The sequence below is a fragment of the Brachyhypopomus gauderio genome, chromosome 13 (genome assembly GCF_052324685.1).
Source record: "Brachyhypopomus gauderio isolate BG-103 chromosome 13, BGAUD_0.2, whole genome shotgun sequence".
Lineage (NCBI taxonomy): Eukaryota > Metazoa > Chordata > Actinopteri > Gymnotiformes > Hypopomidae > Brachyhypopomus > Brachyhypopomus gauderio.
The window spans coordinates 19107465-19395822 of record NC_135223.1 but is presented as its reverse complement, the minus strand read 5'-3'; the positions used below and the strand labels follow the sequence as shown (position 1 = coordinate 19395822).

At 41.5% G+C, this 288358-nt stretch overlaps 3 protein-coding genes and 1 long non-coding RNA gene across 15 annotated transcripts; 3 read left to right on the top strand and 1 right to left on the bottom strand.

Annotated features, from left to right (window-relative positions):
* Positions 1-53865: 53865 nt before the first annotated feature.
* tsnare1 (T-SNARE Domain Containing 1) lies at positions 53866-171725 on the bottom strand. The gene is made up of 12 exons (XM_076971511.1): positions 171626-171725; positions 146775-146910; positions 131582-131659; positions 131406-131475; positions 116697-116787; positions 116029-116103; positions 115351-115407; positions 112578-112736; positions 98041-98113; positions 75767-75849; positions 66916-67023; positions 53866-54339 (listed from the first exon to the last, which is right to left on the bottom strand). Exons 1-11 carry the CDS (start codon positions 171659-171661, stop codon positions 66925-66927), a joined length of 957 nt encoding a protein of 318 aa, XP_076827626.1. The 5' UTR covers positions 171662-171725; the 3' UTR covers positions 53866-54339; positions 66916-66924.
* On the top strand, positions 78133-92626 carry LOC143473994 (uncharacterized). Its single transcript, XM_076971238.1, has 17 exons — positions 78133-78852; positions 82093-82285; positions 82551-82664; positions 82987-83160; positions 86940-87132; positions 87401-87514; positions 87838-87951; positions 88239-88352; positions 88680-88793; positions 89081-89194; positions 89522-89635; positions 89923-90036; positions 90364-90477; positions 90765-90878; positions 91166-91279; positions 91709-91834; positions 91915-92626. The coding sequence occupies exons 4-16, from the start codon at positions 83126-83128 to the stop codon at positions 91742-91744; spliced, it is 1404 nt and encodes a 467-aa protein (XP_076827353.1). The 5' UTR covers positions 78133-78852; positions 82093-82285; positions 82551-82664; positions 82987-83125; the 3' UTR covers positions 91745-91834; positions 91915-92626.
* A 15439-nt stretch (positions 171726-187164) lies between the features above and the next one.
* LOC143474384 (uncharacterized) lies at positions 187165-217334 on the top strand. Its single transcript, XR_013120750.1, has 3 exons — positions 187165-187420; positions 206345-206471; positions 216534-217334. It is a non-coding gene; the product is annotated as an uncharacterized LOC143474384 (long non-coding RNA).
* Positions 217335-217512: 178 nt separating this feature from the next.
* adgrb1a (adhesion G protein-coupled receptor B1a) lies at positions 217513-282651 on the top strand. 12 transcript variants are annotated; one of them, XM_076971497.1, is made up of 32 exons: positions 217513-218258; positions 234568-235422; positions 246806-246964; positions 247254-247343; positions 247922-248026; positions 249352-249516; positions 250075-250254; positions 250667-250996; positions 251088-251189; positions 251476-251582; positions 251690-251884; positions 251983-252051; positions 253487-253595; positions 254356-254499; positions 256201-256276; positions 256793-256895; positions 258461-258504; positions 261222-261348; positions 268800-268909; positions 269811-269913; positions 270141-270291; positions 270471-270540; positions 270804-270870; positions 271359-271444; positions 275668-275766; positions 277525-277696; positions 277813-277908; positions 278036-278075; positions 278647-279311; positions 280840-280875; positions 280965-281123; positions 281319-282651. In XM_076971497.1, exons 2-32 carry the CDS (start codon positions 234699-234701, stop codon positions 281511-281513), a joined length of 4878 nt encoding a protein of 1625 aa, XP_076827612.1. In that variant the 5' UTR covers positions 217513-218258; positions 234568-234698; the 3' UTR covers positions 281514-282651. The 12 variants fall into 12 exon arrangements, with proteins under 12 accessions (XP_076827612.1, XP_076827613.1, XP_076827610.1 ...); XM_076971498.1 differs by having other exon boundaries at positions 234493-235422; positions 246809-246964; XM_076971495.1 differs by having other exon boundaries at positions 234493-235422.
* The last annotated feature ends 5707 nt before the right edge of the window (positions 282652-288358 follow it).

The following is a 288358-nucleotide window of genomic DNA, read 5'->3' as shown; positions in this document are numbered from 1 at the left end:
ATCCTTCCTCATTTGAACATCTTCAGTTTAATTGTGCTTTGCCCATTGAGGAGAGTCAGTTATGGATCTGTACATGATAGTTGCAGTAAGTTAGTTCTTTGTTAGGCGCTTCAGTGCACAGAGTAGTCGTGAGAAACACAGAGACCTGCGCTGACCACCGTGTTAAATACTCCACAGTTCTCCTTGTTACCTTGTCCATTGTGAGTCCATGTCTCAGTAAATCTTTTCAGGTTTCTCTACTAATCAATGAGATCTTCTGCGGCCTACAACAGAGTCAAACTTTACATTTAGAGACTTTACGTCTCCTCAACAGTCGTTTTGCCCACTGTTCTTAGATACTCGACAGCTTGTTCTTTTTTTGAATCCAGAGGAATGGAATATTTACATGTTTGAAAAGCTTGGATTGTTAAGAGTATGGGCTGTACAACAACACACCCACTCACAGGCATTTGACACAAACGAGTCGCTTGACTGCTTGAATTGGTGTATTATTGCCTTTGGCTCATAAAGATCTTGTAGCAAACAGGGCAGTGCCTCGTCACGGCAACAGGCCCTCCCCTACAGCCAGTTCACACCTCTGCAGGACGGGCAACAGCAAATCAATGCAAACAGCATCACACTTCAGCAGCACTGACCTACTGCCGTGCAAATTTTAATATGTGCTGTGTAGAAGCCCTTTGTAATATGCAATGTACAAGCCCTACATGTTAGAACTGAGCACACAGACAGAGATTTAATTGCTGAATGGTTGACCATAATAAATGAGAACGGAATATTCTCTTAATCTCTTTAAAAGTTGTAAAATAAAGGATATTGAAACTCATGGCACATGGCAGACCTTTGGTTAATTTGATTTTAGCACACAAAACAAGAAGCTTTTACTAATCAGGAGGAAAGCGGTTTAAGGGCCAACATCCTCATTTGTAATATAGCATGGCTATTATTGCTTTAATTGGTTTTCCCTCTTGTTGTCTTTGAATTACAGAAGACATGAGATTAGAAGAGATTTTATCGTGAGTGTGTGTCTTTGTGCTTATGAGAGAAAGAGGGAGAGAATGAAAGAAGTAGATGAGGATGTAAGAAAGTCTCTCCCCTCCACTAACCCCTAACCCTTCTACTGCAGTTTTTCTCCCAGCACACAGACTGTAATTACCATGTTCCTCTCAGACCTGCTCATGCAGCACTAACAGACAAAACTCCATAGCTGCTCTTCTGTGTCCATGTTCAGAAGTATGCAGCCACCAAGGGAAAATATGATTAACCTCTGGTGCTGTGGTTCACAGACCCTAGTACCACTAAGCAGTACCATTACAAATAATAAACACACACACACACACACACACACACACACACATGCACACTCACACATGCACACTCACACGCACATGCACACTCACACATGCACATTCACATGCACATTGAAAAAACAGTAGTGTGCTGTGAAATTCTATACTGCTTGAGTCCAGTTTACACCTTGGTCAGTTGCTGTGAACTCTATTTCAAACGTGGTTATTAAATACACACACAGTGTGTTGAATACACACACTGCGGATGCTTCAGAGGGAAACTACCATTGTTGACACTAACAAGAAAGATAACACATTTCATATTGTCAAGATAGGAACTTAATTGGACAGATAGAAATTATGGATTGTATCAAAGATTTGATTAAATTTGCAATTATATATTGTTTGATCTACATATTAACTATGTTAGCTTAATTCACAGATGTGCATCTACTGAAATGAAAGAGACATCATAGAGTATTATAGAAAAGGAAGAAAAGCAAGAAGAAATACCGAAAAGTAGTCAGACGTTTCCCAGTGATTACTAACAGTTAGCTTCACCGTGAACTCCACCAGTGAACTCCACCAGTGTGCTTTTTTGCTGTTAAAGTTTTGAATTAAGGTTCATTATTTATTTGATTTGATCATTTGGAAGGCTGTAGTACATAGAAACCATTATGTATTATAAAAAGCTGCAATTTCTACGTTTTAGCCAATTAATTATTATTTACAATCTAAATTATTTATAAACAGCGCTTTTTCTGCTTGCCAGTGTGTCAGCATGTGTGTGCTTTCGCTGACCATGTGTGTGTGGGTGCAGGTTTGGGTTTGTTGACACGGGAGTTGAAAGCACCGTTTAAAGGGATGAGACCTCAAAGGCCTGCCTGCTGTTGATGAGAGCGGACAGATTAAAGGTGCATCAGGTCTAGATCCTGTAGAGTGGCCACAGCATGTGTTCCCTACTTACATCTTTAATTTCACTCACAGCGGGGCATTAATATACTCACTACAAGATGAAACAAAAGACAGTGTAACTGATAATAGCTCTAAGATGCTCAGACATTTGTATCTAATCTCTTCAGTTGGGGGGGGGGGGGGGGGGGGGAGGGATTGTGTGCCAGCTCTGACACACATAAAGACTGTTTGACTTTCGGTGGCAATACATTGTACCTGCTTTGACTCTAGATGCATTTGCCACACTTAGACAGTCTGATCCCCTTATAAATCAGATTATGTGCACACACACACTCATGCACACACCCACACCTACCTGTGTGCACAAACATGTCTACCCTCTCACATGGCTCTTCTATACAAGGCAAAAAGTCAAAACATCTCTGCAAATGCTGATTATTAATACTACCAATTTTATCAAGTCTCATTTTATCAATCATATTCAATCATTTAATGAAACTGAAACTAAAGGGAGGTCTATTCAAAGCGCATGAGATCATCAAGCACAAACAATACTTAATCAAGGATTTTTTTCAGAGCAGAATACTGTGGATGTCAGTTAAGATCCGAAATACTAATAGTATCTTGGCTGTGACGAGGTGATTGCAATCTGATTACAAGCATCCAGTAAATAATGTACATTATATCCTAACTGGCCGATGTGATTGTGAGATTTGCTGCTTTTCTCCTCCGTGCTGCAGAGTGTTGACCTCCTGGAAGGCAGAGCTGGGGGTTCTCCTAACACCCATTTGCCCTTCACAGCACTGACGCTCAGCTGTGGAGTAATTACTTTTTAAATGATTCTGCATACAACGGCTGTGGCATTTCTTATTCACACAAATCACAGCGTGGGAAAAATTCTAATCGAAAGGGAAAGGAAAAAAAAAAAAAACCTACATTCATTCAGTGTTTCATCCCCTGATAAATGCTTGCTAGCTCTCTCTGCCTCTGGTGTCCATTTATAATATTTATTTATTTATTTAGTTCGTTAAGCCTGCATAATCATTTGGCTATAGGTGATATAGGAACAAGTCTGAGCTTGGCAGAATGCATTATTCATGAATAGGAGATACAGAGGGTGCCAGAGGTTTACAAGATGCAAGTAAGATTAGCCAAACCCATCTTCTTTCTTTATCACGCAAAACCCTCTTGGACAAGGAGTAATAGCACTGCCAGATAGAGCAGAATTTGTGTAATGAATAAAACTGTAAGGAGATGAGGTATTTCAGATTAATAACTCATATAACGCTATTCTTAGCCTTCGGTAGCTGAGTCATGCACCTTCCTTTCTGTCTTAACCCACACCATGAAATAACCCATGCTATAATAACACCCACAGCAGACATTTGGCACTGGTATAACTGTACAGTATAGACTGTGGATCTTCATTTTCAGTAATAATGAAAACAAAATGCTTAACATGGTAAACAATGAATTAAAGCTATAGCCACTAATTAGCCTTAGCTCTACTGAGTAATGTAAATTCATGCATAGTACTACATATACTAATCTCTACCTCTATGGCTAAGCATATCTTTACAGTATACCTACAAGTGTGCATGGTGTTCATGAACAGGTTGGCATTGTCAGCTCATGTGTCAAGCACCATTATATCTTTAGAATATAATTTCCTTCTGGTTTCCAAAGGCTGAGGATCTCACTGCTGCAGTGATAGCTCAGCGACTGTGTGATTGGCTGCCTCCTGGACACACCCAGGGGGAGGAGCAAGCAGCAGATCACAGATAAATGACTTCATTAGAGTGTGGCTCACACTGGGCTGGAATCATCTGCATATCCCCACCGTGCCACAGGAGATTATGAACTTCATAAATCAATATGTTTCAATAATTGGATAAAGTTCTCTTTGTGCAAGCAGACAAATACAGGCAATGTCCAGGCTTAAACACTGTGTGTTTGTTACCTTGTAGGAAGTCAGACTGTGCTTCTGTATTCAGATACACGCACAACTCACAAAAAATTTGGGATATTTGGCTTTCGGGTGAAATGTCAGGGTGAACCAGTGGTGGACGAAGTACAGCAATTATGTACTTGAGTAAAAGTACAGTTACCTTGCATTGAATATTACTTAAGTAAAAGTAAAAGTATTCACCTCAATTTTTTACTTGAGTAAAAGTACAAAAGTATCTGCCTTCAAAAATACTTAAGTATTAAAAGTAAAAGTAAAAACTTTTTTTTTCTTAGCGTCATATCAAAACCCCTAGGCCTACTCGATCAACAAGTGAACAACGAAACAGTGCCTTACATTTGCCTAGCAAACACAAAATACTCAAAACTATATTATATTTAAGACCAAGTGCTTTTGAAGCAACAACAAAAAAAGCATTCATTCAAGTTTCATTATTTTATTTTTCATTCATTTCGGTTGTCAAAAAATTAATAACAAATAACAAACACCATCACAACTGATGAAAAACAATAAAAACACAACTGATAAATCATTCACTATAAACATTACATTTGATGAAGCATCACCTAAGTTTTGAAGAGGCGATACAGTATATGAAGAGGTTATACGTTGTCCACCACATGGCGGGACAGGGAAGCTTAGCACCTAGAACTAGAACTGTGTGCAGCCCAACCAACTGAACTCATAATATTAAACTTGGCCAAATAATTAATAATAATTATTAGTTCCGACCCTACAATGTGATTGGCTGAGAGGCGATCTAGGAGTGCCAATATTACACGTTATAGCACTGTAACTATAAGCTCTCCATGTATTACTCCGCCACATACAGGTAACCTAGCAACGAAGCAGCGTTTACAAGCCAAACAGCGCAACTACAAACAAGCAGCAACATTATCAAAATGAATTACAGGGAGTTCGTTAAATATATTGGCTTCGAAAGCATTTGTTTCGATCTGAAACTGGAGGATGAAGCTATAAATGACCAGCCTGATTCCTCCAATGAGCCAAGGTGTGTCACGCTTACAAACAATGATTTGGATGAGCTGGAAATGCAGAGAAACGAAGTTAATACCGTAAAACAAACGTCCTGGGATATTAATGTATTTACATCCTGGTTAAAGAGCAACGACATTGCAGTCGATTTTAGTATTATCAACAAAAATGAAATGAATCAGCTTTTACGACGTTTTTGGATCCGTCAGACACATGAAGGGAGAGTTATATGGCATCAGCAGCTTCGTTGGTTTAAGAGCTGGACTGAACAGATACGTGAACGAACCTCCAATCAGCCGTGGATGGTCAATAATTGTTGTACTTTATTTTTAATAAATACAACTTCATCAACAGTTGTTTTTGTGTATATTTACCTCTATAATATTTATTGGGTAAGGCTGTTCCAGTGTTGTGCAAGTTTAGCAGTGAGCCATTGAATGGAACTATTTTAACTGGCGGAGTGTTTTTAACCGAACAGGTCGTATTTTCTCGTCCTCTTTAACTCAAAATCTTTCAATAAACAGCGATAATGGAACTGTGGTATAATCGCAATAATACACTCGAGGTTCGTGCTATAACTTGTAATATTGGCACTGTGCTGATCTACGGCACTCAGCCTACGACCGCAGCACTGCAGTGCCAATATTACACGTTATAGCACGAACCTCGAGTGTATTATTGCGTAAATAATTAATATAATAATAATAATTTAAATAATTTTGCTTCGCTTCGCTCATATTTGCGTGCCTTCGCCTCCCTCATAGGAATGAATTGCGAAGTTCGCTTCGCTTGGCCAAAGTCGCGTGTATGTGTCCCCGGCTTTAACGTTTGATGTGGGAGTCTCCTGTGTTAAACTGGCGCTTAGCATCTCCACAGATTGCAATTTGGGTACTAGCCAATGGTACTAGCACATTGCCTTGAATAAAAGCACGTGTTAAATGTAGTGTATTTAGATGTGATATATTTACCAGGGGTATATAAACCACCCTGTTGGTAGTACTCATCTAATGGCGAACTTACCTCGATGTGTTTTTTCAAGTTTGACGGCGAGTTAATAAATGATGACAGCGATGTGTTGTTCGGAATGCAGAGGAGACACTTGAAGGAATACGAATCATTTTTCTTTTCGAGGAATTAAAACAATTGGGCTAAATAAAAAGCCAGGGGTGTTGGGGAAAGCCATCTGTTGCAGCCACGTCAGATCCTCAGCCAATTAGCGTACAAATCTTAATCTCTTACTGAGCGCTGATTGGTTATACTCTTTTATTAAGCGTTGATTTAAAAATAGAAAAGGGACGAGATGTTTCTGTAAATGTAACGAAGTGAAAAGTAAAAAGTTTCGCTTTGAAATGTAGTGAAGTAAAAGTATAAAGTCTTACCAAATAAAAGTACTTGAGTAAAGTACAGATACATGGAAATGTTACTTAAGTACAGTAACGAATTACATTTACTTCGTTACTGTCCACCACTGGGGTGAACCTACAATGCACTCTAACCTTTACAGGTGAACTTAATGTGACCTTTCATAAACTTCCGAATGCACATGTCCAACTGTTCAGTGTTTCAGTACTTTTTGCACAACCTGCTTTTCTCTAAAAATAGATGTTTGATGCATGAATACAATAGATTTGGCACTCCTCCTCATCATGCTGATATCATGAGACCATGACAGCTAACGATTGATCAACAGAACCTCACCATTGCGAGGCTTCAAACAGGATGTTCTCAGACAGAAGTGGCCACTGAGCCTCTAGCGTCATAGAGTTGCTACAGAGATACAGAGAGACTGGAAGAGTCACAGAAAGGCATAGAAGTGGACGTCCTTTGGCCACATCCTACACCGATGACCGGTACATTGTGAACGATGTTGGAGGTGTCAAGAAGAGCTACTGTGGTCACCAGACGAGCCTTTGGTGGTGGTGTTACAGTGTGGGCAGGTGTGTCTAATCAATACAGAACTGCCCTACAATTTGTGAATGGTAAAGTGACCTCCCATACTACCTGAATTACATCATTATTCCAATCATTGTGTCATGATCGCCTCCTCCTTGGTGTTGCAGTTCCTGCAGTAATGCCCCTTGTGTCTTCGTTTTTGGTCTTGTGTTTGTGTTTGCGTTGTTTTGTTCATACCCCTTTATATCTCCCCCTCATGTCATTGTTTTCACCTGTGTCTCGTTAGTTCCTTGTTTAGTCAGTGTATTTATACCCTGTGTTTTGTCTTCCGTGTTGAGGATTGTTGCATGTCATGAGTTTGGTCATTCGCTGTCTGTTGTTATATTCTTCATCTTCCTGTTGCTAGCTCTGTTTTCGTTAAGTTCCCTCATTAAGTTAGTTGTTGTTGTATTTAGCTTCATGTTTGTTTAAGTTTTTCTCCATGTCTGAATTCCCCCGATATTTCCCTACCCTGTGTCTTCATGTTATCAGGAAGCTGTGTTTATTTATTATCATTAACTTGGTTTGGTGCTATTTTCTGTGGTATTAGCGTTATTGCCGCCATTGTTTTTGTAATACTGTTTTTATTTGTTTATTAAATACATTATCTCCAGCATTTGTGTCAAGGGTATCCTGTCTAAACGTTATACATTGCGTATCTGCTTGAACAACACTGGCCTAATTTGATCTTCATGGACAACGAGGTTCATCAAGGTTGCATCATTAAGGAACGGCTGCTGGAGACTGGGGTACCTCAGATGGAGTGGCCTGCACTTTCTCCAGACCTGAATGCCATAGAAAACCTATGTGATCAGAGTTGCCATGTAGAGGCTTGAATCTGCACCCCAAAACCTCAGTGACCCGAGAGCTGCCCTTCAAGAACAGTGGGAACCTCAGCAGACAATAAGCAGGGTTGCCAACTTGTCTTCACACGCTCTCACGCCACATATCCGATTTCTCACGCCGGAAAAAAAATCTAGTTTATTTACCTCTGATCTATATCTATGATTCAATGAGTTACTAGTTCGCTCTGGCGCCAACCACTGGCTATCGATCGATCGATCGCGATATAATACTTAATTTGTGTCCATTTTACACCCCGCCCGGTAACAATTTATGTTCGCCACCCCCCCCCCGTCAACAACTTACGTTTGCCCCCCCCGTCAACAATTTACACTCGCCACCTCCTCCAGGTTCAAATCTCACTCCAAGTGATCTTGAAAAGTTGGCAACCCTGCAATAAGTCCACTGTGAACACACAGATGTCGTTGTCAGCTGTAACTGGCACATGGCAAGTTACTGAGACATTGACATTTTTGTGGGGTATACCTACCACTGTTTTTGGCTTTTGTTTCAATAAATAGTTTGAGATGAGGAAATCACCACTGAATGTTTCTACTTTAAATGCCCTACTTACATGATCTAATATCACTGTAGCATGAACGTTTTATGTTTTCCATAAATTTCACCTGAAAGCCAAATATCCCTAACTTTTTTTGTGAGCTGTTTATATTACACGACACTGATAAAACAGAGTTATTTAGTAAGTAGCCTTTGGTAACATTTAAAATACCATAATAAATCAGAAGGGGCCTGCACAAAAATGTAATGAGATAATGCTTGTCTTATTTTTCAGGCTTCAGGAGAGTTTAGAAATGACAAAGCTCATTACATATTTAAAAGGCAATGCTTCATATAATCTTGTACATATTCAAAACCATGGAAACATACAGGCTTAGAAAACTCGAACATGAAAGTGTCAAACCGGATATTACTTGCGTAGTGTGAACCTTTTCTCAGAATTCTAAATGCAGGTGCATCTCAGTGTTGTGCTGGGTTCTTCCACTGCCTGGTGTGGCTATAGAAGTGCTCAGATTGAACAGAATCTCAGAGGTAATTGTATAGAGCTCCTATCGCGACCTTCTCTGTCAGGAGTGAAATAGGGACCATCATTCATTGGTGCCATTACTAGCCTGCCTGCTGTGAATAATGCAATTTGTATCCTCCATGGAGTGCATCCAGAACAACAGCTACTCCAATAAACAAACAGCCTTTCAGAGTGGGAATCCACTTAGAGGAGTGGCCAGGCCAGACCTCTGGGTATTAAATACATGCTCAGGTGCCATGATTACACCTTTACAAATCAAGCCTCCAGTTAACTCAGCGGAAAGGGCCTCTGATGCACTCAGCATGTTATTAGATCGACTCTGTGGAGAATGTGGATCCAGAGTCGTTCACATCAAAATCAGGTGCTGTCTCCTATTTTCAAGCAAACTGAAAACTTGCTAATTCCATAATCATTCAAATTCAGTTGAAGACAGACATTCGTTTTTGACAATACAGTCTCACAAGTGCAACATCACCCAGCAGGATGCAGTTATGTGAAGAATGATGTCCTCTCAGTGATTGTAAGAGAATGCTGTCCTTTAGGAATCACAGCTGGACTTTTATTTTTTCACCAAAATAAAATTATTTATTCAATCATTTGCCACAATAATTTTTCCTGGTTTTAATTTCATGTCATAAGTTTTAATTGTCTTTGCAATTGCCTTCCTGAGGTGATAGATCTCGGGAATGTTCTGATGTTTTTATTTTCCTTTGTTTGAATCTTTAAAAAAATAAAATAGAAAGATGATCAAAACAAATAGAAATATTTTAAAATCATATTTCTGTATTCTTTTATTCTCCTATATCTGTTTCTTTGTATTTTCTCATTTGTTAAACACTTTTGTGAAAGGTGACCACAGTGTGCCAAAGGTCCTATATAAATAAATTTGCATTGCCTTGCCTATGGTTCTTACAGGTGGTACAGTGGTCAGGTTTATTTTCAAGAATGATGCTATAACTGTGCAAATTAGACCATTTATAATGTGTCTGTACACAGGACCTAATGCTCTTAACATGGTTTCTATTTTCAACAACAGAGCTTTCATCATGCTGGGTTTTTATAGATTAATTGGAGTCCATATACACTAACAGAACTAAGGTGGAAACGCTACGTGGGTAACACTGCTGTATGGAATAAATAATTTGGCAATAGTGGGCATCAGTGGGTAACAGTGGGTAACTGTGGGTAACAGTGGGTAACTGTGGGTAACAGAGGGTAACAGTGGGTAACAGAGGGTAACTGTGGGTAACAGAGAGTAACTGTGGGTAACAGAGAGTAACAGTGGGTAACTGGGTAACAGAGGGTAACTGTGGGTAACAGAGGCTAACTGTGGCTAACAGAGGGTAACTGTGGGTAACAGAGGGTAACAGTGGGTAACAGGGTAACTGTGGGTAAGTTACTGCATATGTTCAAGTAAGTGCAAGTTTGTCAACTGTTTTGTGCATCTGGATGTGCATGAGACTTTTCTACAGCATTATTGGATATAAACAGCAGCAAGAGGGACTGAGTTGAATGATCTGATGCTTATGATGTTCTGACAAGACGCCAGACTTTTACCCTGCACATAGAATCAATGACAGGAAATCAACAGAGCTTAAACATGCTACGCCTTCAATTACATATACTAGAATCTAGACCTTCCCCTCTCCAGTCATATCACTGGGATGTAAAGAATTGTGGATGTGCTGGTTACAAATTCAGATTCACGTGTACTGGTTTAAAGTGCTATATAATATGATCATAATGCTATATATGCACAAAACACACACATACATGTACACATACATATACACAAACACATACAGATGATACACAAAGATAAATATATTCTGTCCTGCTGGGAGATGTTCATAGAGGTGTTAGATCTGTTGTACCTTGGTTTTAAAGGTCAGCAGTTGACCTTCTCAGATAACTAAAGGCCATTGGGTCTGAAATGGATTAAACTGGCAGGACCGTGCGAGTGGGCTGAATCAAAACATGAGTGGCAGACAAAGGTGTCCTGAACTAACTCTGGAGATGAGGGGCTGCCACACAGAAAAGATGTATGATATGAACATAATTGTTATATATTGCGTCTATAATATTTCTTACAACATAAAAAATCCACAGGGGTCTTGGTGTGCCAAGACTGGGTTGCCTTATTTTGACTGGAATGATTTATGCTTGCTGGATTTGAATGACATAATTTATCATGTAGCCACAGAGCACTCATCTGGTCTGTCTGAGATTGGTCAGAACGCTCAGAGCATACAATGAAAATGCTGTTATTTTTAATAGCGTTCATTTGCATATTGTAGCCTTTTATGGTACCAGAACTGCAAAGGTTAATATTGTGCTAATGATTAACGAACAATGCACTGTGCAGTCATATGGCGCTGCTTTTTCGTGATTTGGGATGCTGGGATTGTCAGGCTAATTTTTTTCCTTCTCATGAAAAGGTTGTGGCAATGCATTTCCTCCTTATTTGTATTCATTGAATTGGGAGAAATCCTAATGTGGACTCCATTAAATAGCAACACTGCATGCAAACAGAAATGCTAGGCTCAGCTGACCCTGGACAGTTCTGTCAAATCTGGGACATCGAGTGGGTTTTTGGGGCCTCTGCTTGTAATACTGTTAATTGCTGTCATGTGTCATGGGGTGTTAATCTGCTGGAAAAATGTGGTTTGTCATTACCAATGAATGCTTCTGCAGAGGCTTTTTACATGGTAATAATGCAGTGAAGCAGGTGGACATAAATAAATAAATATATAAATAAATAATAAAATAATCAAATAGGCCACTATGAGAAGAAACTGACATCCAGGACCACCTGCTGTAAACTGTCCCTAAAATGTCTCCCGTTTTTCAAATTTTAAGCTTTTACTTGGTCCATATTCGCTGCATGCCTTTTGAAACAATGGTAGCACTGCTGTTCTGTTTAATTTCAGGAAAAGGGTCTTAATGCCAGTGCGGACAAAGCTGCATCATGGCAGCAGCATCATGGAGACACAGCCTGCTACAGCTAATAAAGTACAATATATGGCCGGGGCAGTGCACAGCAAAAACCATAACAGGTTTTCAGTCTGAAGATGTGAGCACAAAGGGCACAAAGTGTGATTTAAAGATTTTGAATTTAGTGGCATTTTCTTGTAAATGAGTCTAGATTTTGAGATGATTTTTAGTGAATCATGTGAAAGATGTCTTCTTTATATGGAGCACATTTTGAATTTTGAACATTTTTTCCGTTGTAGGACACAAACGGTCCTCATGAATTTGAAAAACTAGAAAGTGAAATATTTACAGTCACATTTATGAGGTCATGAGAGCGGAATCTCACCAAAAGATCAAATAAATTACAAGTTTATTACAGCCAATGAAATCATAAAAAGACAGTAATGTAATCCCTGACACTAAGTCTAACCTTAATCATTCCTAAATTCATGCAAGTCATGCAAGTTGAGTCATATAATCCTGAGATGAGGTTGGCCCATGAAAAGTTTTCCACAAAAGTCTCACTGCACCCCTGTTAAGTACTTTTGCAAAGCCTTAGTGTCACGCTACGGTCCCCGAACCCTTCCTTTTGGGGCGTGTGTTAACGTTGTCTGTGTCCACTCGTCTGCGTCAGTGTAGCTCCGTGGGTGCGGGTGCGTCTTGTCATTATCCGTCTCACCTGTGGCTCGTCTCGTCATCACGTGGGGTTGATGTGGTCTGTCTATTTAATGTGCGTTCGCGCAGTGTCTTGTGCTCGTCGTTGTCTACAGTCTGCACGTTGTGTGCTGTATGTGAGTGTTGATCGTGCGCTGATTGCGCAATACTTGTTGTTATATTAAAGTGACTGTGTGTGAACAACCGGACTCGTGTCTCGTCCGTCTCTCTGGCGCCACCGTCACAGAACGACGAGCCGACAAGAGACACCCCAAGCATGCCAGGCTACGCCACCCGGCCAAAGAGGGGCCAGCGCCCTAGCAAGCGACGCCATGCCTCTTCTTCCGACCCGCGCAACACCACCACGCCGACTCCCGAGCAGTTGAAGTCAGACCCAGTGTGCGCGTACATGCTGTGTGCGGCACGGGAGACCGTGGATCCCGAAAGGGCAGAGATGTTCCGCCAGTCTGCGGTGCGGATGTGGAGGGAGCGACACCTCCCTCCCACCAGGGAACTCTCGCCGATACGGGTGGGCTCAGTGGAGCTCTACACCACCGAGAAGACCCCAGAGGGCGAGTTCGCCGATGAGGGCTCGGAGGAGGAGGAGGAAGGCGAAGAGGAAGTCCAGGCTCCCTCAGTTTGTTCTGCCCCCACCATATACTACGGTGAGGGAGAAGATGCCTACCCTCCATCCGTATGCTCCGCCTCCACCATAGACTATGGTGGGGGAGAAGAGGATGTAGAGGACTACCCTCCGTCGGTGTGCTCCGTGCCCACCATAGATTACGGTGGGAGAGAGGAGGAAGACGAGGAGTACCCTCCGTCGGTGTGCTCCGCACTCTCCGCTGACTACGGCGGAGAGGAGGAAAATGACGAGGGGTCCTACACTGAGGACGAGGAGGAGAGCCCTCCCCCCTCGGAGCTGTCTGCCGGGACGGTAAAGGGGAGGTGGACTCCTGAGGCGGGCCCATCCTCCGATCGCTCCGAGGGAGAAGAGATGGACTACTCGCGGGGTGGCAGCCCGGAGCAGCCCATGAGCTGGAGCTGGGGCAGTGAGGCGATGGAGACAGAGGGAGAAGACCCCACTGCCGGCTCCAAGGGGCGGTCGAGAGGAGAAGGAGGAATGCCCTACGGTCCACCGAGGGGAGAGACCAGTCGCGCTGCACCTGGCGCGTCGGCCAACCGCGCTGCACCTGGCGCGTCGGCCAACCGCGCTGCACCTGGCGCGTCGGCCAACCGCGCTGCACCTGGCGCGTCGGCCAACCGCGCTGCACCTGGCGCGTCCACCAGCCGCGCTGCGCCCGGTGGAGGGTTTGCAGCGAGGGCAGGAGGAGGACCGCCCACCGCAGCGCCTACAGCCCCAGCAGCTCCCGGTCTCTCTCCCCTGATCGCTCTCCTCCTGGCGCGCAGCCTGGCGCCACTGTCATGTGTGTCCGTTCCTGTTTTCGTATGTATTCCCGTATGTCTGCCTAATCTCCTTTTCCCTTTCGTGCCTCTGTGTGTTAATGTTCCTGTTTGTGTGTTTGTAAATGTCCCGTTAAATGTGTCTAACGTGTTTTCCCCGGTCTTCCCAGGGAGGGTGTTCTAGGCTGTTCGTGGCGGATTCTCCACCGAGGGCGGTCATCTCCCAGACGCAGGACTGGGCGCTTCGGATCCGCCCATCGACGTGGGTTCGGGGCACTCGGTCCTGTTGGCACCCCGGGACGGGTAGTGCCCTTGGTGGGGGCGTCTGTCACGCTACGGTCCCCGAACCCTTCCTTTTGGGGCGTGTGTTAACGTTGTCTGTGTCCACTCGTCTGCGTCAGTGTAGCTCCGTGGGTGCGGGTGCGTCTTGTCATTATCCGTCTCACCTGTGGCTCGTCTCGTCATCACGTGGGGTTGATGTGGTCTGTCTATTTAATGTGCGTTCGCGCAGTGTCTTGTGCTCGTCGTTGTCTACAGTCTGCACGTTGTGTGCTGTATGTGAGTGTTGATCGTGCGCTGATTGCGCAATACTTGTTGTTATATTAAAGTGACTGTGTGTGAACAACCGGACTCGTGTCTCGTCCGTCTCTCTGGCGCCACCGTCACACTTAGGTTACTAAGATTACTTAGGTTCTCTTTTTACATTTGATTAACTAGAACCAAATGTCAATTCAGTATTGTTACTGGGCACAAAATAAAATATGATACAAAAATGAACAAAATCAAATAAATGATCTTTTGTATTTAACTAGAAGAAATGATCAAACTCTTCTGCAGCTCTGGATATCTGAAAGTCTCTTCGGTCCATGCAGATCTATTCGTTTCCTACAGCTCTGCCCCAAACTGCTTTATTTGAATTTCATTGTCATGTTGCACTCTACTGAGCCTGCCAGAACTACATAATCCCTCTATTTCCCCAAAGATGATGGCATCTGTCATCCATAATAACCTCTGTGCTGGCCAGAGTACAGCTACTGCATGCAACAGGAGGGAGGGCAGGCAGAGCAAGTTTCACTCCCAACACGACACTCAATTAGAGGAGACATCATCTCCACATGTGAAGTGGCTTTTTTACCCTCATGCTCACACATTGCTCCTCATATCTCTAATTTGGAGTTGGTGTCCATAAGGACTACCTCTGACACACACTCCAACACACGCACACATAGACACAAGCACACACACAGGCACACACACACACACACACACACACACACACACACACACACACACACACACACACACACACACACACACACACACACACAGCTTCAGCCAGAGAACCTGGAGGTAAAGCTATTAATTGTCCTCGGTTTCACACCAAGGTTAACCCTGGTGGATAGTGGAGAGTCCCTTCGGGAATGAACTGGCCAAGTTCTGTTCTTCTATCCAATCATCTGTCTCTGTCTATTATCTGATGACGCTACAGAGAGCAGCATTTTACAGGCAAGAATTAAATTTTTGGAACAGCTGTCTGAATACCTTATACTATATGCTATATATATATATATATATATATATATATATATATATATATATATATATATATATATATATATATATACAGACACACTATGTTATTATTTTGTATTGAAGGAAAGAAATTAGTTACAAACATTTGAAGAAAAATGGAAAATAGAAAAATGGATTCTTTAGAATTTTGTTAATATAACTTTTCCTGAGATAACAGTAGAGCACTAAGCTATTACATATTTTGGAATGTCTGTTCTCTCCTATATGCCATGCTGTGCTGAAATTGGTCTTAATTTTAATGTAAAATATTAAGCTCCATTCTCCATTCTCCAACCTTCCTGTGTCTCAGCCCCTCACACCCACCCACCCACACACACACACACACACACACACACACACACACACACATGCACAAAAGTCCTGTTCTGACCTCAGCACAGGGCAACTCAAAGCCTTAAGGCTGTCTTATCATACATAACTCCTTCCCACCATTTCCTCACTTCCCGTGTGTGAAGCAGGTAGGCATCCTGCTGCATGTAAATACTGGCCTATTGTACACACAACCATTCTTGTTGCATGTGTTGGGAGCTGAGACAGCACTGAGATTGGTTTCTGCCTGCCCTCTGCTATCTTAGGCAAACAGTCATATGCAGACCTTTGAACAAAAAGGACTGGAAAAGGCATTTACCTTCCACCAGGAGCGACTGTGATGATGGTAAAAAAAATAAGTAACTCTCTGACTCTCTTCCCCACCCTTTCTCTGATATAGATATGACTTTTTTCAATTAAAGGGGACACATAAAATAAAACAAAAGAGTCTGAGCTCTGCTTCTAGTGGTTGTATTTCAGCAGCACTAATCACATCCACATACCATGTAATGAATGTGCTTTTCTGTTATGTAATCTCATTAGTAAAATTGAGGAAAACATTGTGTTTTAAGGTCTTGGTTTTGTGGGGTAAAAGTGTTACGATTGCCCCACCGTGGTATCACTGTGACCACAGCAAAGCGTTTCAATGAGCTCTGTTATCTTTGTGTTCCTTGTATAATTTGCCTCTCTATTTCAGTTTCTAGTCCCTCATTGAATTCACCTGTTGCTAGTTTATTCCCGCCCCAGTTTCGTTACTTAAGATCTTAGCTTTCCCCAGTAACGATACTGGTCGTTAATCTTGGATTAAAGTGTAGGATTGAAGGACTAGATTGACCCCTTTTGTGGTTAAGACTGGCGGAAGCCAGAAAGGGCTGTAAAATCATTTACAGCAGCTATAAACAAATTACCACAAAAGAATATAAATAATGGATGTTTGATCTGCTGTAGTCTGATTATAATAAATGTCTTGATAAAATATCAAACTCTTAAAAACTGTAATGTTATAGATGGAAAGTTACTTGAGGACACAAAGTATTTATTAATATAGGTTCTAAAACTGACAATAGGTTCCTTTAGGGAAATTACTTACATTCCTTTAAATGTCTAGCTTTTAAATGTAGTTGCTAGGTTTAAGCTTGGTTGCAATTATCTGCAAAGACTGTTCTGGCTATTTGAGGAATATGTTATGGAATACAATGGAATACAATCTCTGCATTTTCACTTGGGTTCATGTGTAGCCTAATTTATATTACAGGTTGTGAAATATGCTTTCAATTAAATAATTTGGGAGGAATAATGCAGCATCCCTCTAAAAGCACATTTTTGAGTGTGCCAGCTCTCACTACTGGGAGCACAAAAGAGCATCAAACCTGCCGTTCTGCCAAAGCAGCTTCAGATGTAATTCATCTGTGTATGTCAGGGCCCATGGAAAAACAGCAGTAATGAACTGTTTCAGTCCTCAAAGACATGTGAGTCTGTGACAAAACGGATAAATATTTACCCCAGACAGAAAATTGGCAGCACTCCTGCTTCAGATAATTCTGAAAAGAAATACAGCCGAAAACACCAAAGTACCCAGTGTTAAAATCCAGCCCTGCTAAGCGCTGCACTTTGACCGACTGAGGTGCTGACGGCACAGTCAGGAGCAGCTGTGCAATCTCTTCTCATCTTCTCAAGCCCATCTGACCAAATTGTAGTGAAATCACCTTACCTGTGTTTTCGTAATGTTTCATAGCTCCACAAAAATGCTTGTCAGTTTACATCAGTAAGCCTCGGGTATCTTCGTGTTTGAACATTTTGCCAACAGGGGTCCACACAATTTCATTGTTTTCCATGGTGCAATGTCTTGGTTTTGTATGGGTTTATAGAACAAAACAAAAGAAATGTGTTATTTGTGGGCTTTCATGAACAATAAATTTCATCTTAAATGATAACACACATTTTAAGGGCATTGCACTGTCACCCAAAACAGTGTTTGCTGAAAGACAGAATATAATAACAGTATTATAACATTTAAATCCAGATGGCCCATGAGGGCTAGTGAAGTTCACTGTATGCCTAAGTGAGCACATACCTTCAAGGATAGTTGATGGGTTTACCCTGCTCTTAAAAAAGACCAAACTAGCCATCATATCATGGCTCTCACTGGACATGCCTAAATTAGCTGGCTGTCCTTGTGGGTGGATGGCACATGGAGAAGACAGTGGGCTAAGCAGACATGTGGGCTGAGTGAGGGAGCCTTCTGTGGGCATCCTCCTCTAAGCCTGTCACCTCACGAGCGCCATTAGTTCACTGCAGCAAAGCCTCTGGCGAAAGCGCTTAATCCCAGCTGTCTCACTGAGGGGGTCACGTACAGCATAATATCCTCAGCAACCAAACATTTACTTGGCTCTATCTGTTTCTGCTACCTTATCTCATGAGCCCCCAAACAATGGAGGACGAAGACAGAAAATGGCAAGATGTTTTACTCTAATGCAGTGGGAGATAGTGCAAGCGGATTGGACAGGGCATTGTCACTGCCATATTAATTAACATGCAGGTGTGGTTCAAGGGAACAAGCCGTTTGGGTGAAGTGTTTAATTAAACGCACAACCTTTACTCTTGACTCCGTGGATCTTCAAATTCCTATTCAGATAATGAAGTATGTAATGGCAAGGCTAAAAAGTTATTAACTGGTCAAGTCAGTCAGCTTACTTCAGCGCCAATGTAAGAACAGGCAGACAAAGGTGCACACGTCATATTGGTAAATGTTTACTGTGGTTTAAATGTTTAAAGTTACTGTGGCTATGAGCACTTGCCAAATGCTGTAAATATAATTTCAAGACAAGACAGTTAAGGACCGAACTTGCCTGCTGTATGAGTCTGGTTGAGCATGGGTAGACAAGTATAGCATATGAAATTCTTCCAAAGATACACAGCTGCAAAATAGTTTTAAGTATTAAACATGACCATTTTATATAAATTTATGGTAATCTGTACAGTGAAATGTTGTATCTATCTTTTTAAACAGCAGTGCTTCTTATGTTTTACCCAAATCAGACCCCAAATTCCCTAAAATTAAAATATAATGGTTGTATACTTCAGATTCTTGGTCATAATTTAATTTCAAACATAATGTGCAGATTCAATGGTGAATAAACTCATCAACGGTTCATGAAAGTATGCACAGAAAACACACACGCAATGAATCTCAATGAATCTCACCTCCCCATCATTTTTTCTCCCATCATTATGTCCACCACACCATTCGACCCACTCCTCCCCATTCTGTATTCATTTAGTTCATTTAGGTAATGCTGCTCCTGTCCAGTGAGTTTTTGGAGAGAAGCCTGCTTGTCAGTGCTCTCTAATGGACCATTACGTTAAATTACTCCCATTTAATACTTCACTAATCAAGCAGACTACATTGCATGCTGCTTTTTGAGATGGGGCACTTTCTATATAACTGAATTCAAGAGGGCGAAGGAGAGCATCTTTGAGTCAGAGGTTTGTCTTCCATAGCTAATAGATTTAGGCCATTACAATCCATTGCTTATTGATTTAATGCTGTGCAACATTAGCACTAAATGTGTCCTGTAGAATGGAAGTCACGGAGTTGGGTCGAATCTGGCATATATTAATGAAATAAAATGCAGCTTGGTTTCAGTAGTTTAGCAGCACAATAACAAAACATTTATTTATTTCTTCTCAACAAACACAATACAGTGCATAAACATGCAGGCTCCGTGGTGTCGTATTCAATAATTAGGTATAACTAGTGCCCTCCCTAGTTTGGTCCAGTGTCTCTCTGTCGAGGCAGTCCAGTGTGTTCTGTGTGCTGTATTCTCACTAACTAAACTGTGTCCTGTGTGGCCCACAACACATTTCCCATCCCTGTCACATGTGCTCCCCCTTCACATTGAGAGAGCAACTTATGACTCTCACGGCTCTCCTGTATGTCATTTATGGATCACATTAGTATGCCAAATGTGCTCACAGCCACAATGGGTACCGATTTTTCTTTTTCTCTCTCATCAAAAGTGTAAAACTGGGGTAAATACAGAATTACAGTGGCAGTTGTCCCCAGGCACCTATTGACCAGCCTGTGACCTGTTCTTCTGTGTGACCTAAGGTGTGAAGTGACGTGGTCAAAGTAAATTTCCCTCTATAATTAAGTTGTGTGAGCGGTGAACCAAGGTGGAGCTCTGGGACTGGGAAGCAGAATAACATGGAAATGGCCAGGACAGCGTGAGGCTGGAGAGCACATGTAGGTTTTGGCTCCCATAGTATTAATGTACACATGTTCTGAAAAGAGAAGCCAACATAGTAACAGATCAGATGCAATTAACAATCTAAGTGGCTGAAGAACACATTTGTACACATTAGCAGAAACAGTTAACACAAATAAAGGCATGATTAAATACATCTAGCAATTCATACTAGACAATTAGGTATTATAAGTTTTCTCTGTGGCGCATTTTTGTGTGGTATAGACTGTCAACCTGAGAGCACAGTTTCAATTGACCTATTTGAGTATATTCTACTAAAACCACACTCAAACTACTAAAAGTAAAATTTTAGAGTGGCTTATTTTTAAGAGTGTGACTAAAAGAATAAATGGTCTGAGACTACATGCTGATCATAACATCGAAAATTCCTGTCCTTCATGATTTAAGGGATGCATTTGGTACATCTGATCACAGCATTCCCCTGACACAACTTTAGTAATTGGTCATTGCAAGCAATTTGTTAAATTGCTTTGACACATTTAACTGGAAGATTTTTTAGATTGTTTGTTACTTTAAGAAATATGTTCTTTATAAAGACATTCATTATGGTGTACCAGATGGAGCTAAGTACTATTCAGTTCTCACTTTATGTACTGCAGTGGACAGCAAATGTAACATAAATATGATATGAAAAATGATTTCCCTGAATCCCTGAAAAATGAAAGACAGAGTACCTTAGACAAGTGTGGGAGTTACTGGCTTTTTGAAATATATAGGTTTAGAGAAATTTAAATAATCATAAGGACCACATGAATAAAAAATAAGTATAATTTAATTAGTATGAAATAGTGAATAATATAGAGAGACATTTAAAAATAATATGTACTTAGATAAATTGACATAGTACATTTTTTCTCATGCAAAACATTACTTCATGAAACAATAATGGCTTATGATGAAGTATTTAAGGTTTTTATTTTTTACATAGAGACCCTTCAAATAAAGTGTTAGTGGTGGAATGAACATTGAGTATGTAATGTGAACTACTTATTGTAAACCTGGTGGGTGCGGCAGGAAGCCAAAATGAGCAAACTGATTCAATGATGTTTATTTCTGCAGAATAGCGCTGTGAACAAATGAACAAACAGCACAACACGCAGATAGGCTCTATACTGAGCAGAACTCAACACAAAGACAAGCAACTTAACACAACATTGACAAACATTATGTATGTTGAAAGAAGACCCAACTGCATCATTATATTGATGAGATGAGCCACAGGTGAGACGGATGAACACACCCAAAGGAAATACATATATGAACAAAAACGGACGTAGACCACACACATATACACACATTTTTTTTCTTTTTGTTGTTAGAAGGAACATTGGAAATGACAATGTTGCATTATGGGATATATATATATATATATATATATATATATATATATATATATATATATATATATATATATATATATATATATATATATATATATATATATATATAAATGTGTGTGTGTGTGTGTGTGTGTATGCGCGCAAGTGGGAATACTGGCTGTATGTGAAATGGCATACTGCCTACTACTTGCATACTGATTATGGTCAGGAATAGTATGCAACCAAAGCAAATTTCTCCAATATGCCAAAGATACCTGGGTGTCATAACTACATAACTACTCTGGCCAAAAGTTTCAGTATGCAGGCAGAGCTGTCTTCATGGAATCCCGCATCCCATAATGCAACATTGTCATTTCCAATGTTCCTTCTAACAACAAAAAGAAAAAAAAAGTGGATAACTAGCAACCAGTCAACAGGGCCATTGACTCAAAATATAAATGTGAGTATAACATATAGAAATTGTCAGGGCAGACAGGCAAAGGCAGAATCCAAACCCAGGTTCTGTTTTTTTTCCAAAAATTTTGCCTGTCCTGGTTCACCCTATCAGCCTGGCTGTTGGTCTGGGTATGATAGCCAGAGGTTAGACTCACATTCACACTAAGCTTTTCTAGGAAGTAGTGCCATACATGAGAGGTGAACTAGGGTGACAGGCTAACTGCCTTTGCATTCTTGGAACTGACCTGTAGGTTATTTGGAAGTAGAATCTAGGACCAGCAGACTTGTCTGGTGGTCAGAACATTGGCTTGATTAACTAAATATTTGAGGTTGGTAAACACCATAAATGGATTATGTGTCTCCTTCAGGCAAGGGCACCACAACTTGAGGACGAGCTTGATTGATAATGATTCCCATTTGCTCACGTCATAGTGTGTCCAGCTGATAACTGTTTTCTAAAACAGAAAGCCACCATACAACTTTGAGGAGCCACATGACTCCACACTAATATGGTGTAGTCATTGATTTCCTCCATGGAGGACTCCACAGGATCTGGGTGTTTTATGGGAGCACTGGTGAAAGGAGCATTGAAGGAGTCAAAGGCCTCAGGGTTCCACACCAACCTACTAGAGGCTTGCTGGTGAGTAAAGTAGTAAAAGGGGAATTCACAACACTGATGTTCCATATAAATGGGGGAGGGGGTGGTGTGGGAGGGTAACTGAATCATGAAAAATCTGATATTCTGGACAAATTAGTACAAATGAGATGCAGCAGACGCGGACTACACATACATACACCCGAAGGGAGGGGTCTGGGGTTGTAACATCTAGCTCAATTTAGCTAGATGTTAATCCCTACATTTTAGTGGTGTGTTCTAGTGGTGGTTGTAGAGAACTCAGCATAGGTAAACTTGATTTACAAACTGCAAAGTTTAGGGTTTAGGCGGTATAATAAGTAAGTAGGAGCTTTCCGTTGGTAAAGTTACCTAATTTATTGCTAGATGACATGAGGTCCACCAGTGTTAAAGTTCATTATTGCTGGAATGACAATGAACACACCATTGCAGAGGATATTGGTGTCTAGCATATAAGGACGGGAATTATGAAGGACTGGAGGTGTATTCACAACAGAAGATCCTTGCACATGCCCTGCAGAGCTAGTAGCATTACACCCCAGTGGGGTGGACATTATGGGAAGGGAAGAGTCATTTGATAACTCCAGCATAGCTGCAGTAGAGGCACAGCCCACGTCACAGCCTTCTCCATCTTCCTACCTCAGGGTCAACGAGTCAACGTGTGTGGCGTGAAGCAATGAACTGGACTGAAAGACAGATCATGAGGGTTTTCCTCTCTCTCGGAGCAGGCGGTCCATGTGAATACCAAGTGATATGCATGCCTCTAGATTTGTAGATTTGTCCCTGCATGTGAGTTTAGTGATCACTTCGGTCTGCAAACCCTGATGATAGATCACGAGAAACATCTCGCGGCTGCACCATTCCAGCCACCGTAGCTGCCACAGTCCTGAGTTCTAATGTGTAGTCAGCAGCAGAGCGAAAACTGTGTTCACTCAGGGTGATGAGCAGTTCCCCACTGGCCTTACCCTTGAGTAGATGGTCAAAAACTGCTTCAAAATGAGCAATAAAGCATTCATAGAGCCTCATAATTTCTCTTCCTTTGTTACACATGGCCCAGTCTAATGGTAACATAGCTAGTTTAATGCAAGAAACATCAGTACATGGGGCTGATGGATGAAATATAGTGAACCCTGCATAAGAAAGACACAGCAGCTGAACAGATTACCGTAATATTTGTCAGGCAGGACTAAAATAAATGAGGAAAACCCAGCAGCATGTGAAACAGAAGAAACATGGAACTGGAGCACTTCACCTGGTGTAAGCAGCCTTATAGACATTAGGTCAGTTCAGCAACAGCCGGAACAAGGACAGCTAGTTGTGTTTATTTAGAGAATTTATCCACCATACTGCCAAGTGATTTGAGGTGCTGGTGACACTGCCCCAACAGTTGTGCTTGTGTCGCTACAGCATCGGGCAGAGAACCAGAGCCTGCCGACTCCATATGTTGGTGAAGTCTTCTGTCAGGGTGGGCAGGCAGAGGCGGGGCTGAACAAAGGTTCAATAAAGCAAAGCGTTTATTATAAAAACGGGTAGGACAATCCAGAGATGAGAGGAAGGGGTCATACACAGAAAGGGAACAGACAACCAGACAGATAAAACAGTAAAGGGTGAGACAAACAGGAGAAAAGCAAAGGTGAAGTAAATTAAGCTAAAAACTGAAATTAAACAGAGACCAGCTTAGTACAGAATAGCATAAGTAAAATTAGAGTTTTTGCAAGGACTAGTAAATACAGAGGGGTATATAGATAGTATATATAGTCATACAAAGGAATAATCAACATAAGTAATACTAATATGGGATTGAGAATGTCAACAACAACAGCAAGACCATGGTAAGTGTAGTCCAAAGGAGTGGCAGGAGGGTCAGGTACTACAAATAAACAGTAAGATATTTCTCTAGTTCAGTTGCCATTATTATAGTTATCGTTACAAAAAAGTTTTCTTTTACCTTAAAAATAAAGACTACTTTGGGTCTTTCCATATATCTTTAAACAAGCTTGTGGAAGGTAGTCATAAAGCACCAGATCACCACAAAAGACTGGCAAGCTTCAGCTTGTTTTCAAAAATCAAGACTTTGCATGGGCTTTTACTCCTTTTTAAAGCTCTAAATGATACAGAGAACACTATAACTGTATAAATTTATCTCATTACTGTTGTTAAGTGCCTACTTACAAATGATTTTAATGATGGCTGTAATGTTTTAAGTTTGGGTTTTTTTATTTCTGTTTGAAAAATTTGGCTTTTTTATGCTGATATTTTTCTCTTTATTTTTTTCTTTCTTTTGTTTTCTTCTTCCCTACAAGTGTTTCTTGGTTAAGTTCAATGTTCAGTTCCATTTCACTCTGAGATGGGTGTTTGCAGCTGTTTCTCCTTTTCATAGTTCATTCACAGAAGACTCCTTTAGCACATGGGAGATGTGGGCCACAGGGACATTGGTAGACTTGTCATGCTAAAACTGCTACAGCTGGAATAACTCAATTTAATTGGCTGCCACAAGTGGCTGAGCAAATTGGGGCTGAGTCAATCAAATTGATCCTGTGACAGTTTTTAGACTTGATATACTAATGCAGAGAACTTGAAGTGAACTTGAAAGATGTCCTCTTCAGCCCAAGGGGATAAGTGATGAACTACTGTATGTCATTGTGCAGCAAGCACCACGCCCAAGGGACACGCCCACTGCCACACACACACACACACACACACACACACACACACACACACACACACACACACACACACACACACACACACACACACACACACACACACACACAGCGAGTGCACCTGCCCCGCTCCCAGTCACCTCATTATTGACTGATGGCACCTGTGCCATGTTTGTTCCTTTGTTGTTTCACCGTATAAAGCCCACAGGCACACTCCTCCAGGGTTGTGCACTGCTTGCCTGTACAGCACCCAAGACAATGCTGTGAGTTGTAGCTCTGCAGTGTCTCTGTGCTTCCAGTTGTTACTGCCAGCATGTTTCTTCTTGGGCTTTTAGCCAGCTCACTGTTGTGCTCTTGTTGTTTATCTGGTGCGGAGACTTTTCTTGTTCACACCCGCGTCTCACTCCCTACCTGTTTCTCTCACACTGTAATCTCTTATGTTGTTCAGGTGTTTTTTTTTTCAGGTAGTAGATTATGGTACCAACATAGATTTTCACTCATACAACATTTGCAAAAAAAAACTTCTGCTGTATATAACAAGCACTACATTTAAATTGAGCCTTTCAACCTGTTTTATACGGAAAGCAACTTTACAGTTGTTGTGACAATAAACATTGTAGGGTTGGTGCAGAAGAAGAGTCAGGCAGTGCTATTTCTGCTCAAGAACAGCTATTTCTCAACAATGTAGTCTTGAAAAAGATGAACAGAACAAACAGGAATAGGAAATTAACTTTGTGGGAAAGTATCCAAATGAGATGAAGCTCCATATTGAAAACCATGAAGATGGCAGAACATGAACAAAACACAACTAATAAAAGGCATGTGAATCACACACACACACACACACACACACACACACATGAAATAGAAAACAGCAGTAAAGCATAAAATGATAAAATAAAGTATGGAGAGGTGCATGGCATTGTGGGAATCTTGTCCATTTTCTGCTCTCCTACCCACTCCTCACAGTCCAGTGACAGACACCACAATATAATCATAATGGAAAGATAAAGCAAACATATTTAAATAGACGAACCTCCAGCAAGAGGAATGTCATGCGATTTACTGTCCATTTTGATTAACTTATTCATTTAACATCAAGTTCAAACTCAAAGCCTTTAAAGGATTCCACCACAGTTTTGAGTCTTTGGATCAGGACCCTCTATGAGGTTGGAGTACTCCAGTGATCAGCAGGATCAGGCCACTCTTGTAGGAGCGTGGGTTGAGGAATAAGCTATTTTTGTTGTCCTCTGGAGCGTGCTAATGACTCGCAGCTACCCGAGGAGTGCAGACTGCAGATGGGCTGCAAAGTTGTCAGGCTGAGTTAGCGGGAGGGGGTGGTTCTGCCCCAGCCCTGCCAACGGGTCCACACTGGGCTCATCTATCACCTCCAGCCAGCAGTGAAAAAGCCAGCAGCCCCCACACTTCCCCCAGCAGCACACTCCAGCTTCGATTAGCGCCCCCATTAGGGTCATGGTGGCATGTCAGAGGACAGTCAGTGGGTATTTATAACTCCGCCATCAGACATCACGTTTTCTTTATCCAGAACAACAACGACAAAATAACTACAGTGAGTAAAACATACATTGACATACATAGAATTGATACTTAATGTTCCTGCCCAGTTAAAAAAGGCAAAGTTGGATTCTGAGCCTTACGGGGTGTGTGTGTGTGTGTGTGTGTGTGTGTGTGTGTGTGTGTGCGTGTGTGTGTGCATGTTTCCTAACACCAGATGTAATATTTGTATGTGTATGCACTTGTACATGAAGTGTATGGTTGATGGAGGGAAAGTGCTTGCAAAGAATTCTTGAAAGTAAGTTGTCACTGCACATCTGTTCCAGTAGCACTCCTCTACACTCTTGTTCCATACAATGGCATTTGCAGGGCTTCCGTTTGACAGCAACAATATGCATTTATTGTTAAAATGCTTACAGAAGTAGTTCCCAACACTTGGGGAAAGTAGTGACTCACCAAGGACCTTTCCAGTTAATTGACTGTAATGTTCTATAATGTGCTATTTTACTTTTCTTGTCTTGTCCTCATGATTGCATCTGCCAACTGTCTCAATATAGCAAACTAAATTAGCACATTATGCAAACACACTTAAGCAGTTGCTTGTTTTTTAGATTTTGGTAATTATTACAACCATTGCAACAGAGAGAAAATAAAATCATAATTTTTGCGGCTGATATACAAAATAATTGTTCATCATTAAATTACTTCTATCTTATTTTCAGCATCATAAAACTGACTTGACTTATTCCACAAGCTAAGGAAACACATAAGGAAACAGAGCTAAGTGCGTGTGGAAGAGCATAACCAGGAAGCATCCAGGGGGTGGCAATACACAACAGGAAGGGGAAATGGTATTTATGCAGAGTAATACTTAATTCTAAAAGTTTGGATTATAATGCTACATATTATCCCCTTTATTTCAACAACCAACATTTAGCATAAACCAAGAGCAATGGTTCTGACAATATCCTCCATGTGTTTTAACATTCAACTGCAAAGGAGAAAGTATTTGAATAGTGAATGTCAGGGCAGTGGATATAACTAGTAACTTACTGCAAAATATACACCTGACTGTCACTGGCACTTACAGTATAACCTGCTTGACCATCTTATCAATCCCAAGCTACCACTATTCTTAGACTGTCTTCATTACAACATTATCATCATAGTACAACAGTATAGCACACTAGTACGCCCAGTGATCGGCCAGCTCATCTACACACAACACATCAGTCAAGTGTACTAAATTCATCTGATAAATGACCGTACATGGTGTGTTATCTGTAGAAACCATTGCATCATAATGTCTTTGGCAGTGACAGACAGTGGCAGTAAAGCAGCACTATGAGCACAAACATGGGGAATTATTAGAAGCTGTCTATGGGAGAGCTGTGTGATTCCCCCCTGCTGCTACCCCCCTGTGCCATTTGTCAGCAAGTGCAGGCGCTGGTGGCAGATAGTGTGCCAGCAGCAGTCAATCATTCTACTCATGAATCCAAACAGCAGTCAAATGCATGGTGTGAGAATACACAGAGGCAGGTCTAAAGAACTCGCCGTCTTTGCCCATGGGGCCCCTCCGAATGCAGCTGGATCACTGAACAGAAGGAAGAGTTTATATATAAATGTAAATTCTTCTTCAAATATATTGAGTTTAGTTGGTGTCTGGGGGTCTTCAGGCTTCTCCAGACCACACACATCAATAAAGATAAGATTACAAAAAACAAACAAACAAAAAAGATGATAAGATCAGCTGATCTGGACTGACCAACTAGATGTCTAAGATCCAGTCAAGCCAATGACTGCTAACACTTTTTGACAGATTGAATGAGCTTTAATTTAAGCAATCTTGAGCTGGGCTACATTTCACAAAAGCAACCTAGTGTTAAAATCATCTCAACTGAGTGAGAGAGTGTTTGGTGTAATACTTACTCAAGGGCTCATGTTTTACTATGCTGATGGGAAACCTGGTCTTGGGATGAGAGATCAACTTTAAATAACATTAATTCTGAACTTCTAACTGACTGAATCTCACATTTCTTCACCTCTATTTGTATTTGAATCATTGAAAGAAAGTCTGTTCAGGAAAGTCATATCTATTACTTGAAAATCAAAGATAGGTTAGATTTGGTGCAACCATTTATAAAATTGTAAAGCCAACCAGAGTCATTTTTCACAATCTGATATTCAATATTCCATTGATTCAATTGGATCTGTAGGATTGATATGAACCTTACAATCCATACAACATGGTGACAGATATCTGAATAGATATAAATAATCTGTCCATTTTTGCTTGGTTAACCAAACTGTCTACCCCAGGTCAGTAGCCAAAAGGTCAGTATAAACCGTGGCCCAAGTGGAGAAGTTAATTGAAGTACAAGCTTTTTAACACTTGCATATCAGCTCTCAAAAGTCATTTCAAAGAATAAAAAATGATGTGATATTGGCGTTGCCATATGAGCTCTGTCAAAAACAATATCTGTTTATAAGTGACTGAGAAGCATGACCACCAGTACACGTCCCACAGACCACGAGGAGCATATGAAGGAACAGTGAGGGGAATCAGCAGAGATATATCTGCAGGCTTTTCTCCACCTGTCCCCCAACCTCTGCTCTTCTCTCTCTCTGTCTCTCTCGCCTTCCTCTGGCCGCAGTCCTCTGTGGATCCCTGGGGCTACGATGATTCGGCCCAGCCATCCTGTTATCATAACTCCTACGTTTCTGTCACAGGGAATGGGAGATGCAATTTGATCCCTCAGGGGAGGCCGACTGAGGCATCCTTTTCATTTTATAAAGTGCTGACCCACATTTAACACACGCTCCAGAGAGACAGCGTGACTCTCCAAAGCACGTGCTCCCAAGAACTGCCCTAGAATATCCACTTATTTTATTACCAGTGTCTGTTTACATGATTTCTGCCACTTCATGAGATTTTTATGGAATAAGTGAATGTGGGGCAGTAGAACACAATAGAAGCATGTAGAATTCAAAGAGGTTATGGCTAGGGTGGATACTATACAGGCTTTATGTACTCTTAATTATGGTCAGTCTTCGTTGGACTTTGCATGTAAGTAGATCCTTCCTATTGGATATGGCATAGTTAAGTGGAGTTGCATGAATCTCCAGAATTACCTAGTTACATATTTTCAGGAGTTATCCAATCATGTTTTGAAATGTGAAATGAAATGTGCCATATTTTGTCAATTGTGATATTTCATCACAATGGAAATTTGTCCTCTGCATTTACCCATCTATGCAATTAGAACACACACACAAACACACACTAGTGATTACTAGGGGGCTGTGGTGCACACATGCCCAGAGCGGTGGGCAGCCCTAGCCCGGCGCCTGGGGAGCAGTAGGGGTTAAGTGCCTTGCCCAAGGGCACCTCAGTCATGGCCTCAGGCCTGGGAATCAAACCCACGACCCTCCGGTCACAAGACCAGTTCCTTACCACAGGACCATGACTGCCCTCCACAGGACCATGACTGCCCTCTAAGATATGGGTAGATCCCCAAAATCCCCAATTAAATAATTTAAAAGTCTAATAAATGACATGTCAAAATATGATGTCATATGTTACTAATCTCTCAAAAATTATGCGTACATTCAGAAAAATGTCTTTATCAACAGGCAACCCTTATATACCTATCACACTTACTGTCTATGTTGACTATCAAACTTTACTGCCAGTGTTATATACACAAAACAGATACATTTTGGAGTCTGATAGCTAACATCTTCATTGCCTTATAGTTGACACTGGTGTTCACAGTGGCATGTAAACTCACAGTGATAAAGATGTTTACAAATAATATTAACTTCAGTGTGAAACTTTAGTTAATCTCAAACTCAACGGTAATTTTTCCTAATGAATGTTTTGATAGTCTCACATTCTCCCAGCCACAACATCATTTGGTTCATTTAAAGCACTTAATCTTTATTATTCCAAAGTTCGTGCACATATCAATATCGAGAACATCTGTGTCTGTTTATTGTTTGTGTCAATGGGTTGGTCGTATTTGAAATATCTGAATTTACAATCTAGACCAGAAAAATGATCGAATGCTTGATTCCTTTATTCCTATAATATTTTGAACTGGAATTGATGGCATTGTCAGTGTGCATAAATATACACTGATGCAAACCACCTGGTTAATATTATACAGGGCCTTTCATGCCAACAAAACAGATCTGACCCATCAAGACACAAACTCCACAAGACCTGAACATGTCAGCATCTGGTACCAAGACCAAGATCCATGTAACAGACTTAGTTTTCCAGCACATTCCATAGATGCTTGGCCAGATTGAGATCTGGGGAATTTGGAGGCCAAGTCAATACCTTAGTTAAACTCTTTGTCATGTCCCTCAAACAACATTGTAGCAGTGTTGCAGAGTGGTAGTGTGCATCATCCTACTGAAATAGTCCACTGCCATTAGGGAATACAGTTGTCATGAAGGGGTGTATTTGGTCTGCAGCAATATTTAGGTAGGTGGAACATGTCAAAGTAACATCTACATGAATGCCTGGACCCAAGATTTCACAGCATCACACTGCTCCTGCTGGCCTGCCATCTTCCCACAGTGTACCCTTTTGTCATTTTTTCCCAGTGACAAACACAAACCTGGCCGTCCACATAATGTAAGAGGAAACATACCTCATCAGACCAGGCCACTTTCTTCCAGTACTTTTTGGTCCAGTACTCATGCTCGCACGCCCATTGAAGACACTGTAGATGGTAGACAGGGGTCAGGACCGACTCTCTGAGTGGTCTATGGCTACAGAAGCCCATACACAGCAATTTGTGCTGCACTGTTTGTTCTGACACCTTTCTATCATTGCCAACATTAACCTTTTCAGCAGTTTATGCTACAGCAGCAGTGAGACTTTAGCACCAATGGCTCTGTCAGTGCTTCAAAGGTCCTTCCTTGGAGTCTTTCCTAGAATGGTACTAACCACTGCACACTGGGAACACCCCCAAAGACCTGCTGTTTTTTAGATGCTCTAGCCATCACAATTGGCCCTTGTCAAAGTTGCTCAGATCCTCACTCTTGCCCATTTTCCCATTTCTATTGCTTCCAACCTATCAACTTCAAGAACTTATTGTTGACTTGCTACCTAATATATTCCCCATTGAAGGGTATCATTCTAATGAGATAATCAATGTTATTCCCTTCACCTGTCAGTGGTTTTAATGTTATGGCTGTTCAGTTTGTGTGTGTGAGCATATATTAAAAATAAAAAGGAAATGCAACCCTAAATAACGCAAGACAACAAACACTAAGCTCTATGAATTCACTATATCTCCCTATGCCACTATGCAGTATTGCTGTTGATGGGTCATATGGGTCAACCGTATAGTCTGAGAGTCATAAACACACTGGGTGACATTTATAATGAAATTGGTTTGTTTTTCTTCTAGCAAAGAGCACCATGCTACGTGGTTGACTTACTTCAGTTCTGTCACTGGTGCACAAATGGATTTCCATTCAAATGACTGCTGTATGATGTATTATCTGATAGGGTACAGTAAGCAAATAGTAAAATCATCAATGGGTAGATTAAAAATAATGATAAAGCAGAAATAGGTTACAGCATTAAAATGTGAACGATTTAATACATATAATTAGATTTTTACATTGATTTAACTGCTTAATTGTTAACTTTTTTTAAATAAACATTTTAGACTATGTAAACATTGGCTTGAAAGAATAAGGAAAGCAGAATCAAAATGCCATCCATCTTACCAAGAAGCTGAGTACCAAGAAGCTGTCTCGGTGCAGGTCGGTTTAAGCTCACGAGGATGTTACCATGCTGAGCGGTCATCCAAAGGCCCCGGCCAGCACTGCATTTTATGGTGCATGCTTCCCAGCTTAAAGCCATGTTTAATCTACCTGTTCAGGTGCATTTCCCTTTTCAGTGCCACCATGTAAAATGTAGAGATTTAGAAATGGTAAAAAGTATGCATGTTAAATTACTTGCACTATAAAATATCAACACTTGAAATCACCAACAAAATGTTAGATTCTATTGGATGAGGCACTTGCAAAGTTTCTGCTTTTCAGCTGTGCTTTCAAAATATCTATGCAATATGGGCTGGTGCTGAGCTACTATGTATGTGTTTCCTGCTTACATTAGTGCAAATGTCTCGGCATCAGGAGATAAATTCCCTCATTTAAATAATAGTGCAAAGGACAATGGAGTGGCCTAGCAGTCTGTGGGACAGAGAGAGAGAGAGAGAGAGAGAGAGAGAGAGAAAGAGAGAGAGCACAAGTCTACAATCACCTTGCATTGCAGATTTACTGATCTGTCTGCATTTTATGTGGACGAAATGGAAGAGAGAATAGCAGCATGTTTACAGCTCCATAAACTCTTCTGTTAAATCCCAAGGACTTGGCCACCCTGAAACTGTGTCAAAGCTTCCATAAAGCTGAGTGTAATGGCATCCTTTAAATCTGATGAAACATTTATCGATCCTTTTAGATCGTGTTTTATTTTCTCCTCCTCTCTAACCTCTGGCTGAAATGTGATCGCTAGGGCAGCACTGGAAATCTGGACATTTTGCATTCCAAGATGTCAATACAGCAAGCGATGATGAAACTGTGGGTCACTAACGTCTGACCAATGAACAAATGATGCCAATAAAGGGTGGATAATGAAACCATTCATTATAATCAGTTAGAAAAATTACATGAATCCTCTTAATTGCACAGTTAAACCCAGAATTCCTCTATCTCATGTTATCATGTCTCTGTTTCCTCTACAACAGCTTTAATTTAGTGCAGTTACTTTTGAGAATATATACGACATGTCTCATCTCCCCTGCTTCACCTTAACATTTATCCCCTAAATAATACAATCAAACTGACACCACAAGTGATGCCAATGTAAATAGTTAAACATCATGTTCATTGAGCTTTTGTCAAAATGAAGGATATTTCGGATGTTCTGTTAAATAACTTCATCTCATCAGAGGACATATGTGCTGTCTTTACATCATTCCTTGATGTCTGTGCGTGGCTTTCCTCAGATTTTCTGAATGGTGATGTGTTTCCTGTTACAGGTCGCTCCTGTCATGTGTGGGCCAGTTTCTGATTGGTGGCAGTGAGGAGGTGGTTCAGTAATGGTTCCCCCCTGAGTGCTCTCTCGTCACACAGCACAAGGAGCTCCATTTAGCCTTTGACAATGTATTTTTGTTTGTTTATTGTAATCTGTCAAACTTGTCTGAAACCCTGGGAATGTTGTTTTATTCATCTCAGTGTATAAAATGCTTTGGATGTAATTACAGAACTGCTTTTTGCATTATGGTGTATGGGTGAAGGTCATTGGCATTTCTCCTGCTACGGTCTAGGTAGCAAGGTGTCTAGTTTTAATTTAGTTAGATTTAGTTAGGCTTAGCTAATGAGGTGGCAGGAAAAATCTTTGTAGAGAGTTTTTAAAGTTAGTTAGGACAAGACAAGAGTGTGTTTTTTTTGTGTTTGTTTTTTCAAAGCGCAACCTGAAACCCTTTTATTTCTTGATCCACTTTTTTGTCCATTTTATGGTTATCAACAAACAGAAATTTATAACACAATGGCATTCTTTAAGGCTGAACACAAATACACTGAGACACAACATGTAATGGCATAAGGCCAATACACTACAGCAGAAGCCAAAACAATTTTTTTTCAAATGTTCATTTGAGGTCGCTCACAATGGCAGGTGTCCTGGCCACAAAAGGCACTTCACAGATTTAGCTTACATGTTAAAGTATTAACACATGAGCACAACAAGAAGTAAAAAAAAAATAGTGGAAGTGCACTCTGGCATAAAAAATTTTAATAAAAAATCTTCACATTCACCCCTTGTGGACAGGAGTGACTATTGTTTGTGACCTGAATTTTTTTTTTCATTTTGGATAATTTAATGCGGTTGGGTTGTGTTTTAATCCTAATATGGTGAGTATTTTTTTTTGTTTACACAAATGTGCGTATGATGTGGTCAGCTCATTTGTTTGTGTGTTCTGCTTTGCGTCCTGTGTTATTACAGGTAAATCGGCGTGTCAATCATCATCACAGCAATACTGCGAACCCTCCAATCACTGTGAACCACAGATGCTTTCCTCCTCTATAAGCAGCGTTTCGAGAGCTGGAAAGGCTGAGACTTGTTTGATTGTTGTATTTGCGGATTTCTTGTACTTGCTATTACGTGTTGTATCTTCTGGTTAAGACTTTGATTCGGTAAAGGCTCTGAGAATTGGCTTTCGGTTTTTGAGATTGTCAGCTGTGTACAGCAGTGCTTTTCGGATATTTCTGATTTGTTTGTCTGTTTTCGGATAATGTGTTTTTTGCCAAATGTATTTCTGTTCTGCATTAATGCATGTGTTCTAAGTTAATGCACTCATATTCTAGACGTCTGTTTGCTCTGTAAATGCTTTTGAATTAGTCTCTTAGCCACCGTACCTGTCAAAGTACAAATTCATAAAGACCATTTTTATATTTAACCTCGACTGGCTTTCAATATTTTATGTTACCACTGCAGACAAAGCCTGACTTATTACAGTCCCCCATTGGTCTTAACATTTATATTTGAAACATCTAACATGCAAGAAAAATGCTTAGGCCCTTCTAGAGTGAAATTATGGGCATCTTACTATACCAAAGGCCTTTTCTAGGTATTCTGATAGCAAAAAGCCTCACCAAGTAATTTCTCTATGCCATGTATTATTGCCATTTGTGTCTGAGTACCCCAATTAGCCCTGTTTTACATACACATATTTAGTGTGCTAGCTGAACTCCTCTGTATTGCTCAGTCATGTGTCTCCAAACCCGAGGGAGTAGCAATGAATTAAGATGACCCATTTCATTTAAAGCCAGACATGTTAGCAAACATATTTGTCGCGTAGTGTTAACAGCAAATTACAAATGGGCTTTTTTAAGCACAAGCCCAAAATGCATTTAACAGAACTAAGATTTTCCTTTAGGCCATGAAATCATATTAAAGACAGTTTAATGAAATGCAAAGTTTCTGTTACAAATGGGCATGCACAGTGTAGTGTTACAGAAATTTTCCAGATGATCCTTAAACTGGAAATGCCACAGACAGCCGAGGAGGCACTGTGTTAATAAAGGGCAACATTTACTTGACATACATTTTGTGTTAATTTGACAAAAAAAGTATATATATATATATATATATATATATATATATATATATATATATATATATATATATATATATATATATATATATATATATATATGCAGTGCATCGGTCCCCCTAGTGTTGATTTGCATTTGCCTTCTAGTTCAATAGTGTTCATTCACTTATCTTTCGCTATTGTTAATTTTAATCCTTATCACGGTACTTCTTTTTTCTTCCTGTGATTTTGATATTGAATAAGTGTCCAGGACATGAGTTCAGCAGACCTGTTTAAAAGGCTTCAGCACTTCAGCCCAAGCAGCTAGAAGACTATTCCTGCATAAATAGACATTAGACTTCATCTGTACCTCAGCTCTAACGTTGCATGCACCATACACAAGACATTGAAATAAGCACATGTGTTTAACTACAGAGGCCCAATTATGGAAATAAGTCTAAAATTACTCTGATGGATGCATTTAGCCATGTTCTAATCAGCTGCATAAACTTCAGCAGACTAAAGAGTGAATCCTAGTAAATTCAATCACTGCATTTTCTTTATTGTCTGGGATGGTTACCCCTTTATTTAAGCTGAGTTCATTATGCAAACAAGAGAGTTATTCTAAATGAACTAGGTAATATGTTCCAGAAAGGTTGATTAGGACATTAATTGTTCATATGGAGCTTTCACATTTAAAAAGCCCAATTTTTACTGTTAATTATGTGCAGTTGCATAACACAGTGGTTTAATAACCCTGGGCTCTCATTTGAAAATGGCCTAAGTGTTACAGTGTAATTAGGGAATGGAAAAAGAATCCAGACTGCTTATTTATAATGAAAATGATTTGCTGAAATGATCACCCTTGGCCTTGCAGTAATGTGTAAGACAAATGATCTGTTATGAATCTTTTTAATGAAAGTGCAGTTTGTGATTAAATGATTCCATACATGAGGTGCAGAATTTGCTACAGTATTTATTAACCAGCATGTCTTAGGTAATCCCAAAACAATAGTGGAAAGATGAGGAATTTCACTCACAGATAAAGAATTTGAAGTTAACAGCAGAGCAATACCTGCTATATTAGCCTGCTTGTCTTAACTGACAGATCACAATCACAAAAATCTATCTATCAATCTTTACATGAATCACTTCATATATATATATATATATATATATATATATATATATATATATATATATATATATATATATATATACACTGTAAAAAATTGCTGTAAATTTACAGCAGAATTCCAACAGTATTAACCTGTTATTTTTGAAAACAGCACTCTACTGTTAATACAAACAGAAAATTGGTAATTTACTGTTCTTTAACAGGACTATAAATTTACAGGGAAAATCTGACAGTAAACTACTGTATACTTCATATACAGGAAGTTGCTGTGAACTGATAAACATTGTGGGTATCTTTGCTGTAATTCGAGCGCCCCCTTTTGAGCATTTCCTAATTACAGTAATTAACTGTAATTAGCAATGGCTGCTGGGAGATTAGAAAATCCTGAGTTTTTTCCCTATTTTTTTCTACTTGCTTGAGTGTTTTAGCAGTTGTAACACTGCATTGTGGTGCAAGTTACATCGTGGACCTGAAAACCTAATCTAAGTTTTTAGCTAACCGTACGAAGCTAACAAAAAATATTAGAAAAATACTTAGGCTAGAATTTTATATAAGGGCAGTCATGGCCTGGTGGTTAGGGAACTGGTCTTGTGACCGGAGGGTCGTGGGTTCGATTTCCAGACCTTAGGCCATGACTGAGGTGCCCCTGAGCAAGGCCCTTAACCCGCAATTGCTCACTTGTATAAAAATGAGATTAAAATGTAAGTTGCTCTGGATAAGGGCGTCTGCCAAATGCCATAAATATAAACCCAGCCATTGATGGTTAAGGGTCTTGCTCAGGGGCCCAGCAGTGGCAGCTAGGAGGAGGGGGGGATTCGAACTCAGGACCTTTGGATTGCAACACCAACGTCTTAACCACTGAGCTACTGCTGCCCTTTGAGCTGTTGTTTTTGTATACAGAGTTCTGTTAGCTGTAACAGAAATTAACAGTAAATTGCTGTAGGTTTAAAAAAAACAGTAATATTGTGTAGAATGTGTTTACAGTATTATGCTGTAATTGTAATTACAGTATCCGTACTGTAAAAATAGGGTATAATACTGGTGAAACTGCTGCCATTAAATTACTGTAATTTTACATGGAAATTTTTTACAGTGTATATATATATATATATATATATATATATATATATATATATATATATATATATATATATATATATATATATATTATGGCAAGCCGTTCAGGAAAAAACTATATATATAGAATGACTGCTAAGTCTGAATATATGGAATGAAGTCTGAATATATGGAATGAAGTCTGAATATATGGAATGAAAGTCTGAATATATGGAATGAAACCTGAGAATATGGAATGAAGTCTGAATATATGGAATGAAAGTCTGAATATATGGAATGAAACCTGAGAATATGGAACGAAAGTCTGAATATATGGAATGAAAGTCTGAATATATGGAATGAAAACCTGAATATATGGAATGAAAGTCTGAATATATGGAACGAAAATCTGAATATATGGAACGAAAGTCTGAATATATGGAACGAAAGTCTGAATATATGGAACGAAAGTCTGAATATATGGAATGAAAGTCTGAATATATGGAATGAAACCTGACGTCACTTGCGCCATTTTGTGCTTTCAGTTTGTGGTACCAGGTATGGTGGCAGGCTCGTTTGTTTGGCAGCATTTTGAGTACCCGGTAGAAATGATAAATGGCAAGAGAGTGACTGATAAGACACTGACCATATACAAACATTGTATGAAAATAATGCCGTACACCGCGGCCAATACGAGCACGATACAGAGACATTTACAGCAGCACCACAGCTCAGTACTCAGATCAACATATCTCACTTGGTAGCAGGGACAGAACGGCGCTTTGGCAAGTTGAGACAGCAGGATATCGGGAGCAGTGTGGCGATGTTAATATTCTTAAAAATGAACATGGCAGTGTTGCAGCAAATTCAGTGACATACTTGGTCAGGCTCTGTTTGCACTATTTGCACTCTGTAGCCTATTGACAGAGAAAAACTTTTTGTTTTGCACATAATAAAGTGAGTCCCCGCTTAACGACGGGTCTGGTTGACGGACCGGAGTTACGACCAACTTTTTATTTTATTTTGTGCGGTGCGCGGAGGAGCAGTGGCAGCACAGTGGAGTGTTGTGCACGAGAACATTGTTCGTTTTTGTATTTACGATCAAAGCGTATCTAAATCTGGGGTCGCGATTAACGACAGACTTTTCGATCTAACACCGTCGTTAAGCGGGGACTCGCTGTATTGTTTGCGCTTGAAAAAAGGAGAAATATTTTTATTTATTTTATTTTAACTTTTATGAAATTTTATTTTAATTTCAATTTGTAGGACAAGTTTATTAAGTTCATGCTTGCATCATGCATGTTAAGAGTTCTAATAAAACATTTCAAAATGCATGTGTAACTCAGTTAAATAAAAGTATGTTGTCCAGTCATATAATTTGTCATTTTAGTTTCCTTAAAATCTCGTCACGTCTCGTTCTCGTGAACCCAATATAGTGTATCGTCACACCCCTAGCAGTAATCCTCAGTATGGAGGAGATGATAAACACCCTGACCAGTGCACGACCTATGGTGGCGTACTGCTTACAAGCAGAATAAATAGAACATTTCTCCATAGTACTGCTGGCTAGCATACTATCAGCGGTGATTCGCTTGATTCGGAGCTGCGGTGTTTGTGTAAATTTACTCATGTTCAAAGGGCTTCCATATGGGAAGATACAACTCTCACAGTCCCCCTCAAACCGAACCAGTGTGCATGTCCGCGCAGCGCGGACGGTGACTTGTGCAATACGACTGGACCTACAGAACATTCATACAGTGCCATTCATTCAGTAGTATTGTAATAGTGCATATATATCTGTGTGAATGGCTGAAACACAGTCACTGATGTATATGGACCCGCTCTGCGCGGCCCACTGATCAGCTTATGTGCGCCGTGTTGTCAGTCAGTATGTATGTCCAGACACAGTGTACTGCGCAGGTAACCCGTCTGTGCTGCGCGGATCTGCACTCATACATAGGATAAATCTGAGCGCGTGCAGGATAAATCTGAGCGCGCGCGAGTGGTTCTGTAGTGGAGCAAAGCGAATCTGAGCGAGAGCAGAGTAAATATGAGAGAGCACATTAATATTTTGCGCGAGAACAAAGAAAATCCGTGCGAGCTGCGTGAATCACGCTCTCGCACTTAAAAAATGTGCTCTCGACTATTGGCACAGAAATAACGCCATATCTGTTCAGTTTGAGGAGGACTGAGAGGTTTATCTTCCCGTATGGAAGCCCTTTGTGCCGCATCATGCGATGCGGTTACCGCTTCTGGTGTAATGTTCTGACGATTTCAGTGTGAATCTGAACATGAAGTATGATTACACATACAAACTGCACCTCCGAATCAGGCCAGTCACAGCTGATAGCACGCTAGCCAACTACTATGGAGAAATTTTCCCTGAATTACGAGATGCCTCACTCATAACGAGCAGCCTGCCGCCATACCCAGTTCACAAACTGAAAGCACAAAATGGCGCGAGTGCGTCGATGACGTCAGATTTCATTCCATATATTCAGATTTTCACCACTTGAAAGTCTGAATATATGGAATGAAAACCTGAATATATGGAATGAAAGTCTGAATATATTGAATGAAAACCTGAATATATGGAATGAAAGTCTGAATATATTGAATGAAAGTCTGAATATATGGAATGAAAGTCTGAATATATGGAATGAAAGTCTGAATATATTGAATGAAAACCTGAATATATTGAATGAAAACCTGAATATATGGAATGAAAGTCTGAATATATTGAATGAAAGTCTGAATATATTGAATGAAAGTCTGAATATATGGAATGAAAACCTGAATATATAGAATGAAAACCTGAATATATGGAATGAAAGTCTGAATATATGGAATGAAAGTCTGAATATATGGAATGAAAACCTGAATATATGGAATGAAAACTGACGTCTTTGACGCACTCGCGCCGTTTTGTGTTTTCAGTTTGTGGTAATTATAGGAAATTGTAACTACTTCGTTTCACAACATATATCTGTCTGACTGAACAGTTCTCTTGTATTAAATTAACAAATATGAGCCTCTTGTAATTCCAGGACGAAACATGAGAGAACGTGAAGACGTTAAGATTGGGCGTTTTGAAAATAAACAACCATTAAATAATGTGATTAAAAGCGAATTATTTCGAATCATTTTGAGTATATGTATAAATATTTAACTTAATTAAGTTTAACGTGCTGGGAAATATTGAACTGGACCTTGAAAGTGACGTACAAGTGCTTTAATTCCACCTTATAAAGGTGTATGAACCCTGCAAACATGACTTTGTTCATTGCGTGTACAACCTCGCGAATCGACAACGTGCGAGACCCTCGCGCATGGACGGAGCCACTGCGATTACATCATTTTTGCTGCGGACCCTCGACGCTCGCGACGCGTCAAGTATAAACCAGGCTTAAATCGATCGATCACCAGTGTTGGCGCCAGAGCGAACTAGTAACTCATTGAATCATAGATGTAGATCAGAGATAAATAAACTAGATTTTTTTCAGCGTGAGAAATCAGATGTATGGCGTGTGTGGCAACCCTGCAAACCGCAGCTCCGAATCAAGCGAATCACCGCTGATAGCATGCTAGCCAGCAGTACTATGGAGAAATGTTCTATTTATTCTGCTTGTAAGCAGTACGCCACCATAGGTCGTGCACTGGTCAGGGTGTTTATCATCTCCTCCATACTGAGGATTACTGCTAGGGGTGTGACGATACACTATATTGGGTTCACGAGAACGAGACGTGACGAGATTTTAAGGAAACTAAAATGACATTATATGACTAGACAACATACTTTTATTTAACTGAGTTACACATGCATTTTGAAATGTTTTATTAGAACTCTTAACATGCATGATGCAAGCATGAACTTAATAAACTTGTCCTACAAATTGAAATTAAAATAAAATTTCATAAAAGTTAAAATAAAATAAATAAAAATATTTCTCATTTTTTCAAGCGCAAACAATACAGCGAGTCCCCGCTTAACGACGGTGTTAGACCGAAAAGTCTGTCGTTAATCGCGACCCCAGATTTAGATACGCTTTGATCGTAAATACAAAAACGAACAATGTTCTCGTGCACAACACTCCACTGTGCTGCCACTGCTCCTCCGCGCACCGCACAAAATAACATAAAAAGTTGGTCGTAACTCCGGTCCGTCAACCAGACCTGTCGTTAAGCGGGGACTCACTTTATTATGTGCAAAACAAAAAGTTTTTCTCTGTCAATAGGCTACAGCAGGGCCGGAGTGGGACACTTTTTCAGCCCGGGAGTTTCATGCCCAAATCCGGCCCAAAATTATTTTCCCCTCCCAATCGGCCCAAACTAGAGATTGACATGAGCCGGCCCATCGGGAATCCTCCCGAATCTCCCGATTAGCCACTCCGGCTCTGGGCTACAGAGTGCAAATAGTGCAAACAAAGCCTGACCAAGTATGTCACTGAATTTGCTGCAACTACACTGCCATGTTCATTTTTAAGAATATTAACGTCGCCACACTGCTCCCGATATCCTGCTGTCTCAACTTGCCAAAGCGCCTTTCTGTCCCTGCTACCAAGTGAGATATGTTGATCTGAGTACTGAGCTGTGGTGCTGCTGTAAATGTCTCTGTATCGTGCTCGTATTGGCCGCGGTGTACGGAATTATTTTCATACAATGTTTGTATGGTCAGTGTCTTATCAGTCACTCTCTTGCCATTTATCATTTCTGCCGGGTACCCAAAATGCTGCCAAACAAACGAGCCTGCCACCATACCTGGTACCACAAACTGAAAGCACAAAATGGCGCAAGTGATGTCAGGTTTCATTCCATATATTCAGACTTTCATTCCATATATTCAGGTTTTCATTCCATATATTCAGACTTTCGTTCCATATATTCAGATTTTCGTTCCATATATTCAGACTTTCATTCCATATATTCAGACTTTCGTTCCATATTCTCAGGTTTCATTCCATATATTCAGACTTCATTCCATATTCTCAGGTTTCATTCCATATATTCAGACTTTCATTCCATATATTCAGACTTCATTCCATATTCTCAGGTTTCATTCCATATATTCAGACTTAGCAGTCATTCTATATATATAGTTTTTTCCTGAACGGCTTGCCATAATATATATATATATATATATATATATATATATATATATATATATATATAAATGTAAAGCTCTACCATGATCAGTAATGGGAAGCCCTCCAGCCAGCGTTTCCCCTCTGCTGTTACTTGAGTCTGGTGTTAGAGCCACTCTGATGCTGAGCATGTCATATGTATCTCTCGAGACATGCGCTGGCTAACTGGCTGCTCGCCAAGCTGTGACATAAGTCCACTTCTGTGTTTTGTCTTGCTTGTGCTTCTGGGCATTGGCCAGTCATGGGATGTTCATGGTTCATACAAAGGCCACTACTAAAAATAAGTTTAAAGAAAAAAAAAAGAAACCATCAAAAGATGAAACAGGAATGGACCTATATTCTCAAATGGACCTATATTCTCTGATGGACCTGTATTCTCTTCTGGACCTATATTCCTTGATGGTCCTACATTCTATGAAGGACCTACATTTTCTAATGCCTATAGATAGTATTCACAGCTTATTTTAAGCTTTTTTAAAGATAACACCATCTAAAATGTAAACTCCCTGAATTCACACCATGTATTTTTAAAGAATGCATTATTTAGTTGAACCACTTAGATATTCATTCTTAGTAGTTAATTGGCCTTAAGTAACATCCTTTGGACAAATTTAACTTACCTTTTCCACTCAAAACAAGAGTGTGTGTTATTCATCCTTGACTGAGTAAAGATTTGCCAAATGGTTGAAGGCTTAGTTGACCATATGTAACATCTCTATGGTAACTACAGCAGGTGAAGTCAAAATTACATTCAGTTGGGTTACCTAAGTGTAGCGTGCACGTGCGCGCACACACACACACACACACACACACACACACACACACACAAACACATACACACAGAGAGAGAGAGAGAGAGAGAGAGAGAGAGAGAGAGAGAGAGAAGAGAGAGAGTGCAAGGGTTAGACTGGGCAGAGCTCATGAGCTATCAGGCTAGATTTCTCACTGATTGTGCCATAATGAAATACGACAAGTCATTTATTTCCAGTGTTAATTATGTGTTTGGAAGTAATTTATTATACTGTTAAGACATAGGTCCTTCCTCTGTGATGTAATTGAATAACACACAAATAATAAATTGTCCATTTCTGTTTTAGTTTTTTTAATGCAATTCATTTAAATGGAACTACTTCACTCATTAAGAGTGAAAGCACTTCCGAAGAGGTGTGTCTTTTCATCACAGTAATCTAACAGGTTATCCATTATAAGCCATAGTCTATTCTCAGCAGTGCACAAGCACGGAGAAACCTTGTGTGTCCTATTTCTAATCTTCAGATGTTGAAGATCTGGTACATGTGGTACCGGAGGTTACTCTCTTCTGAAAAACCCATGATGAAGTAAGTTATTGTAGAAGTTTGTTCCCAGGATTTGTTGCTCTCTATTTACCAGTTAATTCTACTTCTCTGTGGCTGGACCCTGTTTTTACAAAATGATATAGAGCTTTTTAAATCCTCAGATTATGTGCTCTCTCTCTTTTACCCATACACATATCCCTAATCCATATCACATATATAAAAGGAAAGATTATATATCTTTATATATCTGTATATATTTGTAGTGATGGTGAAATAAATCAGCATACTAATTGGCCCATCACACAAGGCCCTGTGTTTAGGTTCATCTACCTGCAGCTACCTCTTGCATTTCCATTCCATTAAAAGTGTTTCCCACTGAACTCAAACTCTGAGCTGCCACCACCTTTGTTCGCTCGGCCTTGCTACCTTTTGCCAACTGAGCTGCCCCACGTTGCTGTGCTGGAGTAAGACCGCATAAAACAAAAGGGATGTTTCACACAGCTTTAGAAGAGTCTGTGGACCCAGACCTGGGCATCACCGCCTGTGCCACAAAAGACCTCGCACACATTACACATAATGAAAATCTTGCTAAACCATGACCATGATACTCACATTCAAAAAGTTTGACGGTTTGCTTTTCTTTTCTTTTTAAGAACTCTTTGCAAGAAACAAATATAAAATCGTATTTTTAAGCTCTGTAGTTTCAGACATTATGACTCACGTTTGCATGTAAAAGCATGAAAGGTCTCATAACTTATAAAAGGGTGAGTCTATTTAAAGGCAACGCTGCTTCTTATCCCAAGACCATAATTATTTGTCATCTCAGGATGATAGCAATTTATGTTCTCTGCTCGTTGCTATCCTCCCATGCATGATCTCCAAATTGATGGAAAGCTCCATTAAAATAGATGGCACTGTTTGTTCTAGGGCACAGGGGCTGCTGCGTCTTGCAGGGCAGGTTATTCCCAGCGGCTGTTGACTTACGCCTGGCTGTCTAGTAATTAGGCGGCTAATAGCGTGCTGTGCGGAGGACTCTAGGGTGGCATGATGAGGCACTACTGTGGGCACTGACCACAGCAGATCCTGCCTAGACCTGAATGGTTAGCCTAGCACTAGCAGCACACATGGTCAACATGTGTCACATACATGTACACACACGCCTGTGTGTATGTTCTCTGAACAGCTGTGTGTACATACACACCAGACAGTGAACATAAACACACTGGAAATATGAGATACTCTGGCTGTACATATCGAATTATAGTCCCACATGGATTCAACCAGAGAATATCTATAATCCAGACTCTAATATAGGTAAAGTGTGGATATTTTATTTATTCAAGACAGGTGTGTTTTTTCCATGTTCCTACTTGTACTGCATTGTAATTTTAGGCCTAATTAGGCTCAGTGATAATCAATATTGCCTGTAGGGTTTCTCCACCTGAACATAATCATAATGATCATAATGATGACAACCTTCTTTTAACAGTTTTCAATGTCATTACACTACAACCTGTATGTCCATATGCCATTAGAATAAAGGAACAAGATGATGGCAGTTACAGGATTATAAAGGCACACAAGACTAGCTGGCCACCTCTGAACAGGCCTGGATGAGGGTAAAACTGTTTGCAGGATTGATGACTTATTCGTCATATACAGTATTTCTCAGTTGTACAATGGAATTGAAATGAGAGGCCAATTCTTACACGTCTTTTAACAACCAACCTGCATGTTTTTTTATTGACAAGTGTAATGACAAAGACAAAAGTGTAAATCCTATTAACCAAATATAGTCTAAAGCTTGAAATGGATATACTTAGACGTACAACCACTGTCAAGAGAGCAGAAAAAAAGGAAACATTTTACTCTTGTTGCAATTAAACAAGCAACGTACAGATTAAAAAGGGGTAAAATATCTTAATAGAGGTCCAGATGTTGTGTTTTTTTTATGTTTAATGAATCAAGATTCATCCCATGTGTGCACTGTAAAATGTCTGCAGCCAGCAGTATTGGTGCCAGCAGCAGACATCTAATTGTTTAATGAGGGTCTTCGGGTCATGATAATTGACCCCTGTTTCATGTCTTTTTAAAGTGAGCTCACTAACACACTGACTGGTGCCTTCATTAGTCATAGAGCTGGAGCTTAAAGGAGCCAGGTTCTCTGAACTTCCTAGAATTGGCTTTTTGAGACATAAATTGAAGTTTGGTCCCGTATCTGTGCCTATCATTTCACTCAGCTTCTGCTCTTTGATCATTTTTCAAAAGCGGTATGTTGTAAAACCTTTTAGAGAGCAAAGTCTTTTCAAAGAATTGCTCTAGTCTGTTTAAGGCCCTGGATCCTGTGTTTACACTAATGAACACAGCATCAGTGTACTTTTTCAAGGTCAACACCTGCATTCCTATACTGAAGTTTACAAATCTCTCTTATCACCAGCAAAAAAAAAGAAACTGACCTTCATAAGTAAGAATCTGCATTAAGCAGGTGCTGAAAATCACAAGACACAAGCTAGGAAACACTCCGGCGTCCATCCTCAGATCCCCACATGTGCCGGTACTGTACAAATCATTTCCACTTGCATACGATTGGGGTTTTGATTTTAAGAACAAAGGAACTCTCAGCAAGCCCAAAGAAGGAGCCACGCACAAATGTGTGAGTGATGCATCTCATTCTGTGGATGGTTTCACTGCTTTATCTCTCTACACAGCCCCTCCACCCTCGAATAATAGGATAATTTAAATTGGACATTATACCACCATTATACCAACCTTGACAAAATCTCTGTTTTGGAAGAAAACAAGAGCGAATGGCTGTGCCTCTTATTATATTCCAATTATAAAGAAAAAAAAAGAACAAATGGAAAAAAGACAGCAGTACAAATGTGCTAATGGAATGTCCACATGTTATAGGAGCAATTACAATATACTGGAGAGGTTGCTGGTTTTTTCGTTTGTTTAAATAACATACATATTGACATTTTGAGATTTGATGTAAAGTTACTGCTTATCATAGTTAGTGAATGTGCAGCGTCAATTACCAAATGCTCTCAAACACTAATCTACACGCTTTCAGTGCTACACAACAAAGCCTGCTTTGGTATGTTTATTGAAGCAAGATACTTCCCCCATGTAAAAAAAAAACCTCTTCAGCCCAAGACAACTCATTTATAATTAAGATAATTAATAAATGCCTGTCAGTAACTCTGTTCATGTCTCTGCTTAAGTGTTTCATTGGCAGGATGGTGAGGAAGCTGCCAAAACTCATTTGAAAAGTCCAACCTTTGTAATCACATGCAGCTATGGGACAAAATGTTTGAAGTTAGGCAAAGCAGGTGGCAGCCAGGAAAAAGGATTTACAGTTCAGCAAAGGCAGGAAGCTTCAAAAGCAAGCAGAGCTATTGTCAGAAAGTAATTCCATTTCATGAATAACCGCTTGACTGCTTACAGCGGCAGCCTAGTCTTCAGCCTGTCTTTCCTGGCATCTCTGCCTGTGCCAAACACTGACAGAATGTCATTTCCACATTCACAAATGCTGGAGTTAGAGCATCTTCTCCCCTTTCTCCCCCCATCAAAGCACCAAATCTGCACCACACTGATGGATGTTCAAATCAAATATAAACAGGAGAAAAGGAAAATGATAGAAAGTCCCTCTCCCAAGTAACTGAATGCTCAACATATGAAAAGATTTTAGTTGAGGTTAGGACCACTCATGTACAACAGCAACGGCCCATGTTTTGGCAGGCAAAAAAGGCAGGGATTGAATATGGAGCTCATATTTCAAAGGGGATGCAGGGGGCGTGGCCTAGGGGTGTTGTGTTGTAATGATTTTTATTGAGCTCACTACCATCTACTCATCACACCCTGACAAAATGACATGACTGAGCACCTTCAAGGAAGAGACAAACCAGAGGAAAACTGTCCAAGACTCGTCACTTAAGAATAAAGACAAACAACATCTTTGGTTTGGTCTAAAATGAAGGGTACTCAAAAAAATTAAATAATATAAACCACCCGACCTCGCCACGTACAGGAAAGGAGCTCTAAAGAAGCAGATCTTAAGCTTGGTCACTCCAACAAGGCTTCTATCTATCATGTCTCCCTTCTGTTTTGAATACAGTGACAGCAAAAACTCCCCAAACCACCAACTACCATTAACAACACCATAGGAGACTATGTTCCTTATTTACTTACAGTGCGCTCACGTGGGTCACTCATGTGAACATAGCACAAGGGCCTTTCTTCAGCACAACAAACATGAGCTAATTTATGCCTATTTTGCTAGACGCTGCAGAGAGAACCCTTGTCTAAAATTATTAATCATTTGTCCTGGTTTTAGGTGTGATGTAAGCAGCTAGTAATCAAAACAGACTTGTTAATTTGGCAAAAGCAATACAATGGTGCATAATGAGCAGTATGTGGGCTTTAGTCTTCTCCTTATCACGCCTAACTGAGCTCGACAGATAATGTATGCAGAGCCAGATTTTCTGCTCTGTGATGGAAATCCTTACATTCCACACAGTGTATCTGTTGGTGCCCAGAGGCCTGATTTACTAAGTGAAGACAACATATTCACACTCGTACCATTGTGGGTCTCAGTGTGGGTCTCTGACATAATTCTACTTATTAGAATGTTAGTGGGTAACTCCTTTCACCCTAGTGGAAGAATGGTAAAGATCTTGACATCTTTGAGTGGTTCAAGTACCATGCTGAATGTGCCGATGATGTGTTAACTTTGCACTTAAAGACATTATCTAGCATACACTGCCAGATATATGATATGTGTCTGCCTTTTAAATGTAAGCTTTCTCTCTTATGTTGGTCCGCTGCTGTTTCTGGAAAAGCATTGGAACAAATTGAAAATGTAATTCAGATCACAGATTTCAGGAACATCTATTAGGTCTGATTTTTGCTGACAATTTTACTTTATTACAATTTTAGATTAATAAATTAAGTAAGAATGATGCATTGAGAGCTCACATTACTTCAATCCAAGAGCAGATGAAAAAAGAAGTTGCCTCTCTTTTGATCTGCCAAAATGTTAAAAATGGTTAGCTTAATTCATGTGTCCATTCATTGATGCTTCTGTACAACACACACACACACACACACACACACACACACACACACACACACACACACACACACACACACACACACACGCACGCACACGCACCCGCACGCACCCACACACACCTAGTGATTTCCACAGAAATGTTCCTGGACCCAAATTCTTTGGTGCGCGTTCTTTGTTATTCAAACTGGAGCTGTCAGTAGGCAGTGGGCCGTATCTGTTACACACACAGGGTCCTAATTCACATTTTTCTGAAGACAGATCAGTACCTTTTGCCTATAGTGACAGAAAACTTACTGGTGGTGGGAGTGCAAATGTGTATGTGCGTGTGCCCCATCGAGACAAGTGAAGAGAGCTGTGGATTGCTTACCTCTTCATTTCCATGAGCAGACACCTCAGTGTGGATGGCACCACTGCCCATGGTGGCACCAGCGTACAGCCAATCTACATCATGTGAGTCTAGATTTCAGCCAATGACTGAGCTGTAACTTCCATGTGATTGATTACAGAGATTTCAACACTCAAATCAAAACATGCTCTATTTCTGATTTGAAGCTTTATAGAATAATAATCATGAAATGTAGCCTACATTATGTTTTTACTTTGAGCTAATGCTCATAACGGTCTTAATTATTCCATCCATTCACTCAGAGCTGTGACCATAAATATGAGCAGTCAGTACCCACTAACACTATTGTCTTTACCTGTGAGGGAGCAATCATGCCAATAGGATTTATTTTATAGGGTTTATTTATAACTATCAGTAAGAGACAGTAGGATCATCTGTATGTTCTGTAATGGACACACACACACACACACACACACACACACACACACACACGCACACATACACACGCACGCACGCACGCACGCACACACACACACACACACACACACACACACACACACACACACACACACACACACACACACACACACACTCCAGCACACACACACACACAGGCTCTGATTTGTTCCCAATCATCCTCTTATTAGTCAGCTCTGATCACCTGCTCCTAAAGGTTACAGGCACTATTTAAGTGCCACAGGTTCCAGCTGTCGACGCTGCACACTTCAAGCCCACGAGTCACCACATATAGACCTTCTGTCCTGTGGTTTGCTGCTATTCCTACTTGACTACTGCTAATATTACTGATTTCTCCTTTTTGTTTCTTTTTGTATCGTCTCTGTTTTGTTGTTAAATGGATAATAAAGATCATTCAACCAAACCTTCTGCGCCCCATTGTACACATTTCTCTTCAGCAGATGTAAAGAACATATTCTAGATGTGATGGGAATGCCTGTCCCGATTTGGACAGATGTCTGGTTCTCTGTGATGAGGATTTCTCCACATTCTGTGACGGACATGTTTTACGTCCATGTCAAGTACGACATTTGAAAAATTTGAAAATTTCAGTATCAATATCAAGGTGAGTGTGACATCAAATTTCAGCAACACCAGAGAACATTTTTAGAACTATTGACGCATGTTGGGTGAGAATAGAGTCTCTTATGACCATTACCATCTACAGCAGGCGTACTCAACTAAAATTGTCCGCGGTCCAATTTTGGCAGATACCTGTGACCCGAGGTCCGGTGCGGGCGGGGGTGGCGAACGTAAGTTGTTGAGCGGGGGGGGGGGTGATGTTGGCGGCGAACGTAAGTTGTTGAACGGTGGTGGCGAACGTAACACTCGTGAAATAAATGCTACGGTTTTGTTTTGGTCCGTATCCAGTAAATCAGGAATGAGATTGGGTCCGGACAGGACTGCGTTCGGGTCCGGATCCGGACCGCGGTCCGCCAGTTGAGTACCCCTGATCTACAGTATAGACTAGCCTAAGCAAGATCTCCATTTTGCTCATAGACAATCTTAATTAAATTTTAGGCATATGTTTCTGAAACATGAATATTGTATTGGATAGAATGATTTAAAAATAGCATAGCAAGAAGCACGCTAAATATGGAACCCTGATGGAAATGGCTAAAATGGTACCACATGGTCTCTAGATTTTGATACCGTGTTCCTTTGTGCACATGGATTTTGATATGTTTAAATTGGTAAGTGTGCTGGGCTGAATGTCATACACAGGGAGACATTTCATCATGTGGTAGTGATTAGCGGCATCCTGTCACAGACGGGGGGGCCTTTCACCTCACGAACACTCCCTCCACTGCACACACGTCCCATGCGTTTGATTAGCGCGAGCTGGTGGCATTTGGGACATCATCCATAACAGATACATTCTCTTTTTTTTTTTTGTATTTTGACCTTTATCTGTCCATGAGCAAATGAAGACATATTAATAATGAGCAAACTGTCTGCTTTCTTTGCAGCTATCACTATGACAAAACCATAGTGGCGAAAGTATTTGACATTGTGAATTATGTAAGCATCACGAATAAAATCAAATCTTTCCTCAATTATTTCCTGTATTATTTTCGAGCTTTTCTAGACATCTAGAAGGCTTTTGATAACAACAGCTTTTGACTACACCTGCCACCATGCCACCCTGAAGTTAAAAGCATTACTCAGATTGGACCATGTGTTTCCGTGCCACTCATGTTGAGACAACTTGTTGCATTTATAGTTGCAAGGTTTGTGAGGCAGAACTAGATACACAAATCAGTATGAGAAGGGTAGCCATTGTGTTCACAAATGCAATATGTTCCAGCAGTTCAGCCCATTAGAAAGCTGTTAATTTCTCACCGTGGAGGGCTGTCTGATTCATGAGGCCTCCAGGAGCAATAACCCAGTGATTTATCCTCCACGAGCACACTCGCAAATGGGAGAGGGAGAGAGAGCCTAATGATGCACCATTCCTGCCACTTAGCCAATGTTTTAACATCCAAATAAAGATGGATTCATTGAGAAAAAAAAGTCAACATCTTTGTGTCTCTATTTTACTCTTAACTTACTGGCCAATAGGGCTAGAAATATTCTTATGATATAATAAAAAGGATCAGACATGGGTGGCTGTATTAAGTTGCCCTCTTCTTAAACTTTGCACTGCGGAGGGAATTCCGTGTTAATTAAATAAAATGAAAAACTGAAAATATTATACTATTATAGAATAAGCTCAAAATATTATTATATAATTAATATTACTATGTAATAAAATATTATAGTATACAATAATATAATGTATACATAATATAATAAGTATAATATACAACAGCAACACTAATATTATTATTGTTATAATAATTATAATAATAATCAGAATGAGGCATCCTCTCACCGCTCTTACTGAATATACTGAATGAATCTGTTGCATCAGAAGATGCAATAGATAATCACTACATTCATTCTTTGTTTTATTTATTTAATCATTCCCTGTAGCATTCTGGTGTACGCACAAAATACCCCAACAGTTGTGCAGCCTTGAAACAATCAGGAACTGCCTCTTTCAGTGATTAACAGGAAGGAGCATCATCGTTTAAAACAGGAATCAAATGTCTGTTCCATCTCTGAATGACATCTTGAGGGAAGGCGGTAAAAGATGTAAAAAACAAGTTGTGGAGGAGAGGGAAAGTGGCTTCTTGATCTTGATTGGCTAACGGCTGAAAGCCTGAGGCGACGACATGCCTGTCATTTCTCTCTGGTTTTGATCTCTTGAAGCATCCTGAGCTGTGTGTTTGTGTAGCTGTGTGTTTGTGTAGCTGTGTGAGAGTTCTGGGCCACAGTGAGAACACGAAGGAGGGGCACTATTGGTAAATTATTAAAACTGTTTCAGTTTCAATAAAGCCGTAAAACTGGTAGGATTGCATGATTGTAAGGTGTCATATTAAAAAAAGAGGAAATGCAGAGATCAGTTAGACAGTTGTACAGTCCGTCAGTTAGACAGTTGGGCAGTCAGTCAGTTAGACAGTTGGACATTTAACAGTACCACTCAAAGTTCCAAGTTCATACTTTGTTTCCGTAAGTACTTGACTGGAATCTACACCATGGTAAGAGGTTTCTGTACACATTCTATTGAGTCTTAGTCTTCTCTGATGATCTAAGAGAGTGGGTTAATCAACAAGCTAGTACTTATTCCAGACACAGAAATTGAAAAGAAAAATAAATTGCTCACCAACAGTTTTGCTGAGCCGTCCCTGGTGCAGGGCAGATCCTTGCATGGTTAGGACCTGCTGTGGGACAGATTAAACCCATGGAAACTTGGAGCTCATACCTTCAATAGCTCCTTCATTTATGTTTTAATGCAAATTGCTACTGAGGAAGAAAACTGATGCCTTAATCATGTAACTGTTTTATTAATCATGTGATACAGATTTATTACACATATATTAGCAAAAATCCCTGCTCAAAGCTGAATCTGTTATTTCCAAAATAAGTATTTGACTTATTGATAACATATATAAGATATTTTGTGCTCTAGGGAAATGGATGCTTACACATTACTGTTTAACTGCAGTTCCTACAAGTACAAATAATAGACATCAAAAAAAAAAAAAAATCTAATGTATTCATGAAAAGTGCAGCAACGCATCAGGTCCATTTGGAGCGTGCTCTTTGATTTGAGCTCAGTTCGAATGGCAAGGAGTTAATAACACAGTACAGTACAGAGTTGATTAAAAAAGACTATAATCACCTAATATGCCACACCCACCCACACACACACACACACACACACACACACACACACACACACACACACACTGAATCCAGAAGAGAGACGGGAGGCATGACAGAGCGCACGGCCTGAAGAAAGCTGGAAAGGTTGCAGCAGAGCAGGAACTCAGATCTGTAGAAGAGAATCACAGTGAGAAGAGAGAGGTCAGATGACCAAACAGCCCCACACCGAACTGCCCACCTACCAGACATATCCCTGTCATATGCGTCTACTTCCAGCCACCTGACCTGCTTGCACCCTGTATTTAAAATGATTCTGAGCTTTGAAGAATGTTTATGACTGGTAGTTAAAGCCTTAATTAAGTCCAAGCAAGTTCATGACAGAACTGTCTCATTACTCATTACAGATCCAAGCTCGCCATTTTTATCTGAATCCATCATCAGCAAGTTCACCAACACAAAGCAGATTCAAGATTTGAGATCTTCATTGTATTTATTGTCATTCCAATATGGACTTGTAACAAAGAGCATGCAACAGAACGAAATCACATCACAATTACAGTGTACCAATTACAACACCCTTAACGAGGATAAACAAATCTGTTGTCATCAGCTACTGGTTTTCGTGACAAATGGGTTGTAGAACTACAACCTTCAGATACTTGATGCAATACATGATGTATAGCAGCAGCTGAAGGTTGTAGTTCACTAACACTCACAAAAACCTGATGTGTGTCTCATTCAGATCCATTACAGAAAGTGTGTGTCATCTGTCAGCCTGTGGCTACAGCATGGCTGAGTGAACCGGACACAAAATGTCTCTAATGAAACAGCATCTGGGTCTTTCCCTCAGTTGCCTAATGATAATTTTAGCCTTTGCCCCATGACCATCTACTGAGCAAATACAATTAGAATTTGTGTCCCTGCATTTGACCTAAATACAATTATTACAGATGCTTTATAACGTGAAAAATGGTCATCCAGTCTATACCATATATTCACCCCATTTCTCTCATTCTATCATCACCTGTCTTTACACCACACTTCTACTGACTACCCTTAATTCCACCCAGAAACAAACACACCACACTTTCTCTCTCTCTCTCTCTCTCTCTCTCTCTCTCTCTCTCTCTCTCTCTCTCCTCTCTCTCTCTGAGTCTGCACTGCATTGCTGGGCTCTACCAAGGGGTCACAGTTATGTCCCAGGGACATGTGATCAGGGACAGTGCCTTTGACCAGGTAGCGCCGAGACCAGCTCCTGCTGCCTTATAGCCAAGAGAGAGAGAGAGAGAGAGAGAGAGAGAGAGAGAGAGAGAGAGAGAGAGAGAGAGAGAGAGAGAGCGGAACACACAAAAAGAGCAGCAGAGAGAAACAGGGAGATGGATGGAGACAGCGAGGAAGAGAAAGACAGAGAAAGAGAGAGACAGACAGTGTGAAAGAGAGAAAGGGAGAGAGAGAAAGGCCAAGAGAGAGAAAGAGGGAGGCCAAGAGAGAGAAAGAGAGAGAGAGAGAGGCAGAAAGACAGAGAGGCAGCACAATCCGTGAAATGAGAGCAAGGGGACTTGCAGTCGTTTTCTGAAGGAGTGATGGCCGTGACGCATTTCTCACTACTGTCACTGCATCCCCCTGCCATGTCTCAGCGACCCACTCACACCCACACGCACACTCAATCACACACACTTAATCTCACACACACACACACAGCATATGAAGAGTGTGATCTGCAGCACTGCAGACACAAAGCAAGGCTACAGGGGCATACCATAAAGAGACACAGAAAATGGGTCAAATGTGAGAGGCCTGTAGACCATTAAAGGAGGTTCTCTACTTCGCAAGGGCACTTCAACTATTGACTTTTGACGTAAGAAATACATAAACTCATAAATTTATACAAATGTCAGATTTATAACTTATAATCATATGGTCATAACTGTATGGCCAGTTGTGTTATGTAGATTTGAGGTTTGTATAAACCTCAGATTTACAGATTTGTAAATGTTTCGCTACATTTTCTTTTATTATTGTACTATTAATAACTACTAATTGGCATTTATGTAAAAATACCACAATGACACATACAATTCAACTTATCTATTACTCTACAGGGATTTGTTGTTCACACCAATTGCTGGAAAATATTTTTTATTATTTCACATTACTGTTATCACACATTAGGTTTTTCCATATGCCATAGTTTGTGACATTGTTTTAAAATCAGCAATATAAGTATGACTAATTTTATGCCTCATATGGATTGCTGAGATATCAACAAAATGGAAGGAGCACATAATGATTAAGTGTGAACATGAAAAAAGGAGTAGGAGAGAGAGAGAGGGAGAGAGAGAGAGAGAGGGGGAGAGAAAGAGAGAGAGAGGGAGAGCGAGAGGGTGAGAGAAAGAGAGAGAGGGAGAGAGAGAAAAAGAGAGAGTGAGAGTGAGAGAAGGAGTCAGAGTAGGAGGGAGGAGAGAAGTAGTCGAGTGTCTATGGTGTACAGACTGATAAAAAGGAATCTGTCCATCAGATCTGATGTCACCATCCCCACTGCTCCACTGTGTGGGAATGTTGGCTGAGAACAGTGAGTGGGAGGAGGGGGAGAAAGAACGTGAGACTGGAGAGAAAGAGAGAGAGAGAGAGAGAGAGAGAGAGAGAGAGAGAGAGAGAGAGAGAGAGAGAGAGAGAGAGAGAGAGAAAGAGAGAGAAACTCACTGGCTGAATGGATGAAGGGGACTGAGAGGAGGGGGCAGTAGTGAGGGGAAGAACACCTGCTTTGAAGCGACAGAGATCAGAGGGCAGTCTCCTCTCAGGTTGCTACTCAGGCCAAGACACAGACCATTCTCACTATATCCACATCAAAGCCTGTCTCTCGGCCACCTGTCTCTCGGCCACCTGTCTCTCGGCCACCTGTCTCTCGGCCACCTGTCTCTCTGCTGCCACAGGGAGGATCTCCCCCAGCATCCACCCGATCCCAGTCCTCTGCCTGCTTGCCAGCTATACCTCCGCCCATGAGCCCAGTACACTGAAGCTCACAGAGAGGAAGGGGGAGTTCGAGAGCCTCCTCAATCACTGCCAGGCTCAACAATTACACACAGGGACAAAAGACAGAAATCTACCAACACTGGCTGAACACATGCCAACAGGTTTGAAACAGAGGCAGTGTGATCTCAGCCTTTAATACATAATAATTTATCTGATCATAAAAGTCTGCACCATCATAAGCAACAGGGACTTCCCCACGTCAGACATCAGCACTTATTTTCCCACTGAAACCAAGACATCATATAATATAGAAGTCAAACACTGCTTAGGGTATGTTAGTGTGGACAGATGGAACCGTGCCTTCAGCAGGTATTTCCACAGCTAGCGTCCAGGTACCTGGTGTTGATAGTTTTTAGAAGACACGGTCCAACATAGCATCCCCAGCTCCTAGGATGACATACGACTCACCAGGCTTCAGCCTTCAAACTGACAGCCTTGGAAGGGTTGCCTCTCTGCCTGCCAATCTGCCTACTTTATTTTGCCCTGCAATTAAAAGAAATGAAAGAAAAAAGATCCTCGACTCTTAAAGCACGTGAGAAGACAAGCTGCTTGCGAGGCTTTCCGTCAACCCTTCTCTCCCGGTCGGAGTGCGAGCGGTTTGGAGTGAGGGACCCGGTGCTGATCAGGCTGCTATAGTGACAGCTTGAGCTTTCAGCTGGGGAACATGGGGAGCCTAACACATTAAGGCGACCAATCAGCTTTAGGTAATCCTAGCTCTTCCTGGAGACACGGGCAGGAGGAGGAATTAGATGAGGCTGCCTCACTCACTGGGAGGAACCACTTTGAGAAACATATAAATAAAGGACAGAACTGTTTTCTCTCTTCTTTTTTTTCTGTCTTCTTTTGTTGATACATATTTTTAAGCCCTTCTCTATAATCTACTGATATCACATAGAGGTTTATGTTTGGGACTCCATATACTCCAAGTCTCCTTGTCACATGACACTACCTGACATGGACGTGGCTGAAGCCTGCTGCTCTCCTACAGAGTGTCTGTAATCCCCACTAGCAAAGTTTAGAACAAGCTGACAGCACAGAAAAAGATAAATAAAGGATTTTCACATTTCATCATGTACAGCGTAATTGCATTTTCCTACAGCTTTTACCTCCAACACAGTTGGCAAATCCAGGACTTTTCCTGTGTCACAATAATTTTTTACAAAAAAAAATAAAATTTTAGACACTTTTATTTTGTAAAATACTTTTAAGAGTATATTTTGAAAGACTATCACTTTTAATCACCAACATGCTCAACCAACAAGCTCTTGAAAACATAAATGTGCACTTCTTAATAATAAACAACAGGAGCAGGATACTGACATTTGATTGTGAGTGAGACCACAGTCAAAAAGTGAACTCAGAAACTTCTTTCACTCAGAGAAGAGAGTGACTAATGTCTTGCATTACATTTGTTGTTTATTTCTGCCTGGAAGCAGTGAAATAACCCTATTAAATCAAGTAGTCACCCCCTCCTCATTAATCTCAATGCAGCAAACTAGTTTCTCAAAGCTAATGTGGTTTGGAATTTGCATGAAGCAAGTTTACCCACAAAGATTTGTCTAAGAAGATTTGTCTAAGAAGAATCCAGATAGAGAGATTTGTCCTAGACATGGATTAACCTTACTAGATCTAAGGCAATATACCTATAACTCCAGTTTCCTTCATCTGTTCAATGACTGCTGCTGTCAGGGGAAACATAATGGTTGGTAAGAAGTGCTTCATGATTTAAACTAAATGACATCTGAAAGATTTAGTGAGGATTTCATTGTAGATGACCTTCTCTTCAGATTACTGTTTTCATTTTTGGTACATTGTACAAATGAAGGTACATTGTTCACTCCTGGAGGATTGTGGGTACAGTGCATTGGTGAGGAGGAGCTGAGATCCAGTGGGATTCTGAAGTGCTGTAAGGACATGAACATACTGGCTGAGTGAAAACTGTTACCCTTCAGAGCAGCACACTTTCTCAATAAGACACAACTTATAAAGATTTGTCCACATCTTTCTTACACAGCAAAAAATTATGAGATTTCACCCTGATCAAAGCAACCACTGAAAAAACAACAATCTGTACCAATGTGGGAGGCTCGTGAGACTCATCAGCAAAAGGATCATACATTCCAACTAAATATCATTGACATATTATGACTGGGGACACATTATTTTTATTTGCATTTTAATGTGCAATGATTAAATCAGGTTTGGAATTAGCTAGCATGATGTAAGGCAGCTCACTAGTTGGACCCAACTGTTACATCTGATCAAGAAAGGAAGGACCACCAGACGTTCATTACATCTGATGCAAGCCACTGTCAGCACAGCTGCAGCTTATGGGCTAATTAATGAGGGCAGGGCTCTAGGAGAGGGGGTCCAGGAGGGAGGGGGTCCAGGAGAGAGGGCCCAGGAGGGAGGGGGCCCAGGAGGGAGGGCCCAGGAGAGAGGGGGTCCAGGAGGGAGGGCCCAGGAGGGAGTGGGTCCAGGAGGGAGGGAGTCCAGGAGAAAGGGTCCAGAAATAGGATGTCCAGAGAGAGAAGGTTCAGAGAGTGGGGTTCAGAGAGAGTGTCCAGGAGAGAAGGTGAAGAGAGAGGATACAAGAAAGAGGTTCCAAAGAGTGAGGGTCCAGAGAGAGAGAGGGTTCAGAGACAGAGGGTTCAGAGAGAGAGGGTTCAGAGAGTGGGGTTCAGAGAGAGAGGGTCCAGAGAGAGAGAGGGTTCAGAGAGAGAGGGCCCAGAGAGAGAGGGTTCAGAGAGTGGGCTTCAGAGAGTGGGGTTCAGAGAGAGAGGGTTCAGAGAGAGAGGGTTCAGAGAGTAGGGTTTAGAGAGAGGGGGTCCAGAGAGTGGGGTTTAGAGAGAGGGGGTCCAGAGAGTGGGGTTCAGAGAGTGGGGTTCAGAGAGAGAGAGAGAGGGTTCAGAGAGTGGAGTTCAGAGAGAGAGGGTTCAGAGAGAGAGGGTTCAGAGAGTGGGGTTTAGAGAGAGGGGGTCCAGAGAGTGGGGTTCAGAGAGTGGGGTTCAGAGAGAGAGAGAGAGGGTTCAGAGAGTGGGGTTCAGAGAGAGAGGGTTCAGAGAGAGAGGGTTCAGAGAGTGGGGTTTAGAGAGAGGGGGTCCAGAGAGTGGGGTTTAGAGAGAGGGGGTCCAGAGAGTGGGGTTCAGAGAGTGGGGTTCAGAGAGAGAGAGAGGGTTCAGAGAGTGGGGTTCAGAAAGAGGGTTCAGAGAGAGAGGGTCCAGAAGATAAGGGTTCAGGGAGAGGGAGCAGGCACATGCCACCAGATAAGAACACTAACATTCTTATCTGTCTTCTCTCACTCCTACCAGTCAGTCAGATGTGAGAGACCCTAACCCTAACGCTGACCCTTACCCTAACTCTAACCAGTGTGTGTTTGGTGTTGGAGGCTAAAGTTTTTAAGTTGACATTGTCTAAAAGGAATGGTTTGGCACATTTATGTAATTTTCCACTTATACCATAGTAGTCAGTCCATATGATTGCCGCATTTATTCATTCTGCAATGGATCTATGAGACTAGCTTGCAAGTATTGGTCACTGTTTCCTCTAAAGCTTAATTTACTAAGCTACATAGTCTCATTTTGTGCATGGCTAATTTGCTAAAATAGTATTGATAGAACATTTTAAAAATTAAAGGTCAGTGGAACTTTATTATAAACCACATAACTCAGAGACCTCACCTACAAGTCCACCTTCAAATGAAGTTTTATCAGTTATACAAGTTGGCTGCAGTAGTAATATCATCGCCAAGTAGGGTTGCCACCCAGGATAAGGGTAAGGGTTAGTGTTAGGGTTACAAAAAAACAAGGACATTCTGTCATACGCGAACGTAAATTGTTGACTGGGGGGGTGGGGGGGGGGGGGGGGTTGGGGTGTTGCGAACGTAAAATGTTACCGGGGGCGGGTGTAAAATGGACAGCTACATAACGTAGTTCAGGTTTATAGTTAAAAAATTAACGTGCCACACAATTTGGACATATACTTACAGAATAGAATTTTAGTGAACTAGCTTTGCAGTACTAGCAAGATTACCCTCATAGCCCTAGTGTGAAACTCATAAAAGAAACACTGAACACCACATGAACTGCTGCATGAATACATTTGGAGTAAGTGGAAAATCACGTAAATCTGATTTGTTTTTGCACTGCTGCTTTAAAGATCTGACTGAGTAAATGGTGTTCTCCACAAGTAAAGCACCTGGTGAACTTGTGCACTTAATCCTCCTCTTAAAGTCTCACAATAGGATAAATTCAAATGAGAGCTCACTAATCAGCAGCCTCATGATCTGTGCCATGTCCAACTAATGATCTATGCAAATATGATATTTCATATAATATTTGATTATTCTACAACAAATCAAACTGGCTCCGCGCTGCCATAAATTAACTGTGATAATGACTGGTCATGCTGGTAAATGTCTGTGTCATATTATGCCATGGAACAAAGTGTATTGCAAACTGATGACAAACAAACCGAAAATACACTTTTGACTTTGTTAGATTTCACGTTTAATTCTCCAAGTCATCCCGTAACTATTCTCCCACTTTCTTCATTTAGGATTTTCTTCCTCTCATCTCTGCAATGTCTTAACATGGATCCCAGCTCCATGTTGTCAGCTTGGCTTTTTAAAGTCATTTGAATAAGCCTCTTTTTTTCAGGAGCCTGTCTGCTCTGTTTCAGTTCTCTGACTAAATCAGCTTTAGCAGCTAAATATGAAAAATGTTGCCTGTGTGTTAATTCTTAAATATTTATCAAGGTGCTTGAAATACATCTTCATCTTTGTAAAGTATTCATAGAGGAAGAGCACACACGTTGCATGGAAGCTCTCACACAATAAAGGAGCTACAACAAATCTTCATCCTCATTTTATCTTTGATTATCTTGACGTAGTAGTTTTGGCCAGTTCTGAACATTTACATTTACATTTATGGCATTTAGCAGACGCTCTTATCCAGAGCGACTTACAAAATGCTTTGCATCCGATCACAGAATTCATCCTAAGAAACAGTACGGATAGGCCAGAATTCAATATACCATTGAGTCAGACTACTACAGACTACTAAAGTCAGGTCCAAAAGTCAAAAGCGAGAAACTTCTGGAGGCGAGACCGAGACTGGGAGAAGCGCAAGCGAGAAAAGGCGCAACGAAAACGGATTCTTCAAGAATAATAAACCCAAAATAGACTAAAAACATAAATATTCTGTTTACAAACCTGCTTTTTAAACTCTCAATATTAACGACAGTTTTCTCAATTACAAAACGTAATTTCTTGGGTATGGATTCTGTTTTTTGATTCTCAAAACTATAGGACCTATTTTGACGCCATATAAGTGAACCCCGAATAAACCAATAAAAAAGGTAATGAATGAAATGAGCACAAAACAAAAAATAAAATAAATAAATCAAACTAACAAAATCCAAAGTCTTCTCAAAGCTAAGTTAGGAAATTCATTTAGAGGTGGTTGAAATAACTGAATATGTAAATAACAGACTGACTAAATAATGTGAAAAGAGAAACAGATAGAATTAAGAGGTGCTGGAGAGGCCGGTGCCTGCCAAGAAAACCCAGCGATCAGCTGGTGCTTCTAACACCAAGAGAAAGCTGTGAGAGCAAGCTGTTTGTGTCATTAGTCAAACTTTGCATTTTGAAAAGAGCATAAAACTGTCTAAAGCAGTGACCTTATCTCACCTGCAAAAAGTAGAAGGTGGTTTATCTTCAGCAAATTTTACAGCATTCTGATCATCTGTATGACACCTGAGCATCATCCTGGCCATCACTGTTCATTATGCAGATGAATATGAATAAAACTTTCATTTCAAAATAGATATAGAAACACTACAGCAATATAGATATTAATTATTGTGATATAGTAGTAAATGTAGTGGTAGTGATCTCCATCAAAACAAATTTTTTTGTCCCCATTCCAGTACATGGTGCTTTCTCTGTCCAGTTTAGTGCTTGTTATGAACCTATGATTTAAGCCAGATGACAGGTGAAGATCATGTGAGTCACATTAAACACCACCTAACAAAAAAAATCTTAAAGAAATTCAAATGAAAGCCAGTACAGCCAGTGCAGCGTGCGACATTTCTGCCCGCACACAGTGAGCAGATAAGAGCAGTTGTGAGAAAGGAGTTAAAAGGATCACGAGGGCTCTTGGAGATGAACAGGGGCAGGTGGGGTGGGCGGCCCGCTGTCCTGCAGACACACGCCTCTGCAGCGGGGCTGCCTCTCTGTCCTTTCACTCCGCCTCTGAACACACACAGGGCCGGGTCGGAGCGAGTGGCAGTGATTGGCACAGACGTATGCCTGCCTGCTAATCCCACATGCGGTGGTCATCTTCCCTGACTTGATAAGGGTCAAGCTGAGACTTGGCCCAGCCGTGGAGACCTGTGCCAGGTAGGCCTAGGGAAGCGTGTTGGCCACGTGCCCTTCTGTTCAGAGGCATCTGCCTTTGTGAAGTAGGGAATTGTTTGTGTGTGTGTGTGTGTGTCTGTGTGTGTGTGTGTGTGTGTGTGTGTGTGTGTGTGTGTGTGTATGTCTGTGTGTGTGAGAGAGAGAGCATGTGTCTGTATCTGTTAGTCTAAGACAGCGGGAAAAAAATAGAGAAAGACATAGGAAATAACAGCAGCTGTAATGTATATAATACAACTGCAGGCTCAGACTGAACAGTAGAACCATGTTGAGAATCTAACATCATAGTCACGTCTTCCTCTGATACTGCTCAGCATAAGACATGCCTTCAGAGATTTCACTGTGCATATCAAATCTCAATTTAATTTCAGCTCGAAAAGAAAGAAACATCAACCTTGTCAGCAGTTTAAATAATGTCAGTCGTGTGTGTGTCTCTCCCTGTAATATACAGTATGTGCCATGTTTAAGAGTCCTGTGACCACTCCCTATTCTGGTGCAGCCAATGGCTGTTCTCTCTCACTAATTTGCATATTTCTGTTAGCTTTATAGCAACTTTTCATATATAAAATGGCACATCTTTACACTGCATAATATCTGCTGAAGTGAAGCACAGATCAGTTATTATAGGGTGCAACAATTGCTCACACTGACTAATAGACAATGTTTAAACACTCCTACAGTGTTACGGTCATCAAATTAGAGCAGAAAAGAGCAATAGCCAATTGTCACACCATTAAGGGTTCATTTTTAGCAGCATAGTGAATGCATGAGCCAGGGCCAGTCCCTCATTGCCCCTGATTTTAACTGCTCTGCACGCTACAGTTAGCACATGGCACTGACATGCATATTGAAGAATCCCCCCCCCCCCCCCCCCCCCCAAATGACTCTGTAAACAAGATGTGAGGGCAGCACTGGTAACATAATTCGCACGAATAAGTGTCAGGGTGCAGTTATTGCGTTATTTAGTGCGCCATAAAGCGCCAGGCTATTGATTTGAGAGGCGAAGCGGCTCCCCAGTTATTTCTGTCATTGCCACTCTCATTAAACTGATATATTAGGCTCTGTGCTTTCCCCTCTGCCTTTGTGTCTCAGACGTCCCTCTCTTCTTCTTCCCCTTGCTTCGCTTTCTTGCTCCTCTTCTTTTCTTTCTTGCTGTTTCTTGCGTCCACTTCAGCACATCCACTGCTATCTGTTGTCGATGTCATTACATTTCACTAATATCTGTTTTTATACGGAGCTTTACCCTATCTTTGCAGCAACTCTCTAAACACACCACTTGTGGCAGTCCCCAGCACAACAGTGTGAGCAGCTTGGCTTAAGCAGCGGAGGAGCAGAATGAACAACGCGACATGAAAAGAATGAATAAAGCAGGCTATCAGCAGAGCTGCACGATTTGCGCTTACATAAACTCAGAACTGTTAATTCTGGATAAATCCATACTAGTTCTGGAGCGGGATCCCTGTAAACAGTGGGCTGGCTAGTAGTCCCAGGCTTACAGCAGAATTTGGGATGGCAAAGCACCAGACATTATTGCTCAGGCTGCCACGCCAGCCCGGCCCGTTCCTCACATACTGCACAGAGCCTGCGCTGAAATCCCATCTCCACTGCAAATATGATTTTGTACACATTGCTTCACCAATCTGAAAAACCGGTAATCCGTGACCTTAGGGAGTTGACCTGGAGTAGATAACCGGAGGATGTATGCCAAAGCTCTTTAGTCAAGGAAAGGGGAGAGAGCAACAAGTGGCCAGACTGAAAAAACATATTTAATATTCAAGAATGGACCCTGCTTGGGTAGAACACAGTCCAAAGGAAGCCTGTATGGGCTGTATGTGGTGAGCTTCCAATCAGTAATATCAAGACTCTGAGTAATTTTAAAAACGACTTATTGACTTATTGAAGTACATCAAAGTTACATCAAACTGATATTGTTATAGCTATCAATTATTCATGTTAATGTTTATGTCAATGTTATGTCAAATCTTCCTCAGTGCACACTGAATGCATAAAGTACTTTGCAAAAGATGAGATCTTGAAGCCAAAGTTCAAACAAGTTATTCTCTCTTTTAATGCCGTTTTACAAACAGCAGTTAAGAGCTAGTTAATTAAAGATGTTATCTGGCTTCACGTGCACGTGAAGTGCAGAATAGGAGGTGTATGGAAGGTTAGGAAGACAAAGAAAGAGAATGAGAGACAGGACAGAAAATGCATGTATGTGAGTTGATCTGAAAGGAAAAAATGAGGTGAAAGCAGTATTGGAATTACAGAATGTAGAGAGAGAGAGAGAGAGGGGGAGAGCAGGAGGATGTGGTGTAGAACGAAAGAGGAAGCAAAAGACACATTATGAAAGACAGAAAGAGCCAAAAGTGGACATAGAGGCAGAATAATAGAGAGAAAAGAGATGCATGCAAGTTAAAAGGAAAAGTTAAGATGGGGTGGAAGGAATCCTGGAGCAGTGGAAAGTGGATATAGAAAAATAGAGAAGGCAAAGAGAGTTAGGGAAGGAGAGAGAGAACAAATGAGGGAGGAGAGAAAAAAAATTAGAGAGAGACAGAGAGAGAAAAGAGAGAGAGAGAGCAGGAGTGACAGAAGGGAGGGAGAGGGAAAGAAGGGGCTGCCCCGATGGACATGTGGAAGAGTCCAGCCTGTCCCATAGTCTGCTCTCCCATGGGACACTGTTGAACATCAGCCACTCTGATCAGCATCTCACCTTCCACCTCACAGACACAGTGAGCGAACAAGCGAAGGAATAAAGTAAAGCAACTTGTCCAGAAGTGAATAGGTATGCAGATTGTGAAAGAAAGTGCATTGTGCCTTTAACAAAATGAGGTAGCACATGTGAGAGTCCGACTTTTTAAATAGAAACATCACACATAGTTGCAAGGGAGATTCCCTGAATCACTTTGTCTGGGAAAAAAAAAGCTCTTCATAGTGACACATGCAAGACTAATATATTATCATGGGGTACATATGTCAAGGGTGTCATTTGAGTAAAAACCTTTACATGGCACTTAGAATGAACTTAATTTTAATTTAGAATTAAAATTTAATTTTAAATTAGTGGCTATCACAGAAAATCAAATCCTTTCTATTTTCAAATGAACATACTGTTTCTCTAGAGTCACCAGCGTCCTGAAAATGATTCAGGTTGCCAATGAAAAAGGCTATTCGAGGAGACCAATAAAACCTCCCAAACTACCTCAGCTTTGAACTTTGCTCGCGATTTAAGAGTAATGAGGTCAAGTTGAATGTCTATTCAGTGCTCTGTGTACTGCTGAACAGCAGATGCAGTCTTACCTACTGCTCTCATTTCCTGGCCGACACGGCGATGATGATGATGATGAGAAGAGTCAGAATAAGGGCCGCAGCTATGAGCAGGTAGCACTTCCTCTTCCTCAGCTGCCGCTGTAGAAGGATGGAGAAGAGGGGGATATGAGATGGCTCCTGTAATGTCGTGTGGACCTCACATGCATGTGGTAAATTCTTTCTATTCACCTTAGTTATTGTCAAGTGAGATCCCTATTGGTAAGAACAGGGCCAACTGTGGAAAATTCTACGTTTCATTACAAGCGGTAAAGCCTTCGAACTGCCGTGTTGCTTCAGGATAGACGCCACATTGCAAAATGTCCAAGTGTAAGTTTGTGTCATGGTTTTCCAGGTTCATTCCTTCAGGTACACTTGCTGCCTTTAGAACTACATTTCCCAAACATGAGGTCCCACATCTACCAGAGGAGCAGATTCTGTCCAATCTTAACCTCTGTTGATGGATGCCTTAATTGTTCACATAACCCCTTCTGCTTTTCCTAACATGACCTCTTCCTCCATTAAGTGTTTACTGTGGTGGACTTTCTTTTATAGAGAATGCCACAGGTGTTATTTGGATATTAAATGCTTCAAACAGTTTCCCTTCAGGGGGTATGAATGCCCCCCCCCTCCTTCGCCTCGGCAATACTTTGTCATGTTTTTAAATTAAGTTTGTACCCAGGACATTCAACAGCCAACAACAAATATATGAATAAAAATTTGAGTAAATATATTTGAGTGCTGAGTAGATGTATTTAAATATATATTTTTATACTTGAGTGCACAGGCAGCCCCCGTGATGGGGAGCCGAGAGGGAGCACAGACTGTATGATGTTTTGAAACGCTTTTCTTCTTCGCTTTTTTCTCCTTCGTTTCCTGCTACAAAGCCAGTGAGAGCGGCAGGACTAGACCAGAGCTGAGCTGGAGTCTTTAAATCCTGACGCGCTTCAAAGCGCGAAGAGCAATTCATCTTCTTATCTGAGACTGGAAACAGGCTTTCTATGTGGAAAGGGAGAGAGAGAGAGGGAAAGAGAGGAGAAGAGGGGGGAGCAAAAAACTGCTGTCGAGTAATTTTCCGTTTAAACGTTCCACTCCACAACAATTTGCATAAGCAGCCCTGCGTCTGTGATAAGAAGATTGGTAATTTTCAAAGGCTCTGTGGGATTGAGAATTAAAAGCCTCTCTCTGCTATCTCCTCTCTTGCAGCTGGTCACCACAGATTCGCGGGCTTCTTTCTTACATTTACTCCTAAACTGCGCCTTATAAACTTTCTCTCTCTTTCTCTCTCTCTCTCTCTCTCTCTCTCTCTCTCTTTCTCTCTCTCTCTTTCTCTCTCTCTCTATATATATGTCTCTCTTCCTTCCTCCACCCTTCCTCCGTCAGACTCTGTGTGCTGCTTCTCAGTCTGTGTCATCCTCCCACTGTCATTCACAGAAAACAAGGAAATAAGAAAATGAATAAGGTGACGTGGAACAGAAAAGGAGCTTTGAACAACAAAAGATCTGTTGCTCCATTTTAGAGCAGGAATCTTCTCCACTGGGGAGAAGGGAGGAGTGATTATGACGGCTTGTGGAGAGTAGTGACTGAGAGAAGTGGCAGCATGGGGCGTAGAGAATGTTGTTACTTACTGTGTTCACCGTGGCCCTAATTTTAATTTATGAATGAACTTTTTTTATAACAGGCATTGGATTAATGCTGAATTATTAACACCAGTTCGTATTTGAGTAAAGACTTCGAATGAGTACAAACTTCAGATAACATCCAATTTTACTCTTGGGAACTATTTAAAAAGGATGTCAGTGAGTTTCAGTCACTTGGGCAATTTTTGCAAATCCTTTCTCCACTGTATGTAAACAGGTAATATATACATTTGCATTTCACAAAGAAACTAATCTAGGAATTCCTCGCTATACTGTAATAATACAGTGGCTGGGGATTCCTCTAGTACAAATGCCAGGTCATAATACTCATAACACAACAGAAGCTTGATTATGGTACTTTATGACCCAAAATGTAAAAGCATAAACTGTGAATGCATGAAACATTAATAAAAGAGCAGCATCATGTTCCCTTTATTCTGCTTTTCCAGATTAATGTTAGCATTTTCCAGATTAATGTTAGCATTTTCCAGATTAATGTTAACGTTTCTACTGCCTGGAGAGAAGTGAAGTGTAAAAATTCCATACCAAACATGGCATATATTAATGATTTAAATAAAAGGAGAAATGTAAGTACCTAGGCTAGAAATGCACTGAAGAGATCCACATTCATACTGGAAAGAGCAAGCTAATAGGTCAGAAAGACAGAGTAGTATCGAACTATACAAACATCTCGTGGACGTTTTGCAATTGCGACTCATACATTCCAACTGGGGTCTCCATAGGGAAAGCTATTTACCTTGTGTGACATGTGAAATCTCTTTTCAATACCATAACAATGTGGCAGAATGATTACTGACATAATGTTATTCTGCCTTTATCTCATCTCCTTGGAAAATTGGAGGTCTGTAAAATAAGTAATGTTTGCAGCGCTACTGCCTTGCTTGTAATCGGCTTATGTACAATTTGCATAAAAATTCGGCCCCAGTCTGACTGATTATGATGTTTAGAAGGCATGGCAAATAAACACTGACTTGTGGTCCTGCTCTTCACTGCAGTTGGGCAGTTGTTCTACATGACTGCTCAGATCCGGACACCTCCCCAGGACTCCTGTAGAACCACTAGGTTGCTTTAATTTTGCATCAGTGCACAGCTTCTCTGTCTAAATTTATAAGTACTCCAAACAGAAAACTGCCTGCCAAGCACCCTGATCAACACCAAATCACTGCGGTTTGTATGGAGGGAGGGAAAATACAAGTTTTTCACAACAATGTGGCAGCTATATTTTGCAGTGGTCAATCAATGAAAAAAAAAAGTGTCACAAACTATATGTAGGAATGTGACTTCATGAAACAATTGTGCTATGAATGTTTATGGTGGTGCTCGACTAGTGGTCAGTCACACTTATAGCTGTATGAAAATCCTATGAAATCAGGTTCATGCCTAATTCCAATATTATTTGATAGCTCACTTTGGTAGTGTTACGCCCCTGGCACTGTTGATCCTTTGCTGTTGTTATTTTGTCATGTGTTCCTTGTTCCAGGAGAGCGGGCGGTACTCCCTGAAAGGGCCGACTTCTGTGAAGACTGCGGAGTCTGACCTTTATGCGGGTTGGCTACTGTGCATCACACCATTAAGGGCATATGCACAGAAGACACATGGGTGCTCTCTTTTTTGTGTGCCTCTGCCGTGTCGTTGTTTCTTCTACTTCTGTTTCAACTTTTGGTTTGTTTTTGCCTTTGGTGCTCTGATTGTGTTTTGCGCATTGTTGCTCATATTATATATACAGTATATATATATATATACACATGTTTTATATACTTTGAACATGGCATAGTTGTTGATGTAAGATGGGCTGGTCAGAAACTGCTGATCTACTGAGATTTTCACTCACAACCATCTCTAGGGTTTACAGAGAACGGTCCGAAAAAGAGAAAATATCCAGTGAGCGGCAGTTTTGTGGGTGCAAATGCCTCGTGGATGCCAGAGGTCAGAGGTGAATGGCCAGATTGGTTTGTGTGAACGGCAACAGTAACTCAAATAACCAGTGGTTACAACTGAGGCATGCAGAAGAGCATCTGGAACCTTGAGACGGATGGGCTACAGCAGCAGAAGACCACACCGGGTGCCACTGCTGTCAGGAAAGAGAATCCTGTCAGCTAAGAACAGGAAACTGAGGCTACAATTTGTACAGGCTCACCAAAATTGGAAAACAGAAGATTGGAAAAATGTTGCCTGGTCTGCCGAGTCTCGATATCTGCTGCAACATTCGGATGGTATGGTCAGATTTCGACATCAACAACATGAAAGCATGGATCCATCCTGCCTTGTATCAACGGTTCAGGCTGGTGGTGGCGGTGCAATGGTGTGGGGGATATTTCCCTTGCACACTTTGGGCTCATTGAGCATCGTGTCAACGCCACAACCTACATGAGTATTGTTGCTGACCATGTCCATCCCTTTATGACCAGTGTACCCATCTTCTGATAAAGCGTGAATCATCTCAGACTGGTTTCTTGAACACAACAATGAGTTCACTGTACTTGAATGGCCTCCACAGTCACCAGATCTCAACCCAATAGAGCACCTTTGGGATTTGGTGGAACTGGAGATTCACATCATGGATGTGCAGCCGACAAATCTGCAGCAACTGCGTGATGCCATCATGTCAATATGGACCAGACTCTCTGAAGAATGTTTCCAGTACCTTGTTGAATCTATGTCACGAAGGATTAAGGCAGCTCTGAAGGCAAAAGGTACTAGCAAGGTGTACCTACTAAAGTGTCCAGTGAGTGTGTGTGTGTATATCAGAGGTGGGGACTCGAGTCACATGACTTGGACTCGAGTCAGACTTGAGTCATTAATATTAAGACTTTTGACTTGACTTGAAAAAATATTCAGAGACTTAGACTTGACTTGGACTTTTACACCAATAACTTGGGACTTGAATTGGACTTGAACCTGTTTACTTGCAAAGACTTGATTTTTTTTTACCCCAAATCTAAATTTTAAAACGCATATTAATATTTATAAAGTGCGCCCCATTAATTTCATTTCCGTCCTTCTGACGCAGACCGGCGTTACACCAGATTCTGTGACCGTCGAGTTTTGTGACCACAGGGGGCGCTATTTTACAGTTTCTGTTCAGAGGCACAAACGCTTTACGAATGCTACGTAAACTACGCTGATGCACTTTCTTTACTCGTTTTGTTGGTGTCCACGAGCCAAAATATGACAGGTGTTTATATTTACATTTATTGTCTCTTAATTACATAAATGTACTTAAACAAGATTTACCATCCCCTCACCATTGCAGCCAACAAAGAAATCATGAATGGGATGTACAGGTGAGCCTTTTTAACTGGGGTCACCAATTCTGACGGCAGCCATCAGAATATGTGACCCCACTGAATCTCCAGGTACAACAACAAATACCCCTAACCTTTTATTAGTTTATATTTAAACATTTTATCCAAATGTTTAGAATAACCATTTGTAATGACAGCATCTTGCTTACGATGAAGCTTGCTATTTTCGTGTAAAATGATGTAACGAAACATTCTTGTTTAAGTACATTTATGTAATTAAGAGAAGATAAAATGTAAATGATCTGTCATCTTTTGGCTGGCGGACACCAACAAAACGAGTAAAGAAACGCATCAGCGTAGCATTCGTAAAGCGTTGGTGCCTGTAAAAAAAAAAGACTCGAAAGGACTTGAAATTCCAAGTTTCAGACTTGGGACTTGACTTGACGGTTGCCTGTCTTGACTCGAGACTTGACTTGAGTTGACTGTCTTTGCTTGAGACTTGACTCGGGACTTGAGGATAAAGATTTGCAAAACACTGACTTGGTCCCACCTCTGGTGTATATATATATATATATATATATATATATATATATATATATATATATATATATATATATACACTGCATATGGCTATACTCTTGGCTTAAGACAGGAAGTAGGAACAGTATGGAGTTGATATGTGTCTTTTTCCTGCTGTTTTTTGTTTTTCTGTTTGTGTATCAGGGAGTCAGGGCAGGTTAATATGTTTTATTTGTTTTCTTTTGTGCCAGTAAGGTAAGGCAGACAATTTCTGTTTCTTTTCTTTTCTGGGTCCTGTAGTTTATTATTTTAGGCTATATCAACCTCCTGAAGTCAACTGCCCTTTAAAATTAAACACCTACATTTTCCTTCAAATCACGAGCCATGTCTATCATTGCCTTTACGATCTGCCTCCTAGATCTGGCTGTAACAGCAATAGTGTACAACATCTAATAAGAATTAGAAAGCACAATTTTATTAAGAATTGTGTTGAAAGGGTTTCATATTCATATGCTGAGTCATGACTACTCTGTTCATGAGTTCACTTTCTCTAATTTAGATTAGACCCTCCTAGCTTCAGCTAACTAATAAAAACTCACCTAACTCACCTACACAAACTAAATATTTATACTCATACATGCTAGTTTCAAGCTATGAATCCTTCAGACACTGGGCTAGATCATTTGGCCCATCTCAAGTTTTTTTTATCACCACTAAATTATAGTGCATGGGCTATTTACATTGTTAAGTCCCTCATCACAGTATGAAGTGGAATTGATCAGTTCCACCTTGGGTAACCCTGTACAGCATTACTCTAGAGGATATATACACATGGAAAATGAACTGTATGTGCCAGTATGGTTGTCACGTAAACTTGTCAACATTGAAAGCAGCTTTGCATAGCTGAGGTATAAGAGACCATTGAAAACAACACATACAAAGAAAGTTAAATATTAGTCTGCCTTCATCTTTGGAAAGATTGGTCAGAATTTCTATGGATTGCAATTAGCTGTCAAAACAGCAATGCATTTAATAAACGCTGTCTGCTATGATTAGCCTGGGCACACTGCTCCATGGTTTCTGTGCTCTTGCGTGCGAGGGCTGAGGGTCTCCAGCGGGTGTTGTCTGGCCGACATGGACACGCAACAGCCTGCGACTCAGCTAGACTGAGCAAAGCACACCTGAAACACAACAACCCCCGCCATGTGCTCCGGTGTAGAAGATCATCCGGCTGTCACACACTCGCACGGAATCACGTATGCATTCATGCAAGCAGATGACGGCAGAGGCTTATTGACACAAGTGAAGCTCTAATTATGAGCAAGTTTGTACTCTATTAAATCAAGTACGACTATCTGACTTTCTCCGTGAAACCAGTGCAAAGCTCTTTCCACTTATTTGTAGTGTGGAGTGTACATGTTCTGTTCACAGACTGCTCGTTGAAGTTTAGTGCATACAGCTGCAGTGTGGTAATGAACAATCATGTTTTATCTTGGTCCATTGAGCTCTGATGGGGCTGACACAACACTGGTCTTCTTACTTATACACTTCCAAGAGAAGAGAGGATTTGCTTTTGGACTGATGGATTATAGATTCAATTTATCTTTGGCGTTTATTTAAGAGACACATTGGGGCCAGAGACAGAAAATGACTTGCCATTTTTAATTGGCCATAGCACGTGATGCTCATGAAAGTACACGGGCTTAAGAGAGACCCGGAAAAGGAGTTGTGGGTGTGTTTGGAGCCAGACACACTCCTGCTCTTCCTCCCTCCCCTCTGTGAGCGGCCAGCGGGACTGGCGGAGTGCTAAATTGCTCTGTGTGGGTTTGGTCACGGCTGAGCTCTCCTTGAGATAATGAAATGACAATTAATCGGAAAGCTGTTGCCGCTCTCTCATTTGCTCTCTCACTTGCTCACTTGTAAGAGGAGTGAAGGAAGAGGGGAAGAAGAGATGAATGTGGGAGGTGAGAGCAGAGACTTTTGGGTTTATCCCAATTTCTTCTTCCAGCTGAAAATTCACTGGCTTCAATGTGTGGATTTTGATTGAATGTTGAAACGGCACATTTACAAAAAAAGTAAATTTTTCTTGGAATTTGATACAATAATGTTTGCATTCTAAATTACTTTATTCCTTTGATTCTTAGAGACTTTGTGAATATTTAGGGTTGGATGAAAACTGTGTGTGCACTGGAAGCGAGCACTCATGTGCAGGTGTGCAAAGCACAAGCCAGATTTCTCTCCTTCATTCTCACATACATGAAAATAATATTATAATTTTATATGCATAATTCAGGGAAGGATTTGCGGTTCTGTGTTAATGACAGTATGAACCTGTGAGATAGACAGTCATCCAAAGCAGTCTAAAAAAAAACAAAAATAAAAACAGGAGACATACAGAGAGAGAGAGAGAGAATTCATGCTTAGAGAAAATGTAAAATACATTATGCAGGGAGGCAAATCATAGTGTAACATCACAGTCAACTAATCTGGTGTTTCCGGGCTTTCGGATTTGTAAACAAAGAAGACAGAGAGAAGCAGGTTGTGCTGAACAGATAAAAAGAGTGACTAAGGGTGAGACTGCAGCAACATAAACAAGGCACTCCAAATGTTAATAGAATGGAAAGAGAGAAGGAGCCTTAAGGGAATAAGAGGTAGACAGCACATGGTGTGGGGAACTATTACTGTGTCTCTGTGCACTATGCTGTTAATGTCTGACCTACTGATGTTAACTTTGGATTCAAAATGTTATGATAGAATGAACAATGTAACTCAATTTATTTGAACAATTTACAAATAAAAATAGTATGAAATATTTGAGAAAAACATTCAAATGCATACAGGTACAGTACTCTGTAAAAATGCTAAAATGTATTTTTATAAAAAAATACTGATTAATCAATATCAGAAAGCCACAGGAAATTAGTTAGTCCTATCATAACAAATGACCAAAATATAGCATACATCAGCCATCAGCTATATCATACGTCACAAGAGCTGACCCACACACAAAATGCACACACAAGCTTACACACAAATGTATCTATATGCACAAACAATTTATTCATATTAAGAATTTGTGTAATACTACACTAATATGCATGCACACACACACACACACACACACACACACACACACACACACACACACACACACACACACATCTAGTGATTTCCACAGAAATGTTCCTGGATCCTTGTAATATGGATCGAAAACATGTATGTCCATTTAGCTAAAACCAGAAAACTTAGAAAGAAAAAATGAATAAGACATTAATGGTTTGAGCTGGAATTAAAATTCTTTCAATGTCTCAATCTGCAATGAATCTGTCACAACACCAACGCTAAAGTACGGTGGTTATGTAGCTCTCCAAATGTAGAAAGCCTATTTGTGCATACAGACATCTGGTTCAGAATAATTACCTGATGATGGCTGGCCTTTGCAAGCTCCTGATTAGCAGATTCCACATGTGAGGTGGTGGTTTGAATGTAGTCCTCAATGCTGTCTGAAGAGAGTGGAAATTGACATTATTATTATCCTCATTAGCAGCACTGAGTTCATGATTATTGCATCACTGCCTACGACAGTAACTTATGTCTTTAAAACATGCTTTGATTTGTCTTTACCTATCTCCTGAGGCTCTTTACAAGATACAAACACACTTTCACTGGAGATGGTCTTTAGCAGTATACCTCTACCTCTACCTCTACACAAAATACTAATGTTACTACATCTCCATCACTGCATACACTGGTGTCCTCTCTTGGAACAAGGAACAAGAGAGAGGCTCTGCACCTCCAGTCTTACCACACCTTACTCTGAAGCGTATGGTTGAAAACCAAGCTCACACATGGAGAGTGTTTAAAAGCATAGAGTTCATAGATTTCAGACTGGACCTTCAAACTCCAAAATCAGACCGGACCTTCAAACGCCATACAGAGGAGCAGCTTCGGTTCCTGTGGTCATAATGCTCCATGTCGTTTCAAACTTCCACCTCTCTTACCCCAATGTCCCCCTGAGTACTAACACCAGACACACTTGTCAATGGATCATATAAAGTTTGCAAAACTAGCTTGAACAGTGTCTGAAGTTTTGTGTTGGATTGTGTTGTGGTTTGAAATACCTGATTAGTATCTGAAAATCTGATATGACATAAATCCTTTGAGGAGTAATCTGACGATAACATTTAAATCTTACACCACTAAGATATCAGTACACTTTTGGACTTTATATGGAAAAAAGTTTTAAATAAGAATTTCCCACCTTCGAAATCCAGTCAATTTGACAATTTTACCCTAGACATGCACAAAGATACATGCACTTGCAAGAGATATGCTCTTGCTTTTTAAATTCAGGAGAAACCCAACCAATTATTAGCTTTGAATAATCCAAATTAGTTGTCTTGTATCAATGCACATATACTTATTCTACCAAGTGAGAACTCTGATTCAAAATGCAAACTCAATTCCCTTCCCAATTAAAAACAAATGTGCGGTTCAACACACTTGAGGGCCCAACTAAAGCAGAAGTGAGTGAGATACAGTAGGGTTAAAGTGGGGGAGTCTCGGCAAAGGCAAACACTGTAGCCTTCCCCTCTGCATAGCTGCTAGAACTAATGAGCTTTTGTTTATCTCCTTCTGATTTGATTTTGTAGGGGTCGCTACTGCTGACTGCTGCTATGCCAGGGACAGAGAGGCTAAGAGAGGAGGAGGAGGGCCAGGGTGAGAAATACAGAGCTTTGGTTGAATGAAAACCGAAGATGAAGAGCTCATCTGACTCGCTGAAGATGAGGAGCTTATCTGATTATCTGAACCTGAACAGCTCATCAAAGTCACGATGCTGAAGAGCTCATCTGACTCAGTGAAGATGAAGAGCTCATCTGTCTAAATGAAGCTGAAGAGCTCATCTGACTCAGTGAAGATGAAGAGCTCATCTGTCTAAATGAAGCTGAAGAGCTCATCTGACTCAGTGAAGATGAAGAGCTCCTCTGACTAACTGAAGCTGAACAGCTCATCTTACTCAGTGAAGATGAACAGAACTTCTGTTTTGTGGCCACCCACTTCTTTTCTGTCACTAAAAACACAGACCTTTTTCTTGGTGGAGTAGCTTGGTCAACAAGATCCAGTAAACCACACCAAAAAGTGACAAAGCAGTGACAGAAGAAAGTTTAAGAAGCTGAGAACTGGAATAACCAGGGGAACCCAGCAGGAAAGCGCTGTGACTAGTGTGTGTGTGTGTATGTATGTGTGTGTGTGTGCGTGTGTTTGTAAACCATACAACGTGGGAACTTCGACCTGAATACACACCAATAAAGTGGGGACGTGTGTCATCGTGGGGACCTAAAATCGAGTCCCCACGAAGTTAACCATTGTAGCATGTATATTTCGATGAGATACACCCCCACCAAAAATATCTCAGAAGTCCCCAGCATGACCACAATCACGTCAAAAGTGTGCGAGTGTGTGGGAGGCACCTGCTCAGAGTGTGTACACGCCACCTGTGGCCAAAGACTGTAAAACAGAATCGGGTAGCACACTTTATCACGTGGTACAGCAACGATGCACTCTGATTGGTTGAAACTGGAAACAATGAAAGTATGAGATTTTTATATGTATATATATATATACAATATATATATATACACTTGTAAATTTGCCTTTATTTTATTAATAATATATTTATTTACCACTTGTTTTGTAATAATGTTGCTCTTAATTTCTTGTTACTTTTGTTGTAATTAGTCACGCCAATAAAACTGAATGAATCAATATGAGCCAATAAGGTTGCAGATTAGCAAGCAATTTAGTTCTCGGCGTCGGAGAAGCTGCGCTTCGTATGTGAGTTGGTTTTGGCTGTGAAACGACATGTTTTATAGTTTAAAACTACTTAAAACGATAAGTGCTTCATTAACCAGACTGTGGTGGAGTATAAACCATTAATAGTGCCGGATATGTTACATGTTAGCGTCAGTACCGCAGCGTTCGGACTTGTAGTTAATGCTAGTTAGCTTTCATCCCTTCTGATGCGTTTAACCCACTCCGTAAAGCAGCCCGCTACTGTTACTATTACACTGTATGCACATTCACTGTTTATTTAGATTTGTTAACCTGTACATCGGGAGTGAGGTGTTTATTTGGCGCGACCACCTGAATTGAGTGGAAGGAGAAAAACACCGATAAATGACGCGACTTTACACATCACCACGGCTCGCGACAAAGCGGGGCTTGAGATTAAATACATTGATTCGTTTAAAGGTGAGCAAATCTGACGAGGTTAAAGTAACTCGGAGTAAAGGTGTATGTTCACTGGTCAGTGCGGTCAGTGCGGGTTGTGTCCGTAAACAAGGTCGGGGAGTGTTCGCCGTGTCCCGGTTCAATAAAGGAGAGTTCGTTCTGGAGTACAGAGGAGACCTAATCAGCTCCGAGGAGAGTCAAAAAAGACAGAGAGTTTATACCAGCGACCCGAGAGGATTCATGTTCGACTTCATCTGGCACGGAAAGTTCTGAACGTGAGTATTTCTTCATACATTTAAATGGCGTTCATGGTTAAATGGCTTGGTGTGTTTACGAGGATAGGAGGGGGTGGGGGTTGGGTGTTCGTCGCCGTTTCCGAGCCTTTTAAATTCATTACCATTCCGATTATTCAACTCTGTGTGTAACGATTTAAGCGGGCAGGCGTGACGCAGATGCAGGGTTTAAAGGGGTTTATTAAATAAACAAAACCGAGCACGAAACAGAGGGAAAACTAGGCATGGAGAAACAGGATTGCTACCAGTCAAGCTGTCGTACCTCGGGCTACTGCGCATGCGCATGCTACCTTCACGTCAGTGTTTAGCTAGCCCACAATTGTGCGCTGCCAGCTGTTTTGTCTCTTGGATTAAGGGTGAATATTGCCCATTTGTCATATTTAATCATATTGCAACGTAAATCTTTTTGCATTTTGCTTTATCAACAATTGTTAAATATTTTTGTTAATATCCTAGGAAAGACCTAGGATATTAAAATAAATATTTTTAAATATTACTATATTATGTGTTTCTAACACATGTCTGCTGGTCAGTTTGTTTTACCCTTGCCAATAAATAATCGTTCTTGATTTTATCCATCCGTTTATTCCGTCCTACACTAACTAGTGTTAGTTGATTGACCTTGAAATGAGCACTTCTTAACGCTTAACATTCGTTCTGTTTGGCTATTTTACATTTCTAAAGCAACTTTCTTAAATACAAATAACCATGTAACGTTAATAACGTTTGCACAGTCACAATCACAGTGGGTTTCTAAGACATTCCTTAAGCACAGCGTTCTAGTAATCAGTACATGACTTGATTAACTCATTGCTGAAAGCACGTTCTGATAAGCTAATATAGCCTATAAAATGCTCATACCTACATTATTATTGCTAGAAGCATATACCGATAAGATAATATAACCTATAAAATGATTGTTCCTACCTACAGTATTAATGCTGCATGCACGTTCTGATAAGGTAAAATAGCCTATAAATTTATCGTACCTACACACAGTATTAATGCTGCATGCACGTTCGGATAAGGTAAAATAGCCTATAAAATTATCGTACCTACAGTATTAATGGTAGAAGCACGTTCAGATAAGGCAATATAGCCTTTTAAATTATTGTACCTACCTACAGTATTAATGGTAGAAGCACATTCGGATAAGGTAATATAGCCTATTAAATGATCGTACGTACAGCTACTGCTGCGGTAGTACATTTTGACAAGGTAGTATGCATCGATATATATATCTATAATTTTGTGCAATGGGTGTGCACTGACACTGACGTGAAATTATCGTGTGCATGCGCAGTAGCCCTACGTTGGAAAGCTCAACGAGTAGCACAGATTTTCTGAACACCGGCAGCGACAGACATTAAACACCTCGAATATGACGTGAAAGGGGAACAAACTAGCGAACAACACGGGAACAACAGCAAGCAAACGACATAGAACAAACACTACAAAGGGAATACAAAGCTACCAGGAACTCTAAAGCACTTTACCGAAATGCGAAACTAAAACGCTCAGGACAAGGGAACTAAAATGGTGAACAACGCGGCACATACAAGAAACAATGAGAACAGACGGGCAAGAAGGAGAGTAAGCCAAAATAGATGAGGGGAATTTAAACACTGACTAGGGGAGAATTAAAGAAGGCACAGCTGAAATGATGAGAAGGGGCAGGGACACAAGGTACAGGGCGTGACAGACAGAGGGGAAACAAAGGAAATCAAGAAAAAAGGCCGGGCTAGGACGAACGACATGACTGGGGCAGGGGTCGGAGCTAGACGTGACAATGTGCCATTTTCTATTTGTTTCCCTGATGAAAAAATAAAACAGCTAGTCTGTGTTGGTCAAACCTTGCTGGTTTGGCCTGTGCTGTTTTTTGTCAGGGTTATGTGTAACATCTATATATACAGGGCTTTGTAGTCATTCTACAACACAAAGTATTTAAGCAATGACAGTTGTCGTTACTTAATAGTAGGGCTGGGTATCGATTCAAATTCCAAGAATCATTCCGATTCTGAAGATTAAGAATCGATTTATTTCGATTTAATCGATTCGATCCGATTCGATCCAATTCGGGGTTTAGTGTTATTAAAAATGTATTTGAGCTGTTTCCTGACTATGAACAGAAGCAACATGATATAAATCATCATGATCATAAATCTACCTTCAAGAAAGGTAATCCAGGACAATAAACAGAGGACATCTTTGAGGTGTCTGCAACAGTGGACTCCTACTGGGACACTAACCAGTGAATTATTATTATGATTGAAATAATTAAGAATTCACCCAAAAGCTGTTGCTACCAAATGCATTTTTATTTTAAAAGTGCTCACACTTAATAAACTGAAAGTATAAAATGTAAACGTGTATTTTTCTTTAAAGTGCAAATATAAGAACAGAACTGTCATGTTATGGTCCCCGACCCCTCCCTTTTGGGCGTGTGTTAACTGCGTCTACTTGTCTGCGTCTGTAGATCTCCGTGGGTGCGGGTGCGTCTTGTGATAATCCGTCTCACCTCGTGGGGTTTGTGCGTTCGCGCAGCGTCCGGTGCTCGTCGTTGTTTGAGTCGCAAACGTTCTATGTAAACGTGTTTTATGTGCGCTGTCTGCGCTTCGGTAAATGTAATAAACGTAACGATTTGGAAAGTGCAAAGGATTCTGTCTCGTCCATCGCCTTGCGCCCAACGTTACAAGAACATTTTTAACTTTTTTAAACTGTAAAAACACTGGGTAAACTGTCAGTGACATGGACTAACTGTAAATAGTCACTGACACTGGATAAACTGTCCTTCTGTTTTTAGATTGCCGATTTGACTATCGTCGTTACCGGCACTGTCCGACGCCATGTTGTTTTACAGTTAGTTAGACCGAGCACGCCTGCGTGAATTCAGTGACGAGGCGGGGGTAAAAGTTCACTAAAAAATCGATCTTTGGACGTACGAATCGATTATCAGATCATCATATGCGAATCGATTCTGAATTGGAAAATCGATTTTTTCAACACAGGCCTACTTAATAGAGAAAGAATACTGTAAAGGGTTTTAGTTTAATAATAATATGAGCAAAATTAATGTATTATAAGAACTTTGCTATACGATGAAATGACTGGAAAGAATGCAATGTTATAATGTTAAGCTTTATTATGGTATTTTATTCAGCAACTGTCATGACTAAACACCTTTTGTCCCCAAATAATCATGTTCTGTTTGTTTAAATTCAGTGTTGATGCTGCAAAGGACGATGGCACTCTCGGAAGACTGGTTAATGATAACCACATTAACCCTAACTATAAAATTAAGAGAATCGTTGTGGAAGGAAGACCTTGGTTGTGTCTTTTTGCTTCAAGAGACATAAATACTAGAGAGGAGATTACTTATAATTATGGAGATGGTGATTGTCCCTGGAGGAGCAAAGTAAGAATGGTACTTCTTGTAGCTATGGTGCATAGTTAGATACCAAATTGTGAATGTATTTATAAAATGGTATATCAGTTATGTAAAAGGAACTTTGGGATTTAAGCTTTCTGTTATTCTTATTTTAAATAACATTTACTTACCAAACTCAGAATAGCAGTAGTCTTTAATCCCAAAGTTACTTTTACATAATGAATACAACATTTTAGAAATGCATTTCTACATTAGATGGAGTGCTAAATAGTGACTGTTGTGTCTGTTTCAGGTGACAAAAACTACAATGGCAGCAGACAGTAATTGTTTGGAGTCAGACTGTTCCATTGGAGATGATCAGCATTGCACTGACCCTCAACAGCAAGAGTCTCCTTTCAGCAACACGGTAAGAAACTGTTCTATTTCATGTGTTTTTCACTGGGTAAACGTCAAGTCCCCACAATGTACAATGTATCCTGACAGTGATGGCAGAAGATTTCAGTCCGTAAGTGGTGCACTTCCCCCACTGAGTCCCCACAATATCTTTTAAAGGGAAACCTGTACACTAAGTCCTCACAAAACACCTACCTAAAATTGTATTTTTAATGTAAGTATATATATATTTCTTTGTTATTTGGTGTGTTTAGCTTACAAATACTTTCTACCACATAGCAGTTTCAGTAAGTTTGTACTTTTGGGCTTATTAGTGACTGTTGTGTCTGTTTCAGGTGACAAAAACTACAACGGCAGCAGACAGTAATTGTTCGGAGTCAGACTGTGCCACTGGAGATGAGTACAGAGGAGACCTAATCAGCTCCGAGGAGAGTCAAAAAAGACAGAGTTTATAACAGCGACCAGAAAGTATTCATGTTCGACTACATCTGGCACGGAAAGTTCTGGACGTGAGTATTTCTTCATACATTTAAATGGTGTTCATGGCTAAATGGCTTGGTGTGTTTATGAGGATAGGAGGGGGTGAGGGTTGGGTGTTCGTCGCCATTTCCAAGCCTTTTAAATTCATTACCATTCCGGTTATTCAACTCTGTGTGTGTAACGATTTAAGCGGGCAGGCGTGACGCAGATGCAGGGTTTAAAGGGGTTTATTAAATAAACAAAAATGAGCACGAAACATAGAGGGAAAACTAGGCATGGGGAAACAGGATTGCTACCAGTCAAGCTGTCGTACCTCGGGCTACTGCGCATGCGCATGCTACTTTTACGTCAGTGTTTAGCGTAGCCCACAATTGTGCGCTGCCAGCTGTTTTTTCTCTTGGATTAAGGGTGAATATTGCCCATTTGTCATATTTAATCATATTGCAACATAAATCTTTTTGCATTTTGCTTTATCAACAATTGTTAAATATTTTTGTTAATATCCTAGGAAAGACCTAGGATATTAAAATAAATATTTTTAAATATTACTATATTATGTGTTTCTAACACATTTCTGCTGGTCAGTTTGTTTTACCCTTGCCAATAAATAATCGTTCTTGATTTTATCCATCCGTTTATTCCGTCCTACACTAACTAGTGTTAGTTGATTGACCTTGAAATGAGCACTTCTTAACGCTTAACATTCGTTCTGTTTGGCTATTTTGCATTTCTAAAGCAACTTTCTTAAATACAAATAACCATGTAACGTTAATAACGTTTGCACAGTCACAATCACAGTGGGTTTCTAAGACATTCCTTAAGCACAGCGATCTAGTAATCAGTACATGACTTGATTAACTCATTGCTGAGAGCACGTTCTGATAAGCTAATATAGCCTATAAATGCTCATACCTACAGTATTATTGCTAGAAGCATATACCGATAAGATAATATAACCTATAAAATGATCGTTCCTACCTACAGTATTAATGCTGCATGCACGTTCTGATAAGGTAAAATAGCCTATAAAATTATCGTACCTACACACAGTATTAATGCTGCATGCACGTTCGGATAAGGTAAAATAGCCTATAAAATGATCGTACCTACAGTATTAATGGTAGAAGCACATTCAGATAAGGCAATATAGCCTTTTAAATTATTGTACCTACCTACAGTATTAATGGTAGAAGCACATTCGGATAAGGTAATATAGCCTATTAAATGATCGTACGTACAGCTACTGCTGCGGTAGTACATTTTGACACGGTAGTATGAATCGATATACACTGCTCAAAAAAATAAAGGGAACACTTAAACAACACAATATAACTCCAAGTCAACCACACTTCTGTGAAACCAACCTGTTCAGTTAGGAAGCAACACTGATTGTGAATCAATTTCAACTGCTGTTGTGCAAATGAAATAGACAACAGGTAGAAATGAGAGGCAATTAGCAAGACCTCCCCCTATAAAGGAGTGGTTCTGCAGGTGGGGACCACAGACCACTTCTCAGTACCTATGCTTTCTGGCTGATGTTTTGGTCACTTTTGAATGTTGGTGGTCCTTTCACACTCGTTGTAGCATGAGACGAACTCTACAACCCACACAAGTGGCTCAGGTAGTGCAGCTCATCCAGGATGGCACATCAATGCGAGCTGTGGCAAGGTTTGCTGTGTCTGTCAGCGTAGTGTCCAGAGGCTGGAGGCGCTACCAGGAGACAGGCCAGTACACCAGGAGACGTGGAGGAGGCCGTAGGAGGGCAACAACCCAGCAGCAGGACCGCTACCTCCGCCTTTGTGCAAGAAGGAACAGGAGGAGTACTGCCAGAGCCCTGCAAAATGACCTCCAGCAGGCCACAAATGTGCATGTGTCTGCACAAACGGTTAGAAACCGACTCCATGAGGATGGTATGAGGGCCCGACGTCCACAGATGGGGGTTGTGCTCACAGCCCAACACCGTGCAGGACGCTTGGCATTTGCCAGAGAACACCAGGATTGGCAAATTCGCCACTGGCGCCTTGTGCTCTTTACAGATGAAAGCAGGTTCACACTGAGCACATGTGACAGAGGTGACAGAGTCTGGAGACGCCGTGGAGAGCGATCTGCTGCCTGCAACATCCTTCAGCATGACCTGTTTGGCAATGGGTCAGTAATGGTGTGGGGTGGCATTTTTTTGGAGGACCACACAGCCCTCCATGTGCTCACCAGAGGTAGCCTGACTGCCATTAGGTACCGAGATGAGATCCTCAGACCCCTTGTGAGACCATATGCTGGTGCGGTTGGCCCTGGGTTCCTCCTAATGCAGGACAATGCTAGACCTCATGTGGCTGGAGTGTGTCAGCAGTTCCTGCAAGATGAAGGCATTGAAGCTATGGACTGGCCCGCCCATTCCCCAGACCTGAATCCGATTGAGCACATCTGGGACATCATGTCTCGCTCCATCCTCCAACGTCACGTTGCACCACAGACTGTCCAGGAGTTGGCGGATGCTTTAGTCCAGGTCTGGGAGGAGATCCCCCAGGAGACCATCCGCCACCTCATCAGGAGCATGCCCAGGCATTGTAGGGAGGTTATACAGGCACGTGGAAGCCACACACAATACTGAGCCTCATTTTGACTTGTTTTCAGGACATTACATCAAAGTTGGATCAGCCTGTAGTGTGTTTTTCCACTTTAATTTTGTGTGTGGCTCCAAATCCAGGCCTCCATTGGTTAATAAATTTGATTTCCATTGATGATTTTTGTGTGATTTTGTTGTCAGCACATTCAACTTTGTACAGAACAAAGTATTCAATGAGAATATTTCATTCATTCAGATCTAGGATGTGTTATTTGAGTATTCCCTTTATTTTTTTGAGCAGTGTATATATCTATAATTTTGCGCTATGGGTGTGCACTGACACTAACGTGAAATTATCGTGCGCATGCGCAGTAGCCCTACGTTGGAAAGCTCAATGAGTAGCACAGATTTTCTGTACACCGGCAGCGACAGACATTAAACACCTCGAACACGACGTGAAAGGGGAACAAACTAGCAAACAACACGGGAACAACAGCAAAAAACGACATAGAACAAACACTACAAAGGGAAAAACTAAGCTACCAGGAACTCTAAAGCACTTTACCGAAATGCGAAACTAAAACGCTCAGGACAAGGAAACTAAAATGGCGAACAACATGGCACAAACAAGAAACAATGGGAACACACGGGCAAGAAGGAGAATAAGCCAAAATAGATGAGGGGAATTTAAACACTGACTAGGGGAGAATTAAAGAAGGCACAGCTGAAACGATGAGAAGGGGCAGGGACACAAGGTACAGGGCGTGACAGACAGGGGGGAAACAAAGGAAATCAAGAAAAAAGGCCGGGCTAGGACGAACGACACGACTGGGGCAGGGGTCGGAGCTAGACGTGACAATGTGCCATTTTCTATTTGTTTCCCTGATGAAAAAATAAAACAGCTAGTCTGTGTTGGTCAAACCTTGCTGGTTTGGCCTGTGCTGTTTTTTGTCAGGGTTATGTGTAACATCTATATATACAGCGCTTTGTAGTCATTCTACAACACAAAGTACTTAAGTAATGACAGTTGTCGTTACTTAATAGAGAAAGAATACTGTAAAGGGTCTTAGTCTAATAATGATAATACATTAATTTTGCTCATATAAGAACTTTGCTATACGATGAAATGACTGGAAAGAATGCAATGTTGTAATGTTAAGCTTTATTATGGTATTTAATTCTGCAACTGTCATGACTAAACACCTTTTGTCCCCAAATAATCATGTTCTGTTTGTTTAAATTCAGTGTTGATGCTGCAAAGGACGATGGCACTCTCGGAAGACTGGTTAATGATAACCACATTAACCCTAACTATAAAATTAAGAGAATCGTTGTGGAAGGAAGACCTTGGTTGTGTCTTTTTGCTTCAAGAGACATAAATACTAGAGAGGAGATTACTTATAATTATGGAGATGGTGATTGTCCCTGGAGGAGCAAAGTAAGAATGGTACTTCTTGTAGCTATGGTGCATAGTTGGATACCAAATTGTGAATGTATTTATAAAATGGTATATCAGTTATGTAAAAGGAACTTTGGGATTAAAGCTTTCTGTTATTCTTATTTTAAATAACACTTACTTACCAAACTCAGAATAGCAGTAGTCTTTAATCCCAAAGTTACTTTTATATAATGAATACAACATTTTAGAAATGCATTTCTACATTAGATGGAGTGCCGCTAAATAGTGACTGTTGTGTCTGTTTCAGGTGACAAAAACTAAAATGGCAGCAGACAGTAATTGTTTGGAGTCAGACTGTGCCACTGGAGATGATCAGCATTGCACTGACCCTCAACAGCAAGAGTCTCCTTTCAGCAACACCGTAAGAAACTGTTCTATTTCATGTGTTTTTCACTGGGTAAACGTCAAGTCCCCACAATGTACAATGTACCTTGACAGTGCTGGCAGAAGATTTCAGTCCGTAAGTGGTGCACCTCCCCCACTGAGTCCCCACAATATCTTTTAAACGGAAATCTTTACACTAAGTCCTCACAAAACACCTACCTAAAAATTGTATTTTTAATGTAAGTATATATATATTTCTTTGTTATTTGGTGTGTTTAGCTTACAAATACTTTCTACCACATAGCAGTTTCAATAAGTTTGTACTTTTGGGCTTATTAGTGACTGTTGTGTCTGTTTCAGGTGACAAAAACGACAACGGCAGCAGACAGTAATTGTTCGGAGTCAGACTGTGCCACTGGAGATGATCAGCATTGCACTGACCCTCAACAGCAAGAGTCTCCTTTCAGCAACACGGTATGAAACTGCTCTATTTCATGTGTTTTTCACTGGGTAAACGTCAAGTCCCCACAATGTACAATGTATCCTGACAGTGCCACTGAGTCCCCACAATATCTTTTAAAGGGAAACCTTTACACCAAGTCCTCACAACACACCTACCTAAAAATTGTATTTTTAATGTAAGTATGTATATATTTCTTTGTGTTATTTGGTGTGTTTAGCTTACAAATACTTTCTACCACATAGCAGTTTCAATAAGTTTGTACTTTTGGGCTTATTAGTGACTGTTGTGTCTGTTTCAGGTGACAAAAACTACAACGGCAGCAGACAGTAATTGTTTGGAGTCAGACTGTGCCACTGGAGATGATCAGCATTGCACTGACCCTCAACAGCAAGAGTCTTCTTTCAGCAACATGGTATGAAACTGTTCTATTTCATGTGTTTTTCACTGGGTAAACGTCAAGTCCCCACAATGTACAATGTACCCTGACAGTGCTGGCAGAAGATTTCAGTCCGTAAGTGGTGCACCTCCCCCACTGAGTCCCCACAATATCTTTTAAAGGGAAACCTTTACACTAAGTCCTCACAAAACACCTACCTAAAAATTGTATTTTTAATGTAAGTATATATATATATTTATTTGTGTTATTTGGTGTGTTTAGCTTACAAATACTTTCTACCACATAGCAGTTTCAGTAAGTTTGTACTTTTGGGCTTATTAGTGACTGTTGTGTCTGTTTCAGGTGACAAAAACTACAACGGCAGCAGACAGTAATTGTTTGGAGTCAGACTGTGCCACTGGAGATGATCAGCATTGCACTGACCCTCAACAGCAAGAGTCTTCTTTCAGCAACATGGTATGAAACTGTTCTATTTCATGTGTTTTTCACTGGGTAAACGTCAAGTCCCCACAATGTACAATGTATCCTGACAGTGCCACTGAGTCCCCACAATATCTTTTAAAGGGAAACCTTTACACTAAGTCCTCACAACACACCTACCTAAAAATTGTATTTTTAATGTAAGTATGTATATATTTCTTTGTGTTATTTGGTGTGTTTAGCTTACAAATACTTTCTACCACATAGCAGTTTCAATAAGTTTGTACTTTTGGGCTTATTAGTGACTGTTGTGTCTGTTTCAGGTGACAAAAACTACAACGGCAGCAGACAGTAATTGTTTGGAGTCAGACTGTGCCACTGGAGATGATCAGCATTGCACTGACCCTCAACAGCAAGAGTCTTCTTTCAGCAACACGGTATGAAACTGTTCTATTTCATGTGTTTTTCACTGGGTAAACGTCAAGTCCCCACAATGTACAATGTACCCTGACAGTGCTGGCAGAAGATTTCAGTCCGTAAGTGGTGCACCTCCCCCACTGAGTCCCCACAATATCTTTTAAAGGGAAACCTTTACACTAAGTCCTCACAAAACACCTACCTAAAAATTGTATTTTTAATGTAAGTATATATATATATTTATTTGTGTTATTTGGTGTGTTTAGCTTACAAATACTTTCTACCACATAGCAGTTTCAATAAGTTTGTACTTTTGGGCTTATTAGTGACTGTTGTGTCTGTTTCAGGTGACAAAAACTACAACGGCAGCAGACAGTAATTGTTTGGAGTCAGACTGTGCCACTGGAGATGATCAGCATTGCACTGACCCTCAACAGCAAGAGTCTTCTTTCAGCAACATGGTATGAAACTGTTCTATTTCATGTGTTTTTCACTGGGTAAACGTCAAGTCCCCACAATGTACAATGTATCCTGACAGTGCCACTGAGTCCCCACAATATCTTTTAAAGGGAAACCTTTACACTAAGTCCTCACAACACACCTACCTAAAAATTGTATTTTTAATGTAAGTATGTATATATTTCTTTGTGTTATTTGGTGTGTTTAGCTTACAAATACTTTCTACCACATAGCAGTTTCAATAAGTTTGTACTTTTGGGCTTATTAGTGACTGTTGTGTCTGTTTCAGGTGACAAAAACTACAACGGCAGCAGACAGTAATTGTTTGGAGTCAGACTGTGCCACTGGAGATGATCAGCATTGCACTGACCCTCAACAGCAAGAGTCTTCTTTCAGCAACACGGTATGAAACTGTTCTATTTCATGTGTTTTTCACTGGGTAAACGTCAAGTCCCCACAATGTACAATGTACCCTGACAGTGCTGGCAGAAGATTTCAGTCCGTAAGTGGTGCACCTCCCCCACTGAGTCCCCACAATATCTTTTAAAGGGAAACCTTTACACTAAGTCCTCACAAAACACCTACCTAAAAATTGTATTTTTAATGTAAGTATATATATATATTTATTTGTGTTATTTGGTGTGTTTAGCTTACAAATACTTTCTACCACATAGCAGTTTCAATAAGTTTGTACTTTTGGGCTTATTAGTGACTGTTGTGTCTGTTTCAGGTGACAAAAACTACAACGGCAGCAGACAGTAATTGTTTGGAGTCAGACTGTGCCACTGGAGATGATCAGCATTGCACTGACCCTCAACAGCAAGAGTCTTCTTTCAGCAACATGGTATGAAACTGTTCTATTTCATGTGTTTTTCACTGGGTAAACGTCAAGTCCCCACAATGTACAATGTATCCTGACAGTGCCACTGAGTCCCCACAATATCTTTTAAAGGGAAACCTTTACACTAAGTCCTCACAACACACCTACCTAAAAATTGTATTTTTAATGTAAGTATGTATATATTTCTTTGTGTTATTTGGTGTGTTTAGCTTACAAATACTTTGTACCACATAGCAGTTTCAATAAGTTTGTACTTTTGGGCTTATTAGTGACTGTTGTGTCTGTTTCAGGTGACAAAAACTGCAACGGCAGCAGACAGTAATTGTTTGGAGTCAGACTGTTCCATTGGAGATGATCAGCATTGCACTGACCCTCAACAGCCAGAGTCTTCTTTCAGCAACACGGTATGAAACTGTTCTATTTCATGTGTTTTTCACTGGGTAAACGTCAAGTCCCCACAATGTACAATGTATCCTGACAGTGCCACTGAGTCCCCACAATATCTTTTAAAGGGAAACCTTTACACTAAGTCCTCACAAAACACCTACCTAAAAATTGTATTTTTAATGTAAGTATGTATATATTTCTTTGTGTTATTTGGAGTGTTTAGCTTACAAATACTTTCTACCACATAGCAGTTTCAATAAGTTTGTACTTTTGGGCTTATTAGTGACTGTTGTGTCTGTTTCAGGTGACAAAAACTACAACGGCAGCAGACAGTAATTGTTCGGAGTCAGACTGTGCCACTGGAGATGATCAGCATTGCACTGACCCTCAACAGCAAGAGTCTCCTTTCAGCAACACGGTATGAAACTGTTCTATTTCATGTGTTTTTCACTGGGTAAACGTCAAGTCCCCACAATGTACAAAGTGCCTTGACAGTGATGGCAGAAGATTTCTTTGGGCTTACAGTGAGTCCCCACCATGGTGTTTAATCTGCAAGTTGTCAGATCAAGTTGTTGACTGATTAAAATGCAGTTGTCTCAAGTGTTCTTTCCTTGGTAGTCTTTCTACATACTGATGCTTTTCAGACTGATTTGTTAGTTTAATTGAGGTCTAAACAGTTAAACTTTTGGGATTGTCACTCATGCTCAACGGCCGAGCTCTTTTTTTGTGCCTCAGTATGTCTTTAATTATGTAATCCTCTGTGATGTACTGAGTTGGTGACCTTTTTCTAGTCACCATTGTTATTGGATGTACTTTGCCCCTTTTTATGAGTACTTTATTTAACTAGATCTTGATGCAGAAGTGGATTTGGAACCATCTATAAAGCAGAAGCTGGAAACCACTCAAAATCACGATTGGAACCAACCAGTACCACAAGCGTCGGAGCCAAACGGTACCACTTTAGTTCCCAAAGGTATTGTCTGACACACCATGGCAAGCTGTAGAGATCGAAAAACATTATTATTTGACTAATGTTGTCTTCCGTTTATTCAGGTGTTAAGGTGGTTAAGAAAAGGAAATGGGAAAACGATGAAGTGAAAGCTGTGGAAAAACACCTGAACAGGTTTATTAAAACTTGCACTGTGCCAGGAAAAAAACAGTGTGAGGCATGTATAAAGGCTGAACCTATTGAAAAGACAGAGATTGGTTGGCTGTAGGGGTGTCCTGCAATAGTCGCTGATTCGACTATAGTCGACTATACCCCCTAGTCGACTATGAACGTCATAGTCAAATGTACCATTCTGACTGCATGGGGGTGCCCAAGGATGCAGCTAAGCATTAGTTGTTACATGAAATGTCTTTGTTTTCGTTATATATAGCCCTTTGTCAAATAAAATCATCTTAATTTAAAAATATTTATTAACAGAAATTATGTGTGTGCATTAACAATAGGCATCTTCCTTACTACACATTAATAAATCACACCCTGCAGTTGCACAATCCAAATGAGCGGAGCTAAACACTCTACAGGATCAGCGTCTGCCGAGATTATAATGGCTACAAAAAACTTCAAAAGTATTTTGAAAAAATAAAAGTAAAGTGCAAATTATGCCATCAACGTCTTTCATTTTGCACGACAACAACCAAAATGGCATACCATTTTAAAATGCGTAAGGCGAAAAAAAAACACAGTTCAGCCGTTTGTCATCTCGTCGCGTCTCCGCAAGTAGGCCTATAAACATTTTTTGTTGTTTGCTTTTTAAACCCCGTTACTTGAACCTTTACTTATAATTTTTTTTATATTTTCAAGCAGGCACATTTTATTTAAAATACTTTTGACATTTTGCACAGTGCCTGTTCGATCTGCGCACTGATGGTTAATGTTCTCTAGCGTTTCATTTAAAAATAAATAAGTAAGTAAATAAAAGCTGAATAATGCCAACCTACCATGTTTATTCATTTGTCTGGGTGTTTTAAGTTTTTACTTTGAAGTGGAAAAAAGTTCTGAATTAGAACAGGATCCTGTTTATGGTGCTATAGATAAATAAATAAAAAACCCTGATTCGACTATTAGTCCACTAAAGGGAAAATCCGACTAATCAGATTCGACTATGAAAATCTTTAGTTGAATACATTGAATATAGTTGGCTGTGAAATGTTTTGTAAAGAACAGGATCACTGCTCTTAAAAGGAAGCTGTAAATTTGAACACTCCTTTAGACTATGCATTTTCTTCTGTTCATTGTTCATTATAGAACATATAGTCTCCAAAGGTAAAAAACCTTTGAAGAGACATCTTTAAGGAGTTTACATTTCTCTTTTTTTCATACAATTTTTGTATTTGAGGCTTGGCAGCTTACTGTTGACGAGCTTTTGAAAGGCTTAAAGCATTAAATTTGTTAAAAATACTTCATCACAAATGCAAAAGCTTAAGAGCTAAATAAAGGGCCTGTTATTTAAATAACTATACCAGTTGTCTTTCCTTGCAAATATGCAATCTAGCTGCAACCTTGTTGTTAGTATCTAGCTGCAACCTTAGTTCGTGTCCCCAGATTGTTCATAAGTACCTAAATTGTACAATGGGTTGGTGTGTGTGTGTGTTGGTCCTCACATGGTCTGTCTACCAGAAACTTGTCCCCAGAATGTAGGAAAATGTCACATTGCTTTCTAAACATTTTTTCTGTAATTTAAAGTGATGGCTGCCTTTACAACGTCAATTGAAACGTGAATCTGTAGTTGATTTATTCCTAAAGCATTTAGAAAGGGTAGTCCCCACAATGTAGCTTCCTGCTGGTAGTCCCCGAAAGACGCTTTTACAAGTATGTGTGTGTGTATGTATGTATGTATGTGTGTGTGTGTGTGTGTGTGTGTGTGTGTGTGTGTATGCATGTGTGTGTGTGTGTGTATGTATGTATGTGTGTGTGTGTGTGTGTGTGTGTGTGTGTGTGTGTGTGTGTGTGTGTGTGTGTGTGTGTGTGTGAGTGTGTGTGTGTGTGTGTGTGTGTGTGTGTGTTTATCTGTGAATACCAGTGACCAGTTTAACCCTTCAAGCCTTACCACATTCTCCTGTCCCATTTTAGCTGATCTATCATCCATGACCAATTACTGTGCCAGTAAAAAGCCAGCAAAATTGAAGAATGGTTCACTCAGAAACACTGAAGGAAGATGACACATTGTGCTGTCACTTAATCAATCAATATTTCAATAAGCGAGAGTGGAGAAAGAGGTGTGGGTTTGATGAATCACCAGACATGTGTGATATGAAGACCCTGCAGGGTAGGTGACATCTCTCTAGTGTTAGTCTGAGTGCAATGGGTCATTAGGTTGAACTATGAAATGGGAATACCATATGAGACAAAGTTAAACGCACCTTGTGGTCACAGAGGGCCATGACTAACACCTTTGTGAGCACTGCTTTAAACAGAAATTATTACACCATTTCAATATCACAAATCATCACAAACAGTTCTTAACATGTCGTGTTCATAATTGTAACTGTCTAAATTATTATTACCATGTGAAAGAGTTCATTCTAGCCAAACAGAATATTTAAATTCACTGAGGTTTACAGATAAGTGATGTTGTGGTCTGTTCCCTTCTCAGCTCTCACCTGGCTGGTTTAAAATCCTCTCCTAGCTGAACAAAGCATCCACAGGTTTTGAAAACACAATGAACTGACTGATGCTTTTTAATTTTCATGAGCTCAACATCCTCAATTCATTTAGTAATTAAAATAACAAATTCTTAATGTCTCTAAATGAATAGACTTGACAAGCTCTTATCAAAGACTCCTCAGCTACACACACACACACACACACACACACACACACACACACACACACACACACACACACACCCTTTTGAGCAAATGGCTCAAAAGTAGGGCAGAAATAATCAAATAATTAACCAATTAGGGAACTGGTGAGGTAAGCTATAAAACAAACACCTAATTAGTTTGAAGCCCAATGCAGTGTTGCTTGCTGCAGAGCTAGAGCAGCTCTTCAGTTACTTAATAGGCACCGCGCATGTAGCTGAATGGTCCTTCAGGCATACCACAAAAGAGAACAGTGCATGAATCACATGCCAGGGTAGCTAAGCCACGCCCCCAAAAGCTCCACCTCTATCAAAGGTGCATCTAAATCGATCACGCAAGCTCATGCATGTTCACGTGAGGGCGTGGTCACGTGAGCAGCAGTGCAGTAGACGTGACACGTGTCTTTGTGGTGTGCACCACGGTCCCGATGCTGAGGCGTCACCGCAACGACCCACGATCCCATCAGCCTTTTAAAAGCACTAATTCAATCTTCCTGGGTAGAGTTATTTCTCTTTATCTTTCCGTCCTCTACCCATCTCCTATATACACCATGGCATGCTGCCATTATTCATAGCCAGCTTTTAATACACGTACATTCAGTTATGGTGGCCACAGATGCTGGGGGCCACCACAGTACACAAGAAAAAATATGAAATATGAAACACTTATATAGTACTATTTATGCATCATTGTTCATATGTGCATGAATTAAAGAATTTCAGGGTGGGTAGATCTTTCTGTACTATATGAAGTGGTTGGTCCAGCCACCCGCCTCTATCTGATAACAAGCTTAGGGGTCATACTCAGACCTCGGCAGCCTGCAGACCTGATTCTTCATTTTATGGCTTTGGTTATTGATTAGGGCTCATTTGACATTATCACTATTACAACCTAATTGGGTAAAACTCTGAGCCTTTTAACCGGTTTTAACAATCCTGAGATAAAAGATACATTTGAATCTAAAGAGATTAGAAATCAAAATCAATGTTGGTGATAAACCTTGATTTCTCTGTTGATTTCAGGAAAGGAATATGGGTTGGTACCACTAATTACTAATAGACTAAAGGTTCAGAGCCAAATTATGACGGTCTCTAGGTTCCACACATCCACCTACACAAAACACACACAAGCATCTCCACTATGCATTTTTGTGTGTCTGTGGGTGTGTGTGGTGTGAGTGTATAATATATACAATTTATTGAATATCAGTGTACCAGTTTATCAAGACTAAATATGATCAATAACATTTTTCACTTTAATCTCCACTCCTGGTTTTTGACAACCTCATGAATGTCTACTGTTAATGAAGAGAAAAAGAGACTTAGAGGAAATGGAAGCTGTCACTTACTAAATTAACTCTTCCATAAATGTCCTTTTCTAACATTCTCCCTCGCATCTGGCAGACCTTTACTTGCATGCGTAGAACTAGACGACAAAAACCAGAAGAATGTGTGGGCAGGTAATCTGTCCACTCTCTTATTGTCTTGACTAAACTCTATATATGTTCCACTGACAGCACAGGCTCTCAGACAAGCTGCCGTACCAAGAGAAAGAGAGACAAGTGAGAATGGGGGTGTGGAAATGCTGCAAGAATAAAACTACCCAAAAAGAGAGAACTCCACATGTGGAAGGGTACGAAGTGAAATGGCCTCCACTTGCACATTATCAACCTTGTTTAAAAAGGCCAAAGACACTTTATTGTCCAATATATTGCAACCTTGCCATGCATTTCTCTACGTGTTCAGACTTTTGCCAGTTACATTAATCATATCTTCTGATATTCCCCAGTGTCTGGTGGCATTTTGCTCTATAAAACTTAAGTGCCTGAGCTAAGGAAGAAGTCAGAGATGAAGTAGTTCGATTGTCTCGTTTCCGACAGACATTTCTCAGCCTCCCCTTTCTCTCTCTCTCTATGGAGCGTGTGTGTGTGTGTGTGTGTGTGTGTGTGTGTGTGTGTGTGTGTGTGTGTGTGTGTGTGTGTGTGTGTGTGTGTGTTAAATGGGCCTGAAGGGTATGTGCAGGACATCTGCGTATAAGGGCATATCCTAACACCCTACAAGAATAATTCCTCTTTCCAGCTACCCAAAGTAAAGCATGGGACACAGAGGATTAATTAAACTGTGAGACAAAAGGACGTGATAATTGGAGAGTACCAATTAGAATGTAAATGGGTTAATTTTCCAACAATGAAGGCAGTGCCTTTAAAAATCTAAAGAGCTGGACATTGGTGTTTTTCCTTTGGCTCAACCACTGCGCGTTGCATCTGAGAGGAACCTCACCCATGTAAAATGCAGAGATTTGTGCTAATGTAATTTGTTCTTAAATGTCTATATTACTGCAGTGAGTGAAACTCACAAATCCTCTCACCATCGTTGGTCATCACAGTTATAAAAAGTGATGACTCACTGCAACTGAACATTTGTCTTACACAGCAGAATCTTTTTAATGCAGCAGTAAAGGAGCTATTACTGCATGTATAGTGTAGTCCTAATCAACCATTAAGAGATTTTTGGCACACTTGAGAATGAGAGAATATTTCACCTGATCTCAGACAGCTGCACAGACAACCTTTGTCTTTCAGAATGAACTTTATGACTTTAAGACTACTGACTTTAAAATGCCTTCATGGTCTGGCCCTGTTGTACATCACTTAATTAATTATTTGATGTTTCTCTAAGTTTCTGCAAAAAGTCTCAGATCTATCAACAGTAATATTGAAGCCTTACCCACTATCTGACTTCAGAGCCATGAAACAACCATTTCTTACTATGGCCCTGGAATTTCCTTACTAGAATCTGAGGGACTCTTGTTGATTACAACACTTTTAAGTGGAAGATTAAGCCATCTCTAATTAGTTTATCGTAACATATTTAATTCATATAGATTTTGTTATTTTCTTTCTTCTAAAAATGCTACATAAATACAGCTTAACTCAAGAATCAAGGTAATTAAATCACTGACCTTTTTTAAATGAAATCCCTGTTTACAAAGATTATTATTTTATTTCTTATAGAATATGTACACCTTCAAGAAACAAAGTAAACCACCACACACACATTGTGGTACATTTTATAACATTTCTCAATCAAAACTGCATGCTCACCTCTCAGTTCTCAATACTTTAGCACTGTCAAGTATCGAGTCAACTGAATCATTATTGAGTGTCTGTTCTGCAGTGGGGAGTTAAGGACTGAGAGAGGAGGATTTTTTATCAACAAAAGGCATTCAAGTTGCCTTTTATGATGCAAACACAATCATATACTCATAAGCACACGCAAACACAATCATATACCCATAAGCACACGCAAACACGATCATATACCCATAAGCCCATGTGCATGCATATGCCCGGTTCTCAGGCCTCACCTATTGTGTCCCCTTGCTCGTGTACCATGCTGGCCAAGTCCCTCATAATCTGGCTCACGTCCAGCATATCTCTCTGCAACAACAAGACAGAGACTAGAGGTTAGGAAACAGAGACAAAAGCGCTCTTCATGCTGGCCATCTTCAGGCCAGGATATTTTAGGCATGGCAAGAACGGACCTTTTATTCAGATCAGTAAGCAGTCAAGCGGCTGTAAAAGCACTGCAGCTGTTACAGACCAAAAACATGTAATAGAGAACAAAATCTGAAAGAAAAAAATAAGAATCCCCCCCCCCCCCTCCACACACACACTTTTTTGGAGCACAGGCCCCAGACAGCATGGAGGTGTTTATCTAAACTGGTGTCTAGCTTCCCCTCACAGCCCCCCCAGCCCCCCCCCCCCCCCCCCCCCCCCCCCCGCGTCCATCCACAGCCCGTGCAACTGCAGCTGGGCTGGTGGAGTCGCGGCCAGTGAGCCATTCATCACAGGTGGCTGTGATTGTTTGAGAAACTGGCAGATCTCCTGGCTCTTGGCAAATACCATCTGGCTAGAGCCAAAATGGCCCCTGGCAAAGCCCACGCTGCTAAAGACTTTTTGCATTTGTCTTTGGGCAGTTCAGTCCATCACACAGCAACTGCTCTACAACATATTTATTTTACCTGCCGAGTCCAGTTTGTCACAATGATGAAGTGTAAAGAATTGTTCCATTCACTGGGCAGAAAGGATTTGTGGATATTCATAGTGTTAAGAAGAAGAGAAAGAGAGGAGAAACAGAGTGTGAGAGAGGTGCAGAGAGAGAGAGAGAGGGAGAAGATAGGGAGAGAGAGAGAGGAGAGAAAATGAGAGAGAGAGAGAGAGAGAGGCATACAGAGATATTGACTGTTAGAGTGCTCTGGTGCTCTGTTTCCTGATGTCGGGAGAAAGCCCAGCCAGTTCTGTCCTACATCATTCATGGAGTTATATTCAGCTCATGGTGTTTAGCAGCCCCGATAAAGACCCAACTCATATGACCTGTATAAAACAGCCACTTTTCCTAATCAACAGACTATTCTGGGAGCCTTGAGGGCAATGGTCTTCCTGGCCTGGAAGGACAGTTAAGCGAAGCATTAAATCCGCCTTGTCACCCTTACCAGGAATTTACTCATGTAGTTCAGAACAAACAGAAAGACAACAAAGGACCAAAGGTATAAGAGTTAATGGATTACAACTTCTTTTATATCTACACGCCCTAGTAAAATAGCATTAAGTATGTGCAGAAATTATATCAGATGGGACTCCTTTTAGCTTGTAACCTGTCTCCGTGGCTTCTGTCATTCATTCTCTATTGGAATTGTGTCTGTTGGTACAGGATGGAGAGATTGGAAGAGAGAGAAATTGAAATCCTGACAGGACACAGAGAGTATCTTTTTGTTTCATTAAACAGAATATGTCAGTGTGAGAGCCAGACATCTGCTTCATTTGACACAAAGGCAAACATTTCAGCATACTAAACGCACACACATTCAGTAGAACCGGGAGTTGGACCTACACAGCTATATGTGTGGGTTGAAAAGGCACCTTACAGTGTGAGTAAAATAAGCCCCTCCCATACAGTAGAGGACTGACAGTGCCATAGCCCCAGGCATTATGGAAGTAACACAGGATATGTCTGACAAGAAGTGAGCATAGTGTCACGCATAGTGTCACCATGCGCTATCTTTCAGGATGGGAATGGTGGGGGGGGGGGGTCTAGAAGTTGAGTTGGAGGCAGGAGTTTAGGAAAAGAATGGTTTTGGGTAAAGCAGGAGTTTGGGTAATGCAGGAGTTTAGGTAGAGCAGAGGTTTAGGTAGAGCAGGAGTTTAGGTGGAGCAGGAGTTTAGGTAGAGCAGAAGTTTGGGTAGAGCAGGAGTTTAGGTAGAGCAGAAGTTTAGGTAGAGCAGGAGTTTAGGTAGAGCAGATGTTTAGGTAGAGCAGAAGTTTAGGTAGAGCAGAGGTTTAGGTAGAGCAGGAGTTTAGGTAGAGCAGAAGTTTAGGTAAAGCAGAAGTTTTGGTAAAGCAGGAGTTTAGGTAGAGCAGGGGTTTAGGTTGAGTAGAAGTGTAGGTATAGCAGGAGTTTAGGTAGAGCAGGAGTTTAGGTAGAGCAGACGTTTAGGTATAGCAGGAGTTTAGGTAGAGCAGAAGTTTGGGTAGAGTAGGAGTTTAGGTAGAGCAGAAGTTTAGGTAAAGCAGATGTTTTGGTAAGGCAGGAGTTTAGGTAGAGCAGGAGTTTAGATAGAGTAGAAGTTTAGGTATAGTAGGAGTTTAGGTAGAGCAGGAGTTTAGGTAGAGCAGACGTTTAGGTAGAGCAGAAGTTTAGGTAGAGCAGAAGTTTAGGTAGAGCAAAAGTTTGGTTAGAGCATGAGTTTAGGTAGAGCAGAAGTTTGGGTAGAACATGAGTTTAGGTAGAGCAGAAGTTAAGGTAGAGCAGGAGTTTAGGTAGAGCAGAAGTTTAGGTAGAGGAGAAGTTTGGGTAGAACATGAGTTTAGGTAGAGCAGAAGTTTAGGTAGAGCAGGAGTTTAGGTAGAGCTGAAGTTTAGGTAAAGCAGAAGTTTTGGTAAAGCAGGAGTTTAGGTAGAGCAGAAGTTTAGGTAGAGCAGAAGTTGAGGTAGAGCAGGAGTTTAGGTAGAGCAGGAGTTTATGTAGAGCAGAAGTTTAGGTAGAGCAGAAGTTTATGTAAAACAGAAGTTTTGGTAAAGCAGGAGTTTATGTAGAGCAGAGGTTTAGGTACAGCAGAAGTTTAGTTAGAGCAAAAGTTTAGTTAGAGCAGGAGTATGGGTACAGCAATCAATAATAAGTCTATAGACCTTAAGGCTTCTGTTTTCTGTTTTAACTAAGACAAAACGTGATTTTAAAAATTTATTTTCGGTCTTTCTGAACTTTTTAAAAACACATTTTATGTACATATATGACAACATTACATAACATGAAGTATTCTCGGGACCCAGGAGGGAGAAAGCCAGGAAGATTAGGATAAGCAATATAGTGATATTTCTCAGTGCCCTGAGAAACGTAACCTGAAAATGCATCATTTGCAGTGACTATGTCTAATTTCGAGACCTCACAGTGAGAGCACTATATCAAAGTTACCATGCGGTTGTCAAAGCTAGGCTCCATATTTAGGCACATGGTACTGCGTGTGTGTCTCCAGGGGAGTGTGAGAGTATGCACTTACTGTTCTGTAGTACAGTATGACCGAAAAATATGAGAAAATATGACAACAGTAGAGAAGAGGAGAAGAGAGTGGGTAAGAGAGAGACAGAGAGAGAGAGAAAGAGAGTGAGAGTGAAAGTGATAGAGAGACATTGAGAGATAGAGTAAATGAGAGAATGAGAGTGGGATAGAAAGTGAGCAAGAGAGAAAGAGTGCGAGAAAGTGAGAGAATGAGAGTGAGAGAGAGAGGATGTGTGTGTGTGTGTGTGTGTGGGTGTGTGTGTGTGTGTGTGTGTGTGTGAGAGAGAGAGAGAGAGAGAGAGAGAGAGAGAGAGAGAGAGAGAGAGAGAGAGAGAGAGAGAGAGAGAGAGAGAGAGAATGACTAACAAAATAACAACGGGGATCTACAATAAGGATATTCAATGGTTTTAAGTTTCTGAATTTCACAATATGGAAGGTGACTGAAAAATAAGAAAAAAAATAGAACAATAATATACAAAAGAGTCAGAGAAAAATAGAGTCAGAAAATGACTCAGCCTTACTATAATAAACAGTAATTCAGTGGTTTTACACTCCTGAATAGCTTCAGTACGAAGCACTCAGTCAGACTGCCAGGCCATCAGCAGTGAATGGTCCGAACACCAGAATGAGAACAACGTACTGAATGATCTACTAGGATGAAAGAGGAAAAAAAAGTAGAAATCAGAACAGGCTTGCCAGTTTCAGCCCATGTATTTTAGTCCCGATGTGATAAATCAAAGACGGTGTTTATAAATCAGTAGCTACAACAGACAGGATGGCCACTCAAGGCAGAGAATGCATCATCAGTGCCATCCTTGTCTTTCTCCCTCATTTTTTTTCCATTTCACAAGAACTGGGAAGACAAATGATTATCAGCTCACATGGCCAATGGCGTGGTGAGCTGTGGCTTACTGGAGCAGATCATTTTTGCTGTGAGGTGTATGATCACACAGAGCTGCTTTAGGGCCTCATCATGCTGATATGAATATTAATTTCATTTTTTGAGAAGGGGGGCTTATGGACTCGTTATGGGTGTTTTTCAAATTTCAAATTTCTGAACAAGCACATCATAAAACTCTTGCTGCAAATGGAAATTACTGCAAAACATCTCATCCTTCTGGTTTATCTGAGGGCTGAAGGCTCTGCCCAGAGGTATTTATTACCCCTTTCCAACAGTGAGCTGATCACTCTTTCTACTATCAGCAAAGGGCAACTAAGAGCCTCTGATTAATCTTCTGATGGACATCATTGTGCCAGTTTGCCTGACAGACAAACACATCTGGAAAAATAAAGGCAAGACATAAACAACAAGGAATTGAGATGCTAGGACACGGATTAAGTTTATTACCTGGCATAGCAGTAAATGAAATAATGCCCCAAAGACACTGTTTTCTCATACATTTGGAGTTTCACAGAATTGCGTGGAACACTCACAGCGTCCTGCCACATATGGTCATTTTATGATACTTGCGTCATGAATGTGTCACTCTTGAAGAACTTGAAGAACTGCATTTGGAGTTCAGTTTGTCATGTTTGAAAACTGGAATAAGTAGAAACATGTTTCATGTTTTTTATTGTCTCGGTATGAGAACATTTTTCTTTGGAGTTGTCTCCAGCACCACAGCAGACTGATGAGACTGGTGTCTCACCTAGGCCTCCATCACTTCTCCGTGAGCACAGACCCATCGAGTGTCTGTTTCTCTGCTTACTCCTTCCATTCTCAGTGTGTTATTTTAGGTCCTGTTGCCTCTTCCAGTGAGTCTGCTGTTGCTTAACTACCCCCTAACATTTCTCAGCTTGTGTTTGCCTATTTTATCTCACTTTTGTTTTGAATGCTCAGTGAATACTTAATTTGTTATAATGCCAGCCTGTGTATTCTCTTTTATGACAGATATAAACTAATTTATTGGCATTGGTCCTTTTTTCAAATTACTTTCAGTAACCAAATTGTCAATGTCAATCCTTTTGACATTTTGTATCTGTAGCTTTAGTTATTTCTAACCAAATTTATCTCATTCTGAGATTACTCTGTGCCATTCCACCTTTTTCAAAACAAATTTCTACGGTCTCAGTGATCATCTTTAAACATTGTATTCTTACATTTTTACTGTAGGTTTTATTAATATAATAGTTCACATGGGAACGACATGTATCTTAAGTTTTAAAATAATTACTGGGAATGATATAATACATTAATTTACTTTCTTTCCACCTAAAGATTCCCACCATCAGGTAATTCTCCCATGTCACAGAACAGCTGCCAACCAGGGAGATTGAGGGCCATCACATGCTTTTTCCAAGGCACAGCTAATCACCACTCTTTTCAAGCAGCTTATGCAATGTAGGGGGCAGGACTAACACACTTGGAGGCCAGTACTATTGGCCCCCTTCTGATGCATGAGCTCGCAGCCCTCCATCATTGGCCAGTGTCACTATAATTGACAAGGGAGAGAGAGTACATCACCCCTCCCTTCTCCCGCCCTCAGTGGACAGCCAATTTTTGCTCTCTCAGCCGGCCGGCCACAGATGGCTGTAGCATCGTCATGGATCAAACATGCAATCTCCTGATGATCGGGCAACTGTTTTTCTGTAGCACTATTCAGAATATCCCACTTATATCTTATGACAAGAAAACATGAGGCATGGAATGACCTTATTTCACATGTAGAATAGTATTGGTTCACTGGTTGACCTTGGCTTATTCATACTGTCTTTTCATGTATGTGGTAAAAGTTAATCATCTGGTTAGAGGTAAACAGGAAACGTCTAATATTATTATTCAGATGATTAGTAGTATATTCAAATCAGTCTGTGTAAGCTTTAAGGCATATCTTAACAACAGATATCTTAATTACAAATGCAAACCTTCACAGTCTGTCATACAAGAAGGTACAAGCTGCACATGGCTGAAAGGGAGACAAGAAAGTGTTAAATCTACATGTTGTCATGGTGTTCCAGGCAGTAAGGTACACACACACACACACACACACACACACACACACACACACACACACACACACACACACACACACACACCTCCCACCTCCACCGCTGCACCCTGCTCTCCTAAACCACACCTAGAAGATGTCCGGGTCAATGATATCATGCCAAAGAGCTTTACTGACTGCCAGCCATTGTGATTTACTTTCGCTTTCTTTCTTAAGTTCTCGCACCACTGTGAGTAGTATTGTTGCAATGGAGAACAAAGACTTCTCACAACCACACTCGTGTCTCACTTCCTACCTGGCACCATCACAAATGTGAATGTCTTTTTCATTACCCTGGATTGACTCCCTTCGTGGCTACCTAAGGCAGGTGTGCTTCAGCTTCTACATATCACATTTTGAAAAATATATGTGTGCTTCATCTCACTAATAAAATGTAAACCATGCAAGTTAGTTATAGATCATGTATTTTGATCATGTTTGTCACATTTTCAATAACTGTTGGGGACTTCATGCAATTATGATGGATCACTTCCAATGCAATAGCCTTTTTAAATATAATGGCTCACTTTTCTCAATACAGTGTGACAGATGAACAAAGATGTCAAGTGGGTTGTTTTAGCCACATCTCACATTGACTCATTTATTCACAAATTAGTTATAAGTTTAAATGCTACACCCCACCCTCCAAAAAGAAAAGAAAAAAAACAAATAAAAACCCCAGACAAACAGACAAACAAAACGTAGGCCCTGCATCTGATATTGCAATGTACAAGAGTTTGTCAGTGTAAGATTAAGTTAGTGAAGTCCAGCTTTAAAAAATAAGTGACTTTGCTGACAAGGAAGCAATGAACAGAAAAGGTGGAGGGATGGATTCTGTAGCTTATAACTGTCCTCTCCCCATTGACCTGACTTTTGATTTCATTTCCCCTGAGAATAGCGTGGTACTTGTTTTTGCAGTGCTACCAGCTGAGCCCCCCAAATCAACTGGCACACTTACCACAGGCTGTGAGCTCAACTACACAGCAGCAGAGCTAACGCTTGAAGCCACAACACACCAGCACAAAATAATCTGAATTTCTCACATGCGTGCAGAGATTTGAAGACTCAATGCGATTGGAAGATGGATAAGACCTAGTGCATGCCTGACCTCATCCACAGTGTGTGGAGAACTATTTAAAAAATGTAATCCTGAGTGAGTCAAAATTATTTTTGTCAACTTCTGCCCATATTTAACCACTGCAGGGAAAATATCTAAATCATGAACAAATCTCCCAGTTAAACACAGAAAATGTGGTAAGACAACAAGTGATGATGAAAAACATCTGCAATCTCTCCCCCACCTTGACAAAAAGACTATTAGCAATGTTACAGATCTGGGGAATGATGGAATAGCATTGTTTTCTTCTGCCAATCACACGTCTTGATTTATACTTATCTCTGCCAGTGCTATGATGTAGACACAATGGGCAGTCTGACAAGCTTTCATCAAGATTTTACCATAGGCTCATCACGTAGTGGCCGTTATGAAAGACTGGCCCTCTGTCCTCGGCAGAGAATGTGCTTGATGACATGTCTAGGAAGAACTTCACAGGATCCAATCTGTCAGCCAACAACAAGTTTGTTTCTTATAAACAGTGACTAGTAGAGGAGAGATAACATATCAATCAAAAACATGCTGGGAGAGCTAAAGAAATATGAACAGGGATTGAGGGGTAAAGAGAAAGTATATATATATATGAGAGAGAGAGGGAGAGAGAGGGAGAGAGAGAGAGAGAGAGAGAGAGAGAGATGAGAAAGCTGATAATGGACCAGGCAGCAGTCTTTTAGCAGCAATCTAGACTGAAATGTCAGTCAAATTCAGTGTTAGATAATTGGGCTTAGAGACAGTGAGTTTTAGCTGTTCTAACAGAAATAATCACTGCTCTTTATGTGTTAAGTGCACTACTCTAGTGACCTAATTACGTTTCTACATACTTTAAGACATGTACATCTGCCTAGGCTAGACACAATGCCTTTATTTGTCCTGTAAACACATATTTGTCTACAGTAAAATCAAATGCTGTTTTTCCCCACATATCCCAAGTTCTTTGGAGTCTGGGTTAGAGCACAGGATCATTATACATTATACAGCACCACTGGAGACAAAAGGAGTCAACAGTGGCTTCACAGCAGAGCTGGGACTCAAACCCACAACCTTCTAGTTGGCAAGCCACTGTTCTACCCACTAAGGTGCCACTGCCCCTGTAGTACTAACCATCAAATTCACAGCAAAACATTTTTCTGCCCTTTCTGATTAACCTTACCAAGGGCATCAAAGGAACTATGTACAGGGGACTATACATATACTAAGATCCTATGACATAAAGCTTCACTGTGGCTAACTGTGACAGGGCAATAGTGATTGACTTTGTTCTTAGGCTTTTCTGCAGTTTCCAAATCATATTTATAATATGACACCTACAAACAAGAAGCATACTAGAAGCAATTGTCCTTACAACAGATTTTATAAGCATCCTTTTCAAGAACACATATCTCATGACCATAATCGTAGCTTGTGAATGTTAATGTGTTGGTACAGTACTTAACTGAACCATGAACACATGTCTTTCTTTCTCTCCCCCTCTCTGCTCTTTCGTCCCCTCTCCCCTCCCTCCATCTAAATGTGTTTAATGCTGATATGAATCCCCCCCCCCCCCCCCCACACACACACACACACATATCCCACCCTGGCCGAAGGCATCAGGCAGCAGGACATAGTGTCACTGCAACAGCAGAAAAACTGTTAAGCAGATTTACGCACACGCTTACTGTTGGGAAAGAAAAAAAAACGATGACATTTTCCTGCACCGCCTGCAAAAGGCTTAAGTGTGAGACGTCTCTTTCAGCCTTTGCTGAATAAACGGTTTTGAATGTGGAATCAAATGTTTCCTCTGCTGCCCCAGCCCCCTGGACCCCACAACTCAAGGCACACATGCAGTGCCAGAACAACATGGCGGATGGTTGTATGTGTGTGTCACCCTGAGAGAAAGCCAGTAGAAAGAGAAAAAAAAGCCAAAAAAAGGGAGAATAATTATTCATTTAACATGAATGTGTCTGAGACGTTATATACAGGACCTAGAAATACTGTCCAAAATCCCTCATTTTAATTAATATCCTAGAAAATCTTGCAAACCAAGTACTAGTATAAGAACAATTTTATGTTTCAATTCAAAAACCATCACACTGGATCGGCTGTAACGAACTTCTTATGGCAAAGCCGGACAAAGTTTACTTATAGATTACAGAGAAAGGATACTACAAAGTAGTGCACTACAAAGTACTACACAATAGAATTATCACTCTTGAGCTGTGCACTTATGCTAGCGTCACAATATGGTGAAGTTGTGATATAACCCACACAACTACAAATGTATTAGTTTTGATGACCTCCAGAGATATTACAGAACATTCTAAAAATGTATTTCAACACAGTTATTATTTTATTCCTCCTCTTGTATTCAACTATATATGATGACATTTATTAAGTTATTTAAACTGCACTTTTCAGTTATATCACTGTTCAAAATCACAACATATGGCACACCTGTCTCAGTCGTATTTTGTAATATATTCTGTGATTTTTAGGCCATATTCCACTTATCTGCTGTTAGCATCTCTATCTCTAGCTGGCCAGAGCGTGGACCCAGCCGCACCTCACCTCTGTCAGATGCCCCCTGATATCAGTTCACTGCAGACGAAGCCCTTGTGGCCTCCACCTATAAATCAGTCTGTTCCTATCAGCAGAACAGAACAACAGAAGAACTCATTTCCTTACAAATATGAGACAAATATTTGTCTTGAAAACTAATACATAACATTATGATCAAAAAGGCTCCGTGGAGTCAGAACCTGAAGGATTACAACCTCACGAGGTGAAAGGAATGATGTACACAGTATAAGAGCACTGGTCTTACACTATCAGTCAACGGTTGTGGGTTGAAATGGCAGTGGGATGCCATCTTCTTTTGGAAGAGGACCCTTCAGTCAGTGTATCAGATATAGTCACTCTACTGCATGTACTATCCTTTGCCCACACAGGACATTGGTTTACAAACTGTCCCAGTTATTTGTACTGGATTGTCTAACTTCTTCTCAAAAATCTACTGTGGTGTCATTCATAGAATGGGAGAATATACAGAAGCTATTAAACAAATAAACAAACAAAAAACCCAATCTGTCTTGAGACTTATCTTACGTCTGTGATAAAATACAATGTTAGATGTTTAGCTGTTAACACATTCACTCAGCAGATAACTCTAATGTTGCTATACTCTACTGTCTCCCTCAAGGGCAGACACACTGCACTGTCCACATTTGCAGGGGAGATGTGTGTCTGTATATCTGCCTTCCAGTTGGGCCAGGTGTTGCATTCAGATTCCCCTTGAAAGTTGTCCTCTGTTATACCCACAGCTATTTTTTTCTAAATTCATTTTGATGAAATGTTAGCCAGTGCCAGAGTGCTAAAGGTGCAGCTGGAGGTGATATCATAAAAGAGTGAAGGAGCAACCTTCCTGAGCCTGAGGGTGAAGCTCATCACCCTCCCTCTCTCTCTCTCTCTCTCTCTCTCTCTCTCTCTCTCTCTCTCTCTCTCTCACTCTTGCTCTCTCTATTTATATATATATATATATATATATTGCTAGTATCGCTCACTTCACTCAACCCCACAGTGTGCCGCTAAAGGACAGTACAGTACATCTGAATTCAATTAGACACCCAGGAGACACACTTAATTCCCCTTGTTCCTCTCCTTGTAGGAATACCAAAGCAGTGACGAGTGGTTTAACCCTCCTGTCCCTGTCATTTCTGTTCAAGCGCCATGCGCTGTCTCTTACCATAGCAGCCTCTAGAGAGCACTTTGCCAGATCAACTTTTTGGAAGGAAAGTAGTGAACACAAAGCGCGAACAAGCTTGCACATGCAAGCGTGAGATAGATAGATAGAGAGAGAGAGAGAGAGAGAGAGAGAGAGAGAGGGAGAGGAAGGGAGGGAGGGGGAGAGAGAGGAAGGGAGGGAGAGAGAGAGAGAGAGGAAGGGAGGGAGGGAGAGAGAGCAAGAGGGAGAGAGAGTGAGAGAGAGGAAGGGAGAGAGATAGTGAGAGGAAAGAGAGAGAGAGAGAGAGAGAGAGAGAGAGAGAGAGAGAGAGAGAGAGAGAGAGAGAGAGAGAGAGAGAGAGAGAGAGAGAGAGAGAGTTCAGTTCCAGACACTGAGGATTCAGCTGTGTGGAGCTGGCTGAGCAGCAGTGGGTGGGGAGGAAGAGCGTGGGGATTTAGACTGGAAAAAAGCACATTGTCAGATGTGATGAGCCTAACCGAGTTCAGGCACAGAGCCCTTCAGCACCTGCCATGGAGCTCACGCAGTGTGGGCAGGACCACGTCGCTGTCACCTCTGCAATCAGTCCAACTCCGCTCCCCCCATGCCTTACAGAAGCTGTCTGGATTGGCTGAGTTCCTCATGTGTGAAGGTGGATCTGCTTTATCTGAGGCTTGATGACACTCTGTGTTGCACTTGTATATTAGTAGCAGCTGAATTGGCGCTGGACGTGTCTGACATTTAGTCAAATCTTGAAACATGGCCATAGATCTTCCTTTCTACACTTCTTGAATTTTTGTCATTTGTTATAAAGACGTGACTTTTTCTCATCTTTCGAATCCATACTAATCATATCAGACACCTAACACACAAAGAAAAACTGAAATGTATGTAAAAAGGCCAGAAATGGACCAGAATGGTGTCACACATCAGGAAAGTTGTGTCCTCTATTTGAAATTACACCCATCTGTGGGCGCATCTGGAGAAAAATGCCTTTCAAGCAGAAGATAAGGATTCAAAACTGAATCGTAAGCAAAAATACCTTATGCTAATGTGAAGTGAAGAAAAAAAACAAACCATACAAAAAATATCCTAAGCAACTGGGTTAACTACCGGATTTACTAATGGATAAAGAAGATGGATGACAGAATCCACACCAAAATAATCTTCATTGGCCTTTAGGGTTCAATACACTACAGAATAAAAAAAATCACTGCTGTTCTGTTCTCTCAGTGCAAATGTGTTAATCTGTCCTATAGCAGTGATTTAGTTTTTGTACATGCGTGACACTAAAGTTTACTAAGTTTGTTTAGGTAAGCTCCTCATACAGTTACTTTGAACTGCTTCTGCAGAGCAGAGATGGAGTGGCTTATTAAGTTAGTATCAGTGCAAAGTACCACACTTAAGCCTGGGGCACATGCTGACCCGGGGAAGGCAAGCCAGATTGTTACTCTTAATTGAGAGCACCTTGCCCAATTACAGGTCTGGCATACTGAGTGACTGTCTAAAAAAATAAAGGAAACAAAATGGAACAGATTTCCTGCTGCCTGGAAAATGTGAAAGATGTATTATGTTGAAGTGACTCTGTGCAGGCAGACTGTCTTCAGGCAGAACCACAAACAGTCAGCATAATGTTATCACTGTTTGAGCAGCACAGATTTAAATGTTAAAAGTACAAGAACTAACATTTTGGGGAAACCATCTATATCTGCTTAGTGATTTTTAAATAAATGTTACAGAAAAAGAGAAATTAGTCTTTTTATATATATTTTTTATATTATTAAAAAAATTATATTGTTATTTACGGAGTACAGAATTGTATATATATATATATATATATATATATATATATATATATATATATATATATATATATATATATATATATAGATAGATATATATCAGGCAGTGTTAAAGGAAATTATGTTGATTGAACTGGATGTCTACACAAAAGTCACATTTAATTGATTTTTGTGTTTCTATACTATCATACTACATATAAGCAAATAAGCAACTCAGAACAGGGAATAAGAATGTTGGCTTCAATTCTCTGATAAACCACCTCCTGATGCAGTTCACCATTACTGCTGGCTGCTGCTCAGTTGCAATCAGTGTCCGTCTCCATGGTCCTCTGGAACAGACAGCCTGCTACAGCCCTCCTCATCACAGTGTCTGCAGGCTAACTGCACTACTGAAACTCAATATTTCTTGAAGTACTTTCCAGCATATCAAACATACAATCAATAGCCTGACCAAAGGCAGTACCCTCTACACTAATCCTGAAACTCAAACTGCAGGTAGGCTGTGGCATAGCTACTGTACCTTCCTAATAGAGAATACTGGAGAAAAACAGCCTGATCAGAATTAGGCAGTGCTGAGGAACCCCATGGAGCTTATAACCATGACCTGCAAAAGCACTGCCCCAAATATCACAGCATTCTGTTCAAGATTAATAGCATTTTCTGGAGCCAGACTCAGACTGTGGCAATGAAATTGGGCCAGAAACTTTACTTCCAAAGCCATGATCTGATGTGAACCTTCTCCTACATTTACTGTAACACATTGTGGGGGTTGCACAGAACAAAATGGATATATTTTTCTATAACTTGGGACAGTTTCTGGAAACTACTGACTATATTTTATTGACATCCTCACGCATTCAATGAAAAGACAGACTTTCAGAATGGTAACTGCCAGTGATGTCAGTAACTTAAGTAACAAAGTTACCTAGTAAAGCATTACTCTAATCTGACCACTTTTTTCAGAAACGTGTAATATAATGAGTTCCTTTTTCCAATCCAGTAATAAAGGCTAGATTATACTTTCGCGCCTGACCATAGTGCTCAAATTTGCAGTGTTCTCCGTATCGATAGGTGGTAGTGTAAAGAAATACCCCTTAAGAACAGGGGACGGAACATTTGCCGGACGGATTTTAATGTTGCATTGTGTTACAGGTTTGGCTAAAGTAGCTTCTTGAAAATGCTTGAAATTGTAATTGTATTTCATTTCACAACAAATAGTTGTCTGGCTGAATAGGTTGCTTGTATTACTATGTTTACAAACACGTTTACAAATAATACCACGCAGCGACACAAACATAATGTCAGGAGACACATTGTTACTGTTAAAAATGCACTTCCAATAAAGTGAGTATTGGCAAAACTCATCAAACTGTGATTTTTTTCCTGTGACAAATATAAAGTATCAAGGTATTTCATATATCCTAACCAGGCTCTTTTCAATAATTACTGATTATACCCTTTCAAGCTATTTTACATAAAAATATAAATGAATATGCCAACCTTTCAGGAAATCAAAATGTATATATGTGACATTTAATAGTTTCCTGAGCACACAAATTATTGTAGCAAATTCTAGACTACATCTGTCCCAGTCTGCAATGGCTTAAGGGAAGAATAAGCTGGAAAAGAGTCCTTCCAGAACAAATCGAGTCAGGCCAACAGTGCACTCCCAGCATTTCTATATATGTTCTGCATAGTAATCCTGACATTGTCAGTGGGTTGTTCTCTAAGTGTGGCAGCTCAGCTCACACCTCTATCTGCAGCAGGGCCTCTTCTCTCTGGTGCAGAAGTTCCATGTCTTCCTCAGTGATCTCAGACAGGAACGCCTGCTGCCCGTCTCCCAGCACAGGTTCTGCTGCCCCAAACAGCGGGCCTTCCTCACACAGCTCAGTGAATGGCGTCTGCGGGCTCTGCACAGACAAATACGCACACACACAAACACAGAAAAAAAACTGGTTATGCTTTGAATTGCAGATGAAGGTACAGCTGTATACACACATTTGAGTTACAACTGTACATTATAACCACACTATATACAATTTGCAAACATATTCTGATCCAGAATGTAGGAAAGAACTGGCTGTGTCATTAGAAAGGACTATGACATCCTGTCTCTGACTGAAATGAATTTTTATTAGACTTTCCAAACAGGCTTCTTTAGTTAGACTTTGTTTGCCAGAACTCTGAACTACAGTGAAAATCCATGTGGGAGTTGGTCACTGAGTGAGCAGCACATTGATCTGCACTTTCTAATTGCATATGTATGACACAGAAAGCCTAAGGCATGTTATTGTTTTTACTGTTCACTGGATGACTCATTGTATTCCATTTCCCCCCATCTCAAAATTAGTACACCTAATAGGCTCCATCTCACACCAGCTCCATGACACTCTGAAGAGCTCCCTCTCCTCAGGGATGCTAAAAGTTCTGCCCACACGTTAAAGATTTGTTCATAGTGCAGCTCTCAATCTTTAGATATTACCATAAATGGATGGCAGCCTATTTATTGATCGACGTAGGCTACCCTGAATGAGATGGCCACCCACTATCTCTGTCTTACTTAGGGTAGCTTTCATGCATATGACATGCAGCCAAGTTTCCCTACAGAAATGGTAATACAGGAATACCGTCAACATGTAAAAACACATATTAAGAAAACCAAAGAGAGAAGTTTGGAGTAACTTAGAAACTTAGAAAGCACGTAGAATTTGAATATCCCATAAAAATGTGTCCTGAAACAACCTAAGACCTTTTCCTGCAGAAATATGTCTGTACAAATTGGAGTCAGTCTGATGATATGCTCAGAGATTGCCTGCGCTGATACTGAATAACTTCTTTGATCTCCAAGAAATGAAACTCAGGTGGAACTCACCAATCAAACAACAGACAAATAGGATCTGACTCCTTACAAATAACTCTAGCTGTCTTAAAGAATATGCTCACTATTTTCAATCCATACCTTATTAAAATTGTTCTTTCTTATCATTTATTATCCACACAATACAACCTTGCCAATAGCTTTTGAGAAACATAATTCTCCTCTCTAGTTTCTCATTGATTGGACTCAAAAATCTACCAGTAGAAGAATCATTTAAACCTTGAAAAAACACAAAATTTTTTTAAACAACAAATTCACATCATCGTTAGCACTCGTAATGTTTAATATTTCAATCTTCAAATATTATGAAACATTTTAAAGCTTGTGCTGTGCACAGTTATAAAAGGCAGCACAGGAGCAGCAGGTTTACTAAAGTACAGGTGAGAACATATTGAGCCCTTCTTTTAAACGCTGATGTTTGTTGTGGTCTAAGCCTTTGCATATGTATTTGAATCCAAATGAATATCCTGTTAGGGGGCTGTTTGTTTTATGGGTGGTGTTCTCCCAGGGGAGACAACATGAGACAAGAACATGACGGAAGCGGCTCTAGGTGGAAATAAAGAACAGCACATGAAAGAGGCACTACCACACGCTACATAGGGAGAATGGGATGGCAAAGAAAGAGGAGAGTGTGAAGCACACTGAAGAGTACATGGGGAGAGAGCGTGAGGACGGGCTCGTGTATCTGTACGCTGCCATGTCTGCATCACAGGTGCATGACAGCTCAGGAATTCAGATGTGTACTTTGGAGTGACTTCCAAGCGCCGAATGCTTTTGTGTCGGTCTGACAGCCTATGACGGTATGCAATACCAAAAGATGTCATGCTTGAAGGGATATGACCCGATGGATGTCAGTATTTCACAAACAGGATTGAGCTCTGTGGCCATCTTCAAAATATGTTGCCTTTAAGTGTAAAGTCATACGGGGCCTAGTACAAGGCCTAGTCCACACTAACATAGATAAACATAGCACCTTGTTTACACACTGCAAGTGGTGTGCAATGTAACATCCAACACATAGGGAAAATGACAAGATAAAAAATAGCTTCTTTGTCTAGACAGATAATGAAGTCAAGCAGATGAACATAAAATTAACTAATTAACATATCAACTGCAGTAAACAGTGTGACAATGGGTACTGCCATTTTGGGACTTTGGGTCACATGACAACTTCACATCAGATTTTTCTTTTAATAAGAGCTACATTTTCCCTTATATCCACCATAATAGCTGCATTGTCTGTATTGCCCACTTTGAAGAGCAGGTGGAGAGTGGTGGAAACATTTTCTGTCTGTCTGTCTCTAAATAAATGTTTATACGATTATAAGATATATTCCAAGAGGTTCTAATATTCCAAGAATATAGATCAGCATATTGTGATATCCCAAGGCCAGACATACTGTTAAATAATAAAAAGAATAGTAATACAAAAGAAAGAATCATGCAAAGATATCGATTCTGCCTAGACAAAGCTAGAGAGGCAGAAGGATTTGAGAGTGGCTCTTCTACTGTATGCAAGCAGTCAGGCACAAAGGCAAACTCCTCATCTTACTGTCACTGGGTCACCAGCATATGCACAAAAGAGCAAAGACCAAGGATGACCCAAGTACACTCATGCTGCCTCAGAGGATAGTACACCCACTCACCTGTTTTCTGTCCTTCTTTGCTGCAGGAAGCAAGGCCCTTGATCGAGCTGCAATTTTCTGACGAAAACCACAAATGTTATTAGTACACAATCTCAATGAATAGATCACACAACAAGCCATCCAAAGGACTACTTGAAATCAGGTTTTTACTTGATTTTCCAAAGGAGTGCATCGTGTGATCTGTATAAGTTTTTTTTTATTTGCTTAGACACAGAGATGTGAGATAAAGGGACAGAGAGGGGTATGAGGTAAAGGGACAGAGAGAGGTGTGAGGTAGAGGGACAGAGAGAGGTGTGAGGTAGAGGGACAGAGAGAGGTGTGAGGTAGAGGGACAGAGAGAGGTGTGAGGTAGAGGGACAGAGCGAGGTGTGAGGTAGAGGGACAGAGAGAGGTGTGAGGTAGAGGGACAGAGAGAGGTGTGAGGTAGAGGGACAGAGAGAGGTGTGAGGTAAAGGGACAGAGAGAGGTGTGAGGTAGAGGGACAGAGAGAGGTGTGAGGTAGAGGGACAGAGAGAGGTGTGAGGTAGAGGGACAGAGCGAGGTGTGAGGTAGAGGGACAGAGAGAGGTGTGAGGTAGAGGGACAGAGAGAGGTGTGAGGTAGAGGGACAGAGAGAGGTGTGAGGTAAAGGGACAGAGAGAGCTGTGAGGTAAAGGGACAGCCTTTGGGTTCTGCTCACTTTCTGCAGGTCCCCATATCGCTGGACTGACTCTGACAGCTCTGTCTTCAGTCTCATCAGACGGAGACGGTCTTGCTGCAGAGAAAGAGAGAGAGAGAGAGAGAGAGAGAGAGAGAGAGAGAGAGAGAGAGAGAGAGAACTCTTTAGTGCTGCATAAGATGAACATATAATGAGATGCCTATCATATTTATACCATCACATAACTCATTACACTAGGTAGCTCAGCAACTGCAACCTTTTGCATTAATGCATTTGAGTAGCCTTGCTCTACTCATATCTTCATGATTATGAATGTATTGATACTGAAAGTCTATTTTACACAATACATGATATATACTGCACACTCCCATAAAAAGTGGGGTGAGGTGACACATGACTTATTTTCTGGAAACAAATTAAAGATTAGAAAAAAATATATTTAAATAATTCCCTATATATATATACATATATATATATATATATATATATATATATATATATATATATATATATATATATATATATATATATATATATATATATAGGGAGAGAGAGAGAGAGAGAGAGAGAGAGAGAATCACACCAACTTTGTGTGCTATACACCACTATATGGTGGTGTATATATGAAAACAAAACACAGTATGAGGCTTGATATAGGAAGTTCAGAAAATTGAAAGGAAGCCTTTTACCCGTGAGGAGCCACTGATGATGTCAGAGAGTTGTTTGATAAGTTGGCTTGTGCTTGTAATAACTTTATTGGTTTGTTGTTGTGTAGAGTGTCTAGGAAAAAAGACATAGAGACAGACAGACAGACAGAAAAACCGAGAGAGGGGAAGGAAAAGAGTTCATGTGTTATGGGTCTTTCCAGGTTATGAAGTGAGTCATGTGACTCTAGGCATGGTATCTATCTCATTGTATAAAATGTTCTGCAGGCTGGCCTCTCTAGCTTTGAATAGATTAGGTTCAGCCTGTAATAAGTAACAAAGAAATGCTGTGCAGTGTGGGTCCGCCTCCCTCTGTGAGCTAATAGATGGACAGAATGCTGAGACAGTCAATGACTTGGAAGGAAAAACATATAATCAAGCAACAAAACACATACTGCACATTCTGCATACATCCTGCCCAGAAAACTAAGTGATAACCGTTCAAAGCAGATAACTTAACGGTCTAACATTCAAATCCAAGAAGAGAAATAGAAAGGTAAAGTACAGTTTTCAGAAAAGAAGATGCAAAATTGAAGATAGAAAGAAAGAAAGAAAGACAGGAAAATTGTGGAAGAAGAGGTAGACATGAAACAATAAAGTAAAGGCTATGCGTACATTCTTTCCAGTTTAAAGTAGAGCGGCAGAGGAGGAGGGGGTCAGAGGTTCTTGAACAAATATAATCTTCTGATAGAAAAGCATTGTTCTCCTCAGGCGGAGGGAGGTTGGGGATAAGACCATTGATTTAGTGTCTGTGGTCTGTACTGTCTGATCCTTGCCTTTAAAACCCAATGCAGCCACACTGCCTTCTGGTCCCTGGAGATATGTAGCGCAGGGCACGTAGGCCACCTTCCCCTCGAATATTGATTTAAAGATGGAGGACGGAAGCGAGGTACAGGATGGAAAGAACAGACATCTCAGTGTATTCGGTATGATGGGGATGTCACTGTCATGCTCAGACCACAGGAAGAGGAAGTGGATCCTTACTGGGCTTTCACTACACTAGTGGGCTGGAGAGGTGGAGCAAAGAGGAAAAAAATCACATGGCAAGTCAAATTTGTTTCCCTGTTGAATCATGAAGTGACAGTGAGGCATTACAGAAATACAGTGCGGTGATGTCATTTGAGTATGCAATCCACATTCAGCAAATTTAGACAAAGCTATTATTTCTACAGATGTCCTGCGGAATGATATATTTAAAGTTTGATGGCTGGTAGTCACTAGCTGGGGCCAGTACTATTTTTAGATTTTACATAATGCTATTTTGAGGGAACTCTGAATTATACTGACTATTCATGTGCTAATCATTTTTTATCATTTCCCGATGCATTTGCATTGTACTCTGTATGCATGCATAAGGTCATAATCAAACAATTGGACCTAAGCTGCTGTATGAGATTTACAACAGAAGATGAAGCTCTCTCTCTCTCTCTCTCTCAGATAGATAGACAGATAGATAGATAGATAGATAGATAGATAGATAGATAGATAGATAGATAGATAGATAGATAGATAGATAGATGTAATTTCTGTTGTCAACAATCTCAGCTAACTAAATCTAAAAATACATAATGTATGTGTGCATATATATGTGTGTGTGTGTGTGTGTGTGTGTGTGTGTGTGTGTGTGTGTGTGTGTGTGTGTGTGCATGTGTATATACACACATAAAATAAATATTAACAGCACCGGCAGGTTGGTGATGGCATAGTGGTTGGTCCCTCAGGCTACAGACTTACATGTCAAAGAATCAGATTTAAATTCCACTGCTGATAGCAGGCAAGCATCCAATGCTTCAGGGCAGTACCAAGCACTTGTGGCAGGTGTGAATGAGCCCACACACACTTCCTGCTCTGTGTACTGTCACTGTGCCCTTGAGCAAGCCAGTGCCCTCAAGCTCCATCTGCTAAAGAGGAACTGGAGGAGTACACGGCTGGTCCTACAGTAGCTCTGACCCTTTGACCCCCAACTGCTTAGAGCTTCGACACAAGCACATACATAATTTATATATATATATAACAAACACATATTATCCTACATATATTATCCTAACTCTACGTGTGTCTCAAGTGCCATGCCAACGGCTGTCATAACTCAACTCATGATGGACAAGGTACAACACAAATGTCAGGTGGGTATATTATCATCCTACATCATCCCCACATCATAAGTTGATCACCAGACCTACAGACCTGAGATTGCTCATGAAGATTGTGGCTAAGGTGGACACCAGTCGTATCAGACTAACCAGACCGAGTGAAGGATAGGAAGGTTGCTGGAAGATATGAACGCAGCCCTACGGATGGCCACTACTGTAACCATCTACTACTACTGTGACCATCTACCACTACTGTGACCATATACCACTACTGTGACCATCTACCACTACTGTGACCATCTACCACTACTGTGACCATCTACCACTAGTGACCATCTACCACTACCGTGACAATCTACCACTACCGTGACCATCTACCACTACTGTGACAATCTACCAATACCGTGACCATCTACCACTATGAAATATGAAATGTGCCATATTTTGTCAATTGTGATTTTTACACCCCAATCGAAATTTGTCCTCCGCTTTTAACCCATCTGTGCAGTCAGAACACACACACACTAGTGATTACTAGGGGGCTGTGGATCACACATGCCCAGAGCGGTGGGCAACCCTAGCCCGGCGCCCGGGGAGCAGTTGGGGTTAGGTGCCTTGCTCAAGGGCACCTCAGTCATGGCCTGTCTGGGAATCGAACCCACGACCCTCCGGTGACCATCTACCACTACAGTGACCATCTACCACAACTGTGACCAGAGCCAGAGTGGCTAATCAGGAGATTCGGGAGGATTCCCGATGGGCTGGCTCATGTCAATCTCTAGTTTGGGCCGATTAGGAGGGAAAAATAATTTTGGGCTGGATTTGGACATTTGTAGATGTTTGGGTGCTAGTCTAGATGTTGGGTTTTGAAGCATCCATTGTTCTCATTGTTATCTTCTGCATATTCCCTCTCACACTGGAGTTGCTTGTACAGTAGCATTCCATCAGTCCACTATTCTCCATTCTTGTCCATGTGTTTCTTGTTTGTTTTCACACTTATTCCAATTTTCACAGATTCAGCACCAATTTTACTGTCTTAACATCACTTTGGTTGCTTGCAGGTTTCTGTAAAAATCACAGGTCTATATAATTAACATTTGTTGTGTATGTGTATAAGTGCCTGTTAATGTTGTGCTACCTACACTAAATTTAAACACTTTTCTGTCCAGTTGATTATGAAAGGGGTGAAGGTAAGATTTAAGCTAAAATTTCATTTTTTCCCACTGGCTTCATCTCAGGTTAGATTAATAACTGATGAAGGTTCACTTTGATGTGTTACCACTCCCATTCTTAGCTAGTGAGATGATTAGGAATGGCACCACATCATCATGTCTCTGTGCAAACCCCAGACATGGCAAATTTGAAGCCATATGCATACGTATGAGGCCATGACATATGCTATATTACTGGCACTTAACCTCAGGGATGAGATAACAGAACTCAAATCTTCTGTCATATTCAGCTGTATGAAGAATTTGAAATATATATATAAATATGAAATAAAGAGGGTGGAGGAATTACAAAAAGATTTTTAATGTCACAGTGAAGCACCTGAAAAAAATATCTCTAGGTTTCTAAATTTAGTCAGCAAACAATTTTCATAATTACGACTACATATCTTTTAGCTTGTATTAAGGCACTACACAGTGTATTTCGAGCAGAACACACAGTTAATTATTTTTTCCTTCCAATTTACGAAACTGGTGTCTACACATGTGCTTTAGATTGTTTTATGACAGAATTTTCAATAAAATTGCTCAAACATTTTCAAACAAACTACCAACGTCCCTTATCAAAGTATCTCTTTCATGAAATATTCATGAAATATACTCACCAAACCATAATTCACTGAACACCCTCAAAGTGCCCCTAATTAAGTCTCTTTCCTATGCACTGCAGAGGTATCATTTATTCAGGCTCGCCCCCACACCATCTCAAGGGTAGTGACGCAGTCATGGAAAAGTTCTTGTATTACTCATCACATTCAAATTAAACTGTTTAGTTTTTCATGGTGCATGATTTATCATTGGAAGGCCTGATCCTCGTGTAGCTGCTTTCTGGAGGTAATTTTTGCCTGCAGTGGATTGAACTTTGGTGGAGTACTGGCACAACCATGAGGCCCTCTTACAAAACCAGATTATTATATTTATTACAACCTGTTGTTAGTCTGCAGGGCTTTTACCAACCAGTGACATTATGATATGTCATCTTAGCCAGCAGTAGTCACGCACAACGGTTTTCTTCAAGAATCTGTTGCCATTGGAGACAGAGATTCTTCAGCAAATGAATAATCAGAAGGAGGACAGGAATGTGCAGTTGTGATATAAATCAGATTTAAATGATGACACTATCAGTCTCGTCTATACATCATGAATGTTACTGGACAGCACAACAAGTCCCTGTACAAGTGGGAGTTGTGACCTATTGCAATACATTTGTGTACAGAAGCTTCTGTGGTCTGCAGTTGTGATAGCATCTGTACATTCTTCACTCACTACCCTGCCAACAGCTCTTTTAAAATTTGGAAATTAACAAAAGTTTGATATAATTATTTTTCACTGCAGAAAAATATTCATTTTTCTACTCATATAATTTACATTTATTTACCAGAAACTAATAATACAATTAAAAGTAATTACTGAATTACTTGATTTTGCTGTAATATTTTATGAAGTGATGTGCATGGTTTGAATACTTCAATGTGAAAATACAGTTCAGAATGAATGCAACCAAAGAAATAAATAAATTGAAAATGCCATATTTAGTCCCTACTGTATTGTGAGGCAAGGGAGAGGCAGGAAGCCAAGGCGAGAACAGGCACACAGTTGCAGACACAACTCCGTTTACTTCATTAGCTTGAAACAAACACATGAGGTTATGAAACAAACATGACAAAGACGAGCATAGAGCACAACTTCGGCACAACTTAAATATACTTACATTAACAAGACACAAGTGCAACGTATAATGCAAGCAAGACAAGAGACGGGTGAGACGAATGATATAGATCAACACACACACACACACACACACACACACACACACACACACGAAAATGATCATCCATGGATGAACATGGACATGTAGACACGCTCGGAGAGAGGGGTCAGGTGCTGTCCCATGACCCCTGTTATCAACGGTTATGGTATGTATGTATGTATGTATGTATGTATGTATGGTATGTATGGACACAATATTTAATGAGAAATGACAACATTAAGGTAGTCCAATATAGATAAATATGAATATGAACCTGCACCAGTTTTGCACAAAACCATTACATAACTAGACAATGTAACTAGATAAAGTGGAAAACAAGATGAGATCAACCAAGAAAGCATGTACTAATATTAAAACATAACTATTAATATTAATATTTATAACCTTTGTGGCGATTCTTAATCTTTTTTTGCTGAGGTCCATCCAGCTCTGACATCTCATGACTCTAAATTTTGTGTTTTACTTGGTTTCTCACTGTGGAAAATGAAACACCAAGACAAACCAGCACAAAACACAGAAAAAAAATTCAAGCACTGAGAAAACATGTGCTATATCTATATCAACATCACCATCTCATCACAATCAGGGTGAAAGAGTGGTGCTTCATACCAAAGTACATGATGAGTCCTTATAACATTACACTGACCAAAATACTTATTAGTATTGTTGATTAATGAGATATGGGCAGAGCCGGAGTGACTAATCGGGAGATTCGGGAGGATTCCCGAGGGGCCGGTTCATGTCAATCTCTAGTTTGGGCCGATTGGGATGGAAATATAATTTTGGGCCGGATTTGCGCATGAAACTCCCGGGCTGAAAAAGTGGCCCACTCCGGCCATGGATATGGGTGCAAAAAGAGAATAATTCAAAACCATTTTTATTGGCACCAACTTAATTTAGCTAATGGTCTTCATGGTACATTTTTCATCAACAAATATCTGGCATGTTGACATTATAAATAATATATTTCACACAACATTAGTTTAGTGGATTTGTTTATAAGATGTAAAATCATCTAAATTTACTTGCAAGTAAATTGGGACTTTTTATGTTAGTCTGTGGTTATAGAAATGTCTCTTTTAAACATTTATTTGTTAAGTGATAAACCTAATAATGGATTTAAATTTAAAATCAATCTTGCCACTGATCAGGCATTTGCCATCAATTGCCAAAATTTCTGAAAAAAAAACTTCCTTTGTGTTTTTGATCTCTCCCAAAACATGAAGTGAGAGACCAACACCAACACCTTCCCCAAAAAGGCCCTCCAGAGGATATACTTTCTGCAATGACTAAAAAACTGAGGTCAACCACAGGATCTGTTGAGTGATTTCTATACTGCAGTCATTGAATCTATCCTGTGCATGTCCAACAGCAAAGGAACAGACTGCAGTGAACATTAAGGACAGCAGAAAAGATCATTGGTGTTCCCCTGTCTTCCCTCCAGGACTTGTACTCCTCAAGAACCAGGAAATGGGCCAGGAAAATCATTACCGAGCCCTCACACCCTGTACACAACCTCTTTCAACCCTGCCATAGACAGGCACCACAGAACCCTGTATGCTACAACCTCGACATGCAGCAGCAGTTTCTTCCCTCATGCCGCCATCAAAAAGCGAAAACAGAACTTCTAGAACTTCTAAAATCCATTAAAGCACATACCCTGGGACATGTCCACAGTTGTTTTTTGTATCGTTGTTGTTGTTTTTTGTTTTATGATTTTCAGTATTGTCATTTTTATTTACTTTTAGACATTTAGAAACTCTTCTGCTTTAGTTTCATATATTACAAAATCAAAACTACAAGAAAAAGTGACAATCAAGGGACAAATGAAACATGACCAACTAACTAGATTAAGTCAGAGCAACACTGAATTTTTATAACTTATCCCTAAAATCACATTGACCAGCATGCTAAAGAAAGCTATTTAACTGCAAGTCCAGAGAAGTGTTAAAAACAACACTAATGCCAAACTGAATAACTGGGCAAGACTCCTAATGCTACAGATTGTGTACCTCTCAAACATAAGAGCAAGAATGAAAAGAGTCACGCTAACACAATCACCTGGATTAACAAGGTCTGTTCTGAATGTTTAGCAATCAGGATAATTTGATGGTAAGTGGAGTACAGGAAGAAACCAAAGATGGATGGTCAGATCATATGGATGTAATGGAATGCTTCTACAGCAGTAATTAAAAAAGTCAACACAGACATCTTAAAAGAGGTATTCATCCCCACTCAGACAAGCAACTAGGTACTCGGCACTGTACTCAGACATTGCCAAAATAAGAAGGAAATGCCAATGTCCAAATATAGCTGCACTACTTTTGCACTTCAGACAGAAATGCCAAAATACTCAAGTGTATAGTGGACATATTGTATTCCCGACCCGTGAATATATGGCAGATGACCAAGATTAAAGTCTAACTTCTAAAGGTCCCACAGCACTGATGTCATTTCTGCAAGTTACTATCAAACAACATGCCAGAATATATGAATAAGCGCAGTTCCAACCACGAGAATAACTAAAATTAACAAAGTGGAAAGTGCTTCAGCAGCAATCATGACAGAGACACTAGACTACAAACAACAGGCCTCCATCAAGGTCACCTTTGGAAACAAAAGTTATTAAATTCCAAGAGCTTCAAAAAGGTATAATGATCAAATATGTATAATAAAAGGTATAATAATCCAAATTGATTAAGGACTCCTGACCATGAGTTTAAAGACTGCTAAAGAAATGTCCACTAAAGAGTTGTCCAGTAAAGAGATGTCCGCTAAAGAGTTGTCCACTAAAGAGTTGCCCACTGAAGAGTTGTCCACTAAAGAGATGTCCACTAAAGAGATGTCCACTAAAGAGTTGTCCACAAAAGAGATGCCCACTGAAGAAATGTTAACAGGTAGGTTAACAGCACTAGTAGCCAGGCTGCAAAAAGGCAATAGTCAGAATATTCAATGCTTTGCCAAGAAAACTCAGGAACAATGTAACAAACGTCTGACTGATCCACCCAGAATTGAAACACAAACGTGTTGAAAGAATTTTGTGTACTGGTGCTCATTCATAGCCAATCACCATAGGTTACAAACATAATGATCTGTCCATGACAGCCCCTGGGCATGACATCATCCATGCCTACTAGCTAAAGATCCTAACAGGTCTGCGTGGTGTGCTAGCAAAGCATATAACCATGTGCTAGCTACCATCAGGGCTGGCTAACACCTGACTGGACAGTACAGATCTGAAAGGACCCCAGCAAGGGCTAAATGCCATCCAAATATAGACCAACCAATAACTTACACTCCAAATCATGAAAGAACCTGATGGCAATTCTAGCTAACAGACATATGAATATGCATATAAACGAGCATGTGTGCAAGCCATGTGCACTGCTCTAAATTGATCTGGAAAAAACACCAGAATCTCAGAGCACTAGCTATTGTGAGATGGAGATGTTCAGCAGGATTGAACACGTTGCTTCTCTATTAGAAAGTAAATAACTCAGTGTCACACACCTGGATGCTGGAATTCCTAGCAAAAGAAAATTCAATAATGCCATAACAGTCTTCATCCAAACTCAGAAGAAAACTGGAGGACAATAAACAATAAACAAAACACATCTGCCACAGTGACCATAAATTGTGGTACATACCATAGGAATGCACTGTCCTCACTGTTGTTAAGGATAGGCCTGACTTCTCTCAGCCAGATCATCAATTAAAGTGGGTATGGGCACAGATTCTGAAGTGGACCTACCATCAGCCAAGTGCATATAGATGACAAAGTTCTACACCAAGATAGAAAGGCACATTGATTCAATGATGATGAAGGAATGTCATTCAGGCTGATGCAGTGTGGTCGATTTAAACAAAGACCACCACTCAATTATCTAGGGGTTCTCAAATCTATTAGGAACCATATGGCAGAAACCACAAGGACAGCAACATCATATAACCTCCACAGGTTTAGGCAGGTCTTCAAGAGCTGTTTGACTGGGTGTAATAAAAATCAAAAACTCAAGCACATATGTACTGCAGGGAACGATAAGCTACTCAAGCAAAGAGATGAAAAGTGCTGATATCAAGGAAACTCCTCACAATGCACGGAGCACTCCAGATCAACCTATGTTCCTACATCATGAGGCAGTGCACCAGCCACAATGAGGCTAGAAGGGCATGGGGAGTAAAGCCCATTGTCCAGGATGAGACACATCCAAACCAAGGCACTCAAGAATGAGCTGTTGACAGAGTGCCTGAAACAGTTAGGACGCATGAACATCGAAGCAGAGGAGGTACCATGGCAGGATAAGCCACTGACAGATAGCAGAGGTGGCTGTCATAAGTCAATCCTACTGTTGGAAAAGGTAGGAAAAAGACACCTACCAATCAAAGCAGGGTGAAGGCTGAGATGATGCAAAATGCTGGCCAGGAGAGCAGCCACTGAGAGACACAACAAAGCAGCAAGATCCATATAGAGAAACATTGACACCCACAAGTCTCAATGGGTGGAGCTACAGAGAGTGGTGGAAAATAACAAAGCTATTTGGTCTGCTGAACTGCTGGATGCAGTTGTTGGACAAAAAAGAACCAACCAGATTTCATGGTAATATATAAGATGCCACAAACAGCAGTGGTAATAGATCCCAAGTGATAGAGACATGCAGAGGAAAGAATATGTTGCAGAAATACCATGGACACAAACGGACTTAAAGACAACGTGGAACTGTGGTCTAAGATTGTCTCAGTGTCATTAGGGGCACTTAGGGCTGTGTTCCCTATGCTGGCCACATCTGTGGAAAACCATCTGTGAGCACTTAATGGTCAAGATACATATACCGGAGCATAACATGAACTAAAAAATTTATTTTTTTCTTTTAGTTTTTACCCCAGAGTTTACCTCGTAATATCTGTGGGATATTCTAATATGAATTTGAATATTCATATATTCGAATACGAGCTCCATTCCCAATAAATTAGTGCAACAAACAAGTTCCATTTAAAACATCACATGTTTGTTTTCATGTAATAATTTGCTGTACACTCCTCCAAAACATTAGATCTATGTCTCATAGAGGAGCAGAAAATGTTCGAATTTAATTAATCTGTGAAGTGGCCTTTGCTTGTGCACTTATCTAAGCTTCCTCAGACCTCCCCGCACAAGCTTTCTGTGTGTGCAAGAGTCCTTAGTGAGAGAAAGAGAAGGCTTAACAGATACTATGAAAGGTTACATGATCTGTCCTCGGCTCCAATGACAAGCAGTGTCCCTGAGACATCCTGCACAAAGCAGCACAGAATGCATAATGCGCTAACATAATGAAACACAAAGGGAGTGAACCATTAAGCCACGTATGTATGTGTATGTAATTGGGGAATTACAGTGATGGGTGGAAGTCAAGTTAAAATAGTTAACCAAGTTATTCTGACTAACTTACCTAGATATATACAGATTCAAAATCAAAATTGTTGGATTTTTATATCTTTACCTCATCTCTGTGCCATGGCTTTAGAGGTATTTTTAGAAATAGTGCTTGTTAAAGCATGCAACACAAGTCTAGGTCTAACATAGTAGTCTCACCTTTGGTCCATTTCTTAACATAGCATGCTCTGTTGTTCTGCATTAGTCTGAATTGAATTTCTATGGCTATGTTGCCAAAGCAGCCCCCAACCATGAGTGGCCAATGACTTTGGGGAGAAAGAACAAGGGATGGGGGGGGGGATGTAGCGCAAAGAGAAAGAGAGAAGGTGGATGCGTGTGTGTGTGTGTGTGTGTGTGTGTGTGGAAGGGGGCGCCAGTCAGCCAGGGTCGCTGGGCGACATGTCGCCATCTGGGAGGTATGACCCTGGAACTGAGAGGTTTCTGTGGAAACTGGCTCTAATAGAATCATGGCTGGGGTGCAGCAGGGGGCAAAGAAAGATGGAAAGGGGGAAAGAGAGGTGGGTAGTCTGGCGCCCTGCTCAGAGAGGCTGGGCGTGGAGGATTAAGACTGGCACAGAGGGGAGCTCAGTCAAGGTCAATTGAGAGAAATACAGACAAAAGACCTGAAAAACAGGAGCAAAACAGCTACTCAGAACAACCAACATGCTTTGGGACAGAAGAAGTGAAAGAAGTAGGCGGAGCGAGTCAAACAGGATAAAATATTCATCCACTAGGACAAAGCACCCCAGCAAAACAAAAAGATATGTTTTCTGCAGCAAATTAATATATTAAGCAACCTGGGAAATCTTACAGACTTGTATTATGAAGCAAATAAAGTTGAAAATAAAATAATAAACATGGAGAAAGAAAGTTGACATGAGATATTGGAATGGGCATGAATCAATATCCTAATAAAGGTGCCTCTGGCTTGCCACAATGTTCTATATTACAAGATATATTACTTCAAAACATATAACCCTCCAGTAGTAATTTAGGATTATGTCATATGGGAGATAAAAAGAGAGGAAAGTTCAGTATATTTTCAGTAGATTCAGCCCAGTGTTTTTCCGTTATGTTGGATTTAATTGAAGGGGGATTAGTTAAAAGCAGAGAGACAGAGCAAACATTCAAGTCTGACTAAATCTGTGTGGTACCATTACCACTCTTGGATTAGCACTAAGTTTGCAACACTGTACTCACATTTAAGAGGGGACATTGATTGTATTTGAAAGATTCTATTGTTCTGTAGTTTAAACTGGCCTTGCAGGAATTACTGATAGGATTTTAAGTCATGCTGGAATATTAATTATTCTATTATGCAATATATAATTAATGCTAAATATTCTGCCACGTGGAGACAAGCATAACGATGCAAAAAATTTTACATGAGCATTGTTGCTGGCTGTTTATTATCAGATATCATTGTGCATGCTAATGTGTTCATTCGGTGGTTTGACATTTAATGTCATTGCCATAGACATAGTTTGAATTAATTATGAACCAGGGTCCTCTATATGACAATAGAGATCAAGACCACGAGTCTATTGGCTAGCAACAGAATTATACTTTAAAGAAAACCAAGTGCACTCAACTGAAGGCAATGAGAAACATTTACAGATTTAAATCATGTCATTTTGTAGATTTTTTATGCATATTGGCATGTCTATTGTATAATACATTATAGATATCAAAAACTACATTGATTATTTTGAATTATGTTACAATTTTTTTTTTTTTTTTGACATTAAGTGCCTTCAAAAATATCCCTCAGAACTAGTCACGACCTAGACCTAGTTTTGGAGTATGAGAACCATTAAAACTGGTCAAAGAGAAAATATGCATCAGGAAGCCTGTATTAATTGTGGCATGTACAGAGGCCCATGTTAATCAGACGCCAGAGATTAAATGTCTCTGGTTTTAAAGGTAGACTTTATTACCATGGGCCATCTAAACATAGTATATTATTCCACCGAGGGATCTTTCTCTCCAGTTGTTGTATATAATGTGACTAAACATTTTAATTGCCATTTTTCATAAAGATGCACACGAGATAGGAATTGTTCCCTACTTATTTGTCGCATAAGTGCTATAAGACTCCAGACTAGAGAAAATGCCAACTGTACTAAGCCTGCTGGAGGCATTAAAGGACTGGATTAAGATAAAGATCGATCAGTACAATAATGAAGCTGTATTTGATTTGCATGGTTAACAACAGCAGTCTACCATACACAAGTACCACTGCGAGCATTTATCAATGTAGTGTGCAGTCACTCTCACAAAACAGCAGATGGGGCAGCTACAAACAGATGTTCATTATCTGCTCATGCAGTAATGGGAAGCCACTTGCTCCTTGTATTGAGCTTGAGTATAGTGGATCCACAAAAAAAAGACATAAGATTTGACAGTGCATGAATGTCAGTGAATTTTGAAAGCCATCATAAAAAAGCTGATAGAACTGATGACATGAGAGTGAGTATATTGCAATTTACACAGACACAATTATTGCAGACCACTGTGACAAGCAATGAGTTCTGCAGTTGGTAGCAGTCTAACTGAAAAAGTAATCAATGTCTATGGGGAAGGGGTGATAAAACCAAGAAAAACAGCCACGGACAGCTTTGTTCAGATTCATGCATTATTATTGAAGTGGGGAGTTTGTTGATCAATTGAATGTCTGAGAGAGGTCATGTTTTAGGACTGAGAAAGTGCTTGAACCTACGGCAGACTATGAGGTGGACACCAAGCAAGGGAACAAAATGAGAAGGAAAGGTGCTCCAGTCTCTAGGGAAGATTTCACTACAGCAACATTTTCACTGAGTGAATGTAAGTGTGGAGTCCTATGTGATTTTAATCAAAAGAAACAAGCCATTTGGCTACAAGGGAAGTCATTATAGCTCCTGCATCCTGAGAGCAATTGTCTGTTTACATAAATCATGTACGTATGGATCATGCTACCATAAGTGTCAAACTTTACACATGGTTTTTAACACAGCTGTGTAGTGCTTCAAACATGGCCGTTCCCAAGTTTAGTCTACAGTTGGCATTGTTGCTCCTATTGTACCATCTGTGCACCCAGTGGCAAAAATGTATATGACAAAAGCAATCAATTAATTATTCAATCAATGAAATCATCAAACCAACAAACAAAGTAAATGCATAAATATACTCCCAAAAATGTAGAGCAAATTACCATTGTAACACACCCACTTTGCATCAAAATGTACATTTTAGCTGGAGGACAGAGACGGTTTCTTTCAAGAGTAATTTTATACCGATACCACAAACAAGGTAAAAGCATTAGGCTAAATGTAAGAAGGTGGGCTCACGAGCTAAAGCTGATTACTCAGGCGTTATGTTAATTATTTTGTTATTACCACAGATCATCCAACCAGAAGAGGTGTCTGAACAAACAACCCATTTTCTACACATTGTGATTCAGTGGTTTCCAATTAGATTCAAGAGGCATTTAGTTATATTTGGAATGATTCAAGCCAGTAAGTATTTAATCAAAATTTCAGTCAATGGAGTCTAATAAGTCTATGAAATGTCAGAGATTTTCACCTTCCTGCAAAGAGAGGACATATGCAGGCATCTTTATGTTGAACAGATAATATGAAATGCGCACATCATTGCTGAATTAATACCTGAGTTGCAAGAGATAGTAAGATTAGTGCATAAGTGTGTGAAGTCGTATCATCTATGAGGAGGATGATGATGACGGATCGCTCAGAATACTTATACCACAAGATAAGGTACCCACTGCTTTGGTCAAAAGCTGCAATCTGTCTCATAAGATAAAGCAGTCATCTAATTAATGACTCTGCTTATTAAAAATGCAAATGTGTCTAATCTACTTGGATCATTCCATTAACATTAAATACTTAGGTCTCTAAAATCAGCTTTAAATATGATCATTTTTTCACCACAGAACTTCAGAAAAAGTGCACCTATCACAAACAATAAAGCTAGCATGCGAGTAAAGTGTTATATGTTTGTTCCGGGCTGTTTAGATGATGCTACATGAACACAGTTTGTTAATGCTGATGCTGATACCTTGTAAGTAATATCAGTATATATAGAATTTACCGTTGCCTTCAGGACGCACTAAAGTAAGACAATCACATCTTTACACACAATGTATAGTGTTTGAAGTACACGCAACATAATGTCAGCAAGATCAGGAACACTTACAGACTCTGGCGTAGCTCTGCTGTATCTCTGGATGTTCCCAGTGACTGAAGGCTTTTCTCTAAAGTTACCACTGTAGAGGTAATGAAAAATAAACTCTTAGATGTCCTTTAATAATATAATTCAGAAGAAATAGAGTTAGAATTCAATTAAACTAATGGGAAAAATGCCCAACTCACCATTGGCATTGATCTGAAAGATGTTGGAGGATGTTTCTTGGAACACATCTTGCAGCTCTGTGGGGCTAACCTGAGTGGCTGTGGAAACAAAATACAGCTCAAACCTTTATAATTGGAACACATGAAAAATAAACACTTTCGTCTCTCATCATACTGAGTCAATGAGAATGGTTTGTAGCCACCGTGCTTTAAAAGGTTTTGTGCCTGCCTACTTGCAGAGGTCACTAATTTGTCCTGGTTACTCAGAGGAGCAAGTGAAGTCCATTATTATTATAGTGCTTCTGAGCACACAGATGGCATATCAGCAAAGGTTCCCTTTCATTTCTCAGTTGTTTGCCATGACAAAATCTATTCCATGATATGTTTTATATAACATAATACTGAGTGGTTCTTTTCTTCACCTCTCTGGTGAAGCCAAAGGGAAAAAGACAGACAGACAGATGCCTGGGCACCAGTTCTACCTAAACAGACAAGCCTTGATCCACCCAAATGGATAGTGTGGGAACGCCATTACTTCATCAAACCCAGATCCACTTCATGAGCTCTGTCTCAGTGCATGCCTACATGTACACACGCACGTACGCCACACACACGCACGCACGCACACCACACACACACGCACGCACGCACGCATGCACACCACACATGCACGCACACACACACACACACACACATGCACGCACGCACACCACACACACACACACACACACACACACACACACCCACACCCACACACACACACACACACACAATATCTCATATGATGACTGCATATCCGGTCAGACGTGCGTGTAATGGTGGCGAGATAAGGAGTGGAGAATTTTTCTGTGAAATAACCTTTAGTGTCCTGACTGTTATCTCAGTTGACCTCCACGTCTCCCGAGACCCCACCACCCCCCTTATCCTCCACTCCATCATTATGACAGATGCGTCTTCCCCATCCATGTCACTCTGGCAAACATTACATTCAGCTCCCCCTAAGTGCACAGGGGCGGCACATATGTGGCTGGACCATGCAAGGGACTCAAGCACACACTCAGCAAACACAAGCATGCACCATCACCACTCCTGATCACTTCTAAAGGACTGACCTTTTGTTGCTACTATTTACATTGCTATTTTTTGTAACCAATAGAGTGAGTCTTATAAATTTATTGACAGCTGAAATATTTCACATTCTTCACCTCTATTTACTGATACTGGAAGAAATAACCAAGTTGTGCTTTCCTGAGGCAGGAAAAAAAAGACCTTGAACTGCTGGCCGGTTGGGGACAAATTAATATTTGCCCTCTATGACTTGTTCATCAATACTGTATATGCAGAATCTGCAGCATGTTCAATTATACCTTCAAACCAGGAAATGACTTAATTAAAAGCTCCCTGCCCATTATACATGAGGTCAGCATCTGCCTGAATCTCTCATAGGCAAAACTGGTAAACTTATACTGGATGATCAAAGGCAAGGCGGAGCATTTCCTGCTCTGAGCAGATCTGTGGGCTTGACGGCCTTTAGGCTTAGGGTGGCCTATGTCCACAATGAGTCCAACCAGAAGGACTCAGTGCAGGCACATGTGCCTTGAATGCCTCTGTAAACAGTTGCTTTGAAGCTAGGTTGGTTGAGAAAGATATTATGAGCAAGAAGAAGAATAGATCTTTGATATTTTACTTCAACAAGTAGTTGAAATTGACTGCTTTTATATAAGCATTATGTTCGCTTTTATAAAAATGATATTTGCAGGTCATACACCCCAATTTCAGAGTGAGATTTGAGTAAATTGCAGGAGCCCACCAGTGGGACCACCAGTGGGACATCCAGTGGGACCACCAGTAGGACATCCAGTGGGACATCCAGTGGGGCCACCAGTGGGACATCCAGTGGGGACACCAGTGGGACAAATCTAAGTGTTCTCTCTCTCTCTCTCTCTCTCTCTCTCTCTCTCTATATATATATATATATATATATATATATATATATATATATATATCACACAAACTGTCACGATGCGGCAGCGGGCAGCAGCACATGAAACATGGATGAGACTCACAAAGATGAGCACAGGATGAGACGGACACACACAATATATACACAACGTAACAAGCACCGCACAGCACATTAGACTAACGAGTCAAGTGGACACGCGCACAAAGAACCACACCCACGGAAGTACATATAAAAACACGCCCGAAGGGAGGGGTCCGGGGCTGTAATGTGACACAAACACACAGGGGTTTTACATGTTGACACCCTATTTAAAAATTTTAACTCTTTTGGATGTTGTGACCCTATTTTAACTCTGTCATATTGTGACATTGCCAAGAAATTGAAGTATGGTTGATTTGGTGCGATTTGGAAACATTTAAACAGTTTTCATGAATGGGCTCAAAGAACATATGAAATTAATTTCATCTTATCATGAAAATAGAATAACCTTTTTAAACATTTAATAATCCGTGAAGGTAGAATAATTTGTATAATCCTGTAGGAATGTATTATTGTGTTTCATTATTATTCAGTCATTGCACCATTATTATTGCTGGTGTCATCAGTCCCTATAACCATATTTGCTGTATTTGCTCTAGAAATTCTGATTTTGAAACATAAGTTTCAGTGATATTGTCACGTCCAGCCCCTCCCTCCTCCCTGGTCCCGCCTAGCTCCCCGCTTCCATTAGTTCCTCCCAAGCACAAGACACTGCGCGAACGCACATTAAATAGACAGACCACATGAGCCCCGACTGATTACGAGACGAGCCACAGGTGGGACGGATGAACACACACAACCACACCCACGAGGATCCACCGACGCAGACAGCAAGACGCAGACGACGTAGACACACGCCCACAGGGAAGGGTCCGGAGCTGTTCCGTAACACACTCACTGTGGCAAAATGAACAGGTTTTTTTTTTTTTTTGCCATCCAATAATCTTGATTGACTAGGAAGCATTTTCTTACTTGTGGTTAAGGTGATTTAGCTAATTGTTTTCAATAAAATTGTGCAAGGCATAGGATTGTGCAAAAATTGTGCAAGGCATTAGATACTTAGGTCTATGGTTGTACTATGCAGCCACTTGACCAATTTGAGGTCATCAGTCTTTAGTGACATAACAATGATAAATATAAAATATGTGTATAAAGCTATAAGCACAAATGAAACATATTTGAGTATGCAGTTAATATTTAAATGTTTGCTTCAATAAATGAAACACAAAGGGTGGTGCTTTGAGCACAATGTGAGTATCTCCCGGAAGAGCATCTCTGCTGAGAGTCTTTTCTATAGAATTGCATTTAGCCTGTTCTTTCATGTCTTTGACTGAGTGCTTAGCTTCACTGCACCATTCTGACCATCCATATATAAACATATATACTGTATGTGTGTGTGTGCGTGTGTGTGAGGACTTCAGTTCAAGCACTTTTCTAATCTTTTTTAGTCCTCTTTGAGGAACATAGTAAGCAACCAAACTTCAAGCTCAGTGCTTTGGAAAGTTACATCAAGCTGTCCAGATTCCAGACTGAGGAACTGGGTTACTGCACTATGTGATTTGTAATTGGTGGTAAAAATGTGTGATGGGCTTATTAAAACTCTGCTGATGCAAACAGGTAACAGCATACAAAAATCTATTTTAGGTGTTCTGTGATTCATAAGTGTTCAGCAACGGAATATAGCAATGGTGGAGTTATTTCCACAGTAGATGTAATTTTATATGGTACCTACACGCTTAATTCCAAATAAAGGAAGTGGAAGTGGACTTCAGCAAATGCGTCTGAACACAATAAAGGGAAAAGTGCACATTTGGTACCTACAATTATCTTTCAAACTTTGGTTTTTAAACTACTAGTTAATTTCAAAATACTAGAGATTTTCCAAAAAAATGTCACGTAGACAGTACGTTCAACTGAATGTGTCATGTTCTGGCCTGTAAATCAAAGCACTACTTATTTTGAGTTTATTTCAGTTTGATTTATTTACGATTACACCAATATTTCAGTACTGAGTAGTCCTAAATAAGAAGGTGCAAGTTAATGTTATTATGCTATGGAAACTAGTTATCAAGAAATTATTCGATTAGAACAGAACCTCACTGATTGAAAATTGAAATCTTCTAATCAAACTTTGTACAACTCTGAAGAGAACTGCTGAAACTGACAGGACAGGTCTCCACTATCCATTCTCAGTCAAGGGAGGATTATCATTTTCTACCATCTTACCATTATCACAAAGCACTAATTACATTGCAGTCTGTACGTGTTTCACACCGTGAGGCCTTTGGCTCTGTACACCATTACATTAGTTCTGAAATTAATCAGCAACTATGAAGATAAACTGCATAATGTCCTCCAGTAGGTCTGAGGCATTTGCTTGGATCTGAGTACTTAATATACCTCTAGAGTCAAAGTGTCACCTCATCAAAAAAAGACAAGCCAGCCTATTCCCGCCCAGCCGTACATACCCATAGTGCTATCTCTCACAGCCAGCTAAGTATGTGTAAAATTAATGTTTTTTTTATTTTCATTTTTCTCCACACTTTTCTATTTCTCTGGTTTCTTGTTCACAAGACATGAGGTTTTTGTGCACATTGTTTTTGAAAGGCAAGCATACCTTTTTTTTCTTGAGGCTATTTTAGGTTTGTACATTGTGGTGGAACATATGTGTAGATGTTAATAAATTCCCTTCATGGTAGCCTTAAAAACATGCATAGCTATATTGCAGTATACAGCAATGTTTACCTATGTAATTATTGCATACTGTTAATTATTAGTATTATTATTATTATTAGTAGTTGTAGTAGTAGCAGTAGTAGTAGTAGTAGTAGTAGCAATAATAGAAAAATAATAATAACTAGTGGGATTATGTATTATGGATAATGCATTAATGGATGGATACATTTTATTCATAAACACATTCCAGGATACCCAAGGGAATTGTACATGTACACAGGTAATATATTCAAAATTTGAATAAGACACTTAAACATGAACTATTTACCAATTTAAAATAGAAATCAGTACAGTACAATACAAACCTACTGTATAAAATTACACAATTAATGAACAGATCAAAATATTTTGTAAGAAATAAAATGATAGGAAAATCAATCTGGAAGATATTTTTAGTTGTTTTAGTTGTTTTATGAGAATTGGGGGGGTACTGTGCTGGAGATTTAAGGAAAAGACAGTAGAAAGAGTGTTCTGGAGTTTAGGGCCTGCTACACTAAAATACCTGTCTCTGAAAGTGTGGGGTTTGAAGGGTAGGAGAGATAGAGAGATCTGAGGACTAAACCAAGTGAGGAAGTGAATATGCATGAAGGAGAGCAGGAAGATAAGGAGGTGTCAGACCACTCAAGGGTTTAAACACCATAAGAAGGATTTTATACTGTATGCAAAGCAGAGGGGGAGTCAGTAATATGTTCCCACAGTCTGGCATGACTTAAAACCCTAGCAGATGAGTTTTGGACATACTGCAGTTTCTTGAGCAACTAAAAATCATTAGTAACGTCAACCAGTGCAGTTTCAGTACTGTGGTTATCTCTGAACCCTGACTGAAACCGTTCATATAAGTTGCTGGAAGTGGTCTTTCAACTCTGAGTCCACCACATGCTTAAGTAGGTTGCTAAGAAAAGGAAATAGGTCAGAGTTCTTAAAAGTTTTAGGGTCAAACCCTGGCTTCTTTAGAACTGGAGTGATTTTTAGACTGGACAGGACTGAGCCACATCTGAGAGAGGCATTGGTGACTTTAGCTGTCAGAGGGCAGAGAGAGGGAAGACGAGCATAATGGCTGTAGGGTCCAGGGACATGGGTGCAGGTTCTAGGGTCCGGGTCACAGGTAACACATCTGAACATATTGATAAGCCCACCAACAGAATATCATCTACTGTGGTAGATTAAAAAATAAATATAAAAAAAAAAAAAAAAAAAAAAGAGGACATGTTCGATTGTGGATGTCCATAGACTAAGAAGGTTTCTGGAGTTCTAAAGGGAAGCTATTAGCATGTCAGAATATCTTCTTTACATCTGAGAAAAGAGGTTGAACTTTTCTTTGGCAGTTTTTGACAGCAGTGTCTTTATAGGCACCATCAAACCATATTTCCTACTGAGATGTTGTAGCTGGTGCACTGAAGCTTTCATATGCTGCAGTTCAGAGAAAAACAAAGGAGCAGAATAATGGAATGGCACAGCCTGTGTTGTGAGGGGGGCATCGTGGTCATCATAATGAGTGACCAGGGTCTCGGGAGATGGCATTGCACCCTGAGGAAGGGGACGCTGATCAAACATAAGCAATAGTGCAGCAGGCCTGACATTTAGAAGATTCTTGCTCATGAGAAATGAACAGATCATATAAGATAGCCTTGTGATCTGAGATATGGACATCCATCCAATGTGGATTGGAGTACCTTCCGAACTGCACACGTCGAGATTGTGACCTTTGGTATGAGTGGGAAAGTTTATAGTGGGGTGGGGGAAGCGAGATCAAAGAATTAGAGGATTCCAGAAAGAAAGTTATATGTGTCAACAAGAAAGGAAAACTCACCCAAGAGCAGCATTAAGGTACAAATGACAGACCAAAGTCAGTAGTTCAGACAGTTAAGCGAGTTTTAGGAGAACTAAATGAATCAACAGTTTTTAACCTATACATGGCATGACAGAAGACAGCCAGCCCACCCCCAAGGCCAGTAGTGTGTGGCACAACAGTAGCTTTCATGAGGACTACATTCCCCATAATCCCTCTGCCTGGTGCCAGTCCCCAGTCTATTAAATTCACATGTGTCTAGTTCCTTTAATGATGTTGTCTATTTAAACCTGCCTCTGGACTCTGTTCTTTGCATCGTCTCACTCAGCACTTGCCTGGTATTTACTAAGCTGCTCATTTGTAGTCTGTTGGTCTTTTTGATCTTTTACTAACTCTGCTCGTTCCCCCTGAATTTTACTGGCGTGCAACTTCACTCTGCTTACCACATCAGACAGTGGTTTATAAACACACTGGTATCCTGGAGGAGACGCTTCATTAGTGTAACAATCATTTAGTGTCGAAAAAATCATAAAATGAAGAATTTGATCCAGTATAGCAGAAATAAGTACAATTTTATTGCTGATGGAGCAAGTGTTGAATGTTAAGGCATATTTAGTGGACATGTGTGTAGCAGAGTTCTGAATGAATTTAAAAGTCCAATCAGAATTGCTTGGCAGCTCTCGCAGTAGGGAATGGTCCATGGCATGCTGAGTCTTCCAGCAATGTCAGTCCGATCTCTGGATGCAAGGAATGCACTCACATACAGCAGTAAACTTCAATTTGTGACATGAGCTACGATGAGCATAACACGGCCGGTGAGTGATTCCTAGAGTGACGCATCTATTATACATGCCAGGAGGATGTCGCTGCTTCCAGAGGTTTAACCACGGAGGTTCACCAGCAGCACAGCCGGGAGCCATAATACAGGCTAACTGCACTTGAGTCCCTCTTGAGCCCCAAAGTCCCATGAAGATTAGGATAGCTAGCAGCAGGCTTATAAAATACACCTTGACATGCCCATTTATAAACACAGCCAAACTCAAAACCACATTAGCCTGCTAAACACAGAACTGCTTCCGTCCATTACTCTGGTTTGCTAGCTGCTTGCTATGCTCACTGGTTATTTTTAGTCTTAAAATAAATAAAGTACTTCGGTTGAGTTTGACACAATTAATGTTTTGTCTGTGCTTCTGCGATCTGTCTTCATCTGATCTGATTGCCTTCAGTCTGGAGAGAGTTCAGCTGACATTTTGCTGTCTAAATGTTGATGTCACTGATATCAGTCAAAAATCACTGGACACAGCTTTTTAGGAATAAGAGTAATTCTACTGATTTGCAATATTAAAAATGTAATGTCCCTTAACCAACATTTGAAATAAGGGGACTTAGCTGGACTCTGTGGAGAAAAGCCGAAGTGTTATACACCACCTGTCAGTTCAGTGTTATACACCACCTGTCAGTTCAGTGTTATACACCACCTGTCAGTTCAGTGTTATACACCACCTGTCAGCTCAGTGTTATACACCACCTGTCAGCTCATGTCCAGGCAGCCAGGCCAGTGTACATTTGTTCTTTCACTCATATGTGAAGTTTAACATCTCATTGGAACACCACTGGCATCAGCATCTATTCACAAATATAAACTATTAAGTTCACTTTCAGTCTGTTTGACTGCAGCATTATTTTATGTCTGCATATTAGTACATTCTATCATGGAATTTCTTTTTTCCTCAGTTATAAATAAGGAAAAAAACAATAATTTCTTTATTTGCTTATTTGCACATGGATGTGTAGTTCATGGTGCTGAGCAGTACAGATGCTCCCTTGCTTCCCTAGATTTGAGTTTAATCAGTTTTTTTCTTCTAACAGTCTAAGTTCATCTTTATCACAGTAGACTTCTAAAATATTGATTTCATTTGAGTACATTTATTTTGTTCTGATGTTATGTACTTTTTATTGTTTGGATATTTTTAATAAAGCTTTTAGTGACTGTGGACTCAACAAGAAGAGGGTTTTGTGCAGTGATTACATATGCAGAATGAGGTATATCATTGTCCTTTTAAAAACATCCCAACCTGAGAATAGAACAATTTCAGATTGTCATCATTTGTCCAGATGGAAAGCATTTTAATACAGGTTTCATTCTGAACATGACAGTAAACAAGTATTAACTAAAAGCTCTGCATATACTTGAATTGAATCCTGCACATGTCATTTACATTCCACTGTGCAGGAGTGTATAGCTAACCTGAAAAGATCTCCACACCATTATTCAGAGTACTCTAATTTTATAAGGACATTTGGTTCACCATGAAACTACCCAAGAAGTCCTTGGTCATATGCAGCAGCTTTGATATAAAAGTGAGATTGTATATAAAAAGACTTTGAAAAAGAAAAACAGAGTGACCATCATGACAAGTCCTGTGGTAGCCTGCTTCACACACAGACATCTCTGACTGTTAATGAACGTTTAATAAGTGGTTATCACACCTTGTTCTACTGAAAGTGAATATTGACATCACGACTTGTGAAACTGAAGAAATCTGCCGGCATATCCTAAAATATCTAGAATCTGACACATTATACACCTATTTAGTATAAAATGTCTGATATTTCAAAATGATGATGATACAGTATAAAGATTATAGGATAGAGCATTGTTCAATTTCTATTTTTGTTACATACCTATTTTCAGAGTGTGAGAAATCATTCATTCTGTTTCTAAAACAATCATGCTATATTACCTTAGTAAGGGTGGGATTCCATTTTTTCTAGTCAAGTTGCTATTTCAATTTAAGCCTGCCTCTGAGAGAAAGCTATATAGGCCTACATGTACACTCACCGGACACTTTATTTGGTACACCTTGCTAGTACCGGGTTGGATCCCCTTTTGCCTTCAGAACTGCCTTAATCCTTCATGGCATAGATTCAGGGTACTGGAAACATTCCTCAGAGAGTCTGGTCCGTATTGACATGATAGCATCACACAGTTGCTGCAGATTTGTCAGTTCCACCACATCCCAAAGGTTCTCTATTGGATTGAGATCTGGTGACTGTGGAGGCCGTTCGAGTACAGTGAACTCACTGTGGTGTTCAAGAAACCAGTCTGAGATGATCCACACTTTATGACACTATATCCAGCTGGACGTAGCCATCAGAAGATGGTACACTGTGGTCATGAAGAGATGGACATGGTCAGCAACAATACTCAAGTAGGATGTGGCGTTGACACAATGCTCAATTTGTACTAATAGGCCCACAGTGTGCCAGGAAAATATCCCCCACACCACCACCAGCTTGAACCATTGATATAAGGCAGGATGGATCTATGCTTTCATGTTGACGCCAAATTCTGACCCTACCATCCGAATGTTGCAGCAGAAATCGAGATTCATTGGACGAGGCAATGTTTTTCCAATCTTCTATTGTTCAATTTTGGTTAGCCTGTGCAAATTATAGCCTCAGTTTCCTGTTCTCAGCTGACAGGAGTGGCACCCAGTGTGGTCTTCTGCTGCTATAGCCTATCCGTCTCAAGTTTCGAAATGTTGAGCGTTCAGAGATGCTCTTCTGCATGCTTCAATTGTAATGACTGGTTGAGTTACTGTTGCCGTTCACACAAACCAATCTGGCCATTCTTCTCTGACCTCTGGCATCAACAAGGCATTTGCGCCCACAAAACTGCCGCTCACAAGATATTTTCTTTTTCGGACCATTTTCAGTAAAGCCTAGAGATGGTTGTGCATGAAAATCCCAGCAGATCAGCAGTTTCTTAAATAACCAATAACCATGCCACGTTCAAAGTCACTTAAATCCCCTTTCTTCCCCATTCTGTTGCTCGGTTTGAACTGCAGCAGATCGTCTTGGCCATGTCTACATGCCAAAATGCATTGAGTTGCTGCCATGTGATTGGCTGATTCGACATTTGCGTTAATGTGCAGTTGGACAGGTGTACCTAATATACACACTCACTGGCTACTTCTTTAGGCAGACATGTTAGCATAGTGCAGCCAATCAGTCAATCATATGGCAGCAACTTAATGCAATGTAGGTTTGTAGACATAATGCAGATGACCTGCTGGAGTCGAAAATGAGTAAGTTAGGTATTTTAAGTGACTTTTAATGTGCCATGGTTGTTGGTGCTAGACAGGCTGGTTTGAATATTTCAGAAACTGCAGATCTACTAGAAATTCCATGCACAACATTTCTATCATTTACAGAGAATGATCCAAAAAAGAGAAGATATACAGTGAGTGGCAGTTCTCGTGGTGAAAATGATTTGTTGATACAGAGGTCAGAGGAAAATGGACAGCCTGGTTCAAGATGACAGAAAGGCAGTGGTAACTCAAATAACTACTTGTTACAACCAAGAAGCACACAAGAGTTCCCTTGATTGCAAAACGTCAAATTTGAAGCAGATGGACTAGAGCAGGTGAAGAAGAGACCCAGCGACACTCCTGCAGCTAAGAACAGGTAACTGAGTCCACAATGTGCACAAAATTGGACAATAGAAGATAATGAAAATGTTTCCTGGTCTGATGAGTTTTTATTTCTGCTGCGGCAGTTGGATGGTAGAGTCAAAATATGGTGTAAGAAACATGAACACATGGATTCATGGATGAGCATCATTGCTGACCATGTTTATCTCGTTATTATCACAGATCCAGAGTGTTTCCATCTTGACTACTTCCAGCAGGATAATGTGCCATGTCACAAAACTCAAATCCTCTCAAACTGATTTCTTGAACAGGACAATCAGTTCAGTCTACTCAAAAAGACCCACAGTCACCAACAGTCTGTCCATCACTCTCTCCCTTTCTCTCTCTCTCTAACCTTTGCAGTGATTTTCCCATGGCAGTGGAATATTCCATTAACAAACACACTCGTCCCATAGGTCCTCGACCACTCTGAACAAACAGACAAACCCTCTTCACACTCAGCAAGCAGTGGACAAGCCTGCCTTTCTTGCTGCGTTGCTCTGTAGGGGGTGTGCTGGGAGGTCTGTCATGGCTCCTGTGTTCGTGAGGCATGATGCCTGCTTTCACTTTTGCTGTCGTCTACCAGGATTACACCAGTGCACTTTAGCACATGCTCTTGTTTCGGCCACTTAAATGGCTTTACGTAGAGCCTGCTGTAGCATCTGCGTCCCTTCATTAGCCTCCCCATATGCACAAATCTAAAGCAAACTTCATTAGTGAATGCCACAGTACCTCCTGTTCAGAGCCATCAGATGATCTAAGAATTGCAGCTCTGTTCATAGATGTCTTGTCAATAAAGCTATTCCTAAAGAAAGATATTAAGGCAGGCTTGAGAGAAAGGACCAGTCAGCACGTCAGAAATGCTCCCATAAAACTGAAGAGAAAAAAAAAACACTTCAGAAAGAGAAAAAGTATAGTGAACAAAGAGAAATGAGTGATAAATAAGGTGAGAGCCAAAGTGAGAGAAGGGAAAATGCATATGCTAGAGAAAGCTGAAAGGTTTGGCAGGAGGAGGGAGGAGAAAGATTAGTTCAACTGACAACTCCATTAAAGACTTAACCTCAGCTTTGATCATCGCCTTAGAGGCTCTTCAGCTGGGCTGAAGCCCAAGCAGCGATACACAGCAAAGCTGACAGGTTCTTGAACATAGGTCTTCCTGTGATCAAAGACCTGTCTGTAATGACTGAAGCTACAGCACTCTCTCTGCTCTCCTCTGGGACAGGCGGCAGCCAAACGCTCTACCTCACACTTAGAAGTAATCTCTCTCTCTCTCACACACACACACGCAGACACACACACACACACACACACACACACACACACACACACACACACACACACACAGCTTTTCTTTCAGATGCCCAGTCATTTAGTCATTTACTCTCTAAGGATGATGTCTCAGTAACTGTGATTTTCCTGGGTCATGTTTGGTAAAGCATGTTACATATTTGCATTTCAATTTTAATGTGGGAGTTCTGGATGCTTTTGACAGTATTATGATTTTGGCTCTTGTTACGGTTCGACGTGGTACATTAGCGTGAACTGCTTCATTTTTATGTTTCATTTCATGGTAACTGGAGGTCTTAGTAATGGGTGTAGTCATTAGTCTGTCATAAAGACTAAAGAGCTTTTATTATTTTAAGTTGGTAAAATTTAGGTAAAAATGTTTCACCATTTTCGTTTTGGTTTCAGGGAAATGATCATGAATCATACATGTCATTACATATTGCCACTGCCCCCATTTTAGCTGTCACACCTGTCCCTTTTTCACTCCCTAATCTGTGACATATTTTAACCTTGTGTTTGATGGACATTGTTCTTGCAGTGTCTGTCATTTCAGATGAACATAACTGCAAGTATTTGCATACCGTGATTGTCCATGTTGAAGCAGTTTCTATTTGAATCTCACGCCTGCATCGTGGCCCTTTTTCCCCCAGTCCCGTCACAGGTTAAATATCCTAAGTGGGTTCTGGAAAAATAATTTATATCTACAACTATGGTTACTACATGATGTCACAATATTTAGAATAATATAAATGTTACAAATATACGGTCTCTACTGATAAGAAATGTTAGATGATCATTATTTTTTGCTCTTGAGTGGTTCAACCTACAATGAAACGTAACTCACCCCATGGGTAAAGGTATGCTTCATGCAGAAACAGCACCCGGACATGTACCAAAGCTGACATTAAGCTCAAGTGATGCTGGATGCAGTTCATAATGCACCAGAGGTTATGTATTATGTGACAGAGTGCAACTCTCATTCTGCTCTGAAAGACTTTACCACTCTGGTCCTGCTTTTCTACATAAATGTTTGTCACAACGAGCTGCACATTTATTAAGGTGATGCTGTACTTTGCCGCAGCTGTAACCATCCTGCATCAGTCCTGACATAGCCTGAGCGTCTGCTAACAGTGGCACACATTACACACCGCCACATCTGCGACTGCTGAAATTCTTGTACGTTTATTTCCTTATTTGTTAAGCTTGTTTATAAAAATGAATTATTTTATTTCTATTTGTCTTCAGATTTGTGGGTGCCTGTTGTCTAATTGACAACATGAGAGCACTAATGAACGGAAATTGCATTTGAAATTGAAAGTTATTATTCTAAATTCTGATCTGATTAGACCTAATATCTTGACACATAGCTGCATTGTCTTTTAGCTGACACTTTGCAAGCTCTCAGAACTTAATGGCATGCTTTTGCATCTCTTTGTGTAAAAGCTTGGAAGTGGGCTTACTCTGTAATCAGATCCTTTTCTTAAAAGAAATTCATCTTTGTCCTCAAAGCGAATCTGTCCTTTCAAAACCTTTATCATGTTGCCAGGTCTTACAGAAAGACATGTATTTATCTTCCATGGTGAATTCAAAGCAGATGATTCACTAATCACTAATTTTCCTTAAACGAACATGCCATTCACAAACTATATGACAATCCCAACTCAGCACATTTACGCCGTTAGAGTTTATTTCTACAGTAATATTCTGATAATATTGTTGCCAGCAGGTTACAGGCTCATCTCAGACTACTGCAGATAGTTAGCAGCTGCTGTACCCCCAGTAGCTGTGTATTCTACTAGTACAATTTGGCACCGTTCTTTTTCTTTTCTCATTAATATATTTATTTATCTGCCACAGCAGCCCTCAGCAACCATCGCCCCAGCTGCCGGAGGGCAGACACGTAAACCTTCCTCAGTTTTCATTGTTCTCACTTGTCCTTCATTAGTCCGTTTAACATGGGTCCTCTTGTTAGAGACTTTGCGAAGTCTTGCTGGCCATTGGAGAAGCCTGTACTGAATGCTTTGTTATATCCTTTGACCTCCTGTGCCTGTTTACTCAGCTTTGTGTGCTGTGTTTTAGATTTACCATGCCTTTGAGTGGACTGCGTTTGGATCCCTCGTGCCTCTGACTGGACTGACTCTAATAAAAATAATTGGATATTTACATTACTGTGACATTAGCATGTTTTATGTATTTACACACACACACACACACACACACACACATTTCTGATAGATGTCCTTCATCAGCTGCGCAACCAAAGTGCTTCTCACGTGTGTGTGTGTGTGTGTATAATTATATATATATATATATATATATATATATATATATATATATATATATATATATATATATATATATATATTCTAGCTTTGTACTTTATCTTATGCTAGTATAAAGTAATAAATACTTTATTTTGCAATGTTTTTTTACACTTTTGTTTATAAAGCTCCTTGAATTTCATTGGCGAGCGAGGCGGGGTGCCCCCAATAATGCCTGCTCACAACACTACTGATACAAGGTGTTAGGTTGGATGGTCTGAGCAGGTTGGCACCCTCACCCTCCCAAAAATGCCCCTGCCTTTAATAAATAGCTACAACTAGGGGTCTAATTATTTAAACTATCATGTTAGATTTTCCTAACTAGTACTGCAGAAGCATTACTTAAAGTCAGTGTATACTGTAACATGTCAAATCATGTATTCAGTTTGAATCTGCTGAAGCAGATCTTTGTTAAAATAAGCCATATGGCTGATTAGTTGCATATTGATTTATGGAGAGCAAACACTGCAAATAGCATTTGCAAATAAATTGGGAACTGCTCTTTGTCTTTGTCAAATGATTTATGGTATTTCAATGAACAATGCATGATGATAAATAATATAAGCTTAAATTCCAAATCCATACAGTGTAAAGGGGTCTTTACCGACTGGCTGGTAGCCCTGCCTTGTGGGCCCACCAAACGGGTTCCTGCTTCCCAAGGAGCCTCCGTCAATGGATCCATACGACATTCTGGAGCTTCCTCTGGTTCTTGGGGAAGGACGTTTGGGTCTCTGTAAGAACTACAAGGGGAAAAAATACTGCAGGTTTGTGGAGCTATGTGTAAGACATTTGTTGACATTGTCACTACACAGTTATTACTATTGTTAATACATATAATTCATGACTGTGTTATTATTGAAGACAAATACAAAATTAACATCATGAAATGCCTGGGGCTCATTGTTTGAGACATTTGTTGCATGCTTCAAAAAGAAGGATAAGTGGACTTGAGTGTTAAATCCTGTAAAGCGCTTTGTGACAACATGTGTTGTGAAAAGCGCTATACAAATAAACTTTGATTTGATTTGATTTGAAAATGAAGTACTGAGAAACTGTGATGCTATCCAGTCCCTGCACTTCCATAAATACATGTGTATTTGTGTATGGGTGTAGACATTATATTAAACCAAGACCATGACCGCATTAAGTATGTAACAATAACCACAGCTTTATGGAGACCTCTCTGCCTACCCTACTGGATGGATTACCCATATACATCTACTGAATGCGGTGCAAGACGCATGACATTTTGCTAAGGTTAAAAAACACTTTGAGATTTGTTGTTCTTCTCCCCAGGGCATCATGCAGGCAGCAAGCAGGGAGAACGGTAGGCGTCACACTTCAGCAACTTTAGCGATAGCACCTACTAGCGTGTCATTTCCTAGCACTTCCATAGCGGCCTGGGCTGCTGTCTGAAATATAACTATTTTATTGCATTTAACTTCATCAAAAGTATTCCGTTTTGTTTGGAGCTTATTTAAGATTCAATAAAGATGTGATAAGCAATTAATACGTATGAGTGAGTCACTGAGAATGTGGATTGATGAGAGAGATTTTCACTGGTGGTGTCTCTGAGGGAGCAGGGTAAAAGGGAATTGGGGTGGTGGGGTATTTGGATAGGGCTGATAGGGTGATGGAGGAGATAGTAAGTACATCAGATTAGTTCTGCCACATGGCCAAATAATCAGATTAATTTTTACAGAGTAGAGGGATTAATTACTTTTGGCGGCCAATAAACAATTTCTGCACTCTTTGATTTTCATCCCAGATGGTGGACTATTGGCTTCACTCGAAGAAGAGTGACCCTTTCTGCTTTAGTCTCTCTGTCTCTCACATTTGTTTTTCACTGTCTTATAAAAAGCCAATCAGATATCCCTCCTCCTGATTTCTGACACAAAATGTTGCATGTCTCCTCATGAGCATCTATAGCTACTAGCAATTATCTGCATGCCGGTGCGGGCTAACATGTATCACCCATCCTTACAGTTCGTGCGGGCTAACGTATCACCCATCCTTACAGTTCGATCTGAGTTCAGTTTAGATTAACATGGCAAGTATTATCTATAATTTGTGATTTTTGTGTCAACTCATTAGATTCCACTGGTATTTAACATCCACCCCCTATCAAAGTTCCTTGTTTTATATTCCTTTCCCTTTAACACCGAATTTCAGACATATAGGCTATTGCTTGTCATAACTGACATCAATAAGTTTAATGACATTCCCTGAATACACCTAATCTCATATGAAGAGGAGGTCCCTGAATACACCTAATCTCTTGTGAACATGCACATTAAGGGTGCTAGCTCCATTAGATACCACTGGGACTGTGTTGTTTTTCAGACTAGTCTATATAGCGGTGATATAATAGACAATATACTCATTTCTAAAGCTTAGCTGCTGATTAACTCAGGTTAATTAGTGTGTCACTCTCAATTAAGTGGCTCTCCATCTCACTGCTGCAGTACGCCCATGCCTGGCACCACAGACAGGTATTGTGGAGGAGGGTCGACATTAGTGTGTAACTGGACATGAGAAGCTGTGAGCTATTCTCAGCAACAGACCATTCACATAAGAATGGTTTTTGTATTGACGTGTGACAAGATAGCCTTCCCACAGGCTTAATAAAAAAAGAGAAAGTGCAATAATGAAACATTTAATGTTGAGAAAGCTTTGTGACTTAATCTTCAAAAACGGGGGACAGCATTTTGTTTCTTTAAAGTATATGATGGGCACCCAAAATCCATGCACACTTTTAAATGTCTAGCATTCCATTGTTGTCCATGATTAGTTTGTTAGTGCAAACAGTACGCCAAAAAGCGAAGAGGTGTGACTCTATCTGAGTCTGACAAGAAATACATCATTTGGCTGGATACTATTATCTAGCTGTTATTGACTTATCTGCTAAAAACTTGATTAACTTGCCTTTCTTAGAAAAGGCAACTTTGCTCACTACTTTTAGTTATATAATATCAGTTTTACGCATTATCCAGAGTGACTTACAACTTCCAATTATGTAACAGAGGTAGGCAATTTAGGAGTTTTGCCCAAGAACAGTTATTGGTATAGTCCAGATCACTTACCCAGGTCGGAACTGAACACCGGGTGAGAGTGTTCTTACACACTAAACCATACCAATTACCACTGGCTTTTGTCTTGACTATTTTCCTGTCCCACAGTTTCAAAAGTTATCTGTTAAGCCTGCAGTTCTAAAAACCTTGCTGTCAGTCCAGTATAAACCCAAATAACCGTATAACCAACAATTCACTAAATCCTTTTTTCATTATGAATGAATCATTTTGAACTACTTTAATAAATGTTTTTTATGCTTTGTAATTTTAACCCTGAATTGTTTGCCATCCCCTCGAATCGCTACCACCAGATGGCAATGGGTCTATTCTTGGAAAAAAATGTGTATCTTCTCTATGAAATTGTACCAGGCTTTGTTCCTAATATAGATATTACCTGAATTGTCTTATCTCCAGGAAGACTGACGTATACCCAGTGGATTTCAGATTGGGTGGTTAACTTGGCAAGACAGGAACATTCTTTGGCTTTTAGCTGGGTTTTTGACTCATCTTTTTTCAAGGTAAAGCTCAAATCAATGATTCTTTAGGCATTTGGCTGGGTCTGAGAAATTTAGTTACTTTTTTTTTGTATGTTTGTTATTTTGTGGGAGTGATGAACATTGCACTCCTACAGTATAGCTAATGATAATGTGTCAGATTTGCCCAACTGGCTACATACGAAGCTACATTAGTCCAGTTCCTTCTGGCACTGAGCTCATCAATAAAGACACGTGAGCTAGTCCCACCTGCAGCCACCACAGCTCTTTATCTCATCTGTCTAGAACTCCGCAGCCTTTTGTATTTTTAGCAAATTGTAACCTGGCCTTTCTCTTTGTGAGGCTCACCAGTTATTTGCTTCTTGTGCTGAATCATCTGAGGATATGCCAATAAATTCTGTTCTTTTGTCCTTGGTCTGTTAAGCTGATTTTATATGATTAAAAATATTTTGTAATCCATCATCCACTATGTACCAGATAACAGTTGGATTTGATGTGTTCTTGGGATATGTGTCTGACTGAGGTATTCTGTTTTTTTAAACTTGTGTTTCTCTGCTTCAGTGCCATTGCTTCTTTGGCCCTCGGATTGAAAGACAACAGCAACAAATGCAAATGACACATCTAAAATCAACTTGAGACCTTTTGTTTGTACATGACCTTTTGTACATTAATAAACAATGCAATTACACTCCACAGGCTAAAAACAACCAAGAGGCCAAGAGTTTATATTCTGATTACCTATTCCATAAGCCTGCATAACATTTCCAATTAGGCTGAAAGTCCTGCACGGCTACCCTGATAGTGATGTGCCTTTTCCCATACTGCCATTTAACTCCATAATCCCTGTATCAACAACAGAACTGAATTAATACAATAATTGAAAACTATTACTCTAGTAATACACATATTTACATGATCACTTCTGTATTTTATAACTCCCATCAAAGGGACAACAACATCAAGTCAAGCTTTCATTTTTAGTTTAAAAAATACACAGAAACATTCTGTTACTTTGCATTTAACTTGGGAAGGGCTAAATTACACTGGTCACTGCGCATGTAATGTGATAATATGTCAGCATTAGAAGAGGCTAATTAGAACTCAGTTTGAATGAGCTGGAAAGGATTTCAAGCAGGCCTTAGAAATCACATTCATTGTTTTCATGAAGTGAAATTTATGAGGTCAATTATGTATCTAAGATAGACATTATGTAACATGGAATATTAAATACCTTTTTATACAGTCAGTGGAGATAAATATAGTGTGTGTGTGTGTGTGTGTGTGTATGTGTGTGTGTGTGTGTGTGTGTGTTTGACAGAGAGAGCAAGAGAGAGAGAGAGCAACTTTAATTCTAACAACACTGTTTTTATCCAATTGTTTAAATAATCTTAGAAATAAATCACACAAACAAATAAAAAATGAAAATGTAAAATGGCCATATGCAGACATCGTACACAGCAGATGCATACATGTATACTGTATATCCTTCACTACAGGAACTATGGGCAGATTGCTATAACAATTTCCCTTTTGTTTAAGCTAATGACCACATTTCTCACTGATGATACCAAACGCCCTGGCCAGTATCCTGGCAGTATAACAGAGCAAACACTGCCCGCTGTTACCTCACATAGGAGAGCCCCAGTGCACAGAACATTTCTGCGACAATGTGTTATGTATTTTGGTCCTTTACCAGGATTAGATTTGTACTGGATTAGACTAATTCAGTAAATTTCTATTAACAGCAGAAATACCTTATCATTCAGATGACTAATTTCTGTTCAGTGGAAACACTGTAGTATACATGTAACACATGTATCTATAAAAGACATCTTAGGAAAGTGAACTGTCTATGAATTATGTACCATATGTTTGTCTGTCCAAATATTGTTGTTGCTAAAACTTGGACTAATGAAGGAGAGGGAGATAATATTTATATTCACCTTATTATTCTTATTTTGCCCGTCCTGCTTATATTTGTTAAGGGCCATGCGTGTGCTTGTGTGTGCTTGCGTGTACGTGTGGCGGCATGCACATGCGTACATGCAAGCGTGTCTGGCCGTTTGCATGCCTGCGTGTGTGCACGCGTGCATATGTGCCGGGGTAATGGAACTGACTATGGCATAATCAGAGGTGTCCGTGCTAGCATAGGGGTGCTAAACACAGCCGTGGGAAGGCAGACGGAATTGTGAATGCCCACGGGGGGGCTGACAGAACGCCTCATCACTTCCTATCGTTCCGAATTGGCCCCCTCATCTTCTATTATCACCATGGCGAGGCTTAGCCCAGCATGACAGAGCACAGGCACCGAGCGAAGAGGAGCCACGTCTGGGGCCACCGCCACCACGTCAACGCCGTCCTCTTCTTCTCCTCCACACGCCGCACATGCCTCTCCACCTCACCCAGGAGGATGTGTGTGGTCTGCACACTTCACAATGAATGCAGCGACGTGCTCGATATCACAGAAAAGCCAGCAAAGCCCAGGCCTGCAAATTCACCTTTAAGAAGTAAGTGTTGGCACATACATTCGCTATTATTACCAGGTTTTTCTTCTTTCTGTTAGATGTTAGAGGGTCTAACAAAGCCACATGCTGTTCATAAGCTTATGGTAGAAGAGTTCATATGGAAATACTTTACCCTCTAGCATATATTTATCTAATTATGATGGTAGCAGAGGACGTGTCACTCACTTTTCAATTTGCCTTGGTTTACTGGCAGAGGTGTGAGGTATGAGGGGCCAGAAGTCTTTCAGCATTATGAGTCACATGTATGTATGGATGTAATCCATATTGTAATTTAAATACTGAAATACAGTATTCAGATACTTAGTAATATATCAATATTCAGCATCAATGATGACTATTGCATTCCAAGTCAATAGACACTTTTTTTTTTACATGAAAAGAGGTTATAAAATGTATATCTTCTTAATCAGTAAAAGGCTAGTCTGGGTTTGGTATTAAAGTTTGGTATTAAAGTTTTTAATATCAACAGACAAACCACTAACACTGAGCTTGTCTTTTGCCCCAGACAACAGTTGGTAGACAAGAATGATACATCTTCTTTCAGGTCTATGACTTGACTCGCACATTCTCAACATCACTGTCAGCTTCATAAACAGGCGGATTGACTGCCCACTCCTCCACTCCTTCAAGCCCCTGGCCACTCCTTGAGAAGTCATTTCTCAGACTCTTCTCAGCAACAAAAATTGAAAATTACAGCCTGCCCCCCCACCACACACACCCTTTACCAACAAAATGGTCATGTCATAAAAAAAGCTCATTATAGAGATAAATCATCCAATTTTCTCCCAAAAATACAGCAGCCCCAGTCTCCCTGACCACCACAAGCTGTCATCATCAGCCTCTGGCTGGGACCAGAGCTCTAGTGGTGAGCTGGTGTGAGTAATACTATCAAAGCTCCCATCAGCCCTACCATCACAGGCTTCCTTATTTAGCATACACAATGAGCTCCACACAAACATTAAGATGTCTGAATAGCACAGTAGGCCCCGTTAAAAACTCTACAGGATATGTTTCAGGCCTGTATCAATGCATAGTGGGCAAAAGCTCATGAATGCTCCTTCAATTCTTAACAAGCTCCATTTAGACTATTAGGTTGCAGTGGACTGACGTATGACTCACTCTTTTATAATTATTCAGAAAACACATCTCAATGTGTTTTTCTGTTTCAGAATTTGTATGCAAATCGTGCATCATGTCCAGCTGTGTACCCATCTTCACCAGGTAAACAACTTTGGAATTATAGCACAGTAATGAAGGAGGTAGTGCAATACACTTGCTAATGATAAGAAAACTGGAAAAGTGTAATCTGTAATCTCAGTCCCAATCTCAGGCTCTTTCCTTTCAGTGGATTGCTTATCAGGGCAAAATCTTAAAGATAGCTCAACACAATTTGTCTTGGGAATACACAGCTTTGAACATACTACAATGGGGAGAATAATCTGCTTTGTTCTTGAATCCAGAGATGCTTATCTCCAAAACAGTATTATATAGTATACAAATGTGAAGGGGAAAAAAGGGTTTTAACCTTTTGGAATTATCTTGATTTTTGCAAAGATCCTAAAATATAATCTAATGTTTACTGTAATAATAAACACAAACAAGACTATTTAACAAAACAAACACAACCTTTCATAAAACCACATTCTTACTGAACAAACTTTCAAGGTTACTAGTGGAATATTGTTTATCTGCAATAACCTCAGTAATCTAGTAACTGCAGTTTGGACATATGTAGGCACAACATCGAATAATAATGTTTCAGCTTTTTTTCTTAATTGGAAGCATTTTCTGGGGGGTAAAATACAATTTTTATGTTTTCACACCATGTTGTTGCATCACATCACATCTTTTAAAGAAATTGATTGACTCAGGACATTCGAAAATTATATTGTTGTTGATTTGCTCCTGTGTTTTGTATCACCATCATGTTACAGAATGATTGAACCTCTTATGAATCTTCAATTACAGACACCCTGACATTCAGCTATAAAATGTCTCAAAAATACCTTCCAAATTATCTTCTCAATTTCTTTAAGAATTGGTTCTACAATTATCACAAAGTATCAAGATCCTGTGACATCAAAGCAACCCCACCACAATTCTACTCCACCACAATTCTATCCCCACCACAGTTCTCCCTCCACCATAATTGTACCTCCACCACAATTCTACTTCCACAACAATTCTCCCCTCACCACAATTCTCCCTCCACCATGCTTCACAGTTAAAATGAGGCTTTGTTGTTTGTATGCAGTATTTTATCCAAAGATGTGCTCATTTGCTACAAAAACAAACAAAAATGTGTAAAATGTTAAATAATGTCTTATAATAATTAGTTCACATTATAGGGGCCATTCATGCAGAAATCCAAATAACTCCAGCGAACATATTGGGGAAAAAACCCATATAGCTTGTATATTGTTTTAATGTACAGTATATTAATACACTTCACAGTGTGGGTCTGCATGATCATCACTGTGCAAACATTTCACACGCGAGTTTGTTGTTTGTGGGGTGAAATCTGAAGTGATCAAAAGGAGAAATGGGAGATGTTCTTTTGAAGCCAAACAATTACCAGGTTACCAGAGAAGTGTGCAGAAGGATCTACAGTGAGGAATGAAGCAGACTGTGTCATTTCCAAAAACATTTATGCTACAGCTAAAATGATCTTTAGTTTTAACGTCAGTGAGACATAAATTAATAGACTGTGCAGACAGTTAGTCCATGTCTGTCACTAATGCTTAAAATACTGTGAGTCCACATGGTGAGAGGAGAATTCAGAATGCTCGGTAACCTTCACTCAGGCAGGAAGATGAGGACCTTGATGATCTCATTTGCTTGAGAGGATGGCAGTGACCTGTAGCCCATTTAATTCGATTGTTGGGATGAAAAATCTTCTTTTTTTTTTTTTTTGGCACGCTAGATATTTATGAGTGTGACATTAAGCAAGTCTGTTAACCTGTCATTCCCCATTATCATTTACTCATTCATTATCATTAGGACGCATATGCATAGATTCTTTTATCTAAACATAAAATGACAAATTTTATACCTAACTAATCAATTCAAACACCATGCACTAATTACTAACTGATGAAAGTAACATTAATGATACAAATGGCTTGTCTGAATAATGGGATTGCTAGGCTTGTGAAAAATATGGCCATTGAGTTTACTGCATCTCACAATACGAATAATGCTATTCATCCATAGACTGTGCAGTTCTTTCATAAGGTAACTTACAAATTAGAGATATAATTCATTAAGTAGTTCAGATATATAAAAATAATAATACATGTAATTGTTCCATTTGCTTAACAGCATACTTAATCAAGGCAACAATAAATATACACACATAACAGACCAATGAAAAACGCTAGGAGTAAATATTTGTTTCCCCTCATTTTAATGGTGGCTTGTAACCAGCAGTCTACTACCTGATAATTGGCACTGTCATACTCCTGTGTAACTGCTGATGGTGAAATGATTATGCATGGTTGTTAGAGACAACAATGCTATAAACACTGGTAAGTGAGGCCCTTACACATGGATCCCAAGCATGGTCAGGATTCACAATAATATATACACCAAAAGAGGAATTCTGGGAAGCTTCTTGATCTTGACCAAAAAACTTGGGTTTAATTCACAAGGTTATGGGTCTGAGCCCAATTGATAGCTAACACCTCAGCACCCCTTCTAATGGTATTTGTAATGGCAAAATCAACTTTTCGTAGAAGGTTTTAACAAGCTCATTAAAAATAGCAAAATGATGAATAGGTCTAACATTTTAGTTAATAAAACAGCCCAGCAGTTCTTAAAGTGCTAAAATCAGCATAATTAGAAGGTAATCTACAGAATGAAATAAATATTAAGATAATAACCCCTTTTTTAATAAAAAGACTGATATATGATAAAGGAGGAGCTGAAGAGACATGTGCTATCAAGGCCCCCTGTGCTTCCTCACTAAACTACAAAAATTCACTCCCTGATTAAAGTTGTGAAATGTATCACACTACATGAATGGAAAATCATGCCCAAAAGTGGGCAGAACTGAAAGTTACAGATTTTTTGTGTTGGTGACCACACCTGGGCAGTCATGGTTCTGTGGTAGGGAACTGGTCTTGTGACCGGGGAGGGTTGTGGGTTCGATTCCCAGGCAACGACTGAGGTTCCATTGAGCAAGGCACCTAACCCCAACGGCTCCCAACGGCTAGGGCTGCTCACCGCTCTAGGCATGTGTGCATCACAGCCCCCTAGTAATCACTAGTGTGTGTGTGTGTGTGTTCTAACTGCACAGATGGGTAAATGTGGATGACAAATTTTGATTGCGGTGAAAAATCACAATTGACAAATATGGCACATTTTACCTATCATTTTAATGCAACAAAAATACTGATTTAAGCTGCACCCAGTGTCTGCACCATGCTCTGCATCAATAAAAGTCTAGTTTAAATTTACATTAGAAATGTTTATGCTTACATCATAACTAGAATGACATAACTAGAACCTGTGATATGGAGTGTTAAACTGTATGTGGTGTTAAACTGTATGTGGGGTCTACTATATGCACTGTATTTTAAGACTTTTTGTCTTCAATCAGGAAAAAGCCATGCTGACATTTTTTTAAACGTTTTTGGTCTTGGCCACTAGCTGTTCAATAAAGCATAACACCAGCATTTTAATGCCTCCAGATGCTACAGCATGCCACTGGATGTAGGCAGTGTAGGGCTGTATGTGTACATTTGCAGAGGGCTCCAAGCCGTATTGGCAGTCAATAGGACTCTTTGCAGCACATGGCTATGAAATTCTCCCTTAGGGAATTCAAGCTGTTTTGGGGCTGGACTTTGGAAGAGTTGCTCTCCCTCAGAGTTTCAGGGCTGCCTGGCTCTTGTCAGGGATGGAGACAGATGGCCCACTGGACATCCAACTTCCAGCCTTCTGGTTTTCTCCTCGTGCCACATATGTTTCCCCCTGCAGGATGGTGATGGGTTTCCCTCCATCCAAAATACTCATCTCCATGGCTACTGAGCCCAACTGCTATGAGTCAGCTTCTATGTGCAGAGCCCACAACCAGCACACCTGAGCCGAGTGTTTGAGTGATCCAGAGAAACTGTGTTACAGTGCCTATGATCAAAGAAACATGTGCATCAAATTCAGACTTCATTTAAATAAGAATGTTTTATCATGAAATGATCATTATTATTTATCGCTATTTATTTAATTCATTATTTTGTGCTGTAGAATATGTTGAAAAAAGTGTGTGTACAATGTTTATACTGATTAAAGGAATTTTAGATATTGACAAGGGGAAATTGTCAGTGCCCATAAGTAGCTCAATATTCATAGCCTGAGTTATGACGTCACTGGGAAGTCTGTTTTGAGCAGACACGCATCAGTAGCTCCATCAAACTGAATGGCAGATGGTGAAATCTGTGGTCTGTGTGTCATTTTCCTATGTTATTTGCCTATTTTCTGTACACTGTAAGGGCAGACGTGGGTCAAACATTGTATGTGAAAATGTTGGTTTAGCCTGTTAGGCATTTAAAAAACATTTTATAGAAAGCACTTTTTAAATTACTTTCTTGAGAAAAGTATTAATCAAGAAATCAAGAGATTAAAAAAGTGTTTGTTCAGACTGGAGGCTAGTCTTATATTTCATATGTTTACACACTTGTTTGTTTTTTTTTCATTCGTGTATTTATTTACTCACCCAGGGAATGGTTATTTGCAAGCATTAAAAATGATGTGTCATTTGTGGCAATTCCTGATTGGACTTTATATGAAAAAACATTATCTGTCAACCTTTTATCTATGTATGAACTAGTTAGCTATTTTGTTTCAGATAACATGATTGAACATTATTGTAAGAGTCAGAATTTTCAAGGTCTATGACCACAAAATGAAGAAGGAGCATGGTGAGCTTGTCTCATGCAAACAAATAAAGGAACGTCCTGCTCTGTAAGGAAGCACCTGCCCAAAGCTGCAGTCCACCAGTGTTTAGGGAGCTTAGAAGTGAGTGACCAGCTCTCTGCTTGGTGCTACCCTAATGCCTTGGTCTTCTGTCCAGCCAACCATAGTCACTTTTCCAAAATAGTATGGCAGGAAAATCCCTAACCAGCCCAAATATATTAGTTGATAAGTTGCTGGAAGCATCTGCTATAGTTACAGTCCTCAATCTTAGTTCCAGCGACATAATAAGTTTATATTTCTCCAACCCATTAAAATAACCAGCAACACAACATACTGACTTTGTGATTACAAAGAATGTTTGCCTTGCTTCTGTTGTTCACTGTACTACATTACTGCAACTAAATTGTTGGAATAATACTGTTTTCCCCACAATTTATTTGCTCATTTATTAGACACAGAAAACACTGAAGTTGCCAGTGAGGTGTATTCAGTATCAACGCTGTGAAGATGATGAAGAAGTCGCTGTCGACACCATCTTAGTTGTATATAATGAGTTTATTACAAAGAAGATCAGCATCAAATTAAGCACCCAGAGGGAGGTCTCTGACCAGTATGAATCTCCTCTGAAATATAATTGAATTATATTGAAAATTGATAATTGAAATTGAACTGAGTCTCCTCACCTATACACAAGGACAGGACCCCACATATTAGCGTAATATCCCATCCATATGGATCTGTGAAACATGAGTATGAGAGAAAGGGGCCCTCAATATTTAAACTGGACAGAGACAGGAACAGGGTCCACCAAGAGGGACATTTAGACTAGGGCCCTTGCACATATGAAACATAGACATTACACACCTCTTCTCTGTCCAGCTCATGTATATCTTCATAGAAATTAGTTTCAAATACTCTTTCAGTTACACCTGGTCATACATAAAGTGCTACATAAGTCCAAAACACTATAAATCAGATTTACATTTCTGATTATGGAAGAATTCTGGCAAACCCATCAGCTGTTTTGTAGATGCCACATCTGTTTGGCCCAAACACAGTCTTGGCTGCTATATGCCTTATTTTTCATACTCTTGGTACTCTTAGCTCCTCTATGGCTTTTCCAAAACTATGAAAAAACATTTAGCCATTTAGTCATTTAGCAACAGAATCTATCCTAAACATGCAAAACAAATACAACTGAAAAGACTGAAGTACCAGTGATGCTGGTAACACAAAATTTTAGCTCCACGTTTCTTTGCCATGGTTTCATACTTCATTTAAACTATTTTACCAGTTGTCAAGATACTGATATCAGTACAGTTGTGTCTGTGCATATGTATTTGATCAATCTGACAGCTTCATTGCCCCATGGACTCAAGATTACGAGTTCCCAATCTTTACATTCATCATATCCATTCAGTCCTAAATGACTGGCTCCAAGTACCACCTTGATATTAAAATGGCAATAAATGTCACAGCAAACATAGCAAGTTTCTTTTCACTTTGTCAAACATAAAATCAAACCAAATGTAAAAGATTCCTAACTGTGTTCACATGGTTTTGATTGACTGATGGGTTGTTTATTTGTTTGTTTGTTGAGCATTCATCAAGTGATTTTATTTTATTGACTATTAATCTGTTTTATTATATATGTCATGAACCTGATTTACTCTTTATGTCATAAATGTGTTTTATTATTCTAGTGCATGGTGTTAGAAATTCTAATGGAATACACTGCAATGTGTTACTGTAATTTAATTACTCTCACCTGCTACAAAGTACAATACAGTTTAAATTCTTATAGTCATTTGTAATTATTTGCATATAAATAAAGAAGAGGAATTTGAATGTGCTAACCTTACCACATCTTCTTACTGTTGTAAATTCAAAAAGCAATTTGACAAAGCTACAATCAATCAGACAGTGTGCCAAAAACGTTGATTAGCTAGTTTCCCCAAACTGGCTGTTCTCTTTCTTTCTTTTTTTTTGTTTAAGGTGGTGGGGAGCTATTAGATAATAACTCAGAAGTAATGGGTAGTGCACACTTATATTCATTAATATAATCCAGTTACACTATGAGTGAAGTCATTAAAAATGTGTAATGTACTTTGAGTGGCAACCCTATGACTGTACATTACCTTTTCAAATATGACCTATTTTTAAAAATATTTTTAACACTGATATTTACTAACGTTTAACAATGATGTTTGTGTCCTAGCTTCATAGACCTTTTGCAGAGCTACCACGAAACATGTATGGACTTGCAAACTGCTGTTATTCTACTATTGCTACTAATTACTATTATTGCTACTCAACAGCATAAAATAATAATTTCATTAAACAAATATTCCTTTTGTTTGCAAAGGTAACCTGGATAAACAAACACGTCCCGATACAGTAAAATTGAACCATTATATGCAGCTGGCCAAAAGCATGCCAGGTGGCTTGCATATAACTGGTGATTATTATTATAATAAGACACTTCAACGGACAATGGCTCATGCAGAAAACTTCATGTGTGAGAATTGTTGATGTTCACCTCATACCACTTCATACCCTAATGAAAGTGTAGCTTTAATTTGTGAATGCTGACAAATTTGGATGAATGCCACTATTAGACAATTGTGACTAAACTACTGTGACTAAACTACTAAACCACTAGTTTACCACTAGTAAAAAATATATTTTTTTTAAATATTGATAAATTCTGATGAAGATATGATGATATGATTGAGTAGTTTAAACCACTGTGACTAAACTACTCAATCATATCATCATATCTTCATCAGAATTTATCAATATTTTTTAAAAAGATAACGTGCCCTGCCCTGGGTGTGGTGCAGAGCAGTGTTTCTCAACCTCAGTCCCCAGGGCCCGTTTCACAGTTCCACAGCTTTGATCTGTCCAAATTCCCAGCAATTAGGTTAGAGTAAAAATGTGGAACCGTCTGGTGGGCCTCAAGGACTGGGTTGAGAAACACTCATCTAGCCAAATCCATGTAGCCCTTTTGTAAGTATCTCATCAATATTCTAAGCCATTCTGCCACAAGTCACACTGTACTGATAAAACCTCCATACGCTAAATTATGCTAATGCCCTGCCCTGGGCGTGGTCTAGACAAATCCTTGTAGCCCTATCGTAAGTACCTCATCAATATTCTAAGCCATTCTGTCACACTGCACTGATAAAACCTCTATACACTTAAAACCACTGCATAACCATGCTGTACTAGATACAAACATATTGTAGCTGTGATACGTAAGGTAAACTTGTTGGCCTGAATATTTTCCTAACCTAAATTTATTGGGATAAATATAAAGAATGTTGAGGACCAAATATTCCACAGAAAAGTAAACTTTAGTATCGGGTGCCCTTGTGAAAGGCTTTCTCGAACAAATAAATTTGCAGTGCAGAACCAGAAACTAATTTCATTAGTGGCTGCCATTTGTGGGTGATTAAGGCCTGTTCTCACAGAGCGCAGTACTGGACACAAAGTTCTCAGAGGTTAATAACCAGTTACAATTAATTACTCAGCCAATCTGATACATTCAATGAGTCTCTCCAATCACAATAGAGCAGAGAGAATGAGTTGAACATAAGCAAGCCATATCCCTGGCATGATGCAGTTCAAGGGGAAGGCATTAGCAATATCACCACTATGTCACAACAGTAAGTCACAGTTGTTGAAAGGAACAAAGGCTGTTGTGTGTATTTGCCTCAGAAGTGACTATCAAAATTTGCAAAAGATTTGTATTGGTTGGTAATAGCAAATTATCCAGTTCAACAGTTTAATGCAATCCTACATTAATTTCTACAGTGATGACTGCATTCATTCCTTTAAGAACAAGATATTGTCATGAATGTCATAATGACTTGCATCAATCACTGATCATAAATTATGCATGAACAATTTATAAAAACAATACAGATTTTAAGCAAGTAGAAAACTTCACAATGACATTTCTAGATGTTGGCTATGTACTCTGCTTGATTCACTATAAATGTGCTGAGAGGTTTGTTTCATTTATCTGTTTATTATTTATAAGTGTAAATATCTTAATCAAAATATAAACATACAGTATACACTAATTTCTTGGCATAATTCATGAAAATATGCTGTAGGTATTTACACATACTGCATTTGTGCCTGCAGATGGAAAGATTGTTTTTGATGCATGTTGGCAAGAATTCCAGCAAATAACCATAAACCACAAACCATAAAATGGAAAAAACATGCTCTTGAAGAACTGTATATTGACATAAATTATGTCTAAATATACTAATCACAAACAAAAACCAATAATCCCTCTGACAGCGTGCAACCACTTACATTCTCACTTGAAAGATGCCTTTGGCTTATAGCCAGTCAACTTGTCTGGCCCTTCGCCTGACTGTCATGTTCTACCAGCAACATAAACAATATCCCAAACATGAATGAGAAATGTCTAGTCATGGGCTGTCTTTGCCAGCAGGGTCTTACTGATGCAGCCCTGTAATCACTTCCTGCCAAATGAGAGTGTCACATACGTATATCAGACCTGATCTATCAACCTGAGTACTGATTTCTTTATTAGGTGAGATGCTGACCACCCTTCATCCCTAGCTAACATTCCCAAACTTCAGAGGGTGCTGGATTGGTAGCCCCTTCTTCTAATAATCTGTACAGATTACACTTCTGCAACATTTCTCTTGTGTGTTGTGCTCTGCAGTACTATCCAGTCATTTCAAGTACATTACTTATGGAATCACGTCATTACAATCCAATCTGACATGAATTACAAGCTATACATACATTTGAAAAATGTATGAAAATGCAGAAAAATTTGTTTCAATGATGTGCTGTTTTTGAGCTGTGAAGAGCAGGTCCAATGTTATGTTCCACTTCACCTTATTAAGGTAAAATGTAATAAAAAAGGCTATTGAAATTTGGACTGATGGCTGTGCACTTGTGTCTTACTTCTAGCTGTTCATGTAGCATGAGTTTATCATCAGAGGTGGTACTAAGTACTAATGTACTCAATTCCTGCACTTAAGCACATTTTAGTACATATCTACACTTTAATCTGTACTTTCATTTTGACTCAAAGCTTTTCATGTTTATAATTAATATACAAATCTAGTTTAAAAACATTTTTTTTAAGAATTCAAAATCCGTCTTGATGTGAAACAAGAAAATGTATGAATGTATGATCCTGAGATATATATCTGTACATATCTACAGACAACCTGTTATTGGTTACTGCCTCAGCACCACATGAGACATGGTTTAGCACAGCAGTACGGAGTTTCTTTCTTTTATCTACAAAAGCATACAAAATAGCGCCCTTGGTCCCAAACAGCACTGAGAACCAACTGATGCTTAGACGACATAAAGCATTCTGGAGCATTCTGGATCTACATTTGTTATTATATAGTAGGGAGCTTTCCTTCCACTCAAAATTGACAGTAAATGTCAGTTCATTTTTTTTATTATAGTCTTGGCCTTTATGTGCCTTGGTTTTATGTAAGGGAAAACACCTAATAAAGTGGAGGTTAACAACTATCAGATGAATGATAGTGACGATGTTTTGGTGGGTGTTAACTGATTTATACAATACAAAGATATTTAGCAGCATTTACTAAATGTAAGCTTTTTGGATGTTATTTTGCATATGTAATTACAAATTCTGTATTTAATCAAATAGTCCTGCCACCTCTGCTTTTCCCAGTTAAAAAACTGGACTGAGGTAGAGATTGAGAAGTGGGAGGCACCTGTGTAGGTTGATAGGTGTTTACTCAGCCTCCCTTGTGCCATTTTTTTCTAGACACCTTTCTTAAAGGTGATTAATCATGTTTTTAGTTCTCTCACTCATTTTATTTCTCATGTTGCAGGACATCCTGTTTAATAGGATAGAAGTGTAATAAAATAAAATGGTTTATTTTTTGTCAAATAACAAAAAGCAAAATGAGCGAATAAAAGACCAAATCTAAATCAAATTAATATTTGGTGTGACCACCTATTGCTTTCAAAATACAAAAATATATACATTCTTAATTGAATTAAACTGCAGAGAAGATGTTCCAAATATCTTGGAGAACTAATCACAGGTCTTCAGTGGCTGTAAGGTTTTTCAAATCTCTTCTCTCTTCATGTAATCCCAGACAGACTCGATGATGTTGACATCAACACTCTGTGAGGGCCAAATCATCACTTCCAGGACTCCTTGTTCTTTACACGGAAGATAGTTATTAACTACTGACAGTATGTTTTGGGTCACAATCCTGCTGCAGGGTAAATTTTGGGCCAACCAGACACCTCCCTGATGGTATTTTATGATTGATAATTTTTTGCCATTATTTCTCAGCACTAAAGACACCAATAATCCTGACTAAATCTCGAACTACATTTGCTGAAATGCAGACCCAAACTTGAAAAGAACCTCCATGATGCTTCACTGTTGAACCTCCATCATGTTGCGCCTCTACAATGCTTCACTGTTGAACCTCCACCACGTTGAACCTCTACAATGCTTCACTGTTGAACCTTCACCATGTTGAACCTCCACCATGTTGAACCTTATGTTGAACAATACTTCCATGTGAGCTTCACCTTTGTAGCAGTGTTTGGCTGTTCACCCAGTTTTAAGCTTCCTACACAGCTGTTTCTGTTTCAGTTAATGACTGAACCTACAGTACATATGAAAACTATGTTCATTATCACCTCTTTGGTTTAATGGCTAATCATTCACCTGTCTATAATCCTACAAAATCCCTGCAAGTGTACCTAGAAGAATTTGGTGGTTTTATTTTTTTTTTAAGCATTACTTTAAAATGCTTGCATTGCAGCATCTTTCTACACCTGCCTAAATATTTTTTTCACATTATTGTTTGTACCATACATTTGATATGTATGCCACTACAATTTGCTAGCTGGCTAGCTTGTGTTGTTTACTTTCTATCTCAGAAACATGTTGAATCCGATTGTGTAGTAGCCATTTCATGACAATGTTTAAGTCAGCTATATGTATAGCCCTTGGATGCAGTTGTGCTCTCCTTCTGACAAGTGAAAAAAATGTAGCTGCAGAGAATGAAAGAGACATTTCAAATCTACTTCTTTTTGGAAACAGAATTGAGAATGTCATATTGGCTAGCTGACTAGCTTTTTGTCTTTAAATAGCTATTCTGATAACTTTTAGTCATAATTCCAGTCCAAGCACTTTACTGATATTGCTCGTAATGATTTCCATTTAAATAAAGCCTCTGGGGGAAAATGTTGTCTTTTAGTGCTTGATTTCAGTGTAGCCTTTGAACATAAAATTATTTTAGACAACTCAGGACTCACAGGAACAGTTAAAAATGCTTTAGATCATAGTTACAGGGTAGGAACTACTTTGTTGAAATTAACAAACATATCTGAGTAGGTGTCTATGACCTGCGGTGTCTCCTAGTGACTTATTGACTTCCTGTCAAAGCTAAACTTTTTCAAAAACTCATCCATGCATTTATTTCTAGCAAAGTTGATTAATATAATGGCATCCTTATTGATCTTTCAGAAAAACTCTGCCACAGTTTTTGGTAGAAGCAAAAGATTCATCACCTGATGTTTTAAATCTTTCTGTTGGTCCCCAGTTTCTTGCAGAAGTGATTTTAAGGTACTATTACCCATTTGTAAATCATTAAATAGTTTGGAACCAGTGCATCTGATACGCTTAAGCAATATGATCTGAGCAGGACCTCAAATCACCTAAACATCTAAATAAACTTGTCTTGCTTTGCTTGTGTCACAGTGTGCAGGGTAGCCAGCAGGAGAGGCACGCCCACTGACACACACACACACACACACACACACACACACACACACACACACACACACACACACACACACACACACACACACACACACACACACACACACACAGCACCTGCCCTGCTCCCAATCACTCGATTATTAACCACAAGCACCTGTGTCTTATTTGTTCTCCGCCTATTTAAAGCCCAGAGATTCTCTTCTTCTCTTCTTGCACATAAAGCACCAGCACTGACATCACGAGTGTAGCCTGTTCTCCTGCATCTCAGCCCCTCAAGTGTTTACTGCCAGCATATTTGCTTTCTTTCTTTTCATTTTTCGAGCTTGTCGCTGAGCCTCTTTCTTTCTTGTTCTTAGTGCTTAGGAATAAAGACACTCCTTGTTTGCACTTTGTTTTTCGTTCCCTCCCTGACACCGTCACAGCTCGTCATTAAGAGGACTTGGAAATGACGAGCATAACTAAGAACTAAAGAATTAAGAACTAAAATTTGTGGGGTTCTGGTAAATAAGTTTGAAACATCTTCAAAAGGGTCTTGTTGAAAACAACTGTCATTGTATTACTCAAGCCTAAAAACATCTGTAAACCTTTATACACTGTGTAAGGAATGCCACCTGATCTTCCCTAACCAGCCTCACCTCAGCCTTTCAGTCATACTTATACACCTTCCCACCATGTCTTAGTCGCGAAGTATTGTTGACTCATGCCACATACCGAGCATTTCCATTGCCTGTTTGATCTCCCATGTTCTGACCCGCTCCCCAGACCTCGTCTCCTGCCTGGCCCTTCTGTACCTCCTGTATTCTGCTCTCCCGTTACGACCCTGGACCATCCCGACCACCCCAAGAGAACGTTAATGCTACTAAGCTTAATGCTAGTGATCTACCCGTCGTTCTCTGTACACGTGATTTATGTAAATAAAAGCGGTATACTTCTGCAGTTGGATCCCTCTCCGTCTGGTCAATACATTACAACAACCCAGGTGTTGGCAGGATGTGGAGTTAAAACTATAGACAGGCACATGCAACTCAGTAAAAAAGCTAACACAAATAAAGGGTCTAAACCAGACTAAATGGGCATTTTAAAAGTAAGCCCTCACAAGGAAAACCAGCTTAATAACGACACCTGAGGTTTCAGAAACACCAATGGGTTGAATAGAAACAAAAAGCACTCTTGTAACTTGTTTTGGAAAACATGTTTCATAAATTACACTTTTCAGATGTATGATAAAAATTGTGTATACTTTGTTTTAGCACCCTTAGCACCCAAACTACATTTAACTGAAAATTCATTTACCAGGACAGACACTACTGAAATGATGGTAAGTTTCACTATTTCACAGCATCAAAGTGAATACTGTAGAGTTTGTCCAATTTTATGGACACTTTAATTGGCAACTGATGTTGTTGTAGCTAAGATGAAAATGTTTGGCCATAATCAGTATATTTTGCATAACAATTGGATGCATATCTCCGAAAGATATACATATATCAGATAATGACTAAAATAGTCCAATTATCTAGTTCAATTTGACCTAGAAACAGCCTCTGTCAGACTGTTTTTCATGACAGTTTATTAATACAACAGCTATCCAAAGCAAACCAGTTTAAAATTGAATGTTTAAAAGAGAAAGAATGACATGAAAAGGCTCTCATCATTTATCCTACTCAAAGGAGACTTAAGGGTAACTAAGGAAGAGGTTTCTTTCTTTTGGGGAAACATGTATATGCTAAATCATATATATTAAACATATCATTTAAATATATTAAATTTCATATTGAACTAATTATATTTCATTTTTTCATACTTCATTTGTTTATGAATTTATCATGTAATGCCAGTAGTAAAACTAATAGTAGCTCATAGTGAAGAGATCATAAAACTCACGATGCATGATATTTGGTTCACATAAGAGGAGCAATTTAGGACAGATACACCAAATGAATGCTGCTTTAATGCTAGTCAGATCCAGGGAGGAGAGGAAGCCGGCAATGCTGGAGTGGACAGGATACACGATAGCCAACTTAGGAACCATAAAACCATGGAATGTGAGAGAAAAATATAAAAGTTATGGCACATGGAATGGAAAGCAATGTTGTTGCTATTATTATTATGAGTAGTAGTTGTAAGAGTAATGGAAATATTTATCAATAAGGACAATCTATTTTATTCATTGAAAGTGATATATTATATATATATATATATATATATATATATATATATATATATATATATATATATATATATATAAAACATTGAAATCAATTTCATAAATCTTATAAATTTGTCACGTAGGGCAACGCCCCCTCTCGTAGCTGTCACTCTGGGTTCCCTCATGTCCGTGTTCCCTGCCTGTTTGTCCCGCCCTGCTCGTTGGTTCTATGGATTCCTTGTTTGTTACCACGCCCCTGTGTCATTGTCATCACCTGTCCCTAGTTTAGTCCTGTGTATATTAGTCCCTGTGTCTCCCAGGTCTAGTGGTCGGTCTATTTGTTTATGCCTGTGAGTTGTCAGATCTCGTTCATCGTGAGTACTGCCGTGTTGCGCCTTGTGTTACCCGTCACCCGTGTATTTTGCCTGCCCTTCCGTAGTCAGTCTTCCTTGTTGTTTTCTTTGTCCGTGTTCATGCCTTTGTACATTTCATGTCAGGATTGCCAACCCGTTATGACCCATGCCCGTTACATCGACTCTGCCTATGGAATTTCCTGTAATAAATCTCGCTCTCCTCAGCGCTTGTGTCCGCCTCCCTGTTCTGCCCCGCGCAGATCATTACATAAAGACCGACCCTACAAGGACACAGCGAGGGAGCGAGACTCTGGTGAGTTTAATCGCTGTGATGAGATGTTGGCTGGTTCGGTCCAGTTCAACTCTCCGATATTGCAGCGTGAACGAACCAGAGACAGAAATTCCCCTGGCGCTGTGGGAACACGGAAGTCTCGACGCGCACCAACGAAAGCCCAGTCACTTTCGGTTTCGACTGGCTTTCGCGTCGAGACTCCTATTGAGCGCTACGTGTCTGCCCGGCTTGGCGAACACCACAGGCGTGAGCAACCTGTGGTGCAAGCAGCGGGCAGACGGAATGAGCGCACAGACGAGCGTTGGCTTAACCCTCGGTTTGCTCTCGGTGGCCACTGCGAGCTCCCGACGCCTCGGAGGAGGCGGAGCCGTCGCAGAGAGAGCAACCGAGAGGCTTCTGTGTCTGTGTGTTCTTCCAGGCTCAACCCGGACACTGAGGAGGAGGACTTAACATCGCTGATCCCGCCGGCTACTCCACAGGACACCCCCATGTATTTTTTGGGGGGGAGTACAAGCCACGTCGGCTTGGCGGACACACCCCCCGATGACGTCAGTATGGTGGCTCCGCCCCCCGAGGACGTCGGCTTGGAGGACACGCCCCCCGATGACGTCAGTATAGTGCCTCCGCCCCCCGAGGACGTCGGCTTGGCGGACACGCCCCCCGATGACGTCAGTATGGTGGCTCCGCCCCCCGAGGACGTCGGCTTGGCGGACACGCCCCCCGATGACGTCAGTATGGTGGCTCCGCCCCCCGAGGACGTCGGCTTGGCGGACACGCCCCCCGATGACGTCAGTATAGTGGTTCCGCCCCCCGAGGACGTCGGCTTGGCGGTTCCGCCCCCCGAGGACGTCGGCTTGGCGGTTCCGCCCCCCGAGGACGTCAGCATGGCGGTTCCGCCCCCCGAGAACGTCGGCTTGGTGGCTCCGCCCCCCGAGCGCATCTCCTCACCCCAGGTTCCAGTTCCCGCTGCCCGTAGGCAGTCCACGTCGGTTCCTGTCCCCGCTGCCCGTCGGCAGTCCACGCCGGTTCCTGTCCCCGCGACCCTGGAGAGGTCGTCCACGCCGGTTCCTGTCCCCGCGACCCTGGAGAGGTCGTCCACGCCAGTTCCTGTCCCCGCGACCCCGGAGAGGTCGTCCACGCCGGTTCCTGTCCCCGCGACCCTGGAGGGGTCGTCCACGCCGGCTCCTGTTCCCGCTGCCCGCCAGCGGACCCTGCCTGTTCCCGCTGCCCGCCAGCGGACCCTGCCTGTTCCCGCTGCCCGCCAGCGGACCCTGCCTGTTCCCGCTGCCCGCCAGCGGACCCTGCCTGTTCCCGCTGCCTGCCGCCCGGCCGCGCCTGTGCCCGCTGCCTGCCGCCCGGCCGCGCCTGTGTCCCCAGAGACTGTGCTGCCCTCTATTGGGCCTGGACTCTTTGTGCCCCCTGCTCTGCCATGTGCCCCTGTCTCTTTGCCCATGTTCCCCTTGCTCCCATGTTCTGTCCCTGGTTTTGTGTTGGTCCCAGTCCCTGTGTGTGTGCCTGTTCGTGTCCTTGTGCCCGTCCCTGTGTCTGGTTCCAGTGGTGTCCTCGCTGTCCCGGTTCCCGTGTCTGTTCCCCAGATTGTGACCCACTTCGTTCCTGTCCCAGTCTCCGTCGTCCAGGCCGTGTTTGCCTCAATGTTTACCTCTGCCCTGTCCCATGGCCCCGCTCCAGTGTCTGTCCCCGGTCCTGTCCTGTCCAGTCCTGCTCCTGTGCCTCGCCCTGGCCCTATCCGGTCTCCTGTGTCCCGTGTCATGCCGTGTCCCAGGTCCCTCGTCCTATTTTGTCTGGTCCTGTCCCTCCGGTCTGTCCTGTGTCCGCTGTCCCTGTCCTGTCTGCCCTTGCGTGCCCCGGAGTGGCACGCTTTGAGGGGGGGTTCTGTCACGTAGGGCAACGCCCCCTCTCGTAGCTGTCACTCTGGGTTCCCTCATGTCCGTGTTCCCTGCCTGTTTGTCCCGCCCTGCTCGTTGGTTCTATGGATTCCTTGTTTGTTACCACGCCCCTGTGTCATTGTCATCACCTGTCCCTAGTTTAGTCCTGTGTATATTAGTCCCTGTGTCTCCCAGGTCTAGTGGTCGGTCTATTTGTTTATGCCTGTGAGTTGTCAGATCTCGTTCATCGTGAGTACTGCCGTGTTGCGCCTTGTGTTACCCGTCACCCGTGTATTTTGCCTGCCCTTCCGTAGTCAGTCTTCCTTGTTGTTTTCTTTGTCCGTGTTCATGCCTTTGTACATTTCATGTCAGGATTGCCAACCCGTTATGACCCATGCCCGTTACATCGACTCTGCCTATGGAATTTCCTGTAATAAATCTCGCTCTCCTCAGCGCTTGTGTCCGCCTCCCTGTTCTGCCCCGCGCAGATCATTACAAAATTGTATAAAGCAAAACAGCAACAACCAAAAATATGCCTAACCCATTTTCTGTTAACTGACCTGGAACAGAATACAAAATATTTGATCTGCCTGGTCAGCCAAGATGATGATGAAGAAGTCTCTGATGTTGAGTACCGAGCCCCCATTCATCAGATGCAATAGCATAGCATATCTCCCATCCCATAGGCCACTTAATCTGCTAAACAAAGACGTTCACAAAGATCCTAAATGTGGTAATCCATTTGCGTGATGCATGCTCTAGTGCATAAACGTGCAGATGCATGCGTGAACACAGACACACGCTGCTGGTGTTGGATGCTGTAGAAGGGAAGGAGGATGCCTCCTCTCCTCTGGCCTACTCTCCTCCCCCTCTCCCTGTCTGCTTCCTCCATCTTCCCCCGCTCAGCTCCTCCCTGCACTAGTCTCAGTGGCGAGAACAATACATTCTATGAGACAAACAGCCAAGGGAATAGATTTCTCAAACGGTACCTTTGTTTTTTTCTGAGGAAGCACTTCGTTTAGCATTCACTCCAGACGCAGTACCAGCAATCAGACTGAGCCCAGAATAACAACATCACATGACTCTGTGCCACCTGCTCCTTTTTTCTGGTCATGTGACAGAGATAAAAAAGGAGCTTCTGGGATGTGTAGTTTGAATGAAGTAGTCATAGAAAATGTAAATTTTAGTTATTAGAAATGCACTGGACACCCAAAGCATGTGGAGAAATTCAACTAACTACATATTTTAAGATAAGAATAGCTATAATCAAACCTGTCAGCAATAAAGTGTTGCAGATGAAATAAAGAAGAAACCATCTATAGTGTCACATAAAATATTTAGTATGTTTTCATACTTTGGTTTGGAGCAAATTTTTTTTTCACATGTTTCTTGAAAAACTTATGCCTTATGCCTAGTGCTGTTGATACAGGTTTTGGATGCCCCACGACCATGACTATGTTGAATGAAGTGGTTTACAAGGTCAATGTTTTTTGAACATGAAAATAAAAGGTTGTAATGTGCCAATAATGCTAATTTTGTTTACCAGTCACAGGTTAGGATAATCTTTGACTAAACAACATACTCAGTGGGAAATGTCCTTTCATTGGCCTGGCATGAGAATGGGACGTATCAATAGGACTGTGCAAGCTGCAGACACAGGGGGGGATGACCAGGAATATTACATTATTCAGTGCATGTCATTATGAGTACTAGTTACTTCCCTGGTTTAAGAGAGAGTGAGAGGTTGAGGGACCACGCACACACACACACACACACACACACACACACACACACACACACACCTTCGCTGGTGTAACAATAAGGCATAGGCTACAGATACACAGATCAAGCCTTCCACAGGCAGAGAGGGAGAAGTGTTAAATGCAAGTGGCAGACTGCAGCAGTGTAAAGGGGAAGAGGATTAACGTGAGTGAGATGTTACTGTGCCAGACTCTTAGTGTCCGCAGTATGATGACACTGATGTGTGCTTTAGTTCTTTCCTACAGTTCACCTCTGCTGCAGTTACACAATCACCATCCCATTCCCATATACCCTCGCTGGTCATGACAGACCTACAATTCTTGGTATTTTGAAGTAAAGCTGTATTTCTGAATTGTCAAAAGTCACATGATCGGATGGGCAGTTTATTTAACAGGAATTAAACCATCTGTTCCACCTATCTGAGCACAGTATATAATGGACAGCAGTGGACTGAAGTGTTATCTGCTACATTCTCTTACACAGACTTGGGGAAGAACTGTACTGATGGGGTGTGATAGGAAACAGCACGCAACAGTCTCCTGACTGAATTATAGATGGCTTCCATCTGCTGACAGAGGGCTGGTCTGTCAGGCCTTCTTAGTGTCACCACTCTGTGTGCTAAGTGATCTAGTCCAGTTTGCTGTCATCACCACAGAATAAAGGAGATTCCCTCCTCTGTCACATCTCTATGTCCAGTCTGAACAATATGGCCCATATACCAACTGGTGCAATACACCATCGTGCGGTTTAGTTCACCATTAATTGGCATTACATCTTAAGGTATTTACACCCTGTAAAATCATAACAAATAACTTCTTAGTTTCAGTGATTTAATTAAATTTAACCAATGATCTTCTGCGTAGTTCTCCACCAGCCAGAATTAATTAAATTAAATTACTCATTTGAAAGTTTTAATGGGCACCCTGTAATCATATCCATTGGAAGATATGAGAGGAATCATCTTGTGCAAGCAAGCCTTAAACTTCTCTTACACTCAAGTGGTGAGTTCAGCAGTACAATCTTCACTTCCCAGAGTCCATTATTAGATGTATGTTAGATTGGTTCTCATGTTGTGGTGTAATACAGCTTTATTAGCTAGATATGAAAATATTTCAAAAAGGGAATATTCATACAGGACAAGTCACACGTTTGATTACATATGGATACAAGAAGTTGGAATTTACATGGGCTGCCTGTTTGTCATTCACAGTTTCTGCAGAAGCCTTTAGTTTTTGTGCCTTTATTTAGTGCATTACACACTCTATGTGTTCTAAATAAAGAAATGAATGTTGAGTCTCTTGCCTTTGTTGCTCTGCATTACAATTGCCCAAAATCCTTAAACACTTGGTTAAAACATTGTTAAAGATCTCTCTCTCTCTCTCTCTCTCTCTCTCTCTCTCTCTCTCTCTCTCTCTCTCTCTCTCTCTCTCTCTCTCGTCAGGGAAGTAGTTGATGTGCAGATATAACTTTTTTTCCTTTATACTAGCAACAACACACTGTTTCAAAGGGACATGGAAAAGTGAGCTAATGTGAAGCCATCTTGCAGCAGCGGAGAGTGGACTTTAGAGGTAATACCATAAAGCAGGGTGCTTCAGTGCCATTACTCCCACTCCTCCCAGAGTAATCGCTTACACAACAGCATACTACACCGCTAGCCTTGAGAAGACAGCGTGGACAAAAGAGACAAATTCTAATTTGTAACAGAAACAGAAGCACTCAGGTAGGTGAGGCGAGTGCTTACACAGGGCTTTTTTTTCTGAAAGTGTGGATCATGCAGAGTTGTGTGTTTTATCACCAGTGCTCTGACAGAGCGGCAGACCTGTGGGCCCGATTATATGCCGTAATAAAGTGCAGGTAATGAAACGTAATGGCCCATACTCTGTTCGGAATAATGAGTGGAACAAAACCGCACAGATTATCCCTGCCTGCTCTCAGGAGCTACCTGAGTATTGGTTTAATGTAAAACACCTACTTATGCTCCAACGAAATCATCCGACATTATCTACATTATATCAACCTACAGATATTATATCCGCAACCATACAGAGATTTCACTCCCATTTTAAGAATACATAACTAACAGTGGGCAACATTGGCGAACCACATAGCAAGACTGGAATCACTTAGAATGTACATTATAATTCTCATAAAGGATCTAAATCTCCTGTGACCTTCTGCGTTCTTGGTGCAGGTTATGACTCCCAGCACTTTTTTTATCCATATTATGAAGCTATTGCTGTGACATTGAGGAGCAATGTTTATTAAGGTTAAAGCCATGTTTGGAAATTCAGTCCAGTCCAAGGTCAAAGAGCCAGAATCACACAAATCAAAACCGGAAAACATAAAGACACGGAGAAGATTGCAACAGTGGAAACCTTGGCAACTACAAAGGGGCTTACAACAACAAAGAACATGTGGGTAAATAAGACACATGATGATTAAAGGACACAAGGGGACACAAGGAAGCATGGAAATAAAGTAATGATTAGACATGGCAGGGGTGAACCGATACACTAACACAAAAACAAATGCAAATGGTGCTTAGCACCATTGGCATCGCAATGTCCAAATGTGGGGAGACCATGACAGCTTCTTCTGATATTAGAAGCCAGATGTGCAGTGGAGAACGCTGATAAGTGACGATCATACCCTTGAATGCTTTCTTAATATAAAAAAGTGCATCCACCATGCACTCAGGTCTTCTGCTTTGTCAGTGCTTTGAGCCCAGGGAGTCGTCTGATTTGCACCATAGCCGGTGTGTGAACTGTGTTTATCTGTTTTAATTTGTTTTAAGTCTGTGTGAAATGTGTTTGCAAAAAATGCAATTGGTATTAATTATTTTATCTCCAAAGTCAAATAGTTAGAACTATACAGCATTACTTAAATGTAGCTATATTGCTGGAAGTGAATAACATGATTTTGACATTATTGTGTGCTTATTGTTTGTTGTTGTGGTTGTTTTTAATATAAGCACCTATATGTTTGGGGTGCATATTTTAGTCTAGTTATGTGTAATTAATACCAACAACATATTACATAATTACAGTGTGACGCGCGGGCAGGGCGAAGGATGAGACACTGGAATCCTTGCTTTCTGTTGGTCACTTTAATTATCAACAGAGATTGCGCAATTGCGCACGAGCAACACTGAAACATTCACACAGAAACGTGTAGACTCTAGACAACGACGAGCACAGGACACTGCGCGAACGCACATTAAATAGACAAACCACATTAGCCCCACGTGATTACGAGACAATTCACAGGTGAGACAGATTATCACACGACATAGCCCTCACCACGGAGATCCACTGACGCAGACAAAGCACGTGGACAACGTTAACACACGCCCAAAAGGGAGGGGCCGGGGTCCTCAACGTGACATATAGACTCACTCCCAGCCACTTTACTGTAAATAAGACAGTAAGCAATACAATAAAAAACTCCAATTCCCAGATTACTTCAACTCAGCTAAATAGACCCTGCTCTCCTGATTACTAATGCCAAATGTAACCTGTATATATATATATATATATATATATATATATATATATATATATATATATATATATATATATATATATATATAGATATATATACATATATAGGCAAATGCTTACTCTTTATCCTTGTGAAGTATTGCCAATCCATGGGAAGTATGCTGAACATTCTGAAGTGCTGTCTATACTCTGGTTTGACCTGATTTATTGTCTTTTTTATGTCTCTAGATTAGCCTTCTGTTGTGTCTGCTTGGAACCCTTTGATATATTGTTTTGATCTGCACTGGTGTTTGACTACGGCTTTTGCTCTCTGTTGTAAACAGCACTCTATTGCACTGGCTCTGACCCTTTACTGTCTGACTATGATTGTGATTAAAACCCCATTCTCTACTTCTGCATGTGTTTGTATTTTTCTGTCACAGACATCCCAACCACCAAAATCCATGAAAGTGGTTTGCTTTCTCACCTACTTACTGAGCTCCAGGTGTACACACAACAACAGAAAAACTGGTTTATTTGAAGCACTGAAGCAACAAAATTTTAATTAAAACGCCTAAACTGCCATTACTGTCATTACCATCAAGTAATCATATGACAATTACGCATTATTCATAAACTACTTTCTCATTATCTTCTGTGAACCTAACACGAGGTAAAGTTACATGAGTGAGAAATGAGAGCTAACACTCACTGCCTGGTCCTGTAGGGTTTTGTACTTAAAAAATGTTTTAGGCATTTGATGTCTGTTAATATTGATTCTAATGCCAATGGGCAGTATTTGAACTATAAAAGACTTTAAACGTCCATTTAATATCAAGCCTGAAAATGCTTTGAAAGTGTTTATTACATAATCTGTGATGCATATGCCAGCCCTTATTATTGATAATCAGTGCCTGTGTTGCCACTGTTTCCTCTAGTAGAACTAGTAGGACTCATGAAGTCCACAAACGTCCTCATCCATTTCAGACGCAAACATAGTAGCTGCTACCATCCGGCGTCCATCCGCCACAGACAGATTTAAGATATTCAAGTGTTCCAAAAACTATAAAGCAATACATTCTGAATACATTCTATGATTAAATGCAGATGATGGGAAAGGGGAAAGGAAAAGCTCAATCAGAAACCTGCCAACCTGAAGAATTAATCTCTGCTGTGCCCAAATGATGAAAACGAAAATTCAAAGCACAAGGAACAGAATTATCCTTTTTTTTCCAAGGTGGTCAAAATTGGAATAACATTTTCAGTTCTAATTTGCATTCACCAAAGTCTTACGAGTATTTCAGTTCCTTCAATGATTTCTTGTTTCCTTACAGTCTACAAAGGAAGTCATTAATATGAAATTCTATTGTTATCCATAATCATGAGAGAAATATGTGTATGAGGGGGGGACTATTTTTGGTTGTTGTTGTTGTAGTTGTTGTTTTGTTTTAATTGATAGATCGTACTCCCAGCCAGTTGGCTTTCAGAGTTTATTCCAAATGGTTGTGTCCCATGTTGGCAGCCATGGATCAGGAGCTTTACACAGCTCCCTGCAGACAATCTTCTCCTTTGGGTTTAGGATTTCAGTCAGCAGCCAGGTCAGATGTTCCCACTGGCAGCCATTACACATAGTGATTTTCTTCACAGAATGCTGACACAATTAGGATATGGGAGCAGGAATTAGATGGCATTAATTAAACTGAATGAAATGGACTCAGCACAGCTCTGGACAAGGGTGTCGATGGCAGAAGGGTGATTTACATGACATGAGGAGTTGAGCGTTAAGTGCGAAGCTCTGGCTCAAACGTTGGCCTCCTGTTTCTCGCCTCTGTGAAGTGCCCAGACTGCAGTGCCGGAGCCACCATAGATATTTCTGTGGGACTTCAGATAATGGTTAAAGTCCACAGAGGAGATAGGAGGGAATTTCACTGAGAGATAAATGAGGTGACACGCAGGGGTTTCTGTGTGTGGCGGAAATAGTTTCAGATTATATGTGCAGTGCAGGGTGTGTGTGTGTGTGTGTGTGTGTGTGTGTGTGTGTGTGTGTGTGTGTGTGTGTGTGTGTGTGTGTGTGTGTGCGTATACATGCCCGTGTGACTGCGTGTGTACCTATTGACTGGTGCACATTCATGTGTTGTATTGAACTTGCAAGCAGCAAGTCTTTTGTCTCCAACTTCCATTAAGTGATAGAAAATGAAGCCCTTATGAATCTTGCATGCTTCAAGATGCTGCTAAGAATAAATAAGTTAAATGAACTGCCTACACTTTTATTTTCTTTAGTTCCATTTGATACAACTCCGGAACTGCTAAATTCACACGCCACAGATCACATTATCATTTCTTACAAAGACAGAATGCACTAAAAATCTCTTACACCTTTGTGGAATATTACTGAACGCTACTCTCAGAAGACTCTTTCCACTAACACTGTAACATTTGACTTACAGGGGGAACCGTGGATATACTCTTGTGTAAGCTTTAGATTTTAAACACTTATCTCCAGACATAAGAAAAAAATACACTGGAACATTTCTGGCATATATTTCACACTAGATATTAGTACATCATGTTCCAATATATAACATTTTCTTGACAAATCTGCTGCACCATGAAACACCATGATTGTGCAGCATACACTTTAATGTAAATAGCATTGCCTTCATTAGGTAAATATGTATAATAGATCGTTGCCTGTTTCTAGTTCTACAACTGAAGAGATCCAGTAATGGTGGGTGTTTCATAGATTATGGTGGGTGGGTGTTGAGATGAAAGCTGTGGGACATGATAGGGCATGACTGATCTTAGCAGGTATACAAAACGCAGGAAAAAAAAAAAAACTTGTAAGCAGTTGGTTCCCAGCAATGATAAATTTATCACAATTTCAGCAGTGAAATTTTTAGAGTGCCATCTGTGACTGAGCTTATGGGAATGATCTCACCAGTAAACTGCATTATTTTGATCAAAGGGTCACTGAAAGGCCATATGCATGGCAACTTATATAAGCGCATCTAAAAATAGACATTTAAATACGCAGAGAGGTACTCTATTCTGAAAGCACCTATTTACCGTCATACTGCGTCTGTCAAAGAATAGCATGGAGAATCCCATGCTTAGCTGTTCTGGGCTGCAAGCAGGAACTGCAGATATGAGCAGTGTAAACACGATGAAATCAAGCCGCTTTATTAATTGGAGCCGCTGTCTGAGTGCTGGGGCATGCTTCCTGTGTTGAGGCTGGGATGTTCAGTCCCCCCCATGCAGCATGGCATTCTCAGCAAGAGAGAAAACTTCAATTACCTCTGAATGAATTAAAGTAGCAATTCGTACCCATAAAGCAATGTATTCTCTAACTAATGGCTGTTTACATTTTGAGGTAATAGTCACACTGCTATCATGTATATTATTTGTAACCCACTGTACACATTAAATATTTGTATAATTGTAAACGGCAATAAAAAAAAATTTAAATACAAGTATTGAACTGTGTAATGTTCTGCGTGGGGCAGAACAGGGAGGCGGACACAAACGATGAGGAGAGTGAGATTTATTCAAGGAAATTCCAAAAGCAGAGTCGTGATACCGGGCGCAGGTCATATCGGGAAGGCAGTCCATACAAGAAATATACACGGGCATAGATACGGACAAGGAAAACAACAAAGCAGACTAACTCAGGGAGGACAGGCAAGATACACGGAATACAGGTAACACAAAAGCGCAAACTACAAACGGCAGTACTCACGAAGAACAGGTAGGAACAAAAAGACCGATACAGACATGGGAGACACAGGGACTATTATACACAGAACTAAACTAGGGACAGGTGATGACAATGACACAGGGACGTGGTAACAAACGAGGAATCACGGAGACAAACGAGCAGGGTGGGATAAACAAGCAAGGAACACAGACACGAGGGAACCCAGAGTGACAGCTAGGAGAGGGGGCGTAGCCATACGTGACAGTACCCCCCTTCAAAGCGTGCCACTCCGGGGCACGCAAGGGCAGACAGGACAGGGAACCAGACTAGGACAAGACAGGGAACCACGGTACACAGCGAGGGACAGGGACAGCAGACACAGGACAGACCAGAGGGACAGGACGTGGGACCCGGGGCATGGCAGGGACAAGGACAGGAGACATGGAGACTGGCCAAGAGCTGGACTGGGACACGACACGGGACACAGGGAGACTGGACAGGGCCAGGGCGAGGAACAGGAGCAGGGCCAGACAGGACAGGACCGGGGACAGACATGGGAGTCGGGCCAGGGGACAGGGCAGAGGCACACACGGAGGCAAAGACGCTATGGACAACCGAGACAGGGACAGGAACAAGGTGAGTGACGACTTGGGGAACAGACATCGGGACTGGGACAGAGATGACACCACAGGAAACAGACACGGGAACAGGAACACAGATCTTGACAGACACAACCACGGGGACAGGGACCAAAACAAAACGCGTGGACGACCCCTCCTGGGTCGCGGGGACAGGAACCGGCGTGGACGACCTCTCCTGGGTCGTGGGGACAGGAACCGGCGTGGACGACCCCTCCTGGGTCGCGGGGACAGGAACCGGCGTGGACGACCCCTCCTGGGTCGCGGGGACAGGAACCGGCGTGGACGACCCCTCCTGGGTCGCGGGGACAGGAACCGGCGTGGTCTGCCAACGGGCAGCGGGAACGGGAACCGGCGTGGTCTGCCGACGAGCAGCGGGAACTGGAACCGGCGTGGTCTGCCGACGGGCAGCGGGAACTGGAACTGGCATGGACTGCTGGCGGGCAGCGGGAACAGGTCGCTGAGGCAAGGAAATGTCCTTGGGGGGCGGAGCCGCCAAGCCGACGTCCTCGGGGGCCGGGACCGCCAAGCCGACGTACTCGGGAGGCAGGACCTCCATACTGACGTCATCGGGGGCGGGACCACCATACTGACGTCATTGGGGGGCGGGACCGCCATACCGACATGGCCAGTACTCCCCCCCCCCAAAAAATACTTGGGGGTGTCGTGAGGAGTAGCTGGCGGGATCAGCAGCGGTAGGTCCTCTTCCTCAGGGTCCTGGGTGAGCCTGGAAGAATACACAAACACAGAAGCCCCTCGGTAGCTCTCTCTGCAACGGCTCCGCCTCCTCTGAGGTGTCGGGAGCTCGCAGTAGTCATCGAGAGCCAACCGAGGGTTAAACCAACGCTCGTCTGTGCACTCTGTCCGTCTGCCCGCGACTTGCACTACAGGTTTCCCCTCCCTGCAGTGATCACCAAGCTGGGCAGACACGTAGCGCTCAACAGGAGTCTCGACGCGAAAGCCAGTCGAAACCGAAAGTGACTGAGCCTTCGTTGGTGCGCGTCGAGACTTCCGTGTTCCCACAGCGCCAGGGGAATTTCTGTCTCTGGTTCGTTCGCGCTGTGACATCGGAGAGTCGGACTGGACTGAACCAGCCAACATCTCATCACAGCGTTTAAGCTCACCAGAGTCTCGCTCCCTCGCTGTGTCCTTGTGTGATCAGTCTTTATGTAACGTTCTGCGTGGGGCAGAACAGGGAGGCGGACACAAACGCTGAGGAGAGCGAGATTTATTCAAGGAAATTCCAAAAGCAGAGTCGTGATACCGGGCGCAGGTCATATCGGGAAGGCAGTTCATACAAGAAATATACACGGGCATAGATACGGACAAGGAAAACAACAAAGCAGACTAACTCAGGGAGGACAGGCAAAATACACGGAATACAGGTAACACAAAAGCGCAAACTACAAACGGCAGTACTCACGAAGAACAAGTAGGAACAAAAAGACCGATACAGACATGGGAGACACAGGGACTATTATACACAGAACTAAACTAGGGACAGGTGATGACAATGACACAGGGACGTGGTAACAAACGAGGAATCACGGAGACAAACGAGCAGGGCGGGATAAACAAACAAGGAACACAGACACGAGGGAACCCAGAGTGACAGCTAGGAGAGGGGGCGTAGCCATACGTGACAAACTGAACATACCAGTGCTAGAGAATACTAGAAAAATAGCAAATACTAGACTTTGGTTCCCTTATTCAATAGAGAAAATATTAACATTATGATATTAACATGACAATATGTTTCTTCTCTAGATTGTCTTTCACTGATATCAGCATCACTAATGTCTCTTATAACTGCATAAAATCCACTATAAATGCCTAATTATTTACATGTTCTCTATCATCTAAGTAAGTTACTGTGATTTGTGTTTTTCTGGGTGTGGACCTGTAAATTTGCTTTGACACAGTGTCTATTGTCAAGTGATATATGTAAATAAGAATAAAATGGAAGTGAACACTGTGGGACCTTTATAATGGAATGGTTTACCTTTTATTCATTGCATGACCTCTTGTTAATTGCCTGCTGATTAACTGCATTATTTTAGTTACAATTCTAGTTTCTGAAAAAGTATGTAAACTTTAGAGGTGGGCATTCCACGTTCAGAAAGTAAAAGTCCTCACCAAGGTTTTGCTCAAGCTTGCTGGATTTTCTAATTAGTGAAAGCCAGGTGAAATTAGTGGAATCAACACAATCCAGGAAACCTGAGCAAGATCTTGGTGTTAAAAGGCCGTCGTTAGGTGGTTCAGTCCGGACACCCCTGTGTGGTTCTCGAGTTGGTTTGCCCTGCTGCTTGTAGAGGACTGTGCGGGAGGAGTCTGGTGGAGCTGAGTGAACTTGGAGCAAAGCCGAACTTGGAGGACGGACAGTATAAGGAGATTTTGGGTGACAGAGTTTCAAGGAGTAGCTTTATTCTTCGGGTTGATCTGTGTGCGTGGATCAACAGTAAGTCTAAGTTCAACTGTTAATGGTCTCGGGCGGAGACCCTTTATAATGGTTTAACACTTTCACGAATCACCAGGATTTGTCGAGATAACTCTCCAACATGTGGTCCTTCGAGCCGGATAGTGAATTGTTACATTGGAGATGTCGCAACCTGAGACCAACCATCCACAGATTAGACCGTGTAGAAAGATGTGCCTCCCTACACACTTGGGAGATTATATGTTGGATTATGATTACCATGAGGCGGTCCTACAAGATATCGACCAGATCTCATTGTGTTCTTCTCCAATCAGCCAAGCCTCCAATCCCGGTGAGTGGCTCCTCTCTAATAAATGGGAGGAGAGATGAGAGGATATAGAGAAGTTACATAGCAGTCTAGTCAAGCTTGTTCCGCCCAGTATGCGGACGGAACTAGATAGTGACGATCACCACACATCAGCTCAGCGCTCAAGTGAGTTGCCTGCACTTCTGTCAGCCATACAGGAGATGAAAAGGGAGAATGCAAGGTTAAGAGAAGACTTTCAAAGGCTAGTGTCGGTCCAATCAGATCCCCCATCTACTTCCCCCACACCGAGCCGTCAAGTGGCGGAGGAAGCCGAATCACATCGACTAGTGCCTGCTCCAAGGAGAAGAGTACCGGTTATGGTTGAGACTAGACCAGTAGGTCATGCAGCAGTTGAACCGGGTAGACACAGAACCAGTCTTCTACGCCAGGAAGGTGAGACACCTAGACAATCTTCATTTCTCTCACTGGCTGTACCAGGCTATAGCTCTCATTTCCAAGATGAGCATCAAGCTAGTTCATTCGATCCTCCCCATAAGCACGATAGCATATATAGAGGGCCTACTCTGACTATACCTAAGCTAACATCTCCAGATCCCAGAGAGTTTTCTAGATTGCGGATTGCTTTGGGGAATGTTCTGCCTGATGACGCATCTGAAGGAGCTGCCATTGCAACCTCTGCATAAGGTACATCCTGTACTCTTGATTGGCTCAGACTGTCTTCACCTCGTAACTCCAGTTGAGCCTGTCCGCTTGGGCCCACGAGGAGGACCAGCAGCGGTCAGGACAAGATTAGGTTGGACCCTCCAAGGACCGAGGCTTGTATGTGATCTAAACAGGATCATGAAGCCATTAGACTTCTACAGGAGAAGACTGTCCGGGTCGAGGTCGAAGGAGTAATGTGGTATGCTACCCCCCTCTTAAGGGTGAACAATATGCCTCTGCTGCACGCACCTAGTGATGCAACATTGCCCCAGTTACGGGGGGTTGAGAAGAGGTTGTCTAAGGATCCAGCACAAGCGTTCAATTTATCAAGCAGAGATTGACAGACTCGTAGAAACAGGTTATGTTATCAAGCTACGGCCAGAGGAAGTAGAGCATTCAGCCGAATCCTGGTATGTACCCCACCATATAGTACAGCACAACGGGAAGAACAGGGTGGTCTTCAACTGCTCATTTTCTTATAGAGGTCAGAACCTGAATGAGCGCCTGTTGCCAGGTCCCACTTTGAGTCCTTCCTTATTATCTGTTCTTCTTCACTTCCATGAGCATTCCATAGGTGTTAGTAGTGATATAAAGGGAATGTTCCATCAAGTTCGTATGCTCCCGGAAGATAGAGTGCTGCTTAGATTTCTGTGGAGAGATCTAAAGAGAGACACATCGCCCAGTGTCTATGAATGGCAGGTGCTCCCATTCAGGACAACTTGCAGTCCTTGTTGCGCGGTTTTTGCACTGCAGAAACACGCCGGGAATGAGATCAGCCTGGAGACCTTAGGGGGTTGGTATCACAGTCTTTCTATGTAGACAACAACTTGCAGAGCTTCAGCTGTGGACAGACTGCCAGAGAGACCGTTGACAGATTCTAGAGCACCCTAGGAGGAGGATTCCAGCTGAGGCAATGGGCAAGTAATGATTTCACTATAAGTCATCTTCCCACCGAACTTAGGTCAGATAGTAGTGAATTATTGCTCAGTCAGCGACAGGGGGAGGTAGAGGAGTCCACTCTGGGAATGCTTTGGAGCTGTCAATCGGACATGTTTTCCTATAAGATACGAGCCGTAGGTTGTTCAGTTGTTACCATGTGGAATATCTATAAGGTGCTAGCGAGCCAATATGAGCTCTTGTGTACTTAGTTCCCTACACCACTCGAACCAGAATACTGGTGCAACGCTTGTGGGATAGGAGTCGAGAGTGGGATGACCCTCACTTACCGGAAGAGCTCCTCAGATCATGGCATACCTGGGAGGTGGAACTCCAAGACATTGGACGCATCTCCCTGCCTAGATGTTACACCAGTGGAAAGATGGACCAAGGCTTTATCTTGAGAGACATCCACATTTTCTGTGATGCATCAGAGCGAGCTTATGGAGCTGTAGCCTACCTACGAGCCAAAAATACCAATGGAGAAGCAGAGAGTGCCTTCCTTATGGCTCGTTCACAGGTGGCACCCAAAAAGACTATCCTGCGATTGGAACTGTGTGCTGCTCTAGCAGGCGCACAATTGGCTGAGGTTCTTAGGGCTGAGCTGACATTTCCGATTGGCCATGTGATGCTTTGGTCAGATTCTACTACCGTACTTACCTTGATCCAATCAGATTTTTGTCGTTTTAAGGTATTCGTAGGGACAAGGGTAGCGGAGATTCAAGATCTCACCGAGTCCGCTGTATGGAGTTACGCGCCTTCTAGCGACAACCCTGCAGATGACATCACTCGAGGAAAAACCCTTGGTTATTTGTCGTCACCCATCAGTCGATGGGCCAAAGGTCCTCCCTTCCTAAGTCAGCCACCAGAGAGTTGGCCTGAGTCGTTCGTTCCTCCTGCTTCTACAGATAGTAGTGAGATGAGGAGTAATTTCTGTGGACTAGCAGTGGCTAGTCCAACACTCCCAGATCCTGAGCTCTACAGCACTCTTAGAGAATTCATCCACGCCTGCGCGATGTCACTCCAAACCACATTGGATCCATTACAGCTCACTGCCGCCGACTATGCAGCAGCGGAGCTGACCGATCTACGTCAGGCACAGGTAGATTCCTTTCCCAGCGAGGTTACATGCCTGAAGGCAGGGAAAGTAGTGCCAACTACTAGTCAGTTACTCACGTTGGCACCAAAGTATGATCATTCTTGTCATCTAATATGAGTAGAAGGGCGTCTCCGAAGTAGTAGCTTCCTTAAACAGGATGAGATTCAACCCATTGTGCTTAGCCCGCAACATTTTGCTTACTCCATCCAGGTCCAGAGAGGTTATTTGCGGAGGTCAGGCGCAAATACTGGATCTTAAGAGGAAGACAAGCTATCCGTTCGCACCAGTGTATATGCGTGGAGTGTGTTAGATGGAGAGGCAAACCGAGTCATCCTAAAATGGCTGACCTTCCACCAGCTCGACTCCATCTTCTGAAGCCGGCATTCTATTCCACTGGTGTAGACTGTTTCGGCCCCTATCTCGTCAAGATAGGTCATAGGAATGAGAGGAGGTGGGGAATAATCTTCAAGTGCCTGACAACAAGAGCAGTGCATATCGAGCTACTCACGAGTCTCGACTCGGACTGCTTCCTCATGTCATTGAGGCGGTTAATGGCCAGACAGGGAAGACCCTGTGAGATTCTGTGTGACCAAGGCACAAACTTCAGGGGCGCCGAAAGGGAGCTCCATCAAAGTTTTGTGGGTCTCTAACCGACACTGCAAAAGAGACTTGCTAGTCAATAGATTTAGTTCTCCTTCAATCCGCAGGGAGCTCCACATTTTGGGGGGTGCTGAGAACCTGAGATTCGCTCCCTTAAGGCTGCTCTTCAGGTATCAATTGGGGCTCAGACAGTCACCGAGGAGGTGCTCTTGACTGTCCTGCTAGAGATCGAAGGTATTCTCAATTCGAAGCCCTTAGATTACGTATCCTCTGATGTGGCGGACCCAGACCCAGTAACGCCAAATACGTCTCATTATGGGGCGGCGGGATGCCTCACTCCCTCAGAGTGTGTATGCTGGTTCCAAACTGTTAAGTCGTCGGAGATGGAGGTACAGTCAAGTATTAGCTGATCAGTTCTGGAAACACTTCATTCGTCTTTATCTACATGGAGTGCAAGCACAACAGAAGTGGAATACTGATTCTGTTAAATTGGAGATTGGTACCATCGTCCTGATCATGGATCAGCAGTTGCCACGTGCGCTATGGCCTGTGGGCAAGGTCATTAGCGTCCGTCTTAGTCAAGACAATCGAGTCCGGTCAGCCGATGTACAGGTCAAGGAACGGATCTACACACGTCCTGTGACCCGTCTCATTAGCCTACCTTCTCTCCCAGACTAGGTTATGGTCCCTACAGTTACTAAGCCTTTAAGGTGCAAATCCACTCAGTGGATTTGGGGGCGGCTGTTAAAAGGCCGTCGTTAGGTGGTTCAGTCCGGACACCCCTGTGTGGTTTTCGAGTTGGTTTGCCCTGCTGCTCGTAGAGGACTGTGCGGGAGGAGTCTGGTGGAGCTGAGTGAACTTTGAGCAAAGCCGAACTTGGAGGACGGACAGTATAAGGAGATTTTGGGTGACAAACAGAGTTTCAAGGAATATCTTTATTCTTCGGGTTGATCTGTGTGCGTGGATCAACAGTAAGTCTAAGTTCAACTGTTAAGGTTCTTGGGCGGAGACCCTTTGTAATGGTTCAACACTTTCACGAAACACCAGGATTTGTCGAAATCCTTTAAGGGAGATAACTCTCCAACACTTGGTGAGGACTTTTACTTTCTAAACCTGGAATGTCTACCTCTGGTAAGCTTCTTTTGCATTCTATCTTATAAATACATTTGGAATGCTTGCGAGTTTCCAAAATTATTCCAAAAATATTATTCTTTTTTCAAGGCATCAAAATTTTCTGTTCTCAAACTTAACAAATTTTAGCCCTCATTAGGCTGTGTATGTATTTTACTAGCTGAGTTATTAATATTTGTATGTGCTTCTAGTTTTCTGCTGTATAGCCTATGTGTCATTCTTATGTTTTCTTATTTCAGTCTTCCTTTTTGGTTCTCTGTTTGTCTTTGTCTGGTTTCTTTGTAAGTAAGTAATTTTTGTTTTATTTATAGTACTTTTCACAGACAAAGGCCACAAAGTGCTTTACATATACACAAAACATCCAAAATATACAAAACACCACACAATATATAAATAAAACAACACATAATTCACGAAGACAGAATGCATTTCTGTCTGGTCCATTTATCCGAATGCCTGTTTAAACAGGTAGGTCTTTAATTGCTTTTTAAAAGATTCCACAGACACAGCCAATCTCAAAGACAAGGGGAGTGCATTCCACAGTTTGGGAGGAATGACCGCAAAAGCTCAATCCCCACAAGTCTTTAAGCGAGAACATGGAACTGTCAGTGAAGTCAAGTCACTCGATCTAAGAGAACAAGCTGGCACATATGGGTGAAGCAGATCAACCAAATAATTAGGGGCCAGGCCATGCAATGCTCTATATGTAAGTGTTAATATTTTAAACTGGATCCTGTATTCAACAGGAAGCCAGTGTAAAGATATTAACAGAGGAGTGATATGTGAGCGTCTGTTAGATTTAGTAAGTAGTCTTGCTGCGGCATTTTGAATCATCTGTAAACGGTCACGGGCTGATATTGTAAGTGAAGAGAAAAGATCGTTACAGTAATCAATACGAGTTGAGATAAATGCATGCACAAGCATCTCCAGCTCTGAATCTGAAACTACACTCCTCAATTTTCTGATGTTTCTTAAATGGCAGAAACAAGATCTTGACAGCTGTTTAACATGCGCATCCAACAACAGCGACTGATGAAATACAACTCCCAAATTCCTCAGGTTTGAGTGGACAGCAGGGGACAGCGACCCAAGATTTACCTTAATTAATGGAATAACCTTTTCAGGAGCCACAATCAAAACTTCAGTTTTTTCAGCATTAAGCTGCATGAAGTTTTTTGTTGTCCATTCCGTGACAGCATCAACACAGTCTATTAGCCTCTGCAAACTCTGGATCTCACTAGGTTTAAATGAAAAGTAGAGCTGAATATCATCAGCAAACAAATGATAAGCTACTTTAAAACTTTTTATAATTTGGCCCAAGGGCAGCATATACAGAGAGAACAACAAGGGCCCCAAAACCGAACCCTGTGGAACCCCACAAGAAAGAGGAGCAGACTGAGACACAAAATCAGCAATAGTCACAGAGAAGCTTCTATCAGTGAGATATGATGTAAACCAGGCAAATGCTGTGCCAGATATACCGACCAAATCACGTAACCTATTAATCAGAATTTGATGATCCACGGTATCAAAAGCTGAACTAAGGTCAAGTAACACTAATACTGAGCACTCACCTGCGTCAGCTGACATTAACAGATCATTAGAGACCCTCAGATGACATGTCTCCGTAGAGTACCGCTTTCGAAATCCTATATATTATTTTCTAGTGCATCTATGAGTTGATTAGACACTACCTTCTCAAAAATTTTAGCTAAAAAAGAAAGTTTTGATATAGGCCTGTAATTCTTTACGACATCTGGGTCTAAATTTGGTTTCTTTATCAGAGGCTGAACAGTTGCATGTTTAAAATATGCTGGAACGCAGCCTGTAGACAGTGACAAATTTATAATAGCTAATAAAGCAGGGCCAATACTTGGTAAAATCTTTAAAAGTAAAGAACATGGTATTACATCTAAAGAACTTGTGGCTGACTTGAGTTGCCTAGTCACCTTTAACATCTCCTCTATGGTGATGGACTGGAATGAATCCAAAATAGAAATACTAGGTGGTAAAGCACGCTTCGGAGAGCAAGTCACAAAGCTGGATATTAGATCTAATGGCCATAACCTTATCTACAAAGAAAGATAGAAACCTATTACAATCACTAATGGAAAAACATCGCAACATTGCAGGAGGTGGAGAAACAATGCTATTTATAGAATCAAATAAAACCTTGGGATTTCTCTTTGATGATGAAATTAGATTAGCAAAATAGGCAGACCTAGCATCTTTTACTAACTCATTAAATGAACAACGTAAGTCTTTAAGATACAAGCGATGCACTTTAAACTTAGTAGATTTCCATAGTCTCTTGGACCTGTGACACTTCTGTCTCAAAAAGCGAACCTCATTGGGTATCCACGGAGCGGCCTTGTTGGAAGTTGTGGACCTAGCTTTTAATGGTGCCACTTCATCTAATATAAAAGAGCACTGCTTGTTAAATGCCTGTGTTAAAAACTCAACAAAAAACTCAATAAAATCACATGAAAATTGGGCTGAAAACCGACCAACTGATTTTGGGGTTATGTGAAACGAGACTACAACTTATTTCTATGTAGGGGGGCAACATTACAAGAAAGATAAAAAAAAATACATTTATGATCATTGATTATGATCACTGATTTGTCATATCATTGGTTGAGTCACAATGCCTGCGCATTATAATATTAAAGAACTTTTGTTTATGCATTTGTGTCTGACCCTTCCAGTTTGTATGATTATAAACACCTGTTCTGTTTCTTATACAAAATGAGCAAATTTTCTTAATACCCTAATGTCAGAGCATGACATGACAGTGCCTTCACTTTATACCAAATTTAAATGAGAAAATTTAGCCAAAGGTGAGTCTGTGCAGTTCTTTGACAACCCACAAAGATTTGACTATCTGTCCTTACACCAACACAGATTCTTTGTGAAAAAGAATATGTGTTTCACACTTTATTAAGCAAGACTGCATATATATATATATATATATTATGATCATTATCCACTGGAGCTGTGCCCACCAGCTCTTCTGCTGCATTTTATTTTATTTTATTTTATACTCTGACCCTAAGGCATTTTCCCAAATTACTATATACTATATTCTCAATTTCCTAAATTTCTTTTTTAGTTTCTCAGTATCCCAATATCTCATTTTAATCTCTTAGTTAGATTAAACTAAATCCATGTTTAAAGTGATATGTAACCTAAGACTAGAGTTAATCTGTGTCCAGAAAACAGCCGTTAGCTTGGTAATGCCGACATTCATTCCTCATCATCATATATATGAGTAGAATATTATACGTTTATATCTTTGTTCCTAAGCATGCTATCTCCTCGATGGCTCAGCAATCAATTCTGAGAATAATTACACTGGAGTGACACAGGAAAAGAATAATTGCCTGAAAATGGAGCATCAATATTGTTTTAATTAATGAAATTGGCATTGGAGAAGGTGGACATGGCCCTGGCTCTAATGGAACTAATTGAGGGTTATCCTTGAGAGTCAAATAAACCTGCACCCACTATAAACTGGGTCAGCTGCCTTTTTTATCATACTAAACAGCGGAGCATTGCATTTGTGTAATATCATTCACATTCACTTTCAATGGCAGAAACAAATGGAAAGTGGGTAAATATATAAATTTACGTCAACATATTTAAGTAAACTTAATGTGAGCATCCCTAAACATTTTGCACAACTTGTTGTTCTCAAACAAGGAGCTCAATGGCAAAATTCACAACAGGTGTTTGAGGTGTTTAACAATCCTTCTCATCATGCTGTTCACATATTGAAATCACGAGACCAAGATGACACCTAAAAATTTATCAACAGTACCACACCATTGTGAGGTTTCAAACAGGGTGTTCTCAGACACAAGTGACCTCTGACCTTAGTGTGTCACAGAGTGTCATCAGCAGGTTGCAACAGAGATACAGAGAGACTGGAAGAGTCACAGAAAGGCATACAAGTGGACGTCCTTTGGCTACATCCTACACTGATGACCACTTCAACGTGAACAGTGCCTTGTGGAACAGGATGAGAAATGCCACACAACTCCAGGCATATTTTTAGGGAGGTGAGAGGCACCTCTGAATTTCATCTTCATAGATGACAGTGGTCATTGAGGTAGCATCATTAAGGAGCGGCTACTGGAGAATGAGGTACCATAAATGCAGTGACCTGCACTTTCTCCAGACCTGATATGTGATCAGCTGAGTCACTGTGTAGAGGCTCATAACTCTGTACCCTAAAACCTCATTGGTCTGAGGGCCGCCCTTCAATAACAGTGGGATGCCATGACTCAGCAGACAATAAGTCGACTTGAGAACAGCAGGAGACATTATTGTCAAGCTATGATTGATGCTCAAGAACTCATGACAAGTTATTGAGACATTATTATGTTTTGTTGGGGGGGTATACCAACCACTGTTGTTTTTTGATTAAATAATTGTTTGAGATGAGGAAATCACCATTGCATGCTTCCACTTAAATGCCCTACTTTCATGATATATATATCACCGGATCATACTTTTGGACTAATAATTGTGGGCATATCATATATCATATTATATACTACTACAGCATATTATAAACATATTCATTTGAAGAATACTTTGACACATGCTGGCATTGCTCAGGTTATGGCTAATGTATTCTAAAGTTATAGGATTACTGATATAGTTATACTAGAGCTTTCCATCAATATTAGCAGGGACTCTATCAGGCTTATTTATTATGTCCAGTAACATGCTTATGCTTGACATTAAGTAGAGGTCCATCTCTTAAGTAAAGAATCAACAAGCAGAAAGCACACGTTGGGGCCTGTGTGTATAATGAATGAGATTATAATGGACATCTAGCACTTTGGCAAAGGAACAGAACCCCTTCCCTCCACCATCAGTGCATCGACACAGCGACCCCCACCCCCACCCACCCACCTTGCCACCCTCCCAATTTTAAATGCCACTTGCAAATGCTTTCCAGAGCAACTTAAAAATCCATTTCCCACTTCACTTCCCCATTCAAAAACCATTCATCTTGCTGGTATTTCTGTGTTTTGTGTATTGATTTTCTGCTTGCTGCTTGTGCTGTGGCCAGGCTGAAGGAGACCTTCAGAGTGGGGCAAACTGCCACTTTAACCATTGCTGCCTCATTATCCTGAACATTGTCAGGGATTTGTTGCTCCTGCTGCCGTGGAGCAGGAAGTTGTATTGACCACTTCCTGAACTTTTGTTGTGAGATTTCATGGAGGTGATGGAAATTATAGGACTTTTAGGGGTTTTAACCCTTTTTTAGTTTAACGGTCAACAGTGGTTGGTGTAGTGCATTGTCTTTCATTGCACTAATACAACACACTGTATAAACTACTTAAAGGCTGTATAAGCTAAATCAAAGTAGCCTATTTTGCCTGGAGTAGATACATTTTCATAGAAATTACTAAGAATTAGCATTAAATAACGGAACCTTAACCCTAAACCTAATGAGATTTATTGTTTGTTTTTTTACACCTATTTTATATGCTGGACATACAGTTGTGATCAAATTTATTCAACCCCCAATGCTGCGAAGGGTTTTATGGAATTCAGTGCACATTTGTAATTGTGTTCATAATGAAATCTTACAAGGACTTGTTAAAGAACTAAATGCAACTAAGATAGCATCAATTTTTTTTGTCATAAAGTATTAAATGGCCTTTTTGTGATTTCTTCATTGACACAATTATTCAACCCCTTTACGACTACCACTCCTAAGAACAGAGGTTCATTCCAGTGTTTTCCATCAGGTATTGAAAACATCTGTGGATGTCAACGAGCAGCAATCAAGCATGATAAGCACCAATTAGGCAGATTTAAAAGGACTGTGATACTCAGCTCCTTCTAGACATCTACTGGTGTGTTTCCAAGCATGGTGAAGGCAAGAGAATGGTCCCAGAAGACAAGAGAAGAGGTTATTGCTCTTCACAAGAATGGCAATGGATATAAAAAGATTGCGAAGTTGTTAAATATTCCAAGAGACACTATCGGAAGTATCATTCGCAAGTTCAAGTTAAAGGGCACAGTGGAAACGTTACCTGGTTGTGGCAGAAAGAAGATCCTGACCGCGACTGCTGTGCGCTACCTGAAGCGTAATGTGGAGAAAAATCCCCGCGTGACTGCTAAGGAACTGAAAAAAGACCTGTCAGATGTGGGCACTGAAGTTTCAGCTCAGACAATAAGGCGCGCACTGCATAACGAAGACCTCCATGCCAGAACGCCCAGACGCACCCCCTTGCTGACTCCAAAGAACAAGAAAAGTCGACTGCAGTATGCCAAAAGTCATGTGGACAAGCCACAAAGGTTTTGGAACAGTGTACTGTGGTCAGATGAAACTAAATTAGAACTGTTTGGGACAATGGACCAGCGCTATGTTTGGAGAAGGAAGAACCAGGCTTATGAACAAAAGAACACCTTGCCTACTGTGAAGCATGGCGGGGGGTCAATTATGCTTTGGGGCTGTTTTGCTTCTAATGGTACAGGAAAGCTTCAACGTGTGCAGGGTACCATGAATTCCCTTCAGTACCAGGAGATCTTGGAGGAAAATGTGATAGAGTCAGTCACAAACCTGCGGCTTGGGAGACGTTGGACCGTCCAACAGGACAATGATCCGAAGCACACATCCAAGTCCACTAGAGCATGGTTGAACATGAAAGGCTGGAACATTCTAGAGTGGCCATCGCAATCACCAGACTTAAATCCAATTGAGAACCTCTGGTGGGACCTAAAGAAGGCAGTTGCAGTGCGCAAGCCTAAGAATGTGACTGAACTGGAGGCTTTTGCCCATGAAGAATGGGCTAAGATACCCATAGGTCGCTGCAAGACACTTGTGTCAAGCTATGCTTCACGCTTGAAAGCTGTCATAACTGGAAAAGGATGTTGTACTAAGTACTAAAAAATAATGTCACTAGGGGGTTGAATAAAACTGATAATGATGTGAGCACAGTAAAGACATTTGTGGTTATTCCATCATAAATATTATGTTATGTTTGTCTAATTTATAAGTGCCTCTTTGATATAATTGTAAATAAGATGACTGAAATGATCAAAATCAATGTCAAACTGGCCAAAACACTTTATTTCAGTGGGGGTTGAATAAATTTGATCACAACTGTACTATAGAAAACAGCAAATTACAGATAGAAGTAATAAAATACTTCTTGGTAAAAGTAAAATTAAGCTATTCACAGAATTCACAGAATTCACAACCATTGGGATGAAAATTTTTTATAAAACTGGTTTGGACTGAATAGCGCTACCTAGCAGGCTCCTTAAGTATTACACAAAATAACAAATGGTGTCACTGTAAATTCCGTATAAGAATGACACACGAAGCATTTCCATGAAGCATGATAAATATCATCGCTATATATTATGATGTCACTGGCTGTCTATGGTACTAATCCCTACAGCCGCCAGATCAGCACTAAGGCTATGGATAGCACCTGAGATCGTTGCCAGCACAAAGTCAGCACTAACTTCCTCATGAGCTTTCCCAATTGCAGGTATTAGTTAAATATTTAGAGCATTTGAAATTATGATATTATTTAAATTAGGAAAGACTAGGCTGGAAAATTGTATTTGCTATGTGAAGAGAACCAGACAGACTAACTAACGAATTAAACCAGCCAAATTTAATGAATTAGAAGTAGCCAATCATGTGACCTCATGTGGCCGATCTGGTCCTTTTTTCAAAAATCATATAATAAATGTTGTTTTAGAATTAAATCTTTACAACTACTATAATAATACTGATGTAAGACTTTTTGGTATTTAATTGTATTTAATTAGCCTACTTGTGAGCGATTATTGTAAACTACACTTGTAAACAAACACTGTCATTCTTCATAACAATCATAGAGGTGTTCAGAATTCCCAATATTTCTAAGAATGTATTATTATTTTTCTAAATACTTTTAACATTTCAGAAATGTCTTAGCCCCCTGCAACCCCAGAGGACACCTGTGAGTCCTGTGTGATCCAGCAGTACATAGCTGTTACAGCATGTGAGAGAGAGCGGCTGTCTGATTGATGGGTCAGTAGGTGTGGGACAGAGGTGATCAGAGACCAGTTTGCACATCTCTTGGCCTCTGACAGGTGCCACAGGCCAAGGGATCGATACCTCCTATGTGCAGCTAACAAGTGACTATATTTAGCCCCCAGACAACTGTCAGAGCATGGCTGTGTCGGCCCCCACCTGCAGAGAGAAACAATGCCTGTCATATTCTGCTTCCTCTCCAGGGCAGAGGCACATAGGGACAGATCCATTAGGGGTGTGGCACTCTGTCACAATGACAGAATGCAAAGCGACACTTTAATTTCAGCAAAGCTGTCATATGACCTCTTTGATAATGTAATTCAGTTCAGTTAGAGATGGCTGGTCACACTGAAAGTAAAGGTAATTCGTAATGCCTTCATATATATTTTTGCAATGTAAAATACAGATATAAACTAAAAACTGAAAAAATGACCATTGGCCATTATGAATGTGAATTTTTAATGTTGCACAAACCAATGTTTCCTAGTGTCCATCCCAAAGGACCTCTTACATTAAACAGTACCATAAAGTGTAAGGGTCATTCAAAGTCATTAAACATAGTGGAAATGGGTGAGTGATACTTGGCTTCCAGTAGACATTGATGTCTGACATTTTCTAAAAAGGTTTCACAAGACATTTTAAATATAATAAAATAAACATATTTGTAGCATTCTTGGAACTGTGGCAGACATGGCCTATGATAATAATGTTACCGGACATCCCTCCATTCTGTTCATTTCCATTTACGAAGCTTTGGTATAGTCAGAGGTCTTATATGTTTTTTTTATGTCACACATGCTTGTCTAATGTTTGTCACCCCTTAGATCAAACTACTCATCAGACAGTGACAAATAGGCTTTAGAGAAGGTTGTTATACCCTTCATGCTGCATGACATTTGATTATAAACTTCATTATAAACTTTTTTTTTATCAGGACATCACTGCAAAACAAAGGCTATATATATATCCAGCCTCATTATTATTGGTTATTTTTTAAAAAGGAGTTTTTATAGGAGAAAGCATGATTTACATACTGTATGTCACGAAATATCTACGCAATATGAATTTGTAGCTTAATGTTTTTCAAAAGTGGCATTCTGCTTTTTAAAACATATGTTAAATCCACATTTGAGATTTTTTAATGGCATGTAAAAAACAATATTACTACTAATTCAGTGACTCAGAATGCCTTTCTATGAGTGTGTGTGTGTGTGTGTCTGGGTGTGTGCACATGCATAGGAGTGTTATTTTGTATATGTTTTGTATGAAACTAAGCATATATAATCACTTGGTGCAGCTCCAGTTCCAGATCCTGTGATGCCAGAGGCAGTGCGGACGTGCTGGTGTGTGACTAACAGGAGGAGCCATTTGGAGGGGTGGGGTGAAGGAGGGGGTGTCGGCTGGCCTGCTCTACACTTCCTGCTTGGTGTGGAATCCACCCACCTGGGGATCTAGATCTTGCTAGATCGGAACACTTGAGGATGGGAAAGAATGTCATGGAACATTGGCTCCATATTCAGTCTTCTGGAACTGTCTGTCTGTTGTAATGGTAAAATGTCTGGCTAATCAGTGACACTGTTTTGAACCCAGTCCTGGGACTGGTTTGCTGGAAAGCACACACACACAGGAATGCATATTAACATTACAAAAAACTATTAAGTTGTAGTGTACTCACAAAAACTCTTCTCAGGCAAAGCCTTTATGTATCAGTAGGGTGAGGAAGCAGGATGCCGAGAAGATAGCAGGCTATACGTGCTTTTGTTAGACACACTATGGTGCAGACATGAACTTATATTCAATGTAGAAGGACAAAGGTCAGACAATGACTGACAACCACGATGGACAAAATGCACACTTAAATACATCAACACAAATTAGACAAAGTGCAACACATCGCAAAAATGACAAGAGGAACAGGTGATACGAATAACAAAAGATGAACAAACCTGAAAGTAATTCAGATGGACATATGCACCCAAATAAACACGGTCGAAGGAAGAGTCAGGAGCAGTACCATGACAGACCCACCGGCCCAAGAGACGCTTTCTCCCAGAGCACCCAGCACCAGCAGTGCGACTCCAGACCTGCATCGAAAGGTGGGACTAGAAGCTGCCTTTACTAGGAAACTCGGGGAGAGAAGTTTGTCAGTGGGCCAGCCTAAGACAACCTCCCTGGAAACGCAAGGGGAAACAAGGACGGGACAAACACAGGTGCAGACAATAACAGAGGCACAAAGGGGAACAAAGGTTTAGGGATAAACACTGGTACAAACACAAAGGGTTTCCCTGGACACCACGGTGGAACCCTGGAGCCTAGCAGGGGCAACAGTCCCGGGAATAAAGGTGCTGGCAGAGGTCCATTGGGTGCAGGGGCTTGGCCGGGGGTGTGCCCTGTGGCTCTGGTATGGCTGTGGAGTATGTGTTGTCCATTGGTGCCCCTGGAGAGCACGCATTGATCTCAGGCCCTTCTCTGAAGTGTATTTTATACCCTGAGCACATCTTAGCCATGGGGAGTGTCTTCGCTGTGGAGTGCACCTTTGCCACGTTTGTGGGGTCCCTCGACCTCCAGGTTAGGCCTCCTGGATTTGGAGGACTGCCCCTTGTTTTTGCGTGAATGGGGAGGGGCACAGCCGCAACGCTTTCTTCCTCTGCTTCCATCTCCGAGGGGGGGGGGGCGATGGCTTCATCCTCTTCATAGGCGCTAGAGAGGTGTTCCATTTCCTGGTCATCCAAGGTGACTTGCCGCTGTTAACACGGCCCTCCTCCGGGTACTCCATCTCCTCCAGGAAGAACGGAGCCTCAGAGGAGGAAGGCTCAGAGGAGGAGGACTCAGAGGAGTCCTCTCCGGAGTGCCAAGGCTGCTGAGCCTCCTCCTCTGACTCGAAGTGGGAGCAAGGTCCCAGAGCTCCACAGATAGCACTTGTCTTTGTTCTTTAAATTGTATGTTTATATGTTTATGGTTATTTGTGCTTCTAGGAATCAGTTTGTAATTCCTGTTGTTTAAGTTTGGGCCTATGTTTATTTGCAATACTAGGTAGTGGTATTGAATTCAGTAGTTTAGAAGTAGTCTATCTCAAGGGTATCTTAAATTCTGACCAATCTACCCTACTATCTAGGATGCATTCTGTGAACAGCCGCGCTGGATAAGAGTGTCCGCTAAAGGCCCTAAAAGAGAACTGTGGTGAAGGGGGAAGAGACCCTTGCTGGCTGGCTAGCCTCTTCTCTGGCTGCCTGGGCAATGAAGTTCCTATAGAAGCTAGCCATCCTCTCTTCCATCTATTCGGTGGAGCAATCCCCCAGGTATCTAAAAAAATCGCCTCCCCCCTGGCTCTCGTCTCCTGTAAGGTGTCCAGAGGGAGAAGTGAGCACTTCTTTCCCCTCTTGCCATGCTTTGGCATCCTGTTGGGTCAGTTGTTCTGTATCGGTGGGGCGTGGGAAGACAAACACACATACACTGACGAACACACCTAAACGTAAGATTACATGGACACATTACACATTACACAGATGGACATATACACACACATAAACATTCCTTGAAAGAGGAGTCAGGGGCTGTACCGTGACACTTCAGTTTCAAATTCCATTATTACTCTTGATACTTTGATCAAAGGTCATTAAGTAAAAAGCAAAATGTTACATTTAAATTGTACTCAAATAAAAAACTCTTCACAAGAAGTACACAAGAAGTCAAATGAAGTACTGTAGCCACTGTACTATAATATTTCATGTCCTATAATTACAAATTGCCAAATTGTCAAGTCTTAACTCACTGCCTTCGTTGTCTGTCCATGTTTTTTTAGGTATTTTGTACATTTGAGCCCAACAGCAAAAAGGTAGTAAATGGAACAGAAAAAATAAAAGACTGAATTAAAGTCATCATTCCTTACAGCAGCCATGATCATAAATGTGTGAAACACCATGGGTTTCTGCAAAACAGCATGTGTGTGATAGATGAAAGAGATTAGATGAAAGATTGATGGTGGCTTTGAATGTCTTGAATACTCTGTGCAATGGGGTTTAAATGTATGTTCTGTTGTCTAGATGTTTACATGAATAAAAAGCAGAGAAGTGGATGATCCAGAAGCTAGATTGGCCAGATTACAGTTCAAGGATGTTTTTGAAGAAGCGGTCATGGCACAGAACCTTTAGCTTATGGAGCTCACAAAGTGAACCTTCAGCTCCAATTTAGCATTCAGAACATGCAAGTGTCCAATGTTTGTGTGCGTGCATGAGTGTGTATGAAAAATGAGCACATGTGAATTGTCCAGAGAACACTGCTGTCTGCGTGAGGGCCACCTCAGACTTCCAAACGGCCTTGGTGAAACATAAACCCGAAGGTCTTTTCACCGAATCAGCATGGTTGTAATTACATGCGACAGAAATGGATTTCCTGCCACTCCTGAGGTTTATGATGAGGAGCTGGGGATACTCTTCAGCTTTTCCTGTCATAGCAGCGTGTGTAAGCATAAAGGCCTGCACATCCCTAGACTATCAAAGCAAACACTGTACATCCAATCGATGCACATGAAAGTTCCCTTTATTCTAGCTAATTCAGTCCTTCCTACAGTGCACTATGAATATGCCAGCTCAGATGGGGATACAAACAGCCATGTAACGTCAAATGTTTCATTGCTGTGCTGGGGGATAAAACGTTCAACCTATCATTTTTGTTATTTTTTTTTTTACACTAACCAGCCATTTCAGGAACATCTTACATGCACTCAGTGGGTGCTTTATTAGCTTTACCCATCATAGAACCGAACTATTTCCACATAGCATTAGCACCAACACAATTGGTTATAAGACTGTTGTTGAAGAGTAGAAGCTTAACAGGCCCTGCTTAGGTTTTTACTCATAAATGTCACTATGTAGTTATTAGTGGTCTGTCACCCCAAAAATCCACCTAAGAGCAACGGTGTGGACAGCAACTAATTCCTAATGTGAATAACAAAAATAATGAATAATGAATCTCTATATTGTTACTCTATATTTTTACATAGGGTGTTTGTTAATAATACCATTTATGAAGAATGCTGCCTATTTGATTTTCTAAGGGCTTATGATGATGTAATAAGCTGCTGGATTAAGCCTGTCTTGGCTCAGGTTTTTGATGAAGTCAGCGCCTCAAAGGCACATTGAGAAGGTTATAATGATGCAGACCTATGCAGCCAAAATCATTAGAAATAATTTTTTGTGAATCCAAAAAAGTCTAAAGCTGGGAACACTGTGAAGACTTAGTGATAGGATCTCCTATTTCTATTCTTTCACAAGTAGATAATTTACAAGGTTGTCTAAGTTGCAAAAATGCTTTATAGAAGGACCTGTTATATATATATATATAGTAATAATATAAGAATAAGGATTTTAAATTGGTATACTTTGTAAAGCTCATTATTGAATTGTATGTATACATGACTTGAAAACTGCAAGAATTCAAAGTATGCATATATTAAATATATTACACTCTAGCTGCTAGTATTAGTAAACATGAAAAATATTGATGATATTGACGATATATATAATTGCTACTTATTCTTGTATATGCTGTTTCTTTATATCTTTCCCTGCCTTAGTCCTACTCTCTCTCCCTCTCTCTCTTCTACTTTCTCTCTCTTCCTCTCTCTTCCACTCTCTCTCTCTCCCTCTCTCTCTCTCCCCCTCTCCTTCTCTCTGTCTGTGGGTGTTGAGTGCCTCTGAAGTATTTTTTCACTTGGCTACTTATGACACATGTGAACATCACTAGGGATTCTCAGTCTGTGTGTCTATTGTACATGTCTTTTCTCTGAACTTTCAGCTTACTGTGTTACTGTGCATTGTGAAGCTTGGTGGCGGCATTCAGCTTTTGTCACAACATGCTTGAGTTTGATCCAGCAGGAGCCAGAGGAGATGGGAAACAAGGGAATCAGCCATCGTTCCATGGCTCTTTGCTTTATGAGCACCCACCCACATATCTGCATATATCAATGTACAGTGTACCACTGTAGTGTGAAGCAGTGCTTTACAACATCTAGGTATTGTGCCATTGTAAAATAGTTCTGGAGCAGCCCGCTTATGAAGAAAAAACTATTAATAGGTGAAATAAACAGAGAAGTGAAGTATCGCTATAATCAGCTCTCGGAAGTGGGATTGTGGGAAAGCCCTTTTGGATCATTTGTGCAATCCTCAGTGGAAACGAGAGCTCTCTCAGCACCACGTCTCTCGTCATCCCTCTGGCACGCCATCCCCCTCTCCTGCTCTTTCTGCTCCATGTTTGCACAGTCCAAAACTACAAGCACACTTTTAATCTGGTGCTTTTTTGTTTGGGTTGACACTGGGCTCTCTCTGCATTAATCTTTGAGCAGTTTAGACTGTTATGTGCTAAATAATGCAAAGTGGAGTCCGACTCTCCCTGGGCGTCTTCACCTTGCCTTGGATAATCTTTCAAACTGGCCCCACTTCTAATTTAAAGCAGTATGGGTAAGGGGTTCTGGTATAAGACGTGAGTGTGTGTGTGTCTCTGTGTGTGTGCGTGTGGATGTGTGTGTTTGTGTCTCTGTGTCTGTATGTGTCTGTGTGAGTGTTCTGACTTAAGCAATGACCTCTTGCAAATATTATTTCCATACATCAAAACCTCGAGAAGTGTCATGTACAATGTCAGGTCATGGAAATAAACACTGGAAGATCATTTCTCCTGAGATTAGAAGGACAAATTGCTCTTTCCACATTTTGCCAGTAACATAGGTTTTTATAAATGAATTGCTGTTTGAAGTAATTGATTGTTTAAATATTTAGTATATGATGATAGGAAACTGTGGCCTCTGAGCAGTTAGTTAGTCCATGGGTTGTTAATAATTTGTGTGATTAGTCACAAAGTTTAAAAAATAAGTTATTTTCAGCATTTCATATTCCCATTCTGTTGTTCAACATCCTTTACTACAACAGGACCGGTTCTATTTGTCAGATACATTTAGTTTAGGATCAGCATAGGTTACATGTTACAGGTTGTATGTGACAGACAGCATGTGATAGACTGAGATAGTTTTCAGTAAACAGTAATTTGAGACAGAATTTTAAAGGCGTGGGTAGGTGTTCAGCAGGAAATTAGCTGCTAAAACAGTTGAGAGACTGGGTTTGGTTTAGGCATTGAATTAACTAAATGAGTGTTTAGGAGGCTGAGTTGGAGTTCAGCAGCCAGGGAAATGAAGGTTCTTTTTCATTATGATATGGCCAATCAGCCTGAGATAATCAGGACTATTTACATGAACTCTGGAAGCTGTGATAAAGAGAAGTAAAAGAGACAATTGTAAGGCAGAATTTTCCAGTGAAGTGTAAGGAACATATATCCCTGGGGCTGTACCTCATATGTGTCTGCTCTGCTTCAACAGACAGATAAAATGCTGTTAGCCATGTTTCCACTGGGCCTTGATCACTGTGCCTGTAAAGGCAGGCAGTGTCCTCAGCAAACGGCACCGCAGTTCAAGTGTGTTTCCATGGTCAAGCTCTGCTACCTCTCTGCTGTAAATGCAGGACACAATCTATAGAGCCACAGGATAACAAAGTATAAAGGATGCTTTCTATTTTCTAGAAGTTCAACTGAAAAAAATGCTCAAAATATTTCTTTTTTTTTTAATGGTTCACTTTTGGGACATTTTTTGCCTCATTTGGGAACATCCAATTCTTCTTAAAGTGTGCAGTAGGTATGTTTACTAGTGTGACGCTGGGGCTGTGGCGAAGGATGAGACACTGAATCCTTAGTTTCCACTGATATTACAGATATTGCGCAACAGCGCACGAATAACATGTAGCAAGCACACACACAACGTGTAGACTTTAGACAACGACGAGCACAGGACACTGCGCGAGCGCACATTAAATAGACAAACCACATTAGCCCCACGTGATTACGAGACGATTCACAGGTGATACACATTATCCCACGACATAGCCCTCACCACGGAGTTCCACAGACGCAGACAAAGCACGTGGACCACGTATACACACGCCCAAAGGGGAGGGGCCGGGGTCCTCAACATGACAACTAGCTAATAATACCCTGACTCATTTCATGTTTTTTTTTTTTTTTTTTTTTGAGTTCTATGGACTGCATGGCACTAGTCAACAATATTTCACAATAGACTTCACTTAGGTCCAGAATTTCTCCTACACAAAAATTACATTTTATTTATCTGATTTAATTTGTTTGTTAGTATGTTTGCTTATCAACAGCAATTACCAACAGTTAGAATTTATTGGCTGCTTCCAAATATATTATTTTATTTGTTGGTATTATATTATCATTTTGGTCTTTAGATTTTCTGTTGTTTGACCTATTAGTATTACTAGTTTATACCAAAATTGCTTTGTTGAAAATAATACTATTCTTCTTCAGATGGGAGACGCTTCTCCAGTGGCACTACGGGGAACCGCTAGTGTTCAAAAGCATTGTAACCACTTTCATTACAGCAAAGCAAGCAGTGCAGTCTATCATTTGGTGTGTGACGAGAGGATTCTGCGGGTTCCTTTGCTAAAGCATGGCCTGATGGGAATGATTGATGTGCTGCTGGAGTAAATGTGTTTGCCTTCCTTGCTCACACCCTGTCCCTTTACTCCACTTAGCTCTTACAAATCCCTGCTGTTTGCCCCACCCCCCATCTACCTGCAGCCTTTAATTAGAATGGGAGGTGATTAGGATTAGCTTAGAGAGAGTTTACTCTAAACACTTTTCTTTAAACCCTTGTATTGATCTACCCAAATGAGGCTCTGATGTATGGCAGTACGAGTGTTTTGTCTTACTTCTAGCTTTTGTCAATACCCAGATGTAGACATATGATGATAGTGAATCTGAATGTGACTATAAAACATTTACAGCATAACCTTCTTCTTTCTGTATCTGGGTGACTCCTTATCATGTCTTTTATAGCTCCCTAACACTCACACATATGCTGCATTTCCCTGTGTTAGCATAGTTAAACTTTCATACACTGAGTAGATCTTATGTAAACCATCAACACCTCTAATCAATGCCAGATTTTAACTCAGATTGTGAGAGCGAGTTCTTTTACTACACTCATGATCCTTTTTTAATTAGCATGGCATTTGTTTAAAATTCATGTAAATTAAATTTCATGTAAATGCAGAAGCAGATTTTTAAATAAAAATATTTTGACATTGCTTTTTCATATCACTCTAAACACTCAGTCTGTGTCCCACAGTCAAATCCTGAAGCCATATGCAACCTTACAATAACTATGTAATCATTTAATCATCTACATCAACTATGTGATCATAGTCATCCTCAACCCTTAAAACAAATTCCTTTTACTGGCTGTGCAACCAGAATGACACTTAGAAGAATCCTCCTTAATTTAGTTCTCAGACAGAATACTTTGTCTCTAGGGATAGTTATTGGACAAAAATTGTTGCAATTAAAGTTAGTAATTGGTGGTAAAATCTATGTTTTACATGTCAATAGATCAAATGAACCAAACTAGTTAAAATGCACTTGAAAGTATCTTCTTAGTAATCATTCTGCTTGTATTTATTTAGAAAATAATCTAATCTAAGCTTAGAGTTTTATAGATGCAGATATCTTACGATCCTTGCATCTTACCTTGGCTAACTCACCCATGTGGAATAGTTCATAAATACAATTCTTACAAGCGGAGACTTAATATTACTTCTGCTCCTAAAAATTGCTTATAAGAAACATTGTACATTGAACCCAGCTCTGCTCAGTGCCCATTCATTCTTTAATTACAGTAAAAAATCAGATAATTAAAACAAACAAAAAAAAACCCCACTGCCAATCCAACCCTAAATCTACTATGAAGTCCACCTCAAAAAATACGTTGTACAGTGATTCGGCAACTGGTGCTGAAGTCTGGAGAGACCATCTTAACGATAATACTTACACACCTGCTTTTGCTTCTCAGCATATACTGATACTGCCTGCATTTTGCAGCTTGAAGTTGAGTGCTAATACTGTTTCAGTGCCTTCTTTGCACAGCCTGTACCTTGGGTCTTGTCTGATATGGTACATGCCTGCTTCAATCCATCTAGTACTAAGCGCTGGTTTGGGGGTGACATGGGGGGCACCTCTGTGCTGTCTTGCCAGCCTTTTTCAGCCTTTGATAGGATGTCAGCCATTATCTATTGGTAGAGAGGCACATCCTGCCGTGGCACATCTGCTTTCATGCTATCCTTATAGCTGCTTGAGGCATTCTCTTAGCAGTGCATCCTTGGGAGCTGTGGTATGGATATTCTCATTAATGTTTCATGTCTCATTTAGCACAACAAACTTGGCACTTTTTAGGCCCTTTCCTGTTTTTATCAGCTAGTGTAAAGTTTCTGGATTTAGGTGAAGTACTCCATATATTGTGAAACTTCATCGGCTCTTAGTAGCAGAGGCTTTCACTTCCTCTCTTCACCAGCTAGCTGGGTATCTGATGACTGGCAGGTCACGTGTTGATGAAATTGATCTTGTTAGTCACACTGAGATTATTCTTCAGGGACTGTGTTGCTCTGTGGAGGTTCCGGAATGTTATAAATACCAAGAAGACCCAATATGCATATACTCAAATCCCACTCTATTACTGTACAGATTGTAGTTAATCTCTTTCTGTACACATTCGTATAAAAGATATTCGTTCAACTTATGTTTTGATTGATGCTTTCTAAATGTTGTTCCAAAATCTCCCATAGGTTTGGATTGAGATTTGGTAACTGAAGGTCAGACTTAAATTATTTTCATTCACATCAGTCCATGTTCCTTCAAGTCCACTGGACAGAGTACTGTCTCTTTGAAGAGACCACACCCCTCAGGATAAAAAAATTGTTTCATCATAGCATGAAGGTAATCAATCAAAATAACTCATTATTGATTTGCAGAGACCCTTCCCTGCAAGGACCCAAGCGGACCCAAAATATGCCAGCAAAATGCCCCCTAGCAGAACAACAGAGTGACCAGACTCCCTCACCATTGAAGTCAAGCTTTCAGGACTGTACTGTTGTCAAGGTACATGCCACACATGCACTCATTCACTTGTCAACAATATGATGGTGACTCATTGAACCATATCTGTTTTTCACAGTTCTGTAGACATACAGTGTTTACAGCTTTTGTACCAACTCTCAAATGCGCATATGTCTTTGTACTGGGGAATTAACGCTGTATAATTCATGCTCTATTAATATTCTTTTAAAATATCTTCTCTATGTAGTTGTTGATGGACTGTTCTTGAAGACAAAGTTCAACGTTGACATTTTCTGTCACATTAAGAACAGCAGATCATCCTGTTTTTCTTTACATATGTCAAATAATGTGTCATATTTACTGAATGTGGGCTTTCAGCCACAGGTTTCAATCATATTTACCGATGTATTTCACATAGATGTAAATGCAAATGTCACTTTAGTCACTGTTTGAACCACTTGCCAACACAGTAGTCTTTGTGACTAAAGCTCTTACAGTCTGTGCCACAATAATAAAGCCTCTTTCAAAGTCACTTAGATCTTTTCATCTCACCATCGTGATCCAAAGCCAAGGTCAACTGGACATGTTCAGCTTTTTTAAACATTGTAATAATGCATTTCACATCTCTGACGTATTTGAAAGTATAAACTATGTGGAGGTAGTAAAAAAGGTGTTTTAAACTGCAGCCCTTTGTCAATAATATATAATATGCCTTCCAGTGACAAGGCATGGACATTGCTAATGGACATTTCATTCATTACATATCTGTTTGCACTGACAGTTGTTACTATGGCAGCAGAGAAATTAGGAAACTCAAAGAAAAAGAACTGATCTACACTCTTGGAACCTTAGAAGCCCGTGGAACGAATGTTACAATTAAAACATATACTTTTTCTTTTTCCAATATAACTTCCTGTCACGTAGGGCAACGCCCCCTCTCGTAGCTGTCACTCTGGGTTCCCTCATGTCTGTGTTCCCTGCTTGTTTATCCCGCCCAGCTCGTTTGTCTTCGTGATTCCTTGTTTGTTACCACGCCCCTGTATTATCGTTCACACCTGTCCCTCGTTTTCAGTTCATTGTATTTAAGCCCCTGAGTCTCCCTTGTCCGTTGTCTGGTATTGTGATTCTTTGATTATCGTGCGCTGTTAGTTCGTGTACCTGACCCCGTTCTTTCGTGTTTTGTATTTTCGCCCGTTTATTCCTTGTGCTCTGTGTCTCCCTCCCTGGTTGTGTCTCCTCGTGTTCAGTATGCCGGTGTTTGCGTGTTACTCGGACTGCCCTCCTGTTATTGACCCTGCCTGGCTTAGTGACGACGATTATGGAATGCCCTGCAATAAATCTCGCTCTTCTCAGCGATTGTGTCCGTCTTCTCGCTCCGGGGCGCGAGCCTCGTTACAGAATACCAGACCTAACAAAGACACAGCGAGAGAGCGAGACTCTGGTAAGTTCAACCGCTGTAATGAGATGTTGACTGGTTTAATTCGGTTCGACTCTCCGGTATTACAGCGCGAACAAACCAGAGACAGGAATTCCCCTTGCGCTGTGGGTACAGGGGAGTCTCGTCGCCGTAAAAACAAAGCGAACTCACTTTCGGTTTCTGGCTTTAGTGACGAGCTCCCTGATAAGCGCTACGTGTCTGCCCGACTCGACACACGCTACAGGGAGGAGCAACCTGTAGCGCGAGATTCGGGTAGACGGAATGAATGTGCAGACGAGCGTTGGCTTGGCTCTCGGTTGGCTTTCAAAAGCCATTGTGAGCTCCCGATACCTCCGACGAGGTGGAGTCACAATGAAAGCCACCGAGAAGCAGTTGTGTCTGTATGTTCTTCCAGGTGCAGACCAGACCGGGGAAGGAAGAAGACCACGCCCCCGGTTCAGAGCCCCGCCGCCACAGCGCATGACATCGTCGTCCTCCCGGAAACCGCTCCCCGAAGGCCCCCCAATAATTTTTTGGGGGGGAGTACTAGCCACTCAACCCAGGAGTGGCCGGCTCGGCCCCCCGATGACGTCAGTATGGCGGTCACGCCCCCCGATGACATCAGTAAGGCGGTCACGCCCCCCGATGACGTCAGTGCGGCGGACACGCCCCCCGATGACGTCAGTGCGGCGGACACGCCCCCCGATGTCGTCAGTGCGGCGACTCCGCCCCCCGAGGACGTCAGTGCGGCGACTCCGCCCCCCGAGGACGTCAGTGCGGCGACTCCGCCCCCCGAGGACGTCAGCGCGGCGACTCCGCCCCCCGAGGACGTCAGTGCGGCGACTCCGCCCCCCGAGGACGTCAGCGCGGCGACTCCGCCCCCCGAGGACGTCAGCCCGGTGGTGGTTCCGCCCCCCGAGGGCGTCTCATCCACGCCGGCTCCTGTCTCCGCGACCCAGGAGGGGTCGTCCACGCCGGCTCCTGTTCCCGCTGCCCGCCTGCCGGCTCCTGTTCCCGCTGGCCGCCTGCCGGCTCCTGTTCCCGCTGCCCGCCTGCCGGCTCCTGTTCCCGCTGCCCGCCAGCGGACCCCGCCTGTCCCTGCTGCCCGCCAGCGGACCCCGCCTGTCCCCGCTGCCCGCCAGCGGACCCCGCCTGTCCCCGCTGCCCGCCAGCGGACCCCGCCTGTTGCCCTTGAGACTGTGCTGCCCCCTGTTGGGCATGGACTTTGTGTTCCCCCTGCTCCGCCCTGTGCCTCCTATGTTCCGTTGCCCGTGTTCCCCTTGCTCCCTGGTCCTATCCCTGGTTTTGTTTTGGTCCCTGTCCCCGTGGTTATGTCTGTCAAGGTCTGTGTTCCTGTTCCCGTGTCTGTTTCCGGTGGTGTCGTCTCCGTCCCTGTCACCGTGTCAGTGCCCCAAGTTTTGGCCCACTTTGTTCCTGTCCCGGTCTCTGTCGTCCATGCTGTCTTTGTCTCCGTGTTCTCCTCTGCCCTGTCCCCTGGCTCGACTCCCGTGTCTGTCCCCAGTCCTGTCCTGTCCAGTCCACCTCCCGTGCCTCGCCCGGTCCCTGCCTGTGTGGCCATTCCCCGGCCCGGCTCCTGGCCCGTCTCTGGTCCCCCTGTCCCTGCCGTGCCCCGGTCTCCATGCCCTGCTTTCCCCCTGTCTGTTCCTCCGGTCTGTCCTGTGTCCGCTGTTCCTGTCCTGTCTGCCCTTGCGTGCCCCGGAGTGGCACGCTTTGAGGGGGGGTTCTGTCACGTAGGGCAACGCCCCCTCTCGTAGCTGTCACTCTGGGTTCCCTCATGTCTGTGTTCCCTGCTTGTTTATCCCGCCCAGCTCGTTTGTCTTCGTGATTCCTCGTTTGTTACCACGCCCCTGTATTATCGGTCACACCTGTCCCTCGTTTTCAGTTCATTGTATTTAAGCCCCTGAGTCTCCCTTGTCCGTTGTCTGGTATTGTGATTCTTTGATTATCGTGCGCTGTTAGTTCGTGTACCTGACCCCGTTCTTTCGTGTTTTGTATTTTCGCCCGTTTATTCCTTGTGCTCTGTGTCTCCCTCCCTGGTTGTGTCTCCTCGTGTTCAGTATACCGGTGTTTGCGTGTTACTCGGACTGCCCTCCTGTTATTGACCCTGCCTGGCTTAGTGACGACGATTATGGAATGCCCTGCAATAAATCTCGCTCTTCTCAGCGATTGTGTCCGTCTTCTCGCTCCGGGGCGCGAGCCTCGTTACACTTCCGATTCTTATACAAATTGTGCAGTTGATGAAGGACACACACACACACACACACACACACACACACATACACTCTACTAAGTCTGGCAGTATCACATCTGGCAGTTATCATAGTTATCATATTATGGGTCATAGAACAGAAATGAAGATCAACTAAGGATCTGAAATTCAACTCCCACTGATTACATGTCACACTTCACTATGATCACATGTCAGATCATGTAACTGTCACATAGCTTGCCCGTTATACTTGATGCACATACAGACAGGAGGACATAATTTTTTTGTTGCTGTGTAACTGTAATGGAAGTAATAAACATGAACATTGCAGTTTTATTGCTAGCTTGCGAATTTAAATGTAATGATGAAATCTCAAATTCGACCTTTCTTGAAAAACACATTGGCCAAATTTGTCCGGTCGTCTTTTCTATCAGTGAGGTTATGCCATACGTGCAGTGTAGAGCTAGTCACGCTCCCTTTGCCTTCGCCCAGTTTACACTGTTTCCCTACACACCACTGCATTACCGCTCAAAGGGCATGTCTCAGGTTTCCTCCACTGGAGCAGTGGGTCTTACTCCTGCAGTGCACACTTTGTGGCGTTTCGTTTGCCAATTCCAAATTCATCTTTTACTCAGCTAAATGACAAATGAGTTCAGGAATTTAAAAAATAGGAGTATTAAATAGGTGCTGTCCATTTGGTGGATGTTACCTCTGTGACTGTTTCACTCTCAATTTGGCTTTTAAGATGAGCAGATGAACATAGAAAAAACTTTAACAATCCCATTTGGGGCATTCATATTACTGTTCAGAGAAGGATTTCAATGTCTGATCAATATGTGCAACATTTGCAATATTTTTTTAATATAAACCAATTTGACTTACAGCTTCACTGCATGTTTTGGACCTAAGAAGTTCATAACAATGGTTAAACTGTTCAAGGTTTCAAATAAAATGGATAAAACCTGCAGAGGAGCTTTATTTTCTAAGCTTTTTTCTGATTTTGGTATGATTAAAATTTTACAGATCTGATTTATGTTAGGGTCTACAAACGAAAATGGGAGTGCATGAGAAACTTTTGTGATGAATAAATCGTTTGTCCTGCTTTCACCCTAGGTGCCTAAGGAGCATCTAAGGAACATCAGTTTCCATTATGCTATCCAATGAAAGTGATACGTCTCGAATTTGAACAAAGTGCTCGCTCCAAGAGGCGAGGCGAGGTGCCAGATCAGTGGCCCAGCAAATCCTCTCTCTGGAAATGAAAGCTATTGAATGATTAACATGCTTGGGCTTGTATGGCTGTCTGGTCCAGAGTGTTGCTGCTGGCTAACAGGGGGAGAGGCCAGTCACACTTGCCTGATTGAGGATGTCCCAGATTTTTATTTCTCCTCCTAAATTTGAATTTTTCCATTGTGCACATCAGTGAATGTATTTCAAGTGTGCACTTCTCTACGTTCACAGTATTCATGTAATGATATAGCACACACAACGCTGATTACACATTCCTCTTCTTACACTTTCTTTTATCATCAAGGTAACTGGATTCTATATTTGCAATTTTCTAGTTGAGAATTATTTATAGAAAACTTTGACTTTGGACTTACTACAGAAGCTGGATATTTCAGAAATACAGAAGTGTCAGATATCAGCACACCAGATGTTCAGATTATTGCTTACAGCCTATAAATGCAAGATAAGTGCTGTCAACAGCTGCTTTGCTCTATCACGAAATGAGCTCTGATCAAGAAGTCCACACTGTCTGAGCAAAGAGTGATTTGGATGGGGGTGCTGAGCCAACACCTGCATGGGAACGTACAGGAGGAATAGCCTGCCCATGTAGGCCACATTTTGTTGGATTGCTATTTAATTAAGCTCATTCATAATCATGGAGTGTCCATAACTTCTACACTTTTAAATGTAGCATTTTGGCCAACAATTCACCACCTCTTAGGCCTACAGTGTCCTAAAGGATGAGCCTCGATAAATCACTTTGACAACCCAGCCCCCTGAGACAGCATCACTGATGCCTATAACAGAGTTAGGAGGTGCTATGTGCTGCTGTTCTAAACCCTGGATGTTTTAACCTTGTAACACAACTATTTTGACTTCATCCAACATATTTGTCAACAGCTGCCACAGTAAGCACCGTAAGCATTTGAAGTTGAAAGCTGTTTTTTTTTGTCTTTTCTTCACCATTTTTCTTTTATCTCCTGAATGAAACCATCACTAATCTATTAAACAAGCTCTACAGTTATACCTTTCCTGAAAATGTGTGTTTTGTATTCAGTTTTGTAACTGGCGAGGTGAGGCAGGATGTGGAGACAAGTAATCCAGTTTACACATTGTTTATTCACCAGCAACAAGCACAAGTACACTGTATCAAACACGTAACATACAAAGATCAACAAAAAACGCACTCACAAATACATGCATGGGACAAGACTACCACACACAATATATACACAACGCATATTGAGCACTGTGTGTACCACATTAGACTGATGAGACAGGAGCACACGTACACAAACAACTACACCCACAGGAAGTACATATATGGATGCGGACTATGTATATATACACACACACACTGAAGGGAGGGTACCTGGGCTATAATGTGACAGTCACTATGATTTCCATGAACCCTTACGCTGTCCCCACCCACATCTCTAGGGGATGTCAATATAAAGGAACACAAATATTAATTAACATGGATACATCAGATAATATGCCAATGAAATGATACATAAAAAATCAAAATCTTTAGTAAGGATCAATCACTCTTGAGGAGGCAGTGAGATTTGGAATTACATGGTCTCAGATCATTTCATGTTCCCCACCTCATGTGTTTTGTTAGCATGCTTCTTGTTTTTGTTTTAATTTATTCTTGGACTTACGCAGATCTTCAGTGGTGGGAGGGCTGGAATGTTGCAGCTCCGTGACCTGACAACACCATTTCATTTGGTCTTGGAGTGTAAGGTTGTGAAGGTGAACCCAACGATAATGAGGGATGCAATGACAATTGTGATGGGCAGGGTGAGCGAAATAAAATGGAAGCGATCACGCCAAGTCTCAGGGAAAGGTTTAATAGAAAAAGTGTGCAAACCAAAACCTGTGACTGTGATCCAAATTAGGGATATAATGACCAGCAGTCAACTGGTACAAAGAAAAGACATATATTGGCAAACAAACGACCCTCAGGTGAGACGGATCGCGGGCTCCGCCCACCTGAGGGACGAACACAACACCACAACAACAGGACAGCTGCCGCTGTAGGCAGAGGCGACCAGTAGGGGGCGCGCTGTACCGTGACACACATTCAGTAGTCAAGCTCTAGGAAGTGAGTGATAAGGGTTTTTCTTTATTCAATTGGCAGAGAAAGTTCCTTACTACCACACTCACTAATTTAATAAGGCATGCCCCAAGCTGATATTAAAAGATGCCAACATAAAAGTCCTCAGTTTTGGATGAGGCTTTACAACCCGTTGGCACCGGAAAGAGATATTTTATGGTTCTTTACAGAACTTATGTGAAAAGGTGGTACATGAAATATGATGGAATTTTCAGCACTACATTTAGCTAAATTCTCTGGTAACTAATAACTCAAGGAGGAGTTGTATGTAGCAGGACAAGCAGGGATGGAACACTAAAGCCACTTTTATGTTCTGTCATTCAGTTCAATTAAGGTAGCTATAAGAAAAAATGTCCCTGAAAACTCTGCTTACTTGATGAAAATTATGATAGTTATGACTTCTAATAGGTCCGTGTTAAATCTCTGTACAGCAATTCTGAATATCCACCAGAACAAAGGTAGAATGAAATTTTATTGTAATTATTCTCGTGTTTGCTTTCTCATTCCTTGTCTATATATTTATTGCCAAAGGTATTTGCTCACCCATCCAAATTATCGGAATCAGGTGTTCCAATCACTTCCATGGTCACAGGTGTATAAAATTAAGCACCTAGGCATTCAGAATGTTTTTACAAACATTTGTGAAAGAATGGGTCATGAAATGTCCTCGCTCCTAAATATTCCACAGTCAACTGTCAGCTGTATTGTAAGAAAATGGAAGTGTTTGGGAACGACAGCAACTCAGCCACGAAGTGCTGGCCACGTAAACTGATGGAGCGGGGTCATTGGATTCTGAAGCGCATAGTGCGAAGAGGTCGCCAACTTACTGCAGAGTCATGACATCCAAACCTCATGTGGCCTTCAGATTAGCTCAAGAACAGTGCGCAGAGAGCTTCATGGAATCGGTTTCCATGGTCGAGCAGCTGCATGCAAGCCATACATCACCAAGTGCAATGCAAAGCGTCAGATGCAGTGGTGTAAAGCACGCCAACACTGGACTCTAGAGCAGTGGAGGCATGTTCTCTGGAGTGAGTTTGGTGATTGCCAGGAGAACGGTACTTGTCTGACTGCATTGTGCCAAGTGTAAAGTTTGGTGAAGGGGGGATTATGGACTTGTCCCCCTAGTTCCAGTGAAAGGAATGCTGAATGTTTCAGTGTACCAACACATTTTGGACAAATTCATTCTGCCAACTTTGTGGGAACAGTTTGGAGCTGGCCCCTTCCTCCTCCAACATAACTGTGCAACAGTGCACAAAGCAAGGTCCATAAAGATATGGATGGCAGATTCTGGTGTAGATGAACTTGACTGGTCTGCACAGTTCTGACCTCAACACGATAGAACACCTTTGGGATGAATTTGAGCGGTGACTGGGAGCCAGGCCTTCTCATCCAACATTAGTATGAGACCTCACAAATGCGTTTCTGGATGAATGGTCAGAAATCCCCATAAACACACTCCAAACCTTGTGGACAGCTTTCCCAGAAGAGTTGAAGCTGTTCTAGCTGCAAAGGGTGAACAAACGTCATATTGAACCCTATGGATTAGGAATGGGATGCCACTTAAGCTCATTAGTGAGTCAAGGAAGGTGAGTGAATACTTTTCAGTCTCACCCAAAATTAGCACACATGTACATCACCACATAAAATATATTGATTGGATTATCTATTACGTTTGTGTGCTTTGGGGAAATGGGTTAACAGAGCTGAGCTGTTAACTAAAATCTATGCATAAAATGTATTATAAGTCCTCTTCTAAAACTTATTATAGGCAGGGTTTTTTTGTGTGTCTTAAAAAAGGCATAATTTGTATTATACACTGTTATTAATATTTCAGCAGCACATTTATGGTTGTTTGGCCATGCGTTGAATAAATCATGGCTGCTAATGGTTAGTAATGCATATGATGGCAGCTATGAGGGAATGTGCTGCTCATAGCCCATATTTGGGCCCCTGGTGTAAGACTGCGTAGTTCAAGTAGAACTGCCCCTCACTCCTAGTCATTGGAGGGCCCGAGAGAAACAGAATAACAATGCTTGTGCAAGCTATGTGCAAGATACAAAAAAAAAAAAAAAAAATGCTTTAGAATTTGAACACTGACAAAATCTTAAATACATATAGCATGGCTCTGGCACTCAGAATAATTATGCATTGCTGATTAGAGTATTGTGTGTAATGTGGGTTGTTGTAGGTATATTAAAAATTTCCTGTCATTTTACAATGAATCTATATTTATAATCTATATTTGTAGAAGCCAGAACAGTTGAGGGTGTACCACAGTATGATTGTTGTTAGTATTCTTCTGATGATGATGTAATTCCTGGGATCTGTTGTAACCACTCCTCCCTTTTAGGGGTCACAGCCCCAAGTGCCCCTGTAACTACCGGGAGAGCCTTCCACATTCTTTATATATGTGACGCCTGGGGCGTTACGGAGTGATTGGAAGGCAGATGCAAACACTGAGTAGAGCAAGGTTTAGTAGGGGCAAATCCACAAACACAGTCAGGGTCACCGGGCTGGATGTGGCTGAGGGGAACCAAAAAACAAGATTGACAGAATGGGTCAGAGCTATATATGTATGCGCAGTGCACACCCTTGAAAACAGGAGATTTTGATGAAAAGATGTAATGTATGTTTGCTGTAAGCTGAAGGTTAGGTCTGCTTTGGCCTTTATCACAAGGTTGGACCTAAACCTATTTCTGGTCTGTACAGTATGGAGAATTGTTTATGTTGTTTCACTGGTTCAGCTATTTCTATAGATGCTTCACCACAGATATATAACCCTGCACTGGCAGAGTAGTTTTACCCAAGTTGTAGATAATTCCAGACCAAATGTGCTCTGAAAATGCACCATCAGCCAGTAGTAAATATAATTTATGAAGAAGCTGCAGAAAGCCTAAGCGTTCTCCTTAGGATTTGATTACACATAAAAATAAATAAATAATTTCCAGATTTTACCTGGCGATATATCACAACAGAATTTATATTGTCATCATCTTAACTGATGTGAATGTTTGTGTGTGTGTGTGTGTGTGTGTGTGTGTGTGTGTGTGTGTGTGTGTGTGTGTGTGTGTGTGTGTGTGTGTGTGTGTGTGTGTGTGTGTGTGTGCCCAGATCTGCCCAGGTTGGAGATCAGAGGATTTCCTCAACTGTGAGGCTTGGACAAAGGGGCAGAACCTAAATAAATAAACAATGAGCTTGAACATGACAGACTTGCTGCCTGAAGCCTACATATGCGCTAAACACAGAGCATACGTGGTGAAGGACATAACCAGTGCCGTGGAGAGCTTATGCTTCCGTTTGATGCCAGAAAAGAACACTTGAATCCATGTCGTAGGTGCAAAACTGCAATGAAGAGACAGCAAGTTAGGAGCACACGCGCACATTGAGGCTTCTACTCCTCGGAGTGTTTCCTCAAGTAGCTGAAAATTCCAATGCAACTTCTAAACGCATGTAAACACCTGTCCCTATGTTGTCCTCCAAATGGTACTGGTTGTTAATGCAGTCATCACCCACGCATAAGCAAAGCGCGCCGACATAACCGCACAGACAACTTGATACAGGCTTCATGACGACAAGAGCTTTGCGTAATGTTGCTCACCCGTTTCTGGCACAGTTCGACCGTTTCCATGAGGAACAGCTTTAAATTCAGAAGCCTCCCACGCCCACCCTGGAACAAGAGAGCCCTGTCAACGCGCAGCTAGCAGGTGGCCGCCCACATGAAGAACGCGGGATGAGCTGCGGGATGTCAGAGCTTCCAGCAGTATTGTTTTGCATTATTATCGTCGATATTTTATTAACACACGATGCTTAGCATCATTACACCACCCCATGTAACTGTAAAAATATTTTCCATCATAACGCTAAAACTTTCTCCTATCGACAATAGTGACTTCTGTTACAGATTTATAACATGGAAATTGTCTAAACACCTAACTATATATATATATATATATATATATATATATATATATATATATATATATATATATATATATATATATATTACCATAACGCATATTTTCTGTGTGATAAATATTTATAATCAGATGCATGTTAACAGTTAACAATGACTAATAAAGTCTTCAACGCGGTGACATGACGATAAACATTATGATTTGACGTAACCTATGAATGTATGCTGGAAATCTTAGTAAATGTTTGTCCCTCAAATACCATTTTCTTTGCTTCAAACAAGTGCCTCCATGTATTCTCTTTCTCTCCCCCTCTCTTTCCGAGTGTCTCGTTCATGACCCACGCGTTTCTCCTACTCCACAAGGGGGGGCTGCAGGATATATGCTTTAGTGACGAACTCCCTGGTTTCAAAGACCGAATCCAGTTTGTGCGGACAGACCGACGGGCGAGGACAGCCTAAAGGCGCGAGGAGGTCTCCCACTGCCCTAGTCCGCACACAGGAAACGAATCAACGCGCGAGCTTGCGCCACTGTCCGCGCGCCTCCCTCGAGCCTCGAGTCGGTTTGTGCACTTTTTGTGGAAGAAGAGGAGAATAACAACGACACCTTTGTGATTCGAGCTCTGGATTTATTAAAGACATTTTGGTGAAAGGGAAAAAAAGAGTACAAGGACATGTAACAACAATAATTAACATTTGAACTGGGAGGGAGTTATATTTTGCTCCGAATTCGTGGATGATTGTGGCTTGTTTGGGGTTCCCTAAATTCCATGGATGACAACTAATTCCTTGTGTTGTTAAAACAGATAAAGCCTGTTAAAAATGAACGCAGGACTTATTTTGGACAAGTTCGAGGAGTGGTAAAGTGCTTTTTGGAAAGGCTTTTGAACAAACACGCCGCAAATGGAAATACCAACTTTCCTGAGGTAAATCCCCAGGTTTCATTCACGTCTCTGATATGTAGATATTACAAAGTGGACTTTGTCTGTTGTGGTCATTTCAACAGCTGTAAATGTAAATGATAAGTTTGGTGAAATTAGTTTCAACTTCTGTAAACAGTAATACTATGGCGTTGAAGATTGGTGTGTTGTAGTGCATTATCGTCGCTCCGCAGGGGGATTCTCTGCTTTTAGAACAAGCCACCTCAACACCAGCAGCCTGCCAGTGATTGTGTCCTTTGCCTTTCTCCTATACCGTTTGCTATAGTTTTCAACGAAAATAAATAGTGAACTTAGTGCAACAGTGTGAGGTGTTTTTAGAGTTCCAGAATATTCTAAATCATCGTAAACTTTTTCTAACACTTACATTACCCATACGGGTTTGCATATGGGACCGTATGTCTATAGCTGTCTAATCTCACCGAGGCTTTATTCTTCTGTACAATCCCTTTACGGTTATTTTTTTTCATTCTATCTCGAGTGAAATTAACATTTTTAAAAATATGACACTAATTCATATGTGTGTAAGAGCGATGGCGCCCATTAGCTCCCCGTTTGACAGTGTGCGCCACTGTGGCTCCCTGTCGTATCTCCGTCGTGATGATCGGACCTTCATCAGTACCAAGTCTCTTCATCTCACACTGTTGTTTTTCCTCATCAGTTACGGAGTAATTTTTTGAATGACTACATATACTCAACTTAACAGTTCAGTTGTTTAGAATGTTTTACGAAATTAATCTATCCAGTTGATAAATTGTACATATAAGAAAGCCTGCAGCTACACTGGCAGTTATTGCGCGTTTTTGAATGAAGGAACTATAACTACAGTATTTTGGATGCACTGGCTGCGGATAATCTGTAGTTTTACGGGGTAAGTTGATCTGTTGATTTTTATTTCTTTTTTACGTGACACACCGTTGAAGTTCTGTTTTTCGGGTACATGCTTAAAGCATGGTTAAACAACAATGATGTGGTTAAGAGCTTATATGTAAAGACTCCCCAGTGACCGATATGTACATGTTAAGACTTCTGTTAGGGGAGTAAATGATGCATTCAGTCGCCTCTGGATTGAAGTGAATGAAAGAGGGCGGAGGGCTTAATCCCGGCTCCGTGTTTACAGGAGTTACGAGAGTTATCCAGGATGATGACTCTTTCTGAGAATAACACCAAACAAAATCTCTCTTATTCTCTCTCTCTCTCTCTCTCTCTCTCTCTCTCTCTCTCTCTCTCTCTCTCTCTCTCTCTTTCTGGCAAATATATTAACTGTTAGGAATTACATAACAGTTTATATTGCATTCATTATTTTGACAACAAATGAGCATGCATATGCAGCAATGAAAATGACTGCGAATTCAGGGAAGAGAGCCAGACGTTATATTGGTCTTCCGTTGGGGATTCGCGCAGGACTTGGACGTGGAAGTTCCGTTATTGTACGGTAGGGGGGACTATGTAAGCGCTCAATTCCCTCTGCGGGAATAGGCGAATGAAGCACGGGTTACGGAGCGAGGGATGCCTTATTGGGAAGAGACTCCGCGGTGTCCGCTTAGCGTCTGGACCCAGCTGAATCAACCACATACGGCATTATTAGATATTGCTAAATATAATATCAGAGCCAAAAAAAGGAAATGAAAATGAACAAAACACTTTTAGATTTTTATAGAGCTATTATCATTATTATTTATTATTCTTGTGATAATTGTAATTATTGTTGTTGCTGTTTAATAAATAGATAATAACAAGTGATACATATGACAGCGTTTCTTAAAAGTATATTATTTGCCTTTATTTAAAAAAAGCTGATAAATCTCCTTTATACCTCTATGCATCTATGCAGCTTCCATACTTCTTTAACAAACACACTTGCGGTTCAGTAGTTTCATTTTATCTGAAGAGGTGAATGGGACACAACACTTTCCCTCGGGTCACAGAAATTTGCCAGACTTTGTTTTCTTTTTTAACACAAAGTAAAAGGAAAGAGACATACATTAAAATTAAATGCATGCTAAAGCAGCCTGGCATCAGGGTCTTAATCACCAAAGGGGATGAGACAGGGCACACCGACACAGTAGGCTTTTGGAGGGCAGCCATGCGTGTCTTCCAGCCTAGATGCCCTGCTTGGTTTTGCCTGCGCTGCCTCCGTGGACTGCTTGCTCACTCCCTCTCCCTCACCTCTCCTCTCTTATCTTCCCCACTTTCGTCATGTTCAGTCTTTAGTGCTTAGGGAGAATCCAGTCCCCTCACCCCCGCAGCAGGATGCTGCTTATGTGCACAGAAAGAGAGAGAGAGAGAGAGAGAGAGAGAGACAGAGAGACAGAGAGACAGAGAGAGAGAGGAGACAGTCCTCCTGCCTTTCATATATAGATAGATAGATAGATAGATAGATAGATAGATAGATAGATAGATAGATAGATAGATAGATAGATAGATAGATAGATATAGAGCCCTCCACACTCTAAAATTCATTTTCTATTTTGACCATCAATCTGTTTGCTGCATGCACCTGACACATGGTTACGGAGGTGTTTGAGGTGTTTCCCTTCTTTACCAGCCTCTGCAAATGATGTCGGCGCAATTCACACTGGTAAGGCTGTGAGGAAGCGCTTCTCTGTAGCACCACAGCACATGATTTCGAATGCCACCACATTTAACATTAGAGACCCTGGGTGTAAGACTTACAAAACTCTCCTCATCATACTAGCCTCTGGTGTCTCAAAGATGAAGGAGGCTACTCTTGATGAATTTGACCTCTTGTTGAGGTGGCAAAGGCCAGGATAGAGAAAGGAGAGGGAACTTATGTGAGCAGTGTTGGATCTGTGGCTTTATACAGTAGTAATGGGTTAATTATAAGATTTCAGAGAGAGCTTCATGGCCTATGGATATCGCATGTGAGTTCAGTGAACAGGGCTTGACCAGATCACATTTGGCAAATCTCTGGTCTAATTAGGGTGTAAATCAGGTTCTGTGGTCCTATCTAATGAAGCTTAACAGACTATTGTGGATTTAAAGAGAGGAAGAAAGATAGACATTATTAGCTGTCCTGTGTCCCTGACCAAGTCTCACGTCTCATCAAAGAACACGATGACATTCCCCTCAGCTGTCAAACAGAGAGGCTGAGATGGATATGAGCGACCATGGTGTGTGTGCGTGTCTGTGTGTGTGTGTGTGTGTGTGTGTGTGTGTGTGTGTGTGTGTGTGTGTGTGTGTGTGTGTGTGTGTGTGTGTGTGTGTGTGTGGATGTGCGTGCGTATGCATGTGTGTTTTTTAATCCAGCTTCCTTTATGAAACATTCATTTGCCATCATGCCACATTCCTTTTAAGTGAATATGGAAGCAGACTGGAACAGAGCACACTAGAAGGACACGGGAGCCGTTTCTTCTTACATGTGGTTCTCCATTAACCTGCTGTTCACACATTTTCCTGCAGTTACTGGATCCCAAGATGAGTAACAGTGAAAACCGATGAAGCCATTTTATCTTTGTTTTGAACATGACATGAGCTTAAAGCCAGTCAGGCATCTTTTTCACCCTGAAGAACTCAGAGGGCCAAAAATAAAGCTGTGAGGATCTCGGGGATGAGAGCACACCTCCATCACACACACTATTTTCACTCTCATTAAGCAGTGTAACCTCACAAGATATGGGGAGGGAGATTTCACATCTGACGGCAACAATTCTACTGAGCAGAGATGCCAGCTATAGTTAGCTACTTACGACTGGTAGATCCACCACAGGGTACTATGGTGGGGATGCCATTTGCCCCTAACAACCTTTGCATATTTTTAAATGTCAGTGTTTGTGTCAGATTGTGTGTGTGTGTGTGTCTCCCTTTCAGCCAGTGGACTCTGTTTGTTGGCGGGTAAATGGGTGGACTGCTGATGGCAGAGATAACACAGCAGGGCACTGAACAAGGCCACCACTAAGATCAGGCTCACTCATGCTTTGTTCTCTGTGCCGCTGCCTGTTCAACACATGCAGTCGATAAGCACTGATAACTCACTGCTATTAATGAGATGAAAATGAGCTCTGGAGGCATTTGTTCAAATCAACTCCTGGCTTATATTGATGAGAAGCTACATGCAGGAATTAAACAGGTTGCAGTTTCTTCCATTTTTTGAAACATCTATCGTAATTAACTTTGCAATATGAGGTCACCTAATAACTGGAGCATTTCCAAAGTGAAGCATTTTTTTAATTCGTCTATAACTATAATTTGTCTCAGTGGAATGTTTTGTCTGAAAAATTGGTACTGCAGTTTATTATTTGTGCACCTTTAGAATTATTCCTTCAGGCCTCACAAGCATATACACCCTTAGAGAGAGAAAGATATAGAGATAATGAGAGAGAAAAAGAGGGAGAAAGAAGGAAAGTATGATACTCTGGAGTCTAAAAGATGGTTAGATGGTTTTTCTTTCATTTATCTTTTAAGGGTTTCTAACCCTCCATTTGCACAGACAGTCCTTTAAAAAATCAGGAGTACAAACTGGTTCACTTTTCTGTCTTCTACACTATATTTAATCACTTCTCAATTTTTTAGTCATTTGTTATCTATACAGACAGGAAGTTATTCATGCTATCAATGTTTACAAAATGATGGTTTCTCTCGGCAACCATTCACGCTAGACTGAATATATCCTCAGTGGTTCAAAATCATTACATCTTGGAGTGCCTACACTCTTTTATGCAATAAATCAAAGCCTTCCTTATGATTCCATTGTTCTGCAGTGCCAGTTTAAGACCACCTTGTGTACAAAATTCAATCACAGCAGCTGTAATAGGATATGAATGAAACATAGTCGTTCTTTTCACGCACTGTGTTCTCTTGCGAGAACAAGGGTGGCTTTGATCTGAAGTGCGTGCATAATCCTCACTATCTGACATCACCATCTCCTTCTGCACATAAATCCCAGAAGATCTCAGAAGGCCGCTACCTCCAGAGTGCTATTGTTCACTCTTCTGCTGCGTAGGTGCAGCAGCTGTGATGTCGGCCTGAATGGCCAACCGTCACAGCTGACACTAGGTGGTGTTATATTTAAGCCTTCACCACAATATAATTGGGTTAGGAAGGGTCATTTTTGTGGCTTTGGAATTCATTTATATCATTATCTTATTCTCCCTAACTGTGGGTGTGTTGTTTCTCGGCTCTGTGTTTGTTGATTTCCTGGTTTTTGGACTCATATGGTGCTTTTCCCATATTCTGACAACTATTGTTACTCTGCTGCTCTGCATTTTCTGTGTTGTAGAGAGACAGATGTACCCTAATGTGGTTCATCTGTGACGCTGTCCTTCCCTTACATCCCAGTATAAAAATAGCCATTTTAACTGAATCCATCTGCCAGTAATCAGGCTTGAATTCATCTGCTTGTTTGCCATAAATATATTTTGCATGTTTTTCCTTCAATAAAGGCGAAAGGGAAAAAAGAATCAAGTAGGAGAGTGAAAGCAGCTGTTTGCAGAAATGCAGCTCGTCCAATCTGGTGCTGTCAGCGCTTTGTGCCTCGCCTGTCTGAGGCAGCGCGACCTCTGTCTTTCCATCCCATTAAGTCTCAAATTCTGCACAAATGTTGTTTTTCTTCAGGCAAACTGCAGCTGCATGTTATTGTTTACTGTGCACATTTGATGCTGTGTCTGTGTTTGTGCGAGCGTGTGTGTGAAAATGTTTGGAAGTAAGACACTGTGTCCTTTCTGATGCCACTGACTCCCCAGTTGAGTTGAACACATCGTCACTAACAAGTTAGCGACTCTCTCTCTCGCTCTCCCTCTTATATATGTATGTGTGTGTGTGTGTGTGTGTGTGTGTGTGTGTGTGTGTGTGTGTGTGTGTTTATATATATACACACACACATACACGTATATATATATACAGTGAGAGATAAAGAAAGTATATCTCTCTTTCCCTCTGTCTCTTAGGGCTGGACAGCTTGATGGATAGCATGGGTTGTCCCTCAGTTGCTGACAGTGATAGCCTGACTGTCAGCCCACAGATAGCACTACAGTTCTCAACCGTCCTTCTCACCCATGTACCAGTGCTGTGGTGACACCCCTGTCATTGGCACAGATGCTCCACAGACAGGGCAATATGACAACGTGGCTAATTTTTTCTTGAGCTCATGACGTGTTAAGGATATGGAGCTGATATATGGATATGCAGGCCACAGGTGCGTGCTCCAATCCTTTAGAGACCCTTGCTATAAAGTGGTCGTGTGCAGAAGTAATTGTTGACACCGGGTAATTGTACCCTGAAGGCCTGTCGTTTTTTATTCTGCTTTGTGACGAGCAATTGCATCAAACCCCTCCGTGTGCCTGAGGGAGAATGTAGACAGAGAAAGAATTAGTGAGGGGGTCCTTTGAAGTTTTACACCACTGCTTGAGCAATACATGTATGGGTGAGCATTTAATATTTTGTGACCCAAAGCATGCTTAAAATTGCCTACACTTCAATTAATCCTTTCTTTACACAGCTATTGAGGATGCACGCCATGACCTAAAGTAGCCCAGTCTCCTCCCAGCATCACTTCCTTATCTCTTGCAGCAGTTCTGCAATGAACACACATCCCTGCTTATTTATGTATTCATTTATTCCAGCCCGTGTCGTTAGAAGCCGTTAGCCCAATGATGCAGCACGTAAATTTCCCCTATTGATTTCTAGTAGATATGGATTTTCCTACTCTTTGTAAATCGGCTGGCTAAAATCGGCTTTGTTTGGTGGGCTTGGCTCGTGTAAATCTGCCTGTGACATTTTGATAGCAGGCCGATGCGCCAAGGAAAAGCAAATATCATTAGGGGAGGGCAGGATTAAAAACTGTCACTCAAAGTAAGCATTATCGGGCAAGCGAGCCTGCCACACTCAGAGAGCACGCAGGACAAGTCACGCGTGTCAGAGGAAAAGACGACGGAGACGGAGAGAAACGAAGGAGCAGGAGAAAGAAAGCGGTGGACCCATGGTCTTGTCAGTCGGGGTCTCTTTTGGTAAACAGCGAGTCGTAAATATTTTAGCCGTCATGGCAGAGTGTCGACAGCTGTTCCCATCTGCATGTTAACGAGGGCAGAGCCGCAGAGCCTGAGCTCAATGGCCTCCTTCAACTCTGCTTTCTCAGAGTCGCCGTCCTGCTCTCCGTCGTTCCCCCTTTCCCTTCCTCTCTCTTCCCCCGTCCACTCTCTGCTTCGCGCTCTCACGGCTCCCTCGTACTCTCTCTCTCCGTTTCTTAGTCCCCTCTTCTGTGTCCCCGTGTCTCCCACAGTGCTCGCACTGAGCTGCCATTGTGTGGCCGGCACCCCCCGGACCCCTCACACCCACACACTTGAACACTTGTTTTGTTGCCGTGCTGCAGGGGGGTCACTGGTGCTCCTTCAGGAGAGGCAGGTGTTACTGGAGGGGCTGCAGAGCAACTCTGAGCCTGAGGTCAAGTGAAGGTGAGTTTATGATAGTGTTTCCTTATGATTCCTGGGCTGCGATATGCCCATACGCTAGTGCTAACCTCAGTGAAGAAGAGCTGAAGTCAGCGCCGTTTAATAAGATATGTCAAAGTGAACACTGCCCAAGCGAATTGAAGGAATAGGAAGTGGTAGTTTGTATGCACTGACTACTAAATTAAAGTTACATGCAGGACTTAAACCTTTTCCTAAATAATAATAATTAAAAATAAAAGAGACACTCCTTATAAAACATTGGGCATCATTATCGTGGCACGGCCCCCTCCTTCCTTACTCCTCCCCAAGTTTGTCATGTTCATTTTTGTCAGTGTGTGTGTGTGTGTGTGTGTGTGTGTGTCTTCCCTCATGGTCATGCTCCTCCCTTGTTAGTTGGCTGTGTGTTGCACCTGTATGTTGTTATCATCCTTGTTTGTGTATGTATTTAAGGTCTGGTCTTGTATGTGTGTGTCGTCTGTGTTTGACCTCAAGTTTCACACGTTATGCTATGTTTAATGTTATCTCAACTCGCCTTGCTGCATAATTGCTCATCATGCTTGCGTCTGGTTAGTGTCCGTGTTGTAGTTTTGTTGTGTGTGCTGCTCAGCATCCTTGGCTCTGCCTCCTAATGTGACGATCACAGCACACTGGAAGGCCACATTACAGTACGTTTGTTTTGTTTGTTTGTCAAAGTCATTAGTGATATTTTTTTTCTAGGTGCAGATATAGCCTATAGACATTCATTCAGCTGACTCATTTTCAACAGAGTATGACTGATGTTGTTGGGCTAATTGTGTGTGTGTGTGTGTGTGTGTGTGTGTGTGTGTGTGTGTGTTGAGGTAACTGGGGAAGAGAAAGTTGAATAAGCTCTCTCTCTGTCATTAGAAGCTGATGTAAGCTCGCAGGGGGTTCCCAGACTAGTGTGGTCAAGCTCATAATGATAAGCGTTGGCAAACACTCACTCACATAAGTGACACTGTTATAGCACTGAAACAATTATCAAAGTAAACAAGTTTTCATAAGGGATTTTGATGCACAACATAACATCTCGTCTGATGGCAGGAATGTCTTCCTCAGAATGGCTGTTGTTATGGTCGGATCATAATTTATGGTATATGGGCAAACCTTAAGGTTGTTTCCTTGGCCTAACTTGCTGTTTAATGTGAGATGGCAGTGATTTGCCACTGATGTACTCTTAGGAGCAGAGGGTACAGGAGCAGCACACAACACCCTGGAGTCCTAATCCTTCCCCCTGCTTTTATAAATGAAATGAGCTTCCTGGCTCATTTGATCTGAATGTGATATGGTTTGATTTGATTTGCTATCCAGTGCAATTCCCTCTCATATGTATACGATTGGGCTGTGGCACAAAGCACTCATTATCTGTGGTGTAATTTCTGATGGAGAGAAAAGGCTTGTTTTGACAGGCTCTTCACCATCTGCCGCATCCCCTTTGCAAGATGTATGAATTATGTGCAATTAGACATTTTATCTTCAAAACTTTCCCCAACTTTCTGAACACAGAAACATACACACACTCATGCACTCACATGATGTGCATCTAAACCATACCACCATTTCTGCTACCCTTGATACTTTGTTACCAGACAGATAAACTCAGCAGAAAGCATCTCTGTTTTGTAAGTGGCCATGGCTAAACACCCCTGCAATGAATCTGTTTGTCATTAACAGCCCATGAAAATGTTTGCAAGCCCACTCCTGTAATCTGCTTTGAGCAGTTCCACAACAGTCCGAGTTGCAGATAAATTCTGCTGGCATGAAACCCAATTAGGGTTGTATTAAATGTTGTATCCATTTCGAGCCTCGTGAGGGTGTATTATGCAGGAGATAATTGCATTAATTCCTGTGAAGAGACAGTGCCACTGAGCATCTTCCACAAATGGTTGGACAACACGGGCCCAGATGCTGTGCAAGGATATCAGGATGTGTTCACTTAATGAACTGGTGGCTCACACATGTAATCAATCAGCTAAGGTAATGAAGGGGACACAGTATCAAGTCTGCTTGTTGTAGCTGCTCAGGAGAAGAGCTGAAAGGTGACTCTTTAAGTGCACTGTATGGAAGACCATATGGAGGAAATGAAGAAAGTAAAGTTTCCTTAAACAGCATTTTCTGTCTGAGGTGATTAGTACAAAATAGAATTTGAAAACACCACTGAGCAATATACTCATGTTCAAAATGAAATATTTAAATGTGTCAGTTTGAACAGCGAATAAAAAATACCAATGGCAAATGGATTAGTGTAAAATAAAAACTTTTTTTATTTTGTTTTAATTTTCATGATTTCACACACACACACACACACACACACACACACACACACACACACACACACACACACATATATGTGTGTGTGTATATATATATATATATATATATATATATATATATGTATATATATATATATATATATATATATATATATATATATATATATATATATATATATATATATATTTCAGTGACTATTATATATCTTCGATCTTTCATGATTTCTCACTGCTGCTACACAGAGAAGGGTACGAAGAAGACTCAATGTGAAGAAACAGTGTGCCATGACTGGTCACTGGAGTGACAGGGAAGAACTACAGAGAGGCCACCATCTCCCAATAGTATCCCCCCCAACAACATCCATTTCATCAGACAGTTAGACATCTAATTGAAATTAGCGTCAGGTAAACAGCCGTCTGGGTTGTTGATGACAGCGAAAACAAACCAGGCTGTCTCGGGTGTGCTGAGGGGGAGAATGCGTGCACATTCAGCCTGTTAGATCATTTCAGAAACAGATGTGAAGCTCTCCCTTCTCTCCACCCATCCCTTCCGGCTTGTCTGGCCAGCTCCCCATTTACCTTCACTTGCCATTCTCTTTCTCTCTTCTTCTCTCTCTCTCTCATTCTCTATCTTTCTCTCTAACCCCTCTCTCTTTCTGTAGTTCTTGTTTGTATACCGCAACTGCTTCAAATGCTCAGCGGAGTGACTGGCCTGTTCATGCAGTAGGCCGATCTACATAATCATAACTACTGTATAGTCAGTACTGACTGCAATACTGATTGCAGACAGTGTATTAAAAAAGTAATGGTGATAGAGCAAGTGTGACTTTTCAGTAGGTCTTTCAGTCTGTAGGGAGAGTCCTATGAGATTAACCTTACTTATTGTGCCCGGTAAAATGAAGTCAAGGCTTAGGGCATTCAAAAAACCAGGGCTCAGCACAGACTACCAAGATGGAAGTCTTAAATCAAGCTCTGTGAATTTGATTTTATTTAAACTGAATTTCAGCAGTGTCCACTCCGGAAATAGGTTGGCATCTATTTCAAACACTGCTGATTCTTCAGAGAAGAAAGATGGAAAGTGATGGGCAGGTGTTGGCTGAATTTAGACCTGCACGTACACTATCCTCACAATCACAAGTGTGAACGCAACCAAAGGAAGAAAATGGGTGTGAAGGAGCTGTGGAATGGTGCACCAGAGCTGACAAACAGCTTCCACACGTTACACAGCAGGTCACACTGTGTCACCTTTCTACAGGCCGGTGTAGCGAAACTGGCCCCCTGCATGTGAAGATCATCTCACTGACAAGAAGAGGGCACGTCACACTGGGAAACAATATAGGATCAAGCCTGAGGCTGCCATCTAAATTATTAAAATCCGTGAGATGAACGGAGTGTCCTCTAAAGGAGACTGATATACCAGTGAACTGTTATGGTGGACTCCCCACAGTTTTACCTCTTGAGAATTGTCACTTGTATCAGGAAGATGTTGCTCCAGTCAGTCCACAAGTCTTTAAGTCTTTCTCCAGCTGTTTGCACGCTTACCAGAAGGTGGTAAAAAGGAAATAGGAAATTCTCCTGTGGCACTTGAGAGAAAATGCAGTGTGTGCCAATCTGCCCCAAAATACTGACCTTTAAGATGGGAGGTTGCTTACAAATCACAATCGTGCTGGATGTTGCTTTATCGTGTTGAGCATACGTTGAGGTTCACATGCTTGAACAGTAAATGCACACTGGTACAATGAACTGCTTCCATCTATCTTATAGGCCAATCACATTGAGGAACAAACATCAATGCTGATTGATTTGTGCAATTTGTGCAATGTAAAATCTCTGTTCAGTATAGCTCTATATGTGTATATTTGCGTATATGTTCACAAGTTTTTTTTTTTTTTTTTTGGTTCTTTTTTTTAAGGCACAAGTACAAAGATCCAGATTTTTAGATGGCTTAGCATGTTAAATTTACATTTGAAAAGTACATTTGCATAACTGTGCCATAACTGTTCATATTAAAGTAGGTGATGGCGTCAGAGTTTAGGTGTAGAGGCCCTTAGAACCACTGGAAGCAGCTGCTTACCCGGGAGCTGGAAAAAAAACCAATAGCAATGAAGTGCACTAAACACTCAGTCACCTTGTTTGTTGATTACGTCCGGCGTTTATTCCCCTCTGCCTCCTCTGCTCCTAATGTGTTAAGCTTTTCTTCTTTTTTTGCAAAATATACTCTATTATAATGAATTAGTAGACCAAATCTCATCCATAAAAACTGGTCATTTCCCTTTGAACATTCCATTTGCTCACACCACAGTTATGTAGGCATTAATATTAGGCAAGGAAGGCATATTGTGATTGAGCTCAGTCTGTATAGAGGGTTAGGCTTTGCTCATATTGGCCATTAATTTTCTTCAATCTCTTTTATAATTAGAAGTAATTAATTATTTACATCGCACCACTATGTTGCAGTGTTCCTGTGTCCTTCTCTGTATTAAATGGGCCTAAGAAATGTTACAGAGTCAGATGTGACATATATTAAATCTGGGCTCTGGATTCAGGATATCCTCTTTCTGTCTAGTAAATCACCTTGTCTATTAACCTCGGCATTGTTGTAATCTACTCTTCTGAAACTCAATGAATCTGCAAAAAGCACTAAAATATGCACTCTGTTCCTCACAATGTACATTTTGTGCATTCTACCATTACTGTTGGGGGTCTATTACAGGCGTACATAAACTTGTTTGTTTCTTATTCCGGTTTCCTGTATCAATTTTAGGTATATAATCTTTTTGCTCACATATAATCCTTCAATATATATCATATATATCTATATATCATATATAAAGAGAGATAGAGAGAGCTCATGCACTCTTATCAGACACCTTACCCACAAAAAAACGTATTGTGGTGTGTGTGGTCATAAGTCATATTGACATTTCTTTCTTTCTTTCTTTCTTTCTTTCTTTCTTTCTTTCTTTCTTTCTTTCTTTCTTTCTTTTTGTGATGTAATGGTCCACAGTAATGTCCCCTCACATGCTTTCTTTTGAATGCTTTAATAGTTCTCATTCACTCACTGGAGCACACTTAAATATTTTTCAGATCTGCCTTTATTGTGTAGATTGAAAACTATCGATTACAGCTCTTCATAAAATTCAATCTACTAGGGTATAGTCAAAGATGCTAGGCTATGATCACCAGAGTGTAGATTATTATAATCGACCATGCTGTAATACACACTGAAAAAAAAACTGTTCGGTACTGAATGTACCGAAGGTCCTTCAAATATACCTTTACTTTACTTTACAAGTGATATGCTCACCAATACAACTACCAATACACCATTTGAGATTCTGTTGTGAATCATATTCTTGACACCATTCTTAATGACTTTTTTAAAATCACGAGTCTGACATACAGCACGTACTTGTGTATTGTAATGTTTAGCCTAGGAGGGAGTAGGAGTAGTTCATCAGCTGATGAACAAGTCCTGGCATTTAGCACTGTAAACACATTCATCACCAGAGACAGATAATTATCTCTTTAATTCCACAGTCTTGTGAGGCCTCCTGTGCTGGTTGTCATAGACAGGAGGGTGCAGATAGACAAGAATGCGAATTGTCTTGAGAAAGGGCATGTGGCCTGTTGCTTTCTGTTTGTTCAAATAACCTTGTTCACCGGAGTTGTCATTGGAACTCTTTAATTAAGAAAAGGATATAGAGAAGGAACTGGATGGAGTATAGAAAAGAAAATGATGAATGAGAGAGAGCACGCAAAAGAAACAGCTGTCAGGTGTGTTACTTACTCCCTCCTACCTAACCTGTCTTTCTCTTACACACACACACACACACACACACACAAACTTGCTCTCTCTCCTTCTGGTTTGATTGCTGTTGATTTTGACATGAAAGCTAACAGCAAGCCCCCTTGGGGATACAGAAAGGGACATGCTTTTCCAGCTCCATGCTGAGAAGCCTGATGGAATATTTCATGGCCAAGTCCTTTGGTCCTCAGATCTGTGGATTTCAAGAACACGATTATTTCTCTTCACTGTTTGCCTCACAGATATGGAGAGCAAGCCCATTGTAACTGCCCTAATTATGATTCTAAATAGGAGTATGTGATGTGAAATCCTCAGAAATGTCTCACATACACACACATGCATGCACGCGCGCGCGCGCACACACACACACACACACACACACACACACACACACACACACACACATATGCAGGCAGGGTGATTGAGTCATCATTGTGAATGCAGAGGCAGGTGAAGAGCACCACATCTCTGCAGTGACTGAGCTATTGCTAAGGGATATGCAGAGCGCTGTGGTGACTAACATCCTGAGAATGTGTGTGACTCAACCTGCCATTTTCTCATGCCACAGTGTTGTAGCTTTGCTTTTGTATAGCCTGTGTAGAGTTTAGAACTGTTTAGAACTTTTGTTAGAACAGAGGTTGTGAATTCAGGAATATTCAATGAGGTTTCTTTCTGTTAACCTTCAGCCCCCGACATGCATGACTCAGATGTAGACATCAGTGGTCTGTTAGGAGAGAGTGTTGGCTTGGTGTCCTGAAGGATCAGGAGTAGGGCACTTAACATGTGACATAACACTCTCTGATCTTAATATGATTAAATTAAGAGCAAAACATTAAGATTACTGTGCATCACTTAATCAATCAGAAGAGAACTTCTCCACACTTCTGACACAGTGCATAAAGAAGTGGTTTAGAGGAAGTGGATAGCTGCTTACTGAGCCACTCCTGATTCATAAACACCCCCGTTTAATGGTGAGTCAAACATCATTTCACCCACTAAGATCACACTGGGACTGCTGCATCCACAATGGTTCACAGGCTGTCTGTGTGGACACCACTGTAAGCCACTCATCCCATTAGAGGCAGTTAAATATTCGTGTTGACAGAGATGTCTGATGCTGAGGGCTTGAAGTCTAGTCCTACAGATGCCTGTGGCTACGGTCTTTGCTAACTCATGTCCGAACATCAGAAGAGTCTCTGCAGCTTTAGTGCTGGGATGTCTTATGCTGTACTGTGTGTGTAAAGCACGAGGTGGTTTTCTTCCTTCACCCACTCATTTGCCCACAAGCCTCCACAGTGAGCACACAGAGCTCAGCTCCGGCAGGACTCGGCGCTGTGTGTGAGGGGGTGTGTGTGGACAGGTGCTGGAAGCCGTGCTTCAGTGCCACTGATGCCGAGGTGTTTTACATTCTATGCTCTGTTAAAGCTCCCTCGGAGGCACATCCTCTAACGAAGCAAGGTGAGCCAAACAGCAGTGCTCCTGCATGCGCACCTCCAGCAGTGCTGGGACCATGCCCCCCCCCCCATAGCTCCTGCCCCATGCTGTTCCCCTAGCCAGGGCACATCGGCCTGGGCTCCCAGGAGCCTGCTTGCCCTGCCCTGAGCACTGCTCATGGTTGACTGAGCTCCACATTGCATGGCTGAGGCCTGGGGCTCAGGTCCCCAGACTCGTTCCTTGCTTCTCTGGGAAGGGACTCATGCCAGCTTTCCTGAACCTTGCTCCATCACTTCATTCAAAAACCTTATTGCTTTCATGCATGCATTCACACATATTCTCATAATTTCAATTTCTTTCATCCCATAGATGACCACAAAGTAATGCCACTTGTCAAACAATTTTAAATGTTCATTGATAAACAGTCACGGAACAAAGAACACATCACTCGAGTCTTCTCCACTGTGAGTCTTCTCATTCTTCTTTGTCCTTTCCAACAATGCTCTTTTCTTTAACGTGCTCAAAGCTACATAATGCAACTCCTTCTTTTCTCTCTGCCTATCTCTCTTCCACTCGTCTCTGCACACACTGAGGGAGTAGGAAGGGAGAGTAAAGCTCTTAGATAAGGCTGATTAATCTGGAATGGAAGCCCACGTGGTGTCCGATGACAAAAGCTCATCGTGTGCTCGCTGGCTTGCAGCGGTGGCTCCTTGGGTATCTGGCCCTTGTCCCTGCATGCTCACAACTAGAAAGATCTCAGTTACATCTACCACACTTTGCTGTTACTCGTCATACTCAGATTTTGCTGTCAGCCATATTGAAATGTCAGTGGAAAGGATGGTACAGCAGCATGGAGACCTGGTGCGTTTTTAGCTCAATGATTCAGTAAGACGGAGGCTATTGATCATTCTTCCGAGCAGAAAATGTACTTGTGTAATGAATGACTGCAGGTGTTCTCATTTGTGTAATTAATTGCCCTTTAATTGGACAAATTATCAGACTCACAGATAAAGTATGAGAGAAAAGGGTGACATTTTGTAGAAAGTGGCTGACTTGCAGGAAAAAAAACATGTTGCTGACATTCTGTTGCTGTCTATGCAGAAGTGTGTTTCCCATCAAACTTCCTTAATTACTATCTGTTCTCTCTGTGATGTCCTATTGGCTCTATCATAGTGAAATGATCATGTTTTAGCCCAAGCTTCCTCTGGTCTTCTAAGTGGTAATTTCACTGCAGTTTTCCTGTCTGGCTCATGTGGTTATTCTTGTGTGCTTTGATCTCGCAGATCTATTTGAGGGCCTGAGGTGTCATGGGCATCAGTCCGGATCAATGAATCAAAGCTCTCTCTCATCCTGTGCAGGACATTCAGCAGGCTCCAGCACTCTTCAGAAGAGCTCCACTTATCATTAGGAAGAGGCGGTTGACCTCAAATCCAGAAGGAGGAGTCGGAGTGAAACAGAGCTTGCTCTTCAGCCCTTTGGAATAGCCTTTATGACCATGATATCCAGCATCATAAGGACCTGTACATCTTCACTCCAGCTTGTGCCTCTCTTGTTGCTACTGTGGCTGGCTGGGCTCAGTGCTGCCCCCTCTGGCCCAGAGTCAGACACGTGCTCGACACTTGTCCAGAACCGCTTCTTTGGCTTCTTCTTCTCCTCCTTTGTCTTTCCCAGCGCCCCCTGTTCCTGGACACTGCAGAACCCAGACCCCAGACGGTACACCATCTTCATCAAAGTCACCAAGCCCACGGAGGACTGTGTGCCCCGCCAACACCGTACATTCCAGTACGACTCTTTCCTGGAGACCACCCGCACCTACCTGGGCATGGAGAGCTTCGACGAGGTGGTGAAGCTGTGTGACGCCTCCACCCACATGGCCTTCTTGGAAGCGGGAAAACAATTCCTTCAGATACGAAAGGGACTGCCCAAGGTGGGCTCTGACCAAGGAGAGGGGAGCGGGGAGTTTAAAGTTGAGTACTTAGTGGTGGGCAAGCGAAACCCCAGCATGGCTGCCTGCCAAATGCTCTGCCAGTGGTTGGAGGACTGCCTGACCTACAGCAACTCCAACCGACCTTGTGGCATCATGCAAACACCCTGCCAGTGCTGGGACCCCCCTACACTGGATAAAGAGGTGAGCGGCTGCTACAGAGATGGGGTCTTCCTGGAGAACTGCCTTCCCACCATGAGCGGGCCAACATTTGACACAGACAACAACGGTGAGTTGGCAACTTTTAATGACTATTGTGCCTCCTCAGTATGACACTATGGCCATTAAAATATTTCTCACCTCCTTGTGCCCTTTGAAACATTTTGTCAAAAAAAGGCGATGTGTAGTGTGACTTATTAATACTCTGGAGTGAAATGAGGCATGACATTGCAAAGCAGTTTCTTTTTCCATGTAGATGCATTTTAATGTAGTCTTGAGTTTGTGAGGATATATTACCGGAAGTGTCAGTTACACACCCCTCGATTTCCACTAAGTGCCGATGAAAGTGCCAGTGAGTTGAATACTAAGCAAGCTGGTCAATAGGTGGTCTGCTAATGGAAGGCCAGCATCTTTGAGCTTTGGTTCTCCCATTAGTGCACTCTTGGTGATAATGTCATGCAGCAAATACAAGAAACTATCACAGACTGTATTAACAGAGTTGAACAAAGGGCAAAAATAAACGATCACTATTAATTATATATCAAACGTATCATATTCACATATCTATGTTAAGTATAAGAACAGGAGCTGTCATAATTAGCATTACCTAAGCCTTTTAAGTCAAAAGGTTTTGGCACTGGCAAAAAAAAAACTTTATCACGATTCATACGCCCATGTCTATTACTAATAACAAAATATATAAACTGTGTTGAGTTAAAATCAGCTGTTCATGATACAGACTGTTGTGAATATGGAAAGCCAAAAGTAACAAAACACATTCTCTTTTGAGTTGCAAGTGTTGTTTCTTGTGAAAACATCCTCTGTTGTTTAGAAATAAAAAGCTATTGTCCACCAAAAGTGCAGATAGAAGTCAGATAAGTGCTCTGAGGTGGAGAGAAGGAGGGGGTGAGACTGAGTGAGCGAGGGAGAGGTTTTAGGGGTTTTCGATTTCAGCTGATGTATTTTGACTGGGTGACCTTGGCTGCTTGGCGCCACATGCTGCCTAGCAAGGGTTCCGCTGAGGATATCAGGTGGACCTGTGGGAGGACCCAAGCAGCAGACAGCCTTCCAGACTGATCTGGGATGGGGATGTGGTTGCACTGGGGGATTCAGGGATGGGAAGGCAGGGCTTGTCACCGAATCCTCCGCTATGCTCTGATTTCTCCTAAGAGAGTGGGCACAGGCTCGAAACCCAATCTTTAAGTTTATGCTGCTGCCAAGACCATGGGAGATAGCTGCCCTCTGTGACCTCCTGGAAACATATCTCATTTTCTTTCTCATCCTTTCTTATCTCTCTATTTATGTATACACTTCAAAAAGGGGGCACTTCTCAGGTCAAACCTTCAAATTACAATTTTATTATATTGCTTGTGTGAAGTCAGCTTAATAGATTAAATTATTAAGATGGATGGATGGATGAAATGGATGGATGGTTGGATGTCATCAGAGAGAGAAGAAGTGAGAGAGAAGAATGAAGGGAAGAATGAAATGATTGATTGAGACAAAGGGTGGAAAGCAATGAAGGTTGTTCAGAATGGAGGCCTGTAAGAGTCTAGGGTATGGAAAGTGACTTCAGGACAGTGCAACCCCTTCAGCCCTGTTTTGTGCAGAAGGTTTCTTCAGCTGGAGGTAGGAGCAGAAGCTGGAAGGAGTAAGGGAGTGCTCTGCTTTTTAAAATGCCAAACGAGTGTGTATTGTATGAATGTGACCTCCTGCTGAAAGGAGGGGCATCATGATGATGAGTAAACTCCTTCTACGCTCAGCAGCAAAGACAGACTGTTGCTTAGGTTTGAGAGGCTGTATGGAGGAAACATGGATTTGTGGGGTGGAGGGTGAATCTGGAGGTATAAAGTGGGGGGTGATAGGGCTTTTCTTAAGTATTCTGGCCAGTCTTTGTGAAGGATGAGGGAATATGCGGTGCTGATGTGTTTGCAGGGCAGGGTGAATTTGGCTTAGGAGTATATGGCTGAGCCTTGGGTATGAAGGGATTTAAAATAACTGTCCCTAAAGAGCTAAGAGCTGTGAAGCTTTCACATCGCCCCTACACACAAACACACACAAACCCACAAACAAACACACACACACACACACACACACACACACACACACACACACACGTGTGCACATGCACACATGCATGCACATACACACTGAGCCATTTAAGTGTAGGTGGCAGAAAATGGTTGCAAGGGCACCACTCAGTCTGGAGGTGTTTGTTGTGTATGTGTTCAGCCAGCGGGGGCACTGTGGGCTCCATCAGTGCATGGCTTAGACAGCACACCACCACCGCCTCCTCAGAAACGAATGAGCACAGCGCTTATCTCTGCTTAATGGACAGCTTCTCTCTACCTCTCCCCCTCTCTCTCTCAGAGCAGGATGGTATTCTGGGAGAAGATGCCTCAGTGTTAACTTGCTATCTCACTGGCTTTTCTCCAAACCCCAGGGCTGATTAAAAATTCATGTTTTAATTAAGCGATTTTACTGCCGTTTCTTTACATCTGATAATCAAAGACTGCCACAGGTCTCTGTGTTACATGTGAGGGACTGAGAGTGTTTGTGTATGTGTGTTCTGTGTGTATTATCAAGGAAGCTATTAATTTTCAGCCATAAATAATCATTGGACAAAAAAAAACAGAGATTTAACTCCTTCTGATGTTCCTATTGCTGCAGGAACTCGTGCTCATCTGTGGTGGGAGGATAATGAGCTGGAAGAACTGTATTTAAATGCTTGCTTCAGGAAATGGTTAAGGATTCTGCTCTGTCTGATTGGCAGTTCATCATCTATCTCTTTTTCCCTATCTATATCTTTCTCTTTCTGTGGCATGCTCCCTGTCTCTCTTTTTCTCTGATGTGGGTTTACTCCATCTCTTCCTGCTTCTTGTCAAATTCTTTTGGCATTCTCTGAAGCACAAGGTCTTATACAGAACATTGTCTTGAAGGTATGAAGGTGTCATGTCAGGTTCATTCTAATAATAATAATAATAATAATAATAATAATAATACATTTTTATTCATGAGCTTAGTCATTATAAACACAAACATATAATATACAGGTCATCAAAATGGCCTTTTTTGTGTTAAAGACAGGGTCTACTAGTGGTGCTTTGAAGCATCTCGAAATGTGACTGTGGGCCAAATATAACAGGCGATCTACTGCCCATTTGTTTTCTTATTTACATCGTAACTTAAGAAAACAGTAAGAAACAGCCTACGGAGACTTAGCAGAGCATTACTGTGATCTCAGCCTCATTCTGGAGAAATCTGAACACTTGGTGATGTGGTTCAGCTCAAAAGCCACAGTCTTCAGGAAAAGCATTGGGAGAGGCCGCACCTTCAGAGCTTAGCAGAGGAGCAGCCCGACAAGGCCACACTAGTCCACAAAGCTTCCGTTTGATCAGCTGGGTCTCACCCCCAGTGAAAGTCCTGCTGCCATACCATGTACCCACTTCCCATCAGTGGCCCAATGACAACAGATTGCCTTTGTATCTGTCAGAGGATGAATCGAGCCACAGTAGAAGTGCTTTCTTCTCCTGAGGTCCCACAGTTAGAGGAGCCACACACACACACACACACACACACACACACACACACACACTCACACACAGACATACACACCCACAGACACACATAAACACACATGCACACACAAAAAAGAATACACACAAGACAAAGAAACACAGACTCAAGCTGCAGCAACACGCAGGTCTGGCAGAACTAAAATGGCCCTGGAGAGCAGCTCATTAGTGAACACACACCCTCTCGTCTCTCCCAGACAGACCTGCAGCACAGTCATGCTGTGTGAATGTGTGCATGTGCATACTTTTATATTCCTGTCTGTGTGTGTGTGCATGTGTGTGTAGGTCCATGGTGTTCATGGTGTACATGTTAGTGTATGCATATGTGGCGGGTTGCATGGTGCAATACCATGTGTGCATGGTGTTTATGCATGTGTGTGTGTGTGTGTGTGTGTGTGTGTGTGTGTGTGTGTGTGTGTGTGTGTGTGTGTGTGTGTTTGTGTAGTGTGCATGTGTGTGCATGGACCTCCAGTCCAAAAACATGGAGGTTAGGTAAATTGGCAGTCAACAAAAAATTCTCCCTGAGTGTGTGTCTGTGTCTCTATGTTCAATAAAAAGTAGTGTCTGTGTCTGTGTATGTGCGTGTGTGTGCTTGTATGCCCAGTGGTGGATGGTGCTTTGCCACTAGGGTCTGTCCTCTCTCCCCTTCCTGCACCCCATTCAGTCCCCCAGGGGGCTGTGGCTTCCGGTAGAGAGTACGCTGTGCGCAATTGGCTGCCGCTTCTCGCCGGTGTGTGTGTGATTGATTGTCTGTGACTTGTACCTGTGTTAAATTGTAAAGCGCCTTGGGAATCTGGAAAGGCGCTATATAAATCGAACATTCATTCATTCATTCATTCATGTATATGTGTGCATGCATGTGAATGTATGTGTGTGTGTGTGTGTGTTTTGTGTAGTGTGCATGTGTGTGCATGTATATGTGTGCATGCATGTGAATGTATATGTGTGTGTGTGTGTGTGTGTGTGTGTGTGTGTGTGTGTGTGTGTGTGTGTGTGTGTGTGTGTGTGGTATGCATATGTATGTTTAGGTGAGAAAGATGGCAGAGATCTCAGGGCCCCCAGCATGGCTGTATGACCTCGGCATGAATCAAGCTCTCACCGCCGTCTGAAAGAATGTCACATTTTACACACACACACACACACACACACACACACACACACACACACACACATACATACACACACACTGCCCAGAGCCCTAAGAGCAAGAGAAACAACAAAAGAAACACAGAGAGAGAGAGAGAGAGAGAGAGAGAGAGAGAGAGAGAGAGAGAGAGAGAGAGAGAGAGTGGGGTGGCGAGGCAGAGGAGAGTGGGTCAGGGTTATTTGTTAACACCTGAGCAGCTATGCAAATGGGCATATAGGAGTGTTACAAGAACCTTATCTGTGCAACATACAAACAGAGTCAGAATGGTTTCCATAGGAACACTATTTTTACAGGTACCATCGAGGATAAACACATTGAAATTTATAGTCTGGTAATAAAATTTGATCAACCTTACCACACAAGGGACATTGCATCAGATTTTCTTGTCCCTATTTGTGTATACTTCTCTGACTGTGCAACCATTTGATTGTGTCGGACACACACACGGGCACACACACATTTAGACTCTCGGCTCAGTCTCCCTTCAGGTGCATATGAAGTCATTTGGATTCCAGCCATTATGGCTTCCACAATGATGCCTGGATTAGGTACAATTTTACTGTGGAATTAAATGGAGCAAGTCTGATTGGCTGTGCACACCAAGCATAACAATTCACAAAGAAGAAAGTGTTACCAAATATTAGTGAGGGACAGGACTCATTCTAGAGGGTTGGGCCCAACAGGTCAGGTCACAAGCTGAACAAGAAACCATGACTGCCTACTGAATAACTGATTACCAATTAGATTTTAATGATAGAAGCAGAAACACGTGTACAGTGCATGAATGGAGTGTGTAGCATCAGAAGCAACACGAGACACTAGATCTGATTTCTGAGTCTTTTTGTGGTACTACATCTGTGTTATTGATATTAAACATGGGTCTTTCAAGGGAAATGTGTATGGTGCCCTCAGGGGTACAGAGCTTGTATTCTTGTGACAATATTCTAGTGGATTAATAAATAGGTCTTTTAAATAGTTCTACATACTTATTTTTCACTCTAAGGTATAAACAGCTTATGGTAGCAATTTAAAGATGTTTATTATGGATTTTCTTCATTTCTTGTAGTCATCTTACATGGCATTAAAAGCACAGACACCCAGATCCTCTGCTGTGTCAGTTAGGTATTAGAATGCTCCTCTCAGCAGTCATATTAGGTTTGTCATCACAGCAACACATGGTGCAAAAATGCATATTGGTCTATGTTAGCTAAAGAGGATCTTTTAGAGTGCATGTGTGTGTGTGTGTGTGTGTGTGTGTGTGTGTGTGTGTGTGTGTGTGTGTGTGTGTGTGTGTGTGTGTGTGTGAAGGTGTGTGTGTGTGTGTGAAGGTGTTCTTCTCAGCAAATATTTCTCTGCTGAAAATCGAAGTGTGTGGAGAAAATGTAAAAAAAGCCATGTTATTTTGCTACTCATCTCTGGAGCGTGGAGTGGGGTAGCCCTGCCCGATCCCTTTAGTGAAGGTGCTTTTGATTTTCAGCTGATTTTTCCTTTTCATTCCTGCTGAGGAGAGGCATCCATCTTCGAAATTGAAATGTCGACTTGCCTGACCCACACCTGCAACCAAAGAATGCTCTACCAAATACCTGTTTTTTATTGCTATTACACTTTTTTATCTATTTGCCACCAAATTTGTAATAAATGTGATGCAGAATATTTTTGAAAGCAACTCTTTCATGAACTGATAATAGATTTTTACAAAGATGTTGAGAGGGAATAGTATTAATTACTTTTAGATTAACATATATTCATATGCCTATGAGTTACTAAATGTTAGTTTTGTGAACTCAATCCAAGCTGTACTACACAGGATTACTGACGGAAGTCTACAGGCTAACAGAAAACTCATTGAAAGCATGTACATTTTGATTTATTTGTTTGCCTGCAAACTAAGAAATAGACTTGCCTGATCTGACATGACAGCTGAACAAACCAAGGATTTGGGGAAGCGTTATGATCGGTCTGCATTTAGAAAGAGCAGACAGTCCACGACAGGCATGCAGAGTCTAAGGAGGATGCGGAGGGAAGCAGAGGGCACGAAGGGGGCACAGGGGGCATGGAGGGGTGAGGGGGGGGGGGGGGGGGGTCAGAGGGGTTGGGGAGTGAGGAGAGCAGACCCGAGCTGTGTTTCCTGCCCCTGGAGGGAGATTAATCGATGGCATGCGATTGTGTGAGTGCAGCTGTTCAAATATTTATCCTGAGCAGGATAGAGACTGTGGGCACACACACCGAGAAAACAGTGGATTAGAGTGGGGAGATTTTGCCAGTGCAGTGAGATAGACAGAAAGAGAGAGAGAGAGAGATCTCAGGTCTAGAAGTGGAAGTTTAGATACTTCAGGTTTTTTTTTTTTGTAAAAAAAATAAGAAATACACTCACACATACATATACACATGTCGGCATGCTTACATTCAATTGTGTTAATTGCATACATTTTTATATTGTTTAGTGCTTCTTATTATGATTCATTTTCTCCTTTTCTTTCCCTTCCACTGACTTCTTGTTCTTCCTGTCCTCTTCTCTTCTTTTCGCTTCTCTTTTCTCTCGCCTCTCTTCCCTTCACCTTCATCTCGTCTCTTCTCCACTCATCCCCCCTTCACTCTCCTCTCCTGCGTGGTGTCTCCCTCTTTGGCACACATGCAGTAGACGGATACTGTCCTCTGGGTGTCAGCACTAGCCGTGTGATGGAATGACTCCCACTCCTTGTCTCTCGCATCCCCTACACTCACACTCTACCCCCACACTCTACACTCACACTCTACCCCCACACTCTACACTCACACTCTACACTCACACTCTACCCCCACACTCTACACTCACACTCTACCCCCACACTCTACACTCACACTCTACCCCCACACTCTACACCCACACTCTACACTCACACTCTACCCCCACACTCTACACTCACACTCTACCCCCACACTCTACACTCACACTCTACCACTACACTCTACCCCCACACTCTACACTCACACTCTACACCCACTCTACACTCACACTCTACCCCCACACTCTACACTCACACTCTACCCCCACACTCTACACCCACACTCTACACTCACACTCTACCCCCACACTCTACACTCACACTCTACACTCACACTCTACACCCACTCTACACTCACACTCTACCCCCACACTCTACACTCACACTCTACCCCCACACTCTACCCCCACACTCTACACTCACACTCTACCCCACACTCTACACTCACACTCTACCCCCACACTCTACACTCACACTCTACCCCCACACTCTACACCCACACTCTACACTTACACTCTACACCCACACTCTACACTCACACTCTACCCCCACACTCTACACTCACACTACCCCCACACTCTACCCCCACACTCTACACCCACACTCTACACCCACACTCTACACCCACACTCTACACTCACACTCTACCCCCACACTCTACCCCCACACTCTATCCCCACACTCTACCCCCACACTCTACACCCACTTTACCCCCACACTCTACACTCACACTCTACCCCCACACTCTACACTCACACTCTACACTCACACTCTACCCCCACACTCTACACTCACACTCTACCCCCACACTCTACACTCACACTCTACCCCCACACTCTATCCCCACACTCTACCCCCACACTCTACACTCACACTCTACACCCACACTCTACACTCACACTCTATCCCCACACTCTACACTCACACTCTACACCCACACTCTACACTTACACTCTACCCCCACACTCTACACCCACACTCTACACCCACTCTACCCCCACACTCTACCCCCACACTCTACACCCACACTCTACACCCACACTCTACACCCACACTCTACACTCACACTCTACCCCCACACTCTACCCCCACACTCTACCCCCACACTCCCACACTCTACACCCACACTCTACACCCACTCTACCCCCACACTTGCCCCCACACTCTACACTCACACTCTACCCCCACACTCTACACCCACTCTACCCCCACACTCTACCCCACACTCTACACCCACACTTACACCCACACTCTACCCCCACACTCTACCCCCACACTCTACCCCCACACACTATCCCCACACACTATCCCCACACTATACCCCCACACTCCACCCCCTCACTCTACCCCTACACTCTACCCCCACACTCCACCTCCACACTCTACCCCTACACTCTACCCCCACACTCTACACCCACACTCTACCCCCACACTCTACCCCTACACTCTACACCCACACTCTACCACTACACTCTACCCCCACACTCTACACCCACACTCTACCCCCACACTCTACACTCACACTCTACCCCACACTCTACACTCACACTCTACCCCCACACTCTACACTCACACTCTACCCCCACACTCTACACCCACACTCTACACTTACACTCTACACCCACACTCTACACTCACACTCTACCCCCACACTCTACACTCACACTACCCCCACACTCTACCCCCACACTCTAAACCCCCACTCTACCCCTACACTCTACCCCCACACTCTACACCCACACTCTACCCCTACACTCTACCCCCACACTCTAAACCCACACTCTACCCCTACACTCTACCACTACACTCTACACTCACACTCTACCCCCACACTCTACACTCACACTCTCCTACTACACTCTACACCCACACTCTACCACTACACTCTACACCCACACTCTACCACTACACTCTACCTCCCACACTCTACACCCATATTCTACTACCACACTCTATCCCCACACTCTACACCCACACTCTACTACCACACTGTACACACAACAGCATTTGCATAGACACACCTGAACACATTAGTTGTCATCACATGGTGCAGCGCAGGCAGGGGTCGGCAGACTTCTCTCTGCTGGAGTGTGCGGGGAGCTGGGGGGAGGGAGAGGGCCAGGCAGCCCCGTGCTCCTGCAGAGGGGAGAGAGTGGGGCTGAGGCCCAAGCGCTCCGTAAGCCGAGCTGTAATCAGAGTCTTCACGCACACTCTGCCAGACGCCATACGGGAAGCAGAGGTGACTTTGAGAAGGAGGTGACTTTCAGCAGGATGGATACACACTGACACACACTCCCTCTCTCTCTTTCTCTCTCTCTCTCACACACACACACACACACAGGCATGTAGAAACCATGAGTGGAACATGTTTGAGGAAAGGCAGAAGGAAGATGGACATTATAGAAACAGTGGGGTGGAACATTTAAGTTTAAAGATGATGAAACATCCCTTCCGCATAGCCTGAATTTACAGAAGCTTCTATTGCACAAAAGAAGCACAGTGAGTTATTGAAAGTATAATAAAATGTCCTTGCTGTGGAAGAAAACATTACATTCTTCTTCCCTCTGATTACTGAGTCGAAGGAAGTTCATACTGACTGCCTGTTTTTCACAGGAAGAGAGAATCTTATCTCCAAATGGAGTTTTTCTCTCTCCTTTCTCCCAAGAGCTTTCATTTGACAGAAGGCCTTCCCCTCCTCATCCCTGCTATTTTTTTGACTCCCTCTTGCTCTATTCATAAAGCCTATTTGTTTTAAATAAGTATGAAATCACTCAGGAGAGAAGCTGAAGGTTATTTCACTCAGATTTTACTTCATTAGAGCTCCCTGTGGAGATGTGACAGCCTTGAGAATGTGCTCTCTAATCCGCATGTGATTGGCCAATCTTGATGCTTATTCTCTAGGCCATTGGTTGATGGAACTGTCACTCCATGGGTGTGGCTCATGGATAGCGCTAATCAAGGCTGCAGCTGGGAGTTGCCTGGGTTCATTTTTGCTTGTAATTGTCACCGGCTGTATGGATTAGATGTTTTGTTGTGCATTCAAGGCTGGGTCACTTTATAGATTGGGATCAATTATGGGGCGTGGCAGGTGAATTTGCCTGCAGCGAAGGCAATTTGAGCATCACGAGTAAACAGCATGCCTTTAATCACTCCTCCTGTGCAAACAAATAGATATCGATGCTGCTTGTCAGTGCATGTTTAACAGCCAGAGGCCAGTTTCCCCAAAGCATTGTAGCATAAAGATCATCTGCAGAACATAGTCAAAGTTCTTTATTAGATGGCATTTTATGAATATTGCAATTCATGAATATGAACTGGAACTAGAAAAGTATCATCTAGGAGTAAGAATCTTTCTATTTTCTTTTCAGACAACAGTTTATCATGTTTTGAATCTAGAAGTGGCTAAAATCATACGTATTGATTACACTTTCAATAACTGATTTTTCAATCTGAGTCTCAGATCACATACACATTGTCTCTATTTCTTTGTCTTTCTCTTTATGTCTCTGTGCTTTCTCTTTGCAGACAATGAGGGTGTATTATAATATCAGCCCCCATCCTCCCACACAATTGATTTGTGTGTAATTAAAAATGTCTGTGCCTGGACGTGGGCCAGCTTCATGTTCTATTCATGCAGATTAATACATATTTGTCGGGGCCTGCGGGAGTGTCTGCTATTAAACATTCATGAGGGTGGAGGACACAGAGAGTCACATTCTGCTGCTATTTATGGGTCCATTCTCACATCCTTATGCTATCATAATGGCTCACAAAATGGGAAACATCATTACTAAACAGAGATGTTTAAATCACAGAGTGATTCCATTCATGTAAATTAGAAAAAAGGAAAAAAAGAAATTAGGGATTACTCTGGAAAGACTTTAATAAGCTGCTAAGTGTGTGTGTGTGTGTGTGTGTGTGTGTGTGTGTGTGTGTGTGTGTGTGTGTGTGTGGGTTGTATCGCAGCAGGTTGGAGTAGCTGGGGAGACTGGGCTGCATGCAGCAGTGAGTGTGGGGGTGGGGTTCAGACCCGCACACGCACCTGTCAGTCACCTCCAGAGGAGGCCTACCTGTGTGATGGAGTGTTGGAGGAGGGCCGGCCCTGCAACTCCCAACCCTGCACCGGTGAGCTCAGCTGCAAACGTGCATGTGTGTGTGTTTGTGTGCAGGTGTGTGTGCACGTGCTGGAGTGATCAAAGATGATAGTTTTTCTTTTTACCTCCATTTCTCTGTCTCACCATCTCTCGTGCTTTATCTCTTACGGTTTCATTTGTCTCTCACGTACTTTCTGACACTCCTCATCCCTCGTCTTTTATGTACTTCGAAATAAAATGAAGCTTTTGTTTTTGCTTTCTGGAAAATGAGATAGACTGATAGCAGGAGTCTCTCTGTGTCCCTCTCATTTAACTTGTAGGCTACAGCCAGTACTCCTTTAAAGGAAAGTTTTTAAACACTTTGAAATATAATGGGATGGAGGACCCCAACCGCGGTAAGGAGAATATGGGTGAGTCACTATGAATGTGGCTCTAGAGATCCACACTTCATTGTGAATGTAAGACTATGAGCTGATGGACAGCTCCATGGTCCAGACCATCAGGTGCAGGTCTTCATTTATGACTATGTTTCCAGTTCTGCATGATCTGACATCCATTGCTCACCCCATCTGATCCCCTTTTCCCCCCGCCTTCCTATACACCACTGTGCCTTTGACTGAATCAGTTCCCTCTCGGATTATAACCGCACACTGATCACACACACACACACGCACACACACACACACACACACACACACACACACACACACACACACACACACACACACACACACACACACACTGAAAGAAGCGAGAGCGAGTGTGAAAGCAAACACTCTGATAGCCACATAACGCAGTACATTATTTAGAATGGGTACAGTTCATGTCCCAGTTAGCATGTCGCGGCATCTCTTCATGTCCCAGTTAGCATGTCTGCAGCCTCCTGAGTCTCACAACCCCAAGCATGGCTGATGCTGAAGAGTGGACACTCACTCACAGCTCTCGCTAGAACCTTCCGTCTATTCGCTAACCCCGCCGCCTCCTGCAGGCAAAGGCCGGCACGGCTCACGCAGCCAATCGCTGCGATCGGTGGATAGCCGCAAACGAGAGGACATGGACAAGGGACGCAGTGGACAGCAGTCTCCTCAGACAGGTAAGACCATAGGCATCAGCCTCCTGTACAGCTTGGGCTCGCAAAACACAAATGCACAAACACACAACCACACACAAATACTCGCTGTCCTCATACCTACAATCACTGGACATGCAACTGTACTGGACATGCCACAAACACACACCCACACGCACGCTTACACACACACACACAGGGGTGTAGATTGGAAGTGCATGTGGCTACGGCTTCATCCTGTGATGTTTTGTGAATGTGAGTGGGATGCGTGTGTCCTGTGATGTGTCTTGGCATCGTTCACAGTGGGATGTCAGTTTGTGTATGAATCATGGACTTCACGCCTCAACACATATGAATATTGTAGGTAATTTGAGAGGCTGTTAAGCCAACATTTCTACTAAAAAAACAAGAAGCCAACAGAGAACATAAATGCCTTACAATGTTCTCCTTGGTCTTTGCATGATTATTGAATATTGATTATTTGGAGCGTCTGTCCCAGGCTTTGTTCCCCTGGTGGTGTCTTCATGTGGTCCCAATCTTCTTTTATGTACTGAATGCACATCTCAGATTTTCTGTCTTTATGGCGATGACAGGCAGGATGGTGCACGACTGCAACAAGCTGTACATTTGTCACGAATGTCATATGCGATGATTATTTATTTCATGCTAGAATTTTTAGATCGAAAAAAATGTTTCAGAATGAAAAAAATGGTTAAGGCATAAGTGTACTTATTTATTTTTTAATCTCCCTTCATATACTCATTCAGGAGACATTTAGAAACTGGATTAGGCCCTTTCTAAGAGTTGCTTTCTTGCGAGCTCTCTTCTGACAGCCCACCTCTTCCTGTTGGACAGCCGTGACACCCCAGCTCTTAAGACTGGATGGTCATGACAGTCCAACACTTCCTACCGAATTCCCATGAAAGCCCCTATTTCTGCTCTACAGTCTCACCATCCATCTGTGCTGTCTGGAGATGGAGATAACAGTCTGGGCCTGCTTGATTTATCAGTCAAGACTGTTCACTTCTTTGCATGTGATTACCTTGATTTTCTTGCATCTCCAACTAGACTCTGTCAGGCCTGCTTTTCAAATGGGCTAAAAGCCACAGCTTTCTCACTCTTCTATTGGATAGCCATGTTAATTCACTATTCACCTAACTGAGCTGACATATCTTGAATAGAAAGCTGATGTTTGAAATATGGAACCAGGCCTGAGAGTGTTGGCGTCTCTCCCTGTAAGCACAGGACGCTCTTCCTGCATGCTAAAAAGTTTTGGACTTTTTCCCGCTCACCCTTTCCGAACCCTGCTTGCCCGACCACACCCCTCCCCCCTGCCCCCCCGTCAACAGACTCTCCGTCAGGTGAGGAGTGGTCTCCGTGGAGTGTGTGTTCGGCCACGTGCGGCGAGGGCTGGCAGAGTCGCACGCGCTTCTGCGTCTCCGTCTCATACAGCACGCAGTGCAGCGGCCCGCTACGAGAGCAGAGGCCCTGCAACAACACCGCCGTCTGTCCAGGTAAGCAGAGACCACCCCTGTCCCTGCCTTCCCCTGCTCCCCCTCAGCCCTGACCCCTGAGCTCCACCGCGAGCCGACCATCCAATACCTGCTGCCCAACAGAGACTCACTCTCCCTGTGCCACAGTGCTTGCCTCGTCCCCTCTGGAAGCCCAGAGGAGAGATGATGAAGGGCTGTTCAGGACATGGAGCCAGACTGCCATTCCTTTCTCATGCCCTTCCTCTCTCTTTGGGTCTCTTATGCTTTCCAGTTCTCTGACAGAAGTGTGATGCATCTTCCCAGCTCTGGGGTATATATAAATATAAACCAACCCACTAGAGTGCCTCACATGCAAGAAATAAACAGAATACCTCTCAATGCACACACAGTCATGCCTCACATTATTAAATCCACTTCCGATTCAGGTCCCCTGAATCCACCACATGTGGCAATTAGACCGCCTTGGAGATATCGCATAAATGCTTTGCAGTGATGTTCACTTGTATGTTCTTTTTGTTTTTATTTAAGCAGAGAGTTGTGTGTGGAAGGGTTTCTTTCTCTCTATAAATCATACCCTAGCCGCTCTGATTGCAGTGCATGGTGCGTGGGATGAATGGTCTCCGTGGAGTCTGTGTTCCTCCACCTGTGGGCGTGGATACAGGGACCGCACACGCACTTGCAAGCCACCACAATTTGGAGGAGAAGCATGTGCGGGCCCAGAGAAACAGACCAAATTCTGCAACATCGCCGTGTGCCCAGGTGAGAATCTTCAAACGATCAGCTCTTCAGTCTTAATGACTTCCATCAAGCGTCATAATTAAAGACATAGACTGCAGGGAAGGGACAGACTAAAAGGAGCCTTTGTCAGACACACACACACAGAAATGGTGACAATGAGGGCTTTTAAATCACAGCACAATGGGCTAGAAACTAAACAAAGCTCTCTTTCACTCTCATTCTCTCACTGTCCCTCTCACTTACTCTCAAAATCTCTCTCTCTCTCTCTCTCTCTCTCTCTCTCTCTCTCTCTCTCTCTCTCTCTCTCTCTGTCTCAGTTAGTCTTTGTCTTTATAAGATCCAAAAATAATAAGATAATATTTTTTATTACATTCTATATATGCTTTTTGTCAACACTATTTCTTTCTCTTTCCTTCCCTCTCCTTGTGTGTAGTGGATGGTGTGTGGAATGAGTGGTCCAGTTGGAGCACCTGTTCAGCATCCTGTGCTAATGGCACCATGCACCGGACCCGCGAGTGCAATGGCCCATCCTACGGTGGGTCCGAGTGTCACGGCGAGTGGCTCCAGTCCCGCGACTGCTTCCTGAGGGAGTGTCCTGTTGATGGTCGATGGCAGCAGTGGACTTCCTGGTCAGGCTGTACCAAGACGTGTGGCGGGGGGAACCAGCAGAGACAGAGGGTGTGCTATGGACCCTTCTTTGGCGGGGAGCAATGCGAAGGAGATCGTGAGGAATCACGCTTCTGCAATGAGAAAAGATGCCCAGGTGCAAATGCTAGTTACGCCAGCAACTGACACAATTATAATTTTAGGTTTTTTTTTTTTTCTTTAAGATATTATTTTTTTCATTTACACAGAGCCCCATGAGATTTGTGATGAGGAAAACTTCTCTAATGTTGTGTGGAAAAAAACTCCTGCCGGAGATACAGCAGCTGTACGTTGTCCGCCCAATGCTGTGGGTAAGAGCCAATTAATGGGTGGACACACACACACACACACACACACACACACACACACACACACACACACACACACACACACACACACACACACACACACACACACACACACCTCACACTTAAATGCCTCAGAACTATCAATGTTAAGACAACATTCTGATTCAGCACCATGGACAGCTCCACTCAAGTAAACGGTTCAGCAGAGCATTGTTGTAGGTGGTATGAAGAATACACAGCATTAACAGGCCGTAGTCATGGAAACTCAATGTCCATGGTACTGATACAGGCCTCATCCTTCGCCGCTGTTCTCTGGATGATGAGGGTATCGCCTACTGGGAGAGTCCTACGTACATGAAGTGTATCTCTAACGACTACCACAGCATCCAAAAATTGGTGAGCATTCAATCAATCCTACTGTAATGCATCAACCCATATGTACTGCATTTCACTGTGAAAACCTAAACACTTCCTGGTTAATCAGTTGATTATGATTTTTTCAGACCCGAGAACACCTGTCAAAAGCACAGAGGGGGCTTGTAGGAGATGGTGTGTCTGAGGTAATGACCAAGCTGAGAGTGATCTCCAGTGATGGAACCAGCTACAGTGGAGACCTCCTGGCTATAGTGGATGTATTAAAGAACATGACCGAGATATTTAGAAGGTCCTACTACAGCCCGAGCAGTGCTGACATGAGGGTTAGTGTAGCCCACATAATAACAGAGATACAGTAAAATGGAGGAGTGCCATATATGCATATACCTTGTGAAATATTGCTTCCTTGTTTGGCCTGCAGAACTTTGTTCAGTCAGTTAGTAACTTGCTGATGGATGAAAACAGAGAGCGATGGGAAGAGGCACAGCAGGTAGGGTCCAGCTCCTGCACCTGTGCACCTGTACATCTGCATCTGTGCACCTGTGCACCTTTACACCTGTACACCTGTGTTATTAGCAGTGTATATAACATAAAAACTATCCTAGTTGATTTCAACCATATATTTAGTCTCTATTTTACTTAATTGCTTATTATTACAATTCTCTTTAAGGAATCATGCTAATAGATGACAGTGTGTGTGTGTGTGTGTGTGTGTGTGTGTGTGTGTGTGTGTGTGTGTGTGTGTGTGTGTGTGTGTGCATGTGTGTGTGTGTGTGCGTGTATGTGCGTGTGTGGACTATGACGCTGGGAGGAGTATGAAAATTAACAGTATTTTGGACCAATGGGATTGACCACCAGTTCCTAAATATCCACCCCAGTAGACCAGCACCACAGCAGACAGATCTCAGACACATATACTCAGATCAAGAACACACCCGCACACAGAAACACTAAAATCACAGGGTTCTCATTTCATGGCTGTGCAGGGGCACTAAAGCCACCTAATGCTGCATTGTACTAGTTCTGGATAGGACACAATCATTTATCACTGCTTGTTAATTTGGCGGTAGAAAACAGTACACCAGCAACAAGGTAGGAGCAGTGGCACAACAGGAGGTGTGACATTTCAAACCTGCCAGTGCTGCAGTATTTTTGATGCCGTTTTGGATTAAGACAGTACTAGTGCTGCTTCCTCTGACCTGCTCTTAGTACAATCACAAAGGCAATACAGCATCATCCTCTGTTCAAGCATAGAGGCCTGTCCAGTTTGTCTTAATGGGATTTTGAAAACAAACATCACCCCACTAAAATACATCTCCCAATTACTAACTAAATATATATCTGATATAATTTTTAAGTACAACATTGTGACTATAAAAATATGAATCAAACAGTTGATATAACATTAAGCATGGAAAATGTATAGAACTGAAATCATTCTTCGTATCACAATTATGCAAATATTCATAATCCCACATTCACAGGGAATTACAGGAGCTCAGTTGATTGGCTATTGCAGCAGCTTTGATTGGATATTACACCTGCCTATCATGTGTTCAGTCTCAGCCTTTTTTGTTACATAACTGCACCATACGTGTGTGAGCACAAGTTCAGCCGTACACATGTGTATTTTTTCTTCTCTGTGCTGCGTTCACAGAGCTCTCATTGATTCTGTGACATAAAAGGTTTCCCATATGTTTAATCTCTACAAACTGAATGGCACTTGTTACACCAATTTGAATAATTGCTCATGGTGATTATTGCCAGTTGGTATATACAGGATTACAGGATAAGAGACTAGAGGTTCATTGCTTTATTATCTATCCTTGTCCTTGTCATCTTTTGCACACAGTCCTATCTCCAAAGTTTTCACCAGCCTTTTAATTTGACCTCTCACACCTTATCTTCACACATGTGTCTTTCAGCTGGGTCCTAATGTGAAGGAGCTCTTTCGTCTGATGGAGGACTTTGTTGATGTCATCAGCCTTCGAATGAAGGACTTTCAGGACACCTACGAGGTCACTGATAACCTTGGTTAGTTTGTGGTCATATTGCCTTTCAATTGTACCTATTTCTGTCTGTAACATAAAACCTCACTGTGGGCATGGTAATCAATTTAAATCCCATCCACCAATGAAATTATATTCCAGGCATAAATCTTTTAGCAATTGTAAATGTTGGAAAACTGTTCCAGTAAATCCTCAACACTCCTTTTACTGTGAATGAAACATTCCCCTGGTGATGTATTATGTGCTGTTCTCCTGGGGCTAGCAGGTGTACATATAATCTACCCAGTGCTTACAGCCCAGGGCAATCTAGAGGCCTTGGAATCCCACTGTGATCCACCCACATCTCCCTTGTGCAGGAACCAAGTGAGAGATATGCTTTACTCGCACGCGCAAACTGGCCAAGACAGGCAGGAGATGAGATGTTTTGCCCGCTCAGGGGGGCCAGGCCTGGCAGAGCTGGAGAGAGTGGGAGTCTGGGGGTCTGAGCAGCTCTTTAGCACTGCTTCTCCAAAGCTCACATCCTCCCACACAACTGTCACCTGTCTCCAAGCAAATGACCACTCACAGTCCCTCACATCAGAAGTGTGCATGCAAATGCGTACCGTAAATGAGCTGGGTTTTTAGATTCAGTTGGAATTGAAAGGTGTTCAGATGAGAGACCTGGTTAGCAATCAGGGTGAGCTACACAGGGATTTAGTGGCAACAGTGTGTTTCTTGCAGGTTTTTAGGGGGCACCGTGTCTGAGTCATCTCCACCCTAATGGCTCGGCCTGTGTTTCCCATCAGTTTTGAGCATTCACAAACGACCAATGGCAGGCAAGGCCGATATCAACTTTCCTTTGAAGGCCTGGAGGGGCATGACAGACTGGGCCCGCATCTCAGATGACAGGGTGACCATCTCCAAGAACATTATGTCATCAGGGAGCCCAGGTGAGGACCTCGTACGTTGCTTTTACAAACTCACAAGGCAGACAAGACATGCAGAGCATAACCATGTATAGACATATCTTTGAATACATACTCCAATGCAAAATGGGTGAAAGCTACTGATCACACTAGGTGAAGGATAAAGGAACCAAATTAACAGCCTGGTCTGTACATGCACACACAAACCCAAATTCACCCAGCAGCCAAAACTGTGATTGTGACTTCACAAACTGAACAGTAATGTGTGAGGTAAAGGGTGGCTGACATTCTGCCTGCTTACAGATTACAAAATAAATGTTAGGATGTTTGTCTTCTTGCTGTTGTTGCTTGTTTATTTGTTTTTTTTATTTATCCTTTCTTTAGTCACTCTACTTTCTTGGTTTTACAATTCATTTATCTAGAATCTTCCCACTGTGTAAATTACTGTGAACTACCTGTGCCAAAAAAATAACTTACCTTGCCTGAAAGATAAGTGTTTTCTTATAAAGTATAAAGTTATGTACAGGGAATATTAAGTGGCATGCCGTATTTAGTTTAGGTCCATGTTTAGCTTCTTGTACCTAACAAAATGTGCAGATACTGTAGATCAGAATAAATGCCTAAAGAGGTTTGAGTTTGAAAAAGGGGTTTTGAAAAGGGCTAAGATTTACTGTAGTCTTTGTGTAATGTTTGTGAGGCTCAATGTTCAGACCATTAGAGAAGTTCCCTCCCCTGTGACTATACTAATAGGGCAGTTGCTTCTTAATCAGGAGTCAACAGGAGCCAATCAAAGGCAATTAGCCCTAATTTCCACTCCCATTTGGGAACTTGGTTTCCATGGCACTTGGATCAGATTGACATGAAGTCAAGTTCTAGGCCATGCTGTGAGTGGTGCTTCTATTCAATATACTTCAGAATCAGTTAATATGGGTAGGAAAAAAAGAATTAAAGAAAGAAGAGCTAAAATAGTCCCAGGGGACCACAGTAGAGTAGCTGGGCCTGTCAGCAGCTGCCCCGGGGCTACAGCTACTGCCCATCGTGCAGCCGTCCTGTCTCACTCTCTGTCTCCCTCTTTGTCTGGCTGTCTGCCTGTCTGTCTCTCTCTCTCTGCCTCTTATATCTTTCATGTTTTCGTACTGCTGAAGGTCTGAATCCAGATGTTTTGAGCTGAATCAGTGTAGCAGATTGAGCCTTTTTTGGTTGTGTGTGTGCGTGTTTTCCATCCCTGGCGCCGGTCCAATTCTGCTTCTCCGTTTGCAGTGGTGAAGCGTGACTGTGTCAGTGGCTGGACTCCTGGCCAATGTTTTTACATGCTTATTCATCCGCCTGCTCTTCACATTAATGGATTAGATGTGGTTCTGTCATTTCAGACCCAACATGCCAATATGTGTCATCATAGCAACCACAGTGTGTGCGTGCATGTGTGTGTGTGTTGTGTGTTGAGGTTGTGTGTGTGTGTCTTTATGTGAAAGTGTACTGGTTGTTTAAAGGTAAGTAGCAAACTAGGCTGAAAGGAGATAAAGGAAGAATGAATGACAAGCATATTCACTGACTGAATGACTGAAACCACAAACAGGCACATATTCACACTCGCACACATACACACACACACACACACACACAGTATATATAAATATTCTCTAGGTTTTTTTTTTATTGTGATCAGCTTTCATTAATTATGTGTGTGTGTGTGTGTGTGTGTGTGTGTGTGTTGCTGTGTTGCAGATGAAGATGACACTTCAGCATTTGTGACTGGCATTGTCCTTTATCGAAATCTTGGCACTATACTGTCGCTTCAGAGGTGAGGTTCAGAGTTACTGTTCAGGGTCCCTGACTAATCTCTACTGCTCTTTAGTGAACACATGTACAGGTGCCACTGTTCTCCACAAAGCTTACCAATGTTTGGGTTTTTTTTTTGTAGATAATAATGTAAAATGTTTCAGATGAGTTGTGAGTGTGTATGTTAAGAACACTTGCAGGTTTTGGTTTGTATTTATATTTGGTTGGTCCAGACGTAATGTGGAAAGACCTTCTTACAGGTCTAGCGTAGACCTATGTGTAGAGCCTGACCAAGGAAGATTAACTGCAATGTTTCTGGTGTCAGTGTACACCCTCCCTGTTGTGACTAATGTGTATGTGTGTACATGCACCCATGTGCTTATACATCTGAATACAGTATGAGAGTACATATGCTCAGTAGACGTGTTTTGTGTATTAGGTTGCAAAACGGATTAAACAGTGTTCACTTAGTCAGGACCTTGGGCTGAAGCTCGTCTTCTCCTGTCACGTTTCACCTTCTCTTTACCTGCTCTTTCAGGAACAGCACAGTGCTGAATTCCAAGGTGATCACTGTGACAATCAAGCCCACCCCCAGTTCACTCTCCGCCCCCGTGGAGATAGAGTTCTCCCACCTGTACAATGTAAGTCAGCTTGCCCTCCACTCATTTGATCAAGTCACTGTGTTGCGCGAGTTATGCATGTATATTCAAATGCGGTGACAAAATTTCAAACACATTTGCTATCTTTTATGGTTGGTACAGTGATGGAAATACTCATGTTTAAAATCACTGATCACTTCATTAGAAGCATCAGCACCAGGACAACAAACTCCACTTTCGTAGAGTTTGTTGTCCTGATGCTGATGCTTCTAATGAAGTGATCAGTGATTTTAAACATGAGTATTGTGTATGGATGACCAATCAGAGTCCACCTGCTGCTGTGCAAGGCCAGCCAACCACCACCTCCCTGTTGGGCACTGGTCACTTTCTGACCACATGATGGACTTTCTGCCACTGATGGATTGAGAGTGGCCTGCCACCTGGAAATGTCAGAATCTGACCATAGGACCATAAAATCTCCCCATGTATTATTCAGATGGCAGAATATTTTGACCACACCAGTGACACTGACAAGGTGGTGACATGCTAATTAGGGAGCTGTGCTCGTTCGAGTGTGTCAGGCTCGGCAGAGTTAAAGTGAGTGTGTTTCATCACCCCAAAACTGAGCACTGAAGCAGTGAATCTCGTAACAAAGTGCTCTCTATCAAAGTGGTTATTATCATTTTTATAATAATGCACTTCTTTTATATAACATATTGAAACTTCGCAGATATCCTTCATAGATAAAAGACATACAAAATATTTGTAATGATGTAATGATGAAATTATTACAGTAGAAAAGTGCAGAAATAAGATGGAAAGGAGCTGTTTAAAAAAGCAATTTTCATTGCCTTAAAGCTTGGAAGAATACATCCAAAAACTAGCATCTTCATTTCTTTTGAATCACTTTCCCTTGCCTTCTGTCAAAATTAGCCCAAGAGAACATTTCAACACTGCCATGCTAGATTATCTTAAGCACTGTTTCAGGACATAATGAGTGAATCAGTCTGAAAGGTACAAATTGCTTGCTTTAAAAACAAGTGTGAGATCCTGAAGGGAAGCAGTTTCATTCAGCTTAGAGTGTGGAAGTTCTGAAGCAGGTGCAGTCAGGTGCAACACTGTAAACAGTATTCACTCCTAGAGGAGAGGAGCATTGGTAGAGGCTCAAATTAATGACCTTATCCATTTGTGACTTAAATCAGAGTCGTAAAAGACTAAAAGACATACAAAATGCATGCTTTCAAGCTTAGTCCCTTTTAGTCTTGCTTTGGAGGAAAAATATGCAGGTTTTATGCATTACATTTCCTTAAATTGATACTCATTCTTATGATTAGTGATCATTATTTATAATAATTATGACAGTACATAGACAATTCACCTAATGCAGACTTCAGCAGAGCTGAGATGAATAAATACACAATTCACACACACACAAACACACACACACACACACACACACACACACACACACACACACACACACACAAATATATGTTTGTCATTGGTAAAGATACGGAAGTAGACTTCTTGTTGCTGCTATCTTGTAGCTTCTTAATATTGCTCAGTGATAAACTGTAATAACTGTCTTTCTCTCTCTGTTTGCACAGGGAACAACCAACCAAACCTGCATTTCCTGGGATGAGAGTGACAGGTAAGAGGTTAGCTCTCATTGATCTCACATCGTTTCTGACATGCGTTTGCTCTGCTGGTTAGTGATGAAATCCAGTCGGAGTTGGGGGCAGGGTGATATTAGGAGGCTAGTATCATAGGATGTTGACACAGCTAGTTGTACACCATTGTAGATGTATCATGTCAGAGACAATCTATGTGGGTGTGGAGCAGTGTGGGCAGTTCTACAGGGATGCTTACCAACCCTGGCCATCTCATCCAAGTCAGCAGTGGGAACTCTCCAAGTCATCCCCCCCCCCCCCCAGGCTGCTTCTTCCCATACACACACCAGACGCCAGAACGAAGAGAGTGCGACCAACTCGTTTGCACACATCACAGGACCAGAAACGGGGCCAAGGGATGGAGAGATAGAAACAAAGCAAGTGTCAGAGAGATGGAAAATGTGACCGAGTGACATTAAGTGAGAAGGACAGAGAGAATGAGTGGAGCAGCGGAGAGGTCGAATCATCTGGCGTAATTCGGCAGCCGGCGATGGCCCGTCTCAGACACACTGCTGCTTCGTTCCCTACGCCGCCATCTGCTTGGGTGCTCTCTGTCTTCTGACGGGGGCAGAGGGTGGGAGGGGAGCGCGTGGGGAGGTGAGATGTGAGGAGGGCGTGTGAGAGGGAGCGAGCAGATATGTGACGGAAACATTTGCATTTAGATGGATAAGCTCAGTCTTCTTTTGGTGCCCCAAACATGGGTGCAAAATGCATTCACCTTTTTACCTAAAAGGGTGGCCAAAAAAATCCAAAATTGGAGTTGAGTAAGAGGAAGGCAGGAGGAGTGAGAAGAAACCAGTCAGTTGCGCAAGTGAGAGAGAGGGCGGAACGAGAGTAAAGGAGGCCCGTGATGGGGACGGAGAGAGAGAGTGTCAGAGAGAGATGCGAAAACACTAAAATGTAATCTACGTGTACGCTGACAAGAAGGGGAAATGGGGGAGGGAGTGTGTTCGGTGCAAAATTAAAATCCATCTTGGACAGCTGCTATGATTAATGAGTTAATATTTGGGGAAGAAATTGGAATGTGAAGAGGCGTCCTTGTCACTGCGGGTTTTGTTGATAACAGCTTGAAGGAGTGTGGTTCTTGTGGTGACTCTCACTTCAGTCTGCACTATCAATATGAGGGCCCACCACCAAGGCACTGATTCCACAACATACAGTACAAGACTTCTCTAATTGATTCATGTTAACCATGCAGCGTGGTGGTCTGTGTATTGAGAAAATGCTGTTTATTTAGATATGTTCTTCCATCATGATTTTGAGTGATATAATCTTTGGCTCTATAGTTTTTCTCATTTTGGCTGGCTTTCTTCTCATGCATGTGTTCTTGGTATATCTTCCACTGTTGCCGTTCTCTCTCTCTCTCTCTCTCTCTCTCTCTCTCTCTCTCTCTTTCTCTATCACTATATATCTATCCATTTATCTTTCTCATTCATTTATACACAACACAAATATACACACCACACATCTGCTTAGTAATGCAATTACACAAAGGTGTTTTGTTGTCTATAAATGTGTTTGTGGTCGGCAGGAAGACCTAATCAAATCATCCACAGAGACTCTACAGGGGGTGATAATATATCTGATTTCAGACATGATGTTATTAACACAGAGCCTTCCCCTGGAGCTACAGACATGGCCACTCCCAGGGCTCTCCATCAGTCCTAGTGTGTTACATCTATCCAAAGCTCAAGTTCTGGAGTCTCTCTGTGCACTATGGGTAACCCTAGCACAGGATGTGGAGTCTGTGGATGTTTGGTGTGTGTAGCTCTGTGGCACAACTGCCTTTATAGGATGCTGGGTTTGTGGATTAGCATATTAAACTGCTGGTTGATACTATGTGACACTGTAAAGGAAAGAAAAAGTTTTCATTATAAGGCTGTTGATCATCTTATCGTGGTCAAGCCCACACTCTTAAGTGGGTCTCTGTTTAATCAAGGTGATCATATTTGTATATGCAGTACATATAACAAATGGATTTGGGACCTAGGTAATTGGAAATGAAACCACTGACATACTAAATAATATATGTTATGATTTGGTTAAAAACGTATTTCCCTCTGACACCGAAGTCTTTGGAGCAATAAAATGGATGTCACAAAAACGATTAAACTTGACATTTCTTTTTCCATGTAGAATTCACCTTTCTAGTCATAGTTTCAGGGTTTAACTATTGATGAAGGTCAAACTACCTAAAGTTTAGCCATTTAAATGTTAAAAACAATTAGAGTGATAATACATTTAAATGCAAAGGATTCCCTTGAATTTAAGGTTTGATTATTATGAGATGAAAGTTGTCTAAATAAAAAAATCATACTGTAAAATGAAACTATTAAGTGCCTTAATTATTAGTATACGCAACTACGTGCTAGTATAACTATTAATAGAGCTAATATTAAGTAGTAGTAGAAAGCATAAGTAGTAATAGTGTAACAGTTGTCTTATATAACGTCTTAGGATTTTTCCCCCTTATATTCTTTGTCGCATTTTGCATTGCTTTATAGCTAACCTGGCCATGCGGAAAGTAGAAGTGCACGCCGCATCGCACCGTCTGTACATCTCCATTTTCAGTCTGGTTTCCTGTACTCCAGCTCGTTAACGTCTGAGATCGTATATCGGATTAGGAAAATAGCACTGGGGATTTGATCTTGCTTTTCCTGTGTGTGAATCATCGCATCCCTTTCTGCTCCTGCTGCAGCGCTCCGCTGCTCGGCTCCTGGTCTGCGCGAGCCTGCAGAGCTGTGCCCCTCGACTCATTCAGAACCAAATGCGTGTGTGACAGGCTGTCCACCTTCGCCATTTTAGCGCGCCTAAATCTCGATCTGGTAAGTCCAGCTTCTGTCTTCTCACTTTGATGCTAAAGGATGTGAAATGACGCGTTTGTCTGGTATTTGAATGTATCTGCCGTTTTTGGGATATAGGCGTCATTGTCATTCCGTATCAACAGATCCCTCTCGCGCTCCCTCCCTCTCCCCCTCGCGACATGCCAGACTCATAAAGAGCACTCAGCGCGTTGATGTAAAGAATTTTGCCATATTTCTGTAATGTACAGGCTGAGGACGTGTCTGTGTTGATGAGAAATGTCAGCCTAAGCAAATGGTTGGTTTTAACGCAGAATACAAGCATGCAGAAGCCATGTTCCCGTTCAAATGCATTTGATTTGCATACATTTGGTGCTGAATCAAAAAATTACATGTTCATGATCTGTGGGTTGAATATATATATCTTAAACATTATATAATTGTAAGATACATTTTGCACCAACATGCATTATATTCTATGAAAATGCAAATAGCTTAAAATTCTGAGTAGTGTGTTGCTACACCACACATTATTTTACTGGATTATTGCATTTGCCATTGTTCCTGTATGGAGGACATAATCATTGTTTTCACGAAATTGCCCAATTTTATAAATCCACCTGATGTCACTCCAGTTCATCGTGGCCTAAGACATCGTTGCATGAAGATTCTGTATGTTTACCCTAAAGGCATATATTAGCATGTGGTTGCTCATTTAAATAACTCCAGCATGCTTCAAGAGCAGTGTCTTTGTGTGGATTTTTCATTCAATGCGATTAGTTATTATTAGACTGGAAACTGCCTCTGAAGCAGTTTGTTCAGTAGTTGCCCTGGTAACAGCATGGGCAGCAGAGGCTCTTAAAGCTATAGACGAACTATAACATTCCCGTTGTGATTCTTGGCCCAGATAGTCAGTAGGCCACAGAGCCCTGGCAGGAAAAGGAAACCCACTAACCGTCCGCCCCCGTCCTGGATGTCTCCTCATAATTCATGAAGCGATGATGTTTTGGAATTTCTTTTGTGTCTGATGTGCTTTTTTTTTTGCGCTCACATTTGTATACTCAATGTATTATTGGTGAAGTGCTTAAAGCAATTCATTAATTTTTTTCAAAGTACTGGAAATGAGGCCTTGGTCTCAGCTGGGTGTGCTGAATAAATCAGGGGGTTTGGACTGAGTTCAGCAGTGCTTCTCTCTCAAGTACAGAATGCAGACACCAGCTTGTGTTTCAGAAACAGAAGTTTGATGATCCTCCCTCTGTCCCCAAGCACAGATTGCTTGAGGACAAGCAGGGTTTGGGTTGTTTTAAACACAGACTGGCTACTCACAGTGATACAAGAATGCTTTTCAAATCTGCACAAGACGATGGCTGCTCTGAATCTCCTGGAGGGCTTCGCTGTCCTCGTGTGGGTGTTTCTGTTTTGTATCCCAGACGTCCCTTTGGATTCTCTCCTTTGAGCCATGGCCTGTACAGTAGCAGGGTGCTAATCTCACTCCGTGTGTGATGTCTGCCTGGTCCTGGAATGATCACTACCTGCGCAGATGGCAGCAGACTCAGGGAGTGGCGCAGTTAGCTCGTTACGTTCCTCGTGGGAAGCATATTAGGGCGATTTGATTGGTGGTGCCGAGTGCCAGCAAAAAAGCCAGCCCCTCCTGTCCTCTCTCTGGCTTTCTGTCCAGACCCCCACTGTCACACTGCTAAATATTCCTGCCACTACACTTGCCACCTTCTGAATGGCCCATCCGATGGCCCCTCTGTCTGCAACTAGCCTCCTACAGCTTCAGAATGATAAAGAGCCAGAGAAACGGGCTATAGTCTCCTCATTCGGACTTCCCTCAATCCATCTCTCTCACTCTCCCTCGCTCTACATCTGTCTCTGTCTGCCTTACTCCTCCATTTCTTTACACCCATCATTTCGTTTCCGTGTGGTGTGTACAATACACCTGCAGTACGTCTGCAGAGGGAAGGCAGGCCCTGCTGCAGCCATTTTAGCTGGCTGTACTTTGACAATGACCTCAGGGGTCTAAAGGAAAGCAGTGTGTCTTCATTTAGGATTGCTGTCCTGAGCTTTTGAGTTTAAACAAGTTCTTGACTTGCACACGTGTAAGCCGTGCACACGTGTGTGGACTGAGAACGCATTTACATCTTCAGAAAGGGACTGGGTGAGACTGAGAATGTTTGAAATTTGATATTTACACAGTCTTAATGTGTCTCGTTTGTGTTTCTTCTGTCTCTTTATTTAAAATTAAATAATACAGTAAAAGTCAGTATGTGCCTAAATTTGTTTTGCGGCCTGTTTTTGCTGCTTCAAAGCCTTGATGTTCTGTGGTTACTTTGCTGATGAGATCAGAAATATATAAAAAAAATTGTAATAAGGGAAAAGTCTCAGTGTTCAAACCTTCTTGGCTGTATTACTAATAGGAGTTGTAATTATTCATTACCTAAAATTACACTTTCATTAGAATTCCTGCCAGTTTCACTGTATTGATCCTCTAAAAACTCTGTTGCATTAAGTTGTCCTCAATTGGCCTAAATTGATTTGCTTTATTTAGTGAATTGCTTTTGTAATTGAATGACCAGCGATTTTTTTGCGTCAACATTTTACGCACGACAGAAATATGTCATAGTAAGTTTATGTCCAAGTAAATTATATGGTGTTCAGCAGCCATACCTGTCAGACTGGCAGGTTGATTTTGCTTATCTCACCCTTAGTAGCTCTTTATCCAGTTTTCTAAGTACACAAGAAAGATGGGCTCCAAAATTAGATATTTGAAGTCAAACTGGCAAGTTTTTAATTACAGACTCACCATTCTTCAGAACGTTTCACTACTAACCAGATGGAATACAGAGAATAGACTTTGGGAACGCTGAGAAGTACCTAAATATCATATTAGGAAATCCAACTAATTATTTTATGTTTTCAGGAATAAAGCCAAGGTGAAATAATAGCTATCCAAATCTGGGGATATATTTTTAGCAAATGAATAACAAAAGCAAACAACTCCATTAACAGTTTACCAAGCACCTGCAGTGATACAAGAGCCACTTCACAATGGCCAACACAAACAGACAGCTCATCCAACTCAACACAAGAGATAGCTTATGAAACTCAAAACACAAAACTTCTGAAATGGTAAAGTGCTTCTCTAGACTCAGGAATGCTCTGATGTGCCAAAGGAAGGCTTAGGTTTTGTTGTTAGAGACAGAAATTTGTCAGAGTTGCCCCTCTTGTGCTGTAGTGGGAATGGAAATTGCCTGTTTGGAATTAGGCTTTTTTGTTTCGCTGTGGAGGATGGGTCACGCTTGGCATTTTGTGTTCTGTAATGTCAAATGTGTTGAATCAGGAAAGCTGGACCCAAGGAAACATAGCTGCTATTTAGAGAAGGGACTCTTGCCAGTCATTGCGATCCAGTAGATCATGTACACAGAGATTAGAAGAGAAGTCAACTTTTATGGAGCATGGTACATGTAGTTCCATAGCTTCAACTTCCTCAGAGCAGCAGAGCAGCGTTCTGCTCACAACACCTGGAAGTGTCTCAGTGCTGCTGTGTAACGTGGGCACACCTGGTTTTCAGAGGTCTGGGTCGTACTTCTTCCACTAGGGTGACCAGCTTTTGGTTCTCAAACAAGAAACCATTCCTCTCCATTCAGCTGTTTCTTACAAAAAATATTTTAGACAAAGTAAAAAATGATTTTCATGGTAAAAGAATATATTAAAATTAGATGCAATAAGAATCTTCTTCATACTGCTTCATTAAACACCAAATATAGTTTCTGGAAGATCAGTCGGTTTTAGTTATGAAAATGCGGTTTTAATATTCCACATAAGATTGTAGTCTAGTCTAGTCTACATTTATATCAAATAATTTTTTTCATTTGCCTGCTGTACATGAACATAAAACAAAAAATAAATAAATAAACAAACAAACATAAAAAAAACAGGCCTTGTTAAGGTGCAATACAAAAGATCATATAGAAGGCAAATTTCATGTGTCCTCTTTGGCCACAGACTTCTGCAAAGCAGCTACACACACACACACACACACACACACACACACACACACACACACACACAATGCGGGCACACACACACACAAATGCGGGCACACACCCTGAGAAGCAGTTTAACCGATGGCTGCATGTAGGGCAACTATGTGATCAACCAATAGTGGTGAGCAGGATGGATGGGACCTATACAGAATGTTCAAAGTGATGCCTAATCGTCTGTCCAGTGTATGACAACTATATGTAGAAAGCAAATGTCCACAAGATAGGAAAGACAAATCCACTTTGTCCAAGAAAACTATACACTGAGTGAGCACCTGCTAGACTGTGCACCTGTGTGTGTGTGTGTGTGTGTGTGTGTGTGTGTGTGTGTGTGTGTGTGTGTGTGTGTGTGTGTGTGTGTGTGTGTGTGTGTGTGTGTGTGTAGACAGAGAGAGAGAAATACCATCTAGGTTGGGAAAGGCAGGACTGAAAGACAGCACAGAGGAACTAATCATGGCTACACTAAGCACTGCACTAGGTCAATCAAAGCAGGAGTGTATCAGACAAGAGCCAAGATGCATTGACGGGGGAAGCATGTGCTAAGAGACACAGCAAAGTGGCCCAGTGTGATCGTTGATAAGACGTAGTAATAGTAATAGATGTGGCAGTCCCAGGTGATGGAAACATGGAGTATGAAAAATACCAGGAACTGAAAGACAAAGTAGAGAGAATGTGGAGGCTTAAAACCAAGGTTGTGGTCCCCAATGTGCAGGAGTGGCTCCATCACATCCCAGCAATGATGACATCAGTCACGGTCAAGAAAAGCACAATCAAGCAACAGCAGAAACACTATGATGGTGCATTGCTGTGGCAGTGGCAGAAAATAACATGTTACTGCTCCACATTATTATATTCAATTACCTTCTATGTCACATAAATCTGACAAAGGATAGGAAGTCTATAATATGTATAAAATTAATATTGGTGAACGTAGTAAACTGGCTACTCACTCTTATAGGCCCATATACTTACCCTTATAGGCCCTTATATTAATTAATAGGCCAAACACACCCAAACATGATGGCATTGTCACTTTGAGCAGCTACTGTTTTTCTGTGCTGTTTCATATATGTTCATAAGCGTATTTATATAAGTAGGGAAAGACGGGTGGGTTGAATGGATGGATGGATGGATGGATGGATGGATGGATGGATGGATATCTTGATTTATCCCCCAGGGAATATTTCCGTGTTGCAATGTACATAAATGACATAAAAGACACAAAAAGAAAGAATACAAAAATAATAAGCCAAAAATTGTATTAAAAATATACAAAAATAGTTTTAGTGTAAAATAATGTAAAACATGTACAATGTGCTAATTGATGTGTCCTGTGAAACTCAGAGGATCCAGTCTCTTTTGGATCAGCAACAATGAGTCATTCTGTGCAGCTATTGTGGTGGGCAGGAAGGGCTTCCTGTAGCAGTCTCTACTGCAGTGAAGCAGAAAAAGCCTCTGAGTGAACACACTCTGTCCGGTACATTGTGTTAGAGGTGTGTTGTGGTGTCCATTATTCTGACCAGTTTGCGCAACATCATTCTCTCTGCATTTGCATTAAGGAGGAATGAAGGAAGACATAGAAAGTGTGAATACTTTCAAATTTCAAAACCGTTGTTTTCTTAAGATAGTCATAGATTAAACCTTTGTTTGTGTTTTACTTGTATTCATAGAGTTGATGCACTGACATATAAGCAAAAACAATCTGTTGTTACTGTCATCCTATAAGATAAATAGTGTCTTAAATTATACTTAAACACTTCAGAATCCTCCGGGATGATGTAGAGGCCACAACCCTGTTTAAAGATCATCAACAAAACATCTACAGGCCAGGAAAAAACATTTGACATGCTTGTCAAAAGTGAGATAAATGACCATTCAGATAGGAACATTGGTACTGTAGCCTGCAACCAACCTAGATGTACAACCAATCAAATAACTGGAACAAAAAGATCAGTTGTCATCCACCATTCCTCCTTATGCATTACCGTGGGAGTTGTCTACTGTTTCACTTGTGAGATGCAATCAGCTTTATGTTGGAGAAAACAAGAGAAGGCTTGCTGACGCGCTACGTTGAACACCTTTTGTCCGTCACGATCAAGGATTTGTCATTTCCAGTGACAAGGCATTTTAATACTAATGGACATTGACTTATCTGTTTGCATTTACCAGATGTTGCTATGGCAGCAATGAAATAATAAAACGGAAAGAAAAATAACTGATCTGCACTCTTGGAACTATTGAACCCTGTGGAATAAATTATATGATTTAAACATTTATTTTTTTCTGATATAAATTGGATTTTCGTCCTACAAATTCAGGAGCAATTTGTTTGCAGAACTGATGAAGGATTTCTATCCAAAGAGGTCATTTGTAGATACACTGTGTAGTTCACTACAGTTCTGAATGTATTGTGTGCCTGTCTGTGGACTGCTTGGTGAAAAGAACTCACTGCAGTGCTGATTAATCAGTGAGATTTAATTAGGTTCTGCATGGCCATCAGACATGGAGACAAGGAAGGCTATAAACTCAGCCAATTATCTGTTTGAGTGAGTGTGTGTGTGTGTGTGTGTGTGTGTGTGTGTGTGTGTGTGTGTGTGTGTGTGTGTGAGTGTGTGTGTGAGTGTGTGTGTGTGTGTGTGTGTGTGTGTGTGTGTGTGTGTGTGTGTGTGTGTGTGTGTGTGTGTGTGTACCCTAGACTCGCGCTGTCCTGTCATTGCTACAGTGCCTTCCTGCCACACCTCTGAGAGCAGGAGAATGAGCACTGTTCCTGCTGGAGTCCCACCATCCTTGTCCCACCGAGCCCTTCTTTAGGTCACACACACACACACACACACACACACACACACACACACACACACACACACACTGGGCTTTCTGGGTCTCTCCAGTTTCTGCATTTCATCACTGTATCGGTTCACACCCTCGCTCTTTATGTTTAACATGATCCCTCTCCACAAAGGCAGCCTCCTGCTATGAAGAGTACACACACACACCAGACGGTGTGAGCACACGGACACGCTCAGCAGTAATTGTGTAGTTCATGGTGCAAGCAGCAGCCATTACTGCATCCGCCACTGCAGTGGCCGCTGTTGCTCGGCTGCATCACCATAGCAACTAAAGCATTGGCTGCACTAGCATGGAAACGACATGATGGCTTATGGTGGCAGTCTGGGCTTGTGCAGTTCACTACATGCAGCCTTTACTCTAACTTGGAAAGATTTCGTGGCAGGACTGTGTCTCAAGGCACCTTTCATATCCAAGCTCTGGCTCTCCGATCCTTTAATGAGCAGCGATTCACAGAGTCACCTTGAGATCTCCTTGGACCCCCCCCTCCAATATGACAGGCGGCTCTCTCCGGTTGTCGGAGGTGCAGAAGCCCCCACCCCAACGAGGCTCTGCTCACCCCCACCCTTCATTTCTTCCCAACAGAACATGGACCCGTCCAAGAGCCAGCTGCCCTCGGTGACGCTGATTGTGGGTTGTGGGGTCTCCTCGCTCACTCTCCTGCTCCTCATCATCATCTATGTCTCCGTGTGGAAGTAAGCAGCTTCTCCTGGTCTCCTGCAGCGCTGTGCAGAGACCCACACCCCATCTACGCCAGGGACAACACTTCACCAAAGCATTCGCAAGCCTGAGACCACACCCTGACCACATGACTGCTGCATTTCACATGCAAGCCTGGACACTTTCTATTTCTTCATTATAGAGTCAGTATACAAATGTGTACATTATGCAACAAAAGATTTTAAGAGGTTTTTAAAGGGATGCACAGTACATTGTATTGCACTTGTAACATTATTATCTCTCACAATCTGGTCATTACAATAAGACACACTTATTACATAAAATTCTACACTGTAAATTGTAAATTGTACATCCGATGAATCAGACACAATCGTTCTCGGCTGCCAGCTTTCTGCTGACCAATATCACATTACTATGGAAGGCACAGTGAGTAGGTTAATAAAGCTCAGGCAGGCTGACAAATGTGCAGTCATTGTGCACCTTATCTGTAACCATGACACAGTGAAATATTCTTTCAGCTGTCTGTTTTGCTTGATACCCATTCATATCACAGCTGTGGTGTTATTGAAATATATATCTTTGTCCATATTTCTAAGCGTAAAAACATTGTCGTCGGGGTCTCCAGCATGTGTTCTGCGTATTTCTGTCAGAACATATTTTTAAACTTCATTGTGGGGTTTCTTTCTAAAAAAAAATGTAATTGACTAAAATATGCTCCTAATGAAAACCCCCTTATGCTCTCAAAATGGAAACACAAAGGGAGTCTAGTACGGCTTTATATGAAATCAACAGCTGGCTGGATTAATGGGACAGACCCATGCAGTGTAGGGTCTTAGCTGCTGTTGAATAGGCTGTATAAGTGAGTGTGTGGAGGTGGCAGGGTTGACTAAGCAGAGCCTCCTTGTTCTCCCGCAGGTACATCCGCTCAGAGCGCTCCGTCATCCTCATCAACTTCTGCCTGTCCATCATCTCCTCTAATGCCCTTATTCTCATTGGACAGACTCAGACACGCAACAAGGTAAAACAGTCTGAAGCTGCACACTCACACTTGCACACACACACACAAACACACACACACACGTTTTCCTCTCTGAAACCCCCCTAAAAGCCTGCTGTTTAACCACCTCTTTGGCTGTCTTCCACTGTTTTTCCTTTCCTCTGTCACTCCTTCTCTCTCGTGTTCTCTCTCTAATCTTCTCTCTCTCTATTTTTCTCCCTCTCTCCCTCCTTTGCTCTCTTTCTTAGGTTGTGTGCACCCTTGTGGCTGCGTTTCTGCACTTCTTCTTTCTCTCCTCATTCTGCTGGGTTCTGACAGAGGCCTGGCAGTCTTACATGGCTGTGACCGGCCGCCTGAGAAACCGCATCATCCGTAAACGCTTCCTCTGCCTGGGCTGGGGTGAGGCTGCTCTGCCCGCTGCTCGCCACTCTTTGTGCGGTGCTGTGTGCACTCCTGTACTCTTAGAGACAATATCTCACACACAGTCCAGGCACAGGGTGTGAAGTTGAACATTTTTATAGCGTTAACGATTCAGTGCGCCTGGTCACCACACCCTCTCTCTCTCCCTCTGTCCCCAGGGTTGCCTGCTCTTGTTGTGGCCATCTCGGTCGGGTTTACCAAGGCGAAGGGATATGGTACAGTTAATTAGTAAGTATGCATTCTTCCTATAGTGCTTAGCATACTGTACACTTCGCACTTTTCTGCACATTCCCCGAGTCGCTAGGTTTCAGCATTCAGGACTGCAGGGACGTACGCTGTGCTGCCTCTTTGCAAAATCTCATATCTTCTGACTGAAATGACCTTTCTCTGTATGACCTCTTCTTTTTTCCCCTTTCCAACCTTGTCTCCCTCACTGTCCTCACCTCCCCGTCCTCTGATACTCCCTCTGTCCTCTCTCCGTGTCCAACTAGCTGTTGGATGTCTCTGGAAGGGGGGCTCTTGTACGCGTTTGTGGGACCAGCTGCAGCAGTAGTCTTGGTACTTTCTCCTTCTTTGCTATCCACTGTCAGAGGGGAGGGATCTTCCCAGCTTCTCACCCATCCAGATGCAGTGTTAAATAATGCATGACTGCTTCCCGTTATTTAAATACCTGTTATTACACCTCATATACAAGCCCTTTAGACAGTGAATGGGGCAATTTTGCAGGAAAAACTAATGATAAATATTCCCCAAACTGTGTGGCTAGCCATAATTGTCCATAGCATCAGTAAAACCCCTAATCCCATCACTGCAGTGTCTACTGGCAATACCATTTGTATTTAAACATCTGTCTAAACAGAAAGACATTCACCATAGCCTTTGACCACAGTAGTCTACTCACAGCGACACTGCAGAGTGATTGATGTTGACCTTGTCTTCGGGTGATAATGCTTTGTGCCAGTACTTTATCGGCGAGACTTGCTGTCTGTCGCAGGTGTTGCGCAATACATGTGTCCAATTCACCCCTTCTGTTCTCTCTTCTCCAGGTTAACATGGTTATCGGGATTTTGGTTTTTAACAAACTGGTGTCCAAAGACGGCATTACTGATATGAAACTGAAGGAGAGGGCAGGGTATGCCTCATATCACACATCCATGTGACTGATATGTAACCAGCCTAGCGCAGAGACTCAGTAGCCAGGCCTACCCCTCTCTCCCCACACAGACTACACACAGGAAGAGAAGATTAGCGACTAATCGAGACGAGGAGAGGTAGACGAGAAACAGGAGGGACAGAGAATGAAGTGGAGACAGACGGAGTGAGAGAGCGTCAGGAAAGAGGCAAAGAAAGTTAAACCAAAAAAAAAGCACACCATTTGTTTTAGCAAGGCTATGAGAAAAATGATTTCAGCTAGTTTCTGGAGCATGAAATTAGGCAGAAGACAACAGGGAGTAAATGAGCGTGGTATAGCTGAGGGAGAGATTAGAGAGGGCTGGCTATTGGTCCTGTCAGAAGCAAGATGGCACAGCTGTGCTTATCTCATTGCATTCCTTTGACTTTCGTGAAATCTACAATGTGTTGCTTGTGTATGTGTCCACAGCTTGTCCTGATATCTGGGTGTTGATATGTGTAGTGTCTGTTGTAAAATTGCATATGTCCATATCATTTTTTCATGTTGGAAAATGTTTCTTTAAAGGAAAGCAGTGAAGCCCAGCAAAGGCAATATATATAGGCTATTTATAGAGTGTATATATATATATATCATCTCATCTATATGATCGATATTGTTCTGCCTGAATACATTTCCAATTTATTTCCACTGATTTAAACAAGTTTCAAATCATGTTAACTTAAAGGTTGTTCAGCTGTCATTTGAACTGAGAATAGTGATTATATACCAAAACACAGCATTGTACGGCTCACTAATATATATATATATATTTTTTTTTAACTTGGGCTTTTACAACCATAACAGTTATTGTATTGTAGACATGGATCATTAATGCTAAGGCAAATGAATGTGATACTCTCATAATAGCATTTATTCACAGCCTTCTCCCAAATGTTCGGCTGTAGAGGGAATGTGATACGTGTGCCCCCAGTCTGACCTCAGTCTGACCCCAGTCTGACCCCACTCTGACCTCAGGTCTGACCTCTACCCTTTGCTGGGCACCTGCTGTGGCCTCCATCTCTTTTGCTTCTTCATCCAGCAGCTTCATCTCCTCTCCTGCCATTTCTGTCTGAATCTCTTTCTCTCTTTGAACAAGTGTTTGTCTGCCTGTGTGATGATCTCTGTTTTGTTTTTGTTGTTGTCAGAGTTACCACAGCATCCTCCTCGCTCCCACTCAGGGCTGTCCTCTCTGCTCCGCCCCCTGTGTGCGGGCTGTCCTCTCTGCTCCGCCCCCTGTGTGCTAATGGCACAGGCGTAGACCAACACCATCTCAAACCTTCTCCTAATATTTGTTATTGGTCCTCACTAGCCCCCAAATGGCATATTTACAGAGGTCCACAGGGTTTGCCCACAGTCCGTTTGACATTTTAAGTGACTTTCTGGGCTTTGATTTAATCATTCAAAATTTAATCCGAATTATTGAGGAAATGAGACCAGAAGGAACATTAGATTCAAACTTGTGTGTAGATTTAATTTGTGTGTGCCTGTGTGTGTGTGTATGTGTGTGTGTGTTAATCTGTAAATGGAAGGGGAAGGTTTAGAAGAGCGTCCCTTCTCCTTAGCACTCGCCCCTCTATCTTAGTCTCTGCTTTGCCCTCATTCTCAAGGTTCAAACACATGGCATGTTTAATTAAAGCAATTAATGTGTGCTGTTTCTAATTAAGCACAGTGCAGCATCTGCACACAGCTAGCATTCTCTCCCCTTTGAGATTGGTTGTGCAGGTGGGAGATATTTAATGAACTGCATAGTCACAAAAGTAAAAAAAAAAAAAAAACAAAGAAGACCAGAGGAGTTATAGGTATTTAAAGATATTCCCTGTAGAAAACTTTGCAGTTAAAGACAGAGGATGCTTCAGAGTCAAGGTGGCCGTGATCCACTGCAAGGCAGAACTGCTCATGTATGAAGGACTAAGGACATTACGTTTCCCAGCCTTGAACGTCACAAGCACAACTGCAAGCGTCCAGCAGTAACTTAATTACACCAAGCAAATATGTTTGTTGTTTTTGTTAGCTCATTTATTAACTAAGTAATGGTCACATGCTCTCTAGATACAAGGTACAAAAATAATCAGCACAATTACAGTAAATATCTGACAAATCATGCAGTACAAATTGTTGCTACTTTGTAAAACACAAAAAAGTGAGAGTATATGAACGGTAACATGCTCATTTAATGTTACTGTTCAAACACAAATGTGTTTAACGTCATAACAAGCAGTAATGTTGGGTATGTTTAATGTATCAAACATATTGTGACTGAGTTAAAAATTTGCTGCTTGATTCCAAGGAAACAGCTCAAGGAGAGTGGCACAATCTGCAGAAATGGTGTAAAACATATTTAAAACATGTACAATAATACATGTAAGTAATACGTTATGGTTTAACAAACACTTTCTGGATGCTTTTCTGCATATTTGTCCATGGGTGTATGACACCCACATCACCCACTGAGTCTCCCCTATAGATGTAGTGATGTTAGCACGTACCCATAATTCCACAGGGCTGCGGACTAGGAGATTTAACAGTTAAAATGAGTTTGAGTTGTGCACAACCCATTCTGAAGTTCAGAAGTGGCTGTAATTCAAATGTCACAGATTGGTTCACAAAACAATAACTGGATGAAGCTTTTGTAGGCTTCTTTAACACACAACAGAGGTGTTCGACTCTGGACACGGATTCCAAACCTTTCCTGCATTTTATATTTGCTGCTAATCACAGCCCTTTAGGTCTAGGATTTAATAGCCACACATTATCCAAGACTCAGGTGTAACAATCACCTACATTACCTATTCAATTAACTACCAGTGATTACAAAATCCATGCCCACATATAGCATTATGAGCTCTGGAGTTGAACACCTGAAACATGGCACTCATTGATTGGCAGAGAGGGTGAAGAGGGTGGGGTCTGACTGAAAATCAGAGCGGCAGGCGACATTTTAGCCATGGACCAGATACCATCAAACTGAGAGTTGTGTGCCTGTGTTGGAGTGACTCTTCAGTGCACCACAACTTCACTAGGACCCCCCCCCCCCCAGCTTACACACTAGCAAAATGACCTTGTAATTCAAAAAAATGCTGATTGCTTTTTAATATCACTGCCCACAGCCAGCATTTATTGGTTGTATTGGCCTTTAGTGTGGAATTGAATTTCTGATATTATGTGGATTGTAATCTACATGTCTGTCAGCTGTGGGATCGATCCGCTGGCTTCGAGGCCAGTCGCACTGAGCTGAAGGTTTTAACTGGTACTTCACAAGCAGACACTTTATGTCTGCACACAGGTTCATGTCTTCACGAAGGTAATTTTGTGGGAAGTTTTTAAAGTATGAATGCGCCCTGCCTATCACAGCTAAAAGGCATTTTTTTCAGAAGTGAGCCTATGTATTTGATATTCCCCATTTAGACCAATCTAGTAATCAAACCTGTGAAAAATACACAACTCACACTGATACACTGTACACAAAACCCCACACACAGTACACACGCACACAAACACACACACATATATACACCTTAAGTTATGAATGAAAAATGCAATGGTATTTTATGTTCTAAAGAATGAGGTTAACCTTGAAACCTCCCTGAGTTTTACTGTGTGTGTACATGTGTGTGTGTGTGTGTGTGTGTGTGTGTGTGTGTGTGTGTGTGTGTGTGTGTGTGTGTGTGTGTGTGTGTGTGATGTAATGTGAGTAGTATGCTTTTAGTGCAGTTATATGTACATATGAGTATGGATTGCAGTGCTCCGTTCATAAGTTTCTAAGTCCCTTTCCAAAACTAAGACAGTGTGGGACAGATAACGTCATTCAGCTGAATGTAAACACAGCTGTAGACGGTGTAGTAACAGAAACACGTGGACTTTAATATGACCAGCATCAAATTAAATCAAATCTAACCTAATACTAACATAAATAGCAAGGACACTCACTTCCATTGGACTGATTATATAGATTGCTAATTGCTAATCCTCAACATGATATGTTCACAATATCCCACAGTATGTCCCGCTTGTCGAATAAATGCAGGAATAAAGAGGAATTGCTGTGTTCTCAGTCCTGCCTGTGCGCCCAACCCGTAGCCCTGACAGGGAGCTGGAAAGGGGATCCTGTGGCCACTAGTTCTCTGTGTGTATGTACGTATGTTAGTGTATGTGTGTATTTTCAGTGTGTTGGTTTGACTTTGCAGTCAGATGACAGTGCCACTGTACAATATGACGCTCAAATGTACCAAGTGCGGAGTAATCTCGTCGGCCGACCTCCCCACCACAGCCACCAGTAACGCCATGTTAGTGCCGCTAATTACTCACCAACTCTCTACCGCTCCACCTTCAGTCCTCTCCTCCTCTTCTGCTTATTTCCTCACTCCTTTTTTTACGGTTTTCTCCTGATTCATCCCTCGCTCCAGAACCCCTCCCCCCCTCCTCCCCCTCAGAGGATGAGTGAGGCTCACCCCCATGGCTCATGTTAGACGAGATGTGTAGATCTAAACCATAATATAAAAAGACTATTAAAGTCTAAATTAGTAAATAGATATAAAAAAGATGTTACTGTTTACAGCATACCATGTATGAGTGTATATATGCATGAATGCGTATGATTGCTTGATGATCTATGTTTTGTAGTCTTGAAAAGTTAATCTAATTTGTATAATCTGATAGTGGTCTTGCTTTGAGAGAGGTCATTACTTATCATAACATGGGGTGGAGTGGTGTGATTCGTAATCCATTAATGAAAGAGGGAATTATGTACATGGAGACGAGTTATGGCCTGACCACCTGGTACTGCGTGAGTGGGTTTTTGTCTTTTTGTGCGTGTTACTACTGAGAATTTTAAAAAGTAACGGTTGGCATAATCCACAATCTGTATTCAGCTTTGGATTGTTTTTGTTTTGGTTGCATGTGCGTGTATGTGTGCCTGCTTGTGTGCGTTTGCTCACGCCTACAATATGTAGATGACAGTGTGACTACATGAGTAGTCCATTTGAGGGGTTATTGTGGTTTATCACTGAAAGAAAGAGCAAAGTGTTCGCCAACATGTCTGAATTTCACCACTGTGTCTATTGGACAGTCAACCCTTATGCCTGAAGAACATTCTAATATGATGAGTAAAAAATTTTTTTTTACAATTTACAAAGGCTAAAAACTGACTTCCTGTGAGTGTGTCTGTTTGTGTGTGTGTGTTTGTCTTTCAAACAACAGCAATAATAGTAATACTAAAAATAGAAGTAGAAAGACCACAAACCTGACAGTGAAATTGGAGTGAGATTATTGAGTTGTGGCTAAGGACAGAGAGTTCCTCTCACGCCCGTCACCGTGTCACTCTCCTCTGCCTTCCACCTTTTCATTTCTCATGCCTTTCTGTTCCTCATTGTTCCTTTACTCACATTCACTCCTCTGGTGTTCCTCCTCCCATCTTTTAAAACAGCTATTTAACTACATACATACTATGTATGTCAAATCTGTCTATATAAAGGTATGACTGAACAAAATGTGTTTCTGTATATCTCTGTAATATTTTCCTATAAATGTGCAACCTGTATATATATATACTAGTGCTGTCAATTCCAGGTGCCGCGATTAAAAGTCCTCACCAGGATTTTGCTCAAGCTTGCTAGATTTTCTAATTAGCAATCCAGGTAAAATTAGTGGAATCAACACAATCCAGGAAGCCTGAGCAAAATCCTGGTGAGGACTTTTAATCGCGGCACCTGGAATTGACAGCACTAATATATACACATTATAGGTGTATGGCTATAGCTTTATTGTAATTAGCAAAATACAGAGCCAACTTAACAGACTCATTGAAACGTATGCTAAAAATTATATTTCACTATGAAACTGGAGTAGCACAAACTATTTCAATGGTAAGAAATACATGAATGTTCAGTAACTGAATCAAAGAGGAAATTTAATTACAAATATATAGATTTCCCCATAAACCTTTCCCTCTTAGACTTTTTTATGTTTATTTACTTACTTTTGGGTGATGGAAGAAGGCGGGATATGTGTTGAGGATTGACTGTATTTCTCCTCCCGTCCTGCAGGGCGTCGCTGTGGAGCTCCTGTGTGGTGCTGCCACTGCTGGCGCTCACCTGGATGTCTGCAGTGCTGGCCATCACAGACCGCCGCTCGGCCCTCTTTCAGATCCTCTTTGCTGTCTTTGACTCACTGGAGGGCTTCGTCATCGTCATGGTGCACTGCATCCTGCGCAGAGAGGTGTGTGTGTGTGTGTGTGTGTGTGTGTGTGTGTGTGTGTGTGTGTGTGTGTGTGTGTGTGTGTGTGTGTGCTATTTATTTAGTGATTTGACAATGATTGTTGTATTGGCCTTTAGGTTCAGGAAGCAGTGAAGTGTCGAGTTGTTGATCGCCAAGAAGATGGTAATGGTGACTCAGCTGGATCTTTTCAGAATGGCCATGCTCAGCTTATGGTAATTAAGTTGGTAGTACTTTCTATTAAGTGTGTAATGACATGCAGCCCAAATGTCTTTCTCCAGTGTCATTAGGTTGTGACTTCTGTACTCCCCCACTAATCTGGCCTCTCTGCATTCCTCTCAGACTGACTTTGAGAAGGACGTGGATATGGCTTGTAGATCAGGTAGGATACAGTTCTTTTATTATTCCTTTGCCTTTCACAGTACTGCTTCAGGGTACAGCCATTTGTTTTGACAAGAGAAACACCTCTTTGTATATACGATGATGCAGTTTTTTTTTTCCCAGACAATTCAGAATCCGATATGCCTGCTGCTGAGTTATAATGTTCAGGTAAATAGGCCTGTTAGCTCCCTCGCTGGGCCACAGATCCGCCGGCCGCTCCTAATTAAGACCCTCTCGATGCCTTGCCGACAAACAGCACTCCTCTCTCTGATATCCATCAGGGGTGGGAATCTGATTATCTCTCCAGACAGGATATCATGCCCACATCTAGACACATAGCATGGATGCGACACAGCAGCCTGTCAGCAGGGTTTAACGGATGATTTTCAGACAGGTTTGCCCGGTTATGTGCACATGTGTGACTTGAAGACTGCAGATAATAAACAGGTGTAGTGTAGGAAAGAGAGAACCATGAAATCAAATTAGGTTCCTCTGCCAGCTTTGGCACAAGACAGCCGCGTTAGAACTAATGTCATAATGAATGTGATGCTCTTGTTTTTTTTCTGGTCCAGGCACGATGAAGCGCTCCTCACTCCAGGCTGAGGAGAAGTTGACACCTCAGCAGATCACCCTGCAGAAGGGCTCCAACTTCAACACCATGCCAGCCAGCATGGCCAAGGTTCACCTGCAGAACGTGGCCGATTACTCCAGCCACACGCTTACTCTGCGTCGAGACAAAGGGGCCATCGCCGGGGTCAGTACAGAACTGCCAGGGGCCAAGTCCATCTACATCTGTGACGGGGAGCTCTTCAAGCAGCTTGATGGAGATCTAACCCGAGGCCCAGGGGACAGCACCACTCCAGAGGGAGGAGGGGTGGGTCAGGGTTACGTCATCCTGCCCAACAACAACAACATGGCCACCCTCAGGCCAGCCAAGGCCGGCAAGGAAGACCAGGCCAGCAAGTATAATATCAGCATTGAGCAGCTGCCTCAGACCCGGCTCATCCACCTGACCAACTCCACTGGCACGGAGCCTGGGGTAGCCTTCGGCCTGAAGCCCCTCCCCTCAGAACGGGTCAGCGTGTCCTGCTCAGAGAGGGATTCCCCTGTCAAGATGGTGCAGAATATCTCCGGTGAGGTACAGATGACCAACGCATGTGAACATGGGGAGTCTGGCATTTCGGGCGTGATGTCAAAGAGTGAGACCGTGTCCACACTGTCCATGAGCTCCCTGGAGGTAGGCCACTTCAGAAGGCTTGCTGTTTAACCTGAGAGAAAACATGATCATTTCTACAATCAGAATTAACAGATAATAGGATGTGTACTGTACAGCTCTGTGATTTTAACCTCATTGTTTCCTTACCTCAGCTATTTGATGCTGACTTTATTCTGCTGAAAGTTCTTGCAAGAACTATTTTAATCTTTATAAAAAACCTTTTGATTGCAAAATCTGGATTTGGGGGGAATTACAGACATCTAAACAGCAGAACTGTAATACTATAGTAAACAGCAGAGGTTTAATAATATAGAAAGGTTTCTAGCATTGGCTGATATGAGCAGATAGGCATTAAATTGCTAGAAATGGTAGCAAACCATTTCACTGCCCATAAAATCTCATCAGTTACTAAAAGGTCATGCTTAAGCAGGGTGAACAGTAAAGGAGTGCTAATCAAATTCTGTGTATCAGTGTGAGCGTACCTGCAGGCTGTATGGGGATAGAGCTGCGGCACCACTGTTTGCGTGTAGCTTAATTAAGAGAGGATGCTCTGTCTGAATTATTCATGCTGCCGGTGATGGGCTTGTTTTCTAAATGGCTGTGTATAAACTCAACATGCCAAAAGGCACTATCAAAAAGACTGAACATGGGGAGTGTTCAGAGAACAGGTGGCATTAGTTTAACTCAGTCTTTTCCCTGGTTTCTCATTCTATCCTGTCCACAAATCTCCTCGCCAATGTTGTTCTTTCCTTGACATGTTTCCCAGTGCCGCTGTTTGCTAATGGAGAAGTCACTCAGCGGTTCATGGAGCTGTAATGCACTTTGCCTTTTGAGCTGGAATTTCATGTTGTTGTTTATTGTGTAGGGCATGAAGATTAAGGGTGTGAGAACATACATGTCTCAGGAGAGTGCCTGAAATGAAGAAAGCATTAGGTTTATCAAAACCTCAATAGCACTCTTTGGGGAAACTGAACAGTAGAATACCAACAAAACTGCAAAAGAAAAAAAGCATTTACAAAAATGTATAATCTGTCATTTTCCAAGCCCTACTCAAAAGGCGAAAAGCATCAGAAATAAGCCTCTTTAGCACAAGAGGGAAATACAGTCTCCTCCAAAGGTCAGTCCTTGGTCACGTTTTGAATGTTGGCCAGCGACTAGTGTGGACAGCTCAGTGACCATGGTGCCCAGACCCCAGCCTGCCTCTTCTGACCTCAGGCCAAACATGCTCCCAGAATGCTGTGCAAGGTGGCATCTGTGCTGCTGGCGAAGCAGTCAGAAGGTCATACACTCCTCCGACGGTTTCGGATGGGCTAACGAAAGGCCATGCGGTCACAAGCTGTTTCCTGCACATTCATGCCAAGTTCTCAGTGAAAACCACTATTCAGGCGTAGCCCTTGTGTACTACTTAGTCACTGAGTTTGTTCTGATTCATTTATTCGATTTATCCTATTTTCTGATCCAAGAAGTATTCTGTGTCAGTTTTGCTCTTACTACAGACAAATCAAAAAGAGTGAATGGCTTTTTCATTGTTATTTCTTTCTCCATTCAGAGAAGAAAATCACGCTATGCAGAGTTGGATTTTGAGGTACCTACACAAGTCATGATGTTGTGCAGCTCTGTGTATGTGGTATTGTGTACTTGGTACCATCGTTTTCTTTCCGTTCACTCTTGCAGAAGATCATGCACACGCGGAAGCGTCACCAGGACATGTTCCAGGACCTGAACAGGAAACTACAGCATGCAGAGAAGGAGAGAGATTCTCCCCCAGTGGACAGCAAGCCTGGAAAGAGATGGAGCGTGTCGTCTGGGGGCAGTGATAAGACCAACCTTAGCGTAAGCATTTAAGCATATTTCCTCCATTATCTTTCAGTTTCCTGTCTCTCTCGATTTCCCATTTGCCTTTATTCATCTTGACCTGCCCAGTTCTCTCTCTCTCTCTCCCCCTGTCTCTCTTTCCTCGTTGTCAGCGTATCTGTGTACTGTATTCTCACACCTTTGCTGTCCTTCATACCTTTGCTCCTCAAACAGGATAAGCAGCAGACTCCCAGCAAGCGGGCGTGGGAGGGCATCAGGAAGACGCACTCTCCCCCGTCGTGGGTGCGCAAGGAGCTGGAGCCCCTGCAAGCCTCCCCTCTGGAGATGCAAGCAGTGGAGTGGGAGAAGGCTAGTGCAACGATCCCTCTGGTGGGCCAGGAGATCATGGACCTGCAGACAGAGGTCTGAGAGGCCTCTAGCACTGTACATAGTCTTGGAACAAACTCCACTGGCAGGGAACAGAGAGAGTGTGAGGAAGAGTGTGTGACAAGCAAAGAAGAATATGGTGACACAGCAATTTGGTGTGCAGTTGGTTTGATGTTTATGCTCGGATGGCCTTTCCCTTGAAGTCAAAGGAATCATAACACATGGAAAATACACTCTGAACATGCTCTTGTAGAAACGGCCTGGCATTACAAGATTGACCATATGGGTTTTGGAGGGTGTCACTGGAACATGGGGAATGACATGGGGAACTATGGAGGAGAACAGAACTTCAGGCTGTGAATGGGAGGAGCCTGAGTGTGTGGCCTTCAGTTTCTTACACTCTTCTTGAACATACACACAAATAAACTCATAAACACATACACAGACGCGCTCAGATTTCTGTACACAGCAAATGTTTAAGACCAATATGGATAAAAATATTTGGATTTCTACCCACAAGAAGCCTTCTAGCAAAGATCTGGAAAGCCACAAAAACACTGGAAAACCTCATTTCATAAGCAATCACTCAATATTGCTGTCATCATGATTCTGATGTATTATTATTATTATTATCATTAATGTGCCACAAAACAAATGCCTATGCTGCTTCAGCTGTGATGGGTGGTATGGTGGTGGGGTCTCCACTACCCAAGAGGCCAAAGCCATCCGCGTATGACTGTTAATGAAAGGAACACCTGCTCCACATGACCCTACCAAGCCAAATCCGCCCGTGTCAGTGCCACATGAGTGCCACCCACAGCCAGGCATCAGCCAATGGGCCGCCTGCCGCACGCCAGCCATCCATGGATGCTTCGGAAACATCTTGGCAAGGCTACGATCTTACAGTGCCATCAGCAAGAGACCCTCCCCGGGTGATCCTGCTGGTGAATTCTTCATTGCAGACAGGGCACGCCTGCTGGATCAGATTGGTGAGCCCATCTGTGGATGTGCAGGCATGAAAATGACGACTCTGATCGCTTCATGGTGACGCCTTGACACTCTCATCAGGACTGTGGAAGATGCTGATCACAGTAAGCAAGAGAATTTGAGCTGAGAATAAAGTGAGAATTAGGTGCAAGTTGAGATGAATAAATGCACAATTTATATACACACATAAATATGTGTGTATATGTATATATATATATATATATATATATATATATATATATATATATATATATATATATATATACAAAAGAATTATGAATTTGCAAAGAGTTTGAGAGTTTGATTATGTGGTCAGATGATGGTTGCACACAGAGAAAGCACAAGGCTTCATCCTCAGAGTCCTGTTGTACAGCATTGTAATTATTTCCAAAAGAGTTCTACAGAATTAATTTTAGCCTATAAATATCTTTCTTACTGTGCTTGGGGAATATTGTTATTCTTATTATGAAAAATCATTGCGATTATGAGATCCCCAAATCTTGTCAGGTTACTGGACTATATGAGTGTTCTGTAACTTCATGTAACAGTGTGTGTTTTAATATCACTGACTGTCACTCCAGAAGATCTGTACGTGTCTGATCTCCCTATCCAGTACCACCCCCTCCCTTTTTTAGTTGACTGGGTCTCTTTGTTAATGTACAGTTTTCAGAGCACAAGATGAATGTGTCATATTTCTAATAAAAAAATATCTATATAATCATTTGTAATGTGTCATATATTTTTCTGCCTTGCTGTCCTTGCTGTAGCATCCTCCCACGTGCTTCCTGAAAGAATGACTTGTGCAGTCTAAGACAAATGGTGTACTGTGTATCTAATGGCATTTGGCCTCCTACGTTAAATGAATGAGTGAACAAACAAATAAACAGATTTATAGAGTGATGCGCGATGAGCATATTGAGGGGGAGCGTTGTGTATATGTGTTGGACGATGGAGAGAGGGACTGTACAGGCGTTGGAAATGCTAATCCTCTCAGAACATGAATCTGATCAGCAAAGCAATCTGCTAATACAGGTTTGAGTAGTCATACTGTAAGTAATGGTGCGAATGAACCTCATGGACATTGTTATTAGGTTTGAAGAGTGAAGCAGAGCAGGAGTAGTAGCACACAAAGGAATGTGATGCAGGCAAAGACATTTTATGTTGGAGAAGGGCTAGCCATTACCCCGCCATTATAAACACATCAAATGAGGAGAATTTAATAAAGGTTGGGAAACTGATGTAATATGGCTAAGGTTGGAGTCAATGTCTGGGGGTCAATGTGTGGGGCTGGCTAGAGAATGGGCTTGACCAGTGTGAGCCTCTCATGACGCTGTGTGTATGTGTTTGCATGTTTAGCAGGACCCCCCCCCCCCCCCCCAATTCAATTGAACTCAGAACAATTAAATGTACATTATTTTCAAATGGTGTGCTTGCTGCATCTGCCCCTGGATGTAAAATAACTACATGAATGTCAGAACAAAGGCCCCAATATTTGACATTCACATGTGCACGCGCACACACACACACACATGCCTGCTTCAAATAAAGTTACAGAATGATATGAAAATAAGTTAACACTTGCCCTCTTAATTTCTCATGTTTGCATAAGTCAACTGTATTTTTTGTAGTTGATTAATTTATTCATGCAGACATCTATTTCCAGAGTTTACTTCCTTAGTCAAGATCAGACTGTCCTGACATCTGTGAACCCTTGGTTACTATTTTATGAAGTTTATATTATTCTAGAATCTGGATTATTCTGGTGATCTCACCGGACTCATTTGACTGGATGAAATGTTATTTATGTACCGATCATGACAAAAACAAGTTTGGAGGAAATTTAATCAGTTTGATCTGTGAAGAAATAAAGAGTCCATACCTTGACCTTTGAGGTAAAAAAAAATGTGTTTTTCCCAGAATAATTTGTCCAAAGGGCTATAGACATTAGAAGCTTTGATTCATGGTTAGCTGCAGCAATTAATTTAGCAGCCTCTAGTCAATTAATGGCTGTTGAAAGCTGAGTCATACTGCATTGGATACTGGAAAACAGTGAGGAAAATCTTTACATTCTTTACATCCCAGTAACTGCTGATGTGTTTACATATTTTATTTTTAGGAATCATCCTATACACTAGAACATTTGAAATCTGAATGCTAATTTACATCGCTCTTGTTGATTATGTTTTTAGTTTTTGATGCTGTGTGTGTTCCTGCACCAACTGGTCATTAACTGATCTGGTTAGAGAAGTCACAGTAATTTCAATGGCCTTTATTCAAATAACAAAAAAAAACTATGACTATAAAACCCATCCTAGTTCTTGAGTTTTAAACTATTAGATGAATTATCATAAAATTCTAACATTATATATACATATAGTATGTATATAGTACATACACAGTGATATTGACAGTTTGTGATTGTTTTCTTGTGATTGTTTTCTAAAAAGAATTAAATTACTTTTATGAAATTAACATCCGAATCTCAGTTTGTAAAGCAGACCTCCCAAAAGATTTTCATTATATTCAACAAAAGTAATTTCTCTCTCCAAAACCTTTTGCATTCATGATTTCAGCCATTATTTCTTCTGAAACCACATACAAGTGTCCCACATCTGTGTTTTGGGATTTTTGCCCTCTCCTTCTAGCAGAACTCCACCTGTTGTGAGAGGTTGGAGGGACATCTGGCATGTACTGTCAGCTTCTGATCTTACCACAACATTTCTATGGGATAGGGGTCTGGACTTTGACTGGGCCAATCCAGATTGCAAATCTTTCTCTAAAGACATTCCTTGATAGTTTTGCTGGAATGCTTTAGGTCGTTGTCTTGTTGCATAATCCATTTATGTCCCAGCTTTAACTCCCTGACTGATAGCAAGAGATTCTGGTAAGAATTTGTTGATAGGTCTGAAAATTGCTAGTTCCTTGGATAATATCTAGTCGTCCAGGTAGAAAAACAGGCCAAGACCTTCACATTTCCACCCCTATGCTTCACTGTTGGAAGGGATTAATTATTATTTAGTGCAGTGTTGACTTTTCAGCAAACATAGCACTTGTGATTGTAGCCAAATAATTCAGTTTCTGAATCATCTGTCCAGAGAATGGAGCTCAAAAAAGCCTCTGGTTTGTCAAAGTGCTCTCTGGCAAAGACAACTTTGTTCTTTCTTCAGAGCAAAGGCTTTCTTGAGAGCAAAGGCAGCTCTTCCATGAATGCCATGTCTATTGATTTTTCACCTGATAGTAGACACATGTACATTTAACCAGATGCTGCCAGAGAGGTCTGCAACTCTCTGGAGGTGATATGTGGGTTGGCCATTGCCTGAATTATTATTTTTCTGGGGCTTCTTGTTTTGATGGCCGTCCACTTCTGTGCAGAGCTGTGGTGATGCTGAGTGCCCTCCATTTGTACATGATTTGTCTCACAGTGGATGGAATCTTTTTGAGATGGTCTTTCCCCAGACTGATGGGCTGTCATCACCTTCTTCCTGATGTCCTTGGATGTCTCTTTTCCTCTCTGCATTGTTGTTGTGTGCGTTACGCCTTGGCACCAGTGGTTTGGTTGGTTTTCTCTCCCTTTGAAACAGTGTGGCTGAAATGTTTTCCTAAGGCTGTCACATCTGATTGGTGCTTAACCGATTACTTAAGCACTTACGTGTTTCACCTGAGTCTTTTACCTAATTGACTTTACCAATGCAGCTGTGGTTCATTTACTTTTGCACATCTTCTGATTCTGTGTTTCATGTAGTGTGCTGAAACTAATGAAATTGATGAAAAAATCTATATCCTTACTCAAAAATTGAAAAAGATTTTTTTAACTTTGAAATCATAAACTCTGTAACGCCCGCGGCATCATGGGGATAGGGCGGACACAAGCGCTGAGAGGAGCAAGATTTATTAAAGGGCATCCCATAAGAAGGGTCATATGGACAGGCTTGGGTCAAATCCGTGAGGGAGTCCGAACATGAAAGCCAAGACGAAGAGACATAACAAACACAAAGAACAACTAGGAACCAAGACACAGAGCAATACACCAACGCAAGATAGCAAAGACAATGACCAGCAATACAATAGACCAAACACTGGGTTTAAATAGACAAGACCAAACGAGCAACACATGATTACAATAACGAGAGAGTCGAGTTACAAAATACAAGGAGGGACTACGAATGCACATGGCTACATAAACAAAACATGATTGACAGCTGGGGGGAGGGGTGAACCGTGACACACACACACACACACACACACACTTAATTACACTCTTATTTATCTCTATTTCTGTTAATGTCTGGGTATTTAGGTCAGGTATGCAAACAACTTCCCTTATCACCCACATGACCTCTAAATGAAATCTGTCACAGCAAAACTCTAGTTTCTTATTATTTTCAGCAAATAAGGCCGAGAACAGAGAGCTGAAATCTCTAGCAAACTTCACTCTGCACAGTAATGGCCCAGAGCTTATCACCTGGCACTGGCTGCAGCTTTGTTGATGGAAATGCCAACCTAAAGTACAGCAACCTTTGATATTTCTTTTTTCCGCTCTGTTAAACAGTGAGCAAACACTTTCTTGTTAAGATAATGAGCATGCTTTTTTTAATATAAAAAAAATACATTAAAAAAATATTTTAATGTTGTGTAGCTGTTGATGCTGCAGATTTTGATGTATGTAATTTTGTTGGTGACAGTTTATGTAAAATAAAAGTAGATTTTGTGTACTTTTTGTTTAAAGATCTAGTTTAAACAAACAAAAAAGGTAGTTTTTTTTTTTTTTTACATCATGGGCATCTATAAACTACACATTGTGTTTTGAAGAACATGTCTTGGGGTTCTGGGACATACTTGTACTCAAACCAGATGAGATGACTAATTAAATGTAATCTGGAATCAATTATATTGAAATCACTCTTCTCAGTGCATCTGCTATGCAATTATGCACCGCGTGTGTTTGCTCATCAAGTGAAATCAACAAGATAACTTTGAAAATGCTCACCTCTGCCAGGCTGATTAGACTCCATCTGATGGCGAATAAAAAGAAGACATCCATGGTCCTAATAAGCCTACATTCAGTCTGTTGTGTATGATTCACCTGGGTCATACATGGAAATGTCAGGATAATCTCTATCTCCTATGACTTTAAGAGCAATTGAAATTGACACTATTAGCTAAAAGTATTTTATGTAAATGCTTGAATTTCTCAACAAGTGCACCCACAATGCTTGTATACATGGTTTAGAATTAATAAGATTATGACTTTTTAGTACATTTCAAAACCTCAGACTTCAGACTTCAGAATATTTTTCTTTCTTTGCATTTGGAAGCAGTTGGTATTGCTATTGTTTGGGTTTTTGTGTGTGTGTGTGTCTGTGTGTGTGTGTGTGTGTGTGTGTGTGTGTGTGTGTGTGTGTGTGTGTGTGTGTGTGTGTGTGCGTGCGTGTGCATGTGCGTATGTGCGCATGTGTGCTTGTGTGTAAAAATATCAGATAGTGAATGCTACCTTAAAAATTACCACGTCTCCCCAAAAATTACCAGAAGTTTACATTTTATTTTATTACACTAATTCACACACTCACCAAAAAAAAATTGAAACAGAAACAGTGGAACATAAATATTTGTTGCATATGTAAAGTAACAGATTATGTAATAAGAGTTAACAAGCCAATGAATCTTGCTCACAAGCTTAAAATGTAGAATTTGTTTGTAGGTAATTGACTATTGTTGTAGTTGTTCATGATGTATGAGGTCAAATAAAAAAACAAATGCATGTAAGAATGCAAACACACAACATGAAAATTAGCTATTCTCTCTGGTACTACTCAGTTCAATGCAGACATGCTTTCTGGTATTAACTAATGGAGAGATAAAGTTTCCCAGAATCAACAAAAGAAGCATTTCCTTCTATTCTA

Excerpts from the sequence above, each read along its gene's own strand:
- adgrb1a (XM_076971497.1), top strand. The coding sequence starts at position 234,699 with ATGACCATGATATCCAGCATCATAAGGACCTGTACATCTTCACTCCAG. Across the intron at positions 250,997-251,087 it reads CAATGAGAAAAGATGCCCAG|AGCCCCATGAGATTTGTGAT; the intron begins GTGCAAATGCTA and ends TCATTTACACAG. Across the intron at positions 280,876-280,964 it reads ATGCAGAGTTGGATTTTGAG|AAGATCATGCACACGCGGAA; the intron begins GTACCTACACAA and ends TCACTCTTGCAG.
- LOC143473994 (XM_076971238.1), top strand. The coding sequence starts at position 83,126 with ATGTTCGACTACATCTGGCACGGAAAGTTCTGGAC. Across the intron at positions 88,794-89,080 it reads AGTCTTCTTTCAGCAACATG|GTGACAAAAACTACAACGGC; the intron begins GTATGAAACTGT and ends TGTCTGTTTCAG. Across the intron at positions 89,195-89,521 it reads AGTCTTCTTTCAGCAACACG|GTGACAAAAACTACAACGGC; the intron begins GTATGAAACTGT and ends TGTCTGTTTCAG.
- tsnare1 (XM_076971511.1), bottom strand. The coding sequence starts at position 171,661 with ATGCTAAACGAAGTGCTTCCTCAGAAAAAAACAAAG. Across the intron at positions 131,660-146,774 it reads GCAGGGCTACCAGCCAGTCG|CCACTCAGGTTAGCCCCACA; the intron begins GTAAAGACCCCT and ends TTGTTTCCACAG. Across the intron at positions 116,788-131,405 it reads GCAGAGCTACGCCAGAGTCT|ACACTCTACACAACAACAAA; the intron begins GTAAGTGTTCCT and ends CTTTTTTCCTAG.